The sequence below is a fragment of the Choloepus didactylus genome, chromosome 12, assembly GCF_015220235.1.
Source record: "Choloepus didactylus isolate mChoDid1 chromosome 12, mChoDid1.pri, whole genome shotgun sequence".
Taxonomy (NCBI): domain Eukaryota; kingdom Metazoa; phylum Chordata; class Mammalia; order Pilosa; family Megalonychidae; genus Choloepus; species Choloepus didactylus.
The window spans coordinates 33238491-33526848 of NC_051318.1; the positions used below are offsets into that span (position 1 = coordinate 33238491).

Consider the following 288358-nt stretch of genomic DNA (forward strand, 5'->3'; position numbering starts at 1 on the left):
AGATAACCTTAGTGAGTGAAACTTTTATAGAATCTCAGATGGGGACCTAGGTATTTCAGGACTACTATTGGTTAGGGCTTGGTATACTGTGGCCATTTAGGAAATCTAGCTGGAGCTTGCATGAGAGTTACCTCCAGGATAGCCTCTCGACTCAATTGAAACCTCTTAGCCACTGTAACCTTATTTTGTTACCTTTCTTTTCCCCCTTTTGGTCAGGAAGGCATTTTCAACCCCTTGATGCCAGGGCCAGGCTCATTCCTGGGAATCGTGTCCCACATTGCCAGGGAGATTCACTCCCCTGGGAGTCATGTCCCACCTAGGGGGGAGGTTAATGAATTTATTTGCTGAATTGGGCTTGGAGAGAGAAAAGACCATGTTCTTTTAATCCAGTCTTATAGGGACAGATCTGTTTTGGATGGGAACTTTTGATTAGATTGTTTCCATATTCCACCCATTCAAGGTAGGTCTTAATCCTTTACTGAGTCTTTAAGAGAGCTCACAGAGAGAACTCAGAGAAGCTGTGAGAGACATTTTGGAGAGAAGCTAAGAGATGAAATCCAGAGTTTGCCCCAGAGAAGCTAAGAGAGGATCCCCAGACACTTAGAGAGAAATGCCCAGGGATAAACAAGCAAGGATGCACAGGAGCTGAGAGAGAGAAGCTAAGACAGAAGCCCAGAGACATTTTGGAGAAAGTATGGAAACCAGAAGCTAAACCTGGGAGAGCCAGCAGACTCTGGCCATGTGCTTTCCCATGTGACAGAGGAACCTCATATGCTACTGGCCTTTCTTCAGGGAAGTTAGAAGTTATCGTCTTGTTGATGCATTAATTGGGACACTCTCATGGCCTCAGAACTGTAAATTTGTGAACTAATAACCCCTCATTGTGAAAGGCAACCCATTTATGGTATATTGCATTTTGGCAGCTTTAGCAAACCAGAACAGATTTTGGTAACAGAGAAGTAGGGTACTGCAATTTGCAACTACCAAAAATACTGAAATGGCTTTGTAAATGGGTAAGGGGATGATTCTGGAAGAACTGTGAGAAGCTTGGTAGAAAAGGCCTAGATTGCTTTGAAGAGATTGTTGGTAGAAATATGGACTCTAAAAATACTTCCAATGAGGCTTTAGAGAGAAATGATAAATGTGTCGTTGAAACTGGAAGAAAGGTGATCCTTGTTTTAAAGTGGCAGAGAATTTGGCAAAATTGTGTCTTGATGTCAGATGGAAGGCAGAATTTGAAAACAACAAGCTAGATTACTTAGCTGAAAAGATTTCCAAATTAAATGTGGAAAGCATTTTGGCCTCTTTAGCAAACTGGAACACCATACAAATAGCAAACAAAAAAGAGCTGGGATGGCTATACTAGTATCAGACAAAGTAGACTTAAAATAAAAAAGTTGTTTTGAGAGACAAGAAGGGATATTACATAAAAGAGAGCTGACATGGCTGTACTAATATCAGACAAAGTAGACTTAAAGTAAAAAAGTTGTTACAAGAGACAAGGAAGGATATTACATATTGAAAAAAGTGTCAATTCATCAAGTAAATATAAAAATTATAAATATGTATAAACACCTAACAACAGAGTCCCAAAATATATGAAAAAAAGTTGACAGAATTGAAGGAAGAAATAGACAGTGCTACAATAACATTTTGAGATTTCAGTACTCCACTTTCAATAATGGATAGACCAACTAGACAGATTAAAAAGGAAATAGAGAGGAACTAAGATGGCGGCTAGCTGAGACAGGGCGAAAAAAACGCCTCCGTGAAAAACACTAGCTAAAAACCAGAAAGTGACCTAGGATACTGGTTACAGCGATGTACCAACTGGATGAGGGCTCCTAGCTCCAGAGGGGCCGTATACTTGGTGAAACCCGGAGTCGGCATTCTGAAACGAGTGAGTAAGCTGGCTGGAAGATCCGCAGCTGCGCGGCAGGCTGGGGAAGCCAGGGTTCAGCTTATGGAGACCAGCTGGCTACTTTAAAAAAAAAAAAAAAAAAAAAAAAAAGGAGCGGCTCCAGTAGCAATTGTGGGAACCACACAGTAAAACACAGCAAGAGGGGGCTGGGCTGGCCTCTTGCTGTCTGGCTGGGAAGATAGCCCGCAGCAGATACCCTTGGGTTTGGGGGAACGGAGGGGAGAGCCGGAAGCAGAAAGAAACCGCGCGGCTCGCAGCTGGCCCCCGGAGGGCTGGATAAACTCCTGCCTGGGACTGTGCTCACAGCCCAAAGCCCTGCCAGTTGTCCCGGAGCTGGGAAGGAGGAACTGTACAAGGAGGAGGGGGCTGAGGCGCCCCGCTCGGCCATCTTTGCTTTGGGCTGGGAGTGCGCCGCCACACAGCCCGGTGGCCTGGGGCTTCCCTTGTGGGACAGCGTGCACTGATGACATAGCACAGCCTTCCCTCGGCTAAGCTACTGGCTAAGCTACTGGAGGAGCGCGGCTGGGAGGGGGTATCCGCTCAGAGAACCCCGGGACGCTATGCCAAGTCCAGTGGTTTATGGATCAGCGAGAGAGAGAGGCTGGGGCTGAACTGAAATGAAGGCTTAAACTCTTGGGGCAGCCTTGAATCTCCAGGATCCTGGGGGATTTGAACATTAGAACTGCCCTTCCTCCCTGGCTACCCGTACACATGCCCCACATTCAGGGCGGACAGCTCCAGCAACACACCCAAACTGAGTTCTCCAACTGAACCCACAAGAATCATTTCCCCATGCAAAGCGGAAAAAAGGTTGAGAACTGACTCGAGGGATATAGGTGACTCACAGATGCCATCTGCTGGTTAGTTAGAGAAAGTGTACGTCACCAAACTGTGTTTCTGAAAAATTAGATCGATATCCCTTTTTCTTTACAACTTGAAAGAGCCCCATCAAGCAAAACAAATGCCAAGAGGCCAAAAACAACAGAAAATCTTAATACATATGATAAAACCGGAAGATATGGAGAATCCAACTCCAAACACACAAACCAAAATATTGGAAGATACAGTATACCTCACAAAATTAATCAAAGATCTACAATCGAGGAACGAAAACATGGCAGAGGAATTAAAGGACATCAAGAAGACCATGGCCCAGGATATAAGCTACATAAAGAAGACCCTAGAAGAGCATAAAGAAGACATAGCAAGAGTAAATAAAAAAATAGAAGATCTTATGGAAATAAAAGAAACTGTTGGCCAAATTAAAAAGACTCTGGATATTCACAATACAAGACTAGAGGAAGCTGAACAACATGTCAGTGTCCTAGAAGCCCGCAGAACAGAAAATGAAAGAACAAAAGAAAGAATGGAGAAAAAAATTTAAAAAATGGAAATGGATCTCAGGGATACGATAGATAAAATAAAACGTCCAAACTTAAGACTCATCGGTGTCCCAGAAGGGGAAGAGAAGGGTAAAGGTCTAGAAAGAGTATTCAAAGAAATTGTTGGGGAAAACTTCCCAAACCTTCTACACAATATAAATACACAAAGCATAAATGCCCAGCGAACTCCAAATAGAATAAATCCAAATAGAATAAATCCAAATAAACCCACTCCAAGACATATTCTGATCAGACTCTCAAATACTGAAGAGAAGGAGCAAGTTCTGAAAGCAGCAAGAGAAAAGCGATTCACCACATACAAAGGAAACAACATAAGATTACGTAGTGACTACTCAGCAGCAACCATGGAGGCGAGAAGGCAGTGGCATGACTTATTTAAAATTCTGAGAAAGAAAAATTTGCAACCAAGAATACTTTATCCAGCAAAGCTCTCCTTCAAATTTGAGGGAGAGCTTAAATTTTTCACAGACAAACAAATGCTGAGAGACTGCCGATGAAAGACCTGCCCTACTTCAGATTCTGAGGGGACCCCTGCTGGAGGAGAGACAGGGAAAGGAGAAAGAGATATAGAGAATTTTAACAGACATATATAGTACCTTACATCCCAAATCACCAGGACACTCACTTTTCTCTAGTGACCACAGATCTTTCTCGAGAAGGGACCATAAGCTGGGACATAAAACAAGCCTCAAGAAATTAAAAAAAAAAAAAATTGAATATACTCAAAGCACATTCTCCAACCACAATGGAATACAAATAGAAATCAAAAATTTTTGAACTGTAATTCCACTAGTTACTTCCTACATGACATAAAATACACAAACTCTAAGGACAAATCAGTGGTTTTGAACTCAATGTAAAATATGTAATTTTAGACAACTATATAAAGGTGGGGGAATGAAGGAGTATAGGAACATAGTTTATGTGTCCTATTGATGTGAAGGTGGTATCAAAGAAAAACAAGATTGATATGGATTTAAGAGGTTAATTTTAAGCCCCACAGTAAACACAAAGAAATTATCAGAGAATATAACCATAGAGACGAAAAGTAGAGTTTGGGTTAAGAGAAATGGGGTAAGGGGCAATGGGGAGTTAAGAAATAAGTGTAGGGTTGCTGTTTGAGATGAAGGGAAATTTCTAGTAATGGATGGTGGGAAAGAGCATTACAACATTCTAAACGTGATTAATCCCACTAATGAAAGGCTAGGGAGGGAGTGGAATGGGAAGATGTAGGCTGTATATATGTTTCCACAACTGAAAAAAAAAAAAAAAAAAGTCAGTCTAACTAGATGACAATTGAATACTAAGGATGAACTTGGATGGGACAGGAGGATAGAGGACAGGTGGCTCAAAGGGACACAGTTGAGACATAAGGAAAAGGAAATATAGAATGTAAGCTTTTTATCATTATTGAATCTATTGTACTTCTTAGCTGCGCTTAATGGGATTGCATGAAAGAATGTTCTTGTTCATGGGAAGTGTATACGTGAATTATAGTGAATGCTCAAGGATGTGTGCAGCTAACTCTCATATGTTCAGACGACAGAGCAATAGATGATGGATGATAGGGAGGGAGGGAGGGAAAGAAATAGCAATGTGACAGCAAGTTAAAGTTGGTGGATTAAGCTACCGGGGGAGGGGGGTCAGGGTATGATGGAATTCTGTGTATGGGGCTAGTATTGTTTTTGCAACTGTTCATATAACTTTGAATTTATTTCAAAAGGAAAAAAAAAAGGAAATAGAACTCTGAACAACACTGTAAACCAAACAGACATAACTGTAATACACAGAACCCACCACACAGCAACAACAAAATATGCATTCTTAAGCGTACCTGAAACATTCTCCAGGATAGACCATATGTTAGGCTATGAAATAAGTCTCAATAAATTTTAAAGATTAAAGTAATACAAAGTATCTTCTCTGGCCATATTGGAATGAAACTTGAAATCAATAACAGAAGGAAAACTGGAAAATTCACTAATATGTGGAAATTAAATAACACACTCTTAAACAATCATGGGTCAAAGAAACATTGTAAGGGAAATTAGAAAATACTGTGAGACAATTGAAAACAACAACACATCATACCAATACTTATGGGATACAGCAAAAATAGTGTTTAGAGGAAAATTTATAACTGTAAATGTATACATTAGAAAAGAAAGATCTCAAATCAATAACCTAGCTTTACACCTTGAAGAACTAGCAAAGGAAGAGCAAACCAAACCCAGAGCTAGCAGAAGGAAGGAAATTATAAAGATTAAAAGGGAAGTAAATGAAAGAGAGAACAGAAAATAATAGAGAAAATCAATAAAATCAAAAGTTAGTTCTTTGAAAACAGCAACAAAATTGACAAATCTTTAGCAAGATTGACAAAGAATAAAAAAGACTCAAATTAGTAAATCATAAATGAAATTGGCGGACATTATTGCTGAACATCACAGAAATAAAAAGATTACTGTGAACAGTTGTATGCCAATAGATAACCTAAATGAAATGGAAAAATTCCTAGTAACATTCAAACTACCAAAACTGACTCAGATGAAAAGTAAAAGTAAAGACATTGAATCAGTAATGAAAAACCTCCCAACAAAGAAAAGCCCAGGACCAGATGGCATCAATGGGTGAATTTTACATTTAAAGAAGAATTAAATGAACTTCTCAAACAGACCAATATCCCTTATAAATATAGATGCAAATCCTCAACAAATCTAGCAAATCCTCAACAAATACTAGAAAATCAAATCTTGCAGTATATTAAAAGATTTGTACAGCATGACCAAATTGGAATTATCCTCGCTATGAAGGTTGGCTCAAGATATGCAAATCAATCAATGTTAAACAACACATTAATAGAAAAAAGGAGAAAACCACATGATCATCTCAGTTGATGAGGAAAAAGCATTTGACAAGATCCAACACTCTTTTATGATTAAAAAAAAACAACACGCACACACACTCAACAAACCTGAACAGAAGAAACATCCTCAACCCGATAAAGGGCATTTATAAAAAACTCACTGCTAACATCATACCCAATGGTGAAAGACTGAAAGTTTTTCCTCAAATACTAGGAATAAGACAACACTTCTATTCAACATTGTGCTGGACGGTGTAGCCAGAGCAATTAGGGAAGAAAAATAAATAAAAGGTTTGCAAATTGGAAAGAAGAAACTGATTCCTTAAGTGAAACTGTGCTTCTTTGGGATCTGATCATTTTCTCTTGTATTATTTAATTATGTTTAAAATCACAATAGTACATTGTTGAAATATCTAACTTGTGTTTCAGTTTTCCTCTGAGATCTTTTTCCTGCAACTTGCAAAAATCTCTTATATTTTCATTACTTTCTATGTCCTAAGTAAATAATCATACTGTTGTCCTGATTAAATTTGTATTTAATTATGTCTGAATTATTATGTCTGAATGTGGCTAGAACTTGTTGAAGTCACTTGATTCCCCAGAGTGCTTATACATCCCACCTGTATCAGTTATTTTCATTCGCAAGTAACAGAAAACCACTGTGGTTGTCTGAAGCTGTATATATCCCTGAAAAAATGTGTGCTTAAAGTTAATTCATTCCTGTGCATGTAAACCCATGGTAAGTAGGACTTTTTTGATGAGGCTACCTCAATTAAGGTATGATCCACCTCATTCAGGATGGATCTTAATACTCTTACTGGAGTCCTTTATAAATGGAATGAATACAGAGAGAGAAAAAGAAAGCCACAGCAACAAGAAGCTGAAAGCAACACAGCCTGGGAGAGAAGGGAGAGATCAGTTACACTGCCATGTGCCTTGCCATGTGGCAGAGGAGCCAAGGATTTCTGGTAGCCAGTCTTAAGGAAGAAAGCATTGCCTTGATAATGCCTTGATTTGGACATTTTCTCAGCCTCAAACCGTAAGCTAATACATTCTCATTGTTTAAGCCAGTTCATTTCATGGTATCTGCTTTAAGCAGACTGGGAAACAAAAACAACCATGATTCAAACTGACCTAATAATAAGAGAATTTATGATACAATATAATGGGAAATTCAGAAGTAGAATTGGCTGCAGAATTGGTTAATACAGTGGCTTAACAATTCAATAAGGTACTAGGTTCTTTTTTTCTCTCCCTTCTGTCTTTGTTGTTTGTTTTTCTTGAATGGATAGGTAGATGGCCATAAAAGTTCCACAATCAGAACCCTCAGCATCCAAAGGAAGAAAAAGGCCAATCCTTTCTGTGTCTTTTTTCTAGGAACAAGGCAACTTTTACCAAAAGTCCTTAAAAATCTTTTCCTTTGCTAGATTAGAACAGGACCATTCTTAAACTAACCTCTTGAAAATGGGATTACAATGTGTTCTAGTTTGGTAATGCTGCTGGAATGCAAAACACCGGAAATGGACTGGCTCTTATAAAGGGAGTTTATTTGGTTACACAGTTATAGTCTTAAGGCCATAAAATGTCCAAGGTAACGCATCGACAATTGGGTACCTTCACTGGAGGATGGCCAATGGTGTCCAGAAAACTTCTGTTAGCTGGGAAGGCACGTGGCTGGCATCTGCTCCAAGTTCTGGTTTCAAAATGGCTTTCTCCCAGGATGTTCCTCTCTAGGCCACAGCTCCTCATCAAAATGTCACTCTCAGTTGCTCTTGGGGCATTTGTCCTCTCTTAGCTTCTCCGGAGCTGGAGTCTGCTTTCAACATCTTCAAACTGCAGCTCCTCTCTCAGCTCCTGGGCATTCTTCAGAGTGTCCCTCTTGGCTGTAGCAAGCTCGCTCCTTTTGTCTGAGCTTATAATACACCAGTAAACTAATCAAGGCCCATGCTGAATGGGCAGGGCCACACCTCCATGGAAATTATCCAAGCAGAGTTATCACCCACAGTTGGGTGGAACACATCTCCATGGAAACAACCTAATTCAAACGTTCCAACTTAATCCCCACTAATATGTCTGCCCCCACAAGATTGCATCAAAGAACATGGCTTTTTCAGGGGGGCATAAAATATACAAACCAGTACACCATGTTAAACTTAGCCTAATCATTTGAGGAAAAATGGATGTTGGAGAGTCTGTTGAATAGACCTTGCTACCAAAGGTAACTTGTACTAAGGTAATGGATAGGTAACAAAGATGTGTATCTAGCCTGTACATTAAAAGTTAATAAATACTCTAGCAATTGAGGAAACTTGAAACCAATTTAACATATTTTAAATATTCACCTAATATTTTTGAGTTATGTATGAGAAAAGGTAATCATTATTGTAGCCTCTAAAATACTCTAAATTCTAATTAGCAGGATCCAAATTAATGAGATTTTACTATGAAAGTAAGCATTTAAAACATAATTTTTATGGTTGGTAGATTGTGATGTATCTTCACTACTTCATGATTAGGTCTTATTTAAAAGTAGTACAAGGAACTAGATAATGCACCTTTTGTAATGTGGATATTGACTTTCCAGTTTATCTGTATACTTATTTGTGTTTTCATATACTATACTGGGTTTTCTTTAGATTTGGAAGAGAGTACTTATAAGAAATATGTTCTAAGTGATAATAAATTTGCACACTTTCTTCTTTTTCAGAGTCGATGTCTTTTCAGGAAGACCAATTAGTTCATCACCTATATCTGAAGAAAATGAAAGTAACTTTGAAGATAGAGTTTTTTCATCAGATGAAATAATCTGGGCAAGTACTAGTGAAAGTGAATATCAAGTAAGTCATTTTAGTGAAAGGCATATACAGTCTTCAGGTGGCTCTATCCCATCTTTGTCATTATTTCATTCAGAAGTAAAGGAAGTTTTTCTAAGCCAGAGTGAGTATTCAGAAAATGAATATGACACAATACAATTTTCATCAAAGGAATTATTTTCAATAATGAAAACCAACAAAAATAAAAATTTAAGATTGTCTTCTGACCTTAACTTTTCAAGAATTCCTAGATTCACTGCAGAAAATGAAGATCTAGATGTGGCACCATGCCATCCTGTCAATTTCAGTCTTTCTAGAGACCAAGTTAGGCTTTTGAAAGAAACTCTGAGAAGTCAAATTCCTTTAAAATCCAAAGCTGTGTTAGAAAGTAAAACTCCTTATCTGTACTCAAGCTCTCGAGAGTCCTGGTTTCAGAATCAACATTCCAGAAGAATGGATATTGCTGCCCAGGCACAAGATTCTTTTTCAGCACAAAATGCTATTCAGAATCAAGGTTTTTTTAAAGCCCAGTTTACAAGTGAAATCCAACAATTTGTTCACAATGAAGAGTCGATCAACAGCCAGCCTATCAAGGCTCAGCCTCAAGATTTGATGAGGAAACCATTTTTCAGCAGCACACAAGAGTCCTTCCTGGCCCAAGATATGGATAGGAGCCAACATTTGGTCCAAATCCCATATTCTGTTGAGACTCAAGAGTCAATCAAGAGCCTAGAGTCCGATAAAAAACATTTAGATGAGGCCCAATATTCTGTTTGGTTTGAAGATTCAAATAGCAATAAATATTCAATCGAGGGGCAAAATACTATTCTTAAGAATGCTGAATTTCTAGTTTTAACTCAAAGTCCAAATTCAGTTGCTGAAGGAACACCACACCTCAAAAGTATAAAGCCAAAGAAGCAGCAACAAATTGCTTCATCAAAATTAAACCAGTATTCTGCATATAGCTCAGTGCCTCTTTTACATACCATTAAGAGACAGAAAAACAGAAGGAAAACATCCAAAAGTAAAATTAAACTCAGTCACAAAGTTCCATCTCTAAAGGCAAAGAAAACACCAGTTTCACAGGTATTTCAAATCATAGTACAGCAACGGAAAGGCACATTGGGTATAGCTTTCCATCCTATTTGTGTTTCCAAGCTTGTTCCTCCTTACATTGAAAAATATTCCAGAAAAAAACTAGGGAAAGTCATGCTAGGTTTAACAAAATGTACATGTTTTCTGTGGAAACAAAGTAAGTCAGAGGAAATCAATGGTGCAGTTTCTATTGAGGAGAGAAGAACTTCAGATATTATTAAAAATATACAACAGAATGACAGAGAAAATAAAGGACTAAAAAACATCTCATCAAAAGTTCTACCTCAGCTTGAACCACCTTTCAAAGTCAACACTTATAAACTAAAAGCACCCTGTTATTCATTAATAGAAACAAACCAGAAGAGTAAAGAATCTCCTAAAGACCTAATTACTCAATCAAAGGACATTGGTATTGAAGAGTATCATGCCCCATATAGTAAAAAAACATTTGATCTGCATATTCCAAAGCATGAAGCACCTTTAAAAGAAGCTATATCAGAACCTATGCAGAAATTTGTTTCCTCTTCCAAAATGGAGTTGAACAGAGAAATGAAAATATGGGAGGACCTAAAAAATACAAAGAATTCCCTTAATCAGCTTTCACAAGAAGAGAAGTTACTAACTAGTACACCAAAAATGCAAAGGTACTTTCCAAAAGAAAATGCACAAAAACAAAAAGATTTTCTGGAAATTGCTCTGGAGTCTTCAGATATCAATTTGCTCATTTCATTAAGAACAAAAAGGCATAAAAGCAGTGAAAAATTAGGAGAAAAAATTCAAGTGAATACAGAAGACACACCTCTGAAGGAAAAAAAACCATTAATACTTAATACAGAAAATGGTAACCTAAGTCAAAGTGAGGAACTAGAATGCAACATTGGAAACAATGTAAAAAATATGCATCAAGATAAAAAATTGTCAGATGCATTTCAGAATGTCACTGACACTACCATTTCTGAACCACCTGATAAGGAAATACATAACAGATTAAAATCTGAGACAGATACATCGAGTATAATAAGGCTCAGTCATACAACAGTAAAGCAAGAGAAATTGCCAGATGAAGAGAAAATATGGAATTTAAAATATGTTGATGAGAGATGTATATTAAACATTTTAAAAAGTCAACAGCAATGTGATGAAGAGGAAGAGGAACAAGAAGCTTTACAAGAAGCAGTTCCACAGCTGACACAAGATTTTAGGTTCAGCATACATCTAAAACAGAAGACCAAACATGTCAACATTGAAATAAAACAGAGCAGTCCAGGAAATAGAAAAACTGAAAATAAAGAGCAAGAAATACAACCACAAACTCCTTTTACACCAACTATTTTGGAGACTACTCTGTGCCCCAATATGGATCCATTTCAAGCTGAGAATGTGAAGCAAAGCACAAGCAGAAATACAGACAGAGAATGTACTTCAGATGGAAAGAATACATTTACAACGCCAGAGAATTTACCAGTTGGTGAACTTTCAACAACAGTGTGTGGCATACCATTTGGGGGACAGTCCAAAAAGATACTGGGTGGTCATATTACAAAAGGAAACAAAGACTTAAAAGGAGTTTTACCTGCAGTTTCCCTAGGTTCTCTTAATATCTACATGCTTACTTCATCATATTTTAAAAGGCAAAAAATCAGAAAAAAATTATCAGGAAGAAAATATGTACTCCATCTCAAACAGGTAACTATAAAAGTAAAGTATATGACAATTTCACTGATGCATTGTATCAATGGACATAGTACTGCAAGTCATAGAAAAAAATCAGAATGCAATTTTAAAACCATAATTAAACAGCTACTACAAGGTAAAATTGGGGCAGATGTACTTCTGAATGTTATTTACCCTCACAGGTGTATTTTGCCTAATATGAGAAAGCGTAACAGGTTAAATGCAGAGAATCACAGTCACACCAAGCTAAAGCAAGAGAAAACACAAGTAGAAAGGGAAGAAAGGTGTTCAGATTCCATTAATAAGAGAAATGTCTCTAGAAACACACTAGAAGTTAAATTGCAAGGTGAAACAATAAAAGAAACACTGCAACCAACCCCATTCACAAAAACTCTTATGGTGTGTTCTTACACCCCCATAATAGATCCATTTCATGTTGAGACTATGAAGAAAAGCCTAACAACACAAACAGACTTAAAATGCACTGCAGATTCTAAGATGCTTCCTCCAACATCAGGAAGATTACTGAATGGAGACCCTTTAAACCAAACAAGAGTAAGTGAAGTTCCAGATAATGGAGGTTTTACAAGGGAAATGGATTACTGTTTTGCAGAAAAAAAGGCAGAACTGCTAAAATATTTACTATCAGCTTTCCCAGAGACTTTTCATTTCTGCATGCCTGCTTTATCTCATTCCAAAGGGCAGAAAAAGAAACTAAAATTTCCACATCTGAAAAGTACAGTGAGGCCCAAACGTGTACCTATGAAGGCAGTGAAGCCATTAATTTCGCGGATATTTATTATCACAGCATCCCATAACCTTGGTCATAGAAAGGAATTGGGTCCCAACTTTAAGATCAAGGTTAAAAAGATAAACCAAGCTAAAGGATTGGTAGATGAATTTTTAAATTCCATTTTCTGTTCCATGCCTGACAAATTAGAAGCAGAGACAAACTGGTTCTGTCATGCTCAGTTAAAGCAAGGAAAACTTTCAGATGAAGGGAGACCATGGTATGATGATTTGTTTGATACTAGTGCATTCTATGTCAGAGAAGGTAAAGTGCAAAATAAAGAAGAGGAACAACAAGCTTTTGTTTCTAAGTCTAAAAGACAGAAAAATTCATTAAAGTTAGCAAGCAAGCAAAATACAGCGAGTCTCAAAGTTGGAGCTATGAAGGCAAAAAAGCCTCCAATTTCATATATATTTAATGGCAGGCATAGCAAGGAACTGCAGTTCAACTTAAAAATGAAGATGAAAGATCCACAGCAAAGTAAAAATATATATGCATTTTTGAATGCCATTTACCCTATGGGGCCTATTTTGCCCAACATCAAAAAGTGTAGTGGATTAAACATGGAGACAGATATGCAGAGGATAACAAGACTTGGTCATACACAGCTAGTGCAAGAGAAATCACCAAATGGAATAAAAGTACCATGCTCAGATGAAATTTATTTGAGAAGTATATCTAGCAATGTGAAATATGGAAAAAAAGAGGAAAGAGAACATGAAGCTTTACCAACTGCAGAGAATAACCAACATTTCAGATTCAATGCATATCAGAAGATGGATCATGACCTTGTCAAATCAGCCGAGGAGCTGAACCGACCAGGAAATACAAATATGCAGGTACAAACACAAACACATTTTACACAAACTATTTTGGATTCTACTTCAAGCCCTACATTAGATCAATTTCAACTTGAAAAGCTAGAGAAATGTGCTAAGATTTCACCTCCAAAGAAAGGAGAATCAAAGATTGATGAAATAGTCTCTTCTGCAAGAGCATGTGGTATTCCATCTGATGGGATCCATCAAAAGGAAAAGGATGATGGTTTTAAACAGAAAAAGAGTGTGACCTTTGATATCTGCAGGCCTCCATTATCTACATCCAAAAAGAAGGGAGACTTCAAACAATTTTCAGACCTGAAAACTTCAGTGAGTCCCAAATGTGGAATTAGAAAGGCAAAGAAACCCTCATATTCATACATGCTTAATATTAAGGGTGGTACTAGCCCAAACTATAGAAAAGAATTGGGACATAACTTGACAACCAAGATGAAAGACCTGCATCAAGGTAAAAAAGTGGTGGATAAAATGTATTCTTTCATGGCTATTACATCTGACATTAGTATGCATAGTAACATAGAAACAGAAAAAGACATTTTAGGAAAAAACAGACTCAGTTCTACTCAAGTAAAGCAAGAGATTTCACCACGGGAAGGGAGTGTTACTTCAGATGACAGCAAAGAAACCAATATTCACGATAAAGAGAAAGAAGATAGAGAACAGGAGGCATTATTAAAAGTAATTCCACAGCACAGTCAACAACTCATATTCTGTTCAGGTCAGAGGAACGGGCTTGTCCTTCACAAATCAGAAAAACAAAGAAGTGTGGAAATTCCAGTAGTTGCAGAACAAGATGTACCACAATTAATGCAGCCTGAAGATTCAACTCAAGTTGAAAAGCCAAAAAAAAGCTTCCAGACACAAAATGACACAATATGTACAGTGAGTTCAAAGCTTCCTCCTCTAAAGTCAGAGGAATCATTAATTGATGAAGTTTTAATTGATACAGAAAAATATGGTGTCTCAACTGATGGAAGCCCTACAGGGGGATCTCATGGTCTTAGTAAAGAGGAAAAGGCAGAGTTTGAAAAAAATCTACAAGCAACTGCCCTGGAGCCTTTGGATTCCTCTACACCTGATCTATCTGAATCTAAAATGCAGAGAAATATATTCACATGTAGAGCCTTAAAAATGAAGGCAAGGAAGGCACCAATTTCACAAGTATTTAATATCCCAAGGTCTGGTTGTCTAAAAAATCTACCTCCAAAGACCCAGAAATCACAGGTGGTTGAATTTTTAATTCATATAAGAGACTCTGAGATCCCATCTGATGGATTTCATATGAGGGAACTAGAAAATCTTACTGCAGAGAAAAAGAAAAGATTAGCACAAGAATTACCAGCAGCAATTCTGGAGTCTTTTGATGTCTCCAGACTTGATTCACCTGCATCTAAAAGAGAGAGAAACAAGTTAAAACTTACAAACAAAAGAAATAAAATGAGCCCCAAAGTTGTAACTTTGAAGGCAAAGAAGTTACCATTTTCCCAGACATCTAATGCCACAGGCTGTGGTATACCAAGGTATAGAAGGCAATTAGAATGCAACTTCAAATCCATGATGAAACTAAGTAAATTTGTGGTAGATACATTCCTAAGTGCCATTGTCTCTCCCATGCTTGTTTTACTTGACACTGAACTGCAGAATAGAATAAAAGTAGAGAGAGACATGCTGTGTAAAACAGTATCCAGTTGTGAACTGCACCTGCGAGAGCAGTCACCAGATGAAGAGAGATCCTGGTGTGCAGATTCCAGCGATGAGAAAGACAGGACTTCAAAAGGCACTAAAGAAGTCAAAGACCAAAGTAGAGAGGAAGAGAAAGCAGAATGCATAGTAGAAGCAACCCCAATGAATTCCCAACATTTCAGTTTTAATGCTTATAAAATGAAGGAGTCTAACTTTGCAAAATCAGACCCAGAGGTGAAGAATTCAGGAGGTAAAAAAATCTCAGAATCACGTTCTATACCTCAAGATCCGCAAGAACAAAAACTTATCACACAAAGTATATTAGAGACTATATTTCATTCCATTTTGAATACATTCCCATTTGAAGAGCCAAAGAAAAGAACAATAACACAAAAAAGCTTTCAGAAGACAGAGATTCCAAAGATTTCATCTCCAATGATAGGGAAGTCCATTAGTGAATTTTTAATTGATACAACAAAGAGTGACATCCCATCTGAAAGAGGCCCTAGAAAGGAACTTGCTAGTTCTATTTCAGAGGAAAAGATAAGGTTACAAAAAGATTTACAAGCAAGAACCCTAGAACCTTTTGCTTTCTCCATGCCCATTTTATCAGAATCTGAAGAGCAGAAAAACACATCACAATTAGGCACAGAAAGTACACTGAGTTCCAAATGGGTAACTTTGAAGCCAAAGAAGCCACCAACATCACAAGTACTCAGTAACACTAGAATTGTTAACACAAGCCACGGAAAGAAACATAAATGCAACTTTGAAGCCAAGATGAAAGAGATGAAACAAGGGGAAGGTGTGTCAGATGCCTTTTTGAATACCTGTTTCTCTGCCGTACCAGTTTCACCTGATGTGGAAACTTGTAATGCAAAAGAAACAAACATATTAAGGAAAATACAATCCAGTCATGTGCCACGTACCTATTCCATTGATAAGGGCTATACCTTAAATGACAGAGAAGTAGAAATGCAAGAAGAGGAAAAGAAAGAAGCTTTACTAGAAACCTTTCCCTACTTTACCCAACAATCCATGTCTTCTGAACATCAAAAGAAAGAACCAGACCTTGTTAGATCTGATGCAGATTTTAACACTTCAGGAAACAGAAAAATTAAGAAATTGCTTGTAACAGAGCAAGAGGTGCCACAAAAAACAACTTTTATGGAAACTATTTTAGAGGCTGTTTCTTGCCACATAAAAGATCTGCTTCAAGTCAAGACATCAGAAAGACACATCAACACACAAGAAGGTCTAGCATCTGCAAAAGATCCAAAGATTCCATCTCAAACTTCAGAGGAATCAGTGATGGATGAACGTTTACCCAATAAAATAGGCAAACGATATGAGGGAAGTCATAGATGGCAACCTGATGATCCTTTTATTGAGGAAAAGGCAGGATTACCATTCTTACAGCCTTCTGATTTCTCTATGCCTGCTTTATCTAAGATTAAAGGGCAGAGACATGCAACACAAATCCCTAAGAATGAAACTCTGAAAGCCGAGATGCCATCAATTTTAGAGACAAGTAATATCACTAAGTGTGAAACCCTAAGCCATAGGAAGCAACAGGAGTACAATTTGGAAAACCTGGCCAAAGAAATATCTCAAGGTGTGTCAGATATATTTATGAATACCTATTTTTCACCTCCACCTGTTTTGTCTGGCATAAAAATGCTTAAAAAAGTGAAAACAGAGAAAGACCAGTTAAGAAAAACAAGCAATATGACACAATTGAAACAAGATGAAGAGAAAACATTGTATACAGATTCCTCTAATAAACTGAGTATCTCAAGTGACACAGAAACGAAATGGCAAAATGAAGAAGAAAAAGGTGGCAAAGACGTTTTATTTGAATCAGGTCAGCAGTTCCTGAATATGGGTAGTAGAACAGATCAAAATATGCTTATTACAGAGAAAGAAGTACAGCAGCAAACACTGGTTTCAGAAAACATTTTGGAGTCTATTCAGTCTGCTATAATGACTGTATTTCAAAGCGAAAAGCTGAAGAACATCCCACTACAAAAAAACATATTAGGTACAATAGGTGAAAAGATGCCATGTCCAAAATCAGGGAAAACAATGGTTGACAATCTTGTAATTGATAAAGCGGAGTATAGTACCACATCTGATGGGAGCACTACAGGAAAGCTGGATGTTCACAGTGCAGTTTCCCCACAAGTAGCAGAGAATATGGAAACACAAAAAGTGATAAAATACACAGTTGGTCAAAATATTCCACCTACCAAAACAGGGAAATCAATGTTTGCAGAGCCATGTGATGAAAGCTCTGGAAGGAAACTAGATAGTCTTATTGGCAAAGAAAATGAAGAGTTACAAAGAGATTTGCTAACAATGGTCACGCAGTCTGTTTTAACTGGTTCTAAAAAGAAAAGAAATATATTAAGATTTCTAGGAAGGAAAAGTTTAGATCCCAAATGTGGAACTATGAAGGCAAAGAAGCATCCATGTTCACAGGTGCTTAATATCACTGTGCCTGATAATCTACACTGTAGGAAGGAACCAGAAAACAATTCAAAATCTAAGATAAAAGACGTACAGCAAAATAAAATAGCTAATGCACTTTTGTCTCCCACACCTAGTTCAACTGATGTCAAAATAGATATTAAAAAACATGGCAGACCAAAAGCAGAGATGGATAAACCAAGAGTAAAAATATACAATCATACTTACCCAAAGCTAGAGAAATCACCACCTGATGGAGAAGCATGGAAGTCTGAGTTGACTGATATGCAAAACATATCAAGCAACACAATGCAAATGAATGTCTCAGAGCCTTTTGATTTCTCTACGCCTGTTTTATCTAAAAATGAAAAGCAAAGAAGTACAGTGCAGTTAGAATACATGAAAAGGACTATGAGTCAAGAGTGTTTAACTATGAAGGCAAAGAAGCTACTAATTTCACAGTTACTGCATGTTGCAGGATGTCGTTCTCCAAGCCATAGAAAGAAACTGAAATGCAAGTGTAAATACAAAACAAAATTAACGTTACCAGAAAAACATGAGGCAGATGCATTTTTAAATAATAGTAGTTCTCCCATACCAACTTCATCTGACATTGGAATGGATAAAAAATTAAGAGCAGATGCAGACATGTTAAGCAAACATGTCAATCTTATGCAAATAAAGCCAGAAAAATCAGGTGAAAGGAAAGCATGGAATACATATTCTTGTGGTAAGGGAAGTACTGCAAAAGATAAAGAGAAAGAAACAGTGGAAGAAAAAGAGTACCAAGAAACTGTACCAGAAGAAACACCACTATATATACAATTACTCAAATCTGATAAACACCAAAAAAAGAAGCCTGACCTGGTCAAATCAAAAAATGAAGTGTATAGTTCAAGAAGAAGGAAAGTTCAGGATTTTCTTGTTAGAGAGCTAGATGTGCAGCAACCAACATCATTTCCAGAAATTACTCTGGGTTCTACTCCCTGCCACATAATGAATCAGTATCAAGTTGATAAGACGAAGGAAAGCCACCGTACAACAAAAAGCACACGAGTTACTGAGACTGCTATGATTCCACCACCCAGTTTAGTGATTGATCAACTTTCATTCAAAACAACAGAAAGGGGCCCTCTGTATAAGGGAACACTTCAAAAAACAGCAAGGTGTTCAGATTCCACTGGCAAGAAAGAAGCTTTGAACATTTTTAAAGAAGCAAAACTGCATGATAGAGAAAGTGAGGAAGAGAAGCAAGAACAATTGATAGAAACTGGTCCATTGTATATTAAAAACTTCTTGGTAAATGCATATCTCATGAAGGAATCTGATCCTGGCAAGTCAGAAGGTGTCATTTTAGTAGAACAGTTTTTCCCCAAAAGTCAGATTTACAAAAGGAATCCAGAAAAAAATGTAAAAATAGAAAAAAACAATGTGACAACTAGTCTCCATATTGGACTCCCAAAACTGGAGAAATCAAAAGTTTGTACAGAACTGAGAGATCCAACAGGTCATTCTATATCTAATAAATGTGATAGAAAGACTATTGCCAATTCTATTATGATGGAAAAATGTCAGTACAATAGTTTGACAGGAATTGTCCTAGATTCTATTGGCAAGCATTTGCCTACTCCAGAAGAAATTGAAAGACAGACTGGTAGCCCAGAAATAGTTGACATGTCAAGTGTAAGTCCCAAAGGTATATCTTTGGAGACAAAGCAATCAACAGTCTCACAATCACTTAGTAATGACACATGCCGTGCTTTTCTAAGCATTAATAAGAAACAGGAAGAGAACTTTAAAGCCCAGAAGATAGAAATAGAGAAAGATAAACCTGTATTCAATGCAGAGCTAACTTCTATATGTGCTTCTATGCCTATTCCACCACACATAAAAATGGAGCAGTCACCTAGTACCTGGAATATATATGCAGAATCTTCAAGTAAGAGCAATGCCCCCAACAAAGCAAAAGTTAGAGAGAAAAAAGAGTATGAACACTGGGTTTCATTTAGAACAGCTCCACAATATACCCAGCCACTTGGATTTGGGGCAGATCAAATGAGAGAGCCTGGTCCCTTCAAATCACAATCACCCTTAATCAGTACAGTGTGCCCCAAGAATGTCGCTCTTCAGAAAACAAAAAGTGATTTAATAGAAGGCAAAGTAAAGATAGAAACTGTAGAAGAGATTAGTCCCAAGTCTGTATTTTTCTCTAAGACACATCTGCTTCAAATTGAAAATCAGAAGAAAAAAATTAAAACCACAAACTGGAAAACAAGAGCACATCCTGATGTTCTGGTTCCAAAGGCAGAGAAATCATTAATTGATGTACATTCTATTAATGCAACAGAGAGTGACAATTCATTACAGGAAAAAGGACATGAACTAGAGGAGCAAGAGCACCTTGCCATGCAAAAGAAACGGCAAGAGCCAGAACTACCAGAAACTACCTGGAGTTCTGTTAATGCTCATACACTTACACATCCTGAAATTGTGAGACATAAAGTTAAGGCAAAAACAACAGAAGTGAAAAACACTTTCCAGACCAAACAGGTAAAACTGAAGAAAAAGAAAGCACCTGTTTGCCAGCTGCTTACTGGTACTAGGTATGATACTGGAGGCAATAAAAAAGAATGGGGATATCACCTTAAACAGAAGAAAGTATTCCAAGAGAGTAAAAGTGTAGATTTAGTTCTGAAAGCTATTTTTGACTCTGGATGCATTACAACTCACATTAAAAAGCTTACAGAAATAAAAATGGAGAAAGACAAACGAGAAGAGAGGATACACATTCTTCCACAGCTAAAGGTGGCGAAAACACTAAATGAAAGGCAAATGTCTTCTGCAGGATCGACTGATAAGTACAGCCACATTAGAAAATTGGGACAATATGTTGGAGAAAAGGAACAAAAACACCAAAAAATTTTAATAGACACACCCCAACAATATATCCAACAGTTAAAGACTAGCTTGCAACAAATAGAGCAGCTTCGTCAGGTCAAATTCGAGGAAGATTCGAAAGGAAAGATGTGCTCTGAATCACCTTCACAGAAAGGAGACACTGATTGCACTGAGCTTGGTATCCCAAGAAGTGAAAGAAGAGAAGTCTTCATTAAAGGGAAACAGAAATCTTTCCTGAAGCAAGAGATACAGAAAATAGACCTGATTCCTGAGACCAGTCTGGAATCTATTCCTTGTCCCATGAAGGAGACAATAGAATTCATAACAAAACAAGATTTAAAACTGTCAATTCCACAGCAGAAAAAAGAATTGAAGGTAATTAACAGCCCATCACATTCAAAAGAACAACAATTACTAATTCCAGGGCTTAAGGCCCAGCAACAGAAGCCTTTCACAAGAGCTATTCTGAAGTCTGTTTCCTCTTACCTACTAGATCAACTTCTTACTGCAAAGCCAAAGAAAGAAGTAAAAATAAAAGATGCAGTTGTAAAGGGTTCAGTTCAACAGGAAAAGAAAATCTCATACAAAACATACATGTCAAATATAGATCCTATGTCAGGAAATACAGAAAGACTACTCTTGCTTATTAAAAAGCAGGAGAAGAGAAAAAAAATTAGAAAGAAGAAAGAATTTAAAAAAGCAGGAAACATGAAAACAGCTATAACTCCCAATCTAGTTTTAAAGTATTCCCCAGCTGGAGGACAACTCATTAACACAATAGAGAGTGTTGGCACTTTCAAACAAAGAGATGGAAAGGAATCAGAGGGGAGCGTGGCCATGCAAAGGGAACAGCAAAGGCCATATGGTCCAGGGATTACCCCAGATTCTGTTCATCCAAATGTGCTTATTTCTCCTCTAGTTATAAGCACCATGTATCCCAAAGGGATAAAAATTAAGGCAAAGAAAGCACTTGTTTTCCAGCTGCTTGATATGACAGTATATAGAACCAGAAGCAAAAAAAAGGAACTGAAATGTAACATTAAGATACAGAAGAAGTTCCAGCAAGGTAAAACTGTAGCAGATTTTGTTCTGAAAGATATTTGTGACTCTGGATATATTCCATCTCATATGGAAGAGTGTACAGAAGTAAAGAGGGAGAAAGACAAACCAAGAGAGCAGATACAAATTCCTCCACAGCTAAATCTGATGAAATCACCAAATGAAAATAGTCTGGAACCCACTTCCTCTCGCATGTTGCATCAACCCCACATTGATAAGTTCAGGAAAGAAGTATCAGCAAAAGGAATAATGAGTTCAAAAGTTTTGAGTCCAGTGGTAGAGAAAGCATCAAATGAAGCAGGTATTCCAGCAGATCAATCTCCATGTTCAGAAGGAAGTAATTCGTGTATTACAGAAAGAGAAGAACAGCATCAGGAAAGTACATCTGAGGCTCATCCAACATCTGTTTCTTTCTCTTCAATGGATATACTTCAGATGAAGATGCCAATGTTTCACACTTCCAATACAGAAGGAATTGGCTTACCTACTGCTGGAAAGGAAGAAGAGCAACCAGAAGGTATATGCCAGACTTTTCCAAAGACTGCTCCTCATCTTTTGTTAGATACACTTCAGAGTAAGACACCATGTGTAAAGAAGGTGCCAGAAGATGTTGTTGGCATCATGGATCATAATCTGCGCATGGAAGGAATTGGCTTGCTTATTGCAAAAAAAGTAGTAGAGCAACTGGAGTGGAGGCACCAGGCTTTTCTAAAACCTGCTTCTCACTCTTCACTGGATACACTTCAAAGTAAGACACAATGTGTAAGGACAGCAGCAGAAGACGTAGTTAGCACCGTGGATCACAATCTGAGTGTGGAAGGAATTGGCTTGCTTATTGCACAAAGTGTAGAGCAACTGGAGTGGAGGCACCAGGCTTTTCTAAAGCCTGCATCTCAGTCTTCACTGGATGCACTGCAAAGTAAGAAACCATGTGTAAGGACGGCATCAAAAGATGTACTTGGCATCATGGATCAAAAACTGAGTGTGGAAGGAATTGGCTTGCTTATTGCAGAAAAAGTAGTAGAGCAACTGGAGTGGAGGCACCAGGCTTTTCTAAAGCCTGCTTCTCACTCTTCACTGGATGCACTGCAAAGTAAGAAACCATGTGTAAGGACAGCATCAGAAGTAGGTAGTGCCATGGGTCACACTCCAAGAGCAGAAACAATTGACTTGCTAATTACAGGAAAGGAAGAACAGCCAAAAAAATTTACAAATAAGTCTCTTCCAAAACCTTCATCTCATTCCACAATAGGAATAGGTAACGTGTCAAGCAGAGCAAAAGGATTAGACTTATTTTCTAAAGATCAACCAAATACTGTATGTGAGCATGGACTGAAATGGCTTATGCCCTTAGATATCCCAAAGAAAATTAAAGAACAAAATAAAAGGCTGCCTTTAGAATCATGTGATAAAAATATAAAATACTGGATTGTTTCATTTCCAAAAGGAAAGAAATCACCAGACAGGGCACAGATAATTGATTCAATATCAAATGGTAGCCCACCCAAGCAAAAAGTTAGAGAGAAGGTGGAATTATATAACACAAATCAAGAGGTACAAAAAGAAGTATGTCTATCTGAAACTTTTTTACAGTCTCTTCATATCCATGTGCCTATTTTGCCAGAAAATAAAGCACAGAAGATTAGCATTACGAAAGGAGACGAGAAAAACATAATATACTTCAGAACAAGAGCTCTGAAGTTAAATAAATCAGTGTGTGTGTTTTCACATACACTCCATGACCCTGACTGTGGTACCCCAAGCAACAAACCAGAACTGCAGCAGAACATAAAAAAGAAAATGGTAAATATGAAACACAGAAAAGGTAAATCAGATTTGGTTGTGACAAAAATATACAATTCCATAGCTGCTTCATCTCACCTCAGATTAAATAAAGAGACAATAGACAGAGTTATCTCAAATAATATAAAAAAAGAAAAACAATATCTACCTCAGAAAGTGGAGAAAGGTAGAGTAAAAGCAGATGTGAAAGGAATAGTGGGCCCCGAGGTTATAATTTTGAAGGCAAAGGAATCATCACTGTCACATATAGTCAATAGAAAGGAAATGCTGTTGCTGTTGGACATTAAAAAGCAAGAGAGTAAGGTGCAGGAGAGTAGAGATAAATCAGGTGTGAAACTGACAAACTTACGGGCTTCCTTACCATCTCCTAATTTTAACTCAAGAATAAAAGTAGGAAAAAATAAGCCAGGAATACTAAGAGATTGCCTTCCACCACTAAAGATCCAGGTGTCATCAAGTGTCAGGGAAACATCATATTCAGAGTTAATTAATAAAGCTTTTTTAAGCAATGTAACAAAATCAAAACATTTGTCCCAGAAAAAGAAGGAAGATAGAGAAAATATAGTAGATGTGAGAGACATAATAGGCCTCAAGTGTATCACTTTGAAAGGAAAGAAAACACATTTTAAACATATACTTCATGAAAAGGAACTACAATGGAAAATTAAAGAACAAGAGCAAATGATACAGGAAGAACAAGGTGATCGAGGTGTACTCCTGGATAAACCCTGTGCTTCCATTCTTTCTCCGCCTCACTTGAAAAGGGGTACTGGAATAAAAGGAGAGGAAGACATACAAGGAATAACAAGCTCCTGTTTTCAACCATTAAAACCACAGGAATTATCACATGCAAAGGGAATATATGAAGAACCAATTGATGATATTTTAAGCCATATAAAAAAGGCAAAACAGATGCAACAAATAGAAAGAGTCAAAAAAGCTTGGGAAAAAACAGTACATTCCAAAGGAATATATTTGAAAGCAAAGAAATCTTCACTTTCACGGGAACTGTTGCTGAGTAGTGAAGAAGAGGAGAAAACATTGCAGAAAGATTCCAAAGGAATATACTTGAAAGCAAAGAAATCTTCACTTTCACGGGAGCTCCTGGTGAGTGGCAAAGAAGAAGAAAAAACATTGCAGGAAGATTCCAAAGGAATACACTTGAAAGCAAAGAAACCACTTTCACGGGAACTGCTGCTGAGTAGTGAAGAAGAGGAGAAAACGTTGCAGGAAGATTCTAAAGGAATATATTTGAAAGCGAAGAAATCTTCGCTTTCACGGGAACTGCTGCTGAGTAGCAAAAAAGAAAAGAAAACGTTGCAGGAAGATTCCAAAGGAATATATTTGAAAGCAAAGAAATCTTCACTTTCACAGGAACTGCTGGTGAGTGGCAAAGAAGAGAAAACATTGCAGGAAGATTCTAAAGGAATGTATTTGAAAGCAAAGAAATCTTCACTTTCACGGGAACTGTTGCTGAGTAGTGAAGAAGAGGAGAAAACATTGCAGAAAGATTCCAAAGGAATATACTTGAAAGCAAAGAAATCTTCACTTTCACGGGAGCTCCTGGTGAGTGGCAAAGAAGAAGAAAAAACATTGCAGGAAGATTCCAAAGGAATACACTTGAAAGCAAAGAAACCACTTTCACGGGAACTGCTGCTGAGTAGTGAAGAAGAGGAGAAAACGTTGCAGGAAGATTCTAAAGGAATATATTTGAAAGCGAAGAAATCTTCGCTTTCACGGGAACTGCTGCTGAGTAGCAAAAAAGAAAAGAAAACGTTGCAGGAAGATTCCAAAGGAATATATTTGAAAGCAAAGAAATCTTCACTTTCACAGGAACTGCTGGTGAGTGGCAAAGAAGAGAAAACATTGCAGGAAGATTCTAAAGGAATGTATTTGAAAGCAAAGAAATCTTTGCTTTCACAGGAACTGTTGGTGAGTGGCAAAGAAGAAAAGAAAACATTGCAGGAAGATTCCAAAGGAATATATTTGAAATCAAAGAAGTCTTCACTTTCACGGGAACTGCTGCTGAGTAGTGAAGAAGAGGAGAAAACGTTGCAGGAAGATTCTAAAGGAATATATTTGAAAGCGAAGAAATCTTCGCTTTCACAGGAACTGCTGGTGAGTGGCAAAGAAGAAAAGAAAACATTGCAGGGAGATTCTAAAGGAATATTTTTGAAAGCAAAGATATCTTTGCTTTCACGGGAACTGCTGCTGAGTAGCAAAAAAGAAAAGAAAACGTTGCAGGAAGATTCCAAAGGAATATATTTGAAAGCAAAGAAATCTTCACTTTCACGGGAACTGTTGCTGAGTAGTGAAGAAGAGGAGAAAACATTGCAGAAAGATTCCAGAGGAATATATTTGAAAGCAAAGAAATCTTCACTTTCACGGGAGCTCCTGGTGAGTGGCAAAGAAGAAGAAAAAACATTGCAGGAAGATTCCAAAGGAATACACTTGAAAGCAAAGAAATCACTTTCACGGGAACTGCTGCTGAGTAATGAAGAAGAGGAGAAAACGTTGCAGGAAGACTCCAAAGGAGTATATTTGAAAGCAAAGAAATCTTTGCTTTCACGGGAACTGCTGCTGAGTAGCGAAAAAGAAAAGAAAACATTGCAGGAAGATTCCAAAGGAAGATATTTGAAAGCAAAGAAATCTTCACTTTCACGAGAACTGTGGCTGAGTAGTGAAGAAGAGGAGAAAACATTGCAGAAAGATTCCAGAGGAATATATTTGAAAGCAAAGAAATCTTCACTTTCACGGGAGCTCCTGGTGAGTGGCAAAGAAGAAGAAAAAACATTGCAGGAAGATTCCAAAGGAATACACTTGAAAGCAAAGAAACCACTTTCACGGGAACTGCTGCTGAGTAGTGAAGAGGAGAAAACGTTGCAGGAAGATTCTAAAGGAATATATTTGAAAGCGAAGAAATCTTCGCTTTCACAGGAACTGCTGGTGAGTGGCAAAGAAGAAAAGAAAACGTTGCAGGAAGATTCCAAAGGAATATATTTGAAAGCAAAGAAATCTTCACTTTCACAGAAACTGCTGGTGAATGGCAAAAAAGAGAAAACGTTGCAGGAAGATTCTAAAGGAATATATTTGAAAGCAAAGAAATCTTCACTTTCACGGGAGCTCCTGGTGAGTGGCAAAGAAGAAGAAAAAACATTGCAGGAAGATTCCAAAGGAATACACTTGAAAGCAAAGAAATCACTTTCACGGGAACTGCTGCTGAGTAATGAAGAAGAGGAGAAAACGTTGCAGGAAGACTCCAAAGGAATATATTTGAAAGCAAAGAAATCTTCACTTTCACAGGAACTGCTGGTGAGTGGCAAAGAAGAAAAGAAAACATTGCAGGAAGATTCCAAAGGAAGATATTTGAAAGCAAAGAAATCTTCACTTTCACGAGAACTGTGGCTGAGTAGTGAAGAAGAGGAGAAAACATTGCAGAAAGATTCCAGAGGAATACATTTGAAAGCAAAGAAATCTTTGCTTTCACGGGAGCTGCTGGTAAGTGGCAAAGAAGAAAAAATGTTGCAGGAAGATTCCAAAGGCATATATTTGAAAGCAAAGAAATCTTCACTTTCACAGGAACTGCTGCTGAGTAGTGAAGAAGAAGAGAAAAAGTTGCAGGAAAGTAAGCATGTTGGGACTCAGAGTACATCTTTTGCTTCCATCTCTTTTCCACCTTACTCTGAATTGGACATAAGAAGTAGAGGAAAGGAAGCCATGCTAATAAAAACAAGATCTTCTTTTGTACAATTAATACTCCAGGAGTCCTCAGATGTAGGGAAAATAGCGTATAAAGAGTCTACTTGTTGTGATATTTCAAGCAGTGTAAAAAAAGCCAAAGAATATGTGATGCAGGAAGAAAAGAAACTAAAAATGGCAAAAGTTAGACCTTTGATTAAAAAGAAATCACCAATTTCACAGAAATTTCATTTAGACCTCAAAACTCAAGATAAAAAGTCACAAAAAGTTAACGTTGAACCACATGTGGTTCTAACCAATTACAGCACTCCCATACCTACATCTCATTTAAAATTGGCTATAAGAATGAAAAATGAAAATAATAGAATTAAGATAAGACATTCTTTTCCAAAACTGTCACAAAAGAAATCATCAGATGCAGTGAAAACAGCAAATAAAGAGCCTATTCAGGGTGATATCACTAGTGATGTAAAGAAAACAATAGAATGCATGCCACAGAAAGAAGAGGACAGACAAATAAGAGTAAATATGAAAAACATGATGCACTTCAAAGGCACAACTTCCAAGGCAAAGAAATTTCCACTTTCATGTGTACCTATTATTGCTAAGGGCAGTGGTCCCCAAACTAGAGAAGTACAGACCAACATAAAAGAGGGAATTGGCCACAAACAGGAAAGAAAAAGTGAACTAGATGAGGTTCTGAAAATACCTTCTCTATCTGATTTCAAATTAGACACAGGTATTGAATGCAAAGAAGACAAACTAGGAGTATCACGATCTTTTCTTCCACCACCATGGCACATGGAGTCATCGGATTCAGGGAAACTAAAACATAGAGTGTCAACTTTGCATGATAACTCAAGTGATTTAAAAAGAACAACATACATGATACAGAAAACAGAGGATAAAGTAAATATTACTGAGAAAGGCAGAATGCATCGCAAGTATATAGCTTTCAAGGCAGAGAAATCGCCCCTTTCCTCTATACTCAAAACAACAGAACTGCAGTTGAACATCAAAGAGCAAAAGAAAATGGGGCAGGATGGTAAGGGGAAAACAGTTGTGATTCTGAGCAAAACCTGTGCTTTTAAAACTTCTTCGATTCACATTAAAGGGGACACAATAAAAGAAAAGAATGGTGAGCTTGGAATAATAAAACACTGTGTGCCACACCTTAAGCTCCAGGAATCATTGGCTTCAGGGCAAATAGCGTCTTCAGAGTACATTGATAGTGATATTTTGAGGCATGTTAAGAAAACAAAACATCTACCACATAAAGAAGAGGACAGAGTAAAAACACTAGCCATGAATGGCTTAATGCACCCAATAGATGCAGTTTTCAAGGAAAAGACATCACCACTTCCACATGTGTTCAATATTATTGAGGATGGTACTCTAAGCAAGAGAAAGGAACAACAGTGGAGCGCTGACGTGAAGGTAGAACAGGAACATGAAAGAAAAAGAAAACTTGATGTAGTTCTGCCAAAAGCTCATAATTCCATGCCTTCTCCATCTCATCATATATTAGATATAAGTATTAAAGTAAACAAAGACTTGCTTGGTTTTGTGAGATGCTCTCCTTCTCAATTAAAGCTCCATGTACCATCAGATGAAGGGAAAGCCAGAAATGAAGAGTCAAATGAAGATATTAGCTCCAATAATGTAATGTTAAAAGCTGATCAACAGATGCCAAATAAAGAGGCAATGGACACAGTGAAATTGTTAGACAGGCAAGGTATAGTACTCCCTCCAAAAATAAATTTGAAAGCAAAGACATCCCCTCTTGCACATCAATTCAATAGAAAGAAATTATCTTTGAATATTAAAAAGCAAGGGGAAAAGGTGAAGGAAGACAAAAGTGAACCAGGGATGGTTCTGAGAAAAACTTTTGCTTCCTTACCTTCTCCTTCACCTTGTCTTAAGCAAGACATTAGAGTAAATGAAAAGGAAGGCATGCTAGGAATAACACAATCCTTGCCACTGCTCAAGACTGAAAATCCATCAGAACCAGGCAATAAAGCATATACTGAGTCAATTGACGGTTGTATGTTAAGCGAAAGAAAAGGACCAATGCAATCTACAACACAGAAAGAAGAGGGAGATAGATTCAAAACAGATATGAAAGACAAAATGCTGCCAAAATGTACGTATTTGAAGGCAAAGAAATTACCATTTTCACATATACTCTGTATCGAAGAATTGCAATGCAAAGCTGAAGAGCTAGAGAGAAAGGTGCAGGAAGATAGAAGTGAACTAGTTATGGGTCTCACAAACATTTGTGCTTCTTTACTTACTCAACTACCTCTTAAATCTGATACAAAAGAAGGAGAGGGATACATGATAAAAATTACAAGATTGCCTCTTCCACAACTAAGGTCCAGGAACTCATCAGGTGCAGAAAAAGTGGCACATGTAGAACCAATTGAGGAAGAATTCTCAAATGAGGTAAAAAAGTTAAAAGAACAAATGCTACAGAAAAAGGAAAATGATAGAGGAAAAAATGTGGCTATGAATGGTGTAGTGGACACCACTGATACAGATCTGAAGACAAAGGAATCACCTATTTTACATACACATTGTCCAACTGACCTTCAGTGGCAAACTAAAGAGCCAGAGGGAAAGGTCCAGGAAGATAAGGGTGAGCAAGATGTAGTGCTGAGTAAAACTTGTACTTGCCCATCTTCCCCACTTCACCTTCAAGTGAATACCAGAATCAAGGAAAAAGGCCTGCCAATGTCAACAAGAACCTCTTTTTTACAAGAAAACTGCAAGGAATTATCAGATTCTGGGAAAGTAGTATATGCAGAACCAGTTGCTCATGAAATTTTAAATATTCTGAAAAACATCCTAATGCTCCTCAAACATCAAGAAAAGAAGGCTCAGGGATGTAAGAATGAACCAGGCATGGTTCTAACCAAGCCTTCTACTTCATTATCTCGACCTCACCTCAAATTGAATAAAGAAATACAAGTAGATGATGAAATGCTACGAATTTCAGGGCCTGTTTGGCCGACAATATCAAATGCAGGGGAAATAGTACATACAGAGCCATTTGATAATGATATCACAAAATGTGCTAAAAAAAGAAAACAACATGTGCCTCAGGAAGAAGAGAGGGTCAGAGAAAAAGCAGTAGATACAAGAGACATGATGCATCCCACAGATATAACTTTGAAGGCAAAGAAATCACCTCCTTCAAAAATGCTCCATAGAACAGAAGTGCATCTGAACATTAAAATAAGGCAAGAAAAAAAGGAACAGGAAGGTCAAGGTATTGTTCTAAGAAAAATGTATACTTCTAAGCCTTCTCCACCTAACCTTAAATTGGATAAAGTTACACAAATAGATGAAAAAATGCTAGGAACTAGAAGATCCTCTCTACTCCCACTAGCACTTCCAGCATCATCAGATGCAGAGAAAAAAGTAGCTATACAAGCAATCGATTGTGAAATAAGAAAGGGAAACCAACAAATGCTGCAGAAAGGAGATAGGTACAAGGGGAAAACAGTAAATATGAGGCTCAGGATGCATTGCAAAGATGCAAAGATGTCACCAAATTCACCCCTACTTAATGCAAAGGAATTTGTGTTGAATATTAAAAAAGCAGACAAAAAAGTGCATGAAGGTAAAGGTGAACCATGTGTGGTTCCAACAAAGACTTTTCTTTCCATGCCATCTGTACCTTCCTTTTATATGGATTTGGGAATACAAATGGACAAAGACACATCAGGAATCACTGGGTCCTCTCTTCCACAGCAAAATCTTCAGGAGTCATCAGATACCCAGAAACTAGCAAAGAGAAAGTCAGTTGGTGGTAATAGTGAAAACTGTGTTAAAAAAGCAGAACATTCTGCACCACACAAAGAGGCAGTGCAGCAATATATCTCAAACTTCAAAATCAGTATACAGCAAAGAAAGGAACCTCCACAAGTCGAATCAGAAGGAGATCTGAATGGATTAGTCTTACCTTCACAGGATGAAGACATTTATTTTACAGGATTTGCTATGATAAGTAGTGAAAGTCTGGGGTGGGTCTTTCCAGAGCAAAAGTCTCAGCCAGAAAAACACAAACCAGAAACTTGTGTTGTTTCCTACACCGTAATAGATCCAGCTATAATTGGAAATCTGAAGAAAGAAGCTAAAATAATGGATAACTTAAACCATAAAATAAGGCCCAAGCTTTCAGTTTCTTGGTCAAGGAAAATATCCAAGGAAAAGCATACCATATTTGGCACCCCTGTAAGTACACAAGGACAAGAATCTTCTGTTTCAAAACGAAATGCCCAGCACCAAGAAACTTTATCAAAAGCATTTCCAAAGTCTGTGGATATATGTACATTTGTTGAACCAAAGAAAGACGTACCAAGTAACAATAAAATAAGCACAACATTTTCTCTCCAAGTGTTAACACCAGAGACAAGGGACTCATCACAGAAAATGAATATCCCAGAGTTGAATACCCTCCAAAATAGGGAAGTACAAGAAATTTTTATGAAAAAGCAGGTATTGTGGGTGTCTGAAAGAGTACATGACACCAGGCCAAAATCTGTCCTTTCTCTTAACTTTCCACTTCAAAATGGAAACACAACACCACTGGAAATAAATGTGGACAAGAAAACTACAGTGGATCCCAGTGTACTGATACTACCAGAAATACAAGCAGAAAATAAGAAGGTTGACGCAAAAAGATGGGGAAAAGAGCAGGCATTGCTTGTTTCAGAACAAGAGGACCATGTTCCAGAATCACTTCGGAAGTCTCTTTATTCCCCCTTGACTTTTTCATTTCAATCTGGACATCTGAAGGAACAGAATAAAATTGACACAAGCCCTACAATAAATCTGGAACAAAAAGTATTAGGAATAAGAGGGGGGAAAGAGCAGGCCTTGCTTGTTTCAGAACAAGAGGACCATGTTCGAGAATCACTTCAAAAGCCTCTTCATTCCCCCTCAACTTTTTCACTTCAATCTGGAGGTCGGAAGGAAGGGATTAAAATTGACACAAGCCCTACAATCTATCTGGAACAGAAACTATTAGGAATAAGAGAGGGGAAAGAGCAGGCATTGAATGTTTCAGAACTAGAGGAACATGTTGGAGAATCACTTCTAAAGTCTCTTCATTCCCCCTCAACTTTTTCACTTCAATCTGAAGATCTGAAGGAACAGAATAAAATTGACACAAGCCCTATGATAAATCTGGAAGAAAAAATATTAGAAATAAGAAGGTGGAAAGAGCAGGCCTTGCATATTTCAGAACGAGAGGAACATGTTCGAGAATCACTTCCAAAGTCTTTTTATTCCCCCTCGATTTCTTCACTTCAATCTCGAGATCTGAAGGAACAGAGTAAGATTGACACAAGCCCTACAATAAATCTGGAACAAAAAATATTAGGAATAGGAGGGGAAAAAGAGCAGGCATTGCTTGTTTCAGAACAAGAGGAACGTTTTCGAGAATCATTTCAGAAGTCTCTTTATTCCCCCTTGACTTTTTCACTTCAATCTGGAAATCTGAAGGAACAGAATAAAATTGACACAAGCCCTAAGATAAATCCAGACCAAAAAATATTAGAAATAAGAGGGGGGAAAGAGAAGGACTTTCATGTTTCAGAACAAGAGGAACATGTTCGAGAATCACTTTGGAAGTCTCTTCATTCCCCCTCGACTTTTTCACTTCAATCTGGAGATCTGAAGGAACAGAATAAAATCAACACAAGCCCTATGATAAATCTGGACCAAAAAATATTAGAAATAAGAAGGCGGAAAGAGAAGGACTTTCATGTTTCAGAACAAGAGGAACATGTTCGAGAATCGCTTCCAAAGTCTCTTTATTCCCCCTCGATTTCTTCACTTCAATCTCGAGATCTGAAGGAACAGAGTAAGATTGACACAAGCCCTACAATAAATCTGGAACAAAAAATATTAGGAATGGGAGGGGGAAAAGAGCAGGCCTTGCATGTTTCAGAACAAGAAAAACGTGTTCGACAATCACTTCGGAAGACTCTTCATTCCCCCTCGACTTTTTCACTTCAATCTGGAGATCTGAAGGAACAGAATAAAATCAACACAAGCCCTATGATAAATCTGGACCAAAAAATATTAGAAATAAGAGGGGGGAAAGAGCAGGCCTTGCATGTTTCAGAAGAAGAGAAACGTGTTCGAGAATCACTTTGGAAGTCTCTTCATTCCCCCTCGACTTTTTCACTTCAATCTGGAGATCTGAAGGAACAGAATAAAATTGACACAAGCCCTACAATAAATCTGGACCAAAAAATATTAGAAATGGGAGGGGGAAAAGAGAATGCATTGCTTGTTTCACAACAAGAGGAACGTTTTCAAGAATCACTTCCAAAGTCTCTTTATTCCCCCTTGACTTTTTCACTTCAATCTGGAGATCTGAAGGAACAGAATAAAATTGACACAAGCCCTGTGATAAATCTGGAACAAAAAATATTAGAAATAAGAGAAGGGAAAGAGCAGACATTGCTTGTTTCAGAACAAGAGGAACGTGTTCAAGAATCAATTCCGAAGACTCTTTATTGTACCTCAACTTTTTCACTTCAGTCTGGAGATCTAAAGGGAAAAAATAAAATTGACCCAAGCCCTACTGTAAATCTTGAACCAAAAAAATTAGAAATAGACAATAATAGTACTATGAATCAGGAAGAAGGGAAATTAAAAATAGACATTAACAGAACTCGAGAACTGAAAGAGGAAAAAACACAAACCCACAAGAACCATACTGTGAATCTTGAGAAAGAGACAATAAAAATGGACATAAGTAATACTGTAAATATGGATGCGCTGTCTCTGATGGCAGAGGGACCTCAAATTGAGGCTCGGGTAATCACGAGTATAACAGGTCACTGCCCAATCAAGCAAAAACACAAAAAAGACGTGAAAGTGTCTAGGTCAAAACAAAACACTCAGCTACAAAATAATTTTCAAAGGAATGCTTGGGATTCATTTTATGCCTATATTCCTCTTTCTCCCAAATTTGAAGGCAAGAAAGGAAGATTAACAATAACAGATTTGAAAAGTGAATTGAGTCCCAAATATTTAACTGTGAAAGCCCCAAATCACCCCGTTCCACAGATACTTAGTATCGCAGGATGTGGTACTCCAAGCAATAGAAAGAAATTTGCATATGACAAACAAAAGAAAATTTTACTGAGTAAAGATGCCTCAGGGATATATATCAGAAGTCTTTCTATTTCCACAATGAGTCCACCTCAAACTGAAGAAACAGTAAAATCCCAGGCAAGCCCCGAAAGAGTAAGAATCGATCTTTCTAAATTCCAGGAGGAGTCGCCTAATGCTAGTGAAGTTAAGGGGGATGTCTCAAGCACTGTAACAGCAATTCCACAAGAACTTACAAAACCAGTTCCACAAGACACCCAACCCTTTGTGGCTGATGAGCAACAAATGAAGAAACTTCTTAGAGTCAACTCAGAAGCGAACCTTAGCAGTGAAATAAATGAAAAAAAATTAACTCCTCAACCGAAAGAAATGATTGTCACAGGGCATGATGCCTCAAGGATTATAAAAGAACCTGACTTGCATATTTCTGAGCAAGAAGAAAATGTACCAGAACCCATTCTCACACCCACAAAGCATCCATTTTTGTCTGAAGATCCAAAGGAAAATGTGGAAGCACACATGGAAAGCAACATAAATATGAATATCCTACCTCTAAGGGTAGAGAAAACACAATGTGGGATTCAGCTATTTGATACCACAGAGTGTGCTTCAGCATCTGAGCAAGGGGATCAGAATGAACCAGTACAGGATAAAACCACACAAAATGTCCAGCAACAGAAAGCTTTACCAGAAACTGTTCCCAAATCTCTCTGGGTCCCTAGGCCCGTACCACCCCACATTAAAAGCAAAATAATAAAAATAGTGGATAGTACAAGTACAGAAAGTTCACTTCCTGTTTATGAAGAAATTAAACATGTCCTTGAATCCCCTCTAAAAAATACAATGACTGAAAGGAACAAAAAATGTGCAAGCCAAAGAGACAAGCCTCTAGAAATACAATCATTCACTTTTGTTATGATCCAAGACAAACTTTCTGCTGATAAAATGGAAAATGTACAAGCTAATACATATAACTTGAAGTCACCACCTTTTGCAGAGGGTCCAGATATAATTACAATACATCCCAAATTGCAGCGGAAACCGTTTTTAGATGATTTTACTACTGAAGAAAAAAGTAAGCTCAGTAATCACTTAGAGTCAAAAGCACTTGAAATAAAATTGAACCTGATACCAGAAATAGCAAACAAATCCTTCCCAAAACAGCCCATTTTAGATGAAGATAACAGTTGGAGGCTGAATCCAAGAGATAAAAAAGTATGCTCTATGTCTCTAGAAGGGATTGATACTGTAGAACTTAACTTAAAACACAAATACCAAGAAGATTCACCTCCTATTGGCAGTGTGAAGACACTGATTGTGAATGTTTCAAGTAGCAATGCCGAGATCATTACAAAATTAAAGAGTGTTAATAAGCTGGCTTTAAGTGGAACATCTTCACTGATTTCTGCCAATAATAAGATGTCATTGCCGCATATTCTCCAGAACTACACAGTAGAAGAAAAAGACAAACTTTTCATGCACCTTTCTATGAAAACATTGGAGATTCAAATGAAAACGTTTCCCAGAATTGTTAGAGAATCCTATGCCATAGCCAGTGCTCAAGAGAGAAGGGAACCTTTATCTACATGTATTCATTCTGGTGTCAGAGTACCAAAACGAAGAAACAACATTTTGTTATTTTTTGAGGAAAAATCTCTTCACCAAATAGATCTTGATTTACAATACAAATACCTTCGTTTTCTCCTGGGGTTTCCTGTTGCAAGTGAGCTCCCTAAGCCAAATGCAATTTCCAAACATGATCTGAAATTAAACACAAGTGCAGTATGTAAAAAAGTAGATGATGTTGGAGGAAGCTGTGGTCTTCCCATTGATACAGAACAGCGTATCTCTTTCAAAAAGCAAAGTCCTCATGAAAGCTCATCACTGAACAGAAAATTCCTGGAGCCAACCCCTGTGGGTGCTTCTGACCTTGATGGAAACAGCACGATGCTGAAAGATACTAGTGTTCTTCCTGAGGTAAAATCTCATCTGACTCCAAAAAAAGATAAAGAAAATCATGTACGTTTTCAACAACCAAATACACATAAATCTCTTGACATAAAGATTCAGGAAGATGCTGTTCATTTAGTTGATGCACTTTCAGTTCAAATTTCTGAAGAATTTACTGATATACAGACCAACATGGAGAGTCCAACTAACTTGGAAGAAGATGAGGATGAGGAATATATATTTTTAGAAGCCAACCCTTACTTGAGTCAGCAATCGCAAAGAATTCCGTTTGAATTACAGAAAGGCATTCCTTTGGAAAATCTCCACAAGAGGAGAATAAGCAAAACTGGTGGGAAACAACTTTATAATGAAGATTCAGCTTCCCATAACAGTAGGAGAGGTAGAAAACATACCTTAATTATGATACCACCTTCTTATAAATCCCACAAACATAGAAAAAATCGATCATCCCCCAAAGCACAGTCTCCTGACTGGTTGTGTCATAGTTCACTAAATAATACAGAAATTCAATCTGGGTCATCTTCTGTATCATTCAGTGAAGAGAAACTTTCAGGGACTATAAGGAGCAAAACAAATTATTCTTCAGCTCCCTTAACGGAGTCAAATATCAAATTGCATCCTGCGAACAACCAAGGCAAAACTTGCATGCATCTAGAAAGCAAAGAAAGAAAGAAGCCCACATTTGATGTATTCACAAAGAACAACCTTCATTTGGACGATGATTACAGTGATACACCAAGTAAAAAGAAACAGTCAAGAAAGAAGAAAGTATATGATTATGAGTCAGGAAGATCAGAACAGTATTTCCAAAGCAGACATAAGTCATCATCAAAACCTCATCATGAGGATGTCAGTTTCTATTCTTCAAGAAAATCAAACCAGCCATTTTTTTATGCCTGTGTACCAGCAGACTCACTGGAGGTCATACCCAAAACCATTCGCTGGACTATTCCTACTGAAACCTTAAGGAAGAAAAATTTTAAAATTCCCCTGGTGGCAAAGATGTCAAGTTCCTGGAATATATGGAGCTCCCCCAAGAAGTTTTTGGAGTCACTCTCAGAGTCCTTAAAGTTAAGGCCAATTCCTGAAAAGTGATATTACCATATCTAGATTCCTTTTAAGTGGAAAATGGTCGCTGTTGTGATATTCTTGAAAAATAAAATACTATAAAGTGGAATGGTTTCTTCCTGGTATGTTTTCTAAGCTGATATATTTTGTTTCTGCAGTAGATTTGTCCAATTGTTCTGGAAGGCTAAGCAGGGAGAGCAGATGACTTTGAATACGTTTCTACCATGTCTGAGCTCTCCTTTTAGTGTATGTTGCTTCCTGATCATCCTAAGAGGAGGGGTCCACAGAAGGTAGAAGCCCTCTTTGCACTAACCAATGACTAAAGGGTGAGGAGGAGGAATTGTAGCATATAAATGAGATTGAGAAGAGCTAGAGTTAGGAGGGTGGGGGCACAGAAACTAAAAAGGGAGAGTTTCAAGTAGAAGTGAAGGTTCAACAATGTCAAATGCTACAAAATACTGAAATAATTCCTGAATTTCTTCCATGGTATTGAACAACCAGATTGAATATTTTAATACTTTTTTATTATAGAAAATTTTGAACATCTACAAAGGAAGACAGAATGGTATAATGAACTTCTGTGTTTCCGTCACCCAGCCCCCACACTTTCAACTCATAGTCAAACCTGCCTCACCCACTTCCCATGCACTTCTTCTCCTTTGGTATATTAAAGAAAATCCCAGTTATATCATTTCATCTATAAATATTTTATTCTCACCATTACAACATAAGAACTGCTTTTAACCTAACCACAATAGCCTTATATCCAAAAAATAATAGGAATTTCTTAATATCAAATAATCTTTAGATTATTTCCAATTATTTCATATATGTCATAATTTTATTTATAGTTTGTTTGAATTGGGATATAAAGAAGGTCACAGATTGTGCTAGATATTTTAAATCTCTTTTAATCTCTAGGTTTCCCTGTCCATCACTTTTTCTTCCTTACAATATTTCAAATTGAAGAAACCAAGTTATTTGTCTACAGTTTCCCATAATCTGTGTTCCGGTTTGCTAATGCTGCTGGAATGCAAAACACCAGAAATGGATTGGCTTTTATTTAAAAGGGGGTTTATTCATTTACACACTTACAGTCTTAAGGCCATAAAGTGTCTAAGGTAATGCATCAACAATTGGGTACCTTCACTGGAGGATGGCCAATGGTATCCGGAAAACCTCTGTTAGCTGGAAAGCACGTGGCTGGCATCTGCTCCAAGTTCTGGTTTCAAAATGGCTTTCTCCCAGGACGTTCCTCTCTAGGCTGCAGCTCCTCAAAAAATGTCACTCTTAGTTGCTCTTGGGGCGTTTGTGCTCTCCTAGCTTCTCCAGAGCAAAAGTCTGCTTTCAAAGGCCATCTCCAAAATGTCTCTGTAAGCTGCAGCTCTTCTCTAAGCTCCTGTGCATTCTTCAGTGTCCCTCTTGGCGTAGCAAGCTTGCTCCTTCTGTCTGAGCTTATGTAGTGTTCCAGTAAACTAATCAAGGCCCATGCTGAATGGGCAGGGCCACTCCTCCATAGAAATTATCCAATCAGAGTTATCACCTACAGTTGGGTGGGTCGCATCTCCATGGAAACACTCAATCAAATAATTACAATCTAATCCACACTAATACGTCTGACCACACAAGACTGCATCAAAGATAATGGCATTTTAGGGGGCATAATGCATTCAAACTGGCACAATAGGCATTTTGCTGGTCACATCCCCATTGCAGGTTGAAATTTCATTTAACTATGGATTCCTAATTGTTCCTTAAAATGTCTTCAAATAGATAACACAGAGTTGCAGCATTTAAAATAAAATGCATTGTTTTAGAAGATTGTCTGTCTCACTAGGTAATGCAAATTAGGACCCTTAGAATGAGCCAAATGTCTTACAATCAATTATAGGGAGGGATTGTGTGACTAGTTCTTGTATTGTAAATAACTATCATTGAGGCATCAAATGTATATCTGCCCAATGCAGCTTAATTCTAATTTTATGTAATTCGGTGAAAGTGAGATGGAAACCATGATTTTAGCCAAACAGGAAATGCAGGCAGAACATGATATTCTTCAATGTGCCCTCAAATTATTTTGCCAATCCTGAGTACTAAAGAAGTCCGTGACACAAATGAGGATTACGAAAAGTAGATAGGCACTATTTTTATGCATAACTGTCAATGCCCAAAAGTGATCCAGTAGACTATGTAGACTCTGAATGTGAAGAAAAGGAAGACTCATGCTATAATAATGAAGAAGGTCACATGTAATTATGCTAATATTGGTTTTAAAATGTTACATTTTCTCCCTGAAAAGCTGTTAAATTGACGGTGCATCTTAAAACTATAGAATCTCAAAATCAAGAAAATACACTAATTAAATTCTTGATCGTCTGCTTAGGATAGAGTCCAAAATGTGGCAATGTGAGTAAAAGGATGTGAACTTTCTAAAAAGTACTTACACACTATGGTTTCACTATTGCTTTCCAGAAAGGTTATCCAGAGTTCCTGTCTCTCTATAAAATCATCAGCTTTAAGTACTTAAATATTATCTGTGCATTTTGCTGGGTAAAAAAAAAAGGTATATTTCATTCTTTTATTACTAATGAAAAGTCTTCACCAGCTTATTAGCATTTTCTTCTGTGAATTTTTTAATGAGCTATGATTTAGATGCTGTAAAATTCAGCCTTCACAACTCTGTGATTTATGATAAATGCATCATCATGTAATCACCACCACAATCAAGATATAGAACATTTCCATCACCTCAAAAAGTTCGCTTATGCCCTTTGTAATCAGTCCCCTCACCACCCCCAACCTCTAGCAACCATGGATGTTTTCTTTCTGTATAGTTTTGCCTTTTCCATAAGGCATATAAATAGGACTGTTTGTTGCCCAAATAAACTTTAATATAATTTTTTAAATGCCTGTTTATCTTTGACATAGAGAAGATTTCACAAAGGAGGTGTCACTTGACAAGTTTTGTTGGAGTTTGCCAAGCAGAGAAGGAAGGAAGAGTACCCTAAGTAAAGGGTTCTGCACTTACGAACGAATGTAATATTTGAGGAAACAGATGTTCCAGGTGGCTAGATCAGAGATTGCAGTGGCTGGATATGCAGCAGCAAAAGCAAGGCCAGGTGTAAGATACCTATCATGCTAAAATTTCTTGTCATTCTATACACAACAAGAAATCACCAGAGGTTTTTTAATGAAGGACACATAATGGCAATTCTTTTTTAAAGAAAGTTTGGTGGAGTCAGAGCTAGAGTGGGAAAATACTAGTGGTGAAAAGAGACCAGATCAGAAGGGACAGATCCAGGTTTTGTGAGGCCTGAAATGTAGAGGATTTGGGAGGGAGTATTTTAAGAAAAATATTACAAAATTTGAATACGAAATTAGATATGAAGGGGAACATTTGTTTAGAATGAGAAAGAAATCACCACAAATTCCAAATTTTATAAACCTGGTAAAACCCAAAACACCACAGAATCCAAAAAAAACCCACCATTATTATTAATGCTTAATACAGTTTTTCCTTCATTATTTTGGCAGCACACTCTGTGCTCACCTCTCATAAAACAATTTTGTAATATTTTCTATAGAGAGAACAAGTAATCCAATCTCTAGCATGGGCGATCAAAACTTGTTTTTCATTGTTGTCATTTTAGAAAACTTAGGGCCCTTTTGCTGACTCACTGGCAATTTTGCATACTATTTCATCGGAACCACCTGACTTCATCAGAACAGTATACATCAAATATGCTAAGATACCACCTGATAAATTGGGATGCATAAAATGTGTTACTTCACACCCAGATACACATGTTGTGGTGGTACTGCTGTAGGTTTGTGGCACCCAAACACAAATTCTAGAAATCTCTATGCCATGAAATCTCCATCAACAAAGAAAATAAATGTATAGTGCATTTATTTTCTGAATCTGTTCCTTTTGGAAGAGAACTTCCTTTTTGACTAGGTGTAAAGGATGAATTATTGGCTTATAATCTTACACACTTGATAAATGGAAGAATTTTCCATGGACTAGTTTCATATGTCATACATTGTAAGCCTCGTTTCTTCTCTATCACAAACATTCTTCCAGTGCTGGACACTGTAGGAAGCTTTCATATTATGATCTAGTCGCTAGCCCTGAACCTTCATTTCACAACCTGGGATTTATAGGGAATTGGTTCATGCCACTGTGGGTCTAGCAACCCCAAATTCTATAGGGCAGGCATAAGCTGGAAATTCTGGTAAAGTGATATTGAAATCTTGAGTCTGAATTCCTTTGGGGAAGTTTAGCACGCTGAATAGTCCGGTGCAAGTTGATGCTGAAGTCTTGAGGCAGAAATTCTTCTGATACATGGAATCATTAGTTCTTGCTTGGTAAGATCTCCAACTGATTGGATGAGACCCACCCACATTAAGGAGGGTAATCTCCTTCACTTAAGGTCAGCTGATTGGAGATGCAAATCCCATCTAAGAAATAGCTTCACAGGAACAACTAGGCCAGAATTTTGAGCAAAGTGGGCATAATAACCTAGCCAAGGTGACACATAAAATTAACTAGAGATGTTGGTCATAGATAATTACATTTAAAATATCTTACTTCTACAAATCTTTTGGGCTCTGAAACACACTTCTTTAGCTTTATAGTACATCAGTTTATAAAAATCAGATAACATTAATTTATTAATTTCCATATTATACCAACAAACATTTATTCATTGTCCATTTAACAAAGCATAATCTTTAACTTAGGAAGCTCACAGTGTCAGGTCAGAGGAAGAAAACAATCTCTCAACAGCCCAATGACAAACATAGACACATACGCACATCCTTAAACATATGCATATGTTACCGGCATCTTCATTGGAGAAAAGAAAGCAATTTTGTGCTCACGATTATTTGGGGTAAACCATCTCATCATGAATTATTCATTTGGAGTGGATGTTGACGAAGAGATGAAACCATATCTCTATCATCACCTCCCCTCTGTGGAGCCCCAGTGAGTTTTCTGGTGACTCACTTGGCCTGGCTTATTTTAGCGAAACAAGAATTTGGGGGTGCTGAGAGGCACATGTTTTTCCTTGGCTTTAAATGCTCAAGTTATAACAAATGTGTACCTGTATGCCATCAAAACCAGGGAGAGAGATAGAGGCTCTAGTTTCAAGGAAATTAGATACTGAGCAGGAAACTTGGTTGGGGTGGGGTGGAGAGAGTTTTGGACATAAGCTAAACCCCTACACAATTAGGCAGTTCTGAGAAATTCCTAAGTCTACTGTGCAACATCCCTTATTGACCTATTACTTGGAAGCAATAGAAAAAGCAACAGGAATTTACTCTTAAGTCAGAGGTTCCCAAACTTGCTCAGTTCACTGGTGCCCTTAGCATCTAATTTACTCATTGTGCCTGAAGGCCAAAATAAATAGATAATAATTCTGTTCTTAGGTCCCAACAACTTAACAAATATTTATATCTTAACAACTTTGCAATTAAAAAAAAAATGATGCCCATAAACTGAAAGAATTTTTTTAAAATTTCATTCTTAAATAACTACAATTACTTTCTATTGTGTGTACCTTTTGGGCACTTCACAATCTCTCAAACTTCGGAGTCAGGCTGGACACCACCATACTACACACTGGTTTTTGAGCAGTACTTGCTTTTGTTTCAGCAATGGCTGAAAACTCAGCTTCACAAAGAAATTATGTAATTGAAAGGAAGATAGCATGATCTAATATTGAAATCATGAACTACCTTAAGCTAGTAGTTCACACAATGTCCGACAGATGTCACTCTTTCTCTCAAATTTTAAAAATATCCTATTTCATCACGGAACACGTTTGGAACTGCCACCTTTTTAGTGCAATGCTCTATTTTCTGTAGTTTGTTCAAGATCAGGTATTCAAAAACAACAGGACGGGGAGACGTGGTAGAAGTGGGGGGAGGAGACACCCGACAGTAGTGAGAGCCAGAGCTGGATGTATTGCTTTCGGCCACCAGATTGCCCTATCTCCACACGATCACCTCCGGTTGGAATCATTTTACATTTGCGGCAATAAAACTGTGGGGCGCCTTAGACTATTTCCATTGTCTGTTCATTCCCCAACTCTCCTAGATGACTTTCACACCTTCGCTTCTCTCCTCAAACCTCAAACACTTCCTTTCCCATCCTTATAAGTAGGTGACCTTGCTTCCCACGCCACTGAGTGTGCAGAGGCTTTTCACAACTCCTTTCACTACCTCTGCACCCAGGTACGCTGCCTCCTCACCAGCAGGTGGGAGTCATAACCACGGATAACGATCTCAGCTGCTCTCTCAAGCCAAAGCCTCCATGGGTGCACTAGATCCCATCCCTTCTCACCTACTCAAGGGATCACTTTAACATTTCTCCTCTCTACTACATTGTCATGTATCCATCATGATCTACTGGGTCATTCCCAATGGTGTAAGTGCTGTTCTTTTCATTCATCTAAACAAACAAACACCAAATCCATCTCATAACCCCACTTCCTCCTGCCAACTACTTCTCCATTCATTTTCTCCTCTTTATAACAGAAGCAATCACACTCCCGGACATTGTAAAGAGAAAAAGAAAAATGAAAACGTATGCTCACACAAAAACCTATTCCTCAAAAGAATTGTCTATATGCATTGTCCAATTCCTCTGTTCTCATTGTCTCATAAATCCACACAAATCATGCTTTCTCCCACTACTCCATTTAAAGTCTTACCAAGTCATCAATAGCTCTACACTGTGAAATTTAATGCTAAAAATTCACACATCTTCAATTAGCAGGATTTGACACAGTTGATCTCTCCCTTTTTCTTGAAACACTTTTGTTCAGTTGGTTTTCATGACACAACAGATTTTTGGTTTTCCTCCTACTACACTGGCTCCTATTTCTCAGTTGCATTTGCTGGTTCCTGCTCTTTTTCCTGACTTCTTAATGTACTTGGTCTCTTTCACCCTCCCTTGGTAATTTCATTCAACTCCATGGCTTTATAGAATATCTATGTGCTTGATTACACCAACATTTACATTGCCAGCCCAAATTCCTCTCCTACACTCTTTGCTTTTTTTAAATTCAGTTTTATTGAGATATATTCACATACCATACAATCACCCATGGTGCACAATCAACTGTTCACAGTGCCATCATACAGTTGTGCATCCATTACTCCAATCAGTTTTTAAACATTTTCCTTACTCCAAAAAGAATGAAAATAAGAATAAAAATAAAAGTAAAAAAGAACACCCAAAGCATTCCATCTCCCCATCCCACTCTATTTTTCATTTAGTTTTTTCCCCATTTTTCCATTCATTTGTCCATACACTGGGCAAAGGGAGTGTAAGCCACAAGGTCTTCACAATTACACAGTCACACCATGTAAGCTGCATAGTTTTGCAACTGTCTTCAAGAATCAAGGCTACTGGCTTGCAGTTTGACAGTTTCAGGTTTTTCCTTCTAGCTATTCCAATGTACTAAGAACTGAAAAGTGGCATCTATATAGTACATAAGTATGTCCTCCAGAGTGACCTCTTGACTCCATTTGAAATCTCTCAGTCACTGAAACCTTATTTTGTTTCACTTCTCTTCCCCCTTTTGGTCAAGAAGCCTTTTTCAGTCCCACGATGCCAGGCCCAGGCTCATCCCTGGGAGTCATGTCCCAAGTTGCCAAGGAGATTTACACTCCTGGGAGTCATGTCCCACGTAGTGGGGAGAGCAGGGAGTTCACCTGACAAGTGGGCTTAGAAAGAGAGAGGCCACATCTGAGCAACAAAGAGGTTCTCTGGTGGAGACTCTTAGGCACAATTATAAGTAGGCTTAGCCTTTCCTTTGCAGTAACATTCTCTCCACTCTTTTTTTTTTGTTATGTTCTTTATATCTTTTAATCCCAGAAAGCATTATTTTTTATACCATCAATGTATTTTTAGATTTACCCACATAAATCTCACTTTTTTGCTCTTCTTTCCTTCTTAAATTTCATACTCCTCTCTACCTACCACCCACCCCTCTCCATGGGTTTTCTTTCTGCCTGCCTGAAGTACATGCTTTAGAATCTCCTCTGAAAGGTTTGTTGGCGGCAAACACTTTTTGTTTTTATTTGCCTGGGAGGAGTGGGGCAGGGAATCTCTTAATTTTGCTCTTATTCTCTGAAAGTGTTTATCTGGCTGTAACATTCTAACTTGACAGTTATTTTGTCTCAAGTTCATTGAAGATATTTCACTGGCTTCTGTTGTTCCTATTGAGAAGTCAGCCATTGGTTTAATTGTTTCTCCTTTGCGCTTAGTCTCTCTTTTTTTTTTTTTCCTCTCCAGCTACTTTTAAGATTTGCTCTCTATTTTTAGAATTTTGAAATTTCACTCTAAAGTTGTCTAGCTGTGGATTTCTTCTCACTTAGCCTGCTTGGGATTCATGGGATCCCTGAATCCATGGATTGCAACTGTGCTGAAAAGTTCCTAGCCATTATCTCTTCAAATTCTCCTACACTCTTGACAAGTATCTAGTTGCATACTCAATATCCCTACTTGTTAGACTAGTAGACATCTCAGACTCAACACTACCTAAACTGAATTACTGATCTTCATGTACAAACTTGTTCTAACCATAGCCTTCCAGTTGTTAAGGTCAAAACCCTTGAGTTTATGACTTCTGGGTCCAGACAAAATGGAATAAATGCATTCCACACTATTCCTTCCTTTAACTACAGCTAAATGCCATGGACAAAAGACATACAACAAATAGAAGAAGACTCTGAAAGGTGGAGAAAGGAAAGAACACTAATGATGAACTTTAGGATTCAAGGAAGAACCTTGAATTTTGATTTCATCAAAATTAAGTATATATTCTCTGTGAAAGATCTTGTTTAGAGGATTGACAGACCAGTCAGTCAAAGGCTGCAAGAAAATATCTGTAAATCACATTTCCAACAAAGCAAATGTATCCAAAATATATAAAGTACTCTCTAAACTCAGCAGTAAGAAAACAGTCCAATTTAAAAATGGGCAAGACTTGAATAGACACTTCACCAAAAAAGATGTGCAAATAAGATGGCAAATAAGCACATGAAAAGATGTTCAACATTATTTGCCATTAGGGAAATGCAAATTAAAATCATGATTAGATACCACTACACACCTACTTGAACTATTAAAATACTGACAAAACCAAGAGCTGGTAAGGATGTGGAGTAACTGGATTTCTGATATATTGCTGGTGGGAATGCAAAATAATTCACCCTGGCAAACAGTTTGACAGTTTCTTATAAAATTAAATACACATTTAATTCATGAACCAGCAATCACACTCCTAGACATTATGAAGAGAAAAAGAAAAATGAAAACATGTTCACATAAAAACTCATACATGCATATTTATAGCAACTTTAGTCATAATGGCTAAAAACTGGAAGTGGATAAAAGAAGAAATGGTAATACAACATACAATGGAAAACTATTCAACAATAAAAAGGAATCAACACATTCAAAGACTTGGATGAATCTGAAGGACTTTAGGCTGAGTATAAAAAGCCAATCTCAAAAGGTTATGTACTGTATGATTGCATTTATATAACATTCTCAAAATGAAAAAATTGTAGAGATGCAGACAGATCAAGATTATTAGGACTTTGGAGTGACGGGAGATGTGATGAGGAAGGAGTGATGGAATGGTTCTTTATCTGGATTGTGATGATGAGTGCTTGAATCTACACATGTGAAAAAATTCCACAGAAACACACACATACACTCACACAGAAAATAAGCATGTGCAAAACTGATGTAATCTGAATAAGGTCTGTAGTCTACTCAATTGCATTGTACCATGTAAATTTCCTGGTTTTGATAATATGCTATAATTATGTAAGATGTTATCACTTGGGGAAGGAAGGTGAGATGTACATGGGAACTCTTTTTTTTGCAACTTCTTTTGAATCTAAAATTATTTCAAAATTAAAAGTTAAAGACAATACAACCCCCTTAACCATTGTTAAAAAGAGCCCAAACTTGGTTTTGTACTTAATTCCTCTTAATTAACTTAATTCCTCTTAATTAACACCACAGATCTAATTCATCAAAAAAAAAAAAATCCTGTTGGCTCTAATAATCTCTAATAATCAAGACTCTGTCAACTTCTTAACACCTCCTTTGCTGCAACCCCAATCTGAGGTAACATCATCTCTTGCATGGATGAGTGCAAGAGCCTCCTAATTGATCTCCTCCCACCATTTTTGCCAGTCACCATAGAAGCAATAGCGATATTTCACCAAGTCAGATCAGATCTCTCTGCTACTCAGTACTCTCCAAGGGCTCCCCATTTCCTTCAGAGGAAAAATCAAAGTCTTTACAATGACCTCCAATGCTTTACATTAACCATCTAAGTTCATCTTCTACTTCTCTTCCTCTGACTCCATTCTAGCCCCTCCGGCCTCCTTTCTATTCCTTGAATACACCAGACATGCCTCCATTTAGGACCCTTGTTCTAGCTCTTCACCTTCCCAGAATGCTCTTTACCCAAATATTTGTTGAACTAATTGAAGGATACAAATGTTAAAACAAGAATACCAACATGACACACATTCTAAAAGGTTACCATTCTTTCATTAAAATGTCCATACTGACTTTCTTGGGTGACACTCTAATAACATCTAGCAGCTATCATGGATAATATGCACTTCTAGTGCCACATCACCATCTTTGGTTCTATTATTTAATAATAGAAACTAGCAGGATTTTTTAGAAATAGTCATTTCCAAGTCTTGAGATCACAGGAGCAAGATTGGCCTAGAAACTCATAGATGTTTGGGCATTGAGTCTTCCTGGGATATCTGTAGGATATAGTGTGCTGGACAGAGACATCAGCTAGGAAAGGGTCCTTCTCACGGGGATGGCCAGGCACCAGTGATTTGAGCCTGCAAAGCAACAGTTGCTATCAAATTGATGAGGATGACGATTGTAAAAGCCAAAACAAAAACCTTGAATCTATGAATATGGCAACATGTGTAGGATAATGTGGAGTGTGCCAAAAGACAGACAGCTCTTAAGACACACCCTGAGATTTTAATATTGCTTTAGACTTTAGAAAATTCTATCTAATAAGCAAATCAGCTTGTGGTGGTTCTGTATTTTTGGTGTAATTCAAATTACCCAAAGAAATGGTTGTTGCCCTACTAGTCTTTATACATATTCAAACTGGTTTGGTTAAAAACAACAACAATTTTTTCTAATCTGAGGGGAGATCCTCACCCTCCTTGACTCATCTTCTAGATATTTTAACTCTATCTGAAAATCCTTTTCTGATAGTGCACCTCCCTACAAACCTTTTATGCTCTCCCATAGGCTTAAGCTTTTGAAACAAAATCCAAAAAGTGTTACAGGTGAATTTTGCTTTTTAGCCCTATCACATTTCTGTGGAAGCAATAAAACTAGACTGGATACTTCCATGAATGGAGGAAGGTAATAGGGGAAATTGTACAGAAAGAAAAACAATCCTAGAAATTACTATCTTAAAATATTATCCAGCGACATAAATAGAAGGGGAGCTACTCTTGTTATAGGGAAGGAAGGATGAGCCTCTTCTGGTTTGGCTTCCATACTCTTCCTTCTGTGCTGAACCTGCAAAGCCCTTTGAGTAACACTAAATAGTAGTATAGACAGATGGAGCTCAAAGAACATGATGTTCCATCAACAACAAATTAATTAATGAACTGTGACAAATGGAACGGAAATGTTAACTCCATACCAAATTAGCGGAGCTGAAAAGAATGTATCACAGCCCAGAGTCTCTGTCTAAACGTAGGTGATATAATCACCACTGTGCTCGGACATTCAGTGATAAACACTTTTGATACTTTGGAACACTGGTGAGTAAACACAATGGCAAAGCCCTGAAAGATGATGGCCAGCTGAGAAGATAGAATAACACAATGCTGACCATCGCACAGAAACAAGTTTTGCCTGTCAATTGAGGGGTGCAACTAGATTATGTAACATTAAATATACTTTTAAATAAGCACCCCAACTTGATAAAAGGTTTGAAAACACTGCTTTAAAAATAAAGTCTCAAAGAAAAAAAAAAAAGAAGAAGAAAGGAAGGATTTGGAAAATCTGTAATACTGGCAAAATGAAAGAAATAAAACTTTGAACTCAGGCAAGTCTGAATTTGAATCTTGTTACCAATATATCAATGGCTTCTTAAAACCAACACAGTCCCAGGGATGATCAGGAACCAAGGCCACTGGGTGCATACGGAGTGGGAAGAAGCTTGGACTAAAGAACCTATTCAATCTCTTATACTTTGAAGAATCTGGTAAAATCACAGGATTGACGTTTCTGATGTAAAGATAGGCAGGTCACCCATTTGTCTTAGAATCATATCGTTTTGTTTTTCCTTCTCACATTTTTTTACTTTGAAGTAATTTCAAACTTACAGGACAGTTGCAGAAATAATACAAAACCCACATAGAGAACTCCAACATACCTCCAGACATCCAGATCCACCAACTTTTAACATTTTGCCACATTTGAATACCATTCTTTTTCTTTAAATTAATTTCAGTTTTATTGAAATATATTCACATACCATACAATCATCCATGGTGTACAATCAACTGCTCACAGTGCCATCATATAGTCATGCATTCATCACCCCCAATCTATTTTTGAACATTTTCCTTACATCAGAAAGAATCAGAATAAGAATAAAAAATAAAAGTAAAAAAGAACACCCAAATTATCCCCTCCATCCCACCCTATTTTTCATTCAGTTTTTCTCCCCATTTTTCTACTCATCCATCCATACACTAGATAAAGGGAGTGTGATCCACAAGATTTTCACAATCACACTGACCCCTTGTAAGCTACATTGTTATACAATAATCTTCAAGAGTCCAGACTACTGGGTTGGAGTTTGATAGTTTCAGATATTTACTTCTAGCTATTCCAATACATCAAAACCTAAGAGGTGTTATCTATATAGTGCATCAGAATGTCTGCCAGAGTGACCTCTTGACTGCATTTGAAATCTCTCAGCCAGTGAAACTTTATTTCGTTTCATTTCGCATCCCCCTTTTGCATACCATTCTTTTTATCTGTCTATCTCTCTATTCATCCATCCATCCATCTCCGTACCTACCTGCTTACCTACCTATATATCTGTTTATCCATTTTCCAATAGTTTCAGAGTAGGCTGTATACATCATGCTCTTTGAACAATTAATACTTCCATGTATATTTCCTAAGAACAATGATAGAATCATGGCATTTTCGGATTGGAAGGGACCATGGTGTCACCATCCATCCAACCTTCTCAGTTTGACTTGATGGTTAGAATAGATGAGGAAGTTGGTCAGAAGTATTAGTTTATGGGCATATATGTATTTGATACTTGTGTGTGAAAAAATATATATATATACATATATATATGTAATTTGTTTGTTTATGCTTACCTTCTTCTTGGGCCAGTCCCATATTAAACTCCAAAGGGGGAGGGAGATGGGGGAGAACAAGTCTATTACTTTGCAGTCACTTAGTGATGGCTCTACACAATTTAACATTAAATTTCTTTTTAGAATTCATTGCCCCCTGCAGGGAGAACATACACACCACCAAAGCCACGTTTCCTATGCTTTTCCCTAATTTCATTTTAAGACTCATAAATTTCAAATTTAAGATGACCGCTGGTTTTACTGAAACGCTATTCAATATCTATTCCTGATTTCTTTGGTACAACATATAAACATATCTATAGCTTTTCCAGCAACTCAGATATCCCCCCTAAATATCCAGAAAAGCATATTACTACATCTTAACAAGCTCATTAGTAGATTTAGAACATGCATATCATCATAGGATTAGAAGAAATATTAGAAAATAAGCCATATCACCTTTCCATGCTGACAAAAATAGGCTGGCAGTCTGGAAAGGAAAGCTTGTCTTTCATCCAAGAATCTGAACTGTTGGTGAGCTGCTGCACAGTGCACTTACCAGGGCTCAGCATTGCTCTGTGGTCACTCTAAGTTAGCATGCCATCAATTCTTCAAAACTCAGCTGTCGCTAGATATCATTTTCCAAAAGAAGTAAATAAGTTGCAACATACACTTTAAACACTGTATAACACTGAGCCAATGCAGATAACGAGGCTATGTGACCTCATCACGAGGGACCTTTTCATTAGGGAAGTTCTTTCCCACGCATGGCAGGGAGGGCTCATCAACCAACATTCACAAAGCACAAGGCACTCTATGTACATTATATCATCTAGTCCTCACACCAACCCTGCAAGATGGTATTTGCCCCCATTTGACAGATGTGGAAACTAAGGTTCAGAGGTTAAATAACTTGCCCAAAGTTACCAGTGAAGGAACAGGTCCTGAGTTCCACTCTAAGTCTAATTCCAAAGATTTGGAAGAGAACAGAATATACAATTCACATGATTTTTAAAGATCAGATACCAGATTTCAAAGGCAGCTACTTCATTCTGGGTTGCCAGACATAAAGGGGGAGGCATTCATTCACTACCAGTTAGAAGAGCTTCAGAAGCTCTGGTCTCCTCTTGGAACTGCCTGGAACTTCCCTTCACACTCCTGTTTTTCCAAAGCTGTGGCTCCTCTCACCCCAGCTGAGGCTCACTGGGAAGTGGTAGCACAGACATGGGAGACAGGGGTTGTAGGCCCCGATCTGCTACTATCTGCCTAGTCTCCCTGGCTTTCTTTGGTAAAATAAGAGGATTGTATTGGGTTGATGATGTCTCCTTTCTATAGCCAAGAGCCTAAGTGAAAGATGCCTGGCTTTTTAGTTAGCATTATCATGAATAATGTGTAAGTCCTTTTAGGTTCTTTGAACATTTGAGAATAGTTCCAGGAGTCCCGTCATAAGGATCCCTAGAAATTTCAAGACCCAAGATAATCACTAGATTAGATCATTTTAGCAGTCTCTTTTCTAACCTCAAATCCCATGATTTGCAGTGAGTTCTCACCATGCCTTTCTTCACAGCTCACACAGTCCACAGTGATTTCTTTTTCTTTTGAATTCATGGCTCATAACCCTTCTTTAAAATTACTGCTCTAACATTTATGGGGCCTGAATACAAAGGGAAGAATACAAAGGGAAGCCCCCATACCATTTTTCTAAATATGTAAAAGCTATACTTCAAGCTAACAAGTCATTATATAAAAGATGTTCTTTCCTTCTACTGTGATGAATACCCCTTCCTAAGGCACTGGAAGGCCAGGCTCAAATTTAGAATTCTCAGACTCTTGGAGATCTGCTCTGGAATGTGACAGCACAGGGAGCACCACCCTTGGCTCAGGACTCTGGTCCACAGCCCACCCCTCCCCTTCCTTCCCACTGTTCCCAGCACAAGAAAGGGGGCCAACATGCTTGTGGATATGGACACACCAGGACACACATATAAGCACCATCCTCTCTCTCTCTCTGGCACACACAAACATGCACACACACACACAAACACAGACAGCTGTCCCTTGGCTTCTGCTGGGTTCCAGGGTAGAAAAACCAGTAGAGTGTTCATCTCCTGGAGAGCAGATCTTGGGAAGAGACAAATTCAGGCCCTGAGGGTTGACGTGAGGGCATTATGGAGTCCCAGGAACCCAGAGCCAGGTCCAGAAGAAGGGTCCTCAACTCACAGTCGGAATGTCCCCTTGCTCTCCCCTCCACTCACACTCACCCAGCACTCCTAGCCTGGAAGGTGGGCTGTGGACAGAAGAAAGCTAGGCCTTCTAAAACATAGGTCCAGAGTGTAAGAAAGGATTAAGTTTAGCTTTCACATAGAGGCAGCATGGAATAGGGAAAACGGTGGCAGAACTGGCTTAAACAGGCCCTGTGGTAAAGGGAAGACAGAGAGAGCCATGACGTAAGCCTAGAATCTGTGCCAGCTCCTTATATGGAAAAGTAACCAGGGTTACTGGAATGTAAAGGGATATGGGGTATAATCAGAGGTGGGAAGTCCCAGCAGGAAATTTAAACTGAATGAACTGTCTTGGGTAGGCTGCACAATTCAAAATGTCAAAGATGGGCTAGTTAACTCTCTCGGATAGGCTGTAACCTCTGTAGTACCCAGCCAATGGGGAAACAGGGGAGGGACTTACGCGTTAGGAATAGGCAATTAAAAGATTGCCATGTTCTTCCTCCTGTGCGCCAGCCCACCATGTTTCTGGCTGTGCACCCTGTCTTGGAAGATCGTAAACAAATTCTTTTCTCCCCCAGGACCAAGTGAGCATTTATTCCCTTACAGGTGCCATTTTATTTCCAACACAGAGCAGGGGACACTCTTGTTGGAGTCTAAGGTGGTATTAGCCTTGTGACATTCCTTTCACCCATTCTTACTTTTACCTCCCCACTATTCCTTTTGAAGGATGAAACCTTTAGAAAGTCTTGCTTCCTGCTGGTACCTAACTAGCAAGTTTGGATAAGATAACTGAATAATTTACTTACAGGCTACTGACAGGTCTTGCTTTGCAGAAAGTCTTTCTCTTATAAGAATCCTTATTTAGTCTTTATACAGAAGTATACAAATCCAAACAAGCTATCATCATCCATTTAGATTTAGACATATATCACAAGATTCATAGCTCAAAGCTCTTTCCTTTTCACCCCAGATGTCTCCATCTTTAAGTTTATTTTCTAATTCATTTGTGATTTATTATAACTAGATTTCTCTAGTATATTCCTCACACAGAAGGTGAGTGTTGTGGACTCTGAAACCATGTATATCTGATTTTGTGTTTCTTTTGCTATCTGGATGAATGATGCTTTGGCTGGGTCTGGGAATCTTGGCTTACAACCCTTTTCTAGAAGTAGATAATATATAGTATTCAACACTCTTCTAGCCTCAAGTGATGACAGATGAAACATTCAACATCACTCCTAATCTTTTTCTTTGGTAAGTTTCTTACTTTTCAATCTGGAAGCTTTTCAATTTTGCCGTTATCCTTGGAATTCAGGGATTTTTACCAGGATATGCCTGGATTTGGGTCTTTACGGTCTTTTTTGGAGCAGCATGAGTCCCATCAATTTACAAATGCAGGTGTTTCTCTCCTACATCGGGGTCTCTTTGTCTATTACTTGTTAAATTATTGCCCCTCTATTTGTTTCTTTTTCTCCTCTGGAGCTTCTCATGTTTGCATATAACATTTCTTAGATGTGTCCTCCAAGTTTCTTGTCTTTGTCCTTATGATTTATATCTGTTTTGAGATTATCTTCCTCTTGATCCCCTAGGTCGCCAATTTGTTTCAACAATGAATAACCTCACCCTCAATTTGCTCAATTTTAAAATTTGAAAATAGGGTTTTGTTTTTGTTCTTGCTGTTTTTTTTAGTTTCAGAACGTCTTTTTATGCTATCATTTAATCTCTTTGAATGTTCTTATTATGTAATTATGCTTGAGTTTGCATCTGTCCCCTTTAGGCATTAAATGTGTGCTGGTTCTGTTAGTTCTTACTTTCTCTGGCTGCTGTGTCTATGGTATTTTCTTTTGCCTATTTGTGGTTCTTACTCATCCTTAAGGGCTCAGATCCAGCCACTGAAGAAACAGTCCTGAATGTTGTGGGATGAAGGATAGCTTCTTTCCCTGTTACGATATGACCATTCCCTGCTAAGGTTATGAGCTTATTTTTCAGCTGCAAAGGCCAGTGCTCTCTGTTCTGGTTTGCTAATGCTGCTGGAATGCAAAACACCAGAAATGGATTGGCCTTTATAAAAGGGGGTTTATTTGGTTACACATTTACAGTCTTAAGGCCATAAACAATCGGGTACCTTCACTAGAGAATGGCCAATGGCGTCTGGAAAATCTCTGTTAGCTGGGAAGGCATGTGGCCCGAGTCTGCCCCAAGTTCTGGTTTCAAAATGGCTTTCTCCCAGGACATTCCTCTCTAGGCTTCAGCTCCTCAAAAATGTCACTCTTAATTGCTCTTGGGGCATTTGTCCTCTCTTAGCCTGCTTTCAAAGGCCATCTCCAAAATGTCTCTGCAAGCTGAAGCTCGTCTCTCAGTTCCAGTGCTTTCTTCAAAGTGCCCCTCTTGGCTGTAGCAAGCTTGCTGCTTCTGTCTCAGCTTATATAGTGCTCCAGTAATCAAGGCCCATGCTGAATGGGTGGGGCCACACCTCCATCGAAATTATCCCATCAGAGTTATCACCTACAGTTGGGTGGGTCACATCTCCATGGAAACACCCAAAGGATTCCAATCCAATCAGCACCAAAATGTCAGCCCCACAAGATTATATCAAAGAACATGACCCTTTCTGGGGGACATAATATATAAAATCCAGCACACTCTCCAAGCCTAGGATTAGTGAGGATTCAGCCCAACTGTTCTCTGCAGGTCCCCAGCGGACAGAGACAAGAGCTGACAGTCCTAAGAAAAGCCACACATATTTCCCTTTCCAAATCTATAGATCTCCCCAAGCCAAGCTCTTTGCCAAACAACTATGTACAGCTTAGTCCAACACACATCCCTGCTGGTCCTCAGGCGTTTTTTCACCCAGTAGGCAGAAAAACCTAGCAGCGTCCCTGTCCATCTGGAACCTGGCAGACCCTGAGCCTCGACATAATTTCAGGGCAAATTCTGGATGCTGGGCATGCAGCGGGATTGCATCACAACTGAGGCACAATGAGCTTAAGGAACCCAAATCTTTATGACGGGCTTCAAGCAAACCTGGTTTCCCTGGTTTCTGCTCCAGAGGGAGATACTATCTCTATCTTCAAAGGCCATTCTTCATACAAACATCCTATGACTCCAGCTGATACCAAACAAAAGTGGTGGGTTCTCTGCTCAATGTGCATAACAGCCAATCTATGACACCAGAGTTTCAAAAAGAGAAAGAATTTAATGCTCCATGGGAAGCAGGAGATCAGAGGACCTATCAGCACAAAAATCTGTCTCCCCGAGTCTGAGGAGTTCAGGGTTTTCATGGTTCAAACAAGGGGAGATGGAGTTGTTCCCTTACAATAGTAAGTAGACACAAAGTTAACACTAGGCTAGAATAACCAGTACAAAAGTATAAACAGGGCTGAGACTAGGCTAAATAACCTTCATAATAATGAATATTATAGTAAGTATAAACAAAAGTGAGACTAGTTGAGTTTCGGTATTTCAGGTATTAACTTTTGCCTATTCCACAACATAGAAAGAAAAACAGATAATGATTTGGTAATCATAATCGTTTGTTAATTCTTAATTTCTCAGTTACACAGCTATAGGATGACTTGATCACACTAACAATAGGGGAGCAAGAATTTGGAAGGAATTGGGGTCTATTATGATTTCCTCGAGTCCATCCTGTGCTGCTTACCTCTAGACTTATTTTCTCTGAGGAAATAAACCTCTGTGCATTTTAAAACCTAGGTCAGATCATGTCTCACCTCTGATCAAAAGCTTCCCATGGCTCCTCACTTCACTCACAATTTGCCAAAGTCTTTGCAATGGCTGGACACAAGGCTGTCCTCATCTGACCCTTCTTCCCAATACCTCTCTAATCTCATCTTCTCTGCTCCATCTATACTGGTCTCGTTGCTGCGCATTGCATGTGCCAGACATGCTCTCGTGTTAGGACCTTTGCTCTAGCTGGCTCCCCCAAATGGACTTATTGCAAAGCCATTAAATTTAAGTTTCAGAGTCTCTCCAAAGCACATTCTGTTGCATTCTTTTTCTTAAAGAGAGCCCCTCACATTGCATGAACTATTGCATCTAAAAACCTGTATCCACTTCTGCTGTTCCCAAGGTCTGAGACATTCCTCTGCCAGATAGCTGTTATTTAACTTTTCTAGATTCTGCAAGATCTGGGCCAAATCTTCCTTCTCATGGAGGCCCTCCTTGACTACACTGTTTAATACTGGAAACCTTGCCCAAACCTACTTCCAATCCCCCTTACTCTGCTTTATTTTTTCCTTTCTCCAGAGCACTCATGAGCTGTATATTTACTCATTTATGTTTATTGTGTATTATCTGTGTCCCCTGCTGGGATGAGAGCTATTTGTGGGCAGAGTTCTTTGTTTTATTTACCTAAGTCTCTAAAACAGAGTGTCTACCCAGGGTTGTAAATACCCCTGGCAACATGGAATATGACTCCCGGGGAGGAATCTGGACCCAGCATCCCCCAGCAAAAGGGGGATGTGAAAGGAAATGAAATAAGCTTCAGTGGCAGAGAGATTCCAAAAGGAGCCGAGAGGTCACTCTGGTGGGCACTCTTACGTACAATATAGACAACCCTTTTTAGGTTCTAATGAATTGGAATAGCTAGCAGTAAATACCTGAAACTATCAAACTACAACCCAGAACCCTTGAATCCTGAAGATGATTGTATAAAAATGTAGCTTATGAGGGGTGACAATGTGATTGGGAAAGTCATGTGGATCATACTCCCCTTTGTCCAGCGTATGGATGGATGAGTAGAAAAATGGGGGCCAAAAAAAAAAAAAAAAGCACACAGTGTTTTTTCTACTTTAATTGTTCTTTTTCACTTTAATTTTTATTCTTATTACTTTTGTGTGTGTGGTAATGAAAATGTTCAAAAATTAATTTTGGTGATGGACGCACAACTATATGGTGGTACTGTGAACAATTGATTGTACGCTTTGTATGACTGCATGGTATGTGAATATAACTCAATAAAATTGAATTATTTAAAAAAACACCAAGGAAGTAAAAAAAATAAAAAATAAAAAAATAAAACAGAGTGTCTAGCACATAGTAAATACTCACAAAATCTTTGATGTTGTTGTTAAAGTCACTGCTGTTGGATCTCTGGTACTCACTTCCAAATGGGTTTCTGAAGCGATACATGTTCTGAAAATATCAGCCTAAGCAGGATGATAGGCTAGAATCTATCTTGGGACAAAATTATTCTCTTTTATCCACAGGTGACTTACTCACCTCAAAGTGCCTTTAACAAAACTTACAAATTTATTATTAATTAATATACTTCATTTGATTACACTTTTGCTAGTGATTGGCCATCTTTTTAGACTCTGTTAAAAGTCTTTGTAACACAGGTGCTTAATTAATTCACCCAATAAATATTTATTGTAGTGAAAAGAGATAGATAATTAACACAATAATTACAAAATAACCTAATAAAAGCTATAGGAGAATTAACTCTTCTTCAATCAGTAAAATGAAGGTGAAATAAAGATGTTTCAGACAAACAAAAACTGGAAGAATTCCTCACCAATAGAACTACTCTACTAGAAATGTTAAAGGAAGTCCTTCAGGCAAAAAGAAAATGACACCACACACACAAAAAAAGTTGAAAAAATGATGTCAGGTGGTGCTCCAGCTTGACTCAAGCCCAGGACCAAAGAACATGCCAGGCAAAAAGTTCCCCTTGAATTTTAATGAGTACTTAACAGGAGGATTCTTCCCAACGGCAACTGGTTGGAAAATGGAAGTCAATGATCCCTGCAAACAAGAGGAAGAGGAGGGCCTTATATAGCTCAGCAGAGCCTCACTAGATTTGATTACAAAGAAGCCTCAGCTGAGTCTCATGGAAGTTGATTGCCAACAGTGATTAGGCTCAAGGACCTTCAATGTCTGTGCTCTGGTCACGTGGGCCCTGCGTGCTCAAGGCTCCACCATTTTCCCTAAGGGAGGGGTTGGGTGCCAACCCCTGGGCTGCCACAGATGGGGTAAAGAGAGGAAAGAACATTGAAAATGGTGACTACATGGATAAATATGCAAGATTTTGTTCTTCATATTTAAATTCTTTAATTTCTTTAAAATATAATTAAATATTTATTGTAGGGTTTATAACATATGCAAAAGTAGAATACATAACAACAATAGCATAAAGGTCAGCAGGTAAGAAATGAAAGTACTTTTGGAAGGCTCTCATCCTATATATGAAGTGGTATGATATCACTTGAAGGTAGATTGTAATAAGGTAAAAATGTATACGCTCAGCAACCACTAAATAACAAAACAAAGAGTTACAGCTAATAAGCCAACAAAAGAGATGAAATGGAATCAGAAAAAATAATCAATCCAAAAGAAGGTGTAATTCCACCCACCAACCTGGGGTCATTTGTAAAAGTAAACCAACTGCTCCTGGCTATGGGTAGAAACATGGTCACTAAAATATTGCAAAATTTGACATAAAACAAATGTAATAACTGGATCAGAACCAGTGTACCCCATTTGGCCAAGCAGAGACAGCAATGAAATCATCCCAGAGTGAGGCCTCCAAAACCCAGTGCAAAGAGACAATACACCAAAGAAGACAATTACAAAACATTAGAGGAAGATTAGCATATGAAAGTCTACAGATCCAATCAACAGGAGAATTTGCACCAAGGCAATAGAGAAAATAAAGCAGTTTGAAAGTGACTTCAAAATAAGTATGTGTAATATGTTCAAAAACTGAAAAAGTGTCCATGAAACAAGAGCAGAATATTCTAAAACAAGAAAAGACTGTTATAGAAAAGAACCAAGTAGAAATCTAATATATATATATATATATATATATATATATATATATATATATATATACACACACATTATTTTCTTACAATGAACATCTGTAAGGCATGAATTTGTTCATATACAGTGGGTAAAATAGAGAATGAAATCTCCCAAACATGAAATTATATTAGTTTACATGTTAATTTCACAAGATGATTAGCTTTGCATTATTGAGTAACAGTAGTTGAATGCAAAGAATGCCACTGAGCCAAATGTAGTGTTATGTGGAAGAATATATGAAATGTGCACACATACCTCATCTTTTCTCTTATATCAGTTTTTGCACATACATATGCTTACACTAGTTTATTAAGCTATTCTCTCAATTTTGTGTACTTTTATGGTTAAAAAATATGTAAATATAGCATCCCAAACATAAGTAAACATCCTAATTATAAGAAACTTATATAAGAAAAGCCTTAAATATTTAGGAGATTATTGAAATAAAACACTTGGAAAGAAGCAAGAAAATTTAATATCATGAGAGCAAAAGAACTAAAGGACTCCAACCAATACTGTGAATATAAAAGAAAGGAGAGCTTGACACACCATGGTTACCATCTTCTTTAAATAGGATTGAAAAAGCACTTGCAGTGGATCACAAATAATAGGTAAGTTCAGACCCAGCAGAGGAGCACATCATGGTACTTGGTCTCTTTTGAAGCCACTGAATACTTTCTCTTAGAAAACAGGAAACTGGCAGAACAACCAAAGCATGATTCCTATTCTAAGCCAGTGTAAAAGAAAAACATCAGGATAATGAGCTAGAGTCAGTCCCCAGTGGTGTCACATTTCATCTTAAGAATGATGATGTCTTTCCTTATATCTCTTTTACATAATTCAAAACCCACAAAACTTCACTTCATCATGGCCATTTCTGCCTGGCAAAGTTCATGTCTTCTATCAAGGTAACTTAGATTTTCACTGAAATAGCTATTTATTCAGTAGGAATTCAAGATGTTTAAAACTGTGGTTGGACTTTTACTTGGGTTTGCAATTAACATATTATTCTAAACAATACAAATTGGTGGGAGGTGGAGAATTTGCTAAACCCCCTGACTTGTTTATTATTTGGTGGAGTATAGCGGTTCTGATTAGTTTTATACCTTATTAGAAAGGAACCTGTTGAAAGGAAACTTTACTTGTATACTTTTCTGAGGGATCCAATCAGAAGAAAAACCACACTGTAATTGAAATAGGGAATGCTGAATATAAGAAAGTAGTAACTACGATAGGATTAGAATTAAAAAAAAACATTGAGTAATAAGTAAAGAGAACAGAAAAGAATAAAGAGCAGATCTGAGGAGCTGGCATTACTTGTAGAGCTGACATAGAAAACTGTCTCTGCCCACTCACTTTTCACCTCTGACTCCTGACTCTCCAGGGTTAAGATGTAGACCTTGTTGGGAGCTAATGGTTATGGCTCATTGGGTGGCAGTTGTGCCATGTGGTGTGGAATTTTTTGGAACTCTGCCTTCTAGGGTACCAAGCAAAACTGTTCATGGGGAAGGACTTAGCTATGAAACTACTTGAAGATGCAAGGCGTGGGAAGGTGCTGCCACTGGGTGTTTCTGGCTGCCGTACACAGCAGGAGCCGACCGAGCTCTGCAGGATCTGGCGCTAGGGAAACCATGTGGCCTAATTGTGCTCAACACTGGGAGCCTCCTAGGCTGCAAGAGCACACCTGAACCAGGAAGCAAAACATTTTCCTCCTTCAGGGTCTCTCCTGCATCCTCTACTGATAAAGTCTAATGCTGTTCCAGATGGCAAAAGAAAAATATTCAGAAGGGCCACATCTATTTTCACTAAGAGGCAGTAAGTCCATGACTGGCTCAGTATATCTGTTGAAAGGGAACTTTACCTGTATCTATATCTTCAGAAACACTGGAAGCAAATATGACGAAATGTTAAGTTAAAATTTGAAGTGGTGGGAATTTTGTGATTATTGTATTATTTTAGCAGCTTTCGATTTATTTTAAATTTAGCGAAGAAAATTCTTGGTAAGAAAAAGTGAGCTAATATATACTCAAGCTTGGAAACCTTGAACTGTTCTTTTAATCTTTCTACATACAAGTAAACTGATCTATTCAACTTTTTAAGCTTGTCTGATCTGAATCCTGTTGAGAAAATAAGAAAGAAGTCGCTCCCATTGTTCATTCAAAAATTCATTTGTTCATCACACATTTATTGAGCATGATTTCCATGCCAATAACTATGCCAGCTACAAGGTCCCAACCCTCAAGATGCTTACATGCCCGTGGACGAGGTAAATGCTCAGATAATTAAAGTGGAACCTAACAAGTGCTATGGTGGACAGAAGCATAGGGCATGACTGAAGAGAACACGAGAGGAATCTTACCCAAAGGGGGCTTTGAAAGTCTTTATGGTGCAGATAATGCCTAAGCCGTGATGAGAGAAATAATAAGAATTATCTGTGTAAAGAGAGGCAGAAAGAATGTTCCAAACAGAGAGAGCAGCACTTGTTTATCAAAATTAAAAGTCTAGTTCAGCTTTCTACCTATAAAATAATTAACTAAACCAAGAGAACAGAAAAAGTTATACTCTGTAAATAAGGAATGTTTATAAGTGAGCTGTATTCTAAATAAAATAATGCTTATTTTGATGACGGTAAAGACTATAAATGATCTACGATCCCACAACACTCATTGTGCCAGGAGAGCTAAAATAACTAAGGCTATATTTGACTCTCGGTGAGTTTTCTGGCCCTATCTGCTAAAGGCAAAGGTTTTAAATGATTGGGATAACATAGCATGCATTTCAAACTAGAATCAACACCTTTTGGGACAGGTGACACAAATATGTTCTGTGCAACGTGCATTTTATCACATTCAACTTCTTCTGAGTAAAATGGGTATAACATCTGCAGACTCCCTCCTGTTTACCCTGGCCTTTTCAAAGAGAGAGGTGTAAGGTAAGCTCAGTGTTTTCCACGTATTGCAATTGAGTATTTCCAATCTTGTTGTCTATGTGTTAAGGCATGCTGCAATCCTTTCCTTTGGGAGAAGTCACCGTGCAGTTATTCCAGAACCTAGAGTGATTCATAGATCTGGAATGGAAAGATGATCCTTATCTTGGTGCCACTGATAATGCCATTGTTATTGCTGTGCTGGATGGAGAACCAAGGCTGTAACTAAGTCAGCTGATCTTCCACACACGTGTAAAGCACTTTAGCCACCCTGCAATTCAGGGTGTCATCTTGCACCAACTTGATGACTGAATTCTGATTCCCAGTCAGGGTTTTCTATTAACATTGTGAGAAGGTATTAATAAAAGACAAGATCACTTGTTAAGTTTGGCAGTTCCTCAGAAATTTAAGTATAGATTTACCGTAATGACCTGACAATCCTACTTCTAGGTGTGTACCCAGAAGAATTGAAAGCAGGGACTTGAACAGATCTATATACACTGATGTACATAATAGCATTATTTCACAATTTCCAAAAAGATGGAAGGCAGTCTAGTGTCCATCAACAGATGGATGGATGGATAAACAAATGTGGTATATACATATACAAGGGAATATTATTTAACCACGAAAAAGAATAAAGTTCTGATAGATGCAACAAGGTTGGATGAACCTTGAAGACATCTTGTTGAGTAAATAAATCAGACACAAAAGGACAACTATTGTATGATCTCACTGATGTGAAACAATTCGAATAAGCAAATTCAGAGTCAGGAAATAGAATAAGGTTGGGTAGGGAATGGAGAATTAATGCTTACTTGGTACAGAGTTTCTGTTTGGACTGATGGAAAAATTTGATAATGGATGGTGGTGATGGTAGCACAACATTGTGAATTTAATTAACACCTTTGAATTATATTTTTGAATGTAGTTAAAAGGGAAAACTTTAGGTTGTGTATATGTTAACTAGAATAAAGATTTTTAAAAAACCATTGGGATTGCACAAAACAAACAGTGAATTCTAAACTAGTCCATTATAATTATATCATTATATCATTATTATATAATTAGAATAGTATAATTATAATAATAGTGTTTCATCAATTGTAACTAATGCAAAGGGTTAATAATAGAGAAAACTCTGTGTGTGGGGTATATGGGAACTCTATTTTTTGCATGATTTTTCTGTAAACCTACAAATTCTCTAATAAAAAAATTATTCTACAAAGGATCCCGTCTTAAATTTTTTTTTCAGAAAAGTTAAACTGATTTTGCCCTTATTATTGAAATTAAAGTCTCATTACTAATGTGAAATCTTGAGGATTTGGGTTGCTATTTGCATTATTTATTATATATTGTTTGTTTTTATTTGATATATTATTTTCTTTTCACTCTGATAAAGATTGCTGTCCTCTAAGCATCCTTCTGCCCTTGAAGAGACGACTAGTAGGGCCCTCTCCTCCTCCTTGTCCTACCCCCAACATTGATGATTGCCTTTTATATGGAACCTATGCAATAGCCGTGAAGATCAAATAAAATAATGTTTATGAATGGGTTTTGAAAACTGAAAAGCAGCTGTATGTGTATGGGGGTGCATTACCAGCCTCTTGACAACACACACACACGTGCTCATGTATTCATGCAACTTTTATGTCCTTTTTTCTTTGGCCAATGGATTACTCATAATACCAATTAAAAAGAAACCAATTTTTCGTTACAGTTGACAATGATCTGGAATCTAGGACATAAGAAATGGCAAGTGTCCTCTTTAATTCCAGAGAGTCGGGGGGGTTAAGAGGTTGTCAACTTTCAGTGTCTCAAGGAGAGTGTGAGCCCATTTCAGAGACCTCCTCTCTGTAAGCAGTGAGAATTGTTTTGTGATTTTGCAAGGTTCTTGCAATTTACATCCATCTCCTGCTTCAGGTTTTTCTTTCTACTTATTGTGATCTAACTAACTGGAACTGCAGGTGAGAGAGAACCACAACTGGGAGAATTCCAGTGAACGGAGGCCGCTGACCTCGTGGTCAGACACCATCCAGCCTAGAGTCCGGCTAATGGAAAGGGCAATCAGGACCCCGTGGCTGGATGCGGCAGCTGCCCATTGACTCACTGTGTAGGAAGGCAGAGGGAAGCAGAGAGAGAGAGACACAGGCAGAAACAGAGAGAGAAGGATCTCTGCTGGGGATCTAGTCATCAACTATAAAAAGAAGGGCGTCATCACTGGCAGATGTAAACACCCATTTGACAAGTTCACATAAATTCCATTATAAAGTGGAAAGAGTTTACCTTTCAAATTAGTAGCTGGGATAGATAATTGAAAAATATGCATACCTTCAAACTGGCAGCTGCTATAGCAGGGACAGGGAGGTAAATACGGCCTTACGTTTTACCCCTTTTTCTGCTCCCTATGAAATGCTCCCTTGATGACACAAGAGATTAATGTGTCCCCTAAATTATAGAGAAAACAAATAGCTTTTCTACAGTAGAAAGTAGATTTTAAGATAATTCTCTTGAATAGTGTGAATAATTTGGTGTATGAACCCTGATTTAAATAAAATAAACATAGTCACCAGTCCTTAAACACAAATATGACTAGATTAAAATATATCTGGTAAAAATGATTATTTGGTTAGTTGTCTAGCCTCTCCCTTTTTATTGCCAAGGGGATCTCTATCCTAAGAAGCATTCCATTAACAATAATCCAGTAATTTAGTCTTCCTTTCTCGTTATGAGAAGTATGTAAGTAGCCATTTGTATATAATTATTTGATGCTTGTGATATAGACTTGGTCCCCTCCTAGGAAAGTATAGAGTCTAAGCTAACAGACATTGAGTGACATGAAGAAGAATATGTAGACATTCAGAAAATCACATGATTATGCATAAATACACAGATATGACCATATGACTATAAATCACATGAGGACATTTGAAAGCCTATTCTTTTTACTAGCAGGTTATTATGTTTCATCAAAAACGAAAGAATTTTTAAACCACTTTTTGACCAGTTAACATCTTTTCTATCAGGGAGAATAAGGAATTTTTTTTTTCTGTATCTTTTTTAATTTCCTAGGCTGCTCAAGCAAATGCCATGCAATGGGTTGGTGTGAATAAGGGGAATTTATTAGCTTACAGTTTTGAAAAGAAAGTCAAAATCAAGTCATCATCAAGGTGAAGCTTCATCCCTGAAGACTGTGGTGTTCTGGGGCTGACAATCCTTGGTCCTTAGTTTGTCACACAGCAAGACACATGGCTACATCCCCTGGTCTCTCCCTTCTCTTCTGGGTTCCATTGATCCAGCATCTGGCTGCTCCCTCTGCGGCTTTCTCTGTCTGTCTGAATTTCACTCTGTTTATAAAAGACTCCAGTAATAGGATTAAGACCCACCTTGCCTGAGGTGAGCCATACCTTAACTGAAGCAACCTCATCAAAAGGTCCTACCTACAATGGGTTCATACCCACAGGAATGGATTAGATTTAAGAACATGGTTTTCTGGGGTACATACAGCTTCAAACCATCACAGTATCTCTTTGTGAAACTTGGGAGAGTATGTACAGCTCATCATCCACATTTTGATGACCTTTTCCATGATTCCCTGCTGTGCTCCATTTGTGCTATGACACACTTGTCATGGACGTACTCTGTTTTGGTATCAAGTTTAACTAAAATCTTGGTCTACCCTCTGGAATGCCTTTCTGGTTCCAGTCCTTCAATACTTGCATTCCTTCCAAGTACTGGCTGTTCCAATCAGTTTTTTGGCTCTCCACTTCCCTGTGATATCACTAATAGCAGTAAGAATTCACTGTGGCCACTCCAAGGCACAGTGATGGGCACATACCAGGGCTTAATGAATACAAATGAGAGTGAAACAGATAATGGCTTACGATGCACTCTGTAGAACGCTTTCTCATGACTTCCTTTCTTACTTGTTAGCAAATTATGATTGCTTCAATATTTATTTATTCCAGAGTGAATCATATCTTCCAGCCAAAAAATGTTAAGCCTACAGTCTTCAAGGACTGTGTTTGCTTTTGTAACATTACCGAAGGCTCTTCTACTTTCACTTCAAAACATTTAGTTATCAGGGTTTTATTTAGGCAGAGACTCAGAGTCAGCATCTCTTCAAGATAAGAAAGCAATAATCATGCTATTGGCTAAATGTGGTGTGCGTGCGTGCGTGTGTTTGTGTGTGTGTGTGTGTGTTTTCAGTAGACTGCATTTGGCTGGCATCTCTTTTGGGATTTGAAACTTATTTGATATATATATATATTAGGCATTTGGGAAATCATTCAACAAGGATAAAAGAGCTTCTTTTAAGCCAACTAAATAAGTAAAAAGTCATAGAAATAGTATACAGAAAAATTTCAGTAGTTAATATTCGAGCTTTTCTGCTGTCTTGCTCTAAATCACTTGGGAAAATATATTTATCCAGGCATATTTTTTTCATTAGATTATTGAGTTTTGTGTACCTTTCTAGTAGTTCTCACTTTGTTGTACCTAGATGGTGAACAATAGCTAATGTTATAATATAATGTTATATTATATAATTATAATATAATGTTATATTCCACTGTAACAGGGTTATTACTTGGCTCCACCTCCCCACCAACTAAAGGGAAAGATCCAGAGAACAAGATAATTTCTTGTAATATTTGAACATCTTTCAATAGATTTATTCCTTGGTACTTTATAACTTTTGTTATATTGCAAATGGCATAGTTTCAAAAATTGTCCTTTCTAAATTTTTGTTGTTAAAGTATAAGAATGTTGTTTTTGTGCATGATCTTGTACGAACTTGATGAATTCTTATTAATTCGAAGTGGTTCATCTATAGCATCTACTAAATATTTCATATAGAAAATCATGACAAATAAGAAAATTTGATTTCTTCCTTTCCAAACATTATACCTCATTTCCTTTTCTTGTTTCTATTGTACTGTCTAGACTTTCAGTACAATGCTAAATAGGAACAGTGATAGCTAACCTCCTTGTTTTTTCTCTTTATAATTGTCCTTAATTTAATATAATGTGTGCTGTTGACTTTTAGTGGATACCCTTTATCATACCAAGACATTCCCTTAACTTTGTGTTTGTCTAAAAATACCATGAATGATGATTTTTTACCACATCCTCTTTCTGTATCTTTTAACATGATCATATGGTTTTTCTCCTCCAATCTGCTAAAAGGATGAATTATACAATAATACACACATATTAGAAGATTCAAACAGTAGGGGAATGTGTATTGGACACCTCTTCTGCTTCACTTGACATCACCTTAACCCTACCTCCCGCTGTAGCCAGAGAAGCCTGTTCTATGGGGCTCCAGTGGCTTTACAAGTTCAACCTTTTAGCACCTTGCCGCAGGCGTCACCCTGTCCTTCTCGCTTCCCCAGCCAAGGCTTCTCTGATGCAAGTGCATGGGACACCCTTAGGGATTTACTGGGTACTCATACATGAGCAAGCCGTAAAAGTGGTGAGATTATGCTCCTGGGCTCACCTCTTGACCAGTGACAAGCAGGAACAAGTAGATGACTGCTTCCCCTTTTGATCCTCTGCATGAAAACTTCTGAGATGCGTTTCTTAAATCTCCTCAGAAATTCCCAGAGAAATGAGTTACAGTTACCGTGTAGCAGTGAACATCTATAAAAATGCATCTGTATGTTGGCTTTCCCTCTTAGTTTCTCTTCCCCTGTTCTCCCTTCCTGTTTCCTGGCATCACTTCCTAACAATCTTGCTATGGAGGGACCCAGACTAAGTCAGGGTATAGTGAAACATGAAAAAATGCCCGAAACACAGTCATCCAGATATAATTACCATCAACATTTTCATTTTGGTTACCTTCTTTTCATGCCTGGGATCACAGCATCAGTGATTTTTTAATTCTGTCTTCTTTATTATTATTGTTGCTGTTACTATTATTACTTGCTTTCCACCCTCTTCTTTGCTCTCATCTAATTCCCCCATCATCAACTCCCATTATTCATCCTACCATGTTTCCTGTACTTTTCTACATGCCCATATAATCATACTCTGACAAGAGCTTGCACACATCCACCACACAAACGATCAGTCACACTAGACTAGAATAAGTGCGGTAACAAAACCCCTGAAATCTTTGTGGGTCACCACATAAAATTTGTCTTGGACATACAAGATCTGCTGAGAGTGAGGCAACTTTCCCAGGCAGCTATTCTCCGTGGGATGACTCAGCACCTGAGGCTGTTATTATTGAATGGCTCCACCATCTCGCCTATCTCTGCACCCAAAGCACTGGCTTCCCTAGGGCAAGGAGAGAGAAACAGACTGGAGACCTAAGCAGAGGCTTTTCATTCCAGAATCAACACACAGTAATCATTTCTGCTCATATTTCATTGGCTAGAACTTGTCATAAGACCGAGCCAAAGTCCAAGGGGGCCTGGAAGGAGATTAGGTAAATTTGTGGCAATGTCTTTGCTGCACAAACAGGACATTTATTTACGGTCACAGTTTTATTTACAAACATGGGATCATATTATGAACATTTTTCTGCAATTTAATTTCCTCCTCAACAATACCTAGCAGAACCGTGTTTTTAGGGATTGAATAGTATTCCAAGCTATACATACATGTATCATAATTGATGGGTATTCATTCATTTTGTTTCCAATTTTTCCATTCTCTACAATAAATCCTGATATATGTATTCTTTTTTAGTGGTACTTTCATTTCTTTGCAAATATTAACAGTAGTGGCCTTGTTTCCTTCCCGCCTGCCTGCCTGCCTTTCTTACAGTATAACGAGTTTCAACACTGTGTAACCTCAATCTCAGTTCTGCCATTTACTATATGACCTTGGATAAGTTACTTGACCTTTATGAATTAATTGAGGTAATAGATATAAAGTGCAATTGAAAAAGCGGTTGAAAGGCATCTGATGCTGGTGCTTGAAGTTCACAGGGCAGGCAGTCAGGAAGGAGAGGTGGAGGTAAGTAGAAGAAGACAAAAACAAGCTGAAAGCCACAAGCACAAGTTGGCAGTTCTTGCTGCCTCTGATGTTGATGGTGGAAAAGGTATTTGCAAGAGAATTTGCTCCCTTCCTCACATAGTGAAACAGACTCCTGGGCTAGGAGTCAAAGAAGCCAAAGTAGGATCCAGGGTAAAGTAGAGCTGTTGCAGGCCCAGTTGCTGCCCCATGCCGATAAGGGAAGCCAGTAGATAAGCAACAACAGGAGTGTGCTACAAAATGATGCTGCTTCACTTCCACATTCCAATCTCATTGCTTTCGGCCCATCCTAACCTAAAACAGACAGGGAAGGGAATTCTGGGAAATGTGTTCAGCCTAGATAAACTGATACATTTCACACTTTAATCTATGGTTTGTCAACTTAGTATTCATACACCGCTTCTTAAGCCATACTTAATCTCCAAATGAAGGCAGTAATAAAGTTATACTTCTACTTAACTACAACTACCTTGCATACAATCAAAATTATATATGTATATATCCATATTTGTATATCTATAACTGTCATACTTGTCCTTTATCTCTTTATCGGATATGGTCCCTCGATTTAAGTGCGTTAGTTTTTCCTCTGCTGCTTCTTTGGGTTAGAGAGCTAGTCTATGAATAGCAGATGGTAAAATGCTGTTGGATCCTGCTGTTCTACGATGTAGCCACAAGCAGGTCATCAGTCTCTTGAAAACACCAAGAGAAATTCTCTGCTTCCTAGGTTCCTTGTATGTTCTTATTCTCCAGTTAGGGCCAATTCAGTCTGTTTGTCTAGTACCAACTTCTGCAGCAACTCTAGGGCACAGAGATTATGTATATGGTATTTTTCATAGTATTTTACTCTTTTGTTATGATTTCTATTCCTTATTTTGTCTCTTCAATTATTTTAGACCTCCTTATTTTTATAAAGACTTTCTAATTTATATATTATTTGTAGACTTTGTGATGTTAATAATACTGTTTGTTTCATCTGCTGACTTTTGCTAATGGTAGTTTGTTTCCCTGTGTGGTTTGGAATTTGTTATTGTGAGCTCATTTTCAGGGGGAGTTGTTTTTCCGCTGGGAGTTCTATGCTGTCTAGATGAGAAAGCCATTTTAATTTTGCTTCTGCTGGGGCTCCTACTGGGTCATACACCAATATTTAGGTTAATTCTTTGCTTGAGATTCCTACAGAGAATTAATAATGGAAATTTCAATTCCACAACTCTCCCTGACACAGGACTGAGTTTTGAGTGTTTCACTGCAGTAGACTGCAGTTTATTTGATATTTCTTTCACCCACTCAGAGCCTTGGTCACAGTCAAGTTTCTTTGTTGCTTCTCTGAATTTTTCCTCCTGCCTTTTAGTTAAAGGGGATAGCTCTTCAAATGCCCAGTCAAGAGCAGATTTACTATGAAATTAACAAAGCTTTAGCTTCAGGGTCTGGCTCTTGCATAGGCTACTTCCAATGTATTCATATCATAATATGTGCAAAGATAGTTCACCTCAAGTGCTTAGGGTGGCTCTTTCACATTTCCACAACATTTCCCTTGGATTGGGTAGGGTTAGAGTGTCTATGAACACTTTTGGTCTCTGGTGAAAGGAATAGATTTCTTTGGCATAGATTGTGGGATATATTTATGTGATTCCTAGTCATGCTCATTTATAGTAAAATTTTTGCTAGTGATGTCAGGGGTATAAAAACTCTTGCCAATTAACAAAAAGGAATGAATAATATGAACACACTAGAAAAAAGATTTATGTTTCTTACTGGTTTGTAAGACTAGTTAGTACTGACACTGAAGAAGAGATAATAAAACTCACAATACACTACAAAAACAAGGACATGGATCACAATCTGGTTAATGAGTTTCATCAGTCCAAAGAATATTTACAGCTAATCCATTCATAAGAAAAACTGAAATGTCCCACAGGCTTCAACTCATATACAAATGAAGCAGATCTGACAGTCTTAAAAATTCATGGAGCATTACAATAATGAGTGGTAAAGCTAAAAGGAATGTTTCCGAACAATCGTTAATATTGACAAATTTAATTTAACCATGCCCAAGGAAAAAAAATGTCATTAGTTTTTTTTTTCCTTTCTATAGAAATATGAGATTACAATACTGTTGTCATATAAAGTGATCAAAAATTAGGCAGCCAAGAAACTTAGGAAAATATTATAAAGGTGCTTCAGGCAGTTAATCATTAAAAATATGCAATTTTTTGTTTTCTATTATTTGACATCTTTTAAAATTTTGCTATTTTCTGTGATTTCACATTCAAAATATATATTACTTTTATACCTAATTTTTAATTTGTATTAAATTTTTTTTCCTTAATAAAGACTCTTCCCCCCAAGTCTATTAACTTTCAGGCCCTACAAAACCTGGATTTACCCTGGTCCCTTCCCTCATTTCCCATGGACCCAAGGACACATCTTCTGTTCCCCAAGTGGCTTAAAATCCCGTAAACTTTGAACTTCAGGATGCATATCCAAGTCTAATTCATCCTGGGGTTAACTGTGGCATAAATTCATTCAATTACTAATGTAGCTTTGATTTCCTTTTTCATTTATGATAGCTAAGGATTTCCCTTTCTTTCAAGCTCGAACATGCATTTCTAAAGCACATTTAAAAATATATGTTCAGAATGAGGATAACCTGCCTCAGCTTTGTCAGCTATGTGGCTGGTAGCAAACTCTTTGTTTCTTTTGTAACTTTAAATGATACACACACATCATAGGATCCAAATTCCTCTTGAATAAACTTAAGATCATGTTGATGGAGGCCCTGTAGTTTTAAATCGCTGTCTCATATACTTTGTCTCATTTAATTCATCAAAGTACCTTGTGAAATGGGTACGTTAAAGGTGTTATTATCCCTAACGGATGAAGAGAACAAAGTCTCAGAGATTAAATGACCTGTCTGAGGTCACAGAGTTTGAATGTGGAAGGTCAAGTCTTCCAATGTCCATTCCACAGCTAGTTCCTGTCTGCTCTACCACATGGTTGTCACTCTTTTCCACCTGGATTAATATTTAAATAATTCAGCACATGCCCCCAAACCATGACAGCACAGTCTCCCATGAAAACATGTTTCTCAAATCGAGTCTGCTTAGAATGAGGGAAAGAATGAAAGGAACTCCTCATTGTGGCACATCCTAGAACAGCCCCACCAAGAAGGCATTCTTTCTAAAAGAACTTTGTTGGGAAAAAATGATCATCATTCTGAACACTGGTCAACTCCTGTTGCTAAAATCGGAGCATGACTAGTTACAACTAAGTCACCTCTAAAAAGTGCCATTTCCAAGCAGCTGGTAGCAATACGGAAAGAACGGTTGGTGCTGGAGGCATTTGCTTCTGGGCGAAAGTTGTGAAGTTGTCATGGCCCTTAGGCAGTCAGTTGTTTCTGCTTCACAGGTCTGACAATAAAACTGGAACCAAAGTGTCATCTCCCATCCTCAGTCTTAAAGTTGAATGACAGCAAACGAGATTTTGTTTCCATCCTGATAGACTTATTTTGGTTTCATCTATCCTAGGTTTAAGCCTGAATAAGCAAAAGGTGAGCTTTGGAAGCTATTCAACTTTAAAATAGGAGTGTTGTTACTAACCCTTATTTTGTAGGCATTTTGTAGGTCAAAATTTCTCATCCAAACACATTTCCCAAGCATGAAATTCCTCCATGAACTTAATATCACCGGCTTATAGCTCAGCTACAAAGCATTCTTGGCTACTTTAATGACATGAAAACTAGCAATTACCAATTGTGATTTATACACTGGATCAGTTGGAGATTCATCTAAATTAAAATAAACTTCCTTTAAGAGAAAATCTGTTTTAAGAACTGGAGTGGGGAAAAAAATAAAAATTGATACAATTAAGTGCATCTATTCTCCAAAATGCATATAAAACCATCAATGCAACTCATTGAGTTTTTTGAAAGAGACATTTTATAAAGCAGACAATTTATGGAGAGGCACACTGATCCATGAGGTTAAGTATGGGACTCAAATGCCTATGAAAAGCCATGTGCTATTTTTAAAATGAAATGACTATAACTTCACTTGCTGTTTCCAAACATATTGCATGATTTCACTCATATTTTTTCCTCTGTCCTGACTGGTAATGTTTGTTGCTAAATAGAGAGAAGTAAAGATGAAACAGTAGTAAATTCTTCCATGTCAACAAGACTGACAAGGTTTAGTTTACAAAGTTACTTACTCCGCAGGGGAGATTTTTTTTGCTCTTTGTGAGTTGATTCTTATATACCTTCAATGCACGTGTGAGGAATTCAAGTGTTGCCTAAAAGAATGTCTGCTTTAAAATTTCTGATGGTGGCCTCTCTTTGGTATATAGCATCCATTGTCTTCGTGCCTTAGCCAAAATCAAGGCAAGAAGCATCCTATTTCAAGGTTTTGCTACACAGATATCTTAGTTTCCCTGAGCTGTGATGTCAAATACCACACAATGGGTTGGCTCACACAATGGGGATTTATTGGCTTACTGTTTAGAGGTAGAAGGCTTGCTTCCTCTCTGAGTTGGTAGCATCCTGACTGGCCAGCAATCCTTGGGTTCCTTGGGTTTCCTGTCACCTGGTGATGTGGGTGGCCACTGATTTCCTGCTTCTGGCTCCTTCCTGTGGTTTTCTCTCTGTCTGAACTTCTTCTGCTTATATAGGACTCCAGTGATCTGATGAAGACCTACCCTCCTTCAATTCAGCCACAGTTTAACTAAAAATAACATCTTCAAGAGGTCCTATTTACAATGGGTTCACAGGGACATGGATTAAGATTAAGATCATGTTTAAATTGGGGCACATAATTCAATCCACCACAATAGGTTTTCTGTGTCTGATGGCTTCTGCAATGCTAAATACTCTAAATCTTTATATCCCCCACTAAGTCTAGTAGTTTCAATGGGTGCCCTCTCCCTGACACAGTGGCTTTCTCCAGGAGTCAGATGAATCAAGGGACACTGTAACAGTCCTAAATCATTAGACAGAAAGTGTTATGAACTTTCGCCCCCTGTGTTACCAGATAATTGGGGAATCAGAAATTCCAGCATTAAGATTCCCAAAGATGTCCTGATTTCTGTTCTACAGTCCTAATTCAATGTTCTGATGTCCCTTAGATAAATTCTTCCAATAAAATATATTTGCTTGCACCCAAAAACCTATGACCACAAAACTGATTCCAGAAGTGGAGCACAAGCAAAAGACCCTCAGGAAAACATGCAACATGCAGTATTTATTGATAATTGTTTACCCAATACCCATTCTTCCCTTCTTTCTGTAACTTTCTGTTACTCTAAACCCAGCTTAACAAGTTCATATCTCAGCCTCCTTTGTAGATAGAGGTGGCTACTGATGATACTGTTTGGTCAATGACATAAGGATGGGAATTGTGTAAGTCCTCCAGGAAAGCTCTTTAAAAGGGCTTTATTAAACTCCTCTAGCATTTGACCTTTTACTTTGATTCCTCTTTCTTCCTGACATCATGGACAGAGCTTCAGGGGCCATCTTGAAAAACTGACCATCAGCTGAGGGCCAGAGACCTCACTGTGCCAACCCTAGATGGCCCATTTCAGCTCTTTAACACAAGAGAAAAATAAAACTCTCTCTCATTTAAGTCACTGTTATTTGCTGAGCACAACCTCTAACTGATACAGGCATTCCAAATTGTTTATCAAACCAAGATAATGTGAGAAGTAATGAGTCTCTCTTTCACATTCTGAGATGGAAATAGCAGCCCATGGTAAGCAGTGATGAAATATCTAATCAAGTTATTTATTGTCCATGGTCACCTGGGGTCATGTGCCTATTGAGGGAGAAGCAACGGAACTGGAGAAGAAATGGACACCTTCTGGAAGTTGAGACTTGGAGAAGAATTGCTCTGTTCCCTCTGGGTGCAATAACCAAATGTTACTTTAGGTTATTTTCCATTTAGAGAGCTTTGATCTCCATTTTGAAATTGTATTTACAAAAATAAGGAAGTGTACATGCCTGTGGTGACCAAAAGGGGAGGAGGGTCATATAAAATTCTTGCTTTTTATTGGCTCAGCATCTCTTCTTTGACTTGTCAGACCTAATTCACAAACTACTTCTCATGCAACCCCAGCCCTGACATAAGGTATAGGGATGAGCTTATGACCAATAGTATAATAAAGAATCTGGCTGGCCTTTTCCCCTCCCATTCCTGGGAGACATTCTCTAAGTCCTTGGCCCTGAGTGGCAGCAGTGTCTGTTATAAATGTCCCCAACCACTCCCAGCCCCAGAGGACACCTGCGAGTTTATGCTAATGAGATGACTCAGGGTGGGGCTGACCCCACTGGCAGTTTTAGGATGGAGGCTGGTAACCCCCAGGAGACTAACCATGTGAATAGAGGGTTGGGGCTTTGAGCCACATATCAGCCTGGCCTCTGGGAATTTAGTTCAACCATGTGGGCAGTGATTCAGGCAATCATGCCTACATAATGAAATCCCAATAAAAACTCTAGGCACCATAGCTTGGGTGAGCTTGCCTGCTTAGTAATACACATCCATGTGCCAAGAGAGTGACTTGTATTGACTCCATGGGGAGAGGACACTAGAAGCTTTGCATTTGAGACTGTCCCAGACCTTGCCTTTTATGTCCCTTCATTTGGTTAATTCTCACTGGTATCCTTTGCTATAAAGCTACACTTCTAAGTTAGCACTTCTCTGAGTACTGTGAGCTGTTCTGGTGAATAATCAAAACTGAAAGAGTCTGTGGGGAACTCTGAAATTGTAGCCAGCTGGTCATAAAAGAGGATGGCCTTAGGGACCCCTGAATGTGCAACTAACATCTGAAGTGAGGGTACTGTTGTGTTGGACTGTGTCCTTAACTTAAGCCTGGCCTGACTCCGGGTAGTTAGTGTCAGAAGTCATCGCACCAAGGGAAACCAATCAGAATTCCTCCCCCCAGATTTTGAATCTTGACCACAGATACACAAGGGTGGAAGGTGGCAGTGATCGAGAACTCCAACAGTATTGTTTAAAGAGAAAGCCCATGAACTATTGCTGCCGAGATCACTGGAACTGGAGCAGCCCTGGTCCTTTATTTGTCAAGATATAGATGTTCAGCTCTTCCATTTGATTCACTTGGCTACCCAGAATCCTTCCAAAGAACCCTTGCTGATTCCCCTCTACTTGAACACCATACAACATAATACAAAGACATTATCTATCAATAACCTTCTAGTCACCAGATACTGTGCCAAATTCTTTCAGAAATATAAAATTTCATTTAATTCTCACATTTCTGTAAAGGAATGATAAGGTGTGCTTTATGGGCCCACAGTGGATGCTCTCATGGCCCTATCTGCATACTTCAGAAATATCTGAGGGCTCCCAGCTGCTAGTAGCTGCACCTGTGCCTGGGGTGTTGGTGTCTAAACAGCCCAGCTGCTCTCTGGACCCAAAAGAAGTCCAGACGTGTGTGTTTTTGTTTCATTTCCCCATGGTTTAATCTTCTGTCATCCACGAGGGTAGCTGCTTCTTTTTATGCCCATTGTTGACTGCTCCCTTTCCCTGTGTTACTTTTATCTTCTTTGTGGAAGAGAGTAAAATACTTTACTTCCCAAGTAAAATATTTTCCCTCAAGCTTTGTCTTTGGGTCTGCTTCTTGGAGAAACCAGACTAAGTTGGGGGCTGCTGGGATGCTTGGATCTATGTGAATGTGTAGCTCAGAATCTGCATGCCTTGGATACTCTATAAATGCCAATGCACCTCTACTTTATAGATGAGGAGAGGGCACTCACCCCAGATCACCCAGCTGCTAGATGATATATTGAGGACGGCAATTAGAAGCCACTGCAGACAACTCTAATCCTAGAGCAGGGTTTCTAAACCTTGCCACTATTGACATTTTGGGCCCGATAATTCTCTCTTGTGAGGGGTGGGCCTGTGCATCGTAGAATGTTCAGCAGCAACCCTGGCCTCTCTCCACTAGTACCAATACCACCCACCCCCAGTCGTGATGACCAAAAAATATTTCCAGAAATTTCCAAATGTCCCCTGGGGGGCAAAATTGAGAACCACCAGCCTAGAGAACTAAGTTCAGTTGGAAAAAGCACAACGATAGTCAGATGTCTATGTTGACAGAGGAGAGAGTGACAGCACATGCACAACCTATTTATTAACTTTGTGTAAACCTTGAATCTGTCTTGTGTTTTCTGACTCCAAGTCCAGCCCACTTTCCATTGTGCTAGTCTTCCTGAGATCAATTGTTCCATTGCTCGACTTGATAGAAAGTTCTTTCCTATTGAGCCCAAATCTGCTCCCAGCAGATAATTTACTTCATCAGTGTGCTCTCCAGAGCCATGCTGAAGGCCTAATCCCTCCACATGTGATGGCATGCCAACTATTTGAAAACAAATCAAGTGTCCAATGCTCTGTCCCACTACCCTAGCCCCTCTTCGAACTTCTCAGACTCTCCCTGGGGCTGATCAGGCACTGAGTTTCACACTCATCAGCAAATTCAGCAAATAAAGACCAGCATCTACTCTGTGCCAGGCCCTGCAGGACACAGGAACAGTTCCCTGGCCAAGCAGTCCCAGTCCCGGCTTGTTTTTACTAAATTGGCACTTTCAGGCTCCTTCTCAGATCTTTGAACAAGAATTTCTGGGGGTGGGGAGTCTATAAGTTTGAAAGCTTTCAAGTAATTCTGATGCAGCCTGTTTACATCCCAGTGTTTGGGAATCTCTGTGCTAACTTATTCCAGCTCCATGACAACAGCATTCTGATTTATTTCTTAAAGTAATTATATAAAATATGACTTCTGAAGGAAGTACAAAGAAGAAACTGTTACATAGGATATTCCATACTAGGTCAAACATGTACACACTTCTGTCCACCCTCATTTTTAGTAAAATAATGTCTTAAAGCTTATTTTTAAAAAGTCTAAAGTTGGTACAAAAAAATGTTAACCAGACTTATCTCTCCAAATAGTGGGATGAAAGGAGATTTAAAATGTTTCCTTCTTTGTACTTTTCTGCATTATTTAAAGTTTGTAGAATGACTAGATATGTTATCTGTATGTTATGTTGTATTATATTATACTAATGTTTATTATATTAATGTATTATATACATACACATATATACATTAATGTATGTTGCAATCATTCAAAAATATATATTTATAAAATCGTAATAATGATTGTATTTTTGCTATTTCTTATAGAAATGAAAACACCTGATGGACATAAGTTACAGAAATGCAGGATGCAATCCTAGAATGGACCCTGTTGGTGAATAAGGAAGCACTAGAAAAAACTCCAGTTTATCTCCCTTCATCCAAGAGAGTGGAAAGAAGACTGTAATAGTTACCAGACCACAGCACATCAAGATAAAGATCCCGAGTTAAAAGAAACTGATATTAGGAAAACAAAAAGTGTCAGCAGAAAAAAGAGTGCCAAGTTAGGCTAAGAAAAAAAGGGGGAGGAGGCTCTTTTATCTACCCAAGTTAAATCAGCATTTATTCAACTCACTAGTTAAAGGCAGTTCCTCACAAACTGAATAATTATTTGATTCCCACTTGCCTGAACAGTTACTTTACATGACCTACATTCTATTTTAAGGGTCTCAGCCTTCTTAAATGAGCACACAATTACCTTCTTTCCTCTTAGGCTGCCCCTTATTTTGACTAAATAAATTACAGTGGCTTCATTGTACCTCCTTTAAGCCTTTGACTTACGTCCCTCCTTATGGCCAGGCATTCTCCTTTCTTCCTTGCAAAACTTTCCTCTTCCTCTTCGTAGAGACTGATGTTATTTCCAGCTGCTAGATGAAGGGTTCTGGACAGCGTCCGTGGCAGACATGTCCCTTCCCTTCAGCCTCGGGAGTTTGGCTACGGAGCAGGGAGTTTGCAGGCCTTTACAGAACGCCGGCCACTCACCCCAACTTCTTTTTAAAGTGAAATACAGGTGTACACTTCAAACTACACCACAGCAGCTGGGTACCACAGACGACAGCCTCTGTCCTGCTGGAGTGATATTTCTGGGTCTTTTGAGGGCAATTCCATTTCATTTTGCAAGAATGCACACGTGTGTGTGTGTGTGTGTGTGTGTGTGTGTGTATGAGAGAGAAGAAGGGAGGGGGAGAGGCAGGGAGAATTCTAGCAAAGTACCATGTCTATGAGACCTGGTGGGTAATGCTACCCTAAATAACTTGCTTTCCCACTGGCTGGCTTGTGTTCATAAAATGCTAATCCGTTCAGATGCAGACATATATAAAACATGGAGATTAAAGGGTGCACAGGAACCTCAAATCTATTCTGCTATATAAGGTAAAGTTATCATGTTTAAATTAATAGTTCAAATTTATTTTGGGGGGTATTGATGAGGAGTCATTAAAAAACCTTTCAAATTTTAGATTTAATACTAATGTATGATAAATATATGATATGTCATACTAATGAAAGCTAGAAGGATTACAGTAATTATTTTTATTGCTTTTCTACATATATAGCTTTTGGGGAAAATTCTATATATATAGTATTTAGGGAAAATTAGTTTCTCATGTCAACCACAATGATTGGGGAGGGAGTCATTTCATTTCACCAGGAAAGGTATTACGTGGTATTTGTCTGAAAATAGCTCTCCTTTTCTTGCATGCAACATGAATAAATTTCTTAAACTTAATGGGCAGGGTACCATGCTGATGGATGGGAATTTTGCATTTGATATTTTATATTGCATGCTTACTCCTGTGGCTTTGGAGATGATAAAAGATGAGATTGTTATGTGTGAGGGGCTTTGCATGGATGACCTCTCAATTCCCACAACCACCTTATGAGGTAGGTATCCCCATGATGTACATGTTCAACGGAGATTGTATGCAGCAGGGCCAGGATTCAAGCCCAGGCTTCTCAGGACAGCGCTGAACTTCTGCACTGAAGATGCTCCATGTGCTCATAAACAACAGTCTGCTATTTTTTTAGAGGGAACAAATAACTTCCTGGAGTTTTTGGGAAAGCTGAAGAGAAAGAGCAAAAAGGTTGCTGCAAGAGAAAAATTTCTCCCACAAAGACAGACTTGTAGAGGACTCTTGGCTGGTTTGACAAGTTGGGGGAATTGGAGTAAATATTTGGGTTTTTTATTTAGAATCAATGAAAAAATGCTAAACATCCACAACACTCTATTTTGCCGAAGTCCTATTGCACGGAAATGGGATGGCATACAACCTCTCCAGATGCAGAATGGACTCATGTACACTGCAGGAGGCCAGTGGGTTTTCTTGTGTTTTGTTTATGTGTTCACTGTTGTACCCATGCCGGAAAGGCTGGATTTAGTACTGGTTTTTAGGACAGCTAGCTAGTAATGGCATGGCTGATGTGTCCAGTTAGTATCCACCGTTGGCTGAAACAATATGATGGTACAAGTCTTGCATGTGGAGAATAAACCTAGGATGGTAAACATGTATGAGGAAAACCATTTAAATTTTTTTAAAAAGACTAAAAATGTCATGTTTACAACATGAACATTAGACACACTAAACATTTTGAGTAATTTCAGGGCAAAGTAGGCAAGGAAAACCAAAGATGAACCACAGCTGGGTCTTGCCCAGTGGTTGATAAAGTGGATTCTGCAGCTGGACCTCTTGGGTTAGGTCTCCTCTCTCACCAGCCAGCTGCGTGATCTTGGCTACCTTTTTAATCTCTCTGGTTGCCTCAATCTCTCATCTGAGGAAAAGTGTAATAATAGTATTTACTTCATAGGGCTCTTGTGAGGATTAAATGAATCAATACATTTAAAGCACTAGAACAGCGCTTGGCAACAACATGATATGTCCTCCAGCAATGTCAGCTATTATTATTTTGATGCAGATCAATGATCCATTTGGCTGGGGGTCTCCTTTTCCAAATCAGGTGCAGTTTTCCAGAGCTTTACGAATCACTTTGGCTCCTGTTTCTTGCTGCAGCCCAATGAGGCAGGTAGATATTCTTATCCCCTTTTTGCTGAGGAGGAAATGGGTGCTGAGGGGTTTAAGTGAGTTGCCAAGTGTCAGAGTGGGGAGCCAAACCAGGCTGCTGGCTCTCAGCCCCAGCACTTTCTACTACACTGCGATAAAACCTCAGATGAAAGGAGAGCAGCTGAGTTCGCTCCAAATCCTGACCTCTCATCCACGGTGTCATTAACCCCATAATCCGCACGGTGCCCTCAATGGTACATAATGCTAGACAGACTTTTTTTTTTTTAAGATTCAGTTCTGAAAGTCAGTAGAAATGCATTTTAGACAACCATACTTAGTGATGTACTACAGTACTTGGGAGGCGGGTGGCAAAGAATAAGTTTGCAAAATTACAAATCTTTGCTGCAGCTTCCTGAGCAAATTGTTGCCTGTCCTCTGGCTATGAATGCTGTTTTTTTGCATGTCATCCTGCACATAATAGGTTTGGTACTGTTTAGTGGTCTCCTTCTACTTCGCTCTGCAAAACCAGCCTGGCTGTCCATTGTTCATTCAGGGAACTAAGCTGAAAAGCAGAGGTTCTTTTCAGCTCAGCAGATGCTAAGGCGATAAGCTACACCTTTCAGAGCTCTCCAGGAAGATCAGACTTCACTTGGGCTGAGTGACTCAGGTTCTTCCAGCTCTTTCCCCTCCAGGCCGTTCCAGTCATGGACGTGTGTCTGAGCTCCACGCAGCAGTCCGGGAGCCTTGGGGGAGGACTGAGAACCCCAGGTGGCTGGTTAGAGGCAGACAAGAAGGGGACTCTTCAGGAAGATGGCAGCAGGGGACCCCCAAGAGGTAATCTCCTTGTCACCACCTGAATACCTTCTCAATTGTTTTCTGGTGATGACATTTTCAAGTAAACTTCAGTGACAACAATGTCCATTTCCTCTTACTCTAGATTTTTACTGTAAAAGCATAGTAGAAAATGATTCATGCAAGTATAAGCATAGCATGAAAGTAATTCCTGTTTTTTTCATTTTTTACTTGTCAAGTCCACAAATTTGTTTTATCTTGTGCAAAGAAAATTTTTTTTATGAGAAAAAAATTTATTTTTTTGGAAGAAACTAAATCTAGATTCGTTTCTGTTTTTCACCATACTGCATTCCTGGCAGCTGTGTCCATATAGTGGACCATTGCAAATCAAAATGTATATTCCCATTAGAACACGGAACGGGTTAGGATTGTATTTCTGGGTGAGGTCTTAGTAGTAAATAAATAATAGACATAACAAATGATGTAATAAAAGCCAAGACATATCGTTGAAAATATGTGCAATCAAAATGGTAAAAATATGGCCCAACTCTACCAAATATGGATGCTATTTATTTTTACTAACCTGTTTACATAAAAATGTAACTCTATTCATCTCTAAAATCTGAACTCTTGAAAACTATCAGGCTAGCAGAGATACAATACACTACAAATATTCAATGTACAATAATTTTCTTTATCTTTATAGAATTTAGAAATATCATATGAGAGAATATTTAAATTCCATGCTTCTTTACAAAGTTATGGGAAGCATAAACTGACAATTTTGTCTACCCGTGAAATGACAATCCATTCAAAATCAAAATCAATCCATTGACTTTTCCTACAGTTTTGTGAGGAAAGTAAGTTTTTCAAGGAAAATAAGTTTTCCAAATCATGATAAGTACACGACAGGAAGAAGGGTGGGGAAGGGAAGTCTGCAGGGGCTGGCATGAGTCTCTGATGGTCTGGCTTCCCTGAGTCAGCCACTCCTGCAGATTTGTACTGGCTTCTGAATTTCAGGAATTTTGCAAGATGATATTAAACATGGGCATTTATTTTTAAATTTAAATTATATTAATTTACAATTCAATAAGTTACATTAAAGATAAATGTACATTTAAAAGTTAATGTAAATACTCAAAACACTTCAGTAATTAACTTACTCCATTTTACTGTTATCTATGCTCTTGAAGTTGTATGTTTATTGTATCTGTGTGGTAGAAATCCCATATAACAGTGTGCTATTGCACAGCTCTTCCCAGTGACATCACATTGGTAGCTTGAGATAAGGCACAGTTTACATACGCCACAGTAATCAGCAAATCCTACAAATCTGTGCTCCTTCCTCTTCCTACAACTCCCTTCCAAGGCATGTGACAGTACAAGAGACAGTCCAGTGACTGAATTAGCTGTGATTTATTAGCAAGTTCTTGCAAGCTCATTGAAGTCCCAGGTTTTTGGAAGCTCACCTTTTGGTCAGGGCAGAGAATTCTTTCATGTGGTGGAATATGCTGAAGCAGAACCCGTGGCTGGCCAAGAACAACTCTCTAAAGGGCGACAGCCATCTATTAGGTTAAATTACAAAAGAGCAGAAAGCAGTGCTTCTAACACACTGTGGCAAAGGGCCAGTAATTTTGTTTTTTTCTGGATCAATCACATACTGATATTTTTGTAACTACAATAAAAATGAATTTGTGGGAACACAAAGTGAAGACACATACAAAGACATAAAAAGACATGCAAGTCCCAGTTTTTTGTATTTAGATCCAACAGACGTTGTTAAATTGTCATAAACATTTCTAAAGGCTTACTCCCAATTTCTGTACTTATCTTGTGAACTGGTTACCAATGGTTTGTGGATCAACAGCATAGCAGTGCTTTGATGATAATTGAAATAAATGAAACTTGAAATAGCCTGTAGCATCTGCCTCTGAAGGGTGGTCTCCTGATCAGGTGTCTCTCTTCAAATGCCGGCCTGGCCAGCCCTCCCTGCTCCCTCCCTTCCTGCGGTGAGTGTATTCCTAACTCAAGGGCTTCCAATGCCAACTTCTGATTACTTTCCTAAGCCCGTTCTCCAACCCAGGTTAAAAATTTCCTAGTTATATTCCGGGTTATGAAAGCAGAGTTCATGCAAATGCAACTCACCTCTCTCCCACAGACTTTTCATTGCTAATTCCTTCTAGCTGTGGATCCTGACATCTCACCCTCCGCTGCAGAGGGCCCCTAAGAGTGCATGTGCCCACATCCTCATTCCTGACATTTTTACTCACTACTCTTCTGATTCTTAGACACTTTGGAAAACATGAAACAATTTTTGTGATGACATCAGGTCAGCCCTGACCAGATGCTCCTTTCCTTTTATATGATATTTGAAAGTTGCTCTTGTGGGTCCTGTGTTTAAAGGAGTATTTGAAGCGATAGTAACTTAATAGCTGGAGCTCATCTGACAACCTCACCCTGGACTGGAGAGCTGGCTCTTCTTTGGATCGTCTAATCTTTTAGGGGCGTGGTTGAGAGAAGGATTTAAGGAACTCAATCCAGCCAACATGTGGGAATGGTACTTTACTTCAGACCTAAAAACAGTCAGGTCCATAGTTCCTTCTTATCCAGATTGTCCTTTTGGGCCATTTTGCTGGTAAGCTAGCTGTCTCTCATCATTAAAACATAGGGTAGGGACTAGATCCCACTGGATCCACACCTTTTGCATTGTCCTCTCCTAAATAGAGGGAAGTCCCAGGACATTTTAAAGCCTTTTGTCATATTATAGAAATGTCATGTCTGAATTTCATATCTCTGTCAATCCATATAATTCAGTTTTGTACTATTTGGCAACCATTGCACTGATAGATTGCCTAGTCCACGTGTGGGGAAATTGCTTCATCTATTCCCATTTTACCAGTTGTGCCAAGTGTATATATTTGTACTGGATTAACAAATAATAAAATCCATTTCATTTTCTGCTTCACAGGTTCTAACAAGGAAGAACCATCTCTTCATAGTCTCCAGACATTTGTTCCTACAAACTATTCCAGTTACACTCAAGAGAACTATCTGTATGCAGGCAAGGAGATCATCATTCAAGAATCAATAGAGTGCTACGGAGCAGTGGTGTGGCCGGGGGTGAGACACCTGTTACATTTGTGATGTCGGGATTTCTATACCCGATAATAACCATTTCCTATATCTGTGTTGCCCTGACAATCTGCCAAATGTTTTAACATTCTGTTTTTTTCAAATTGAGGATCGATTGTCAGCCCCCCAAGGGGGTTAGTGATGTGTTGGATATTGAGGTACCCCAGGCTTAGCATTAATACAGCACCTCTTCCAGAAGCATCGATTTTGTTCTATGCTGTTTAGTTCATTACTTTTATATTAAAATAAACTTGAATATATCAGGAAATAGGATGCAAAATTCATATGAATTGTTAAGGAAAAAGAATCAAGTCTTTAGTTTAGAGTTTGCAGCAGGTACCTTTGGGACACACACCAGGACCCCAGTTATTCATTTCCCTTTTACATTGTGGGTATTTCAGTAGAAATGTTTAGGAAGCATTACTTTATCTCATGCTATCCCTGAAACAGCCCTGTGAGGATGGGGCTGCAATGGGGAAAACCATCTGGGTTTAGAGCCAGAAAACCTGCCATTTCCTGGCTTTGTGGCCATGGATGGTTTCTGTACCTCTGTGTGCCTTTGCTTCCACATTCAAAACATGGGTAGTGATTATGCTTGCTCCCTGAGATGGTTATGAGAATAAAAGGATGTGCTCCTGTAAACTCATGCTAGTTGTAATTAGTAATGGAATATTATTTCCACCTTAGAGCTGAGGAAATGGGAGTTCAGTCAAGTCCATTGATTAGGTAAAGTTGTTTGCCTGGGGGTGGGCTGGACTGTGGCCTTCAGATGCCAGCACCATCACTCTCTCACTGCATCAGAGGTTTTCAGCCTGTGCTCAGAAAGGCTCCAGATTAGAACTTCTCAAAGATTAACATGCTTGTTAATCATACTGGGCTCTTGTTAAAAGGCAGATTTTTATTCAGTAGGTCTGGGGTGAGGCCTGACTCTACTTTTCTTGCAGGCTCCCAGGTGACACAGAAGCTGCTAGTTCAGGGACAACCCTTTGAATAGTCATAATTAGAGGTTCCATGGGGCACCCTCAGGGGCTGTCTGGGGTGGCAGAGGCAAGGGGGAGGGAGAGGAAAGAAAGGAAGAAGGGGAGAGAGAGCCACCCTCTTCTATCACCCCACCCAAACAAGGAAGGGTATTTTTTAGACCTTATGCATGTAAGTATGATTTCCTTCAAAGGCTTTTCTTTGGCTTAACAACTAGTTTGGAAACAGCCAAACAACTCCACAGCTTCCTAGTATAAAATGATACATTTGACAAATAGACAATTTTAGCAGATTAGAAATGGAAAGAGGATCTTACCACTAGACCGTTCTATTCTCAATAAGGCCTCAGCCTTCCTTGCATCAAACACTGACGGCCTTGAGACCTCGATTTCCTGAAAGCTGCAAAAGAAGGGTTTATTTAAAGTGGGAAAACACCCTTTTCTTGTGTGACTTCAAGTGCAGCTCTCTCTGAAAGAGACCACTCTTCAGAGCTGGCTACTAGGGCTGGGGTTGGGAGTAGGTGTGAAATGTCAAAAGATGTAGCTGTTCCTGAGAAAAGCTCTCTCTCCAGAAGATACCCCAAACAGGGCCAGCCCCTCACTGGGAAGAGGACTTACGGAAGGGAGCCTACAGCCATCTCTTCAGAAATTCCCTCAAGGGAAATGTCTTCTTGATTATTTTAGGTGACAGTTTCTTCCTACTATTGAAACCTACTTATAGTGAATAATCATTCTTTCTCCTCAAGAGCCAGAACTCTTTTCCTCAAAACTTTCCTTCTCAGCTGAGCTCCTTGCTCCTTCATACCAATGGTATTGTTTCCCATGTGACCCTCTGCCTTGAGTGCCTCCCCCCACCCCCATCCTTGTTTATCGGCTTATTCCCATTTGTCCTTCCAGGCCCAGCTCACCTCTTTCGGGCACCAGCACGTCTGCCCTGACTCCCCAGGGGCCTCTACCGTACTTCTACCACTCCGCACTGCCTGTGTCTCCTCTAGGCTTCTTACCACACAGCAGTGCAGTTTCTACTTGCTTTGCCGCCCCCCCCCCCAACTAAGTACCTTGAGAATAGAGATAACTGTCATATTCATCTTTGCATGTGTTTGTTCAATAAAAGTTGTTAACTGAATAAATGAGGAGGAAGTACTGACCTTTTAGGTTAGGTTTGCTTCTGATCCTACCTCTGGTAATTTTGAGGGCAGCGTGCCTCAAATAATCCTGGCTATTCCTGAGGCCAGCCTGAGTCCAAAATAGAAAATGGAGTCAGAACTAATGGAGAGGTTCTATAGGTAGATAAGGGTATATCTTTAGCTAAGGCCTGAAGTATAATATTCTTTCATACTCGAAAGGTCTAAATATGGAAGTGAATGTTTTAATTCTTATGAACCCTTCAGTCAGCTGAAACTAATAATGTGCCTTTTAGTATTTAACTTGAGGCAGGGGTGGGGAGTGGGTAGGGTCGTTACTGATTTCCACTGCTCCAATGCTGAGGTGAAGATTGTTGTACATGTTTTTTAGGCTACTGCTTTGTGTCAGTACTTGGAGGAACATACAGAGGAACTGAATCTCCAAGATGCAAAAGTACTTGAGATTGGTGCTGGACCTGGCCTTGTTTCCATTGTGGCTAGTATTTTAGGTTTGTTCATTTGCTTATTCCTGACCTTGTTTCAAAAGACATTTACTATGACAACAGTGATTTACTATGTGTTTACTATGTGTCAAGTTGGGGTGTAGATGCTTGGTCATGATTTTATTCATTGAATCCACTTCAGAATGTCACAGGGTAAGGATTACCACTATTGTCCCCAAAGGGGACAGTGTCAGAGAGAGGTTAAGTGACTTGCCCAATCCAACCAATTACCACCTGGTAAAGTTGAGAGTCAGGGGCCGTGATTCCGAATCTCTGTTGTAAACAACAGTGTTATACTACTTATTGCACATTTTTAAACTGACATTTTGGGCGGATAAAAAGATGAGTAAATCATGGTGAAGACAGGTTAAGACCTGAAATGCATGCCCTGAGTTCTTGGGCATTAGGAAAAAGATAGGTACAAATGTGGCATAGTTCTGCTTACAGGATTAGTTATTCTTCTGTTAAACTCAGTCTGAAAATACGGTGACATTTTGTGAACCCTTATCACAAGCTTTAAAATTTGTAAGAATTAATTGAATGAATTTAGATAAGGAGGAGTTATACGAAATAGATCATCCTGTGTGGAAAGAAAATTTGATGAATACCTTGCATATGAGAAAAACAAAATCCTCAGATAAATACAACTTTAGAGAGAAAATCATTATAAATTATTGTATTATGCAGATGCTCAGGCCCCTAATGTTTAGCTAAAATCTCCTACCATCACGTCACTGCTAGTTTCTTAAAAATTGGGAACATTATTCTGTCAGTGGCTCTCAACCAAAGGTGATTTTGTCCCACAAAGGAAATGTGGTGGGATCTGGAGACATTTCTGATTGTTGTTAACTCAGTGGAGGGATATGGAGGAGCACTGTGGGAATCAAGTGGGTAGAGACCAGAGATAGTGCTAAACATCTTACAGTGCACAGAACCGCTCCCCCTCAAGAAAGAAATGTCCAGCCCAAATATGTCAAATATATCCAAACTATATGCCAGTAGAGCCAAGCTGAAAAACCCAGTTCTACTGTATTTCTCCGAGTATATGTACACTGTGGCTGCCAAAATTTTTACCAGTAGTTATAATTTTTCTTTCTTAGGGGCGCAAGTTACAGCAACGGATCTGCCTGATGTCCTTGGAAACCTTCAATACAATCTTTTAAGAAACACCCTGAAATGTACAGCACATTTGCCTGAAGTGAAAGAACTGGTGTGGGGAGAAGATCTGGAACAAAACTTCCCCAAGTCAACTTTTTATTATGATTATGTTTTGGCCTCTGATGTGGTCTATGACCATTACTTTCTGGACAAGTTGCTCACCACCATGGTATACCTTTGTCAGCCAGGAACAGTGTTGCTTTGGGCAAACAAGTTCAGATTCAGTACTGATTACAAATTTTTAAGTAAATTCAAGGAAACTTTTGAAACAACACTTTTGGCTGAATTTCCAGAGTCATCAGTCAAACTCTTTAAAGGAACACTAAAATGGGAGTAAATTAAACAAAATACCTTTCAAAATAGCTTGTCTTGTGAGCTGTTAAAAACTCACTGGCAATAAAAGACTATTAATGAACTTCTTTTATAAGATTGATAAGGTAGTTCATGGAAACAACTTGCCTAGCTAGAATGCACATGGCAATACTGCAGTCAATTTTCTAAAATAACTTATTGAAAATGAAATATATGGGGGCAGTCCTGGAGTAAGGAAATGGATGTCTCAGGAACTTAAGCAAATTTACTTTCTAAATACAGTCTCTTATGTGTCAATTTCCTGGGACTTCATGTTAGATTTCTGGATTGTCTGCTTTTTTCACAACCACACATAAAAAAAAAAACCAACAAAGTTCACTTAGGGATATTTAGTTCAACAGAACTGTTATCTTCAGTGTGCAGACAGAAGATAACTGCCAACTCAGGTTTCTATACCTAGAGAAAATATCCCTCAGTAAACAAGTGAAATAAAGATTTTCTAAGGCAAGTAAAGATGGACAAAATTCGTTCATTTCTAGTGTAAAGCTGATAAATTTTTTAAAAAAACTTAATAATAATGTCTTAAGAGACTGACTTCCTATATATGACCAGAATGCAATAAACCTAAAAATCGGTAACAAAATAACTCATTAGTCAAAGAAGAAATTACAAGGGAAAACAGAATATATTTGGAAGTAAATGATAATGCATATTCTATGTGTGAAAAGTCATAAGGTGAACTAACGTGATGCTTAGAGAGAAATAAGAGAATATTTACAAAAGAAGAAAGTCTGAAAATTAATATGCTAAGTATCTATCACCACTAGTTAAATAAAATCACAAATCAAAATAACGTAGAATGAAGTTGTGACACATGCTGCAATGTGAATGAATTTTCGAGACATGTTCAGTGAAATAAGAAAGACATAAAAGGGCAAACTTTTTTAAGATGTCACATTTGAAATAAGCAGAATATGCAAATTATTATAATAAAGTCAGAAACAAGAATTCAAGTTACCAGAGGCCAGGCTGGAGAGGGGAATGAAGGGAGTTAATATTTAACTGGTAAGAAGTTTGTTTGGGGTGATGGAAGAGTTTTGGCAGTGGATGATGGTGATGGAGGCACAACTTTTTGAATGTAATTAATACCACCGAATTGTACATTTGAAAAGGGATAAAAAGGAAAATTTTACATTGTATATGTTACCATGCACACACACAAAAACCCCATAGAATTGTACAACAGAGTGAACCCTTATGTAAAGTGGGCTAAACTTAATAGCATAATTATAATAATGTCTCATCAACTGCAACAAAAATAACCTACACTAATACAAAAAGTTAATAGGGAAAACTGTGAGAAGAGAGTATATGGGAACTCTACTTACTGCATGATTTCTCTGTAAACTTCCAACTGTTCTATTAAAAAAGAATGTAGAAGGAAGAAATAAAGGAATGAATAATACATGCAACAACATATACATAAACCTCAAAAACGTCACAGTAAAGGAAAGAAGTAAATGTTTACATATTTTATGGTTCCATTTATATGAAATTTTTAAGTTCTCTGGACCTACGGATGTTAGTGGAGACTGACTGTAAATGAGCATGAGAGAACTTTTTTGGAAGGGTGAAGTGTTCTAAAACTAGATTGTGTTGATTGTTGCACTAAAGATATTGTACAATTAAAATGGGTGAATTTTATGGTATGTAAATTATACCTCAATAAAGCTGTTAAAAAAAAAAAAAAAAACATGGTTTGTCCTGATAGCAAACAAGTTCTCTTACCAAATCTGCTCTCTTTCAAGTACACGACTTAGAGAAATCTATTAAGAAAATTATAGCAATAAGACCCATTCCCTAATTCTCTTCTTAGACTTCAATAATAGACATCTTCCATGTTCCCAAGTTAAAGGGATATGATGGTCACATGCTTATTTTCAAAATGGTTAGAAATCTGCATTTTTCTAAGTGGGTTTGACTACAGTTATAAAGATAGTTTTTCTTTAAACTTTTTATAGGAAAATTTAAATATATATAGACAAATTATATACTTTAAATATGTGCAGTTTATTGTCTATCAAATATAGACCAATAATGTTGTTTAAATAAGTAGACAGAACAGGACAGTGACCTCCCAACCTCCCATGAATTTTCAACCCATGGAAATTCTTATTACAGCTGTGCCTCCCGCTCACTTCCCCACTCATATTAATTTGAAGCAAATCACAGACATTTCTTTTGAAAATTCAGTTTTTATCTGTATGATACAAACTCTTTTAAAAAACATAACCATAATACCAATATCACATCTAAAATATAATTTTATATTTAATATACTAAATAACTTAATATATTAAAATATCTATTCAGTATCCAAATTTCCAATTGTCTCATAAATGTCATGCATGAATCAGTATACAAATAAAGTCCAAGTTTGACTGACTGTTAAATCTCTATTAATCTACAAGGTTCCTCTCCATATTGCTTTTTTTCAAAATGGCCAATGCATTTTGCCATTTATTTGTTGAAGTAACTGAATTGTTTGTCTTACTATACTATACAGACTGTACCACCATGGTGTCCTTTAAAATGTTTCTCTATCCTCTGTTCTCTGTCAATTTTAATGATTCAGGCTTGAAATCATCCAGATTGAGCTCACCTTAGATCAGTCAAATTCCAGCAAATTAGACTTAAGGGTGAAAATAAATAATTGTTGGAAGCCACTGAGTTTTGAGGTAGCTTGTTACACAGAAAAATTGGGGCATATGGAAGCAACCCAAGTGTCCATCAAAGGATGAACGGATAAACAAAATGTGGTATGTGTACATACAACAGAATATATTCAGCTGTAAAAAGGAATGAAGTTTTGATACATGTGATAACATGGATGAATCTTGACATCATGTTGAGTGTAACAAGCCATACACAGAAGGACAAATATTGTGTAATCTCACTGATATGGAATAATTAGAATAAGCACTCATAGAGTCAAAATGTAGACTATAGGTTACCAGGGGTCTAGAAAATAGGTTGCCAGGGGATGGGGTGGTGGTAGGGAATAGGGAGTTAAGCCTTAAAGTACACAGAGCTTCTATTTGGGACAATAGAAATATTTTGGTAACGGATAGTGGCGATGGTAGCACAACACTGTAAACATAATTAACAGTAGCTGAATATGTATCTGAAATGTATATGGTACTAGAATAAAAATTAAAAAGAAAAAAATCCATGGAACTGCACAATGCAGTGAACCCTAAGTTAAACCATGGAATGTAGTTAATAATACAACTATAAAAATGTGCTTTCACGGACTGTAACAAAGTTACCACACCAATGCTAGGTACTAATAATAGAGTGGTATGTGGGAATCCTGCATTTTATGCATCATTGTTCTGTAAACCCACAACTTCTCTAATTAAAAAAAACAAAAAAGATGAAAATAATAAAAAGTTAAACATAGACAGAAATTAATAGTGCAGTAAGAACTGGAAATAACATTCAAATAATTGCAAAACCGTACTTTATGAAATAAATTACTTTACGTAGAATTTTTTGTCTGTGAATTTCATTTATTATTTCTGATCTAATCCCAAATTTTATTATGAAAAATTATGACCAACTTCAAGAAGCTTCAATATCACTTTTATTAATTATAAAAAAACATTTAAGGTATCAGAATGCATATGGTGTACTGTGATCTTGGTTTTGTACATTTATTCATGTGTTTTACATTATTTCAACTTTAATAAAACATACCATATGTGTATCTTTACAATACCTGATACAGATTTAGCTGTCTGGCACTTATACATGTAGTATTAGTTCATTCTGATGCTATGCACTCAAGAGGATGTTAAAAATGATTTGCCTTAAATAAGTCCAAGATAAAGATTTATTGAAGCAGTTATGCTCCAGCCACATATCCGTGATGGTTTTATTTTTTCGCCTTAATTGAATGTAAACATTTGCCAAAAAAATCTGGACATGAGGTCCTGTTACTTTAGCCCAATAAATAATTTTAGCTACGTTTAATGTAGCTTTTTTAAGGCCTTCATACAATTGAAAAATTAAAGTCCAGCATGTTAAAACCCTGTTCATTTTTAAAATAAAAAATAGAATTTACAGGTTTGCAGTTAAAAGTTACTGTTCAGAACCTATCCTGCACGCAATAAGCTGCAACCCAACTGAAAGTCCTTGGTTTTGGCAGTTAGGGCACATCCCGTTGCCAACAATGTGAGGCATTAAGAAAACACCATGATGTCAGAGGTCTACATTACATGTATTAAGCCACACGCCAGTGAATTCTCTGATAAATACACATCATTTAATAATCAGTATTTGATAGTGGATGAAAACATGCATTATACTAAAAATGCCACAAATTTGTTTTTATACCCATTCACTATAAAACTTTCTTTTTTAAAATTTTAAATCTTGGTTCCTATTTTAGAATACACAATAATCAGGTGGATACATGATGGGGAGCCAGTTTTCAGTAAAAGAGGCACAATGAGTCCATCCAAGTAACTTCATTAGCTATAAAAAAACACAGTGATATATTATTAAAGAAAATAAGCATATTTTTCAAGCTCAATATTTAGGGTAAATTATTTTATTAAATATTTAATAACAGAGAAGTAACATACAGAAGCTTCCTTCCACCCCAAGCAACCAAGCTTTCTTCTATCCACCCACCTATCACTCTTCTGTCCTACTAACCAACTTTTTCCTTTCTTCTTACCAACCAGTTGTCCTTCCTTCCTATCAACCAACCAATCAAATTTCCTACCAACCTCCTTCCTACCTATCCCTTCTTCCTATCTATCCTCATTATTCCTACAATCTTCCTCCTTTCTCTCCTTCCTAACCTTTTTGTCTTCCTCTCTTTCTTTCAACTTAACTTACTTGCTTCCTTCCTTCCAATTTAACTTATCTGCTCCGTTCCTATCAACCTAACTTCCTTTCATTAATTTTTCCTGAGTGCCCAATATAAGTCAAACACTATTCTAGGCATTGGGAAACTGCACTGGACAAACTCACTTCTTACTCTCAAAGAACAAGGAAATGTGTTCTATTCAGTAAAGACAAATAATAAATGAATGAATGGATGAATAAACAAGTAAATAATTAAGATATATATCAGGTATAGAGTAAAAATAAAACTTAAAAGTAATACCAGAAAGTTAGTCAACTTAGATAATAAAAAAATCTCTCCAAAGATGTGACATTTAGCTTGAAATCTGAATGACAAAAAGTAACCAATTATGTGAAAATCTAGAGAAGAGCATTCCATATAACCGGAACTGTTAAAGCCAATGTCCTAAGGTAGGAAAGGGTGTGGCTAGGTTAGCCAAGCAAAAAGCAAGCTTGTGTGGCAAAAGCAGAGAAAGTGAGGGGAAGTTTGATATAAGATACAGTGAGAGAGGTAGGCAGGGGCCAGATCACTTAGGGTCTTATAGGCCACAGTGAAGACTTTGTATTTTATTCTACATGTGATGGAGATTCACTAGCAGGTGTCAAAAGACATCTTTTCTGGTTGCTCTGTGGAGAAAAGAACAGTGGGGGAGCACCATGGATGAGAGACAAGTTTAAAACAAAAACATTTCCTGATGTGAATGTCTGTGCAGATCTCTGGCTTCAAATATAATTTCTTACAGATTGTATTCTATGTGATGAGAATCATATTAGACATACTAACAGTTCCAGGAAGAGTTTTGTTAACTCTCAGATTCAAAGATCTGAGGATGCTAGTACAAAATCTTACAATTTGGACTGGTAAGAATACTCAGAAAAAGTTTCTAAGAATAAAGATAACCTATAGCTTACTTTCATTGTCAAATATTTCCAGAGGAACCTACTGGTCAATTTCACATCTAAAGAATACATTAATATAAATTCTAATTACTCCAGACCTTAGCCCCATCTGGCACCACCCTTTAGGCACAAAGAATTACACATGTACAAACACAAGGTAAGACTTAAATCATTTCTGTAGAATTCAATAAATTATTATACTTGACATTCTGACATGTAAAAAGTTCAACTACAGATTTTCTCTGTATGTAATACGATATATGATAAAGTAGTTAACAAAATGGCTTATCATCTTAACTGAAGAATAAAATCAAATGTAAACTCTAAAATATCAACCACTTTGGAATTGAGCCAACATGTATTTTAAAGGAATTATAATAAATTATATTCACAAAGGAAAACTTCATGTATTCTAATTATACAATGCTCATAAGGCATTTTGTCTGTTTTAAACACTTGCAAGCCAATGGTTTCTAAAACCAAGTGAGGCTAAATATAGGTTTTTCTGAATAGGAACCGTAAGTGTTTAAATAGCCCATGGATTGTGTCTAATATATTTATTTTATAGTTCACATTACATTAATTAAAATAATTAGTCATGATAAAATCAGCATAATTGTATCATCACCATATGGCTTCTTAGCTATCTTTTCACTATGCAATTATTGATGCAAAACTTAACATTATGACAGTTCACTTACTTGAAGACAGTTTTTCCAGTTTTCTTTTGTTGGTTTCTCTTCCACAAGTTTAGTTGCAAATTTAAGGCCTCTCCCATACATTTTATTTACTAATGCATGCTTGTATGCAAATGTCAAAACCTGTGACATAAAACAATATTAAAGCTTCTCTATGAAATATTTACATTTTAAGGCATACAGTTTTAATAAGGAAAGAATTAGGGATTTAATATAAGGGCAGCTTTTAAAATGAATACCTAACACCATGTAAAATTTTTAAAACTTCATTAAAAAAAGTGCTCAAAAGGACTGAATATTCCACAGAGCAAATAACATATTTTGGGGAAAAAAGCAAATATTATGGTAAATTACTAGCTGCTGAAACCCATACCAAAATACTTCTTTATGTGGAAAAAAAAAAGCAAAGCTAATGTATATGATTACTAAAATGCAAATTGGGACAAAAATAGCAAATTGCAAATGAAGATTAAAGTAAAAAAAAAGTATTAGATTAGACAAACATGTTTTTACTTTCAATTACTGTCTTTGTACAAGTTTTGTTTCTTTGATTATTGCATGTGTCAAAGATATCTGTAACCATTTAAAAAATGTTTGGTCTCCACTTTTAGAATGTCCTCAAAGACAAAAATCCTATCACATTTATTTGTATCTTAGAGTCAAGTAAAGTGTTCAACAATTGTTGCCATAAACTAATAAACTGACAATTTAATGCACAGCCCCTAATCCAATAGTACTCTTTCAATGATAGAATTATTTCTAACAATTTTATTATGATGTTCATGAAGTGTTTACTGACTAGATATTAAGTTCCCCAAAGGCAAGTACCAAGCTTTTATTCATCTTTATCTTTCTAGCACCAAGTAGAATATATGGCCAATAGTGGACATAAAGTAATTGTTTGTTAATACTAACAGCAAATTATTGTTGAGGACCTCCATATTCATAACAGGCCAAAGGCAGGCAGTGTCACTATCATCTTTCAACAGATAAAGAAACTGAGGCATCAAGGTTAAGTAACTTGCCTAAGGTCATACAGATTAAAAAAATGGTAGAGGCAGGATTCAAGCTCAAGGAGTCTGATTTCAGATCTGAATTCTTAACCTTTGTGCAATATTGATTCCTTCAGTTTTCTGAATATAACTGAGTACCTTCTATATATGCACTACTGTACTGCTGTGAAGAAACCTGAAGTATAGAAGAATTTTTTCCTACTTCCAGAACTCTTTATTGCAGATTACCATATTTAATCGTGAAACACACATCTGATAACTAAAACAAAATAACTGCTTGTGCTGAGTGAGAATTGTACTGACTTAATTTACTTAAAATTCCTTTATTTCCACAGGAAGGAAAATAGATTAAAACTTGTAGTTATATAGTCTCAACTGTAAGAATTATAGTAGAGAGCTAAAAGGATTTAAAGATATTTTTATAACAACCAAAATCCAAAATAGTTAATCAAAGTTACTTTTACTTAGCTGTGTTTTAAAACTCATTAACCATAAATCAAGATGATAATTATTTAGAAGTTAAAAATAAATATCTAAAATAACCAGAGCAAACCCCTCCTGTCCCTACAAATTAGTTCATTAATAGATGGCAGGAAAGTATGAAGACAATTTCTAGAAGATTTTCTTAATTTTAGCTTCATATTTAACTGGTTTGGTCTAAAGACTACCTCATATATTCTTAAAACTGTTTTCAAAATTAGTGCGGCCAACAGCCACTTTGTAGACAGATAAAATTATGGTAAAATGTTTTAAAAACAGGTAAGGCATATGTTAGCTATCAGCTAAACATAATGTCTTCTTCACAGTTGAGCTCAGTCTTGTTCCATTCAGTCATTTACCCTTCTGGCTCCTCAACTGTGAAACAGTAAAGAAGCAAGCAATGGGGCACAAGAGAGAAGTTGTTTTTGAAGAACTATGCTCAAACAAACACTACCTTAGTGTCAGAAAGATCAGTCCATTTTGTAGTTTCCCAAAAAGTTTCTGTCAGGGAATCCAAAGTACTTTCTCCTTCCTCCTCTTTTCCTTCTGCATCACAGGAAACAGCCCCATTTTGAGCTTCTGAGTGAAGGAGATGGTCTGCCAGTGCACATCCTTTTCGACAAAGGGCATCTACGAGGGTAGATTTTTGTTTGTCCATATCACTGTATACCAAATCAAAGAATATTTCACATATCAGGTAAAATGTCTTTTAAAGTATTCTTATCTGAATTTAAATTCATACATTTTCCCCTAAGATTTACAAAGCAGAAACAGTCTATATATGCACACACATCTGAACTGTGTATCAAATATGATTCCTTAGAATTATTAATAAACATCAAATGAACAACTATATTACACATGTATATTAAATGAGTTAAAGTAAGCCGTACTTAGTTGAAACAGAATGTCATAAGTAACAGGGTTGAAAGATTAATGGGTTCTAAATTCTGTCAGCTATGTAACTGTTAAGTTGATGTCTTTTTCTTTAAAGTTTTCAGACTCCTTATAAATAGCAATTATTATATATTTCTCTGTATGTATATACAGATATACAAAGAACTTCTAGTCAGGAACTTGTATGCAAACAAATACAAAGCTTACAATTAATGTGCCAGCAACTGCCAAACATTTTAACATATTAATTCATTTATATTCAAAGCAATTTTATGAGTAAGACATTATTATTAACCCCATTTTAACAAAAGAGGAAACTGAGGCACAAAGAGATTAGATAATTTGTTCAAGGTCCCACAGTTAGTATGTGGCAGATCCAGGATTCTAAACTTAGCAGTCTGGTTCTGGAATCCATGATCTTAATCACTATGACAAACTGCCTTGCTCCAGGGCAGGCATCTTTGTTTCTTCTGATATGTTCTAAGTGCCTAGAACAATGCCTGGCACAAAACAGACATTCAATAAATAGTCGTTGAGTAAAATATTAACAAGTTACCTTCCAGGGAAAAGCATTAAGTCTCTAGAATGCTTTCGTTAGTTGAAGCATTTTGTTCAGCTCATGTCAGTAAGTGTGAAAGCCGTGAGGAAAGAAAGTGTTGAGAAAATGACAATGTGGCACTTAGATATGGACGAGTGTCTAACAATAAAAATGATTCTGAAGGACCCAAGGTGAAACATGCAACATGTGAAATCTGCTAGGCCTACAAAATCAACGCTCAACAAGTGACCAAATTGTATGTTTGTGGGGGACACAACAACCATCCAATCACTTAGGTGCTCAAGGGTGCATCTATTAACCCTGGACACCTATTAGTCTTATGTTAGTGTAAGAGGCTGCATGTTAGGAAATGTGAAGGCTATGTATTATAAAAAATGCTGCCTCTGAGACGTTTCCTTAGACTAGGGCATTCTCAGAGGTTCTAAGTCCACTTTATATCTCAAAAGTGAGTGGTAGGGCCTCTTTGTTGCTCAGATGTGGCCTCTCTCTCTAGCTAAGCCAACTTGAAAGGTGAAATCACTGCCCTCCCCTCTATGTGGGATCAGACACCCAGAGAAGTGAATCTCCCTGGCAAAGTGGAATATGACTCCTGGGGAGGAATGTAGACCCTGCATCATGGGATGGAGAACATCATCTTGACCAAAAGGGGGAGGTGAATGGAAATGAAATAAACTTCAGTGGCAGAGAGATCCCAAAAGGAGCTGAGAGGTCACTCTGGTGGGCACTCTTACACACAATATAGACAACCCTTTTTAGGTTCAGATGAATTGGGGCAGCTGGTGGTAGATACCTGAAACTAACAAACTACAACCCAGAACCCATGAATCTTGAAGACGATTGTATAAAAATGTAGCTTATGAGGGGTGACAATGGGATTGGGAAAGCCATAAGGACCACATTCCCCTTTGTCTAGTTTATGGATGGATGAGTAGAAAAATAGGGGAAGGAAACAAACAAACAAACAAACAGACAAAGGCACCCAGTGTTCTTTTTTACTTTAATTGCTTTTTCACTTTAATTATTATTCTTGTTATTTTTGGGTGTGTGGTAATGAAGGTGTTAGGGATTGATTTTGGTGATGAATGTACAACTATGTAATGGCACTGTGAACAGTCAAATGTACGATTTGTTTTGTATGACTGCGTGGTATGTGAATGTATCTCAATAAAATGAATATTAAAAAAAAAAAAGTGAGTGGTAGGGTAATGTGGATAGTATAGCTGCCAAGAAATTTTCTCTCATATTTGCAGTTTCATCAAAGAGGATAGTCACAGAGCTTAATGCATTTGTAATGCAGATGAAACTATGCCCAAAAGATGCCTAAGTGTTTCAAGGAGTTTTAAAGCTTTATTTCAAGAACACACTTTCACACTCTTCATGGAAAAGTGTCTGGGGACTGCAAATATAATCCTCTCGTGGTTACTTTGGACTTAACATCACAAGGATTTATAAGCAATCATGGAACTTAAACTTGAGGGGCATCTACATAGCTTCTCATTTATTGAGATTTCCTCCTTCCCCCACCTACCTTTTAGATTCCAGGTACTATATCCAGGTACTTTTTAGCAGTACTTCATTTACTTTTTACAACTCTAGGAGGCAGGTACAATTATTATCCCCATTTTGCAAAGAAGAGTAAGGGCCTTGGTACAGAAATAGATTGGCAAAACAGGTTTTATCACTCAGACCAATATTGACTGATTGGTCCTATCTGCCTAGAGAAGGGCTGGAAAACACGCAATGCGGAAGAAAACAAGATGGGGATGGCACAGGTGTTCTTTCATTGACTAAACTGTCTGTAAAATCCCTTACTATTTTAGCATCTGCTAACCCAATAATCTAAACTCTACACCTCTGTGATATTTCTTTCTTACCCCCTTCTAATTTAGTACTGACCTGCTCAGATTGAATACTTAATTCATCTAGGAGGGTTTCCCCACTCACAAGAAAGTCAGCTTTCCTTCCTACAGGCCAATTCAATTTAAAGTATTTATTATATATTTTAATCACATTCTATCAGGCAATTTCATCTTCTATATCAGATTATAAATTTTCTAAGGGTAGAGTACCTTGTTCATTTTTAAAATCTCTTTCAGTGAAGCCTTATACATGGTGTTTGTTCAATAAACATCTTTTGAATTGGATCTAATTAATAACCTATCAAGGTAATAATATCTATATTTTAGGAAGCAATTTAACCTGAATCAGATACTCTAATAGCTTGAGTAAATAAATTGCAGTTTAAATTTAACTAACATTGGCTATTAGATCATCTATTGTTAGTAAAATCAATATTACTTTGACATTAAAAAAGGGCTGTCTTATAATTTTTTGACACATGAATGATTTGAGTGAAAGCAATTCTGCATCGAAATGAGAAATCAATGCCAAAGTCTGCTGCTACTTGCCCAACAGATCATACTTAAATGAAATATGAAATATTTCCAGATAGCAACTTGTATTGATTGAAAGCAATGTATTTCAAATCTGGATATGGTCCTCTGTTCAAACAAAATCTGATCAGAGTCCATTTTAGCTTGGTGAAAGCAAAGGCTTGGGGGAAAATACTTCATAAGGATGAACAAGTTGATTCAATGTTGCCAAAAAGTTAAACTAGCTTCACTGTTAGCATTTTTACAGTGTCTTTTGGCCCCTTTTTAGTTTTATCTCAGTATATCTGAAAGTCTTTATGCTGTTTTCTTTAACAGCCAGTACTCTATTTTATTATTATTATTTTTGGTTAGCCACTGGAGTCAGTGTCCAGAATTCTCCAAAGAGTAGAAACTGAAAAAAAACATTGAGATAAAAATAGTGAGCAAAAAGGAATGAATAAAATTGAAAACACAACTAATATTGTACATCTGGTTATCTTTAACCTGGAATTAAGATTCTTCCTCTGCTGATGATAACATTTAGAAAGCAGTCCAAAATATCAGGAGGGATAAAAGGATCTTAATCTTTATTAAAATGTCGAAATAAGCTGCACATGTTACTTCCTATACATCTGAATTTGAGGAAATTATATTATTCTTAGAAACAGTACAAAATAACAAAAATACAGGGGACAGCTAATGTCAGATGCTGTAGCAAGGTCAAGAAGACTCAAAATAGGCCACTGACTTTGGCAATTAGGTTATCATCCCTCATCCAGGGAAGACAAGTTTAACATGATCAAGAATAGACTCATTCTGCAATAGGATTAACAGTGACTGGTATATAAGGAAGAAGAACTGCATTGTGGACTACTCTTGAAATTAGCCAGGGGTCATAAAAAGAGATACAAGACATGTGAATATGTCTGTAGGCTGAGATGAAGATGCCTGAAGTGAGACTGAAGATTAGGAAAACGGGTCTTGTTAAGGGAAGGCAGTAATGAAGGAAATGGAGAGGATTCAGTATTTTGATAGAAAGGTTAGTCTTGGAGAGGGGAGTATACTCATCCTGGGAGACAAAAAGGGAGCAAGGAGATGTGTACAGGTAAAGGGGAGTTGACACTTGTGAGGAAAAAAATAAGGCTAAATGTTAACCTTCTGAATAAGGAAGGAGGAGGAATGTAAGGAGTTGCTTATGAGGAAATAGAAGGGCACAGACTTTCCTGACAGATCTCAGCCTGAATCCTGGCTCAACCAGTTCCTAGCATTGTCACCTTATGCAAATCATTTAACCTCTCTGAACTTGTTTCCTCTTCTAAGAAATGGGGGAAAAAAATAACCCTACTTCACATATTGTTTGGGAGATTAAAATTAAATGTGACAGTGTATTTAAAATGCCTCAAATAGTCGCTTGTATATAACCTGACTTAATAAGTGGTGGTGGCTGCACTTTTTATTAAAAACAACAACAAAACGGCAATGTTTTGAGATTGCTCCTTTGGCAAATATGAAAGGGTACTGACAATGGCTAAAATAACAATTTAGAATAAAATTCCACTTGAAAACTACTGTTTGTAAGAGTCATAAGATTGCCCACAATATTGGTCTAAACAATGTAATGCCAAGAGTTCTAGTTGTTTAAAATGCAAATATTTTATGTTAAAAAAATATATTCTGACTGAAGCTAATGGAATCTTTAAGGAAAATTTATACAGTACTTTTAGGCAGTATGGACAACTTTGGTTTATCAGTTATAATAACTATAAGAGAATGACGATACTCCTATCTTCATCAGTTAATGACCAAGTTTAAAATAAGCCAAAGTGATGAGGAAAAATTGATAACGGGAGAAATGTCAGGAGATTATGGTAAGAGTTCATGGAAGGATGAAGGTGACCAAATGGCAGACTGGTTTAAAGAGCTGTAGGACTGTTAAACCAATATAAGGAAATCACACTCATTCTGTCATTAAGAAGGAACCATATCAACTGCAATTTACTTAAGCCTCTCTGTTTTAAATATAACACTAGGTTTTATAAGGTCTAAGCTACGGATTTCCCCTCCACTTTTCTCCAAACAATACCGTAAAGCCAATTCTGTAAAATTAAGCTGGTAAGATAATGGCTTTAACCCAGTTTTAGGTTTTTACCATTTTCCTAAATAGGCATTAAAAACGAAATTTTAGGTTTTTCAATGCTATTGGAAAATATTTTAAAAATCATTATTTTTATGTTTTGACTTCTTCATATACCACGGTCACATGAGTTCTCAAGTGGCTGGACTGTTTACTACAGCTACACAAATCTGTTCTCTTCACAGCACCTAATGGTAAAGAAAGCAAACTTCTTTTCTTTGGCTTAATTTTAAAGGATTAGAGAAAATTATTAGAAAATATCTAAGGTAGGGAATATTCAAATATTGATCATTCAGATTACAAAGATATAAGAAATATCAGAAAAAAGGAATATTCTAAATAACATTGCAAGCTGAAAAAAAAAATCCCTCCTTTTTAAAAAAGTAACTAAGAAATGAGATGCAAGAAAGAGTATTTACTGGTTAGGTACTTTTTTATAGTAGCTGCATCGGGCCTGGGGTCAGTCTTCATTGCAATATAAACTGCTAGAGCCGTTTGATCTATATGAGAAATAACAGCATTTGCAGCTTCAACAATTTCACTAAGTCTTTTCATTCGTTCCTGGGGAGGAAAAAAGAAGTAGTAAGAAAAAAACTGATGTATCATTCAGTATACTGAAGCATTTTCATTTTTGTTGTGTCAACTACAAGAGGTGCAGCTACAGTGTGGGGACCATGGAATCTATTTGTAGCCAGTGGGGCTCGGCTCAGATGTGACAACACCTAATATACATTTCTTGTTGGAGTTAAATGGTGAGACACTTAGCAAAAAATAAAGTTTATAAAAATATCAAGTGTCTTTTTTCACAAAGGCAACTCCTTTTCTGTATATCAAGATTTTAGAGATGAGATCAGCTTTTATAGCAGTCCCACAGCATATAACAAAAGAAGTAAAAAAAGCAACCAGTTGATGAAACGAAATTCTTTCTAATCTTTCTAATCCATCGTTAAAAAATATGAAAATGAGAGTAAACAGAATATAACCAACATAGTCTGTAACTACAATTATGATGATATTCTTAATAATTAGTTCTTTTCTTATTAAAGCATTTTAGAAGTCCTCTTTAAATATTCTCTAATAACTAAACTTTGATAATTTTTAACTGGTTATGGCTAGCACTGTACCAATGCCACCATATTAACAACAACCGGTCCATATTAAGACTGTCCGGAATATCTCTAATTCTTACAAGAGAATGGTTAATGCAGAGTAGGGCATTCTTCTTTCACTGAAGAGGTTCAGATTTCCAACCAGTCAGAACCCTTCTGCTCTTTGTTCTTTGGTTAATGTCGTAAAAGCAATCCTTAGAGAGTCCTACCTACTAATACTCCCACTGAACAAATGTGTAACAATCCTAAATCTAAACTAAATTTGCAATGGCCAGGTCGTGTAAATAACAATAATGAAAATAGCTTAGAGTGTTTAATTTGAGGAAAACATTTTCAGTAGGCAAGACAAATATGCAACTTCATTCAAAATACACACCTTATCTAACATTTCCAATAAAATAAGATTAAAAATGAACACATCCAACCTTTTCAGCATCCAACTGATGAAGTCGTGCAACATACAGAGGAAGATAATTAGGATATGTTTCTTTCAATTCATTATAAATGTCACAAGAATCCAGCCTATGAATGTAAGAGAGAAAAACATTCATATTTCATTTGTTTGGAAATTCCAGCCAATAAAATAAAGCCTCTAACTGAAGTATAAGTATAGTTATTGAGAAGGACATAAAAGTATTATTATTTGCAGGCAGCATAAATGCTTATCTTGAAAACCAGAAAACCCAAACTGACAACTATTTAAATTCAATTAAGTTGGTAAGATAAAATAAGCATCATTACTTTCCAGCTATAACTAGATTTAGGAAAGGAGAAAAAACACATTCACAAATAGTAAGAAAGATTAAAATATTTACAAATACCAAACATCTATAAAAAGTAAAGTTTAAACTTTTCTAAAAATATCTAAAGTCTTATTTAAATAAATGAAGAGACATTTCAGGCCCTCAGATGGGGAAGTTAAATAAAACTGTTATCAGTTCTTCCTGATTAAATGTGTTAGGGGAAACAATAATTCAAAATAAAATCCCAACCATGAATAACTACTACCAGAGACAAGTCACTTAAGTAAATTCACTGAAAATATTACCAAAATTTCATAGTAAATGGTACAAAAATAAGGTTGATTGGGTCCCTTGAGAGTGAACTAATTTAACTGCAACAGACAACAAAATTTAAGTTACATAGGTAACTATTCACTAATTTTTAGTATAAACAATAAATCAAGTGCTGTATAATTTTTCTCTCTTTTTTCCTCCAAAAATTACACAAGAACAAAACAAATATTTGCACTTCACATTCAATACTGTAGCTTATTATAGACAGGGCTGTATTTGCAAAAAATATTCTAAATAAGGCTTCATAAATTCTGCAAGGGACTTCAATTGAATTGCTTTCTTCTAAAACATTTATTGTGTCAACAACCTTTTCAATTTTCTCTCCATTTTCTAAGTAGTCTGGCCACATTTATTATTTCTTTGCAAATAATTTGTCCAGTTGTCTAACATCATCTGCATCAACTTCATTTAAATCCTTCATCTTTTACAAGTTACACAATTTCACTTTTAAAAACTTTGTTGAAATACATCACACAATTCACTCACTTACTGTGTAACAGTCAATGATTTTTAATATAGCCACAGGGGTACAACAATCAACACAGTCAATTTTAGCATATTTTCATCACCTCAAAGAGAAACCGCTGTTATTTTTAGCTATCAATCCACCTAACCCCCACTCCTATCCTCCATGGCCCTAAGTAATCACTAATCTACTTTTGTCTTTATAGATTTCCCTACTCTGGATGTTTCATATGAACTGAATCATATAATATGTGATATTTTTTCACTGGATTCTTTCACTTAGCGTAATGATTTAAAAGTTCATCCATGTTATATAGCATTTATCAACACTTCATTCCTTTTATGGCTAAATGATATTGCCATTGTATGATATACCACCTTTCGTTTATCCATTTGTCACCTGACGGGCATTTGGAGTCTTTCAACCTTTAGGCTTTTATAAATAATGCTGCTACAAACACATGCACAAGTTTTTGTGCGAACCTATTTTTGTTTTTCTTGGGTATATACCTAAGAGTAGAATTGCTGGGTCATATGGTAGCTCTATGTTTAGTCACTTGAGAAATTACCAGACTGTTTTCCAAAGCAGCTGCACCATTTTACATCCCTACAAACCAAATAGTGAATGAGAATTCCAATTTCTCCACATCCTCACCAACACTTGTTAATATCTGACTTTTTTATTCTAACCACCTGTGCCAGTTTGTATGTATTATGTTCCCCAGAAAACGCCATATTCTTTGATGCAATCTTGTGGGGGGCAGACGTATTACTGTTGATTAGGCTGGAATCTTTGAGAGTTTCCATGGAGATGGGACTATGGAGGTATTGCCCCCCATCCATTCAGGGTGGGTCTTTATTGGATCACTGGAGTACTCTAAAAAGAGGCACGCAGGCCCAGACTCAGAGCAACTGAAAGTGACATTCTGAGGAACAGCTGCAGCTAAGAGAGGACAAAATGCCCCAAAAGCAACACTTTGGAAAAGCCATTTTGAAACACAACCTGGAAGCAAGGAGACGCCAGCCACATGCCTTCCTAGCCAACAGAGATTTTCCAGATGCCAATGACCTTTCTTCAGTGAAGGTAATCCAATGTTTGATGACTTACCTTGGACACTTTATGATCTTAAGATTGTAACTTTGTAATCAAATAAACCCCCTTTTATAAAAGCCAATCCATTTCTGGTATTTGCACAACAGCCAACATTAGCAAACTGGAACACCATCTTAAGTGGGTGCAAAAGGTATCTTACGGTGGTTCTCGTTTGCATTTGCTGATGACTAACGATGCCAAGCATCTTTTCATGTGCTTATTAGCTATTTGTGTATCTTCCTTGGAGAAATGTCTGTTGAGATCTTTTGCCCATATTTTAACTGGGCTGTCACTTCACTATTGAGTGGTAAAGAGTTCTTTATATATTCTGAGTACAAGTTCCTTACCAGATATATGATCTGTATTTTCTTACTCTATGGACTGCCTTTTCACTTTCTTGATGGAATCCTCTGAAGCACAAAGTTTAAATTTTCAAGAAATATAAATTCTTTCTTTCTTTTGTTGCTCATGCTTTTGGTGTCACATCTAAGAACTACTGCCAGGTCCAAAGCCATGAAGACTCATGTTTTCTTCTAAGAGTTATAGAATTTTACTTCTTACTTTAGGTCTTTGATACATTTTGAGTTAATTTTTGTATTTGGTAAGAGGCAAAGGGTTCATTCTTTTGCATGTGATTATCCAGTTTTCCCAGCACATCTGTCCCCTACATTCTACAATATAAAATATTTATTGTATATTTTTCACTGAGTTCACATTAGTGGTAACATACAATATCTCTCTTTTTGTTTCTGGCTTATTTCACTCAGCATTATGTCTTCAAGGTTCATCCATGTTGTTATATGTTTCATGACCTAGTTCCTTACTGCTGTGTAGTATTCCATTGTGTGTATACACCACATTTTGTTTATCCACTCATTTGCTGAAGGACATTTGGATTATTTCCATTTTTGGCAATTGTGAACAATGCTGCTATGAACATCGGTGTGCAAATAACTGTTGTCGTCACTGCTTTCAGATCTTCTAGGTAGATACCGAGAAGTGAAATTGCTGGATCGAAGGGAAACTCGATATCTAGTTTACTAAGGGACCGCCAGACGGTCTTCCAGAGTGGCTGTACCATTACATAGTACCACTAGCAATGAATAAACGTTCCAATTTCTCTACATCCTCTCCAGCATTTGTAGTTTCCTGTTTGTTTAATGGCAACCATTCTAATTGGTGTGATATGGTATCTCACTGTGGTCTTAATTTGCCTCTCCCTAACAGCTAGGGAAGATGAACATTTTTTCATGTTTTATAGCCATTTGTATTTCCTCTTCAATGAAATGTCTTTTCATATCTTTTGCCCATTTTATAATTGGGCTGTCTGTACTATTGTCCTTGAGTTGTAGGATTTCTTTATATATGCAAGATAATCAGTCTTTCGTCAGATACATGGTTTCTAAATATTTTTTTCCCATTGAGTTTGGCTGCCTCTTCACCTTTTTGACAAATTCCCTTGAGGTACAGAAGCTTTTAAGTTTGAGGAGTTCCCATTTATCTATTTTTTCTCTTGTTGCTTGTGCTTTGGGTGTTAAGGTCTAAGAAGTGACCTCCTAATACAAGTTCTTGAAGTTCTTTCCCTACACTATCTTCTAGGAGTTTTATGGTACTGTCTCTTATACTGAGGTCTTTAATCCACTTTGAGTTAATTTTTGTGTAGGGTTGAGATAGGGGTTCTCTTTCATTCTTTTGGATATGGATATCCAGTTCTCCCAGCCCCATTTGTTGAAGAGACTGTTATGTTCCAGTTCAGTGGTTTTAGGGGCCTTATCAAAGATCAGTCGACCGTAGATCTGGGGGTCTATCTCCGAATTCTCAATTCCATTCCATTGATGAATATGTATACCTTTGTGCCAGTACCATGCTGTTTTGACCACTGTGGCTTTATAGTAAGCTTCAAAGTCAGGAAGTGTAAGTCCTCCCGCTTAGTTTTTCTTTTTTAGAATGTTTTTAGCAATTCGAGGCATCCTTCCCTTCCAAATAAATTAGATAACTAGCTTTTCCAAGTCTACAAAGAAGACTTTTGGAATTCTGAACTGGAATTGCATTGAATCTGTAGATGAGTTTGGGTAGAACTGACATCTTAATGACATTTAGCCTTCCTATCCATGAACACGGAATATTTTTCCACCTTTTTAGGTTCCCTTCTAGTTCTTTTAGTAAAGTTATGGAATTTTCTACGTATAGGATTTTTATATCCTTGATTAAGTTTACTCCCAGGTACTTGAGCTTTTTTAGTTGCTATTGGAATCTTTTTCTTGAGTGTCTCTTTCAGTTAGGTCATTTCCAGTGTATAGGAACACTACTGACTTATGTGTCATCGATTTCTCAGGGTTTTCCAAATATAAGATCATATCATCTGCAAATAATGACAGTTTTGCTTCTTCCTTTCCAATTTGGATGCCTTTTATTTCTTTGTTTTGCTGGATTGCTCTGGCTAGCACTTCTAGCACAATGTTGAATAAACAGTGGTGATAGTGGGCATCCTTGTTTTCTTCCTGATTTTAGAGCGAAGGCTTTCAGTCTCTCGCCATTGAGTACTATGATGGCTGTGGGTTTTTTATATATTCCCTTTATCATATTGAGGAAGTTTCCTTCAATTCCTACCTTTTGTAGTGTTTTTACCAAAACAGGATGCTGGATTTTGTCAAATGCTTTTTCAGCATCTATTGAGATGATCATTTGATTTTACCCTTTTGATTTGTTAATGTGTTGTATCACATTGATTCATTTTCTTACATTGAACCATCCTTGCATGCCTGGAATGAACCCCACTTGGTCTGGTGTATGATTTTTTTAAAAAATGTGTCTTTGGATTCAATTTGCAAGTATTTTCTTGAGTATTTTTGTATCTATATTCATGAGGGAGATTAGCCTATAGTTTTCCTTTCTTGTAGCATCTTTACCTGGTTTTGGTATTAGAGTGATGTTAGCTTCATAAAATGAGTTAGGTAGTGTTCCATTTTCTTCAATTTTTTTGAAAGAGTTTAAGTAAGACTGGTGTGAGTTCTTTTTGGAAAGTTTGGTAGAATTCCCCTGTGCAGCCAACTGGCCCTGGGCATTTATTTGTGGGAAGCTTTCTGATGACTGATTGGATCTCTCTGCTTGTGATTGGTTTGTTGAGGTCTTCTCTTTCTTCTCCGGACAGTCTAGGTTGTTCAAGTGTTTCCAAGATATTGTCCATTTCCTCTACATTATCTTGTTTGTTGGTGTACAGTTGTTCATAGTAGCCTCCTATAATTTTTTAAATTTCTTCAGGATCCGCAGTAACGTTCCGTCTCTCATTTATTATTTTATTTGGGTCTTCTCTCTTTTTGATTTTGTCAGTCTAGCTAAGGGCTTGTCAATCTTGTTGATCTTCTCAAAGAAACAACTTTTGATACTATTTTTTTTTTTCTCTATGTCATTTATTTCTGCTTTAATCCTCCTTATTTCTTCTCTTCGGGTTGGTTTAGGATTAGTTTGCTGGTCATTTTCTAGCTTCTTCAGTTGTTCCATTAGTTCCTCAGTTTTAGCTCTTTCTTCCTTTTTTAATGTATGCATTTAGAGCTATGAACTTCCCCCTCAATACAGCCTTCACTGCATCCCATTAGCTTTGATATGCTGTGCTCTTGTTATTCATCTGTCCCAAAATATTTTGCAATTTCTCTTGCTATTTCTTCTTTAACCCACTGATTGTTTAGGAGTCTGTTGTTTAACCTCCAGATATTTATGAATGTTCTAAATCTTTGATGGTTATTGACTTCTAGTTCTATTCCATTGTGATCAGAGAATGTGCTTTGAATAACTTCTATCTTTTTAAATTTATTGGGGCTTGTTTCATGGCCCAGCATATGATCTATTCTGGACAAAGTTCTGTGGGCACTAGAGAAGAATGTATATCCTGGTGATTTGGGATGTAATGCTCTCTATGTCTGTTAAGTCGAAATCATTTATCCCATTGTTTAGTTTTTCAATTTTCTTATTGTTCTTCTATCTGGTTGATCTATAGTGATGTACTGCAGTCTCCCACAATTATTGTGGAAACATCTATTGCTTCCTTCAGTTTTTCCAATGTTTGTCTCATGTACTTTGGGGCACCTTGATTGGGTATATAGACCTTTTTGATTGTTATTTCTTCTTGTTCAATTGTCTTTTTTATTAGCATATAGTGTTCTTCTTTCTCTCTTTTGACATCCTTACATTTAAAGTCTATTTTGTCTGAGATTAATAATGCTACTCCTGCTTTCTTTTGGCTGTAGCTGGCATGGAATATTTTTTTTCCATCCTTTCACTTTCAATTTCTTTGTGTCTCTGGGTCTGAGTCTCTTGTAAGCAAAATATTGATGGTTCATATTTTTAAATCTATTCACATTCAATGTTATTATCATGAAGGCAGTTCTTGAATCAGCTATCATATCCACTGGTTTTTATTTGTCAGATATATGTCCCCACCCCCCCATCTTTATTTCCTTTAATGTATCCTTACTAAAACTCTTTCGTTCTGTGACCTTCTCCATACCTCTTCCTCCTTTTTTTCTCAGCTGATAGGGCTCCCTTCAGTATTTCTTGCAGGGCAGGGCTCTTGTTAGCAAATTCTCTCAGCATTTGTTTGTCTGTGAAGATTTTAAACTCTCCCTCAAATTTGAAGGAGAGCTTTGCTGGGTAAAGAATTCTTGGTTGGCAATTTTTCTCTTTCAGAATTTTAAATATGTCATACCACTGCCTTCTCATTTCCATGGTGACCGCTGAGTAGTCACTACTTGGTCTTATGTTGTTTCCCGTGTATGTGGTGAATTGCTTCTCTCTTCCTGCTTTCATAACTTGCTCCTTCTGTTCAGTATTTGACAATTCGATCAGAATATGTCTCAGAGTGGGTTTATTTGGATTTATTCTGTTTGGAGTTCATTGGGCATCTATGATTTGTGTATTTATGTCATTTTAAAGTTCTCTCCAACAATGTCTTTGAATACTCTTCCTAGTTCTTTACCCTTCTCTTCCCCTTCTGGAACACCAATGATTCTTATATTGGTGCACTTCATGCCGTCCATCATATCCCTGAGATCCATTTCGAATTTTTCGATTTTTTTTCACCATTCATTCCAACCAACACTCTTCCAGTTCACTTATTCTTCCTTCAGCTTCCTCTAAGTACTATGTGTATCAAGAATCTTTTTAATTTAATCAAGTTTCTTTTATTTCCATAAGATCCTCTATTTTTTAATTTACTCCTGCAAATTCTTCTTTATGGTCTTCTAGGGTCTTCTTGATGTCCTTTATATCCTGAGTCATGGTATTGGTGTTTGCGATAACTTCTTTGATTAATTTCTCCAAGCTCTGTATCACCTCTGATTTTTTAATTCAGGCATTTGGTTTATCCATATCTTCTGGTTTCTTCATATGCTTTATAATTGTCTGTTGTTTTTGGCCTCTTGGCATTTGCTTATCTTGATAAGGTTCCTTTAGGATATGCAGACTTGTTTAAACAATTATCTATAATTTGACGGTTACAGCTTGATGCAGTGTACTTTCCCTGACTTACCAGTAGACGGCACTCCCGAGCCACTTCTTATCCTCAATCCAGTTCTCCCCAACTTCATTTATACAGCGAGTGGGGGTCCAAACCATGTGGAGGTGCACTAATTTTCCATGTGCAATGGGGACTGTCAGCCCTGTGGGTGGAGGTTGTGCCCTATGCGTGGAGGTTGTGCCCTATGCAGTTTGGCAGGGAAGAGGGCTTTAAGACCCTGTACTCCCAGCCATTCCTGGGTTGCGGCTGTGACACCCTGGGGCTGTGGCAGGCGTCCACCCCTTCAGCTGACTCCCCTCAGTCCCTCTCTGCCATGGACCCACAAGTCCCTGGGCTTGGTGTAGGGTTCCTGTCACTTCCATGCAGCTCCCCTGCCTCTTGGCTGTGCGCCCTGTGGGCTTCTGAGCAGAAGGAGTTGCGCTGTTACAAGCCAGCCGAATCTTGAGTTCCCTTGAGGAGGCTCTCGGCCACAGCGCTGCGAAGGGGTAGCTCCCCACCCGCTTCAAAGATGGTTGTGCAGGGTGTGGAAAATAACCCACTCCCACAATCATCCCCTTGCTGCAGTGGCTTGTCCATGACTTGGGGGACTTCAGCTGCAGGGGTGTAAAGGGCTATCACCCATGCCAGTTACCGAGGCAGGTGCCCGGGGTGTGGAAGGCACTCCCCACTGCTCTCTGGCCACTACCCAGGTCCCACTCCGACTCGCTTCCAAATATAGTGCAAGTCCAGCTGATGTCTTCCCAGCGGCTCTCCAGATCAAAGATTTACACAATTCCGAATGCAGGCTCTTGGCTTCTCCAAGTGCTCAATCACTACAGATTAATAAGTCCCTGCCCAGCTGGTGGAACCCTGGAACCAGTATTCTGGAGCACTTTCTGTCTTTTATCTAGTGTTTTTCACAGAGAATAATTTTCCTCTGTCTCTCCTGATCCGCCATCTTGGATCTCTTCTTTCTTCTTGAGTCGATTTTGGTAGTTTGTGTGTTTCTAGGATTTTGTCCATTTCATCTAAGTTATATAATTGATGGTATAAAATTGTTCATCATGTTCTTGTATAAATCCTTTAAGTTCTGCAAGGTCAGGAGTAATGTCCCCTCTTTCATTTCTGATTTTAGCAATTTCAGTCTTCTCTCTTTTTCTTTCAGTCTTGTTAAAGATTTGTCAATCTTTTCAAATAACCAGCTTTTTGTTTCAATTTTTTTTCTATTCTGTTTCACTAATTTCAGATCTAATCTTTACTATTCCTTTACTTCTGTTGCTTTAGGGTTTAGTTTGTTCTTCTATTTCCAGTGACTGAAGGTAAAGTATTAGGTTACAGATTTGATCTTTCTTCTTTCATAATATATGCCTTCACTCTTTTAAATTCAAGATTAGAATTACCATCTGGGGTCACTTGCTTTCAGTCTAAAGAATTTGTTTAGTATCTCTTGTAAAGCTACTAGCCACAAATTCTCTGTTTTGGTTTATCTGTTATTGTCTTTATCCCACCTTCATTTCTGAAAGACAGCTCTACTAGATAAAGGATTCTTGGTTGAGTTTTGTTCTTTGAGCATTCTAAATACATTACCCCACTGCCTTCTGGTTTTCATTGTTTCTGCTCAGAAGCCAGCTGTTTAGCTGTTTAGCTAATTCCTTCTTCTGCCGGTTCAAATACATTGCTGAGCCCCTCCGGTGATTTCTTCATTTCAGTTATATTACTTTCAACACTTATTAATAAGTTCTATTTATTGATATTCGCTATTTGATGTGACATTATCATATCTTCCTTCATGTCTAATCATGCTTTTTAAAGTTCTTCCAACGTATTTATAAAAGCTATTTGGAAGACTTTCTCTATGAAATCTGACATCTGGCTGCTCTCATAGGCAGTTTCTATTGCCTGTTTACCAGTGTTTTGGTATTTCTTTGCATGTCTTGTAACCTTTTGTTGGAAACAAGGCATTTAAAAGAAGACATTGTAGCAAATAAGATACCTGTCCCCTGTGCTGGAGCTTGTTATTGTCCTTGGTTTATTTGTTTAGTGACTGGCTGAATTATTTTACTGGAGTCTATTTCCTCCTGGTAGGTAGGGTTAAGTCTCTGTTGTTGCCACTAGAGGGGCGGAGCAGGGGAAACCCTGGATATACCCACAGTAACCACAGAACTACAGGGTTTTGGCAGGGCTTGACCTTTCTTTCCCTGACCACACCCGGCTGTCAAACTCCACTAACTGACAGATGACTGCTCTACTGTTTTCAATGATGCCCTGGGGAATAATTTACTCTCCAAAATTCGGTCCATCAAAGGAATAGTTAGCCAAAATCAGTGTTTGCTATTTTTTTCTGACCCCAAGAGTATTCTGTCTAGCTCTTTCTTTTCTCTGGCTCTCCCTTGCAAGCTAATCAACCTACAGTTTAGCTTGTATCTCTGATGATTCTACAAATCCCCTGTCAATTACTTTCATCACAATCTCTACTGTTTTTGAACAATTAGGCATGAACTTCTCAATAGGTTTGTTGCAAATAAGTCATTTCCCTTGGGATGAGACAAGGAGCTATCTTTTTAATACCTGCTCTCCCAGGCAAATTATCTAAACCAGGATTCTGGAGCTGGTGGTGGGGACAGTACCATGTGATCCCACTTTAGGAGTTGAATGCTTGCTGGAAGAGGAGGAAAGCAGCTTGAGGTCTTCTCTGCTTGTCTTTCCTGTTATGGAACTACCACCTTACAAATTTGGGCAAGGAAAATTGGGGACCCAGTACTCTCAGCAGTGCCACTCCCAATATAGAGCTTGTTTCATGAGTGAAGCTTGGGTGTAAGAAGGGAGCCCCAACCTCTCAAGTGCATTCATCCACCAACAGGTAGCTTGAGGTTGGATGAGAAATGCAGATACCCTGCTCTTCCCATGAAGTGAGGCCCAGGATGTGTTCCTAACTGCACCAATCTGGAGTGCAGTTTCTGTCTTGATAATTGGGAGTGAGTAGGAAAGAAGTAGTCTACATTAAAATTCCATGACTCACTTTTCTTACTGAATTTTCATAGACTTTCTTGAATGGATATTTCCTCATTTGCTTTATGTATGTAGGACCATTTCCAGAGGCTTTAAAAGGTTATTTTTTAGTAATTTTCACCAGTTTTACTGCGGAGCAATTTCCTAGAACTTCTCATGCTGTCATCCCAGAAGCTGATCTCTACAATTTCACTTTTGAAGAATTTATATTGTACTGTCAATTGCTTATTCCATCCTACAACTGGCCAGAGACTGACCTAAAGACTTCTGGTGAAAACAGAAACTAGTTTTCAGTAGGAAGGTATATCTGAATGTAGACTGACATAATGGTTTGTGGGGAATATTTTCATATTATAATGACATCTGTTCCCTATAAGACCTCATAACTGCAAATACACACAAATATTCAGCTAATGAGGACTCCCACAGAAAGTCAGTGGTTAAAGGAATACTGCATAATGCCAATGGAAAAAGTAATAGATTCAACTATATATAATACAGTTTTACAATGTGAAAATCAAGCTAAAAGGCAAAGAATAAACTGAGGGGGAAATCTGTGATACAGCAAAGGTTAATATCTTTTATAGCAAAAGTTAAAATTGACAAGAAAATCTAAAATCCCAATAGACAAATGGGCAAAGAACATGTTCAACTGATAGAAACTAAACAAAGAAATAACATTTAAAAACCTCATTCTCACTAATAACTAAGAAATACAATTTAAAAGAGCAATAATGGCCTTTTTTTCATACTGTATCAGTGAGGCTTCTATTTAATTATGTAGTTCATTGCTGGCAAAGGTACAGGGGGTGAAAAGACTCCCTCATACACAGCTAGGTGGAGTATAAATAATCATATCCATTCTAGAAAGCAATTTGACAAAAGATACCAAGACGATTTTTAAAAATTAATATTTGTGATTTAGTACTTACACTTTTAAGATTCTGAAGGAAATTAGAAAACAAAAAAATGTATAAAATGTTCACAGCACTATAGAGAAGAGCTATAAACACATATATGTCAAAGTATTTAAAGAGATTATATTGCATCCATAGGACCATATAAAAAGTAGTCATCAAAAATGGCATTTTAGAGGACTATTAAGTGATGCAGGAAAGGCCCATAAACAAAGCTATTATAATCCTACCATCCACTGTGAACATTTTTTAATATAGCCTATGCATATATGCACAATACTGTCATCATTTGGAAAATAAAAATAAACATTCAGAAGGTTAAAATACATTCAAAAAACCTACTTTGTCATCCATTGAATTTTAAGATCTCGTAATGCTTCTGTAAACTCTTCTTTTAAATCTTTTTCTTTTTCTGAATCTTTTTCTTTATCTTTGCTGCCATTCTTAGTCTTTGTTGGTGGAGATATTAAGTAGTAATGAACAGGGATTATATCCTATGAATGTGGAAAGACATGACAGATTAATATTTTTAATTTTACATATTTTATAATCATCTTCACTAAATGAGTATCCCATAACATGGACTGCACTTGAGATGTGCCATATTGTACTACAGATTATAAAGTCCCAAATATTTCAAAAATTCCAAACTCTGATCCAAGATATTTGTCCCAAACATTACAGTATCCAAGCTTCCAACAGACCCCTTAAAACAAAGGAGTTAAAGACAACTTTCCTTCAATTGAGTATATTTAGTATTTTTTGTTTTACTTGACAGACTGATGACAAAAGTATATTCAGGAAGTATAAGAAATTAGGGTGGAGCATTTTCACATTTTATATCTGAGAAAGGAAGAAAATAAGTTAAATTTTTTTTTCAGATTTTTAAATTTATTTTTTTAGAGCAGTTGTAGGTTTATAGAAATACCACGGTGAAAGTACAGAGCACAAGTCTACCTCTGTCCCATACAGTTTCTTCTATTATTAACATTTTGCATTAGAGTGATACACTTGTTATAAATGATAAATCAATATTACTATAATCATATTAACTGTAATCCACAGTTTACATTAGGGTTCAACCTCAGTGTTGTATAGTATATAACATCATTAAAATTTTGTATCTGAGAAGGGGCAGAAATAAGTTTAAATTTTTCTTAAAAAATTCTCTCTTCTAAGTAATTCAAAGAGGAATTTATTCCTTCATTCATTCCACAGGATTTATTGAGCCCCTATGATGCAATAGGAAATAACGGAGGTAAAAACAAAACAGACGACATGCTTCCTTGTCCTCATGGAACGTACATTCTAGTGGGGGGAGATAGGCAATAAAAACACCATGTAAATAAATAATTTCAGATAGTGATACATGTTATGAAGAAAATAAAATAGAATAAAGGGTTAGATACTGGCTGCTAGAGGTAAAGTGGGGAAACCAATTTAGATGAAGTGTTGATGGAAAGGCAGGCTGAGGCAGTAATACCGATCTGAGATCAGAATGAAGAAAGGAAGCCCATCCACTCCAGGAATTAGTATTTGAAGGTAGAAGATAGAGCTAGGGGGTAAACAGAAAAAAGACTAAGTCTAGGACTTGGTTGAAGCATTTCGATAATCTAGATACAGTGAGAGTGAGAAAGATAGAAGGCAAAAAGAACCTGGGATCACAGACACCTTGAGGAAAAAAAACTTCAGGAAAAAGGGAATAATCAATAGATGACTGTTGCTAACAGGTAGTGTAAGATGGGGAAAAAGAAACAACTGTAAGATTTGGCAACAGAGGTTGCTGATAACCTTGATAAAGGCAATTTAATAGTGGGGAGAAAAGGCTGATTAAAAAGAACTGAAGAGTGAATGGGAAGTGGACAAATTTACATAATTCTTCGGAGAAGTTTTGTCTTGAAGAGACCAGAGAAATGAAGTATAATTACATTTACTCTATTCTGTTATCAAAACAATAGTACATTAGGTCCTTACTTATAAAAAGCGTGATTTCATATGTCAACTTGACCTGGCTACAGTACTCAGTTATTTACTCAAACACCCCATCTAGGTGTTGTTGTGAAGATATTCTGTAGATGTAGTTAACATCTGCAATCAGTTGAGGAGATTATTCTTTAATAATGTCTATCCAATCTGACCTACAGATTTTGGATTGGCCAGCCCTAACTACGAGGCAATCAACTCCTCAAAATAAATCATATATATGTATGTATACATCTCCTAACGTTTTGTTTCTCTATAGAAACTCTGACTGAAACAAAAAAAATACTGCATAATGTGGGAAATGAAATCACGTATCATTACAAATACTTGCTCTATGTGTGTGTGTGTGTGTGTGTGTGTGTGTGTTTGGTGGAATAATCAGATGTCCTTAATTTATAGTACTTAAAAGGTCAATTTCTCAAATTCTATCTTCACATTTATATTAAAAATGTTGCTAAATTAAAATCTTTTATTTTAATTAACAAGGTTTCTAAAATTTGAACAAATTATGCTACCAAAAAGACATTTTCTGCCCTAATCATAATAATTCTAGGAAAAATTTTATACAGGCCAAATCAAAAATAAGATTGCAAGGCCCCACTTCCCCTAAAATACGATTTTTAGGTACGAATCCTACATAAATACATCCGTTTTAACAATTTTCACAATTAACCTACATTTGGGGTATAAAATAATAATAATAATAGTAAATATTAGGACCTACTGTTAAAGTTCTAATAGCTCCAACAGTATTTCCACATGACTCAGTAGAAGCACATAAAACCACTTCAAGGCACAATAACCAAACAAGTCCATTTTTAGCCATCAGATGCCACTCTCCCTCTTAGGTCAGGGAGCCAGAGCCTATAAACAAAGGCCTTAGAGAAACATGAAACTTGGAAAGGACCTCTTTCCTGACCCATCACCTATCCACTTCTCTTCTCTTTCTTGAGGTCCACTTTGCTAGGAGGGCACTGCCCATGGCAAAATCAAGTTAAGGTGTTTGCAAAATATGAGTTGATAATTTATCACCAAATTCATAAAGAAACAGATTGCTTTAGTGTTATCTATATAGAATAGAAAGAATATCCAAGAACTTAAAGTGATTAAGTGGCTTCTCACATTTACTCCTTTAATACACATTTCTATTCTCTCTTTGGAATCATGCTTCATTACCACTGATGACACTTCCATTAATCTAAAAATTAATGTGTGCCTTCCTTAGTTTCTCATATTTCTTTGCACTATTCTAGGGAGAGGGCATGGCACCTCAGGGTAGAAAGCCTACATGTTACAAGACAATTCCTCTTCTGAAATTCAGAGTTAAGGCATTTGCTAATAATGTTTTAGTACAGAAGAAAGAAAATATGAATTGAATTTAAAATAAGCAACTCATTAAAACTAATTTATGGTTAGAAATTAAATCTAACAAAAACCTATAAATAGGAAGAAATTTATTACAGCAACCACAGACTACCACTAAAAGCACAAAAGAGACAAGGAACATTTACGATGAAAGATTTTACAAAAAAAAAAATCACCTTTTTGTAATCAGCATTTTATATATTAAAGACAACAATTATAATGTTAGCAGGCTCTTAAAAATATTTCAGGACCAGAAATTTCTATCATTAAAAATTATGAATGTGACAGTTTTAATTCCTAATTAAAAGTGCTATTTTTTATTCATGTTATCAGTCATCTATTATTTTTATTCATTTGTTTTTACAATTCACCTCTCAAAAGTTACAACAATGTCATTTTATTAGAGATGATTTTGTATCACTAAATCTTCAGAAATCTTGATTAGGTTTTAAAGATAAGTCAAGAAGAAACTTCAGAGCAGAAATGCTTTGAAGAGTTCCCTACAGTAGATACCGAACAGCAGTTTTTTTCTTTTTATATTATTCCAGCTCTTCGCAAAATATTTTAACAATGTTCCAATTAAACATTATTTAGAAAGTCAAACCTATTTGCCAAACCAGTAATTATTCTTTGGGCAACATATCAGACCACCATTTAAATTCTGGTCCAAAAATTCTAATCTCCTTAGTTCTTAAATTATTAATAACTGCAAATTCAAAGTTTTAATAATTTCATACATACTAAAACATCTATTTTAAAGATTAAAATCCTATTTGAATGCTATTTTTTATCTGTAAAAATAACTATATTCTTTCTTACTACAACAGACTTAAAAAAAGGGTGATGTACATTTTCAAATCAAAAGTCACTGAAACCCAAAGAACAAATCCACTGAAAATTACATACAAAAAGCTTGGTATTTTCTTAGTAACTAATTATAAATATATTTCTCTCTGTAATGTGACTATAAAACTACAATAATGATTGTCTTTAAAATAAAAACTTTAGTAAGAACTCTGCAATGTAGTGCTTGCTATGAAGATAGGGAGAAACAAGCAGAGGTAAACTTGAGCTAACAACATCTCTTACTAATTGTCAAGTAAAGTTTCACTAATCGCCTTCCTATTCATTTGAACTTTTCTACCTCACACAACCTAATTCAAACAAAATCCTCCAAAATTCCCAATAAGTCAAATAAGATATGCAAAAGGAAGAAAAAAAAGGAACACCAACAACAACTGGCTATGGCTTTCATAAGAGTGTCTTCTATTTTGAATGAGCTACTACATTCTCTGAAGTAGTGGCTTTCAAACTATTTTTCAACTGACTTAAAACTTATACCTATGTATACATAAAAAATGCAATTATAGTTTTATGAGGATGAATGAATAATTTCTATTTTCCTTCTAATGCTGGTCATACTCCATAAAATGAATTTACATGGCTCACAAATGGGTCAAGACACGCAGTTGAGAAATACGGTCTATAGAGAAGCAGATACTCCTATATTTCAACAGATAACCCAGAGTATTGGATTTTGTCTAAATAAAGTGGCTATCATTATATAATAGTGTGGATATTTCAGGAGACATTTTAATAAAGGAATCTTACCTGTTAAAAATGGTGATTGCTAGTCTCACACCACTATGAATTAAGAAAAATAAAGCTATCTTTTGTTATATCTTAAAATACTAATTCTCCCTCTGCAATACTTCCTGCTTGAATGCAAGAAACCACTAAAATGCTGAATGTCAGTAGCTCTTCATCAAAATGTGTTCCTTTCTCAGAAGTATACTTGAAGCATATATATATTTTTTTGAATTAAATTTGACTCTTAACAGTTAATCAAGGATTGCCTAATAATTTGCAAGGAAGTGTAACAGACCTCTTACTATTTATGGTTTTAAAATTTGTGCACTTATTATAAGCTTTAATTTTTGTTCAGCAGTTCTAATTTTTGTTCCTATTATATGTTCATTGCTTTTTGTCTCTGACCTTCCAGCACTAAGAAGTTGCAAGAGGGAACAAACCTTACTTCAAAAAGCTGGAATACATTATTTAAAAAAACCACTCAATTTAAGAATATTTTTAGACTTTGAAAATAAGTTAAGTGCTTTGTCCTAATAGCTAAGAAAAATCATTTATCTCTCTATAGGATTTTAGATATACAAACTTTGAATAATATTATTACTTGGTATTATATCTGTAGTTAAGAAATGAATAGCATTAAAATTTTTTTCTATACACTTATAGACTTATGCAACTTATGGTGGAAAAAAGCGTTTAGAAAAACAGTAAGTCAATAATGATTGCAAGTATAGCTGATAGCACTATACTGCATAATTTAAAAGGAAATAAAAGGGGAGTTTTTTTTTAAGATTCATAATAGTGACAGAAAAATGTTTAACTAATATGCAAATAAGGCTTTAAAACATCTTTTATTTTTTTTAAGAACTGACAATCAGTACCTTTTTAAATTTTCCTTGTCGTTTTGCTGCAGACTGCCCCTGGGAGTTAGAATGACATTCTGTAAGAAAACATGCATAATCTAGACAGGATGGAGACACCACTTTAATTTTCTTCCAGTTTATGTTCCACCTGTATGTGTCACACAGGACTTAGAAGGGTCAGGTATATGATAAAAATGGCATGCTTTAAAAGAAAGCAACAGTGCCACTTTAATGAAAATGCACTCCAACATGATATTCCTAAGGGCAAATGTTATTCAACTTATTTAAAAAAATTAGAGTGAAGTCCATTTGCTATCAAAAATTTTTTGAAAGCATTAAATTTAGCTGACAGTCTGTCGAGTTTTATTTTAAAGGATGTCACAACAACCAAACATGCCTATGTATTCTTATAAAAAAGCACCAAAGTTATTGTGAAAATCAAAGTGAAGCAAAATTATTTTATCTTTCCAACTACCAAAAATGTAAGAATTGCAAAACTACTAAGGTATCATTAAACAAGGCAAAACTGTAATTAATTTGATAGTTTTAGGTTTTTGCTTTCTCCCCCAAAATTATAGTTAATCCCACAAGTTCATAACAATTTCATAATTGCCTCTGAATTGCTGAAAGCATGCTTTTAATAACAGTGTTTTGCTATTATCATCCTTATAAGAAAGTGGACTCCTCACAAGAGTGACCTGGGTGAAAAACAGACTGGCAACTATGCTTCCCATGAAACGTAATCCACAAAAAAAAGACTATCAGAATATGTTACCTAAAACAGTGCATCAATGAATTACAATATTGTTAACTACTGATTTACTTCAAATTATACAAAAGTATGTTTATGTAAATAGCATAACCTGAAATGAGAAAAAGAAATAGCACAGTAAACAACTTCTACTAAGAAAAAAATTCCCAAATTATGCCTCTATGAACAAATGACCGTTGGTTCAAGAGTGGCAAGAAATAAATATAACTTTTAAGATGTATATGATTATTCATTTTGATATCTTTTTATAGATTGCAGTATTAGGAGGTGAACTTACTTAACTTTACAAGAATTACTGCTGAAGAGAACTGCAAAGATGTGAGAATGACAACTTCTAATGGCATCATGATAAAAGCTGATGAATCCATAGAAAATTCTCATAATTTTGTAATGAAATGCAGATATAAAACTAAAATGGGCTCTTACAAAAAATGTAAAACTTATCTCTAAAATGAAACAAACAGAAACATGCTTTTCATAAAAAGCATTAATTCTGAAAATTTTAAGGCAATGTCAAAAGAAATACCTCATATTTATCTATAAAATTATGCAAAATTCCAACAAGAGAGAAATCTGTACCAATGTGTAAAATATTGTTCATAAGTTAATTACTGTTTTGTCTAGTTTTTTGAAACAACACAAGAGAAACTGATTTATTTTTATATCCATAATATTAAGGCTAAAATTCTATAAAATGTTCTAATTTTAAACATCTCATTTACCAAAGCTATATCTGATTTGAATCTACATACAAAGGAACATGTTTAACAGGAATTTCAAATATAGTAGCCACACCAAGGTAGGACAGTTCCAGGGTCTGAGGACTTAAGCTTGGGAAAAGGAATACTAAATATTTTAAAAACATGACACATTAAAAAATATAACCAAATATTAACAGACCTTTACTAGTAACTTGGGAAAAACCTATTAAAATTTTTTCCAGGTGTATCTTTTCTTTTACCCATTCTGAAAGTGAAACAAACTCCCATCTTTAAAGAAACGGGAGTTTTGGAATAGGGTAAAATTCCAGTGTAGAAAAACTAATACTTACAGCTTTCTTTCCAAGTTCAGTCTTTGACAACGTTAAGGAGCCTACAAGGTAGCATCCAGGTCCTGCCCCTTTAGGAATCCTAATAAGAAAATCAAAATAGAGAGGGAGAGAAAAAGGCAACAAAAGAGAAAGTTTCACAAAGATAAGTAAGGAGAAAAGAATCAAAACAATTCCATTCTGAAATAATTCCCATAGCTAAGGTCTCAAAAATCAAAGAGAGAAGTAACCTCAGCCTAAAATGGTAATAATGACAATGTTCTATAAACTCAGTCTAATGTAATGAACTAACATTGAAAGATTACAATGTATAAGATGGGCATTAAGTAAAAGGACGGTTATCACTTACTTATCATCAGGTAAGGAAGTAACAAAGAATGGCTGGTTATATTTGGGTGGTAATGTCAAATTGCTTGATTTCTTCTTTCCTAGAAGTGCAAGACTATGATTTTCATGAATATCTAAGCTCAAGGTATTAGATAACCTATGAGAAACAATAAATGGAAGATCTTTAAGCCGTTCCAAATCACTGACTTGCTCATGACGAATCTGCAGTCGAATTGTATAATCTCCTTTCTCCAATTTCAGAGAGTACTAAAAAAAAAACAAAAACAAAAACAAAAAACACAACAACACATTTGGGAAAAGTAAAGTTTAACCTAGTAAAACAAAGTCACGGCAAGAAGACAAGCAGGAACAATTGTCATTTACAGAGTGCTTAAAATATGTGAGGTAAAGTGTGAGTTACTAAACATACAATTACATACACACCAAATATTTATTTTATAAGTGGGCAAACAGGCTCAGAGACATAAGTGAACTGCCCAAGGTTACATGTAGACACGTAGAGTAAACTGTAGGCTGGGGGTTGAAGTCATGTCTGACTCCAAAACCCTTATCCTTTTCACAACAGAATCATCCCAAACTCTTTCTTACCTATATCAGTGACTGCTTGAGAACAAGAACAGCAGTGATATTCTAGTTCATGGGTACTCAAAGATATGTACAAAACAACAACAAAAATGAGCAAAACTAACCCATGGTAAGCAAAGAAATAATAAAACAGCATAAAAACTAAGGTGTTCTATGATACCTCACACAAACACACATATGTAAATTTAAGTGTCTGGTAATCTTTATATTAGAACCAAAATGCTGGACTCCTTTATCGCAGACAAGAAAAGCAGGAAGCCAGCAGAGATCAAAGAATACTAATTTACGATGCTCCATCTAGTTAACATGTTCAAGAGAATGTGATGAAGAAATGAGTTTGAAAGTACTAATAAACTGGAAACACTTATCTTAACTGATAAAATGCAAAATAACTATATAATTAGGACATAAATTTTATTTAAAAAATCCCAAAGTTCCAAATTCAAATCCTAATCTCTAATAAAACCCTAGATTCTGCCCTCTTAGCAGGAACCTCTGCTCTTCTCCGCCTACTTTCTCTGCCTCCCTTCTGCCACTTTCCTTGTCATGAGTAACACAGTAACTTAAGCCTTATTGTTTAAGAGTCTAAATCACATAAACCAAAGCTCAATATCTGATTATTCAGCAATGCAAATTTCACTTTGGCTCTAAGACTTACAGAGAAATGAGTGATTTCCAGAGCTGCCTTAACAGAGTCTATTTTATAGACTGGGTTCAAGAAGAAATACTAAACAAAAATAATTTTAAAAAATAAAGGTCTTATATAAAACGTGAGTGTCCTTGAATAAAAACAAGGTATTTGATAATATTCTTGGAACTGGATATGACAGTAGCCAACATCACCAAAAAGTGGGTGGGACAAAATATAAAATAATCAGAACCACATAAATACCATAGTAGTTCCTGGTGTTAAATCATGCACTGGGAGCAAATTCTACGTTACAGGTACCTTCTCTTTAAACACACACACAACTGGGCGTATTTGAAATAAAGTTCACGTAATGTAAATATGTCAGCTGTAGCCAAAATATACTTAAGTACTTGCATGAGAAATTTAGAAGCAAAAAGGCAAACAAAATAATAAAGAAAGCTGCAGAGTATCTAGGAAAACACTTCTTTCTAGAGGACCTCAATCTCTCTATCCCTTGGCCACCACTGTAGTGCTGTCTTTATCAAATTCATACTTGAGATCATTTCAAGGTGCTCATGTATCTCTGACAATTAGTTCTAAACTTTCAGATAGGTGGAAGCAGAATAGAGGAAAGAGAAATACTAAAATTAAAAAGCAAAGCTGGCTAGTGTCTTCAAGTGTCATACTTGTGCTCCTCTACCCCAAAACTTGACTCAGTTGAACTTACAGGACTGAGCAAGTTGTCAGTCTGTTCTATGACAACTACAAAGAAAAACTGAGCTTCTAACGGTTTGTAAAAGTACTAAATGTAAAAACAAACAAACAAAAAACAAAAACAAAAAACCATGGATATAATAAGATTATCAGGGATTCATCACTTCAGGAAACAAATGCTGTCAATTCTAAAAGCAACTGCCAATTTTATACCTGATGTGGATAAGCATCGCCTGAACCCATCTGTCTTTTGTTCTGGTCAAAAATAATCCACAGTTGGCTGTCAAATTCCGATTCATATAATAATTCACAAAGTAGTGGGCAGCTTGGAGTTACTTCCCCACTCTTGGGCTATAAAAAATAACAATGATTACTTGACATGGTTTACATATGATTTCTAATATAGATTTGTAATACTGTCATTGATAAACTTTTTATTTAAAATGTAATGCTTTCTTGTAGTAAATAACTTTAAAAATGCAGGAAAAAAATGTTGGCAAGAGTAAAAGGCACCTCCCACTTATTTCCGAGACTGAAAACTGCAAACCTAGTTATCTGTATTCTTTAATAAAACAACATATATACTTCATGACCCCTTACTACCTTATTGAATTGAAATTTGATAATTCACCAAAATCAACCCTCTCCCTAACATTAAAACCAAATTCATATTATGCTTCAGAAAGAGCTCCAATGAACTCTTAACTGATCCTACATATAAACTCTTTGAACTGATATTTACACTGGTCTCAGCTACCTCACTGAATCTACTAACTATTTTGATCTTTTACTGTTCCAATGCTGTTCACAGAAACTAATCAGGTTCAGCATCATAATCAAAAGGCATCTGGTATTTATAAGCTATCCAGGTAATACCAAACTTGGATTAGGTGAATACAAAATACAAAGATTAAGGCTTAAAGGCCAGACTACCACTAAATCAGAATTTACAATTTCAAAGCTGAATGGTACTTAAATAACTACAAATCATAATTTCCTTAAGAGCCATCCCAAAGTAATCAATGTTAATTACTTGATTCCATTTCAAATATATGCCTTATACAATGTCCCTCCATTTTAGATTTTATGATTTGCAAACAAAACAAAAAATTCCATGTAAAAGTATACTTTATTATACACTTACTTGATGGAAGTTGTATGTCAGGATCATTTCATAAAGTTGACGATTATTTGGCAAAACATCTCTTGATCCTAAAGGTCTTGTTTTTGCACTCAGTGGGCTACAAGAGGCAAATGCATAAATCATTTGAGTCAAGAATTTATTTACCAAGATAAAATACAAGCAACAAAATCTATAACATATAGCCACTGACAAATGAGCATTCCTAAAAATGTCCTTTTGGTATATCTTATATTTTAATCATTACATTACACTTCTTAATTGACTGAACCAAAACAATACACACAGTTTCAGTTTTACAATAAATAATATTACAAAGATAATCTCTTCATAATTAAAATATTCTCAGATGTTAGCAAATAGTTCTTAATATAATCAAACCCAAAGACTGGAGTTGATAATCCCTAACAATCTCGAAGTGACAGGTTGTTTTGGTTTGTATCCCTCACGCCCATGAGGCAGATGCTGCACATGCTCACAGCATGGGTCACATCAGGCATCACGCAGGTGCTTGTTACAAGCCAGGTGCCACATTCAGTACTTCACGTACCTGTTATTTAATCTTTACAGTGATTCTCTGAACTAAGTTATTATAATACAGATTTTACAGAAAAGAACACTAAGAATGGGGTAAAATAACTTTTTAAAATAGTTAAAAATGCAAGTAAAAGTTAACCTACTGCTCTAACTTTATTACAATTTTTGAGATGATACCTTCAAAAACTAGAATTCAAAATTCTTATTGATAATTCTAGAAGGAATTATATTAATAGGTTATTTTAAGACACTTATTAATAGGCTTCAAGTTGATACGTATTAAGATCAATTAAGCAATAAAAATCAAGTATCTTTAAAGTATGTAAGTACAGGTCAGGTGCCCTGCTCTTGTAGGTGGAGCCACTGGGGCATAAACATTAGACCACACACGTTTCTACCATTTGATGAAACTTTCCAGTACTGCAAGTTTCTGAAAATGATTGGAAAAGTATTCACAAAATAATGTCAGAGAGAATGCTAACTTGTCAATTTGGGGCAAGAAATAAAAGGTTAATGCCCAATAATCCATCGATGCTAACTCATCAGGACTGGGATCAACTATCGTAATCCTCCATTCTCAACCTTGCTGGTCAGTTAGGACAGTGAGGCTGGTAGCTTCTGCTGGGCTGCCTCACCAGGACCAGTGAGGATTTCTAGTCCAGAAAGCCATAAACTGAAATTCATCTCCAGCATTCTGATGGATTTTAAAGAGAGAGAGAGAGAGAGAGAGAGAGAGAGAGAGAGAGAGAGAGAGAAGGAGAGAGAGAGAGAGAGAGATCCCCTGCCCCTGTATCAATATTCAACATCTCCAACCCTTAAACATCCAATGATACCGGAGTGTTTGGACCCAGTTCTTCAAAGTTATGCAGGGAGCCAGATCTTCGTATTTTAAGGAAGACTGAACGTCAAAACGGTTGATTCCTTCTGATGCATGCTACAAACGATATTTATCAAATCAGTTTCTCCAACTTTATTAAACATGACACTATATTTAAACAATATCTTGCATCTAAAATAAATGCTTTTAATGCAGTTTGTAAGCACCCATGAAGCAAAACCACCCATAGGTAATTTCTCCATTAAAGTTTTAATCCAACTAATGAGATTATTTTTAAGCAACACAAATAATTGTCACTAAAAATGAACAAAATGTCGTGGAACTTACAATGTTTAACTGAGAAGCAGTACAAACTATCCCATGGAAAGAAATGGTATAGTCAATATTGACATCACTAAGACTTGCCCACCAACGAGCAATGCAAAATTCAATTGCTTTACCACCCTGAAAACAAAAATGAAAAAAAAAAAACATGTAAATCCTGTTTCTCTTAAATTACAGAATATAGATACTAAATGTATCAGAGCAATTCTATGCTTTCAAACTTTTCCTACTTTTACAGTAAGAAAACTCAAAGAACTTTTGTCAGATATGCTTGTAGTCACACAAATAAGTTGGCTAGATGGAATCCACGTATTTAAATACACAGATATTTACTCATTATTCTATATTTCTGTTATGAAATATCTAAGGCAGGTGTAAGTCTCCCCGTCAACGAGGGACAGGACTCCCAGGGATGAGACTGACCTTGGCATCATGGGATTGAGAATGCCATCTTGAACAAAAGGGGGAAAAGAAATGAAACAAAATAAAAGTTCAGTGGCTGAGAGATCTCAAATAGAGCTGAGAGGTTAATCTGGAGGTTATTCTTATGTATTACATAGATACTCCTTTTTAGTTTCTAGTGTATCAGAACAGCTAGAAGGAAATACCTGAATCTGTTGAATAGCAATCCAGTAGACTTGATTCTTGATGATCACTGTATAACTATATAGCTTTTATCATGTGACCACATGATAGTGAAAACCTGGTGACTGACACTCCCTTTACCCAGTATATGGACAGATGAGTAATAAAATAATGACTATATATATATATATATATATATATATATATATATATATATATATATATAATGGGGGAAAAGGGGTATGGGATAGTTTGGGAGTTCTTTTTTATTTTTTATTTTGGAGTAATGAAAATGTTTTAGAGTTGACTGTGGCAATGAGTGCACAACTATATGATGATACTGTGGAACACTGACTGCATATTTTGGACAGTATGTTTGGATGCATTATGCTCCCCAAAACACAATGTTCTTCGATGCAATCTTGTGGGGCCAGATGTATGTGTGTTGATTAGGTTGGAACCTACTGATTCAGTGTTTCCATGGAGATGTGACTCAGTCAACTATGGATGAGACCTTTGATTGGAATATTTCCATGGAAGTGTTGCCCCACCCATTCACGGTCTTAATTGGATTGTTGGAGTCCTAACAGAGGGAGCTCAGAGCAGCTGAAAGGAACATTTTGGAGAGACTTTTGGAGACGGCTGCTGAAAGCAGACTTTTGCTGACACCGTGGAGATGCTAGCCCAGTGTTTGCTCCGGAGAAGCTAAGAGAGGACAAAATGCCCCAAGAGCAACATTTTGAAGAATGCAAAGGAGCTAAGAGAGGAGCGGGAACACAACCCAGGATTGGCAGATGCCAGCCACGTGCCTTCCCAGCTAACAGAGGTTTTCTGGATGCCACTCGTCTTCCTTCGCTGAAGGTACACTTGTGTTGATGCCTTAATCTGCACATTTTCATGACCTTCAGACTGTAAATTTGTAACCAAATAAACCCCCTTTATAAAAGCCAATCCATTTCTGGTATTTTGCATAATGGCAGCATCAGCAAACCAAAAACGGATAATATGTTGTGTGAGTACATCTCAATAAAATTGCATTAAAAAAAATCTGAGGACTTTTGAGAGCACATATAATAAAATTAGGGTCAAAATAAATTGTAATAAAAAATAGGACGAAAAGAGAAATACAATCAATGACAAGAAAAAGGATATTAACAGCTTTATAAGGTATGATGGTTAATTTCATATGTCAACTTGGCTAGGTTATGGTATCCAGTTGTTTGGTCAAGCAAGCACTGGCCCAATTGTTGCTATGAAACTTATATTATAGATGGATATGTATTTATAGTCAGTTGATTGCATCTAGGGCTAATTGCACCTACAATCAGCAATGAGGGCAGTCTCCTCAACCAATCAGTTGGAGGTTGTAAAAGCCAGAACTGAGGATTTCAGAAATTAGAAAAAAGAATTTCTGCTTCTATTTCAGCCAAGCTGCTAAGGAGAAATTCAACTTCACCTCCACTGAAGTTTCCAACTTGTGGCCTGAACACGGAATTCATACTTGTCAATCCCCATGGTTATGTGAGCCAATTTCTATAATAAATCTAATATATACATATTTCCTGTCAGTTCTGTTTCTCTGGAGAACCCTGACTAATATATAAGGCATATTCAAATAGCCACAGTTAAGTTTCAGGCTCAGAGGTGCCGGCAACCAAAGCAAAATGAAATTATGGTCACTTAGATATTTCTCCCAAATTAAAAAAAAAAAAAAAGGAAGCAAAGTTATCCTTAGCCCTAAGTTTTAAATTAAGTTTTCCGGTAATCAGTGCATTAGCAAATTTAAAAAGATGAACCAAATAACATTGACATACACAAGGACACAGTTCTAAGTAATCAAACTATAATACACATGGGAAAGCTCTTATAATCAACTGAAAACATAAAACAGAAAATTTAGGAAAGAATATATCAGTATATTTATATTCTATGGAGGAAGGACTAATCATTTCTAATATTATGGGTAAGAATGTAGTAGAAGGCAGATGTGCCATATTTGAGGTAATTTACATATGAAGCAGTAGCAGTTTCATCTATAAAGCATGGTTCTCAAAAACAGAGTGTTAAAATAACTTAAATGACATGTGGTAAGGCATTAAATAACCTAATGTACTTATTTATAAGGAAACAATCTCAATCAGGTCTAAATTACAAAGTGTCAGAATCTATCAGAATAGCACTTTTCTTTTTCTGAATCAATCAAGACTAAAAGAGAGATTAACATTTACCTCCAACTAGGTTTCAAGTATTTTGATTAGACTACCTACCTACTTCATCCATGTGGCATTAACAAAATATACAAAACCCAGTACACTCTGAATACAACTATAAAATCAAATACCTAGTCTAAGCCTATACCAAGAAGGAAAAGAAAGAGCTTTAGGCTTTCCACATGTTATTTAAACTTACTAAGACAGGAAAGGCTTCAGTCAGTGTTCCTTTCTCTGGAAGGGAACAAAATTTATAGAACTCATGGCTTCGATATGCTCTTTGTTTCACAAGCTGTACTGCATGAAGAACAAATTTGGCTGACACCTCAGAAGAACATGAACACACTGTAATTTCTACGAGAAGGGAAGAAACAAAGTTTTAAAACCGATGATAATCAGACTTAAAAATGTTTTTAATAATGTCTACTTTTTTTAGGGAATAATAAATCAAGAATAAAATGATACATTCAAATGAAATCTGCTTATTTCCTTATAAACAAATAATTTAGAAAATATTAATAAAGCTGAAGGGGACAAGATTTAGGTGTGGTTAGTCAATCAGCATTAAAATGGACAACCACTATGCTGCAAACATCATGAAACAGCAAGCTGTCTATAGATGCAAACACAATTTCCCTAATTAGGTAGATTTAAGAATCCCTCTCACCTCTGTCTCTAAGCTCAAACTTTCCTTCTCTTTTTAGCTAAAAACCAAATGAGTTCCAATAAAGAGGATTATAATTTTGGAAACCTCTATTTGTTCTCATATCTAAATTCCATTAGTATTTACTTCTACAACTTCACTGATAACTTTTCCTAGGTTCTCCCTCTTGCTCTATTTGCAACCTGCTTACTTCTAGAAAGTATTACCATCAGAACTACACAAGCTTAGCTTTACTTGTTGGCAGAGATGGAAGTAGGACAAAATCCTTTTGAAGCAACATCAGCAGCTGATCTAAAGAATTCTTGTTCTAATTTGAGGGAACTAAAGCAAATCTCAATTCTCTGTTCTCTAAGGACAAGTTGGCATTTTAGCTTTCTGAAACTAAAAATTGCTAAGAATTAAAAATCTAGTATTATGACAGTATTTCTAATTATTGGAAATAAGAATTATCTATAGTAAAATTTCTAATCTAAGACTGCTAAATATTTCTGAACTACTTCCATCCTGAATCATCATATAAATTCTTATAAAAAAACTAGTATTTTTTAATATTAATCTAAGCAAATCATAAGGGTATTATGATTACTGAAATTTACCACTAAATAACTATCAGATTTAATGTTAATTAACCATAGATTTTAATTCTTTATTATGATTAGTGTACATTTTACCAAAGCCATTGTGTTGTACAACTATAAGGGGCACTATGTGATTGGTACTCCAGAGTTGCTCAACACAGCAGGTGGCTCTAACCCCTAGAAGGATTATCATGTGTATAAATGTGATCGCAATATGGATGTGCTATGTATCAGGCACTTTATAAAATATCTAATACTTATGGTAACCTGAAAACAATATTTGTAATTGAAACAGTTCAAACAAATAGTTACTGAATCCAGACTTGTCTATCTCCAAAGCCTTTGCCCTTTCCACTACTCCATGTCATCATCTTCTCACCCAGGTTCCCTTAATTGCAAAATAAGAGGTTTGGACTAGATTCTCGAAGGCACCACCCATGAGGAAAAGCCTCTGGAAGCAGGGTCCTTCTTTATCAGCCCTTTGAAAAGGGCCTGGCACATAGATGGCACCTAAAAAGATTTCCAGTGAATAAGTCTAGTGTAACTTCTGATTATCCTCAGAAGGATATGAATACTGCAATAGCTCCATTGTTATCCATTGTCCAAATTAAAAGGCTATGCAGTACCCTGTTAATTAGTTGCTTTAACTCCCAGCTTTTGCTACTTACTAGTTCACCCTTACCAGTTATATAAAGCAAGGGGAGCCTTACAGAATTTCAGCTATACTTAGGCTGGAGTACAGGCCTTGTATTTCCTATGCTATCCAATGATAGCCAGATGGACTGCAAATAGATGACCAGAAGATGGTATGGGAAACTACAGCACTTACCAAATGAGCTCTCACACAATATGATTATATTATTTCATTCAGAATAAGCTCTCAGAACAGACACACCTGTATTTACATACAAATATAAAAACACACCCCTAAGTTAACTATAAACCATTTTTAACAATGACACTTAACTATCTCATAGGATTCTGATGGACACTAGTTGAGACAATCTACACCAAGCATCTAGCAGAGTGTCCAAACACAGTAAGTATTCAATAAGGGCTGGCTACTAATTTAAACTGGGTGTCATGTGATTGCCTATATTTGTTTCCTTCCATCAATCCTGTACCGATTTCTGAATTGTTTAATTACTTAGGAAACATAATTTGTGAAGGAAAAAATGGTAAATACACAAGCCCTACATAAAAGAATGTGACTATTCTCATAGGACTGTTACATATAATGCAATAGCACTGTCTTTAGCAATCACTCATCTACAAAATTTCAAAATAAAAACTTATAAACTGCCAATTTATTTTCTGAGCTACAATGATCAGAGCTCTATTTCTCAAATTTGAAAAAGTATGAAATTTGAGGTTTAAGCAACAACTGGGTTGTTTAAATTGATTTGTAGTTTTGTTTTGTTTTAAATCATTGACATGAAAGGCATTATTCAAAACTAAGTTATAACTTTGAACACATTAAAACATATTAAGGTGGCTTAGAAAATTTGATGTATGAGCCAAAACAAAATAGTACTCAACCTTAAAAAGTTATTGTACCTAAAACAAGAGTGGGAGATCTTAAAAAATTACTGTATCTAACAGCAAATCTAGGGTGCCTGACATATAAAGTATTATTATGAGGAAAGTATGTATTACTTATATATATAATTAACATAGTCATAATCCTAATGGCACAGAATGTATATAAAGATAAGTGATTAAGACAAAACTTTAAGTTTACTTACCAGCCCATGTTGCACCCTCAGGAACCTCAATAAAATGCCTTCGAATTTGACCAGGTTTAAAATGTACATCTGTAAAGGCTAGATCATAATGTGATGATTCATTTACTCTGAAAATAAATAATAAATTATTAAAAAATGAGGTACTCTTGTAAAACTAGGCTTTGTACACAATAAGTCCACTGGTACGCTAGATTTTGGTGAACAAATGAAAGAGGATAGTTCATTAGAAATAAACACTTAGTGAAACCTCGAGTCGTCAATGATGGTGACTAAATGTACAAATATAAAAATGTTTACATGTGGGAGAACAAATGAATGTGAACCTTGCAAGGTGTTGAAATTGGGGAAAAATATAATCAAAGCAAACTGGTGTCTATGGTTAACAGTAACATTGTAATGCTCCCATTAAATGTAACGAAGGCAACATACCAAAGCTAAATGTCTATGAGGGGGATATAGGGAGGAGTATGGGATTCTTGGGAGTGGTGGTGTTGTCTGACCTTATTATTATATTGCATGGCATTTTAATTTTCTAAAAAATCTTTTTTATTATTCTTTTTTGAATTAATGAATAAGTTCAAGTGCTGATTGTGGTGATGAATGCACAACTATATGATGATACTGTGCACAACTGATTGTACACTGGATGATTTTACAGTGTGTGAAGATATCTCTATAAATTGCAAGGAAAAATATAAACAGAGGGATACAAGTGCTGGAGAAAACATGGAGAGAGGGATGTTGCCTATTTACTGTTGGTGGGGAAGTAGAATAGTGTAGCCTATCTGGAGGACAGTGCAGTGGTTCCACAAGAAGCTAAGTATGCGGGTGCCATAATGTCCTGCAACTTTATTATGGTGTATATACTTGGAAGATCTGAGAGCAGGGACATGAATGAACATTTGCACACTGGTGTTTATGGCGGCAGTATTCACGATTTGCAATGGATGGAGGTGGCCTAAGGGTACATCAACTGATGAACAGAATGGTGAACTGTGGCGTATGCATACAACAGAATATTGAGCAACTACAAGGAATGAAGCTGTGAGGCATGGAACTAGGTGAATGGATCTTGAGGACAGCATTTTGAGTGGAGTATGCCAGAAATGAAAAGATAAACATTGTAATTCCTCACTAATATGGACTAACTATAATGTGTAAACTCTGAGAATTGAATCTTAGAACACAGCTTATCAAGGGAATGCTTACTGTAATGATCCCTAGACTGTAAGCTATTAGAGCAACCACATCTATTTCTAAGTTGTAATGGTTATCTCTAAATTCTGAGATGCTGAGCTCTTTGTGTATGATCTGGTTGGTCTCTAGAACTTTGGGTATCTGCGTGACACCTGAAACACAGAGCTAGAGCTCAGCAGCTATGAATGTCAGTATTACCTCATACAGCAACTTCATGCTGGTTTGGATGTATTATGTCCCCCCAAATGCCATGTATGTTGACGCACTCTTGTGAGGGGAGATGTATTAGTGTTGATTAGGTTCGAATCCTTTGATTGAAGGTTTCCATAGAAATATGACTCAATCAACTGTGGGTGAGAACTTTGACTGGATAATTACAATGGAGGTGTGATCAGGGTGGGTCTTAATTTAATCACTAGAGTCATACAAAAAGAGTTCACAGACAGAAAGTGCTGACAGCAGCTAAGAGTTAGATTTTAGAAAGCAACTGAGAGTGACATTTTGGAGCTGCAGCCAAGAGAGGCATTTGGAAGATGGTCATTGAAAGTAGACTTTTGCCACTCCAGAGTTTGCGTGGGAGAAACTGAGAATACCCCCAGATGCCTAGAGTGAAACATCCTGGGAGAAAGCCATTTTGAAATGCAACCTAGGAGCAGACAGACACCAGCCACATGCCTTTGGAGCTAACAGAGTTTTTCCAGACGCCAATGGCCTTTCTTCAGTGAAGGCACCCTACTGCTGATGCCTTTGTTTGAACATTTTCATGGCCTTAAGACTGTAACTTTGTAGCCAAATAAACCCCCTTTATAAAAGCCAATCCATTTCTGGTATTTTGCATAATGGAAGCATTAGCAAACCAGAACAGAATTCAATCAGAGATATGAGTGACGTGGATCTGGTTTGGACAAAAGCAAATCAGGCCAAAGGGTAAAGGACAATATTTACTCGTTTTTAAACTTCAACTTCTGTATGAGATCAAGGGAAAACATGTCTATTTGGTGCAGGATCTCCATTTTATGCAGCACACTAAACAATTTAACTTGTACAGTCAGTTTATTGAAACACCATAATTACATGGAACTTTGAATACAAAGTGAGATCTGGTAGGCTTGTACAGGTTAGTGTGAAATCCTAATAAATCCCAAAGTAATTTGGGCAGAGAATAAAAATATATTTGCAGGCCCCCCTGAGGAACTGGGAAAAAGGAAAAAATGTTGGACTTCCCTACCTGGGTTATTACTGATACTCTCACAAACATTGAGGACTAACAGTTTAGTAAGAGGAGCCCTCAATATTGGGGCTTGCCCTTATGAAGCTTGTTAATGCAAAGGAGAGGCTAAGCCTACTTATAATTGGGCCTAAGAGTCTCCACCACAGAACCTCTTTGTTGCTCAGATGTGGCCCTCTCTATCTAAGCCCACACGGCAGGTGAACTCACTGCCCTCCCCCTTATGTGGGACATGACTCCCAGGGGTATAAATCTCCCAGGCAACGTAGTATATGGCTCCTGGAGACAAGCCTGGACCCAGCATCATGGGGTTGAGAAAATCTTCTTGACCAAAAGGGGGAAGTGAAATGAAACAAAATAAAGTTTCAGTGGCTGAGAGATTTCAAATGGAGTCAAGCGGTCATTCTGGAGGGCATTCTTACGTGCTATATAGATATCTCTTTTCAGTTTTTAGTGTACTGAAATAGCTAGAAGGAAATCCCTGAAACCGTCGAACTGCAACCCTGTAGCCTTGCCTCTTGAAGATGACTGTATAACTTTGTAGCTTACATGGTGTGACTGTGTGATTGTGAAAAACTTGTGGCTCACACTCCCTTTAGATGAGCAGAAAAATGGAGACAAAAACTAAATGAAAAAATAGGGGGAATGAGGGGTGGATGGAATGTTTTAGATGTTCTTTTTTACTTTTTTTTTTTTTTTTTGGAGTAAAGAAAATGTTCAAAAATTGATTGTGGTGATGAAAGCACAACTATATGATGGTACTGTGTTCACTGTGGATGATTGCAGGGTATGTGACTATAGCTCAATAAAACTGTATTTAAAAAAAATAAAAAAAAAAAAAAACAACTATGGCAAATAACATAACCAGTAAAAACTATAGATAATTAAAAATAATGTCTAATTAAAAAAAAAAAAGAAGTAAACACAGGAACTTAAAAGCTGGTTATATGACAGCATGCACAATATTATCCCACTTTTGCAACCTGTTAGAAGTAATTTCTGCATCGTAGAGATGATTTTTTCTTATATTTTTGTCTATTTTGTAATTTGACTGTAATATATACAAATATACACACAATTAAAAAGTGCTCTCTTTTTTTATTGAAGAAATTCTACAACATTCGTAGTTTTCTAATTACCAGAATCCGGACTACAGTGACTCCTAACTATTAAAATCAAAGGTAATGTTTTGGGACATTGATACTATCTTATAGCTATGAAAATGGTATTAAATTTAACATCCTCTGGAGGTTCAAAATGCTCCCAAGCCATAATGAAATGGTAAAGAGCAAAGACAAACTACTTTCATAGTATTTTTGTAAGAAGTTAATGAAAACTAAAGGTCAAATTTAAAATTACACATTACAGAAGCCTAAAGTCTGTTCCAGGGACAAACTAGTTGACAAGACAAACACCTAAATGAGTGCCTATTATATAGATAAGGCACTGCACTAGGAGCTTAGAGCTGCATCAAGTAATAAGATACGGCCCTTTGCCCTAGACAATCTTGTGGGGAGAGAAAAATGATCAGAGGCGTTTAACATAGTATACTCTGGATAGATAAGAAGTGCTAAGGGAAAATTGATGAAGAGTACTTGGTTTACTCAAAAGGGACCAGGGAAAGCTTCCTGAGGGAGATGATACATAAGCTGATTCCTGATGGTCTTACATATTTCTTATCTTGTCTAAGTTTCTATTGGACTTCTAGGGAATATATGACTGTGAATTTCATTGTTCTGCAATTGTTCCACTGGCAGTGTATGTCACTTATCTGTTCAATTTCATCATATTTCTTATGGGGGACCTGTTGCACATTCAATATTTACCTGACTTAACTAACTAAATAGAAACTGTTAATTTAAAAATTTACACTCATTTCTAGTGCTCTCATAACCTCACTTTCATCCTTTCATTCACCAATTTGCTTTGCTTTGTATACACTGTAAAACAGTGTTCATGTATAAAAAAAAGTATGGTAGTGTCCCTATGCCTGTAGTGACTCAGAATCAAATGGGATAAATTTAAAAAGAAAACTACAACACACTGATTAAAGCCTCTACCAGAGGCATGTAAAAATTTCCATGAAACATAAAAAAGGGACTCATTCAATCCAGGGATGACCAGGAATGAGCCTGGTCATTAAGTTAGAGACAAGAAAGGCATCAGCTGTGCAAATGCACATTATCCTGAAAGAACCTATGGTGTCAGAATCAGTGAGTTTGTTTAAATGTGTAAGACGGTGTACAGAATGATGGGACACACTGGCTAAGGCTAGATTATCAAGGATCATTATCTGCTATTTAAAGGAGCTTGGACTTGATCCTTGAAGGTTCCACCAATATATTTTAGGCATAAAGTAGTATGATCAGATTTGTTCCCTAGTTGCAGAGCAGAAGACAAGATGGAGAGGTAAGAATTTGGAAATAGTAGGTGACTAGAAAGTCTAGGATATAAGAGAAAATAGTAATCCTTTATTTCTCTTACACATAGTTGTAACGGAACAAAAAGGAATGGTAGAAAATGATGAAGTTATATTGTTGAATACTGCAAAGGGACTGGGCAAGATGAAGTCTAAAATATCCTCTGAATTGGGCAATTAGGAGGTCATCTGTAACCCTGGTAAAAAGCAGTTTCATTGGAATGGCAGGAGTAGATAACAGAATTGCAACCAGTTATTCTCACAATTAATGACCAACAGGGTGACTGACCACATGCCACCTCAAACTATCTGGGAACAGAACTAAGACTGAATCCAGGTTACCTGGTTCTGGCCTACAATCCTTTAAAAGTCCATAGTACTACCACAGATAGCCATTAATGGAACAGTAAACTGTTAATAACCTGCTACTTACTTTGCTGCTATCACTGCAGTTATTGGAACTCTGAACAGAGGACCTGCATTAGGAGATGCTATATCATAGCCACATACCTTGAAAAAAGAGTAAGTTTCAGCATCAGTAAATAAATCTAAAAAAAAAAAAGCATAATCTATTCACAGAATTAATCTAATCTTAAAATGTAAGGGTCCTAAACACAGACTGACATCAGGTCACATAACAGCAATGAGCCTGAACAAATACATGTATACAACCCTTGACTAATTCAGATTAATGAAGAAATGGGACTACCACATCAAGTACAAAATATTCAAAGAAATGCATTTTAATCACTCTCAACTGAAAATAAACTCAAACTAAGTATTGTAAACAACTTGTAAGCAGAGATATAGTTATGATACCATTCTATGTTTAAACTACCATTTAACAGAGTTTTTCTTCATTAAAGTGTTAAAAGATAACTGCAGCCCCAGCTTAGCTGAATCAAAACAGATTCCAAATTAGAGGGAGACCTAACTGAAGAGGTTTTGCCTACTACTTCTTTCCCTTTCTTCTCTTAACACTGGACATAACATGATATTCTTCAAAGTATCTTATTGCTTACGTGGATAGACACACCAGAAGAGCAGTAAAATCAGGCAAGTGTAAAAGTCTAGTTATTTCATAACAAGAAAGCAATACACTGTAAATATGCTTGGGATAGTTTATTTTAATTGGTAAATATTTTGAAGAGTAAAGAAAATAAAAATTAAGATAAACTAATACCTCCGTATAATGTAATCCTTCTCTTAAGCCCCGGGGATCCACACGTATGTTTATATGTCTACATTGATTCATGAGTTCCAAGTGGCTGGGGCACTGAACCCAAGATGAATTTGAAGTTAAAGCTAAGTGAAGCTGAAGGGATATTTTTTCAGAGTTTTCTGGCATTAAAAAGACCAAAAATTAAAGATTAGCATTTTTTTTTCCTTTATTTCCATTTTAAAAAGTTCTCTCTTCTCTCAAGAAAAATGAACAACTTGGTTTGGTCTCAGTTGTAAAGTACACTAGATACAGGCCTTCAAAATGAAGCTTAAATAAAATAGTCCTGGCAATCCTCCTTACATTTTAGTACACTCACAACTCATACTTTCGCTAAACACTGCTACAATCTTAACCTAAGAAGTTTTATTTAGATACGTTTCATCCTGAAGGTAACAGTTTTTGGCTGAAATGAAGACTGCCAAACAGTGACAACTATTTTGTTTACATCTAATTGAACTGCAGTTCTCCCTAGCTGCTTCTACTTCCCACTCTTCAACCAAAAGCTTTTTCTTATACCCAAGTGGTAAAAGTGGGAAAGAAAATGAATTTGATGTACCATCCACAATTTAATAAGGTTCTAGGTCACCAAAGGCCCAGTCTACTGTCTTTTTCTCAGTAGTCAAGGTGTTAACTGAACTGCCATTGTATTGGTACTCCTAATTTCTCTCACATTTTCCCCAAAGTCTATAGGATTTAAAGTAATAATACTATCAATTCATGTTTTTCTTCAGAACATTAGTTCAAAACAGCATTTCTCTGTTATGATCCTATTCATTCAAACCATAAATTCAAATCCTTCAGCTTATCATCAGTTTATTACCTACCTGTATTCTCTGGAAATACAGGTTCAATGCCAACGCCATGATCTGAAGGTGCAGCCACCTGAATAGGATCTCGGAGGTAGATGCCACGGTTATTTCCAACAGTAACAGTGAAACCTAATTTATTAGCAAATGATGTATTCTGAACAAGGTAGTCATAGGCTTTATCAACCTAATTAAAAGATTATAAACAGTAAGGTATAAATGGTTGGGTCAAGAAAAACTTTCGTTGCAAATTATCAATTTAATTTTAGTTGTAGCAAAGCACAAGCAAAATTTTAGTTTCTATATTCATCTGTTGAACTGAATGGTCAAGCCAATTAAGATGGCAATTCTAGTTTTTAGACAAAATAGTTCAGTGTACTACTATTGGACTCATCATCCATTCTCCCTATTCACACTACTACTCTCAAGTGACAAATCTAGGAACTGATTTATATGCCATTGTGGTTTTACCAGTTTTTAACCCTCTATCTCTTTATATTTGAATTTCCAAACTCTACATATCCTGTTATAATACATTTATCTTAACCACAAAATTGTCATATCCATTTTGCTTAAAATTGAGAGATAGTACTATGGCCATATAATCCAGAATTTCGATAAACTGCATCATTGTTATAACTGGAAATAACATCCAATAATGAATAAGATACCATCTTAATGGTTTATAGCCCATTTTTCATACAAACAACAATACCTGGATAATACCATGTCCTTGAGCAAATACTTCTATATTATCAGCCTTCACTGCAGTGTTTTCTAGAGCTCTTCTGACGGAATGAACTGTGTAGTCAACATTATTAGCTTTCAGACCTAAATTTTTTTTTTAAAAGGCAAAAAAGTGGTGTTAAAGATCTTACTACTTGAAACCCTGTTTTCCACACCAAGTCTAGTTGGCATGTAGATTCTCTGGCTTAGGGTCTTCAGTTTTAACACTCAATTTTCGATCTTTTTTCTTCTTTACTGAACTAAACAATGACTCAAACTGCATCACACAAAAACTTTATTCAACAAAAGTTACTGTATAATGGCATTAATGCAGACCATGCAGAGGTGATAAAAATATATAAAGCAGCTAGGTGTTCAGGGAATGGTAGGAACTATGACAAAATAGGCTGTTGCCTAAAACCATCCAAATAACATTTTCTTTAAAACACTGCTGGTTGAACAACATGGTTGCTGATAGTGGTTTTCAACCGGCTGTTTTTTAAAAACACTAGGGTAACTTAAAACAAGCAAACAAACATGATGCTGAGGCCTCATCGCAGACTGATTAAATCAGAATCTTTGAGGGTTGGATCCTAGGCATTGGTGTTTAGTAAAAGCATCTCCATTTCACACCCACTAGAATGGCTACTATTTAAAAAAGAACAAGAAAATAAGTGTTGGAGGGGATGCGCAGAAATAGGAACACTCATTTATTATTGATGGGAATGTAAAGTGGTGCAGCTGCTGCAGAAAAGTTTGGTGGGTCCTCAGGAAGTTAAGTTTGGAAGTACCATATGACTCAGTAATCCCACTTCTAGGTACATACCTAAAAGCTTTGAAAGCACAAACTCAAACAGATATTTGCACACTGATGTTCACAGCAGCATTATTCAGAACCGCCAAAAGATGGAAGCAACCCAAGTGCCCATCAACGGGTAAATGGATAAACAAATGTGGTTCATACCACAAAGGAATACTATTAAGCCATAAAAAGGTATGAAGTTCTGATAGATGTGGCAACAAGGATGATCTCGGAAGTCATCATGTTGAGTGAAATAAACCAGACACAAAAAGACAAACATTGCATTATAATTATAAAATAACTATAATATGCAAACTCATAGACAGAAACTCGAATACAGGTTACTTAGGGTCCAGGGTGTCAGTAGGGAATGGTAGTTTCTGCATGGGGTGATGGAAAATTTTGATAATGGACAGTGGTGCTTGTAGTATAAGATTGTGAATGTAATTAACACCACTGAATTATACGTTTGCATGTGGTTAAAAGCGGAAATTTTAAATTGCGTAACTATTACTAGAATAAAACAAACCCATAGGACCATACAACACAGAGAACCCTAATGTAAACTATGGACTCTAGTTAATAGTATAATTACAATAATTAATTTAATTAATATTAATTTAATATTAATAATAAATAATAATAATTTATAGTATAAAAACAATAATATTGCTTCATCAATTATAACAAAGGTACACACTAATGAAGAGTGAATAATAGGGAAAACTGTGTGGGTGAGGATTGGTATACGGGAACTCTGTATTTTCTGCAAACCTACAACGTTTCCTACAGAAAAAAAAAGCTTCTTAAGTGATTTTAGGATGCAGCCAAGTTGGGAACTATTTTTCTATAGGAAGGATATAGAGATAAACAAAAATTTGGAAGCCTTGTATTAATGTCTGTTGTTAAAAATAAAAGATAAGAGGCGGGGCAAGATGGCGGATTGGTGAGCTGTATGTTTTAGTTACTCCTCCAGGAAAGTAGGTAGAAAGCCAGGAACTGCGTGGACTGGATACCACAGAGCAATCTGACTTTGGGCATACTTCATACAACACTCATGAAAATGTGGAACTGCTGAGATCAGCGAAATCTGTAAGTTTTTGCGGCCAGGGGACCCGCGCCCCTCCCTGCCAGGCTCAGTCCCATGGGAGGAGGGGCCGTCAGCTCCGGGAAGGAGAAGGGAGAACTGCAGTGGCAGCCCTTATCGGAAACTCATTCTACTGATCCGAACTCCAACCATAGATAGACTGAGACCAGAAACCAGAGAATCTGAGAGCAGCCAGCCCAGCAGAGAGGAGACAGATATAGAAAAAAACAGCAGGAAAAACTCCAAAATAAAAGCGGAGGATTTTTGGAGTTCTGGTGAACATAGAAAGGGGAAGGGCAGAGCTCAGGCCCTCCGGCTCATATGCAAATCCCGAAGAAAAGCTGATCTCTCTGCCCTGTGGAACTTTCCTTAACGGCCCTAATTGCTTTGTCTCTTAGCATTTCAATAACCCATTAGATCTGTGAGGAGGGCCCTTTTTTTTTTTTCTTTAATCCTTTTTTCTTTTTCTAACACAATTACTCTAAGAAGCCCAGTACAGAAAGCTTCAAAGACTTGCAATTTGGGCAGGTCAAGACAAGAGCATAACTAAGAGAGCCCTGAGACAAAAGGCAATAATCCAGTGGCTGAGAAAATTCACTAAACAACACAACTTCCCAAGAAAAGGGGGGTGTCCGCTCACAGCCATCATCCTGGTGGACAGGAAACACTCCTGCCCATCGCCAGCCCCATAGCCCAGAGCTGCCCCACACAACCCAGTGTGACGGAAGTGCTTCAAATAACAGGCACACTCCACAAAACTGGGCGTGGACATTAACCTTTCCTGCAACCTCAGCTGATTGTCCCAGAGCTGGGAAGCTGGAGCAGTGTGAATTAACAAAGCCCCATTCAGCCATCATTTCAGCAGACTGGGAGACTCCCTACACAGCCCAGCAGCCCAGAACCGCCCTGGGGGGATGGCACTCACCTGTGACATAGCACAGGCATCCCTCAACAGAGGACCAGGGGGTGCACGGCCTGGAAGAGGGACCCACTTGCAAGTCTCAGGAGCCATACGCCAAAACCAAGGACTTGTGGGTCAGTGGCAGAGACAAACTGTGGCAGGACTGAACTGAAGGATTAGACTATTGCAGCAGCTTTAAAACTCCAGGATCACCAGGGAGATTTGATTGTTAGAGCCACCCCCCCTCCCTGACTGCCCAGAAACACGCCCCATATACAGGGCGGGCAACACCAACTACACACGCAAGCTTGGTACACCAATTGGACCCCACAAGACTCACTCCCCCACTCACCACAAAGGCACAGCAGGGGAGAACTGGCTTGTGGAGAACAGGCGGCTCGTGTACGCCACCTGCTGGTTAGTTAGAGAAAGTGTACTCCACGAAGCTGTAGATCTGATAAATTAGAGATAAGGAATTCAATTGGTCTACACATCCTAAAAGAACCCTATCAAGTTGAGCAAATGCCAAGAGGCCAAAAACAACAGAAAATTATCAAGCATATGAAAAAACCAGACGATATGGATAACCCAAGCCTAAGCACCCAAATCAAAAGATCAGAAGAGACACAGCACCTAGAGCAGCTACTCAAAGAACTAAAGATGAACAATGAGACCATAGTACAGAATACAAAGGATATCAAGAAGACCCTAGAAGAGCATAAAGAAGACATTGCAAGACTAAATAAAAAAATAGATGATCTTATGGAAATTAAAGAAACTGTTGACCAAATTAAAAAGATTCTGGACACTCATAGTACAAGACTAGAGGAAGTTGAACAACGAATCAGTGACCTGGAAGATGACAGAATGGAAAATGAAAGCATAAAAGAAAGAATGAGGAAAAAAATTGAAAAAATCGAAACGGACCTCAGGGATATGATAGATAATACAAAACGTCCTAATATAAGACTCCTTGGTGTTCCAGAAGGGGAAGAAAAGGGTAAAGGTCTAGGAAGAGTATTCAAAGAAACTGTTGGGGAAAACTTCCCAAATCTTCTAAACAACATAAATACACAAATCATAAATGCTCAGCGAACTCCAAATAGAATAAATCCAAATAAACCCACTCTGAGACGTATTCTGATCACACTGTCAAACACGGAGGAGAAGGAGCAAGTTCTGAAAGCAGCAAGAGAAAAGCAATTCACCACATACAAAGGAAACAGCATAAGACTAAGCAGTGACTACTCAGCAGCCACCATGGAGGCAAGAAGGCAGTGGCATGATATATTTAAAATTCTGAGTGAGAAAAATTTCCAACCAAGAATACTTTATCCAGCAAAGCTCTCCTTCAAATTTGAGGGAGAGCTTAAATTTTTCACAGACAAACAAATGCTGAGAGAATATGCTAACAAGAGACCTGCTCTACTGGAGATACTAAAGGGAGCCGTACAGACAGAGAAACAAAGAAAGGACAGAGACACTTGGAGAAAGGTTCAGTACTAAAGAGATTCGGTATGGGTACAATAAAGGATATTAATAGACAGAGGGGAAAAATATATATGACAAACATAAACCAAAGGATAAGATGGCTGATTCAAGAAATGCCTTCACGGGTATAATGTTGAAAGTAAATGGATTAAACTCCCCAATTAAAAGATATAGATTCGCAGAATGGATCAAAAAAAATGAAGCATCAATATTTTGCATACAAGAGACTCATCTTAGACACAGGGACACAAAGAAATTGAAAGTGAAAGGATGGAAAAAAATATTTCATGCAAGCTACAGCCAAAAGAAAGCAGGTGTAGCAATATTAATCTCAGATAAAGTAGACTTTAAATGCAGGGATCTTTTGAGAGACAAAGAAGGCCACTACATACTAATAAAAGGGGCAATTCAGAAAGAAGAAATAACAATCGTAAATGTCTATGCACCCAATCAAGGTGCCACAAAATACATGAGAGAAACACTGGCAAAACTAAAGGAAGCAATTGATGTTCCCACAATAATTGTGGGAGATTTCAACACATCACTCTCTCCTATAGATAGATCAACCAGACAGAGGACCAATAAGGAAATTGAAAACCTAAACAATCTGATAAATGAATTAGATTTAACAGACATATACAGAACATTACATCCCAAATCACCAGGATACACATACTTTTCTAGTGCTCATGGAACTTTCTCCAGAATAGATCATATGCTGGGACATAAAACAAGCCTCAATAAATTTAAAAAGATTGAAATTATTCAAAGCACATTCTCTGACCACAATGGAATACAATTAGAAGTCAATAACCATCAGAGTTAGAAAATTCACAAATACCTGGAGGTTAAACAACACACTCCTAAACAATCAGTGGGTTAAAGAAGAAATAGCAAGAGAAATTGCTAAATATGTAGAGACGAATGAAAATGAGAACACAACATACCAAAACCTATGGGATGCAGCAAAAGCAGTGCTGAGGGGGAAATTTATAGCACTAAACGCATATATTAAAAAGGAAGAAAGAGCCAAAATCAAAGAACTAATGGATCAACTGAAGAAGCTAGAAAATGAACAGCAAACCAATCCTAAACCAAGTAGAAGAAAAGAAATAACAAGGATTAAAGCAGAAATAAATGACATAGAGAACAAAAAAACAATAGAGAGGATAAATATCACCAAAAGTTGGCTGTTTGAGAAGATCAACAAGATTGACAAGCCCCTAGCTAGACTGACAAAATCAAAAAGAGAGAAGACCCATATAAACAAAATAATGAATGAAAAAGGTGACATAACTGCAGATCCTGAAGAAATTAAAAAAATTATAAGAGGATACTATGAACAACTGTATGGCAACAAACTGGATAATGTAGAGGAAATGGACAATTTCCTGGAAACATATGGACAACCTAGACTGACCAGAGAAGAAATAGAAGACCTCAATCAACCCTTCACAAGCAAAGAGATCCAATCAGTCATCAAAAATCTTCCCACAAATAAATGCCCAGGGCCAGATGGCTTCACAGGGGAATTCTACCAAACTTTCCAGAAAGAACTGACACCAATCTTACTCAAACTCTTTCAAAACATTGAAGAAAATGGAACAATACCTAACTCATTTTATGAAGCTAACATCAATCTAATACCAAAACCAGGCAAAGATGCTACAAAAAAGGAAAACTACCGGCCAATCTCCCTAATGAATATAGATGCAAAGATTCTCAACAAAATACTTGCAAATCGAATCAAAAGACACATTAAAAAAATCATACAACATGACCAAGTGGGGTTCATTCCAGGCATGCAAGGATGGTTCAACATAAGAAAATCAATCAATGTATTACAACACATTAAAAACTCGAAAGGGAAAAATCAAATGATCATCTCAATAGATGCTGAAAAAGCATTTGACAAAATCCAACATCTGTTTTTGATAAAAACACTTCAAAAGGTAGGAATTGAAGGAAACTTCCTCAACTTGATTAAGAGCATATATGAAAAACCCACAGCCAGCATAGTACTCAATGGTGACAGACTGAAAGCCTTCCCTCTAAGATCAGGAACAAGACAAGGATGCCCGCTGTCACCACTGTTATTCAACATTGTGCTGGAAGTGCTAGCCAGGGCAATCCGGCAAGACAAAGAAAGAAAAGGCATCCAAATTGGAAAAGAAGAAGTAAAACTGTCATTGTTTGCAGATGATATGATCTTATATCTGGAAAACCCTGAGGAATCGACGATACAGCTACTAGAGCTAATGAACAAATTTAGCAAAGTAGCGGGATACAAGATTAATGCGCATAAGTCAGTAATGTTTCTATATGCTAGAAATGAACAAAGTGAAGAGACACTCAAGAAAAAGATACCGTTTTCAATAGCAACTAAAAAAATCAAGTACCTAGGAATAAACTTAACCAAAGATGTAAAAGACCTATACAAAGAAAACTACGTAACTCTACTAAAAGAAATAGAAGGGGACCTTAAAAGATGGAAAAATATTCCATGTTCATGGATAGGAAGGCTAAATGTCATTAAGATGTCAATTCTACCCAAACTCATCTACAGATTCAATGCAATCCCAATCAAAATTCCAACAACCTACTTTGCAGACTTGGAAAAGCTAGTTATGAAATTTATTTGGAAAGGGAAGATGCCTCGAATTGCTAAAGACACTCTAAAAAAGAAAAACGAAGGGGGAGGACTTACACTCCCTGACTTTGAAGCTTATTATAAAGCCACAGTTGCCAAAACAGCATGGTACTGGCACAAAGACAGACATATAGATCAATGGAATCGAATTGAGAATTCGGAGATAGACCCTCAGATCTATGGCCGACTGATCTTTGATAAGGCCCCCAAAGTCACTGAACTGAGTCATAATGGTCTTTTCAACAAATGGGGCTGGGAGAGTTGGATATCCATATCCAAAAGAATGAAAGAGGACCCCTACCTCACACCCTACACAAAAATTAACTCAAAATGGACCAAAGATCTCAATATAAAAGAAGTACCATAAAACTCCTAGAAGACAATGTAGGAAAACATCTTCAAGACCTTGTATTAGGCGGCCACTTCCTAGACTTTACAACCAAAGCACAAGCAACAAAAGAGAAAATAGATAAATGGGAACTCCTCAAGCTTAGAAGTTTCTGCACCTCAAAGGAATTTCTCAAAAAGGTAAAGAGGCAGCCAACTCAATGGGAAAAAATTTTTGGAAACCATGTATCTGACAAAAGACTGATATCTTGCATATATAAAGAAATCCTACAACTCAATGACAATAGTACATACAGCCCAATTATAAAATGGGCAAAGGATATGAAAAGACAGTTCTCTGAAGAGGAAATACAAATGGCCAAGAAACACATGAAAAAATGTTCAGCTTCACTAGCTATTAGAGAGATGCAAATTAAGACCACAATGAGATACCATCTAACACCTATTAGAGTGGCTGCCATTAAACAAACAGGAAACTACAAATGCTGGAGGGGATGTGGAGAAATTGGAACTCTTATTCATTGTTGGTGGGACTGTATAATGGTTCAGCCACTCTGGAAGTCAGTCTGGCAGTTCCTTAGAAAACTAGAAATAGAATTACCATTCGATCCAGCGATTGCACTTCTCGGTATATACCCGGAAGAACGGAAAGCAGTGACACGAACAGATATCTGCAGGCCAATGTTCATAGCAGCATTATTCACAATTGCCAAGAGATGGAAACAACCCAAATGTCCTTCAACAGATGAGTGGATAAATAAAATGTGGTATACACACACGATGGAATACTACACGGCAGTAAGAAGGAACGACCTCGTGAAACATATGGCAACATGGATGAACCTTGAAGACATAATGCTGAGCGAAATAAGGCAGGCACAGAAAGAGAAATATTATATGCTACCACTAATGTGAACTTTGAAAAATGTAAAACGAATGGTTTATAATGTCGAATGTAGGGGAACTAGCAATAGAGAGCAATTAAGGAAGGGGGAACAGTAATCCAAGAAGAACAAATATGCTATTTAACGTTCTGGGGATGCCCAGGAATGACTATGGTCTGTTAATTTCTGATGGATATAGTAGGAGCAAGTTCACAGAAATGTTGCTATATTGTGTAACTTTCTTGGGGTAAAGTAGGAACAGGTTGGAAGTAAAGCAGCTATCTTAGGTTAGTTGTCTTTTTCTTACTCCGTTGTTACGGTCTCTTTGAAATTTCATTGTATGTTGTTGTTGTTGTTGTTTTTTTTTTTTTTTAATTTTTTTTTCCATACAGTTGATTTAAAAAGGAAAAAAAGGTTAAAAAAAAAAAGGAAAAAACAAGGAAAAAAATATGTAGTGCCCCCTTGAGGAGCCTGTGGAGAATGCAGGGGTATTCGCCTACCCCACCTCCATGGTTGCTAACATGACCACAGACATAGCAAACTGGTGGTTTGATGGGTTGAGCCCTCTACCACAGGTTTTACCCTTGGGAAGACGGTTGCTGCAAAGGAGAGGCTAGGCCTCCCTATAATTGTGCCTAAGAGCCTCCTCCCGAATGCCTCTTTGTTGCTCAGATGTGGCCCTCTCTCTCTAGCTAAGCCAACTTGAAAGGTGAAATCACTGCCCTCCCCACTACGTGGGATCAGACACCCAGGGGAGTGAATCTCCCTGGCAATGTGGAATATGACTCCTGGGGAGGAATGTAGACCTGGCATCGTGGGACGGAGAACATCTTCTTGACCAAAAGGGGGATGTGAAAGGAAATGAAATAAGCTTCAGTAGCAGAGAGATTCCAAAAGGAGCCGAGAGGTCACTCTGGTGGGCACTCTTACGCACAATTTAGACAACCCTCTTTAGGTTCTAAAGAATTGGGGTAGCTGGTGGATACCTGAAACTATCAAACTACAACCCAGCAGCCAGGAATCTCGAAGACAATTGTATAAAAATGTAGCTTATGAGGGGTGACAATGGGATTGGGAAAACCATAAGGACCACACTCCACTTTGTCTAGTTTATGGATGGATGAGTAGAAAAATAGGGGAAGGAAACAAACAGACAAAGGTGCCCAGGGTTCTTTTTTACTTTAATTGCTCTTTTTCACTTTAATTATTATTCTTATTATTTTTGTGTGTGTGCTAATGAAGGTGTCAGGGATTGATTCAGGTGATGAATGTACAACTATGTAATGATACTGTGAACAATCAAATGTACAATTTGTTTTGTATGACTGCGTGGTATGTGAATATATCTCAATAAAATGAAGATTAAAAAAAAGAAAAAAAAACAGATAATACTAAAAAAAAAATAAAATAAAATAAAAGATAAGTAATATAGCATCCTTGCCCTCTTCACACTACATGAAACAAACAAAATAAACATGTAAACATTATGATACTGAAAGAGTAAATCAAGGAGTGACTAACTTTGTTAGAATCCAAAGAAGGCTAAGATTTACCAGAGGAACTGCCAGTCAAGTTGGGTTTTAAAGAATGTATAGGGGTAAGCCAGGCCAAAAAGTGGTAGAAAGCAATTGCAGGCAGAGGACATGACATGCCTAAAAGATGCGAGGCATCAGAGACGTTGAAGTAATTAATTTGTAAGGCTGAATAGGACTAGAAATGAGATTGGAGAATCACCTCAGGATCCATCCTAAGAGTTTGGACACAATCTGACAAATAATGTGGTACCAAAAGAGGTTTTAAAATAAGTGATATGTAAATAATGGTCTGTTTTGTGGATGGATTATGTCTGTAGACACTTGGACAAAGGAGACTGCTACAAGAGTTAGTTAAGGTATAAACTGAAGTGGTAGGGAAGAAGCAGGGAGACATTTCTAAGGTGGGATCTTTATAACTGCCTGGCTGCCCTAGCTTTGGGTCCTAGTCAACTCAGATGCCATGCTGTTTAATGGTTTAATCCTCTTACACCTTGTCCTGGAAATTCCTACCTCTCAGCTTCCTTTTGTTCCACTGCATACATCACCTTCTAAAATGTCATATAAATTTTTATTTTGTTCATAGTCTGTCTTCCCCAGCTACAATGTAAAACTGCAAATGGGCAGGTATTTTTGATGAGTTGTTCACTAATTTACCCAAGAGCTAAAATAATGCTTGATAGTCATCGACAGTAGACAGTCATTAAATATATTTGCTGAATGCAAGAATAAATATACACTTAAAATATCATTATGTTACCAAATAAATTATTTTTTATCTTAAACTTTACTTTGATTCCAGGACACTACCAATACTACCAAGTTTCTAACCATGAGAACATCAGAAAACAAAAATATCTGTCTGTAATACAGTAAAAGCAGTTCGTTCAATTGTATTTTATGGCCACCACACTTACCAACACCTACTTAGCTAATCTTATAAATAATGCACAGATCTGAAGAACCAGGAATAAAGTAAACTATAAAATGATACATTTAAAATCCATTTTCTAATGCTACTTCTATCTCTTTAAAAAAAGCAACTGAAATATGATTGAAATACATGTGGAGTAGTCAAAAAGTTAACATCACTTTACTGGAAATTTAAAAATAGTTTTAAGTTAATTCACGTATCATAATCACTAACGTCCTTACCTGAAAGTATTAGGGCAATGCCTCCACATGCATTAGGAGAAGACATAGATGTCCCATTCATTAGCTGAGTTCCTCTTAATGTCCAGTTAGGAACGGAAGCAATGGCTCCTCCAGGTGCACTGATACTTACTCCAAGGGCCCCATCGGCACTACATGTAAAGCCATTAAAATTTGTTATGACAGTGGAAAACTGGATAACTACAAACATTCATAAAAAGGGCACTGTTCAAATAAACTATGGTATAATACAATGGACTATTTGCAGTCTTTACAAATCATAATGAAAATATTATTACAGGAAATTCATTAGGGAAAAACACCCAGTCCTATTTTCCCATTATGCAGAATTTTTTTCTCTTATAAATGGACAAAAATCTGTGTGTGTGTATGTGTGTGCACATGTGTCTGGGCTTATACAAGATAGGCAAAAAGTGTCAGGTATATTTATAGAAGAAAATAAATAACATGCAATTCTCTTGTGTTCCTTTAGGGACCTTGTTTAGACTCTTTGATGACTTGTATTACTCTCTTGTCTTTGATAAGTACTAGCTTTCCTTTTTAAGACAAAATATAGCAAGTCCAATAGAAATATAATATGAGCCACATCTGTAATTTTAAATTTTCTAGGAGCCAAATTTTAAAGAAGGTACTAGCTGTAGCTGGTGAAAATAATTTTAATTTAATTTTATTTAACCCAAACTATCCAAAATATTATCATTTAAACGTGTAATCAGTGGAAAAAAAATAAGTTAATTAAAATCCTTTTTTTGTACTAAGTCTTCAAAATTTGGTGTACATTTTAAACTTAGAGCATATCTCAATTTGGTTTAACAGGATGTCTTGGCTAAGTAAGGTCTAATAATGAGTTAAAGCCCTCAGAGTTCACCATCACATCAGACACAAGCTCTGTCTTCTGCCCCAAGCAAAGGAATAAAATAATGGAATATTACTTCCTTCTCCTTGGAATAACAGACACAAATTTTCCACAGAGGCTGCTGAACTCTCTCTCTCTACCATTATTCCCCCAAATAAGTGAACTATTATTGTTCCTGGATAGAGACAGTAGGACAACTTGATTTCACATTTTGACAGAGAGCTGAAGGCAATGCAAATAACATCCTCCTCCTAAAATGGGTTGGGTTAGTAGCATCCCTTTTAGTGAATATCTTAAAACCAGGTATTTACCTGTTGACCTGTAAAGACATTCACACCATATTACTGAGTGACGAAAGTAGGTTACGAAAGTGCCTAAACAGTGTGATTTCTCATTTATGCATTACATTAAAATAAGCTTTATTTTTCAGTCATGACACTAATGTCATAAAGGGATTTTATAAGTTAGGACTTAACATAGCTCTTGAGAAAGACTATCAGTTACTGGAATCAGTACAGTTCATAGAAGTTTCCAGGGAACCAACTAAATTAGCTTCATGTACCAAAAAACTTGCCTACATATGGATCTTACCCAAGATCATCCAAAGTCAGCTATAACCGTAAAAACATGAACATAGGCATGCAGGCCCTTTAACTGCAATGCTTTACAAACCTTAGAGGAACAAATGGTTTTAACCAAAGTTCAGATTTCAAAGTTATTTAAAACAAAGACTCTACTACTTTCTAAATATAACATCCTTATACTTTTTATTTAGATCCTCATAAATGAAAGATTATAGATACAGAAATAACAACTTGCACTCAGATTGGTTATGTCATATCTAGCACTGAAATAACTATTTTATTATTTATGTTTCCCTGTGATGACATTATTAATCAAATGGAAAATGCTCAGAAAGTAAATACCAATAGAAAGAAGTAGTAAATTATCTAAAACTCTGCCCCTCAACAATATAAAGTTTAAATATATGTAATACTTCCATGTACTACTTTCAACCTACCTAGGGCCTCTAGAAGACCACGTATATTGATTTGCAGGTAATTTCTCTCTCAGAGAATACTCAGCAACCATCATATCAGGAGAAACATAAGCACCAACACCTGTGGAATGCATTTCATCATTAACAAGAGGAAACAAAACATGGGTCCTAATTCTAAATCTACTGTTCACTGAGCTGTGTGATCTTGGGTAAAATACATAATCTCCCCACACCACAGTTCTCTCTGTGTAAAATGGAAAGATAAGAAAATTTAATAACCAAAGAAAGTTTTCTATGTACCAGACATTATACTAGGTGCTTTGCTTTTGGATATAAAGATATCTGTCCACCGGGATTATTATGTGGATTAAATATGATAATGTAGCTAAAAGTAAGCGTATTAAAAAAAAAAAAGAAAGAAAGAAGGATTATGTTTTAAAATATAAAATACAACCTTAACTTTGGAAAAATAAAGGAATTAATTAGTTGACTGGTCTTCATTTTAAAATAACCACTGAAACAAAAATCCGACCCACAAAATTCCATATTAGTAAAAATGGCAGCATCCCTCCCCTCAAAATAATGGCTGCAGTGTGACTGTGAAAGCCTTGTGGATCACAGTCCTTTTATCCAGATGGATGAGTAGAAAAATGGTGACAAAAAACTAAATGAAAAATAGGGTGGGTGGGGGGATGATGTGGTGTTCTTTTTTACTTTTATTTTTTATTTTTTCACTTTTTCTGGTACAAGGAAAATGTTCAAAAAATGGATTGGAGTGATGAATGCACAGTTGTATGATGGTACTGTGAACACCTGATTGTATGTGAATGTATCTCAATAAAAACGAATTTTTTTAAAAAAAGCATGCTGGTCACAATGTTTGAAAGAAGTCAGCTGATTTTCTCATTCATTCCAACTATGTGTACTCATGTTATACTATCCACTGTTTTTTCATATCTACACCAGAAATATTGTGTAGGACCAAATATTTTTTATGGTCATGCTTCCAATCACAAGCAATAAGAGTAATATAACTTCCACAAGTTCAAAAATAAACTTAGAACAATTTTAAGCATCGTTTATGACAGAATTTTTCTTCACAATTCATCCTCCTCATTCATTTCTCTTATTAAATAAAAAGGGGAGTGGTAGGATTTTTTTTCTTTGCAGGGAAAAGAGGTAGTTATTCTATAATATCAACTGTTCTTATTATTTTAATACATGACTGCAACTAATTTTGATTTCCCATAACTCGTGTTAATAGGTATTTCTTCCCTGTTAATGAGCTTAATAAAGCTCCCATCCTCTAGACCCGTTTCTTTCTGGATGCCCCAAAAGATTCCCCAAAGGAAACTAAAGGAGAAAACTATACTACAAATAAGTAGTTGTACATTACAAAAAAAGTGAAACAAGTCTCTTTATTTATTTTGTTCAGTTAATCTAGAAAGCTCTTCCCTTGTTTTTTTCCGACCTACTGACATCCTTACTCCTATACCTTTTCCATAAAGCCTTAGTTAAATTCCCAAATTGGAGATAACTGCACTTTTGTGATACCATAGCATTTTATCTGTACTTCTATTAAACTACTTACTCCATTCTACTTTAAATTATAATAAAATTCAGCTGGTTCTTCTATTATATTTTAAGTTCCCTGAGGGTATTACCTAAGGTTCACAGTGTTTGTGCATCGTAGAGATTCAATGTTTTACTGTACTGCTTTGTTTTTTAAAGAAATGTTAGTTAGGGAACTAACCTATCACACTTGATGTAGTTCCACCTGGACAACCTACTGTAGAAAGGCATGGACCATTATTTCCAGCACTTGAGACATAAATTATATTATGTTTCCATACTGCTTCATTAATTACTTCACAAATTCTCCTGAAAAAGAAACATAATTCCTTTGAACATACACAGTTGAACACCAAGAAACACATTATTGCAATGTGAAAATGTTCTCAATATGGTTTATATTTAAAAAATAAATTAAAATACAGGTTCCAAGTAGTTAACTAATAAAGTAAGATATATATACGGGAGTGGGCATAAGAATCACCTAGGCGGCATTCTCAAATTATAAATGCTCAGCCTCTATTCCTAAAATGTTTATAATAACAAAAAATTGTTTAAATATATGGTTAAGTAAACTTTGCCATATTCACCATTGATGAAACATGATACACCCGTTCCAAGCAATAAACCTTAGTTGAGGTTTACTGTTGGGAGGGAGTTATGAGGCAAGGTTAAATGTGGGGAAAATACTACATACAAAACTGAATATATGTGGAAAAATATACTACAAAAGGAATGAAAGAAAATACTAAAAAATTAGTAACTTGGTAGTGGGGTAGTAAGTGGTTTCATCTCCATCTCCTACCTAAAGTACTGAGAAAGGTTCCTATATATATTTATGATAATGAACTATTTGACAAAAGAACTAATATTTTTAGTGGCAAGAGTGAAGGGGAAATAGGCACTAGGAAGAACTTGGAAGTAAGATTTTGAAGTAAGATTTTAAAGAAATCTTGTCAAGGTTGTAGCAAACAAGAAATATTTGCTGGTACTAATTAAAGGAGATAAAGTTATACCAAGAAGAAGAAAATAGAGTCAATATAAAAAAAGTCACAGAACCAAGGGACACTCTGAGGTCCTACGTGTGACTACATGGGCAAGGAAAGACTAAAAGGGTGACACTCAAAGAGGATGAGGGTGTCAAAGGAGGGGAGAAACATGCTTAATAAGATAAGAAGCAGGAAGAGAAGGAGCAAGATTACATGCAAGAAGCAATTTACTGAAGATGACAGAATGCATGTTACAAGGTCAGTAAAGTTATATCTCACAAGAAACCTAGCACCAGTTTCCTGAGAAAATTAGTTATTTGATAACAGCTGGCTACAGGATATGGCTGGCAAAATTTCCACTGTGATTGGGCCTTATATATCAAGAACTTTACATTAAAAAACTGAAGAAACCAGATGATGGCTGTATTTAAAGTGGCTTGGTTGTTCAAGCAGGAGAGGCAGATGATCAGTAAGTAAGTAAATATACTCTAAACAATTTCAAATAGTTATTTCTATGAAGAACAAGAGGCAATTAAGGAAACATGACATCATGGACATTACACAAAGTAGGAAGACACTGATAACACGGCAAGAGAGAAATGGAATGAAGGGGATACAAGCTAGATTGGAATGAATTGAAAAACGGAAACTGAAGAATGGAGAGTGAATATCCACAACTAACAGTAAGTTCTGTTGGGAAAGTGAGTGAAGGGAATGTGAAAAGCAAGTTTTGTTTTTTTTTAATATAGTAGGTATGAGAATATGTTTGTACATTGAGATAATGGTCCAGGAAAGGAGAGAGTGATGATACTGAAGCAGGCTTTAAGAAGGTGGAGAGGAAAAAGAATCCAAAGCAAAAGTGCAAGTGATTTTTGATCATGGACATGTTTTTCATTATTAAAGAAAAGAAGCAGAGAAGATGGGGTTAGATTCAGTACTAGGAATGCCAGAGAGGTCCCTTCCAAGTGTTTTTATTTGCTCTGGGGAGGTGGTGAAGATATCAGCTAAGAGAAGAAAGTGAAGGATGATGAAGATCTGAGAGGAAAAAAGTAAATGTAGTGTGACCAAAAGATAATGCTGAACAAAAAATTGAGATTTGCAGTCATAAATTTAAAGTGTGAGGTAAGTATGGAATGTCTTCAGCAACATTCAGCTGATCAGGTGCAGGTCCATTGAAGAGAACAGTAAAGATCCAGCAAGTCTGGCATTTTGTCAAGTAAGTACAACAGAGGAAGAGCTCAGAGTATCTGTGGAGTTAATAATTAAAATGATGGACCCTAGGATCTAAATTGGCTAGGAAAGGAAGTTAGGGTTTAGTGGGGCTGTGGACTGAAGTCTCAGAAGAATTGTTAGAGTGGGGGCTAACAAAAGTGCCACAGAGGAAAGGAGGTTTTGGACAGACATAGGAATGCTTGAAACAGAGATTTCAGGCATGGTCCAATTATTAGCATTAACAACATTAAAGATATGACAATGGGAATGGGCACCTGAGGTCTAGGAGACATACAGTTAATCATCTACACAACCATTCTTTTTCAGTTGTGATATTCAATTCAGTTTTGAAAAACATTTAATATTCTTCATCAGCTAAGGTTCCATGGCTAACAATTTATCAAAGAATACTCACCCAGAATTGGGCCAGTGGGTTGCTTCTCCATAGCTGTAGTTGACAAGATCACACTTATGATTTATAGCTTCTATCATCTATTAAAAGATTAGAAGTTTGTCTTAAATCTAGGCAGCAATTTATAGGAGCAGATTAGTCAGTAAAAGAAAGACCTGTAATCCCATAGTTTCTCAACCAATCATACACTAATCCAAGTCCAAATTCATAAGACACTTCTGGGCATATGGTAATAAAAAGTAATAAAGCAAACAAAAATACGGTAGAGATGACACATGGTATAGGAAGTTGTCAACAAAAATAAAACTATCATGTCCAGAATGGAGTGGGGGAAAGGAAGAAAGAGGTAGAAGGGAGTGGAATAGTCTTTACTAAATTCTGAAATCATTAAGGTCAAAGTAAAAATGTAAAGCACATCTTAAAATAGACTGCAGAATATTAGTTGAGGTTTTAAATTCCTTTCAGGCTGATGGAGTAGCTGGCTAAGAGGTCTTTTTAATTCAAAATATCTCAAAACAAACACATTTTTCATAGTTAAACCAAAAATATTTACCCTAATAATTTTAAATAAGAATAATTTTTTAATGAGTTAAGATTTCTGCCTTTTTGAAAACGGTACAATACACCAAAAATAGTTCAACCTATTCTTGGTAAATGGAGAGTACTTTATAAACCTAAAAATATACAAGACCATCAACTATAAATCTTCTAATCGATAACTCAAAAATACTCACAGCTCTTATGAGGCCTGTGCCTGTTTCCATTGTGCTTAGTCTTGTATCACCAATCTTGATGGAAAGAACTTGAGCACCAGGAGCTACACCATTCCGTTCAGGTTCTTCTGGAAAATGCCCAGCAGCTATACTAGCTACATGTGTCCCATGAGCTCCTAAATGCAAAAGGAAGAAAACTGACAAAATATTCTCATAGACTGAATTATTTAACTCAATTTGCATATTATTAATCAGATAAAGAATTGAATAAAAATATATTCTGATCCTAGCATCTAATGATATATTGCTATCTTAAATCTTTTAACAGGAAGTCACAAAAATTAAAACTCCCTGAATGCACTACTCTACCCCTCTGATCATATAAAGGTAACTTCTTGTACTGTATACCATTCAGACATTAAAAAATACTAACCAAGTGCCTGAGGACCTATCATTGCAATATGTACTATGGATAACACCAAAGAACTAAAATAAAATTAAATGAGTTTGTTGGGGACAAAGAATATATAGTATAAACTACTGAATAATAAAAACTACCTACTACCTACAGTGGACAAGATCTATAGTAATTAACATGAAAAAACAATAAGGCTATGCTTATCAGCAAAGGCACCGTGATCTATGTTAAAGGTGGCATGTAATGCCAAATGAGGCAAGGTTGGTCTTTTCAATAAATGGTGCTGAGTCAAAGGATATATCCATATAAAGGAAAAATTATATTCACACCTAAAAAAAATAAAAGTCCTCATGGACTACTGATATAAATGTGAAAGGCAAAACAATAAAGCTTCCGAAAGATAAAATAAGAGAATAACTTTATGACCTTGGGGTGGGCAAAAATTTCATAAACAGGATACAAAAGAGCACTAACCACATAGAGAAAATACATTGGGAAAGTAGACCACATTACAAGTAGGAATTTCTGTTCACTGAGACAATATTAAAAGAAAAGAGAGAACCCAAAGAACAACAGGTAAAACACTTGAGAAAGCATTTCAAAAAAAGGGATATCTCAATAGTAAATAGACTTATAAAAAGGTGTTCTACTTCACTAGTCATCAGGGAAATGCAAATAAAAGCCACAATGATATATCTCTACATACCTTCCAGAATGGCTGAAATTTAAAAGCTGACAATAGTAAATGCTGACAAGGATGAGCACTAACACACTGCTGGATTCATGGTATAGTCATAGACTATTATACAGCAGTAAGTATGATACACTACAAGATGAATCTCACATAAAGTTGAAGAAACCACACACAAAAGGATATATACTGAATAACTCCATTTATATACATGAAAAATTACTATATTAGGTTGTACCATGTGAAATTACCACTATTTGACCATTTCTGACCTAGATAAGCACCAATATTATACGGTCCAAACTAATGTGATAATAGAAATCAGAACAGTAGATAACTTGGGGAGAAGAGAGGGAATGTACGCTAGTGATTAGGAAGTGACATGATGGGGGGACTTTGTAAGGTTTTCTTTCTTGATGTGGAGGATGGTTACACAGGAATATTTACTTAGGAATAAATCAATGTGTACAACTGTGATTTGTATTCTTCCTGTTTTTATGTTATACCTCAGTAAACAAAACAAAACAAAAAAACAGATAATTGGAGTGAAAAAATTTCTTAGAAAACATGGGTAAAGAAATATCCTACTGCTGTCAGAAAAACAACAGTATAAGCAATGATAAATGACCCGACATTCAGCCTCAATGTTTAGGTGACAACAGAGTAGCTGGAGCTCCAGGAGAAGTGAGAGCATGCGACCTTTCTAATTGGCACTTCTGCAATGCTGAGAATTCTCAACTCCAGCCAGCCATTGTCATTCAAGAAGATACAGGCAATTCTTCCTTTTTTTCTTTTTCTTCCCAATTAAAACAGAAAAACTGAATTTTAATGTAATTTATCCCTCCCCTCCCCCTGAAATAAAACACCTTATCACCACCACACACCAGTTAAGAATGGCTAAAACTAAGAAAGCTAAGTGTGGGCAAGCACATGGAGCAACTGGAACTCTCATACACTACAGCCACCTTGCAAAATAGCTTGGCAGTTTCTTAAAAACTTAAATATACACTGCCATACCCAACCAGTCCTCCTAGACATCTGTCCAAAAGAAACAAAAACACCATTTCCACAGAAACTTGTACATGAATATTGAAACAATCTAAATGTCTACCAATGGGTGATGGTGTATCCATGTAATAGAATATTATCCAGTAATAAGGAACAAATTACTTATAATCATAACGTGTGCACCTCAAATCATCATGCTGCATGAAAGAAGGCAGGCAAAAAAAGAAAAAACCTAAGTAATCTAGGGTGACAGAAAGCAAATTAGTCATTGCCTGGGAATGGGGGTAGAGAGTGGGCTGGAATATAAAGGAATATAAATAACTTTTGAGAATGATGTGTATGTTCATTATCTGATTGTGGCGGTGATTTCACAGGTGTACACATATATCAAAACTTATCAAATTGCACATATATGTAAAATATATACTTTATTTCTCAATAAAGTTGGAAAAGGTGCACTAGTTATCCTAGCTCATTCTCTTTATTCCCTTCCCAGAAGTACCCATTTTCCTGAAGATGGTATGTGTAATTTTCCCATCTGTGTTTTTCACATTTTTACTACATGGACACACATATCCAAAAACACTTGTATAGTATTATTTGGCATTTAAAAAGTTTACATAAATGTTTTATAATGAATATATTTTTTAAAAAGTCTATTCTTTTGTTGACGGGTATTTAGATAGTTCCCATCTTTGTGAAATTACAAATAACAATGTAGGGAGCATCCTTTGACTTGACTCTGCTCATGGGTGACCTTCTTAAGGATGAATATTACCGGTTTTAACAGAATTATGTAGATGTATTTTCAGATGTTGGACCATGTTTGAATGCTTGGAATGAATCTCACATGTGTATGACTTTAAAAAACAACCCCTGGCTAGTAAATCAAATCACATTTATGATTATAGACAGAGACAGTTCTGTAGTTGGGCTCTCTAGATTAACTTCTCTATAAGGTTGCTTTGGGCTAGAGGAATTTATCTTCTTACCACCTCTTAGATTTTTCTTTAATTAGCAAATTTGAAACAGAATACCTCCACTGGTTACAATGGAGAGCAGGTTTCCATCATCATATATATTAACAGAATAATTCAACATCTCAGCTGTGCCAAAAGAGCCATATTCTTGGGCCTCTTTGTAGTTTCTCAATACGGTGGCGTTATTCAATTCCCCACCTTCATTCAATTCCCCGCCTTCATGTGAATCAATGCAGGCTCTGTTGATTGAAAATAACAATATCAAAATTTATCAATTTTCTAACCTTTCTAAAAAGTATGTAATATAGTTTCTAAGATACTGTCACTATCCTATCTACTTCTACCACAACAAAAACAATAATTGCCTGGTTTAGATCCCTGTGTTTCAGAATCACCAGTAAATATGAGGTAAGACAATTTGTAGGAACCAATTCTTTATTGAAGGCATAGACAAATGGCTATAGAAAACCGTTCCTCACAAAACCCTAGGTAGCAAACCATATGGCCACTCAAGAAATTAGAACAAAACTCGAGTTAGAGCTTTAGAATAATTTAGGATGATTTTGACACATAGCCTATGCCTTACTTCCTGCTTATTATTTTAGAATTGGCTTCTTGAATACAGCAGTGTGCAGGGTTATTTATTTATTGATTGATTGATTTATAATTAGAGAAGTTGTAGGTTTATAGAAAAATCATGCAGAAAATAGAGTTCCTATATACCCAACACACATACACAGTTTTCCTATTATTAACGCCTTGTATTAGTGCGGTACATTTGTTACAATTGATGGCACATTATAATTACACTATTAACTATAATCCATAGTTTACATTAGGGGTTAAGTAAGAAGAACTGTGTTTTAACAGGCCAAGTCAATCAAAATTGCTACTATGAGAGTTTGGGTTAAGAGAAATGGGGTAAGGGGCAATGGGGAGTTAAGAAATGAGTGTAGGGTTGCTGTTTGAGGTACAGGGAAATTTCTAGTAATGGATGGTGGAAAAGAGCATTACAACATTCTAAATGTGATTAATCCCACTAATGGAAGGCTAGGGAGGGGGTGGAATGGGAAGATTTAGGCTGTATATATGTTTCTACAACTGGGAAAAAAAAAAAAAAAAAAGAACAGTCTAACTAGATGACAATTGAATGCTAAGGATGAACCTGGATGGAATTGGAGGATAGAGGACAGGTGGCTCAAAGGGACACAGTTGAGACATAAGGAAAAGGAAATACAGAATGTAAGCTTTGTATCATTGTTGAATCTCTTGTACTTCTTAGCTGCGCTTAATGGAATTGCATAAAAAAATGTTCTTATTCATGGGAAGTGTATACGTGAATTACAGTGTATCTTCAAGGATGTGTGCAGCTAACTCTCATATGTTCAGAAGACAGAGCAATAGATGATGGATGATAGATAGGGAGGGAGGAAGGGAAAGAAAGAGCGATGTGACAGCATGTTAAAGCTGGTGGATTGAGCTATCGGGGGAGGGGGGTCAGGGTATGATGGAATTCTGTGTATGGGGCTAGTATCGTTTTTGCAACTGTTCATATAACTTTGAATTTATTTCAAAATAAAAAAAAAAATTGCTACTATGAATTACTGGAAGCCGGCTAGTATAGTACAGAGAGGGCATTTATGATACACACTAAGGTATATGTTTCATTAATAAACAACAATTTGGAAAGAAGGATCCCTGAAATACTGAGTTTGTTGTTATGTATACCCAATGCGCACCTAAAATGATTTACAGCATTTCAAAAAAAGCCATAGCATAGAAAGATACAGGAAACTGAACTCGGATGGGAAAAACAAGGCAGGGAGAAAAGGACCATATCAAATGGAATCAGAATTGAGGTCAATATTTAAAATGTATGCCATAATTTGCTGAAGAAAGTAGCACATTTTACTCCAAAATACATGTACTTTTGCTACCAACCATCCTGGAAATCATCAATGAAGTCCTCCCTTTCTTTCATCCAGCCCATCTAATAGAGTTCAATCTCTTTCATAAGTTGACTCTTCTTTTCCCACTGTTTCTTTCTTATTTGGTCACCACTTCTTTTGCCTGAATGAGTGTGAGAGCCTGATAATTGGGCCCAATTTGTCTCCATGCTAGAGCTACAGTGATTTCAGGTCTGACCATCTCTGACTCCTACTTGAAACTGGCAATATCTTCCAAAGGCTCTCAGAATTAAGCCTAAAATCCACAACAAAGTCCCTCCTGATCAGACCTTTCTACCTATTGTCCCACAACCCAATCCCTGCTGATATTTTAATATTTCTTTCAGTCCTTTTGCAGTGTATTTTCCCATGTATCTTTAGTTTCATATCTAGCATTTTCCTCACATTTCACCGCGACTCATAATTCCTTCCCCACATGGAAACCAACCTGAGGCATGTACCACTTGGAATGATGTATCATGTTTGGCTAAGTGGCAGGCATACCAAAATTTATTTAACCATACATCTCAACAATTTTTTAGTATTATAAATACTGATCAAAACTTTCTACATAAAGCTTTTAGAAAAAGTTTTTTAAGTATAAACATACATACACCAAAACAATATACCTGGATACACACAAAAATTGCATTAATGTTTAATTTCCCCTGGACTGAAATCTTTACATATGTAATAGTGTATATATATTTGTATGTAAATATTATTAACACCTACAGTCCCAAATGGAGCAGGGGTTTCTTGTTGAATTAAAAATTTCATATCCCCATTATCTGAGTTAGCATCCATAAACATAGGGGAAAAGCCTTGAAGAACAGTTTACTGCAATGGCAAACAACCGAGAACAGTAATCAAGAAGTCATGTTTTGTTCTGCATCTTGTGAAACAATTCTTTACATATGAGAAGGGACTCAAAATACAAAATGATTCTTGCTTTCAAGTGTCAAGGAGGGGTCTCTGGTTTATTGTAGAAATCGTAAAACATGCATATGCCTAAATATTTGTATTAAAGAACATATTTCTGTGTTCATGCAGATAGTAATTCAAGAAGACATGTTAACCAATTCCAAGAAACACCACTGCAGTATATAATTCACCAAGAAAGAAACTGAAAATGTACCTGATAAGTAACTTGGTATAAATCACCGTTATTAGTAGTAGTACTAGAAGCAGTAGTAGCAGGAGCAGAAGCAGCAGCGATAGCTTACATTTACTGAGTGCCTACTATGTCCAGAAATATTGAATTTACTTCCCACAAAACCCCGTAAGTAGTACAACTATTTTCCCAATTAACAGGTAAGAAAACAGGCTTAGAGAAGTTTAAATAATGTGGTCAGGGTCATACAACTAAAATTCCAATACAAAGACTGAGCTCTTTGCCATTGTCGTGTATTTCCTGGCTTCAATTTAGTTACCCTGTCTCTATTCACAAATCTTCATCCAACTTTTCTCCTTTGCCTTAAAATGGTTATACAGTAGATGTTTTGCAAACATTCACCGGCAATTACTTTCTAAATTGCCCTGCTTCAATTAGGAACAACAGTTCCACATATATCAACATTCAACCTTTTAAAATCTGGTTAATGAAACAAATTTCTTTAAGACAGGTGAGGGTCAGGTTTATTACATAATATACTAACTATTAAGAAGTTCGAAAGACTTGCCCAAAGCTGCCCCAAAGCCAATTTGGTTCTCATACAGTTTGCTTAATGATACTACAGCCACATAACCCAAAATTCTAGGCAGCTCTGAAGGATTTAATTGTTCTTCAGAGTAAATAAAAACATTTCTAACGATGAAGAGCTATAAAATACATCAAGTTTACCTCCAGGTTTCACCATCATGCCATACCAAGCAGTCATATACAGGGCCAGGATCACTATATTTTTTCTCAAAAGAATTTAGCAATTCCACTTGACTTTGAAGCTCCTCCTTGATTAGTTTACTTGCCTAGTCGATTGGAAAATACATTACTATTAGTAAATTTTGTGTTTCTGAAAAGTTATATTAACATAACCAAAGACATGATGTGACTGAGTAGCAAAATCATTTTACCCTGGAAAAATGTGAGAAAAATTTCTTTGTATGTTATGCAACTTGTAGTCCAATTTAATGAAGCAGAAATCAATTAACATATTAAACATAAAAAAAAAATACTTCCTCTTTCTCAGTCTCTCACTTCACCTGCTCTGGGAAAGATTCCATGAGACTTGCTGAAGATATGATTTGCTGACGATGTGCTGGTAATATATCTTTAATCCATATTATAACTAATTTCCAAAAGTCACTTGAAAATAAAATTGCTATAAAAGGTTAGAAACTTTTAGCTTTTTACATCAGGAATGTTCCCATTTCTAATTTATAAAACCATGAGTCATCTTGTCTCCTTTAGAATGTGCACTAAGTTAAATACATATGAAAGGATTTAACGGAGTAAGATAAATTTTATTTTAAATCTGTAGTCATTAATGTAAGCAACAAGTACTTTAAAACAGACTGATGTACAGTTGCATTTGTAACTGATGCTCCAATATGTTTCTCAAATCTAGATATCCAAAAATGTAAGTACTCAAGCAATTTAGCAAGTCTTTTAAAATTGTGAAATTCATTAGAGAAATTTGAATAGAGAATTGACAGACATAAAAGGGTATTAATACTAAAATGATACATTAAACTTCCTCAAAAACACCTGATTATATTTTTGAAAAGAAAATATATCTCTAGAATTATAATATAACTAATTACTGAATTAAGATTTAGAGGAAGGGGTGACAAATCAGGGTGCATGGGCCAAATACAGCCTATGGCATGTTTTTGTAAATGAAGTTTTAAAGAAGCACAGCTATGCCCATTAGTTTACATATTGTCTATGGCTGCTTCATGCTAACATGACAGAGACGGCTGAAAATATTTACTATCTGGCCTTTTACAGAAAAAAGATAGGCAATCCCTGATCTAGAGCACTTAACATTTTTGAAAACAATTTGTTTCAATAAATGGAATATTATTAGTACTGTACTAAGAAATGAGTTCAAATTCTACTTTAGTCATTTTTTAGCTGTGCAATCATGAACAAATTACTTATTCTCATGATAATCCTCAGAATTAATCCGTAAGAAACAGAATAGGAACTATTATCGTTAGAATAGGAATTGTCCAGTGGTTATCAACTTCACCGCAAATCACAATCACTCGAAAGGGCATTAAAAAAAAAAATAGATTGCATGTCCCATCTCCCTTATTAAATCAGAATAGTAGAGGATAAAGCTCAGAAATCTGAACTATTTTTTAAAGTTCACCAGGTGATTTGGAAACAGTCAGCACATCAAATCAGCATCTGGGAACCAAGGAGTATAAACTCCTATTTGTAAAAATAAAGAAAGTAAGGTCCATTATGTTAACTGAAAAATGGCAATTACATATGCTTCACCTAACAGCTTTTTTTTTTTGTTAACTACATACATCTGGATTAAAATGTTCTGTCAGTTCCTCACATTCACCTAAATACTCCTAGTACATACATATAATAGTACATAAATATTTAATTTTCACATGCCTCCAAAATCTTAAGTTATGCATTTTTATTTATTCAACATCAATTATATACATTAAGGGAAAAACATAATTATAGAGAAAATTTTAAAATAAAGTTAGCTGTGTATGTGTAGCACCTGAAATAAACTATATTTAATGTATCTAACAATAAGAGGATGAAGAAGTATAAATAATAATGTAATAAAATTATACAGCTGTTAAAAAAGGATGATATACACAGTTAAAGTAAACAGAAATCAAATCTCTACATATTTGTATAACACAGGTCAGTGGTTCTCAATCCTAGCTGCACATTAATTAAACCTGCTGGGTACCTGTAAAAAATGCTTGCCTCCACCATGAGGTTTTGATTTAATTCATCTTTCAGGCATAAGCATAAGACAGTTTTAAGAGCTCTTCATGTGATTCTAATATGCCACCAGGATTGAGAACCACTAAAATAATTCCACTTTTGATTAAGTAAAGGTACATGCATGCATTAAAAGAAAATTTGGAAGAATAAACACCAAATTATTGTTACTACTATACACCTGTGTTGTCCAAAGTTTCTAGCAAGTAGCACATATCATTTTTATAACAAAGAAGACATTATCTTCATTGTATAAATTGATTCAATGTAGAACAATGTAAATGCAGAACAATGGAACTCTCGTATACACCTTGTGGGAATATTAATTAGTACAACTACTTTATGACCAAAAGACACACACAAGAAATTCAGAATAGCATGAGTCATAACAGCCAAAAATTGGCTATATGGAAAGTGAATAAATTCTAGGACACCCATACAATGGAATATTACATAGCAACGAAAGTGAAAGAATTACTGCAACACCCTACAAAACACAGATAAATATCACAAACATAATGTTCAGCAAAAGAAGCAACCCATGAAAGGATATATAATATATGATTCCAATTAATAAAATTCAAAATAGGAAAAATCATTCTATGCTGTTAGAAGGCAGGATGGTGGTTGCCTTTGGGAAGAAAGAAGGGAGCAGTGACTAGGAAGAGGTATGAGAGGGATTTCCAGGTGCTGCTTATTGTGTTCTTATATAGCAGTGTACAGGGAGAGCTTACTTTGTTTCACTGACTATGCACTTATGACATGTACTTTTAGATATGCATACTATGCTTCAATTAAAAAGGTTTAAAAATTGATAAACCCATGCACAAACTGACATTAAGATAGATAAAGAGAAAATGAGTAAAATTAACTAACTTAAAAAAAAAAAAACTTGTACAAAAAACAGTACATTAATTCTCTCAGAAGTCTACGGCAATATGGTTCAATGATAATGTTTAAATAAAAATGATTAGCACCAACTTGAGAAGGGCAATTATTGTTGGCAACATCAAATTCTTCCTGCTTTCTACAGGCTTCTGCAAGGGCCGCTCTGTGAACAGGGTCCCAGAGTTTTTCCTTCCGTTCTTTCTGTAAATACGGAAAAATTATCTTTCAATTAGGTTGGCAATAAACCTAGACAGTCATTTATATGTGGATCTAGCTGTGAGTAGCTGTGATGCTAAACAATTCCCACAGAGAGGTTTTTAAAAAATCATAGTCAAGGTAAAGTGATACATCAATTATTAAAAATTATTTAATTCATTACACCTAGGTTTTGAAAAGGCAAGTTTACCAATGCGTATCTAACTGTATTTTTATATAGCATATCCTCCCTTTCTCCCAAGAATAATACTATGTCAGACAACTAACTGAATTCCCTGGCATTTAAAGTAAAAAGAAATACTACACTCTGGGCCTTTAGAGATTGGAAAATGCCTTAAGCCAACTGCAGGCAGAGGACAGGAATAAGACTACAGCCTTATTTTGATGGACATATAGGCTTTCTTAGTTTCCTCTCTCTCTAGGTTATCTTTTTTACATCCTATTTTCCTTGTTCTTACGTTCATCTCCACTGTCTTTAACCTATCATGTCTCCCTATGGAAGCCTGCTACTTAAAAGAAATTCTCTTAAACTAATAATTGCAACTGAGCTAAAGGGAAGGGCTCACTTTAACCATTTCTGCATGTCAGTTTGCACCTTATCAACAGTTGATTATATTTAATATACCACATAAAAATACTGATTATTTATGTGTGTTTCACCTTGAAATTTTTAAACAAAATAGTACCCAATAAAAGTTAAGTCATACACATTATTCTAGTGTAATTTTTTTTTTTTTTTTTGCAGAATGATTAGAAGATATACAACTTACTGATCCCAGACTGTACATTACCTGTATCCTTTCCTTGAGAGCCTTTGGATAGAAGTCATAGCCATTTTTTATGCCAATATGATATTTTCCTGTGGGATTTGTCCAGCTTGCAGGAATCTACAGGAAAAAGTAAATTATTCATTTATTAAATGCTTCCCAATTCCCATGATATATTACTGGGAAAAAAAGTCTTTTATTATTTCTACTCTAATATAATGCAGCTTGGATTAACAGGCTATGTACTCCAGCAATAGTTTTAGTATTCTAAATAGTCACTTAACATCTCTACGGTCTCTTCTTTTTCTCATCAGTAAGATGGTTTTTATAGAGTGCCTTTAACAAACTGCTAGGATCCTTAGCTCGTAAGCATCAAAGCACCTCATCTCCCCCTGTGCCACTCTACTGTCTACCAAACAGGAGAAAGAAGAAGCAATTTACAGAACCTCTGTATGCTTAGACTTCCTGTTGAGGAAAAGAATTTGACTCTTCTCTACAATGTGACAGGATAGATACTAAATAAAAGTTCCTTGATTTCTTAAGAAAAAAAAATGGTATAAAATCGTGTTAATTATATATAACATCTTATAATGGTCTCTTCAACTCAAAGTATTTCAAAATAACACTTTAAAGATTTGAATTATTAGAATGCTGTAAGAGTATGTCCAGCTTATGTTACGAATGGTGAAAGAAGCAAAAGGCAATCAAACTGTTTGCCAAACAACAGAAAAGTTGAAAACTATCTGTTTATGGAGACTAAAAAATTCAGTGTAAAGAATATGGGCTTTAAAACCAACTAAATCTGGCTGTGAATCCAAACTCTACTACCAACTAAGTCGGACACAGTGGCTTATACCTCATCTGTAAAGGAAGAAAATACCCTACCTTACTTGATTCCTGTGAATAATAAAATGCATTGAGCATCAAGCAACTTAAAATGTCAATCAAGAAAATGCATGCAAATTCTTTGCTACCAGAAGACCCATGATCAATGAAAAATAGCTTTTAAAAGTGTATGAATTATGAGGCGAATTGGGTGACTCATCAATACTCAGGCATGCAATATTTTAAACACATCCCCATGTACCACATCAAATTACTTCCCTGGTAGTAAACTAAATAGAGAAAAACAAGCATTCACAGAACTTGGAAGAGCTAATGAACAGTGATTTTTTAAAGGCCTGTGTCTCATTTTTCATTTATGAATCAACTGAAGTCTGGAGTATGAGGAATTTCAAATATGCTGGCATACAAACTAGAGATTTTCATTCAAAAGTTATTTTCTTCAGAGAATAAGGATTCTTAACTTTCATGTTCCTGCATCAGTCCATGATGTAACAATAATAAAGTGTTATACCACAAAAAAGGTTAGTAGTCACTAGTTGGGCCAATTTAAAAAATATCTAAGTGCACGTATCCCACTACACAAGTGGCTTTGTAGTCCTAGTGACAACTTCTTTGTACAGAGATTACAAAAAATTAAGAAATGCTAGAGGATTAAATGAAACAATGAATTAAAATAATTGCAGAATAAGCAGACATAAAAACACATTTAATCAAAATTATTTACATATGTAATGCAATAAAAATAATGAAAAATATATAATTTATATTTAATTACAAATGAGATCAAAACTTGCAGGGTCCATGCAACCAGAAATTTTTCAAATCACTATTATGTATTTTCCTTACAGTGAAGGCAGACTATTTAGTTACAAAAATTACACTAAAAAATTCAAGGAATAAAAGTTAGAAACATGGTTATGTTATCTAATCTTAAACAAATTAGAGTAAAAGTTAATGTATATGAGGTAATTATGGAATATATTTTACATATTTGAGTATTACTTGCTAATTATACCTCATTTCTCTGTCTTAAAGAGAGGATGTTAACCCAATGGGACATTTTTCTTAACAGATGTTGCTATACCAGGCAGTAAAATCCTTATACATATATGTATATTTCATTTTGCCTCAAAACTGTATTTCAGACTTATCAGCCGCATGGTCCTGCCAGTGTACCCACATACTATTGCATCTAAATACAGTGCTAAATTGGCCAAGTCATTAATCATGTCTGCATTTACCTTTTTTTTTTTTTAATATGTAAGGCCAAATTCAGAAGACTAAAAAAAATGACTTAAAGTTAGATGGTAAAATTGAAAAAGCCCTGTTCTGTAAATTTTATTTTGTTTCTTATGCTTTATCATCAGGTTAATGTGAAAGTACATCATTATGACATTCACTCTGTCCCTGAGGTATATTAAGAATGGTTTTAAATTTTATAGGCTCATGCTGCAACTGATTAATATGTAAAAGAAATCATTCCTGTGTATAAAGCAGCAAAACATAATATGAACTGTTTGATGTTTTTTTTTTTAAGGAAATTGCCTTTTACTACTTGGAATTACTGTGTAAAGTTTTTATAGTTATCATCTAGGTTATTTAACAAAATCTATTTAAAAAAAATGAATAATCCCTGTGTTCCCTTCTAAAATGCCACTAAAATTACAATAACGAAAAAATGAACCCAAACAGAGAAAGAAAATGGGAAATGGAGATAAAATCAAAAATCACCACACTGTGAAGGTTGCAAAGTGAATGAAGGCACTGAGAACTAGTGGGGAAATTACAGTACTTAATACACGGCATTGATACAACTGGGTCTTCATATGGAAAATTCCTATCTCAAACTTAACATAACATAAAATCAATTCCAGAACAAACAAAAAGAGGAAAACTGTGAAATGTTTTTAGAAAATACTATATGAAATATTTTCATAATCTTGTAGCCACAAAGGATTTCTTAAGCAAGACATAAAAAGCTCTAACCAAAAAAGCAAAGATTGATATTCAACTACATCAAAATTAAGAATTGTGTTCATCAAAAGACATTATACAGGGGTGGGGCAAGATGGTGGTAGAGAGATGTGGAATTTAGTTAGTCCTCTAGAACAACTAGTAAATAGTCTGGAACAACTGTTAGGGAATATCCATGATTGGACACACATCATCCACCAGTCTGGAATGGGTGAAACGGCTGAGATCACAGCATAGAACTGTAAACAAAGCTCCCCAAACTGCATAGCTGGTGCCCCCCCTGACCAACGCAGCAGGCTGAATTGGAAAACTTCCCCGTGGAAAGAAGAAGCAGGCTACCCGGGGCAAGGGAAAGTAACTCAACCAAACTCCAATTGCAGTTTTAATGAACAAATCTGGACTACTGAATACAAGCTACAAACACAGATAAACCTGGATTAAGCAGAAAAGGAACACTGAGGTTGCTCCTGGCACAGAGGACGCGGGGCTGATGGAAATGAATGAATGAATAAATAAGTAAATAAAAACAGAAGCTTTTGGAGACAACTGAGCTCAGAGTACTGGAAAATGGCTGTGTCCCAAGGAAACGGGCAGAGAAAACCAGGTACCAACACCAGTCGACTGGCGAAACTAGGGAGCTGGGGACTGGCTCTTTCGTTCTTTTTCCTTTTTCTTTTTTTCCTCCCATTCCAAGTAGGTCATTAAAAGAAGGTCTCAGGCATTTTCAACTGTCAACACTGACCCAGGCAAGGGTGGAGTTAAGAGAGTCAGGAAGAGAGAGGAGGAATTTAAGTGTAGGAGATAACTCCCTAAAGGGTGTATCTTCCCTAAGAAAAGGGGGGCAGGGCCCAGCTCAAGTGGCTGCCCTCCTTCAGATAACTAAGACCCTGGGACCTAGGGGGAAAAAAAGAGAAACAGTGTAAGCTTGGCTTCTGACATTCTCAGACCCTGGCAGGAACAGAGTCTACTGAGAATTAAAGGGACCACACCTCTTTACAGCAGTGGGGAGCTGCGGGCTGACAAGCGCCACCTGCTGGACAGGATAGGAAAAGCACAGCGTCTAGAGGCCTCACAGGAAAGTCTGATAACTTGCTGGGTCTCATCCTTAGGGAAACTTGATACTGATTACACCTTCCTCCTGAGACCTGGGCCCCTCTGGTCTGGGAAAATCTGACTGGGGTAATAAAGGAAAGACAGATACCTAGACAGCAAAAGATTTTGACTCACCTTAGGAAAAACAAAGATATGGCCCAGTCAAAGGAACAAACTTACACTTCAAATGAGATACAGGAGTTGAAACAACTAATTAAAGATCTTCAAACAAATATGGTAAATCAATTAAAAAATCAAATCAACAAGTTGAGGGAAGATATGGCAAAAGACATGAAAGAAATAAAGGGGAAGAAAGAACTCAAAACTTTGAAAAAACAACTGGAGGAACTTATGGAAATGAAAGGCACAATACTAGAGACGAAAAAAACAATGGAAACAGCAGCAGCAGATCTGAAGAGGCAGAAGGAAGGATTCATGAACTGGAGGACGGAATATCTGAAACCCTACACACAAAAGAACAGAAAGGGAAAAGAATGGAAAAATGTAAGTAGTGTCTCAAGGAATTGGATGACAACATGAAGTGCATGACATGCATATTCATGTCCCAGAAGGAGAAAAGAAGGGAAAGGGGGCAGAAGTAATCATGAAGGAAATAACCTCTGAAAAATTCCCATCTCTTATGAAAGACATAAAATTACAGATCCAAGAAGCTTGGCATACTCCAAACATAACAGATCCAAATAGACCTATGCCAAGACACTTAATAATCAGATTACCAAACTTCAAAGACAAAGAGAGAATTCTGAAAGCAGCAAGAGAAAAGTGATCCATCACATACAAGGGAAGCTCAATAAGACTATGTGTGGATTTCTCTGTAGATACCACAGAGGTGAGAAGGCAGTGGTATAACAGATTTAAGATACTGAAAGAGAAAAACTGCCAAGCAAGAATTCTATATCTGGCAAAACTGTCCTTCAAAAATGAGGGAGAGTTTAAAATATTCTTCAAACAGACACTGAGAGAGTTTGTGAACAACATACCTGCTCTATAGGAAATACTAAAGGGAGACAGGAAAAGACAGGTAAGAGAGGGCTGGAGAACAATACTGGGTGCTTGTAGCACAATACTGTAAGTAACTGAACAAAGATGACTGTGAATATGATTGAAAGAGGAAGGTTAGGGGCATGGAGAATACCAGAAGGAAAGACAGAAGATAAAGACTGGGACTGTATAACTTAGTGAAACCTAGAGTGGTCAATGATTATGATTAAAGGTACAAACATAAGAATGTTTTTACATGAGGGAGAACAAATGAATTTCAACTTTCCAAGGTGTTAAGAATGGGGTGGTATTGGGGAAAAAATACAATCAATGCAAACTAGAGTCTATAGTTAAAGTAACACTGTACTATGCTTCCATTAATTATAACAAAGGCAATATACCAAAGCTAAATTTTGTAAGAGGGGGATATAAAGGAGGGGGGTATGGTATTCTTGGCATTGGTGTTGTTGCCTGACATTCTTATTGTATTTTAATTTTATTTTTTCTTTTGTTGTTTTTTAGTTGTCATTTTTTTTCCTTTCCTTTCCTTTCTTTTTTTTTTTTTTCTTTGCCTCTTCCTCTTTCTTTGTGGAAGAAACGGAAGTGTCCTTATATAGATAATGGTGGTGAATACATAATTATGTGATTATACAAGGAATCACTGATTGTTTACTTAGGATGGAATGCACGGTGTATAAATAAAACTACCTAAAAAATAAACAGGGATACAGGTGCTGGAGAAAATGTGGAGAAAGGGATGTACCTAATCACCACTGGTGGGGAAGCAGAATGGTGCAGCCCATCTGGAGGGCAGTTTGGTGGTTCCATAGGAAGCTAAGCATGGGGTTGCCATATAGTTCTGCAACTTGGTTATTGGGTATATACTTGGAAGAACTGAAAAGAGGGACACGAATGGACATTTGCACAGTGGGGTTTTTGGTGTCAGTATTTATGATTTGCAGTGGGTGGAGACGGCCTAAGGGTACATTGACTGATGAACAAAATGGTGAACTGTGGTGTAAATATACAATGGAATATTGAGCTGCTACAAGAATGAATAAAGCTGTAAGGTGAATGGACACTGAGGCAAGGCACATTGAGTGAAATAAACCAGAAATGAAAAGAAAAACACTATAGTGCCTCACTAATATGAACTAACTATAATGTGCAAACTCTGAGAATTGAGTGTGAGAGCACAGGATATCAGAGGAAGGTATAGGTTCCTAGACTGTAAGCTCTTACAGAAGTTACATCTATTCCTGAGATGTAATGGCTATTTCTAAATTCTGAGATGGTGAGCTCCTTGTGTATAACCTGCTCAGTCCCTGGAATCTGGGTACCTGTGCTACACCTGAGACTCAGAGCCAGAGTCTGGCGGTTTGAACATCAGCATTACCGCAAACAGCAAATGTTAAAAGAGTCTGAAAGAAGAGACCAGATTTCATTAGACATATGAATGAAATGGACTTGGTTAGGATTAAGGTAAATCAGACTAAAGGGTAAAGGATGATATTGATGGTGTTTTTAAAACCTCAACTTCTGTGTGAGACCAAAGGAAGAGACATTTATTAGGTGCAAAATCTATATTTTTTGTAACACACTATATAATTTAACTTGCATGGTCAGTTTATTCAAACAACATAATTACATGGAATGTTGAAAAGGGAATGAAATCTGGTTGGTTTGTACAGATTAGTGTGGAGCCCCAAAACATCTCAGAGTAAAATAGGCAGAGAATAAAAATGTATTTGCAAAGCTCCCTTAAGGGACTGGGGGAAAATATGGAAATATTAAATTTCCCCATCTGGGGAATTAATTACACTCTCACAAGCATTGGGGGCCCAATTTAGAAGGCTGAGCCCTCAATCTTGGGGCTTGACCTTATGAAGTTTGTTATTGCAAAGGAGTGGCTAAGCCTACTTGAACTTGTGCCTAAGAGTCACCCCCAGAGAACCTCTTTTGTTGATGTGGCCTCTTCTTCTAAGCCAACTCTGCAGGTAAACTCACTGCCCTCCCTCCTATGTGGCACATGACTCCCAGGGGTGTAAATCTTCCTGGAAACGTGGGACATGACTCACGGGGATGAACTTGGCCCTGGCATCATAGGATCAAGAAAGTCTTTCTTGGACCAAAAGGGAGAAGAGAAATGAAACAAGATAAAGTTTCAGTGGCTGAAAGTTGGGAGGTCATTCTGGAGGTTATTCTTATGCATTATATAGATAACATCTTTTTAGTTTTTAGTGTACTGGAATAGCTAGAAGGAAATATCTGAATTGCTGAACCGCAACCCAATATACCCTTGATTCTTGAAGGAGACTGTATAACCATATAGCTAACACTGTGACTGTGTGATTGCAAAAACTTTGTGGCTCCCACTCCCTTTATCCAGTGTATGGACAGATGAATAGGAAAAAAAGGACAAAAAGTAAATGAAAAACAGGGAGGGATGGGGAGTATGGGATATTTTGGGTGTTCTTTTTAGCTTTTATTCTTATTCTTTTTTGTGTGTGGCAATGCAAATATTCAAAAATTGATTGTGGTGATGAATGCACAACTATATAAAGATACTGTGGACAACTGATTGTACACCATGGATGATTGTATGGTAAGTGAATATATCTCAGTAAAATTGAATTAAAAAAAAAGATCAAATGGAAAGTGAAAATAAAAATACAGAATGGGAGAAGACACCTAAAGGACTAGTACACAGAATATATAAATAACTCCTACAAATAAGTACGAAAACAAGACCACTTGGTAGGGAAAAAAATGGCAAATGGTCTTAAACAGGCACTTCACAAAGAGAAAACCCAAATGAATAAACATTTTAAAAAGTGCTCTACCTCATTAGTAGTTAGAGAAATGCAAATTGAACCCAGGATGAGATACCCCCAGATTTCCAGCAAATCTGCAAAAATTAAAAAGTCTCAAAATATCAAGTGTTAGTAATACAACTATTAAAACTCTCAGATTCAAATATGAGACTGTCTGGGCAAAGTGTCTTGCCTTACACTTTTACAAGGAAGAGTAGACAAGTTACAGACAGGATGATTTACATTTGGGCTTGTTTTATAATCACAGTTCTCAGCTAAGAACTCATAAGACAAAGAATTGGAAGTTGGCTAGAGGGAAAGGGGAAGTGTATGTCTGGCCTTGCCGGCAGATTCAGGAAAAAAGGAGAAAAGTCTGTTTGGAAATCAAATAACAAGGTGGGTCTTAATCCTTTACTGGAGTCCCTTATGAGGATAAAAGACAGAAAAAGCCCAGAGAACTAAGAGAGCCACTGAAACCAGAAGTTGAAAGCAGTAAGACCCAGGAACAAAGGATTACATGGAATAATGAGTTAAACTAATCGCAAAACAAGCAGGCATGAAGACACATTTAATCAAAATTATTTATACATATTACCACATACCTGATAAAGGTTTAATATCCAGAATATATAAAGAACTTCGACAACTCAATAGCAAAAAGACACACAAGTCCCAACCCCCCCACCCAGTAAAAAAAAAAACCAAAATAGACCAAGGTATATAATCAGCCAATAAGCACATGAAAAGATGCTCAAAGTCATTAACCAACAGGGAAATGCAATCAAAACCACAAGATACCATCTGTGGTGGTTTGAAGCTGTTATGTACCCCAGAAAAGGTCATGTTCTTTTAATCCATTCTTGTGGGGGCAGATCTATTGTGGGTGGGACCTTCTGATTAGGCTATTTTGATTGAGATGTGACCCACCCAATTCAAGGTTAAACTGTACACGTGTCTTATGCATTTTTATGTATGTATATTTTACAACAAAAGGTTTTAAGCTTCTAAAAGGTTTTAAGCCTCAATTCACTTTTTTATTCTATCTGCTTAAGGGAGTACAGTGGCTATATGTAATTGACTACTATTTTCTCAAGAAGGTCTAAGACGTTCACCCTAAAGAATGAGACTACTGGAATAGTCAACAATTCCACTTCTAGGAATATACCCAAAGACTAGAACAGACATTTGCACACCCGTTCATGGTAACATCATTCACATAGCTAAAAGGCAGAAGTAACCCAAGTGTCTAACAATAGATGACCATATAAACAAAATGTGATATATCCATACAATGGAATATTATTCAGCCATAAAAAGAAGTGAAGTGCTAGTACACACTACAACATGGATGAACTATGAAGACAATATGTTGAGTGAAATAAGCCAGATACAAAAGAATATGTATGTTTTCTCTTATATGAAATACTTAGAATAAACAAATTCATAGATAGAATGCAGCATAGTGGTTACCAGGGGTGGGGGAAGGGGGATATGGGGGGTTATGCTAAAGCAGTATGACTTTCTGTTTAGGATGATGAAAATAGTTTGGAAATCCATAGTAGTGAAAGTTACACAGTATTGTCTGTGTACTTAATGTCAAAGAACTGTCCACTTAAAATGCTTAAAAATGATGTTAGGTATTATTTTACCACAAGTTAAAAATATATATATATTTTTTTAAAGTGTCTGCTTGAGGCCACCCCTGCCACTGCTTCACAGCATAACTTCCTGAATACCGAATGCTGACAGCCAGGCTTCTCTCCTATTTCCCATTCTCTCCCCCCAAATCCCAGGCCAAGTCTTTGAGGTAACTGAGCATCTCAATGGAAAAAACATATAGCATATACTGATATTTTGAGATCTGCCCCCAAAGAAACTGCTGTATCATTACCATACAGCAAAGCACACCACAAGACCCTGCAAAAAAGCAAAGAATGCTTCCTATCACCTTTTTTGAGTGCTTTGCTAATCAAGAGACAGCCAACAATGACTAGACACCTCAGGAAAACCTCTAATGGAAAAGGCAGACAGCAAGATAGAAGAAGAGGAAGCAGAAGAAGAGGAGGAGGAGAGATGAAGAGAAGAAAATGAGGAGGAAGAGGAGGATAAGGGGAGAAAGGAGGAGAGGAAGAAGAGAAAGGTGAGTAAAAAGAGAGGAAGAAGAGGAGAAACAACCAACCAATGAAAGGAAGGGAACAGAAAAAATTTAAAGGCAATAATTAATATTCCCAGAGTTAAAATATCATATAAATGATATAAAGAGCATGCTGAGGAAACATAAAAGGTCTTTTTGCACTTAAAAATAATAAGCAAAAATTTAAAAATTCTATACATGGGTTAGAGGGTAATTTTGAGGAAATCTTAGACATTTTTCAGGAAAAGAAAAAAAAAAAGAAAGGCAATGAAGGAAAAGTGGAAAAACCTAAGTAAACTGGAGGATGAATTTAAGAGGTCTGTTACCAGTTGAATTGTGTCCCTCAAAAAGATATGTCAAAGCCTTTAACTTCTAGTAGCTCAGAATGTGACTTTATTTGGAAATAGAGTTGCTGCAGACGTAATTAGTTTAGTTAAGATAAAGTCACACTGGAGTTGGGTAGACTCTTAATCCAATTATGACTGTTTCCTTGTAAGGACAGAAGAGACACAGAGACAGAGACACACAATACAGGGGAGAAGGTCATGCAAAGTTGGAGGCAGAGGCTGCAGTTAAGCAACTACAGGTAATGTAACACCAAGGACTGCCAGCCACCACCAGAAGCAAGGAAGAGGCAAGGAAGAGGCCAATGGAGACAGCATGGCCCTCTCTCCTTGATTTCAGACTTCTAGCCTCTAGAACTGAGACAACAAATTTCTGTTGTTTTAAGCCACTAAGTTTGTGGTAATTTGTTATGGCAGCACTGGGAAACTAATACAGTTAATAGAAGTTTCAGATAAAAGAGCAAAAACAGTCGAGAGGAAATTATCTAAGAAACAACCCAAGAAAAAAATTTCAGAAATAAAGGATCTGACAGCGCAATCCTTTTTTATAGCATTAACTTTAATTAATTTTAGATAAAGCCCAAAACTAGAAAAAAGTCAAGAAATGAAAAGGATTAGCAAGATATTTAAAAACTTTTAAGATAAAAATTTAATATATCAAAGACTTATTCCTAGTTGTGTGGAGATTATAAGTGAAGAGGGGGAGAGGTTGGGCTAGGGACTTAACTTTTCTTGTTAAAAGCCTTACGACTATTTGACTTTTTAAACTATGCAAACCCATTGAATAAAATTTAAAATAAAACCCCCAACCATACTGATACACCAAGAATACTTAGCAGAGCTAAAGAAACAGGTCACCAAGTTGAGAAAAGATAAAAGTATCAGTCTATCAATTTTCTAATCTTATTTAACAGCCACATATATATAGCATATCTAATTCTACCTTTGAATGCTGGTGTTTCATTAATTCATGTGATTTATTTAAGGCATGGGTTACCACAGATATTTCAAAATAAACGACTACAGAAATATTAAGAATAATACTTTCTATGGTTCTAAATCTACCTGACTTAAGAATGCTCTTGCTTCCCAATGTAACCCACAGGAATTACAAGTTTCTCTTTGAAACATACGTTAAATAGTAAGGTTCTCTAGGGGAAGACAGGTGAAATCTAGAGTAATTCATATGTACAGAAACTAACTTCCTTGGAGTTCACAGTTTTTCAGAAAAGGATATGGAATTAGGAGCAAAACTTGGAATATTAACACCTATAGTCTACCCATGGTAAGCAGAATTCTAAGATGATCCCCAATGACCTACTGCCCTTGTATAGTCTCCTCCCTTGAGTGTGGGCAAAACCTGTGGATATGATGGGTTATCACTCCTATGATTATGCTATGTTAAAAGGCAAAGGTGAAGGGATTTGGCAGACACAATTAAGGTTCCTAATCAGTTGATTCCTGTGTTAATCAAAAGGGAGATTATCTTGGGTGTGTCTCAGTTTCCTAGGGCTACCATAACAAATTACCACAGATTGACTGGCTTAAAACAACAGAAATTTCTTGTCTCACAGTTTTGGAAGCTAAAGGCTGAATTTAAGGTGTCAGTAGGGCCATGTTTCCTCTTAAACCTGTAGGGCAGAATCTGTTCCATGCCCCCGTCTTGGCTTCTAGTAGTGGCTTCCAGCAATCCATGGTGTTTCCTGAGTCAGATGACACATGGCATTCTCCCCTGTCTCTGTGTCCAAATACCTTCTCACAAGGACACCAGTCATTGGATTAGGGCACACACTAATTTAATTTGGCCTCATTTTAACTAACAACATCTTCAAAGCTCTGTTTCCACATAGGGTCACATTCATAGACCAGGATTAGGACTTGAATACATCTTTTGGCAGGGGGGCGGGGGTAGGCAGAGTTCAATCCATAATAATGTGTGAGCCCTTTTAAGAGAGGGACTAGAGCCATCCCCGAGATCAGAGAGATTCTTGTGCTGGTCTCAAAGAAGCAAGCTGGCATGAGTTTGACAGCTTCAACGAAATGAATTCTACCAACAACTATGTGAGCCTGGAAGAGGACCCCATATCTCAGATGAGACCACAGTCCCAGCTATCACCTTGACTGCAGCCTTGTGAGACCCTGAGCAGAGGATTCGGTTAAGCCATGCCTAGACACTGACCCACGTAAACAGTGAGATAATAACTAACTGTTCTAAGCTGTTAAGTTTGTGGTAATTTGTTACACAGTATGGAAAATTAATACACAAATCAGGGACATCTTTTCCAAAAGACAAGGCCTAAAACAAAGTTCAGATATACAGCAGAAGGCAAGAAGAATTAAATACAGCTCTTTAGGATATTTGAATAATCACAATGTTATATCTCAAACTAATTCTGCTTATTGGTTTAAATGATAGAATACTAAGTCAAAACCAAATTTTGCCATTCTTCAAATTCATTAACTGTTTCATGAACTGCTTTATCCTTGTTTTATGATCATGTTTTCATGGTTAGCTTACCCAAGCCTTTTTACTAAGGACATATAATAAGACAAAGCCAGTTATTTAAGTCTATAGCTACTATAGCCTCAATATTTCCTCATGTTCAAGTTCACAGGAAAATACATGAAGGGAAAAGAAAGGATAAAGGCAAATCTATCATCTGGTTACTTTTCTTAATTTTCTAGTCAAAACCTAAAATAGAATCTGGCAACCACATTGAAAAAAATTCCAACTCTAAGCCCCCTTTCAAAAACACAAAAGAAGGGCCTCTTCTAAGATGGTCCCTAAAGATCCACACCTCCTGGTATTCATGTCCTTGTGAAATTTTCTCCCCTTAAGTGTGTGCTGGACTTACTGACCCACTTCTAATTAACAGGATTTGGCAGAAATGATGGGATGTCACTTCCAAGATTACTTTAAAAAAAGACCATGGCTTCCATCTTGGAAAAGATCACTCACCCTGAAGGAAGACAGCTGCCATGTTGTAAAGTAGCCTGGAAAAGCCCATGTGGTTGAAGAACCAACGCCTACCAATAACACTTACTGGAAAGTAAGCTTTGAAATAGATACTACTTCTCCACCCAAGTGGAACCTTCAGATGAAACTGCAGCACTGGCCAAATTTGCAACCTCATGAGAGATCCTGAATCTGAAGAAGCAGTTATCACACTCAGATTCCTGATTCATAGAAATGGTGAGAAAATCAATGTTGTTGTTTTACTGTGAACTCTTGAGGTAATATGTCATGCAGCAATAGGTAACTAATATTCATCCTACCACCAAATTTAAGGTAAAAACAGTAGATGCTTTGAGGCAACAGAACAATAGCAGAATTCATTATGAAAATAAAAGCTCCAACCTTAAGCACTCTTCCTGAAAGACCAATAATTTCACCATCTTTTGGCTCTACCACTGTAGCAGTATTCACATCGCCACTTCCCGTTGTATCAATGATATCAATGATTTTTGGTTTTCCATCAGTTGTAACCTAAAAATTAAAAAACAATTATAATAGTAACTATAAACTTTAGTTTTTTATCCTTAAATAAAGCAAATGCCAGCCCCCTTATCTCTATGTAATTTCCCACAAAATCAAACTGGGTCAAGAAAATTAAAAGATGCATTCATTTTAAAAACAATTATTTTAAGCCAAAAAGCCTGACAAATACTAACAAGAAAATGTAGCCATGGAAACACCACAGAATTCTGCAAGTGGTTTGATGTATTTATTCATTTAACAAGTATTTATTGAGCATTTACTATAGGCCATACTCAGCTTTAGGGGTTGAGATACAGCAGGAATTAACACACAGAAATCCGTGACCTCACAGGTTAAACATTACAGTGAGAAAACAGCCAATGAACAAATAAATAAAATATATATGTCAGATGGTGGTAATTACTACAAAGAAAAACTAAGCAATTAAGGAAGAGAGGCAGCATGGGGCATTCAGTTTAAAATATGCTGGTCAAGAATGGACTCAATGAAGTGGTTAACATTTGAGCAAAGACCTGAAGAAGGTGAGCTTTGGGCTGGACAAGTACAAAACTTTAGGGGGAAATATATGTTTAATAACATTGCATTATTGGATGCCACACCAGCATCTCAAACTTAACAAGTCCAAAATTCAAACTTAACACGCCCCTTTCAAATCTGTTTCCTTCCAGGCTTTGTCATCTCAGGCATCACTACGTTTCTGCTCAAGCCAGAAACTTCAAGTCCTTCTCTGATTCTTTACTATAGCTTACTGGTCACATCAAATCTGTCAGAAAGTCCTGTTAATTCTTTCTTCCAAGGGACTATCATCTCTTGCATTCACAACTGATCACCTTACAGTTATCTCCGTTTCCATTCTTGGTCCCCACAAAGGTAATCTTAAAATAAACTGAATTATGCCATTGTCTGTTTAAAATCTTTCAATGGATTCCCAGTGCACCCAGAATTATAAAAAGTCCTGCAAGATCTGACCCCTGCCACTCCCAGTAACTGGTGAAGTCTAATGGCATTGGTCTCCTTTCAATTCCTGAAACATGCCAAACTCTTCCCTGCTTCACGCCTTTTTGTACAGGGTCCTTCTGTGCCAATTCTCTATCTAGAGATAGAAATTCTCTATCCCTTCAGGTTTACCATGAGGATTCTGTTTCATTCCAGTTTTCTACCAAAACGTCACCCCTTCAGAAAGGCCTCTCTAATGACCTCTTTAATTAAAGTCATTATTCTTTCTCACCATATCTTGTTTGTTTCCTTCATGGAACTTAACGCAATCTGTAATTATATAGTTACATGTTTCCCTGTTTATTTACTTCCCCGATCAGAATATACGCACCATAAGCGCAAGGACTATGTCTGTCTTATTCACCAATATATACTCAATACCTTGCAGTACCTGTTAGGCACACAATATTTATCAAATTATTGAATAATCTGACATTAATTACTTAGCATTAAGACTGACTTTTCTAAGGTATGATTTGTTGGCCAGCCCACTAATGTCCATTTGAACCATAATATAACTGCTACAGGCTAAGAGTAGTACTGGATTTTCACACTGCTTTTGTGGGAAAATTAACTTCTGGCCTCACTGGGATAGCTTTACAAAGCCAATTTGATGCATTCAATATACATGTACTGAGTTATTAGCAGGAAGTAGGCATTTTTCTCTTTCTCAGAAAAGAAGAAGGATGTACTTCTCTATTCTCAAGAAAGAAGGAGAAATGCAAAGAATGTCAGTGTGACAAGAATACAACATCTGGATCCTTTTTCCACTTGGAAAAGTCACTCTTTTCTTAAGACAAAGTTAAATAGCTGTTTCTAAAATTCTTTTCTACCAACATTTTCTCCCACTCCCCAACAACAAGTATTTCCTTGGCAGTACCCTATAGCTTTGTAATTAAGGAATACCCTAAAGAAGAAGAGGAAAATTATGTGGAGGAAACAAAGACACAGTTTTTTCTTTACAAGGAAAAGTAATGGGGTGGCTGATGGACCCCAAACCTCGCTTCAACTATGCTGCCAAAGGGCAATCAGAGACCTGACAGCTTTACCAGGGGCCATAAAGGCCTCTCAGGCACAGCTGATATTTTCACATATGGTAATTCTTAGGTTGAAGTTTATTTCTTGGCATATTATCTATATTAGTAAGAAAAAAAAATTCTAATATACTCAGAAGGCTCAAAATCATAATTAAAAAAAAATCACTGAAAATCTACCAAAAAATTTACCTAAACTTGAAAGATACAAAATAGGACTAAGAACACAAATCACCTATCTTCATCATTGCATTCAATGAGTAAACAACTTCAAAGACTTGAGATCAAGAATAACAAAGAGATCACTAACAACTCAGATACAGATCCCTCTAATTAGAAACCTTGTTAACAGTACCTGAGCAAAGGAAAAAGCCTAATGGGATTTAGTGGTTTATTTACCTACCATTAACAATTTCCACAAGTTTTACTTATAAAGATCCCACCCCCACCACACACATGCACAAATTCTCATTTCAAATTTTTATATATACAGTCTTACATACAAGTTTTTTTTATTAGGTAAAGACAACCACTCCATTGGAGATAATTAGACAAAAGAGGGAATTTAGTTAGGAAGAAGGGTTGGTTTAAAAAAAGTAACCAACTAAATCAGAATTTTGCAATGGAGCTTTGGGAGAAGTAAAGGCAAGAAGAAAATTGAAACAGCATTGGAGGTATATCCCTCATCTTTGAGGTGGGGGGATGGTGTCACACGGGAAAAAGGGACTGAAAGCACAAAGAGGTATTATTAGTAGAGCTAAGGTAATAAAACCTTGTGTACTGGGGTGGGAGACAGAAATGCTTACTGGGCTATGCCGGTTGGATAAAACAGAAACAGCCCAGAGCTTTTCAAAATGCCAAGAATCTAAGTTACTTTGTGTCTTCACTGGAACAATTATGATGGAAGAGTTGGTGATAGTTGGGGAGCCATTCGCTAAAATTTACAGAGAGGCCCAGAACAAAAGAGGAAGGAAAAATATGCAAACTATCTGCAACAAAACAAAATGAGTAAATATTTAACTGATATTTCAGAGGAGGAAGATACTGAAAATATTCTTATAACAAGGAAAGATATTTCATAAACAAATTCTACCAAGTGACTGTTCTTCTGAGAACATAACAAAGAATGAATAAAATAGTCTTTGCTTTCAGAAAGCTTACATTCCAGTTGGGAAGAGAGATGAGTTGGGAGATAATTATAACATAGGAGAATAAAAAATAGAGGTGAGGACATTCTCTATGAAAGCAGAGAAGAAAACAACCTGGCTTGGGGGGAATCAAGGAAGGCAAGCTGAATGAGAGGTAATAAAAATTAAAAGTAACTGCACAGAACCCAATATTAGTAACCTAATATGTGAGTCTGTGTATATATATATATATATAAAGTAAAATTGAGTGTACTTATTTTAGTGAATGTAAAACTAGATTTTTAATAGGATTACTTGTAATTTTCTTCCCCAAATCTTTCCCCCAATGAGGAAATTATAGACATTATGCACATATATACTTTTTTCCATTCAACAAAAATATTTAAAGTTCAAAGCACAATTCATACACAATGAGTTAGGATATAAGATTTCAAAGAATTCTAACCTACCAGGAAAAATATGTATAAACAAATACTAAAATAAAATATTTTAAGTGCTATTAGGAGGATATGAACAAACTGCTATGAGAACAAAGGGGAAAAAGAAAACTAAATAACTTTAGCAAGGATTGGGCTTTTTTAAAATCTCTGAACCCCCAGGTTGTAGCACAATGCCTGACAAATACAACATAAAAAATGTACCATTGGGGAAATGGTGAATTAAGTCAATCGATATCTCAAAAGGCAATGAGGTCAACACCCAGTTGGGCTTTAAAAGGATTAAGGAGGAGTTTTACAGGTGATTTTAGAAGGCTTAAAGGCAGATCAAACATCACATGCAAAGATATGCATTGGACCCAGTAGCCTTGATTCTTGAAGAGGACTGTAAAATTACCTAGCTTACACGGTGTGACTCTGTGATTGAGAAAACCTCGTGGCTCACATTCCCTTATCCATTGTTACAGACAGATGAGTAGAAAAATGGGGACAAAAATTAAATGAAAAATACGGTGGGATGGCTTTGGTGTGCTTTTTTATTTTCTTTTTTCTAGTTTTTATCGTTTTTTTTTTTGGAGTAAAAAAAATGTTTAGAAATTGTGGTGATGAATGCACAACTATATGATTGTACTGTGAACAATGGACTTACACTATGGATGGCTGTATGGTATGTGAATGTATCCTAATAAAACTGAATTAAAAAAAAAAAAAAGACATGCATTGGCAAAGGATCTCTGGGTTACCCAGATAACTGGAAGAGAAAGAAATGTTCACTGTGGAAGCACAGGGTAAAGGGTGGGAGGGTGGAGTGGATATGTATGGAAGAAATGGTGAGGGCGGGGCAAGATGGCGGACTGGTGAGCTGTATGTTTTAGTTACTCCTCCAGGAAAGTAGGTAGAAAGCCAGGAACTGCGTGGACTGGACACCACAGAGCAATCTGACTTTGGGCATACTACATACAACACTCATGAAAACGTCGAACTGCTGAGATCAGCGAAATCTGTAAGTTTCTGCAGCCAAGGGACCCGCGCCCCTCCCTGCCAGGCTCAGTCCCGTGGGAGGAGGGGCCGTCAGCTCCGGGAAGGAGAAGGGAGAACTGCAGTGGCAGCCCTTATCGGAAACTCATTCTACTGATCCAAACTCCAACCACAGATAGACTGAGATCAGACACCAGAGAATCTGAGAGCAGCCAGCCCAGCAGAGAGGAGACAGATATAGAAAAAAACAGCAGGAAAAACTCCAAAATAAAAGCAGAGGATTTTTGGAGTTCTGGTGAACATAGAAAGGGGAAGGGCAGAGCTCAGGCCCTCTGGCTCATATGCAAATCCCGAAGAAAAGCTGATCTCTCTGCCCTGTGGAACTTTCCTTAATGGCCCTAATTGCTTTGTCTCTTAGCATTTCAATAACCCATTAGATCTGTGAGGAGGGCCCTTTTTTTTTTTTAATCCTTTTTCCTTTTTGTAAAACAATTACTCTAAGAAGCTCAATACAGAAAGCTTCAAAGACTTGCAATTTGGGCAGGTCAAGACAAGAGCATAACTAAGAGAGCCCTGAGACAAAAGGCAATAATCCAGTGGCTGAGAAATTTCACTAAACATCACAACTTCCCAAGAAAAGGGGGGTGTCCGCTCACAGCCATCATCCTGGTGGACAGGAAACACTCCTGCCCATCGCCAGCCCTATAGCCCAGAGCTGCCCCACACAACCCAGTGTGACGGAAGTGCTTCAAATAACAGGCACACTCCACAAAACTGGGCGTGGACATTAGCCTTCCCTGCAACCTCAGCTGATTGTCCCAGAGTTAGGAAGGTGGAGCAGTGTGAATTAACAAAGCCCCATTCAGCCATCATTTCAGAAGACTGGGAGCCTCCCTACACAGCCCAGCAGCCCAGAACCGCCCTGGGGGGACGGCACTCACCTGTGACATAGCACAGTCATCCCTCAACAGAGGACCAGGGGATGCACAGCCTGGAAGAGGGACCCACTTACAACTCTCAGGAGCCATATGCCAATACCAAGGACTTGTGGGTCAGTGGCAGAGACAAACTGTGGCAGGACTGAACTGAAGGATTAGACTATTGCAGCAGCTTTAAAACTCCAGGATCACCAGGGAGATTTGATTGTTAGAGCCACCCCCCCTCCCTGACTGCCCAGAAACACGCCCCATATACAGGGCAGGCAACACCAACTACACACGCAAGCTTGGTACACCAATTGGACCCCACAAGACTCACTCCCCCACTCACCAAAAAGGCTAAGCAGGGGAGAACTGGCTTGTGGAGAACAGGTGGCTCGTGGACGCCACCTGCTGGTTAGTTAGAGAAAGTGTACTCCAGGAAGCTGTAGATCTGATAAATTAGAGATAAGGACTTCAATTGGTCTACACATCCTAAAAGAACCCTATCAAGTTCAGCAAATGCCAAGAGGCCAAAAACAACAGAAAATTATAAAGCATATGAAAAAACCAGACGATATGGATAACCCAAGCCTAAGCACCCAAATCAAAAGATCAGAAGAGACACAGCACCTGGAGCAGCTACTCAAAGAACTAAAGATGAACAATGAGACCATAGTACAGAATACAAAGGATATCAAGAAGACCTTAGAAGAGCATAAAGAAAACATTGCAAGACTAAATAAAAAAATAGATGATCTTATGGAAATTAAAGAAACTGCTGACCAAATTAAAAAGATTCTGGACACTCATAGTACAAGACTAGAGGAAGTTGAACAACGAATCAGTGACCTGGAAGATGACAGAATGGAAAATGAAAGCATAAAAGAACGGGGGAAAAAATTGAAAAAATCGAAACGGACCTCAGGGATATGATAGATAATATATAAAACGTCCTAATATAAGACTCCTTGGTGTTCCAGAAGGGGAAGAAAAGGGTAAAGGTCTAGGAAGAGTATTCAAAGAAATTGTTGGGGAAAACTTCCCAAATCTTCTAAACAACATAAATACACAAATCATAAATGCTCAGCGAACTCCAAATAGAATAAATCCAAATAAACCCACTCCGAGACATATTCTGATCACACTGTCAAACACGGAAGAGAAGGAGCAAGTTCTGAAAGCAGCAAGAGAAAAGCAATTCACCACATACAAAGGAAACAGCATAAGACTAAGTAGTGACTACTCAGCAGCCACCATGGAGGCAAGAAGGCAGTGGCATGATATATTTAAAATTCTGAGTGAGAAAAATTTCCAACCAAGAATACTTTATCCAGCAAAGCTCTCCTTCAAATTTGAGGGAGAGCTTAAATTTTTCACAGACAAAGAAATGCTGAGAGAATTTGCTAACAAGAGACCTGCCCTACTGGAGATACTAAAGGGAGCCCTACAGACAGAGAAACAAAGAAAGGACAGAGAGACCTGGAGAAAGGTTCAATACTAAAGAGATTCGGTATGGGTACAATAAAGGATATTAATAGAGAGAGGGGAAAAATATATATGACAAACATAAACCAAAGGATAAGATGGCTGATTCAAGAAATGCCTTCACGGTTATAACATTGAATGTAAATGGATTAAACTCCCCAATTAAAAGATATAGATTGGCAGAATGGATCAAAAAAAATGAACCATCAATATGTTGCATACAAGAGACTCATCTTAGACACAGGGACACAAAGAAATTGAAAGTGAAAGGATGGAAAAAAATACATCATGCAAGCTACAGCCAAAAGAAAGCAGGTGTAGCAATATTAATCTCAGATAAAGTAGACTTTAAATGCAGGGATCTTTTGAGAGACAAAGAAGGCCACTACATACTAATAAAAGGGGCAATTCAACAAGAAGAAATAACAATCGTAAATGTCTATGCACCCAATCAAGGTGCCACAAAATACATGAGAGAAACACTGGCAAAACTGAAGGAAGCAATTGATGTTCCCACAATAATTGTGGGAGACTTCAACACATCACTCTCTCCTATAGATAGATCAACCAGACAGAGGACCAATAAGGAAATTGAAAACCTAAACAATCTGATAAATGAATTAGATTTAACAGACGTATACAGAACATTACATCCCAAATCACCAGGATACACATACTTTTCTAGTGCTCACGGAACTTTCTCCAGAATAGATCATATGCTGGGACATAAAACAAGCCTCAGTAAATTTAAAAAGACTGAAATTATTCAAAGCACATTCTCTGACCACAATGGAATACAATTAGAAGTCAATAACCATCAGAGACTTAGAAAATTCACAAATACCTGGAGGTTAAACAACACACTCCTAAACAATCAGTGGGTTAAAGAAGAAATAGCAAGAGAAATTGCTAAATATATAGAGACGAATGAAAATGAGAACACAACATACCAAAACCTATGGGATGCAGCAAAAGCAGTGCTGAGGGGGAAATTTATAGCACTAAACGCATATATTAAAAAGGAAGAAAGAGCCAAAATCAAAGAACTAATGGATCAACTGAAGAAGCTAGAAAATGAACAGCAAACCAATCCTAAACCAAGTAGAAGAAAAGAAATAACAAGGATTAAAGCAGAAATAAATGACATAGAGAACAAAAAAAACAATAGAGGGGGTTAGGGCCCACTTTCTTGTCAAAATGGCCGCGCCCATCGTGCACGACCGGACCTGAGGTGGGGAGTTAAGTCCCTTACCGCTACGAGCGAGCAGGTCTGCCGCACTTCTGACTCTGACACCCCAAGATCCGGGTTTTTCCAGGGCGAGCGGTGGGGATTGCTGCAGTCTGGAGGAATGCGATTTTCTACCAATTTGTTACTATTCCATGCTAATACTATACAAAAAATTGGATCCGAATACTACGGCAAGATGGCGGAGTGGTGAGGAGCAGAATTTCGTCTCTCCCCTAGAGCAGCTGGCAATTACCCAAGAACTATATGAAACAGTTTTTTTGGGGTCTCCAGTAACCAGTCACACATTGGACACAAGTTTGGAATTGGAGGAAAAGCTGAGATCGCAGCGAACATTGTAAGTTTCCCGGACCAGGGGTCTGGCGCCCCTCCCCACCCAGACCTCACAGACTGTCTTGCTGCCGGCTCCCTGAAAGGGGGGAAAAAAACCAAAAAACAGCAATCTGCTGAGGGCAAGAAGGGAGGCTCAAACCAGCCTCAACTGCAGAATTAATTAACAAATTAATTAACTAACTTTGGGAGCTGGGGTGCTAAAGAAGGGCTGGGCTCCAAAAAGTGGGGGCACGTAAAAGCGGGCACCCATTCCCAGACTCCAAAAAAGCCATTTTTTTTTCCCTTACATTTTGTCCCTTCTGGCTTCTCGCTGATCCCTTATCTTTTTGCATTTCAATAGCCCCCGGCAGGGGTGGAACTGAAGGGGTTGGAAAGTAATTATCAGACAATAGCCCAAAGCATATCTTTAAATGCTCTATTCTGACACTGACAAAACTTCCAGGCCGGGAAAAAACGTTTAAAAGAGACTCTTTTTGTTTTTTTTTCCTTTTTTCTTTTTCTTGATTTCTTTTCTTTTCTTTTTCTTTTTTTTTTTTTTTTTTTAAATCTAAAAGTAATATATGTGGTTATTTTCTATCGGAAAGCCCAGGTTGAGGGACTAGGCTGGGCTTGAGGGGAGACAGAGTACCTACAGTGTCTTTGAATTCTGTATTCACTACTGAAGGCCTCCACCCCCGTCTTTAATTGGCAACTCAGGCTGACCACGGAATCTACCTGGAGAGGCCCCAAAGAGGAGAGAGGAGAAGGGAATAGTGCCCCTGAGAGACAACTGGAATTCTGAGGATTGGGAGAGTGGAGGGAGGCTCAGCTCAACTGGCAGTCCTCCTTCTGGGAATTCAGACCCCAGGGTCTGGAATTCAGATTCCAGCTTCAGTCAGCCACGCCCCTGACAGGATCAGAGTCACCAGGAGAACTAAAGGCTCCATACCTCCTTACACTGGTGGGGGAGCTGTGGGCTGGCCAGCGCCACCAGCTGGACAGGAGAGGAAAAGCACCAATTCTAAAGGCCTCATAGGAGGGTCTCATTCTCAGGAAAACTCCATACCCTCCCAATGAGACCTGGGCCTCACTAGACTGGGAAAATCTGACTAGGGTCGACCATATCTTAGGAGACCCACTCACAAAAAGGTTACATAGAGGCAGAGCAAGAAACAGAAAAAACAAGAGGGGAAAAATTCTGATCAACTAAATAGAACCTAAGTTAGAGGTCTAGAATAAGTTGAACTGAATAACAGAGGCCAGAAAACAAAGCTAACCAACAAGAAAACCACTAAATAAAAGACAGAAAACAAGCTCCAAAAAATAATCAAGAGAATCAGATGCCTAGACAACTTAAGATAACAAGCCATACCAGGAAACACGAAAACATGGACCAGCCAAAGGAACAAACTAATAGCTCAGCTGAGACACAGGAGTGGAGGCAACTAATGCTAAATAAATTTGATGAAATGAAGGAAGATACAGCAAAAGAGCTGAAAGATATAAAGAAGACACTGGCTGGCCATAAAGAATTCATAAACTTAAAAAAACAAATGGCAGAACTCATGAGAATGAAGGCCACAATGGAGGAGATGAAAAACACAATGGAGGGACACAACAGTAGATTTGAACAGGCAGAAGAAAGGATCAGTGAACTGGAAGACAGGTCATTCGAATTCATACACACAAAAGAACAGATGGTGAAAAAAATGGAAAAATATGAGCAGGATCTTAGGGAGCTGAGTGACAACATGAAACGCACAAATATACGTGTTATGGGTATCCCAGAAGGAGAAGAGAGGGGAAAAGGGGCAGAAAGAGTAATAGAAGACATATTCACTGAAAATTTCCCAACTCTTATAAAAGACAGAAAATTAGAGATTCAAGAAGTACAACGTACCCCAAATAGAATAGATCCCAATAGACCTACTCCAAGACACTTACTGGTCAGACTGTCCAATGTCAAAGACAAAGAGAGGATTCTGAAAGCAGCAAGAGAAAAGCAATCCATCAAGTACAAGGGAAAGTCAATAAGGCTATGTACAGATTTCTCTGCAGAAACCATGGAGGCAAGAAGACAGTGGCATGATATATTTAAGATACTGAAAGAGAAAAACTGCCAACCAAGAATTCTATATCCAGCAAAACTTTCCTTCAAAAATGAGGGAGAGATTAAAACATTTTCAGACAAACAGACACTGAGAGAGTTTGTGAATAAGAGACCGGCACTACAAGAAATACTAAAGGGAGTGCTACAGGCTGACAGGAAAAGACAGGAGAGAGAGAGTTGGAGAAGAGTGCAGAAATGAAGATTATCAGGAAAGGTAAAAGGAGAGGAAAAAATAAGATATGACATATAAATTCCAAAAAACAAAATGGTAGTAGAAAGTACTGCCCTTACAGTAATAACACTAATGTAAATGGATTAAACTCCCCAATAAAAAGACACAGACTGGCAGAATGGATTAAAAAACAGGACCCATCTATATGCTGTCTACAAGAAACTCACTTTAGACACAAGGACAAACATAGACTGAAAGTGAAAGGTTGGAAAAAGATATTTCATGCAAACAACAACCAGAAAAAAGTGGGAGTAGCTATATTAATATGAGACAAATTAGACTTCAAAAGCGAAACAATTAAAAGAGACAAAGAAGGACACTATATATTCATAAAAGGGTCAATTCATCAAGAAAACATAACAATCATAAATATTTATGCACCAAATCAGAATGCCCCAAAATTCATGAGGCAAACACTGCGATCACTGAAAGGAGAAATAGATACCTCTACAATAATAGTTGGAGACTTCAATACACCACTCTCATCAATGGATAGAACATCTAGACAGAGGATCACTAAACACACAGAGATGTTGAATTGTATGATAAATGAACTAGACTTGACAGACATTTATAGAACACTACATCCAACAACAGCAGGATACACTTTTTTCTCAAGTGCACATGGAACATTCTCTAGGATAGACCACATGTTGGGTCACAAAGCAAGTCTCAACAAATTTAAAAATATTGATATTATACAAAACACTTTCTCAGACCACAATGGAATGAAGTTGGAAATAAATAAAAGGCAGAAGGTCATAAAATTCACAAACATATGGAGGCTAAACAACACCCTCTTAGAAAACCAGTGGGTAAAGGAAGAAATTACAAGAGAAATTAGTAAATACCTCGAGGCAAATGACAATGAAAACACAACTTATCAAAACTTATGGGATGCAGAAAAGGTGGTGCTAAGAGGGAAATTTATTGTCCTAAATGCCTATATTAAAAGAGAAGAGAGAGCAAAAATTGAAGAGTTAACTGCTCACCTGGAGGAATTAGAGAAAGAACAGCAAACTAACCCCAAAGCAAGCAGAAGGGAAGAAATAACAAAGATTAGAGCAGAAATAAATGCATTTGAGAACAGGAAAACAATAGAGAGAATCAACAAAACCAGAAGTTGGTTCTTTGAGAAAATCAATAAAATCGATGGCCTGCTGGCTAGGCTAACAACAAAAAAAGAGAGAGCAGATGCAAATAAATGCAATCAGAAATGGGAAAGGAAATATAACTACCGACCCTGCAGAAATTAAGGAGATAATGAGAAGATACTATAAGCAACTATATGCTAATAAACTAGACAACTTAGATGAAATGGACAACTTCCTAGAAAAGCATAAACAACCAACATTAACTCAAGAAGAAATAGATGACCTCAACAAACCAATCACAAGTAAAGAGATTGAGTCAGTCATCAAAAAGCTCCCAAAAAGGAAAAGCCCAGGACCAGATGGTTTCACATGTGAATTCTACCAAGCATTCAAGAATGAATTAGTACCAATCCTGCTCAATCTCTTCAAAAAAACTGAAGAAGAGGGAAAGTTACCTAACTCTTTCTATGAAGCCATCATCACCCTAATACCAAAACCAGGCAAAGATACTACAAAAAAAGAAAATTATAGACCAATTTCTTTAATGAATATAGATGCAAAAATCCTCAACAAAATACTCGCAAATCGAATCCAGCAGCACATTAAAAGAATTATACACCACGACCAGGTGGGATTTATTCCAGGTATGCAAGGCTGGTTCAATACAAGAAAATCAATTAATGTAATACACCACATCAATAAATCAAAGCAGAAGAACCACAAGATCATCTTGATTGATGCAGAAAAGGCATTTGACAAAATTCAACATCCTTTCCTGATGATAACACTGCAAAGGATAGGAATAGAAGGGAACTTTTTCAATATGATAAAGGCAATATATGAAAAACCCACAGCTAACATCACACTCAATGGGGAGAGACTGAAAGCTTTTCCTCTAAGATCAGGAACAAGACAGGGATGCCCCCTATCACCATTGCTATTCAACATTGTGCTGGAAGTTCTAGCTAGAGCAATTAGGCAAGAAAAAGAAATAAAAGGCATCCAAATTGGAGAGGAAGAAGTAAAACTTTCACTATTTGCAGATGACATGATTCTATATGTAGGAAATCCAGAAAAATCTACAGCAAAGCTACTAGAACTAGTCAATGAATACAGCAAAGTAGCAGGCTACAAGATCAACACGCAAAAATCTGTAGTGTTCCTATACACAAGTAATGTGCAACAAGAGGAGGAAATCAAGAAAAAAATCCCATTTACAATAGCAACCAAAAGAATCAAGTATTTAGGAATAAACTTAACCAAGGACACAAAAGACCTTTACATAGAAAACTATAAGAAACTGCTAAAAGAAATTGAACAAGACCTGAAAAAATGGAAGAACATACCATGTTCATGGATTGGAAGACTAAATATAGTTAGGATGGCAATTTTACCTAAACTGATTTACAGATTCAATGCAATACCAATTCAAATCCCAACAACTTACTTTACAGAAATAGAAAAACCAATAACTAAATTTATTTGGAAGGGTAATGTGCCCCGAATAGCCAAAAATGTCTTGAGAAAGAGGAGCGAAGTAGGAGGTCTCACACTACCTGACTTTGAAGCATATTACAAAGCTATAGTGCTCAAAACAGCATGGTACTGGCATAAGGACAGATATACTGATCAATAGAATTGAATTGAGTGTTCAGAAGTAGACCCTCACATCTATGGACAAGTGATCTTTGATAAGGCAGTGAAGCCGAAGCAACTGGGAAAGAGCAGCCTGTTCAATAAATGGTGTTTGGAGAACTGGATATCCATTTCCAAAAGAATGAAAGAGGATGTCCATCTCACACCTTATACCAAAATTAACTCAAAGTGGATCAAAGACCTAAACATTAGCACCAAGACCATAAAACTCTTAGAAGAAAATGTAGGGCAATACCTTAAAGATCTTGTGAAAGGAGGTGGTTTCTTAGACCTCACACCCAAGGCACGAGCAACCAAAGAACAAATAGACAAATGGGATCTCCTCAAAATTAAACACTTTTGTACATCAAAGGACTTTGTCAGAAAAGTCAAAAGGCAACCTACAAAATGGGAGATGATATTTGGAAACCACATATCGGATAAGGTTTTAATATCCCGAATATTTAAAGGAATCCTGCATCTCAATAACAGAAAGACAAACAATCCAATTAAAAAATGGGCAAAAGACATGAACAGACATTTTTCTGAAGAGGAAATACAAATGGCTCAAAAGCATATGAAAAAATGCTCAGCTTCACTGGCTATTAAGGAAATGCAAATCAAAACCACAATGAGATATCATCTCACACCTACCAGAATGGCCATTATCCAAAAAACAGAAAATGACAAGTGCTGGAGAGGATGTGGAGAAAGAGGCACACTTATTCATTGTTGGTGGGAATGCAGAATGGTGCAACCACTCTGGAAGACAGTATGGAGGTTCCTCAGGAAGCTAAATATAGATTTGCCATATGACCCAGCTATTCCATTGCTGGGTATATACTCAGAGGAACTGAAACTTAAGACACAAACAGACATTTGTAAACCAATGTTTACTGCAGCATTATTCACAACTGCCAAGAGATGGAAACAGCCCAAATGCCCATCAAAGGACGAGTGGATAAACAAACTGTGGTATATACACATGATGGAATATTATGCAGCTGTAAGACAGAACAAAGACATGGATCATGTAATAATGTGGATGAACCTTGAGGACATTATGTTGAGTGAAGTTAGCCAGAAACAAAAGGACAGATTCTGTATGGTCTCACTAATATGAACAGACATTAATGAACAAACTTTGGGAGTTAAAAGCTGACAACACAGGCGACCAGGAGATAGAAAGAGGGCAGAGATCAGCCATTTGACGCTGAAGGACTACAGAATGTTTAGGATTGATTGCATAGATCCAGAAATAGACAGCATAATACTGTGTGATGGTAGCACAGTATTGTAAGTACACTGAACAAAGATGTCTGTGAGTAAAGCTGAAAGAGGTGGGATAGGAGAATGTATGACACGAGAGGTAAAGACAGATGATAAAGACTGGGACTGTATAACGTGGCAAAAACTGGAGTGGCCAATGACTGTTACTAAATATACAAATATAAAAATGTTTTTGCATGTGGGAAAGCAAATGAATGTCAACCATGTAGAAATTTGAAAAAGGGATGGTATTCAGGAAAAAACATAATCAAAGCAAACTGGAGTCTATGGTCAACAGTAACACTGTAATATACCTCTATTAACTGTAACAAAGGCAATACGCCAATGCAAAATGTATATGAGAAGGGGATATAGGGGAGTAATATGGGATTCTTGGTAGTGGTGTTATTTGCTGTCCTTAGTAGTATATTGTATTGTATGACATGTTATTTTTCTTTTTATCATTTTTTCTTATTGCTAAAAAAAAAAACAACAATTTTTCTTGTAGTAATCAGTATGTTTAAATGCTGATTGTGGTGATAAATGTACAACTTTATGATGATACCATGAATAATTGATTGTACACTGTGGATAAATGTATGGTATGTGAATATAACTCTATAAAATTGTAGGAAAATATATATATAGGAGTAAAAGTGTTGGGAGAAAACATGGTGAGAGGGATGATGCCTTACTAATATGGACTAACTACAATGTGTAAACTCAGAATTGAATCTTAGAACATAGCCTAACGTGGACACAATAATTCTAATAGTCCCTAGATTGTAAGCTCTTACAGCAGTTAACTCTATCCTTGAATTGTAAGGCCTATCTCTAAACTTTAAGATGCTGATCCCCTAACGTATGTTGTCACAAACATTGGGACTGGCAGTTTGATGTGCTGAGCCCTCAAGCATGGGACTTGCCCTTATGAAGCTCATTACCACAAAGGAAAGTCTGAAGTTGTATGTAATGGTGCCTAAGAGTCTCTCCCTGAGTACCTCTTTGTTGCTTAGATGTGGCCCTCTCTCTCTCTAACTGAGCCATCTCGACAGGTGAACTCGCTGCCCTCCCCCATACGTGGGACCCAACTCCCAGGGTTGTAAATCTCCCTGGCAACGCAGAGTATGACTCCTGGGGATGAATGTGGACCTGGCATCGTGGGACTGAGAGTATCTTCTTGACCAAAAGGGGGATGCAAAATGAGACGAAATAGTTTCAGTGCCTGAGAGATTCCAAATGGAGTCGAGAGGTCACTCTGGTGGACATTCTTATGCACTATATAGATAACACCTCTTAGGCTTTAATGTATTGGAATAGCTAGAAGTAAATACCTGAAACTACCAAACTCCAACCCAGCAGTCTGGACTCCTGAAGACAATTATATAATTATGTAGATTACAAGGGGTGACAGTGTGATTGTGAAGACCTTGTGGATCACACCCCCTTTATCTAGTGTATGGATGAGTGGAGGAATGGGGATAAAAACTAAAGGACAAATGGGGTGGGATGGGGGGATGATTTGGGTGTTTTTTTTCACTTTTATTTTTTATTCTTGTTCTGGTTCTTTCTGATGCAAGGAAAATGTTCAGAGATAGACTGTGGTGATGAATGCATAACTATGTTATCATACTGTGGACAGTGGATTGTATATCATGGATGATTGTATGGTGTGTGAATGTATTTCAATAAAACTGAATTTATTAAAAAAAAAAAATAGAGAGGATAAATATCACCAAAAGTTGGTTCTTTGAGAAGATCAACAAGATTGACAAGCCCCTAGCTAGACTGACAAAATCAAAAAGAGAGAAGACCCATATAAACAAAATAATGAATGAAAAAGGTGACATAATTGCAGATCCTGAAGAAATTAAAAAAATTATAAGAGGATACTATGAACAACTGTATGGCAACAAACTGGATAATGTAGAGGAAATGGACAATTTCCTGGAAAACATATGAACAACCTAGACTGACCAGAGAAGAAATAGAAGACCTCAACCAACCCATCACAAGCAAAGAGATCCAATCAGTCATCAAAAATCTTCCCACAAATAAATGCCCAAGGCCAGATGGCTTCACAGGGGAATTCTACCAAACTTTCCAGAAAGAACTGACACCAATCTTACTCAAACTCTTTCAAAACACTGAAGAAAATGGAACACTACCTAACTCATTTTATGAAGCTAACATCAATCTAATACCAAAACCAGGCAAAGATGCTACAAAAAAGGAAAACTACCGGCCAATCTCCCTAATGAATACAGATGCAAAAATCCTCAACAAAATACTTGCAAATCGAATCCAAAGACACATTAAAAAAATCATACACCATGACCAAGTGGGGTTCATTCCAGGCATGCAAGGATGGTTCAACATAAGAAAATCAATCAATGTATTACAACACATTAAAAACTCGAAAGGGAAAAATCAAATGATCATCTCAATAGATGCTGAAAAAGCATTTGACAAAATCCAACATCTGTTTTTGATAAAAACACTTCAAAGGTAGGAATTGAAGGAAACTTCCTCAACTTGATAAAGAGCATATATGAAAAACCCACAGCCAGCATAGTACTCAATGGTGAGAGACTGAAAGCCTTCCCTCTAAGATCAGGAACAAGACAAGGATGCCCGCTGTCACCACTGTTATTCAACATTGTGCTGGAAGGGCTAGCCAGGACAATCCGGCAAGACAAAGAAATAAAAGGCATCCAAATTGGAAAAGAAGAAGTAAAACTGTCATTGTTTGCAGATGATATGATCTTATATCTGGAAAACCCTGAGAAATCGACGATACAGCTACTAGAGCTAATAAACAAATTTAGCAAAGTAGCGGGATACAAGATTAATGCGCATAAGTCAGTAATGTTTCTATATGCTAGAAATAAACAAAGTGAAGAGACATTCAAGAAAAAGATACCGTTTTCAATAGCAACTAAAAAAATCAAGTACCTAGGAATAAACTTAACCAAAGATGTAAAAGACCTATATAAAGAAAACTACGTAACTCTACTAAAAGAAATAGAAGGGGACCTTAAAAGATGGAAAAATATTCCATGTTAATGGTTAGGAAGGCTAAATGTCATTAAGATGTCAATTCTACCCAAACTCATCTACAGATTCAATGCAATCCCAATCAAAATTCCAACAACCTACTTTGCAGACTTGGAAAAGCTAGTTATCAAATTTATTTGGAAAGGGAAGATGCCTCAAATTGCTAAAGACACTCTAGAAAAGAAAAACGTAGTGGGAGGACATACACTCCCTGACTTTGAAGCTTATTATAAAGCCACAGTTGTCAAAACAGCATGGTACTGGCACAAAGATAGACATATAGATCAATGGAATCGAATTGAGAATTCAGAGATAGACCCTCAGATCTATGGCCGACTGATCTTTGATAAGGCCCCCAAAGTCACTGAACTGAGTCATAATGGTCTATTCAACAAATGGGGCTGGGAGAGTTGGCTATCCATATCCAAAAGAATGAAAGAGGACCCCTACCTCACACCCTACACAAAAATTAACTCAAAATGGACCAAAGATCTCAATATAAAAGAAAGTACCATAAAACTCCTAGAAGATAACGTAGGAAAACATCTTCAAGACCTTGTATTAGGCGGCCACTTCCTAGACTTTACACCCAAAGCACAAGCAACAAAAGAGAAAATAGATAAATGGGAACTGCTCAAGCTTAAAAGTTTCTGCACCTCAAAGGAATTTCTCAAAAAGGTGAAGAGGCAGCCAACTCAATGGGAAAAAATTTTTGGAAAGCATGTATCTGACAAAAGACTGATATCTTGCATATATAAAGAAATCCTACAACTCAATGACAATAGTACAGACAGCCCAATTATAAAATGGGCAAAAGATATGAAAAGACAGTTCACTGAAGAGGAAATACAAATGGCCAAGAAACACATGAAAAAATGTTCAGCTTCACTAGCTATTAGAGAGATGCAAATTAAGACCACAATGAGATACCATCTAACACCTATTAGAGTGGCTGCCATTAAACAAACAGGAAACTACAAATGCTGGAGGGGATGTGGAGAAACTGGAACTCTTATTCATTGTTGGTGGAAGTTGGTCTGGCAGTTCCTTAGAAAACTAGATAAAGAGTTACCATTCGATCCAGCGACTGCACTTCTCGGTATATACCCGGAAGATCGGAAAGCAGTGACACGAACAGATATCTGCACGCCAATGTTCATAGCAGCATTATTCACAATTGCTAAGAGATGGAAACAACCCAAATGTCCTTCAACAGATGAGTGGATAAATAAAATGTGGTATATACACATGATGGAATACTACACGGCAGTAAGAAGGAACGACCTTGTGAAACATATGACAACATGGATGAACCTTGAAGACATAATGCTGAGTGAAATAAGCCAGGCACAGAAAAGAGAAATATTACATGCTACCACTAATGTGAACTTTGAAAAATGTAAAACAAATGGTTTATAATGTAGAATGTAGGGGAACTAGCAATAGAGAGCAATTAAGGAAGGGGGAATAGTAATCCAAGAAAAACAGATATGCTATTTAACGTTCTGGGGATGCCCAGGAATGACTATGGTCTGTTAATTTCTGATGGATATAGTAGGAGCAAGTTCACAGAAATGTTGCTATATTATGTAACTTCCTTGGGGTAAAGTAGGAACAGGTTGGAAGTAAAGCAGTTATCTTAGGTTAGTTGTCTTTTTCTTACTCCCTTGTTATGGTCTCTTTGAAATGTTCTTTTATTGCATGTTTTTCTTTTTTGTTTTTGTTTTTTTTTGTTTGTTTTTTGTTTTTAATTTTTTTTTCCATACAGTTGATTTAAAAAGTAAGAACAGGTTAAAAAAAACAAAACAAAACAACAACAACAAAAAAAAAAACAGGATAAAAATATGTAGTGCCCCCTTGAGGAGCCTGTGGAAAATGAAGGGGTATTGGCCTATCCCACCTCAATGGTTGCTAACATGACCACAGACATAGGGAACTGGTGGTTGGATGGGTTGAGCCCTCTACTGTAGGTTTTACCCTTGGGAAGATGGTTGCTGCAAAGGAGAGGCTAGGCCTCCCTATAATTGTGCCTAAGAGCCTCCTCCCGAATGCCTCTTTGTTGCTCAGATGTGGCCCTCTCTCTCTAGCTAAGCCAACTTGAAAGGTGAAGTCACTGCCTTCCCCCCTAGGTGGAATCAGACACCCAGGGGAGTGAATCTCCCTGGCAACGTGGAATATGACTCCCGGGGAGGAATGTAGACCTGGCATCGTGGGACGGAGAACATCTTCTTGACCAAAAGGGGGATGTGAAAGGAAATTAAATAAGCTTCAGTAGCAGAGAGATTCCAAAAGGAGCCGAGAGGTCACTCTGGTGGGCACTCTTACGCACAATTTAGACAACCCTTTTTAGGTTCTAAAGAATTGGGGTAGCTGGTGGTGGATACCTGAAACTATCAAACTACAACCCAGAACCCAGGAATCTCGAAGACAATTGTATAAAAATGTAGCTTATGAGGAGTGACAATGGGATTGGGAAAACAGTAAGGACCACACTCCACTTTGTCTAGTTTATGGATGGATAAGTAGAAAAATAGGGGAAGGAAACAAGCAAACAGACAAAGGTACCCAGTGTTCTTTTTTACTTCAATTGCTCTTTTTCACTTTAATTATTATTCTTATTATTTTTGTGTGTGTGCTAATGAAGGTGTCAGGGGTTGATTTAGGTGATGAATGTACAACTATGTAATGGTACTGTGAACAATGTACGATTTGTTTTGTATGACTGTGTGTTATGTGAATATATCTCAATAAAATGAAGATTAAAAAAAATAAAGTACTGCCAAAAAAAAAAAAAAAAAAAGAAATGGTGAGAAGTGAGGAGGCTATAGTTGGATGACAAAGGGCTTTATAACTAATGTTCAAATTTTTGGATTTTTATGCATAAGCAACTGGGATCCCAAAATGTTTTTGTTTTGCTTTAAACAGGAGTGTAATACAAGGTTTGTTTTTAAGAAAAATAACTTTGGCAATGTGAAAGACAGATCAAAAAGAAAGACTGGTGGCAGGGAGACCCAATGGTTATTTCACATATATTTCCAGGTCCACATCCCATTGCATCCATAAAGCCTGACTGGTCCAGCTCTTGAGGGTCCTCCCATTTTTAATATTCATAAAATAACGGTCTGCAGGACATCACTTAACATAATGTTAGGCACCTGGCAGGTACGTGAGTATTTAATGAGCAAATACTTAATCTCCCCTTTACTTTCAACATGTCCATGAAGCTGTCACAAAAGAGAAGAAGACCCAAGAAAGTCACCAAGGGATGAGAAAATCCACTGTTCTTAAAAGTTTTCACTGGGCCTCTAGTCCTTTACTCCTACCTCATCAGTCATTCCAAATATCCATTTCATTCTCCTCTTCCTGCTATTTCATTCTTTCCTTCTTTTCAATTTCTATACATCTTATCTTAATGACATATACATAGATTTAAAAAATAAATTTGTTAAAAGTAAAGATAAAAATCTTAAAAATCCACTGATGTTTACAAGCCAAATTACTGAACTTCTTTTAATTGGAAGTATATAGGTTAACACATCAGAATTAAAGTTGTTAAAAGAAAAGAGTTATATTTTTACTTGATTTCAATATTTTACTGCTCAAGTATTTATGTTAACATATGCAAATATCCAATATATTTACTTTTTGGATAGTGGGATTAAAGAACCAACACAAATTCCTACTAAATATCACTGCTTTAAAAATTAGTGAAAAAAGTCACATGTAATTAATCCTCTCATAATTTCACAGCAACCTTGGGGTGAGAATTATTTTTACTTTACAGAAAGTAAGAGAATAACTTGATAAGCAGATCTGGGAAATTCTACATAAGAATTTTTTTTTCTTCAACAAAAGAAGACAGCACAGTACTTCTCTAAACTTTCCTGACCCTCTTATTCTGACAAAGGAACCAATAAATCACTTACCCCAGCTGTTCTCCTCCCATATTTACCCCTATAAAAAGTAAACATACACAGCAAATTGGAAACCATTACTACTCTGTAATAAATTTTCAGTGAGGTGAAAACTGTCACTGTTTTAAATCTTGAGTTATTTATATAACACAGATACTGAAGTTACCAGGAAAGAGTTCATTCACCTGTTCCTCTTCTGATTGACCAAAGATGCCCCGCAGGGCCACCATAAGGTTTGCTGTCCTCCAGGATACTACTGAAGACTTAACAAAGGGACGCAAGATTCCCCCAGGATTTCAATATAGCAGTTAGTAAGACTGGCTTCCTTTTTTTCCCTCCTGCCTTACTTCCTAACCTCCAAAATGCTACCCCCAATTATCAGAGAGCACAATAATGGGTCCAGAGGGGTGAAGGGAGGAAGAGAACTGTAGAAATGGGGGGTGGGGATGGGGATGGTTCAGATATCAGGAAGGACTGATAAATACACAAGGAAGGGACCAACATACAGTAGGATTAGTAAGGGAGAGAGATTTGGAACAGTGGCGAAGTTCTGTTCATTACCGGACTTCTTTAAAAGGCTAAATTTACAAAAGTCGAACTTTAAAGACCTTAGGCAGACTGCCTTTAACCAAGAGACATATACGTATATTTTTAATATTACCTTTCGGTATGATACCCTGATCTAAAGATTTCGAAGTTGTCTAAGACAAAATCAAATAATTTTTAAAAACAGTAGAGTATGTAGTCTTATGTTTTGCGGTTAAAAAAATACAGAAGCATAAATTTATAAACCCTGAAAAGTTCGCGAAAACATACACTTAATTGTATTCTCGTCTTATAGAAGACAAAGACTAAGGGATGAGAATCAATGACCTTAACCAAATACATCACAGAAGAGCGTTTAAAAATAGAATACACAAAACTACCAGAGGAAATAATTCCGGAAATTGACTGAGTTATCTTCTTGGAACCCGGCTTTCGTGTTTAAAGACAAACAATTTTTCCCAAAACCAAATCTCCCCAACCACAATAAAAATTAAACTGATACGTCATTTGCCCCATCTGTATTTCCCCTCTACCCCTAAAATAATAAAAAGTTTAAAATCCTACTCTGAATATAGCACGCAAGAACCGGTGCCCAAGACGCGAGGGACCTGCAGAGGAAGGCAGTGGTGGTGGCAAGGAAACCCGAGATCTCTGGCCTGGCAGTGCCTAGGCAAGAAAGGACTTCCAGGGGGCGAAAGGCGGACCCGGGATCCCCAAACCAGCAGCGCTTGGCACGCTGCTTTTGTCTGGTCAGGAACAGGGCCCAGCCCTGGCTCCCAGACCCCGGGCCCCTCGCCCACACCGCGCCGCCGGGTCCCCTTCGCGGGCGCTGGTCCCGCCAGCGACTCCGGATGGTGCCTGGTTCACCCCGCTGCAGAGCAGGACTCCTGCCTGCCGGGCTCCGAGGCTGCAACCCCTCTCGTGTCCCTGACCGTCAGCGCCTCCATGTCCCGGGCCCTCTGAGGCTGCCTCACCTGCATGCCCGGAGCTCCGGGATCGACCCCCGTGTCCAAGACGGCGATGAGCACCCCCCGCCCGTCATACTCCGGGAAGCGACAGAGAAAGGAGGCGGCCCCGGTCTCTTTTTTCGGCAGAAGACCGTGAAAGGGGAAAGGCTCCTCGGTCGCAGCGGTGGCCATGAAAGCAGGCTGGAGGACGAAGAAGAGGCAAACTGCCAGGCTGCGCGCGGAAGAGCTGCACGGGGACACACAAGCAAATGCGGTGCTGGAGGCGGGGTTGAGGGGCGGGGCTGGCTGCTCCTTCCGCCAATCCCATTCTTTCAGGCGGAGTCGCGTGCGGGGAAATACGAGGAAGCCACTGGAAGCACGGCGGCGCGACCGGTAGGCCAATCACGCGTTGCTACGTAAACTAACGGCGCCGCTCACGGGAGCTGAGCATGAATGTTGCCCGGTTACCGGGGAAAGCTGAGTAAGAAGATTGCTAGGGGTGTTCGGTTCTGGAACGTGGGTCTCAAAGAGAACCGGATTCGGTATCTTTTAGGAAGGGGCTGACCTCCAAGCAAAGGATACTTGTGTCCCAAGTCGAAACACTCCCCGAGAGACGAGGAAGGAAATGGAACCTTCCCCTGGGGCAGTGATGGTTTTCAGGTTATGGACGAAACTTCGGTGCAGCTGCTCCCAGCCCCTGGTGTGCTGGCTGGAAGAGATGGAGCTAGGAACCTTCGGAGAGCGGCGAGATTCGTAGACGTAAATTTTGAGATTCAGTTATGTAGGTTTTTTTTGTTTGTTTGTTTTGTTTTTTTCTTTGAGAGTCTGGATTGTGTTCCTTTGACGGAGGGTGGGTTATAAATAGGGTGGGAGTAGGCAAGTTTCAGTCAACAGGAAGTGGGTTGTTGGCCATTTTTTGTAGCTAAGTAAAAAAGCTCGAGACTGAAATAGGCCCCTCCTATCCTCATTGCTTACACTTGACTTCCGAGGTTACTGAAAAACATGTTTTTAAATTGAGTTCCAACTGATAGCTCCTAAAGGTTCTTAGCTCACTCTCCCAGCCCCACAAATTTATGAAGGTTAATTTTAGAATCGTACTTTGCAGTTCTTCAGATTCATAGGGATGCCCACCAAATGCTTTATGCTGCACTAGTCGTAACTTAATGATCTTAATGTCTGTGTTCTTACAGGGGTTGTTAGCCCTTTTTTTGCGCCAGAGACCTTTTCCGCAGTCTTGTGAGGCCTATGGACCCTTTCTCAGTGCAATGTTTTAAATGCATAAAATGAAATATATAGGATAAAAAAGGAAATTTATGTTGAAATGCAGTTTTTAAAAATAGTATAACCAACTTTGTTATATAACAATAGTTTTATATGTGTGTATAATTATGTGTTCTTGTTTTTATAGTTTTATTGAGATACATTTGCAAACCCTACAATCATCTACAGTGTACAGTTATTCACGGTACTGTCATATAGTTGTGCATTCATCACCAGAATCAATTTTTGAACATTTTCTTTACTCCAAAAAGAAAGAAAAGTAAAAAAGAACATATAGAACATTCTGTTCCCTCGTATCCCACCCTATTTTTCATTTAATTTTTTTCCCCATTTTTCTACTTATCTGTCCATCCACTGGATAAAGGGAGTGTGAACCACAAGGTTTTCATAATCACCCAGCCACACTGTGTAAGTTATATGGTTATACAATCATCTTTGAGAATCAAGGCGACTGGGTTGTGGTTGGACAGTTTCAGGTATTTCCCTGTAGCCATTCCAGGTGTGTTGTATTTTGCATTAAATAACAAGAACTAGCAGCAAGTCTAATAGACTAATAAAATAATTTTATAGTCTTGAAAGCATAATTTATACTTTGAGATACCTTAGATCAGCAACTAATATGATAAACCAATTTCTATTGGTGGTAGAGTATTATTAAGTGTACATTAAGTGTAGAGTGAAAATGACAGTGTATTTTTTTTTCTTACACAAGTTTTGAGTCCCTTAAATTCTGAAAATGAACCCCAGGTTAAGAATGACTGATGTAAAGGGAAGACCTATCTATGCTACAGGATTTGTGAGGTCCTCCATGAAGTCTCAAAAATTACTGTAGTGACTGTGCAGTGGTGTCAACAGATTATTTGACCATTTATTCATTCCGTAAGTCTTAGAGAAGCATTTTTTCTTTAGTGGAGAGCAAAAGAGAAAAGTTAATGTCCTTCCTATAGCCAACTCTTTACATTACCTCTAGAAAGAACTTCAAGTCACTTTAACAGGAAGGGAAAAACTATCAACTCGCAGAGAGCATTCACTAGAGAGTTTATATTGACAGAATGGAATGACTCCCAGTTTCAAATGCACCATGGGTCCAATCGCTTCATTTTACAAATGAGGAAACAAGGCTATACAGGTTAACTGACTGCCTTTGGTTTCAAAACTAGATTTCCATTCTCCTGGTCTGTCCAGAATATTTTCTACTTCACCACATTTTGCTCCCCTGCCAGAGTTGGTTATGAGACAAAGGTGCAGACTTTTTAATAGACTCCTGTAACAGTGTTCTTCAAAATTTTTCTGCTTCTGTAAGCTATAAAAATGTTTCAGAAAATTATGTACTCCCTTGTAGGTTGTTAAGATGACATTTGAAAGTTCTCATTCTAAGTTTAAGATATAAAGGATTTAATTTCTGGCGTATAATAAATGTTAACATTTTATGAAACTTCTGCATCACTCATTTAAATATATCCAGTTCAGTGTAACTACTATAGCTCTTTGGTACCTGACACTATCTAAAAAATCCTCGAACATGTTCTACTTTAAAATCAGTTTTACATTTTACATCACTTTGTTCTTGAAACTTTTCCGTTCTGCTTCACCCACAGAATTTTACCCTAATGTAATTTACAATTTTTGAAAGTCTTATTGATCATTTTATCTGCAACAAAAATGTTTATCAATATTTAATTTTAATTAAAAATTTTTCCTGGTATCAAAGTATTAATATTTTTCTTTTGGGTTAAACTATCTTTCAGTTACTATAAAGTTGATCAAAATAGCATGAATAAACCTTAAGATGTGATTAAAATTATAGAACAAAAAGGAAAACTTTATTGAAATACAGCTTTTAAGGAGATTCATGTGATCAGACTTTGATCAAAGGTTTTACTGTATTTCAGATTGTCTGTTTATTTGATGCTCCAGAGACTATTATTATTATATGTGCAGGTGGTGCACAATAACAAAAGTTGGGGTGACTCAGGGGTATGTGGAGAGCCAGTTGTGTAACAGTAGATGCAAAGGAGAATGGATATTTCTATGCCACAGGCAGATGAGTTTATAAAAGAGCAGATATGGAATTTGATTGTCTGGAAACTGATTGTCTTTGAGATTATTTGTGCCTTTGTACCACAGTTAAAGACCACTATTCTGTATAATCAATACAGCCGTTTACTCTCTACCTTCAAGTATGGTATTCAACACATGGTATTTGTTTACTCCTCTTCCCTTGATTTAATGACATTCTCAGCCAAAAGGGATTGTGGTGGCTTGGAGCCCCCAAAAGAACATGTAAACATGTTCTTAAACTTTGCCCATTCCTGTGGATGTGAACTGGTTGCAAATAGAACCTTTTTTTGAGGTTACTTCAAGTTAAGGTGTAGTCCAACTGAATGAGGATAAGTCTTAATTCTAATGCTGGAGTCCTTTATAAGCAGATTGGAATTGAGACACACAGAAAACTGGACAGAACAGCCAGAAGCTTGTCATAAACAGGACTCAAGAGAAGCCAGGAGAGGCTGCCTTGTGTTTTGCCGTGTGACAGAAAAGCCAAGGACCAAGGATCATCAACAGCCAGCTCCAGAATGCCAGTCTCCTGGCAGAAAGCATTACCTTGATGATGCCTTCATTTTCAACTTCTCATAGTCTCAAAACGATGAGCCAATAAATTCCTGTTGTTTGAGCCAACCCAATGTATAAGCCAACAAATACATTGCATGGTATTTAGCAACCACGAAACGAAAACAGAGATTTTTAAATGCTAAGTTCAGTTTTGTGCAATTTGGCAGTTCATTGGGTATCACAAGGAAGCAATTAGAGGATACTTGGGGAACGCAAGATGTAGATAAATAAAACAAGAGCTTATGAATGGGAGAAAGATGAGGGGGAGGATACCAGGGCATCAGTCACCTTACCTAGGGTAAAGTAATAGGCTAGACACACAAAACCATCATTCATGTTGCATTTGTCAAAGCAGGAAGTGCTGAGTCATATGTCCTTGATGCCCCCTTTCCCCATCACCTGCCCCATTTGAGGCTGCAAGCCAGCGCATAGGTGGGGTGAAAGGAAATAATTTTAAAGTATACCTTGCTCATGAGTCACCTTCTTTGCTACTATTGCTGCAAAACATTTAGAAAATATTTTTAATCAATTTTCCATACCATGTAGAGATTGTGTAAGCCTTCAACAGGTCCCAATTGCCAGACTTTGAAATCCTTTGCTACATTTACACTGAAGCCATTCCTCCCATGGGTGTGGCAACCATGGCACTCTAGGACACTTCTACCCAACCTTTTCTCCCTCTGTTCTTTACTCAGGGTCAGATTTGCATTGTGTTTTGATGGCTTCCCAGCCTTTTCTGGCTGGTTCACACAGGCATAGCTCCTAATGTGGAATCCTTCCACATTTAATCCCGTCTTGGCATCTGCTTCTCAGAGGACCCCAATTAAAACAGCTACCAATATTAGGTTTAGACACTAACACTCTCAGAAAAGAAACTGAGGTTCAGATGCCTAAAGCTTCACCACTGCTGTTTCCTAAAGTCAAAAAGCCTTCATTACCACTTTTAACAAATATGCCAGCTTCTTAGCTATTTCTCAAATTTAAAGTGAGTTGGATGGTCTGATGGGTAAATATTAAGAATGATCCTGTGCCTAGCTGTAAAGGAGGCTGGGAAGCTGAGTTCTGGCTTCCTACATAGCCAGGACTGACAATGTGGAAAATTCTATAAACAAAGGAAGGCTTTTTAAAAGATGTCAGGAAGCCACAAATCATGACAAATACCCACTTATGCCCATATCATTCATTCAGAGAGATTTTTAATCTTAATTTATCATTAGCCTAGAAACTAATATGACTAAGTCCTTTAAAATATCCTTGCTATCCTCCCCCTTTCTATTCTTTCTACCTCCAAACCAAATGAAGCTATATAACACCAAGTTCCAGGTACTTAAGCCTCCAATAATAAAACGGTAAACCATGCAATTTAGACCAAACCTTTTAGTGAGGACAGTGAGAAAATCTGGGCAACATATGAAAAATATTTACTTGCAGAAAGTCTGCTTGAAGGCGCAGAGAGCTGACGGTGTAGTGAAGAATTCCTATAGAAGACAAATTCAGAGACTTGAGCCCAATTTTTGGGAGACCTTTGCTTTTCAGGACTTTTGCCAATTCTTAAAGATGTGGCTAAGAGGCAGAGTTTTGTTGTTGTTAACAGTCTCCCAGGGCTAAGGTTACAGAAGTTGGAGTCCAGAGCCTGCCGGATTGGGGGCAGTCATTGGTAAACTTCCCATGTTTTCAGTTGGGCCTGCAAAGGACTGCACCCTAGAAATAGGAATTAATTGAAAGCAGAGTCAGCCCAGCCCTTTCAGGAGCAGCCCATTTTAAAAAATATAAATCTCTGAACTAGGATTAAGGCAACGATTATCAATTTTGGCTGCTCATTCAAATAACTTGGAGAATTTTAAAAATATTGATGTCTGGGCCCATTCCCAGAGATTCTGATTTAATTGATCTGAGCTTCAACCTGGGCATTGAGATATTTTATATCTCCCCTGATTACTCTAATGGGTGGCCAAGATTGAGACCCACTCTTATTAGTTCTCCCTAGTGTCTGGCAGAAGCGAAAGAATTTCTAATATCTATGCTTACTATATTCAAGAAAAGATAAGACTGAAAATTTTGACAAAGAACTATAAACTTAAAAAAAATTTAGAAAAACTAAACAGAAATTCTAGAATGGAAGGATAAAAAACATAATTAAGAACTCATTGAATAAATCTAATACCAAATTTGATACAGCTGGAGAGAATTACACTGGCAAATAGGTCAGAAGAAAATGCTTGAAAATACCTGGAGAGAAAACATGATGGAGAATACAAAAGAGAGGAAATGAATCAGAGGTAACAGTGAGAAATTCTAACAAGATTTCAGTAAATGAAAAAGATAATTAGATAAAAGCAATATTTAAACAGATAATTTATGAGAATTTTCCAAAACTGATATAAAGCACCAAACCACATGTGCAAGAAGTTCTATAAGCCCTATGCAGGATAAATAAAAAGAAATCCGTGTCTAAGTGTGTCATACTGTAGCTACAAAGAAAACAAAAGGTAGAGGAAAAAGATTACTCTCAAGCAGCAAGAATGACTTACAACTGAATTCTCAAAAGAAACAAAGAAAACCAGAAGAGAGTGAGTCGATAGCTCACCAATGCTGAAAGAAAATAATTTCTGACCCAGACTTCTACAGCTAGTGAATGAGGATGAGATAAAGGCATTTTTAGAAACACAAAAGCTGAGAGAATGTGTGATAAGAAGAGTAGCAAAAAAGAAATATTAAATGATATTCCTTAGGCAAAAGAAAAAGATCCAGACACAATGTTGGAAGTGCAACAATAAATGAGCAAAGAAAATGGTAAATATGTGGGTAAATCTAAATTAATATCTACTTAGGAAATAATAATACTATTAACGTAGCATAAGATTTAAAATACTCTTAGAGTTAAAATACCTTAGAGCAATGGCAGATAATTTGGGAGAGAGGTAAATGGAATTAAAATGTTCTAAGTTCCTTTCCTAGTTTGGGAGTTTGGGAAGGGTATAAAAATATCAATTCAGTTGGACTGTACTAAGTCAAGGATACATGTTTGTAATCTCTGAGATTGCAGTAAAGGAAGATTTACTGTACAAACTTTAACCAAAGGAAAGCTGGTAAGGTTATATTAATATTAAAGTGAACTCTAGAGCAAAAAGCATAAGTAGAGATAAAAATGGGCACTTAATAAAAATAAAATATTTGTAATAATAAAATAGTTCTAAATTAGCACAAACCAAGTAATGACCTCAAAATATGTAAAGCAAAATAGATAGTACTAAATGAAGAATAGAGCTACAATCATAGTTTGAATTTAACGTACTTTCCTCAATAACTAATACAAACACCAAAAAAAAAAAAAAAAGGCAGTAAAAGTGTAGAAGATTTGAACAACACTCATTTTTCAGGTCTCAATTTAGATGTAACTTTTTTTCAGGAAGTTTTTGCTGATTCTCAGCTTCCTCCCAACTCACTCTCCCTCTTTTATGAGTTGATCACTGCTGCTCTATGCTCTTAAATGCAACCTGCACTTCTATCATAGCAATTATCACCCTTGATAATAATTGTGTGTGTAATTGGCCATCTCTCTAATCCCATCAAATGCTCAGTGAAGGCAGTGACTATGTCTGCCTCATTTTTTTGCTGTTTACAGCACATGTTGTACTTTCAAAATTATTTATTGAGTTGAATTGAACAATATTACTTTGTACTTAAAGATGAATTTGGCCATTTGATTTATATATCCCAATTAAATATTCCATTGGAAAAATATGTACTACAGTCTGTATTATTTTGGGGTAGAACTGTGCCATTTCTATTGTTAAGCCTAATCTCCAAGACTCCTCAGATAAAAAAATGAAATGTGCACACACGCACACATACACACACTTCTCTAGATTACTTTGCTATCATATATATCATATCCAATATTGCATGTATACACACACACATGTGTGTGTATGTATGTATGTGTAATCGCTGTGCACAACAGTATAAAACAAAGCTACCCAACTGTATTTATCCTCTCAGCCCTCAGTATAGCTGAGTGGTGTCAACTGTGGAGCTCACTGGAGTAGGTTGCCATAGGCCGTGAATAGCCAGCCTTGCCTGTTTATCTTGGTGTGCCATACAAATATCCTCATTTTTTTTGTGGGTGCAATGATGTGAGAAAGATTGGGAAGCCCTCATGTAAGGAATACAAATATTAAGTCAGATTGTATCTATCTTTTAAGGAACCTAAATCAAAACAGGTGGTAATAAATTCTTACTATGTGGCAGAGAGCATATTTTGTCAAGCTCCCTATTGTAGTTTGCTAATGCTGCTGGGATGCAAAACACCAGAAATGGATCAGCTTTTATAAAAGGTGTTTATTTGGTTACAAAGTTACAGTCTTAAGGCCATAAAGTGTCCAAGGTAACGCATCAACAATCGGGTACCTTCACTGGAGGATGGCCACTGGAGGACAAGTTCTGGTTTCAAAATGGCTTTCTCCCAGGATTTTCCTCTCTAAGCCGCAGCTCCTCTTCAAATGTTACTCTCAGTTGTTCTTGGGGCGTTTGTCCTCTCTTAGCTTCTCTGGAGCAAAAGTCTGCTTTTAAAGGCCGTCTCCACAATGTCTCTGTAAACTTCAGTTCCTCTCTCAGTTCCACTGCATTCTTCAAAGTGTCCCTCTTGGCTGTAGCTCCTCTTCAAAATGTCACTCACAGCTGCACTGAGTTCCTTCTGTTTGTCAGCTCATTTATATGGCTCCAGTGATTAATTTAGACATACCCTGAATGGGTGGGGCAACACCTCCATGGAAATTATCCAATCAGAGTCATCACTCACACTTGGGTGGGGCATGTCTCCACGGAAACACTCAAAGAATTACAATCTAATCAACACTGATATGTCTGCCCACACAAGATTACATCAAAGAATATGGCCTTTTCTGGGGGACATAATACATTCAAACCAACACACTCCCTCACTGCATGAAAATCACTCTACTCAAAGCCAGAAAGAAAAATAATTAGATTATAGCGTTTGTCTTTAAGCAATGTATTACCTAAAACCTATCACTTTGGAGCTAATTAGCCTAGTAGTCTCTTCTGTGATTCCTCTATTATCTCTTCAGAGATGATTCCACAGAAGTTCCCCGCTTGGCTTTATCATCCCTTGGTGTCCATGCAAACCTCACTCATCAGAATATTGGTAAACTAGTAAATAGGAGTTGAGCTATAACATTCTTTGTGGTGGGAGAATTATTAATGGGAAGCCAGACAGCTATGCAGAATTACAAGGCAAGTGGGGGAGAAAATACTGAAAAATTAAGCTTGTGGAGGCCATAGGCTGATGAGGTAAGGCAATGTTAGCTGGTCCACTGATGATTAACTCTGCACTCTAGTTCACTAAGCTGCTCCAAGCAGATACCATGGAATGTGTTGATTTTAACAACGGGAATTTATTAACTTGCAAGCTTACAGTTTTGAGGTTGAGAAAATGTCCAGATCAAGGCATCATCAAGATACCTTCTTCCTAAAGACTGGCTGCCAACAATCCTGGTTGCTTCTGTGACATGGCAAGGCACCTGGCGGGCCTGCTGGTCTCTCCCTTCTCTTCCAGGCTTTGTTGCTTTCAGCTTCTACTTCTGTGGCTTTCTCTCTTTCTGAGTTTCATTGTCTTATAATGACTCCAGTAAGAGGATTAAGACTCACCCTGGGCCATGCCTTAACTGAAATAACCTGATCAAAAGATCTTACTTACAATAGGTTTACACTCACAGTAATGGATTAGGTTTAAGAACATGATTTTCTGGGGTGCATACAGCTTCAAACCATCACACCTTGTGTAGAAGTCACTGTTGGGAGGCAGATCATAGCTGATTTTAGGAATCTGGAGATCTGAAATTTAGTCCTACCTCAGTCTTGTGACTGTAGAGAAGATGGTGAATCTCTCTGGGCTTTAGTTTCCTCATTTGTATGGGAAAGATTTAACTGAGCCCCCTCTTTCTTTGGAGTCATGAGGGGAAAATTGAAATTTCAAATGGTGGACTTTATTGTCAGTTAATGTAAGAAAGTTTCTTAAATGTCCCCCAGAGCAGAGAGGGGAATACACACTCTTGGTATAATAAGGCTGGAGTTACTAGTTCAGAAGAAATAGAGTCAATGTTACATAATTCAGAGGAATATTAATTTTTTTCATGTAGGAAATATAGGTACTTTTGAAAGAAAACTAATACTTGGAGTGGCAAGTTATGTTTAATTTCTGATATTTGTTGGAGGGAAAAAAGCCACAATCCGTAGTGAGAGTCTCTCACCATTTTCCTCTCATCTATGGGACCAGAGCAGTGCTTTCCTTCTTCCCTGCATAATAGCTCTGTCCAGCTGTCACTGGGACTATAGGCCCACTGTCTTTTCTACAGATTTAGTATCTGGGCAAAGGAATAAATACATTGACTTTCAGAAGACATTAGAGCTGTAGAATTAAGATGTAACAAATGTATGTGGCAGATTGGTCTTGATTATTTGTATAGAGAGGGAAAGTGTGGGTGGGGAAAGGCATGGGGGGTGGCTTATCCGTGAGCCCTCCCTCCTAACACAGCACAGATGATAGAACCCAAGTTACGCACACAATGCCCAATTCTATGCCCTTCTTCCCAGCCTTGTCTAGCTGTGAAACGTTCACTTGAACTCTTCAGGAAAGAACTGCTTAGAACCTCTGTGTCAATAAGAATACTCCAGGTTATGACATCGCAGTATACAAGCCCCAATTTTAGTGATATTAAATAAACTTCTCACTCATGCTGTATCTCCTTTCCAGGTCAACTGGGGGCTCTGCTCCGGGTTATTCTCCCTTGTGGGTCTATGTTGAAGGAGCGTCCCCTGTCTGGAATGTTGGTGGTCACCATCACAGGAGAAAAGAGAACATGGGGAAACAGGCACTAGTTCTTGAAGCTTCCATATTTTCTCATTGGCCAAAGCAAGCCACATGGCCATGCTCAGATTCAAGGAAGCAGAGAAATGCCCAACTGTCAGGTGCTCAAGGCAACAAAAACCAGGATATTTGAACAGCCATAATTACTACCACAACCTCATTGATGTTCAGTGTATTTTCACTCTCATGAAAGCTGGGTAATATGATATCCAGAAAAGGCAGAGGAAGTATCCCCCTTTCTCGATGGTCCAGTATCCATATACAAACCCCAGAAAGAGGGTGAGGGGCATCTATTCATGGATGACCACCCAAGTGGAGAAACAGTGTGGCAAAAACTCCAGATTATCTCAAAGGAGCTGGAAACACAACTTGTGGTTCAGAAATGGAAAGGGCCTACCAATGTGTTACTTGTAAAATTACATGGCTTGGTTATGATTACTCAGCTCTAATAGTCAAATCTTTCCAACTATGTACCTCTTAGCACATGTTTTCAATAGGTATCAGTTGAACTACATCATGTCTTCCCTGAGTGAAGAACTGTGTTCCACGATTCCCAATTATTTCTCACAGTGCTTCTAACTAAAAGTTCTCAATTCTTTGTACATTAGCCTCGTTTGTTTTAATCTTTAAGTCTGTACACTATTTTGTTATTACTGATTGCAAAGTCTCTCTAGCTCTATTGCTCTGGTGTTCTTATAAGTGAGAAAAGAAAAAAAATGAGAGACAATCAGAATATAATTATGTTTTCTTGTACTATAGACATACAGGAATTTCCAGGAAACATCCCAGCTTGATATTTCTCAACATCTCCAGCCTTCTAAATTAATGTCTTATGCATAAAAAGAAGTGTGCAAGTGTATAGTGTATATATGTGTGTGTGTTTATTATTCCTCTCTCTTTTTTACGCAAATGGTAGCATACCATACTCATGGTTATTCCCTTTATTTTTTCCACTTTTCAATATAGAGTGATGAATATTCAACTCAATCTACAGTTGTAATTCAATCTACAGTTCTTGCTAAGTGGGCAGGAAGGATATAACCCACCTACTTTTTGGCAATAGATGATTGGACCAGAAGTGGACTCCTGACAGGAGGCAACTAGAAAGAATCAGAGATGTAGTGTGCACTTGAAGCTTAGAGTGAGGATTCATGAATGGTGGATTCTCAGAGAGCCTGCTGCCGGGGGTCCTCAGAGCCATCTTTAATCCAGACTACTATAGAGCTCTGTTCTCGGAAAAGCCCAGTCTCATTGAGGCTCTGATTTTGCATCAAGTTGTAGATTCCTGTATCCTTATATTAAACACTCTTATTTGATATTCTTTAAAATTTTTCTTTTAATCAAAAGAGGCTCAGCTACATCAGGGCAGTTAGTACCTATTTTGTTTCAACCCAATTCCTGAGGTATATTAATCAGCAAAAACACTCCCACTAAATTCTAATCACCATTATTATAACAAACTTGTTAAAGACCCACGTTGTCATGGAGTAATGCAGGAATTGTTCAAGGTGTAGTTCCTTTCCTCCATTGCTTAACTGCAGGAAGCAATTCAGATAATCTTCGGTCTGAAAATGATTCAGCTCAAGGAAATCCTATGGGCTCAGGCCTTGACCTACCTAACTGTAGTTGTTATTTGCAGAAACTGCAATGGGATTTCATAAGTCCTGTCAGCCCGAGTTTGGAATGCCAATAAAAACATTCTAGGCCTAGGATTGCAATTAAGGGCAAGTTCCAGTGGTGATTCCTAGTCTTCTGAATTGAACAAGAGAGGCAGAGAATATGGTAGTTGTGGTAGATTGAATTATGTACTCCAAGTTAGACATGTTCTTAATCCACGTTCCTGTGGGTGTGAACCCATTGTAAATAGGGCCTTTTGAAGATGTTATTTTTGCTTAAGGTATGGCAAATTGAACATAGGTGGCTCTTAATCAGGATTATGAAAGGCTTATAAGGAGAAGGCCACAAGTAGAAGCAGAAAGTCCACAGGAACCTGGAAGAAAAAGGAGAGAACATTGCTATGTGACATAAAAGCCAAGAAACCCCAAGGATCCCTTGCAGCCAGCACAAGAATGCCACAGTCTTCAGCGATAAAGCACCCCTTTGCTGATTCCTCAATTTTGGACTTTTCCTAGCCTCAAAACTGTGAGCCAGTATGTTCCCGTTCTTCAAGCTAATTCACTGTATGGTTGTTTTTTTTTGAAGGAAAATGTTTATTTTTATCTGATTTTGAAACATGAAAAATACCAAAAATTTTAATGGAGAAAATAAAAATTGCCTGTAATTTCACATTCAGAACTGTTACTCATATTTGGGTGTATATCTACTCTTATTTTTAGATACATAATAACTAGAACATAAGTTTGTCAAGGACAGGGATTTTTGTTTTGTTTACTGATTTATCCCAAGTGCTTAGAATAGTGCCTGACAAATATTTGCACTGAATAAATTGTTGAAAAGATGCATCAGTAGTTAAGATTATGCTATACATATAGTTTGTGTAATTCTTTTTCATTTAACATGATATTTTAAGCATTCTCTACATCGTCTTTTTTTTAAATGTTCATTTTATTGAGATATATTCACATACCATGCAGTCATACAACACAAATCGTACATTTGATTGTTCGCAGTACCATTACATAGTTGTGCATGCATCACCAAAATCAATCCCTGACACCTTCATTACCACACACACAAAAATACAAAGAATAATAATTAAAGTGAAAAAGAGCAATTAAAGTAAAAAAGAACACTGGGTGCCTTTGTTTGTTTGTTTGTTTGTTTCCTTCTCCTGTTTTTCTACTCATCCATCCACAAACTAGACAAAGGGGAGTGTGGTCCTTATGGCTTTCCCAATCCCATTGTTACCCCTCATAAGCTACATTTTTATACAATCGTCTTCAAGATTCACGGGTTCTGGGTTGTAGTTTGATAGTTTCAGGTATCTACCGCCAGCTATGTATGGTATTTTTTTAGCAGCTGAGAAACTAAAAAATACTAAATGAGAAATAGAGAGCCCACCAAAAACTTTGATCCCGCAACAAAATATCAGACCTGTAAAGAAACTACCAAATGTTTGGAATGTCCAGTATTCATACTGAAAAACTAAGAAATAACAACATAAATTCCTCCAAAGATTGGTTATTTAGGGAAAAAGGGCCAAGTTAAGAACTTGTTAAAAATATTTTTCCTTGTTCAGTTGCTGACCAGTATACATATATATATATATATATATACACACACACACATATATATGTATACATATATTTATATCTACTTGATGTGAAAATGATTTGCTCATAATAAAAATGTAGATCAAGTTTTAACAAATACTTATGGAACAACAGTGTTCCTTAAGCAAATTACGGGTAGATCTTTACATTCCCTCACTGCCTGGTATCATGCCACCTGGGACCTGGAGGAATGGAACCCAAGAGAATATATTGGTGCTGAATGTAATTGCTATGCAGGATACTATAAAGCACTTGATGTATGAATATAGTGACCATACTGGTTACTCTCAGGCAGTTGAGTACTTAACACCTTAAATTCTAAAAGAGTTCTGTCATTAATGCTGGACTGAAATATCACAGCGGCCAAGTTCTGATTAGGTTATAGGTTGAATGACTGCATCATTTCTCCCGATCATAGAAAAGTATGATTCTAACTTCTTCTGCCTCCCTTGCTGAGTGATGGGAGAAGTCTGGTCTAGCTTTAAGCCACCAGTTTGGGTTTTGTAAAGGGGAAAATGGTAAGCAAGAGTGAGAGACAGAAGTCTGGAGGCCCCAGAAAACTGCGTGGTACTGAGCCAGTCTGTGAAACTGGACTGAAGCCCCAAAGAACCAGGCTGCTAGTGACCTCTCAGCCTCTCTTGTCTCCTAAAAGTTCTGGAGGATACCTTTTTGTTTCTTTTTCCTCTGCTGGTACTCTTCTTCTCAGAATCAATAAAAAACATAATGCAGACTGAAAACTTTCCCCTATATCCCATTTGCTGAAATAAAACTACACACTTTTAGAGCTATTCTGATCTAGAGAATATATTAAAAAGATCCCTATTGCTCCCTCCCCTTTCTTTAATATCAGGCTTGATGATCAGTTCACCCAGATGCTGAAGAAAGATTGTCGGTAGCAAAGAGCTGAAGTGAAATTCATCTGCCTTTCAGAGGAACCCAGATCTGGGTTCTCTCGGTTATTTCTCATTGCTGTGTGGAATTGGGGCAGAGTCTGGGGAGGAAGACAAAGCTGGGGTGGGGATGTGATGTGCTGATGAGTCTCACCTGCCTTCTTGAGGGGCAGGTGTTGTGTTGCTGAGGAAGACAGGCTGCATCTCCTCGTTTCCCTCTCCTGGCAGCCACCTCGCTCAATGGCAGTATGGGCCCTCCCCTGGGTCTTTGTGTGTGTGTGTGAGAGTGTGTAAGCTGAAGACAGAGAGGAAAACCCCTAAGGCCCTGGGGAAAAGAGGGAAATGCCTGACTGCGATTGTTGGCCATGTGGATATAATGACTGTTCTTTTTGGTTGTTCATTCCCAAGAGGTAGGCAAAATGTTGCCAGTATTTGACTTAGTGCCAAAAGAGGCAGTAAATATGTTTCAGTGGGCACTTTGAGGCCATTTCCAAAAACTATGTCAGAACAATGAAGGGTAGACTTTGGGGAAATCGGTAAAACAAGTTTCTTGTAAGAATGGGGAGAAATTGTCTTTATTTCTGTACACAGTATCTTAAAAATACATATAATACTTACAATAAAGAGATTGGACACTGTCCTTGTTATAAGCAGATCTTTGGCCATAGTATAAGATGAACTATTGACCAAATATCTTCTTACAATCTCTTATTGTCTGAATACTAGAATGACTAAGATGTTACTGATCTCTACTTGGGAGTATTGTATATATAATATTTTTATAGTATCTATTTTCTCCCAAATTTTCATATCATTTTAATGAATACATGCATAATGGTGGGATCCAAGTTTCACTGAATCAATTTAATGTAAGTTTAATAAGTGAGCTAATATGTATATCACTATCGCTTATATATGCTGTATGTCTAACTGCATGTGAATAGTCGACAGATATTAACACATCTTGATATATTAACGTCACCATAATATAACCTAATTTCATTTAAAAAATAAGTATTTTTCCTGGTTAAATATGTAGTTCATATTCATATTAGAAAATATGGAAAATACCGAAAAATATAAAAGAAAAACTAAAAGCACCTAAATTTCACTGCCCAAATATAAAAGATCAATGATGACATTTTTAAGCTTTGTTTTACAAAATTATACTCATTCTGCATAGAATTTAATATATGAGCTTTCCACTTAACATTATATTACATGTATTTTTAGAGATTTTAAAACTTATTTGTGAACACGATTTGTGCTGATTATATCGTTCAATGGATACACCAAAATTTATAGAGCCGTTTCTTAATTGTTGAACACTTAAATTGTTTCTAAGTTTTTGTTTTTGTAAGTAATGCTATAATGAACATCCTTACCACAAAAGGATTGATTGCATCCCTGATTATTTTCTTATAAAAAGTCCCAGAATTGAAAATTCTTGGTTAAAATTCAGGAACGTTTTTAAGACTTGAATTCTAAAAACTTCAACAAGTGGAAAAAAAATGTTCATTAGCCAACTAGAAATGAATATGTAAATAAAGCTAGTGTAATTACATGGCTTTACAAAATAACCGTGGGTGGCCAGCTTTTGAAATAACTTCAAGCCCAAAGCACCAAGGGCTTTTGCAGATACTAGCATATACATCAGCAGATGGAGTGGAGCACTCGGTAGAAAACAGCCAATAAGTGTCCTCACCCAAGGCCCTTTAAAGAGTTATTCCCAGCAGCAGTCCATTTTAAGGGGCAGAATTTGGTTTTCTTGTAAAGACTTCTTAGTTCCCTGGAGTCATCTGTTTTTAGTTTATGGAGGTCATTCATACTCTCACAAAACAACTCTCATAAAAAATTCTTTCTAGCATTTCTCCAAAGAAGATAGGCAAATGGACAAGAATGGAAAATGAAAAGAAGCTCAACATTATTAGTCATCAGGAAAATAACAACAATGAGATACTCCTTCACACCTATTTGGATAGCTATAACAACAACAACAACAATAATAATATAAAACAATGGAAAATAAGTGTTGAAGAGGATGTGGAGCAACTGGAAACTGCCTGCAATGCTGGTGGGAATGGAAAATGGTGCAGCTGCTGAGGAAAAGTTTGGCAGTTCCTCAAAAAGTTTAAACATCAAATTACCAAATGACCCAGCAATACCACTCCTAAAAACAGGGACTCAAATAGGTATTTGTGCAACAATGATATAGCAGAATTATTCATAATAGCCAAAAGGTGGAAACAGCCCAAGTGTGCTCCCGTAGATGAACAAATTTAAAAAATTGTGATATCTAGATGCAAGGAATACTATTCTGCTGTGAAAGAAATGAAGTTCTGATGCATGTGACCACATAGATGAACTTTGCAGACATTGTACGGAGGGAAATAAGCCAGGCACAAAAGGACAAAAATTGTATGATTCCACTTATATGAAATATCTAGAATAGGCAAATACATAGAGACAGAAAGTAGATTAGAGTTTATTAGTGCTCAGGGGAAGGGAGAATGGGGAGTTATTGCATAATGGGAACAGAATTTCTGTCAGGGGTGATGGAAAAGTTTTGGAAATAGATAGTAGGAATGGTTGCACAACATTGTGAATGCAATCAATGCCACTGAATTGTACACTTATAAATGGTTAAAACAGAAACATTTATGTCATAGAAATGTTACCACAATAAAAACAAATTAGTGTTCCTTGGGATAAATCTTTTGCATTCATTTGGCATCATGTACCATTTATCTGGAAGGTGAGAGCAGCATACTCCTTGCTTTATACATTGGCCACCTCCAAACCTCCTTCTCCTTTGAAAATTATGCTTTCTGGTTATACATGCCCATCTTCACCCCTGCCATCAGCTCATGCCCTCTTCACCACTCTATATGTTTGCAAAAGACTTTATATTATAGATCACAACTCAAACGTGACTCTTCTCTGGGAGGATATGCAATGTCCAAGTGGATGGGAGTTCTTACGCTGAAATCTAAGACTGTCTCTTAATTTTTTTTGTTCATTTTCTTAAAACTTGATCATTCACAAAAAGTCTTGTGGCTTGAGAAAGATTAGTAACCATTGTCTATACTTCACGATTCCTTAAAGGCGCAGTAACATTCTTTTCCATTTCATTAAACAGCATACTCCTATGGTCATCATCCAAAACTACTCTACTTCCGAAATCCTAAATATTGATATTTCACTAAGACTGCATTGTCTTTCATGTCTCTCATTCCCCCACATGGTTACCCTTGCTTGTGGATCTGATTTGACCTCCAGGCCGTTTAACTCCCCATGGTTTCCTAAGCCATCTCTCAGTTCTAGGTACATTTCCTTCCCTCTCTTTAAGCACCTGCTCAGCAATATTCAACTCCTGTGATCTTCGGCCATTCCTTTCACTTTAATCTCCTATGAAACTGAACCCTTTCTCCACCCAACCATCTATTTTCTCCATCACCATACCCAGTTTCAGAGACAAGCAGATGAATTACAAAATTGGTGCTTCTGTGAAGTCTCAGTTTCCGGGTACTGCTGGGTTCTCAGCCTTCTGGATAATAAGCATCCAGATTCCAGTAGACAGTCTCCTAGGCAGCTCCTCTTCTATCCCCATCAGCAGCTTTTCCACTCCTCCTCCATGTTTCTGAAGCTTTTTACCACTCTTGCTCTCTCCTTACGCTCGGTTATGGACTCTCCTCCTACTTCATAGAAAATATCTCTGACAGTGCCTCTTTATGTGTACCCACACACATCTATCCTTACTTTGCCCCCCACCCCCCGCAGTTTCAGAACGTCTAGGTTGTCTCTCAGGTAGAACTCGGATGGACTGAGCAGGGGCAACTGGCCTCCACTGTCCCTGGGTATTCTGTGTGAAGCCTGGACCGATCAGTCTTCTAAGGGAAACTAGTCTCTTCAGGAAGCTTCTTAGCTGAAACTGATGGTCAGGGGCACAGAAACAGAAGCTGAGTCACTAGCCATGATCCACTCAGGTTCCGGAGCCCTGTGGTGGAGGAGTCGAACTCAGATCATGATTGGGATTCAGACAAGCAAGTCTGCATCCATGGCATCAATACATGTCAAAGAAAGAGTGTGACCATGGGCAGTTGTAAGTCTGTGATGGAAACAGAAAGGGGAGGAGAGAGCCCAATCTTGCAGGGCTCTGGGCAGAGTGTGGAGGAGGTGGGTGGGGGTGCTTTGGCCCATGGAACCCTGAGGTGTACCCATTTTGAGAGATGAGCTCCTCAGCCACCATATCCAGGTAGCTAAGAAAGGTTTCTGCTTCACCTGGGGGTGGGACATGATCTTGATGGTCTCTTCTAACTTCAGAGGTAGCATGTGTAGAGCTGTGAGGGCACAGAGTGAAGCCAAGATATGTGGGTTTGAACCCCGGCTCTGTCACTTACTGTTTCTGTGACCTTGGGTCAGTGACTTAACTTCCTGTGCCTCAATTTTCTCACCTATAAAAGTAGGAATGCTAATATAACAGTAATACCAACATCTTAGGGATGCTGCAAAGATTAACCATCTTTGTGTAAAATGCTTACAACTTTTACTAACTCATGGTAAGCACCAGAAAATTGTTGACTGCTTTGCTTCAATGCCTTTAATATTTACAACTGAAAATTGGCCACAGTTTTGAAATTAAACTGCAAATCGACATTGTAAGAAAGCACACTGGTAAACTGGCAAACTTAAAATATGTATTCAATTTCACGATTACAATTTATAATTCTCTTAACAGAAGTACAAATATCCTGATTCTTTCATCAATATAAACTTTGATCCAATATCTATTTGTGTGTGTGTGAATCCTAGAAAATGTATGTCAAAATCAATTCGTTGTTTTTGAGCTCAGCATTGGTTTTGCAATAGTGCCATCTTCTGGTTGGAGTTTGCCTTTACAAGCCTACATCTTGCCTAGACAAACAGTGCTCGGTAAATTGTGATTTTTGTTCCAGGGTATACTGCAGTGAGCTAGGATAAACCAATCCCAGCAGACTATCCCTGAAACACTGGCATTATGAGTGGTAGAAGACAAAAAGCATACAGAGGGCAGGACAACATGAAGAGAATAAAATGAATAAGTCATGCTAAGCATATAAACAAACCAATAGTGTATCTAAACTTGGAATACTTGTTTGCTTTCGATACATCAGTTCTTCTCTAGAAAGATATAGTGGAATAAATAAGTTAAAGAAAAGGTAAATAAAATGATGTGTCTAAAAAATTGAATTTTTCTACAGTTTTGTACTTGCAGACTAACAAACAGTGGGAATGCTGTGTTTTACAACCGTTCTGGAAAAATAACTGTGGATAGTGTGGGATGAATGCAGTCTCTTGAAGCAAGAACATATAAAATTATAGTATCTTTGAGGGACTCATTAGGGTGAGGGGATAAGGAAAATAGAATGCAATCATATAATGTGCTAGGTACTTTATGTATATTATCTCATTCAATTCTCAGAAAGACCCTACCCTGACAGCTTTGTTATCACCATTTCAGATATGAGAAAACAGAAACTCATGAAAGTTAAGTATCTTGGTTCAGTTTATAGAATCAATAAGTGAGAGCTATGTGTCTGACTCCAAAGGCTGTGCTCATTTTTTTTTTTTTCATACTTTTTGGAGATAGGAAGGAAAAAGAGAAAAAAGGAGTTGATATTCTTCCACCATTTACTTTGTGCCATGCAGTACACTAAATGCTTTCACATATTTGGCTTTATTTACTTTTTTATAAAAATTTTATTTAACGAGTGTTGTCTTCTTGGAGCTCATACTCCTTAGTTAATGACACATTATTGTTGTCATTTGTCTGAACAAGATCTTCTTTTCCCTCTTCTTTTCTTTACATTTTTCCCTTGTTTGTACCTACAATCTTCACTTCCACCCCCAGAAGACACTTGTCTTAGTTTGCTTGAGCTGCTGTCACAAATACAACATAATGGGTTGGTTTGAACAACCAGGATTTATTGGCTAATGGTTTTACAGAGATCAGAAGTCCAACATCAAGATTTCAGCAAGGCAGACACAAAAGGGCAAAAATTGTATGATCTCACCAATATGAAATAATTATAATAAGCAAATTCATGGAGTCAGTAACTAGGATATAAATTACCAGAGGCTGGGGTGGGGATAGGCAATGGGGAGTTAATGCTTAATTGGTGCAGAGTTTCTGTTTGGGGTGACAGAAAATTTTGGTAATTGATGGTGGTGATGGTAGCACAACATTGTGAATGTAATTAACACCACTGAATTATATATTTGAATGTGATTTAAAGGGGAAATTTTATGTTGTATATAAGTTACTAAAATAAAAATTAAAAAAACAGTTTCACAGAAAATAAACAATAAACAACAAAAAACTCACACACAAACAAACCCTAGTAGGATCCTAATGGATTCTAACGCATTATATTTATGCATTTAGAGAAATCTGACTCGTTTGCTATATTAACTTTCCCATTTGTTCAGCATTTATATTTATATTTATGTTATTTTATTTTATTTTTTTTAATTTTTTATTTATTTGAGATTGTTCACATACCATACAATTATCCAAAGATCCTGAAGTGTACAATCATCAGCATTTATTTTTAACCAGCAAATACTGAATTTTAGGTTCTGGAGATAAAGCCGTGAACAAAACTGAGAAAGTTTCCTAACTCATGGAACTTAAATTAGAATAAGGCTTGCCTTTCAATTTTTTTTTTCAAACCTTATTTTGTGTATTTTAAATAAGATTTAGTTGAACTTAATCTGCAGGAATCCAGCAAACCTAAACTTGGAGTCTTTGGATCTGAAAAGATTTGCCTTCAGGTCTGCTGGATGCTAGGGACGCCCTCAACGTGGCTCCCTTTAATTAACAGAGTGGGTGGAGGACACTGGATTCCAGATCCCAGGTGGTGCAGGGTAATGGATACTATTACCCAAATTACTTTTATTACTATTTGCCAACAGTCTAAGGTGAATTGCTTCCTAATTTTATTTTTTTATATTATCTTTCCAAGTTTTGGTATTAGCTTATTCTGGGATTAATAAAATGAATGCATGGAATGGGAGTAAGCAAACCTCAGGACAAGCTGCCTGAAGATCACTTCTGCATCTACATCAACCCATTGGTCATAATAAACAGTTCCCCACTGACCAGCATGGTTGAGCTCCACTCAGTCTTCATATGCACTACTTCCACCGGCAAGGGAGATCATGGGGAACGTCCAGCTTCTGGAATGTGAAGTTAAAAACAAATTAAACTTATTTATTTAAATTGAGCAACACAATTAGGTAGGTTCTGGGGGGAAATTAAAAAGATATGGGCAAGGCTGGCTTTCTCTTGGAAGTCTGTAGCATTCTTTTTTTTTTTTTTAATTTTTTTTTTTTTTTGGGTAACATTAGACTTTATTTTTTATTTTTATTATTATTATTTTTTAATCTTTATTTTATTGAGATATATTCACATACCACATACCACGCAGTCATACAAAACAAATCGTACTTTCGATTGTTTACAGTACCATTACATAGTGGTACATTCATCACCCAAATCAATTCCTGAAACCTTCATTGGCACACACACAAAAATAACAAGAATAATAATTAGAGTGAAAAAGAGCAATTGAAGTAAAAAAGAACACTGGGTACCTTTGTCTGTTTCTTTCCTTCCCCTATTTTTCTACTCATCCATCCATAAACTAGACAAAGTGGAGTGTGGTCCTTATGGCTTTCCCAATCCCATTGTCACCCCTCATAAGCTACATTTTTATACAATTGTCTTCGAGATTCATGGGTTCTGGGTTGTAGTTTGATAGTTTCAGGTATCCACCACCAGCTACCCCAATTCTTTAGAACCTAAAAAGGGTTGTCTAAAGTGTGCATAAGAGTGCCCACCAGAGTGACCTCTCGGCTCCTTTTGGAATCTCTCTGCCACTGAAGCTTATTTCATTTCCTTTCACATCCCCCTTTTGGTCAAGAAGATGTTCTCCGTCCCACGATGCCAGGTCTACATTCCTCCCCGGGAGTCGTATTCCACGTTGCCAGGGAGATTCACTCCCCTGGGTGTCTGATCCCACGTAGGGGGGAGGGCAGTGATTTCACCTTTCAAGTTGGCTTAGCTAGAGAGACAGGGCCACATCTGAGCAACAAAGAGGCATTCGGGAGGAGGCTCTTAGGCACAACCATAGGGAGGCCTAGCCTCTCCTTTGCAGCAACCGTCTTCCCAAGGGTAAAACCTGTGGTAGAGGGCTCAACCCATCAAACCACCAGTCCCCTATGTCTGTGGTCATGTTAGCAACCATGGAGGTGGGGTAGGCGAATACCCCTGCATTCTCCACAGGCTCCTCAAGGGGGCACTACATCTTTTTTTTTCCTTGTTTTTCTTTCTTTCTTTCTTTTTTTTTTTAACTTTCCCTTCTTTTTTAAATCAACTGTATGAAAAAAAAGTTAAAAAGAAAACAAACATACAATAAAAGAACATTTCAAAGAGACCATAACAAGGGAGTAAGAAAAAGACAACTAACCTAAGATAACTGCTTAACTTCCAACATGTTCCTACTTTACCCCAAGAAAGTTACCTAATAAAGCAACATTTCTGTGAACTTGTTCCTACTATATCCATCAGAAATTAACAGACCATAGTCATTTCTGGGCATCCCCAGAACGTTAAATAGCTTATCTGTTCTTCTTGGATTATTGTTCCCCCTTCCTTAATTGCTCTCTATTGCTAGTTCCCCTACATTCTACATTATAAACCATTTGTTTTACATTTTTCAAAGTTCACATTAGTGGTAGCATATAATATTTCTCTTTTTGTGCCTGGCTTATTTTGCTCAGCATTATGTCTTCAAGGTTCATCCATGTTGTCATATGTTTCACGAGATCGTTCCTTCTTACTGCCGCGTAGTATTCCATCGTGTGTATATACCACATTTTATTTATCCAATCATCTGTTGAAGGACATTTGGGTTGTTTCCATCTCTTGGCAATTGTGAATAATGCTGCTATGAACATTGGCGTGCAGATATCTGTTCATGTCACTGCTTTCCGATCTTCCGGGTATATACCGAGAAGTGCAATCGCTGGATCGAATGGTAACTCTATATCTAGTTTTCTAAGGAACTGCCAGACCGACTTCCAGAGTGGCTGAACCATTGTACAGTCCCACCAACAATGAATAAGAGTTCCAATTTCTCCACATCCCCTCCAGCATTTGTAGTTTCCTGTTTGTTTAATGGCAGCCATTCTAACCGGTGTTAGATGGTATCTCATTGTGGTCTTAATTTGCATCTCTCTAATAGCTAGTGAAGCTGAACATTTTTTCATGTGTTTCTTGGCCATTTGTATTTCCTCTTCAGTGAACTGTCTTTTCATATCTTTTGCCCATTTTATAATTGGGCCGACTGTACTATTGTCATTGAGTTGTAGGATTTCTTTATATATGCAAGATATCAGTCTTTTGTCAGATACATGGTTTCCAAAAATTTTTTCCCATTGAGTTGGCTGCCTCTTTACCTTTTTGAGAAATTCCTTTGAGGTGCAGAAACTTCTAAGCTTGAGGAGTTCCCATTTATCTATTTTCTCTTTTGTTGCTTGTGCTTTGGGTGTAAATTCTAGGAAGTGGCCGCCTAATACAAGGTCTTGAAGATGTTTTCCTACATTATCTTCTAGGAGTTTTATGGTACTTTCTTTTATATTGAGCTCTTTGGTCCATTTTGAGTTAATTTTTGTGTAGGGTGTGAGGTAGGGGTCCTCTTTCATTCTTTTGGATATGGATATCCAACTCTCCCAGCCCCATTTGTTGAAAAGACCATTATGACTCAGTTCAGTGACTTTGGGGGCCTTATCAAAGATCAGTCGGCCATAGATCTGAGGGTCTATCTCCGAATTCTCAATTCGATTCCATTGATCTATATGTCTGTCTTTGTGCCAGTACCATGCTGTTTTGGCAACTGTGGCTTTATAATAAGCTTCAAAGTCAGGGAGTGTAAGTCCTCCCACTTCGTTTTTCTTTTTTAGAGTGTCTTTAGCAATTCGAGGCATCTTCCCTTTCCAAATAAATTTGATAACTAGCTTTTCCAAGTCTGCAAGTAGGTTGTTGGAATTTTGATTGGGATTGCATTGAATCTGTAGATGAGTTTGGGTAGAATTGACATCTTAATGACATTTAGTCTTCCTATCCATGAACATGGAATATTTTTCCATCTTTTAAGGTCCCCTTCTATTTCTTTTAGTAGAGTTATGTAGTTTTCTTTGTATAGGTCTTTTACATCTTTGGTTAAGTTTATTCCTAGGTACTTGATTTTTTTAGTTGCTATTGAAAATGGTATCTTTTTCTTGAGTGTCTCTTCAGTTTGTTCATTTCTAGCATACAGAAACATTACTGACTTATGTGCATTAACCTTGTATCCCGCTACTTTGCTAAATTTGTTTATTAGCTCTAGTAGCTGTATCGTCGATTTCTCAGGGTTTTCTAGATATAAGATCATATCATCTGCAAACAATGACAGTTTTACTTCTTTTCCAATTTGGATGCCTTTTATTTCTTTGTCTTGCCGGATTGCCCTGGCTAGCACTTCCAGCACAATGTTGAATAACAGTGGTGACAGCGGGCATCCTTGTCTTGTTCCTGATCTTAGAGGGAAGGCTTTCAGTCTCTCACCATTGAGTACTATGCTGGCTGTGGGTTTTTCATATATGCTCTTTATCATGTTGAGGAAGTTTCCTTCAATTCCTACCTTTTGAAGTGTTTTTATCAAAAACAGATGTTGGATTTTGTCAAATGCTTTTTCAGCATCTATTGAGATGATCAATTGATTTTTCCTTTTTGACTTGTTAATGTGTTGTAATACATTGATTGATTTTCTTATGTTGAACCATCCTTGCATGCCTGGAATAAACCCCACTTGGTCATGGTGTGTGATTTTTTTAATGTGTCTTTGGATTCGATTTGCAAGTATTTTGTTGAGGATTTTTGCATCTATATTCATTAGGGAGATTGGCCGGTAGTTTTCCTTTTTTGTAGCATCTTTGCCTGGTTTTGGTATTAGATTGATGTTAGCTTCATAAAATGAGTTAGGTAGTGTTCCATTTTCTTCAGTGTTTTGAAAGAGTTTGAGTAAGATTGGTGTCAGTTCTTTCTGGAAAGTTTGGTAGAATTCCCCTGTGAAGCCATCTGGCCCTGGACATTTATTTGTGGGAAGATTTTTGATGACTGATTGGCTCTCTTTGCTTGTGATGGGTTGGTTGAGGTCTTCTATTTCTTCTCTGGTCAGTGTAGGTTGTTCATATGTTTCCAGGAAATTGTCCATTTCCTCTACATTATCCAGTTTGTTGCCATACAGTTGTTCATAGTATCCTCTTATAATTTTTTTAATTTCTTCAGGATCTGCAGTTATGTCACCTTTTTCATTCATTATTTTGTTTATATGTTTCTTATCTCTTTTTGATTTTGTCAGTCTAGCTAGGGGCTTGTCAATCTTGTTGATCTTCTCAAAGAACCAACTTTTGGTGATATTTATCCTCTCTATTGTTTTTTTGTTCTCTATATCATTTATTTCTGCTTTAATCCTTGTTATTTCTTTTCTTCTACTTGGTTTAGGATTGGTTTGCTGTTCATTTTCTAGCTTCTTCAGTTGATCCATTAGTTCTTTGATTTTGGCTCTTTCTTCCTTTTTAATATATGCGTTTAGTGCTATAAATTTCCCCCTAAGCACTGCTTTTGCTGCATCCCATAGGTTTTGGTATGTTGTGTTCTCATTTTCATTCGTCTCTATATATTTAGCAATTTCTCTTGCTATTTCTTCTTTAACCCACTGATTGTTTAGGAGTGTGTTGTTTAACCTCCAGGTATTTGTGAATTTTCTAAGTCTCTGATGGTTATTGACTTCTAATTGTATTCCATTGTGGTCAGAGAATGTGCTTTGAATAATTTCAATCTTTTTATATTTATTGAGGCTTGTTTTATGTCCCAGCATATGATCTATTCTGGAGAAAGTTCCATGAGCACTAGAAAAGTATGTGTATCCTGGTGATTTGGGATGTAATGTCCTGTATACGTCTGTTAAATCTAATTCATTTATCAGATTGTTTAGGTTTTCAATTTCCTTATTGGTCTTCTGTCTGGTTGATCTATCTATAGGAGAGAGTGCTGTGTTGAAGTCTCCCACAATTATTGTGGAAACATCAATTGCTTCCTTTAGTTTTGCCAGTGTTTCTCTCATGTATTTTGTGGCACCTTGATTGGGTACATAGACATTTATGATTGTTATTTCTTCTTGCTGAATTGCCCCTTTTATTAGTATGTAGTGGCCTTCTTTGTCTCTCAAAACATCCCTGCATTTGAAGTCTATTTTATCTGAGATTAATATTGCTACACCTGCTTTCTTTTGGCTGTAGCTTGCATGAAATATTTTTTTCCATCCTTTCACTTTCAGTTTCTTTGTGTCCCTGTGTCTAAGATGAGTCTCTTGTATGCAACATATTGATGGTTCATTTTTTTTGATCCATTCTGCGAATCTATATCTTTTAATTGGGGAGTTTAATCCATTTACATTCAACGTTATAACCGTGAAGGCATTTCTTGAATCGGCCATCTTATCCTTTGGTTTATGTTTGTCATATTTTTCCCCTCTGTCTATTAATATCCTTTATTGTACCCATACCGAATCTCTTTAGTACTGAACTTTTCTCCAAGTCTCTCTGTCCTGTCTTTGTTTCTCTGTTTGTAGGGCTCCCTTTAGTATCTCCAGTAGGGCAGGTCTCTTGTTAGCAAATTCTCTCAGCATTTGTTTGTCTGTGAAAAATTTAAGCTCTCCCTCAAATTTGAAGGAGAGCTTTGCTGGATAAAGTATTCTTGGCTGGAAATTTTTCTCTCTCAGAATTTTAAATATATCATGCCACTGCCTTCTTGCCTCCATGGTGGCTGCTGAGTAGTCACTACTTAGTCTTATGCTGTTTCCTTTGTATGTGATGAATTGCTTTTCTCTTGCTGCTTTCAGAACTTGCTCCTTCTCTTCTGTGTTTGACAGTGTGATCAGTATATGTCTCGGAGTGGGTTTATTTGGATTTATTCTATTTGGGGTTCGCTGAGCATTTATGATTTGTGTATTTATGTTGTTTAGAAGATTTGGGAAGTTTTCCCCAACAATTTCTTTGAATACTCTTCCTAGACCTTTACCCTTTTCTTCCCCTTCTGGGACACCAATAAGTCTTATATTTGGACGTTTCATATTATCTATCATATCCCTGAGGTCCATTTCGATTTTTTCAATTTTTTTCCCCATTCTTTCTTTTATGCTTTCATTTTCCATTCTGTCATCTTCCAGGTCACTGATTCGTTGTTCAACTTCCTCTAGTCTTGTACTATGAGTGTCCAGAATCTTTTTAATTTGGTCAACAGTTTCTTTAATTTCCATAAGATCATCCATTTTTTTATTTAGTCTTGCAATGTCTTCTTTATGCTCTTCTAGGGTCTTCTTGATTTCCTTTGTCTCCCGTACTGTGGTCTCATTGTTCATCTTTAGTTCTTTGAGTAGCTGCTCTAGGTACTGTGTGTCTTCTGATCTTTTGATTTGGGTGCTTGGGCTTGGGTTATCCATATCGTCTGGTTTTTTCATATGCTTTATAATTTTCTGTTGTTTTTGGCCTCGTGGCATTTGCTGAACTTGATAGGGTTCTTTTAGGATTTGTAGACCAATTGAAGTCCTTATCTCTAATTTATCAGATCTACAGCTTCATGGAGTACACTTTCTCTAACTAACCAGCAGGTGGCGTCCACGAACCACCTGTTCTCCACAAGCCAGTTCTCCCCTGCTTAGCCTTTTTGGTGAGTGGGGGAGTGAGTCTTGTGGGGTCCAATTGGTGTACCAAGCTTGCGTGTGTAGTTGGTGTTGCCTGCCCTGTATATGGGGCATGTTTCTGGGCGGTCAGGGAGGGGGGGGTGGCTCTAACAATCAAATCTCCCTGGTGATCCTAGAGTTTTAAAGCTGCTGCAATAGTCTAATCCTTCAGTTCAGTCCTGCCACAGTTTGTCTCTGCCACTGACCCACAAGTCCTTGGTATTGGCGTATGGCTCCTGAGACTTGCAAGTGGGCCCCTCTTCCAGGCCGTGCACCCTGGGTCCTCTGTTGAGGGATGACTGTGCTATGTCACAGGTGAGTGCCGTCCCCCCAGGGCAGTTCTGGGCTGCTGGGCTGTGTAGGGAGGCTCCCAGTCTGCTGAAATGATGGCTGAATGGGGCTTTGTTAATTCACACTGCTCTACCTTCCCAACTCTGGGACAATCAGCTGTGGTTGCAGGGAAGGCTAATGTCCATGCCCAGTTTTGTGGTGTGGCCTGTTATTTGAAGCACTTCCGTCACACTGGGTTGTCTGGGGCAGTTCTGGGCTATGGGGCTGGCGATGGGCAGGGGTGTTTCCTGTCCACCAGGATGATGGCTGTGAGCGGACACCCCCCTTTTCTTGGGAAGTTGTGGTGTTTAGTGAATTTTCTCAGCCACTGGATTATTGCCTTTTGTCTCAGAGCTCTCCTAGTTCTGCTCTTGACTTGACCTGCCCAAATTGCAAGTCTTTGAAGCTTTCTGTACTGGGCTTCTTAGAGTAATTGTTTTAGAAAAAGAAAAAAGGATTAAAAAAAAAAAAAAAGGGCTCTCCTCAGAGATCTAATGGGTTATTGAAATGCTAAGAGACAAAGCAACCAGGGCCATTAAGGAAAGGTCCACAGGGCAGAGAGATCAGCTTTTCTTCAGGATTTGCATATGCGTCTCAGGGCCTGATCTCGGGCCTGAGCTCTGCCCTTCCCCTTTCTATGTTCACCAGAACTCCAAAAATCCTCCGCTTTTATTTTGGAGTTTTTCGTGTTGTTTTTTTTTCTATGCCTGTCTCCTCTCTGCTGGGCTGGCTGCTCTCAGATTCTCTGGTGTCTGGTCTCAGTCTATCTATGGTTGGATTTGGATCAGCAGAATGAGTTTCCAATAAGGTCTGCCACTGCAGTTCTCCCTTATCCTTCCCGGAGCTGACAGCCCCTCCTCCCACGGGACTGAGCCTGGCAGGGAGGGGCGCGGGTCCCCTGGCCGCAAAAACTTACAGATTTCGCTGATCTCAGCAGTTCGACGTTTTCATGAGTGTTGTATGAAGTATGCCCAAAGTCAGATTGCTCTGTGGTGTCCAGTCCACGCAGTTCCTGGCTTTCTACCTACTTTCCTGGAGGAGTAACTAAAACATACAGCTCACCAGTCTGCCATCTTGCCCCGCCTCTGTAGCATTCTGATGCTGGCTGCTGGCCATCCTTGGGGTTCCTTGGTTTTCCCATCACATGGTGATGTACTCTCCTTCTGCTCTTCCAGTTTTTCCCACTGACTTCCAGCTTCTGGATCATTACAAAGGCTTTAGTAAACTGGATTAAGACCCACCCTCATTCAGTTGGGCCACACCTTAATTAAAAATAACATCTTCCAAAGGTCCGATTTACAATGGGTTCTTGCCCACAGGAATGCAGATTAAGATTATGAACATGTCCGAACTGTGCTACACAATTCAATCTACCACAGCACAATTCTAATGAATGCAATGCATACTGTTTGGTATGTATGTGCTATTGCAAAATGTTTATTGCTATTGTACACACCTTTATTCTATCTTAAATATGCTGTCTTATTTACTTATCTTGTTTTGTTTCTTTCCTTTTTCATTCAACACTCTTTTAAAAATGCACACATGTTGCTCTGTGTATGCCCAGTCTATTCTTTCTAATTGCTGATAGCACCATTAGTTGTCTCCACCATAATTTACCTCTCGCCTCTGCCAGCAATGGCACAACACAGCAACGGCCATCCCTGTGCATGCCTTCTTATAGACCTGAGTGAGAAGTCATACCAACGAGTGGACTTGCCAGGCAAGAATGAACAGTGAATGTGCACTTCAGTGAAGACCTGCCAGATTGTTCCTCAAAATGGCTGCCCCAGCCCAAGGTGCAGCAGCAGCACCTCAACATCCTATATCCTCACCACTCTGCTAGCAGTTGGAATTAGCCAGCTTTCTAATTTCTTCCTATTTAACTGAGGTAAAGTGAAATCTCAGTGTTGTTCTAATTCACATTTCTGATAACCATTGTATTAGAACCTCTCTTTGTAAGTCAGTGGCCCCTTATGTTTCCTCACATATAAATTGCCCAGTTGGGTCCTTTGCCCATTTGACTTGCTCTTACTGATTCGTAGGAGTGCTTCACATAAGATACTATCATTCCTATTTCTAGAGATGCAGAAATGGATTCTCAGTGAGGTTGAGTGACTTGTCCAAGGTCACCATACTTAGTGGTGAAGTGGGTAGTTGAACCCATTTCTATACCTCTGCAAAGCTGGATATTAGGGGACAACATGTTGAATGAAAGTTACTGGGTTAATAAAACACCAGAATTTTGATTGTTGAATTATTCTCCAGTTCTGAGAAAGAAAGATGGCCTAAAGGAAATTAGTGATGTTGTCTTTTATCCATGTGACACCTCCTTTCCTTTCTTTCTCCTATATTCTTCTTCTAAGAAATAATTTATTTTACTTTTCAAAAATTAAAATCAAAAGAAGAAAATCAATCACCCATAATCCTGCCATCTCTAGATAAGCATTATGTCATGCCTCATTCTTCCAAATAATCTCAAAAATGTGTGTAAATTATATATGATGTGCAATATCCTCTTCTAGGAACCAATAAAAGCAAAGAGGTAACATCATGATTTTTTATATTCTTTTAAACTATCTAAAGTATACTTTCAATAGTAAGAGTTAATTCCTCTTGAATTGTTTCTAATCTTAGCACCTAATCTATGACTATCTTGATCAGATTCATTACATAATTCTCATTGGAAGGTTATAGGTGCAAAAACTATTGGTTATTATCAAATTTAAGTCCACAATTAAGAGTGTTTCCTAGTGAGACCATTTATTAATCTAAATAAGTCTCCTGACTCTGTAAATAGGGACAATGATAATTTAAAATAAATTTATAGTTAAGATTTAAAAAAGAAGCATGAAAGAAATTGAATGTTGTCCCTTATGATAGTCAAACTTTATTTTTATTGTTAATGATTTTTTATGTAAGCTTCATTAACACATTAGTAAAAAGCAGCACTATTAATGTAGAGATAATCTTCAATAATTAGGAGGTGGCAAATATATTGACTAAAAAATAAGACATTTAAAAGTATATAATCCAAAAAGGAAATGGAATTTTGAAGGAGTGGTAATATATTAAAGAAAATTTAATTTCTAGTATGGGAAGTGTTATACTTAGCAAATATCATGGTGGTGATGGCTTATATTTCTATTTCTTTACTTTTCACTTATTGATATGTTCTATATTCATATTTCTAAAGTGTATTGCTTATATTATCAAAATGATTAATTTGACATTTCTTTCCTCTTTGTTTAAATGTTAAACAAATCTTTGGGTAAAAACGAGGCCCCTATCAAAGTAAGGAATTGTGTTTGATGCTAGTAACATAAATCTGAAATAACAGTGACTTAGGCAGAATAAGAATTTATTTTTCTTTTATAAAACATAAAGTTAGTTGACGGCTGACATGGTAGCATCAGGCTCCTCCTGCCTTTCTGTCCTGCTCTGCTCTTGTTAGATCTTGGATTTTCATTCTTTAGCTTTTCTCATGGGTAAGAGATGGCCACTGGGACTCCAGACATTATCTCCATGTTCCAGGAAGGAAGAAGGAGGAAGGAGGCAAGGGCAAAAAGAATTTTCTACTTTCACTTATATCTCACTGGTCTTCTCTATCTGTAAGAGAGCCTGGAAGATGCTGTTAGTTGGTCTCCCTGACACCCCACAATCCCACAACACAGAGGTTCCTTAGTAAACAGGGAAAATAGATGTTGGTTGGCAACCACTAGCAGCTCTGGCACAGCTCGTAATCATATTTTATTCAATACAAGATCATGCACAGTGAATGTATATTTGAATATATTGGATGACAGCCTAAGTAATAAAAACTTAAAAGTTATAGGCATCAAAAAATTAAAACCTGTAAGGAACCACTCAACATGCTCTGGGTCCAGTTTTCAGTTCTCTAGAAGCTGTCTCATTATGGGGTAGGGGTCTGGAGGCAGAGCAGGTCAGTTCTTTACTTGGTTATTAATTCATTCAATAAACATTTATTTAGAGTCGATTATATCTGGGCATTATACTATTTTGGGGTGTGTGTAGAAATAGTTACTGTGTTTGTATAGTACTTTACAGTTCATAAAGAATTTTTATCGGCAGTTTCTCATTTAATCCTCTTGTAACAACAAGTGACAGGAAACAGCCATTATTTCCTCAAACTATAAATGAGGACTTTAAGCAAAAGGGAGGTTAAATAGGAAGTGCAATTCATAAAATCAGTGTGTGTCAGATGCAGGACTTGAACTGGAGAATTCCAACTCCCATGCATTTTCCAATCCTCTGGTTTTAAAATCGAGCTCTGTTGTTAAGGACTAACACAGCTCTTTCTCTCTCAGAAACTGGGGTGTTTGCATGTCAAGAACTACTTAAAACAGATCTTTTGGGCCACCAGGGCACCTGCTTAGCTCTCATAGTAAGCATTTGAGTGTGGCTATTTGTGTCCAAATTCTTAACCCCTTGTCTTTTTCCCCCTGTTAAGTATGAAGCATGAAGTTAAAATTTGAGACAATGGCCATGGACATACGCAGATTTTGACCAAAGTTATGCTCCCTTTTATTTTTGTAAAAATAATGCATTGCAATAATTTGTATTCAACACAACTAGTAAGGGTTCAACAGTAGAGATTACTTACTGCTAAGTTAGAGTATAGCTACATACAGTTCTCCAACTCCATCATTCACCTTCTCATCAGACAGTGCCAATGAGTGAGAGTTTCTTTGTTAGAGGAAAATCCTTTAATCCATTCTGATGTACAAAGTTCAATGTCTTTCCCACCATAATGACTCTTGGATCCAGTCTCAGGGTGAGCATAAGAAAATCCCACCTCTCAAACTTCTTGTGAATTCGAAAGTGGCACTTTGTTAGTAGCAACAGCTTACTTGAAACAAACCTCACAAATGATGAAGACAACTGGTATTCAGATGCTCAGGCTGAAAATCTCTGATCTAGATGCCCCAAACTCAATGGCTGTAGGTGTGTTATCTATTCTCAATTATTCAATGTTTCAGAATCAAAGATCACTAACAGCGTACTAAATTAATGCCTGTATGCAAGAAATCTGTTTCCATCCTATAATATTTTTAAACAAAAAAACATGCTAAATTTCAATCAAAAGAAATAATAAAGTGGTATTGTTTTATTTTGTTTTAGATAAAAGTGGGTACCTACAGGAATTAACTGGTAATTTTTTTTTTTGTTTCCAAAGTTTTCAATCGTATCAACAAAAAATCAGATTTTTAGTGCCTCAATCTTATTGTGAAGCATGCAAACCAAAATATATTCTTGTAATGATACATGAATATTAAGAAACTGAAATGACCTTTTCTTTTTATTCCTTTTCTAAATCCAGTGACAACTGAGGCTTTTAAATTGCATTGACTTCTTTATATATTTACTTATAAAAATGATTCATGTCATCTGGGTGTCAGTCAGTCACCTAAACTAAAAGTAGATTTGACAGTCCCTATTTGGTGGCTTGTAAATCTATGCTTTTTTCAAATAACAAGGAGCTGAGCAGTGTTCCAAAAAGGACAAACCTAGAAGTCTCTGGTTCATCTTCTATATTTGGACTTAGGAGATCATTAGTCAGCTGTATTATTTATCTCCTACACAAAAGTATTTCAAGGTCTGTGGGAGTTTTCTCCAGTTAAGGTTGATCAATCTTTATTACTCTCAATTTATAGCTTCTCACATGCTCAAGTTCGTGAAGACTTGTTTTCAGTTAAGAAAAGTGAGTTCCTTATATGCCATCCTTTAGCTATTTTCAATGACTTAAATGCTCACAGCTATTAAAAATGAGTAATACCAAGACTTAGATGGATTTTCTTTGAAAGTCTCTTAGAAACAGCTGCAGTACAGTATATCAGGATAAAATAAGAGTGAGGGAAAAGTGTTAACGGGTTTAGGCTTTTAACTCAATTTTGCTTCCCTGGACCTTTTAAAAACCCATAAATGCTACATTTTTAAACTGAGAACTACATTTTAATTTGTTCAGCTAAATAAAGACTCATACCAGGAGAAGAGATTTTGTGCTATATCCTAATTTACCATAGATGAAAGAGCTATATTTAATATAACAGTGTTTCTGCTAAAAATAAAATCTACATGTAAATTTTATCCTAAAAATGAATTATTAAGTAAGCCCTTGGGCTTCTGTGTGATGCTGACTTGTTACAAATGCTCTGCCCCACTAAATTGTATCCCTTTTCTATGACTGCAAATCCCCCTACCTTGCACTTCCATCCTCAAATATTATCTTTGCTGATATTTTCTTAACTACTTCCTACCAATTGATGATGCAAATATGATCTACAATTTCTTCACCAGTAAAGTAAGCCATTCCAAGTTGCAGTCCCTTGGTGCATCCACTCTGTTCTCCCAAGGCATCCTGGCTTCTGTTGGTTGGTTTCCATTTCTGCCTCTGGTTGATGGGTTCTGGTCTCTGTGCTCTTTTGTCTTGTCCCCTGATCTCCCCAACTCTGTCTCCAGCAGGTCCCTTTCAATGATTCTTTCTCTGTTACTAAATATAGCAGCAGAGTAATATCAATTTGATACCTACACCTACTCTCTAATTCCACCATGCAGCCAAGTCATGGGATTGGGCTTAATTTCTATATTAAGCTGCTTAAATTTTACAGAAAATTCTTAGGTTACAATGAATTCTGTCAGTCAACCATATTCCAGAAATATGCATTTAAAAACCTCCTGCAAGTGCAATTCAAATAAAGAGTTCAATTCAAAAAGGGCTTTCAATATAACTATCTCAGGCGATGCAAGGCTAGAATCTCATGGAGTAGAGGCACGCACAGTCCATAGGAACAGTTCCTTACTATGCGTACTTTTCAATATCTTTTGATCGAAAAAATATACCTTATGTGTATAAAGATTCTTCTGCATGACATTGAATATTTTTGGAAATATTAGCTCAAAGGCTCAATGGGAGTGAAGATTGGAGGAGATAGTTTACTCTGATACAGTAAACAGACCAGGAAAGTATCTAAAATTAAACACTCAGAAGAAGAAACTAAAGCAGGAGTTGGAGCAACTGTATTTTCATTTTAGTATATAACAAGTATAATCGTGCAATGGGGGCGACTGTGCTGAATGTAGAGTTGTCACCAGGATGCTGCAGCAAAGTGTCGTCACACTGCGAGCAGAGGCGAGGAGCACATCAATCAGAAATAGCTGGAACAGAATATTTCTTGAATCACAGAATGCCTATCAAGTATGAGATTTGAGTGTGTAACTTTTGCACACGCTCCTTATTAGACTTTCATCCACACTTCCTGTGTCTTCCACATCTTTTACAGTTCTTCATTGCTGAGTGATTGCCTTCTTCCTACAACTCCCCCCTCCCCACAAATTTTACCATTTAACTGAATTCCACAGAATGTGCAGCCTTTTAGTCAGAATTAAGGAACAGGGCCACGCTGGGAGGCATGCATTCCATGACTGAATGCTATCCATAGTAAAGGCTCTTTTAAGTGCTGTTGGGAAAAGCCATGAGCTGTAGTAACAGCTGCCATGTGTTGCAAGAAGTCTCCAATATAATAGACTCAGGTTTTCTGAGCAGAGTACCTTGAGAACAATGGGTCCTCCATAATATTTTACATTAATGGTTTCTAGGACTTGCATTATTGATGCCATCTTTTCAGCCCATCATTCTGGATGGAAAAAAAAAAAAGGAAAATGAGGAAACAAGCAAGTTCTGTATTTCTAAATATGAACATACCTAAGGAAAGGATCTGATCATAAATTTCCTACCAGATTGTAATTTCCCAATTGTTTGTGCTGAATTCTGTTGAACATACATATGTGATGACTGCTCAGACGATTCCCTGTGACACCCCCTCAATGGGAAGGCATCTGTTTGGTCTCAGTTGGGAAAGCAGGCTAAAAATGTCTTTACTTTGGCATCAAATCTGCTTACTGCACCAGTGTACATGCCAAAGTAGATTTTTCTTTCTTTCCATTTTTGTAAAGTATTTCACAATTACAATTTATTTCTGGAAGTTACAGGGACTTTATAGACTGTACTTAACCAAAATGCAAAGGTGAGAACATGTTTTCGCTAGCTAAAAATAGTAATTGTTTTAATTATAATGCAAAGTGATCAGAGAGGAGAGTTTCTTAACTAGTCACTTGAAAAAAATTGCTCCTGAGAAAAATCATGAGGACACATGGATATATTAGTTTAGCAGAAAAATCACCTTTTGACCTAAACCAAAAATAGACACTCTAATGAAGTTTACCACAGAAGGAGGATTTCCATAGTTGGTTTTTACAATAAGCAGAAAATTTACTTCTTAAGCAATGGAGAATGGATTAAGATTAAGAATCTACTTTTTCTGGGGTACATAATTCAATCTGTGACAAACCTACTCCTTACTTCAAAATCCAAGTTTTGCCTACCTAGCATCTTTTCCTTTTGTTGGGAACTGGCCTGCTCCAGCTACCTATGGCAGTAGAGGCTGAGCCATAGTCTCACTTGACTCCACCCCTCTGACCACAATTGATTCCAGCAGGGATGAGTCTGTGAGCTAAGCTAGTCCAATGAGTCTCTTCCTTGGGATTTTGACCCTCTGAACCACAGAACTAAAATTATTACTTCTCTTGCATTAAAAGACAAAAAATTGTGACTTGATACTGGAGAGAAATCAAGGGGCTATTTTTCTTTAGTGGCTGAAATCATGAGATTGGTTTCAGTCTCAAGAACTCAGTAGCCATGTTTCCTATCACTTGCAGAAAGAGGACAAAAGAAGAGAAAATGAAGCCAACACATTAAGTAAACCAGAGCCGAGAATTGTTAAAAAAAAGACAACAAAACAAGGTCCTGATGGCATTTGTGTCTCTTGTACCAGCTGGTACTCAGGCTTTCCCTTATATCTCCTCTGCCAAAGTTTTGGATGATCAATACTTCCTTAGATTTCATGAACTAATGAGTTTCCTTAATCTTAATCCATTTGTGTGGGTGTGAACTTATTGTAAACAGGGCCTTTTGAAGACGTTATTTTTAGTTAAGGTGCGACCAACTGAATCAGGATGGGCATTAAACCTATTATTGGAGGTCTTGTAAAGAGAAAACATGGGGAGAAGCTGGAAGCTGGAAGTCAAAGGAGAGGACAACATGTGACAGCGATGGAACCCAAGGATTTCCCGCCAGCCAGAATGTTACCAGTCCCGGGATGAAGCAAGCCTTCCAGCCTCTGAAACTGTAAGCAGCAAATTCCCATTGTTTAAGTCATCCTGCTGTGTTTTTTGTCATAGCAACATGGGAAACTAAGACAAGCTTCATTTTATCTCGTCAAGAAGCAGGAAGTGAATTATTATTTTTTTAATTATTTGTATCTGAATGACCTCAATTTTATTTTTACTAAATCCTAAGCCCTATTTTTTGTTTCCCTTGTTTTTATCAAAAGACATGGCACATAATAGATGCTAAAAAAAGTTTTATTAAATTGAACTGGATTTATTTTCAAGTCAATTATGACATGCAAATGTATTTTACAATTTTCAAACACATAGTTGAGAATTATAGGAATTAATTTTTAAATTTCCTTTCAAAATCTGTCACACATGCCACATCATATCACATAGGCTTTATAGAAGAAAGGAAAAACAAGGTGGAGTCATTAAGAAGAGAAGGCATGAGTCCCTTACCCTCCTATTATCCAAGAGAGTGACATACCAGAGTCCATTGGACACATATGCAGGTTGAATTTCAGTGGAGAGACCGTGCCACAATGGGTCTCTCTTCTTATGGGCCAAGAGTGAAAGCAACCTTGTCAGTGGAGAACACAGCATCTGTTTGGGAGCCATGCAGTCTGGATTTGGTGCCAACTGGTTACAGGAGTTGTCTGAGAAAGCAAGCTGCTCAGAATGTGGTGACTTTGGGGGAATGAAGCCACCAGACCTATGGGAAGATAAGCTTGGAAACAGCCCTTCTTGCTAGAAGAAGGGGATGTTCATACTTCTTGTTCAAATTAGCTCTTTATGCAAGCCAGAGTGGGTCCTCACAGTCATTTTTGGGGCTTAGGGAACAGAGGGCTACAGAAAAGAAAGATTGCTTTTAAATTGAGGAATCAGTTGTACTGAAATGTTTTCCATTTGCCCCTCCAAGTCCACTTCTTATCCTTCTTCACTCTTCTCTGTGCACCAGGAAACTGACTTTTATCATCACTTCACTTCCTAGCTTTCTGCCAATGGAAAGCCCTGGCATAGATGGGATGGAGACAGGGGAGTAAGACTGGGATATTTTTGATTGCTTCACCCTTTCTGGACTGCTTTGGGTTGGCCTCATCTCTCTACCAAAGTCTGTAGCTTTAATTGGGTGTCATTCTTCTATCATAGCTATTTGCTATGGTTTCCAGTATATTCTCCCTGACTGTGCCCCTTCCTCTGTGGTGATAACTGCTTCTGAAGGGACTGATGTCTAGAGACCGTCTGTGACACCACTCCTAGCAAACAGTGCCTGGGTCCAGGTATTATAAGCCCAGTTGCCCAAGACAGGTAATTCCGTATCCTTTAGTTCAGGAATTAAATTGTGACCTTGAGAATGTTTTTGTGTAAGAATAGAGATGATAAAGAAATGAATTTATACTTTTGTGTAACTTGGATTCCCACAGGAAAGGCAGTAAGTTTTCTAACAGTTCTGCCCTTTGCCTATGCTTCCTCTATTTTTAAGACGTTTAAACTAGTTAAGACTGTGGTCTTCAAGGTATGATCATTGGAATCTTTAGGCCCCCTGAAGCTCTTTCAGTGTGTTTCTCAGGTTGAAACTACTTACATAATAACACTAAGATGCCATATGCCCCATTTTATATCTTTGTGTTATAAGCCTGAAACAGCTGATGGTTTGCTGCCAGTCATAAAATTTAAGCTTTCAAGAAAAAATTAGAGCCTTGGAAAACTTGTGTCTGTCACTGTGAGCTTTGACAGCTTCCCAACACTTAAAGACTTTTCCTGATGAAATTGGTGGTGATATTAACAAATATGATTTTTTGCAAAATAAAATGTTGACATTTGAAGGTTTACATATCTTGGTGAACCAATATTTTCCACGTGGCTAATGACTAATGCTACAAAATCATACATGAGTAAAAAAACCTATTTCAATTGCAAGATAGACCATTGGAATTTAATATTACTGTGGTGGTTTGGAGCTGTTTTGTACCCTAGAAAAGCCATGTTCTTTTAATCCATTCTTGTGGCTGCAGACCTATTGTGGGTGGGACGTTTTGATTAGATTGTTTCCATGGAGAAGTGAACCAGCCCATTCAAGGTAGATCTTAATCCCCTTGCTGGAGTCCTTTATGAGAGGATAAAAGACAGGTGAAACTCAGAGAGCTCAGAGAAGCTAAGAGATGAAATCTAGAGGAAAGCTTCTGGAAGAAAGAGAGAGCCACTGAAACCAACCCAGGAGAGAAGGACCAGCAGACATTGTCATGTGCCTTCCCATGTGACAGAGGAATCTTGTATGCCAGCAGCCTTTTCTCCAAGAAAGTATTTTCTTCTTGATGCCTTAATTTGGACATTTTCATGGCCTTAGAACTGTAAATTTGTAACCTAATAAATCCCCATTGACAAAGCCAACCTATTTCTGGTATGTTGCATTCTGGCAGTTTTAGCAAACCAAAACAATTACAGAGTACAAAAACCATTAATATGATTTCAGATTCCATATTGCAACTAACCTTTAAGAAACTAACACTCGTTGAATTTTGGTGCATCAAAGAAGAATATCCACAATCATTTGAAAAATCTATTTAAAATTCTCCTCTATTTTCCAACTGCTTATCTGTGTGAAGCTAGATGTTCTTCATATTCTTTAACCAAAACAACACATAACAATAGATTGAATGCAGAAGGTGATTTGAGAATATAGCTGTCTTCTCTTAAGCCAAACATAAAGATATTTTCAAAAGTATAAATTAATGCTTCTCTTCTTACTCATGCTTTATTGTTTTAGAAAATATAGCTATTTTTCATATTTTAATGTTAATTTCTATAAATAAATATTTTTAAATGTATCTATTTTAATTTTAAGGTAGTAGATGTCAATTACATAATACACATCAATAAATGCTCTTTGGGATCTTCAATACTTTTTGAGAATTAAAAGGATTCTGAGACCATAATGTTTGAGAATCACTAATTTAAGAGAATCTGATTTATTAATCACTCATTTCTGATTTACTGAAGTTATAGAACTTTCCTAAGAGCTTCAGAAAATCTTCCTTGTTAGATTTGTAGATCTATCTTTTAATATATTTGAGAGAATCAGATTTTTACCTAACTGTCATTTGAAATACCTTAAGAAATTTATTAAGTATATAAGTAGTGAAGTTTAAGGAAGATGAATGAGTTGCATTAGCAAATTAATTATCAATTAAAGAATCAGTGATAGTTTCATTCTTATTTTTGCACAGAAATTACTAGTTTTATATATAAATTTTATAAGATTTATAATTGGAATGATAAAGGCTATATAATAAAAAGTTAGAAAATTAAGCTTTTATAAATTACATGCTATTTAAAACACAAGCAGTCATAGTGATCCTTTCATGAACAAAATCTCTTCTCAAATACTTAATAAACCCATTTACAAGTATTAGCAGTGTTTTGGTTTGCTAAAGCTGCCAGGATGCATTGTACCAGAAATGTGTTGGCTTTCAGGAATGTGGATTTTTTAAGTTACAAGTTACAATTCCAAGGCTGTGAAAATGTCCAAATTAAGGCATCAAGATGAAGATACCTTCTCGGATGAAAGGCTTCTGGCATCCGGGGTTTCTATGTCACATGGGAAGGCACATGGTGATGTGCCGAGGGCCGGCCTCAGCAACGGTCAGGGTCCTGATAGGGGGGCTGGAGTCGGCGAAGAAAGAAGACAGACACCTTGTCGTGTTTGGGTACGAAGATGAAATCTCCAACCAAGCAGAGCATCAGAGCTTTATTTTTATAATTTTCTACAACATACGCACTAGCATTCAGGCATGCAATACTAGAATATTTTGGCTAAATCTCAGACATTATTTATTCTTACACAATGATCAATGGACTAGCAGGGACAGACTCCCTGGAGCGTAGCAAGACACAGTGTTTCGGCACAGCCATAACAGTTCCTGTTATTTAGTATCAAGCAATCTATAACTATTTTTTGTGTTCATGTTTTTGAATCTGTTAATCATTACCTTTTTGTTTCTTCTAGCTAACTCTTTCAAAGCTTGGGAAGGGGGATTACCGCCTAGTTGACAGGTGGCCAGTGGGAGTGAGCAGAAAGGGTGACCTATTGTCTTCTAAGAAAGGAGCAGGCATTGTCACTTACACTGAAGCAGGGTAAGCCGTTGGCTCATTAACGTAGCTAGGTGTGGGAGCATTCCACCACCACAGAGTCCAAAAGACACCAAATGGGAAAAAGAGGCAGTAAGAATATAAGAAACAGCAGCAAGAAGCAAATTCCTTTTAGGCAGGAGTCATAGGTGCCACTCGGTGCTCCGCCTTGCGGAACGGTCACCGCGACATGTACTGAAGGCCCAGGGACCGTGCCACTAGGCCGACTGCCAGGTGCTGAGTTGGCTGCCCACAGTGATGTCTGCTGGTCTTTCTCTCCTGGGATCTGGTTTCAATGACTCTTTCTCAGCTCCTGTGGGTCCTTCTTGCTTCTCCTGGGGTGTACTCTGGATTTCATCTCTTAGCTTCTCTCCTGGTTCTGGTTGCAATGGCTGTCTCTAAAACATCTCTCTGTGCTCTCTGAGTTTCATCTGCCTTTTATCCTCTCATAAAGGAATAAATACAGCAACGGGATGAAGATCCAGCTTGAATGGGCTGGTTCATGTCTCCATGAAAACAACCTAATCAAAAGGTCCTACCCTCAATGGGTCTGCCCCTACAAGATTGGATTAAAAGAACATAGTCTTTTCTGGGGTACATAACAGATTCAAATCAGTACAGGCAGAATATGGACACCTAAGAAAATGAGACACAGTCAAACACATTTTGAAAAAGGGCTAAGGGAGGTCAGAAGTGCTTCCAGGAAGAAAAGTCAATAAGCAGCCCACCTGGGGATCAGTTTGTCAATTAGGAGTTTCCACAAGGGAAGTGGTAGATGCAGGGATATTCTGGGGAGAAAGAGAGACCAACAGATGCAGTAAGTATTGGAGACAATCTTTACCAACATAATGTAAAGAAGTTGGATTAATGTTTAGAGATTCATGTCCATGAAACTTGGGAACTTGGTTACAAAGGCTTGTACCCTAATCATGATTTACTACTGTTCTTTCTGCCTGTCCTGCCACCCCACCCCCAAGTTCCACACCTTAGATTCTGGCCATATTGAACCTCTTGCCTTCCCCAAATAGCTTTCATATCTGCCTGTGTTTACACATACTATTCTAATTGCATATGAGACATTCCAGTTGAATACTAGAAGTTTCTGAATCCTACACAGATAGCAATTAGTTATTATTTAGAGACTTCTGAAAAACAAACTACTCAAGGGTATATGCAAATATAGATATGCCCCAAGATTTAGTAGACATGGCCTTTAACTGAATAGCAATAGATCCTTATCCATACTCCAATGGCTTTTTAAAACAGGGTACTATTTTCAGAATTATATAAGACTGTCACATTGGCTATATTTAGAAGATATAATCTCATGACTACAGTGATTTTCCTTACACAGTTAACAAGTCTCTCATAATACTCTAATATTTAAACAAGCCTGAATGCACATTATACATTTTATATCTTTGATCACTGCAAATATTTTAAGGTGATAATGAGATTTTTTCAAAGATACTATATAGTTTTTTATCTAATTTATTCATAAAATCTAATCAAATTTCCTGCCAACATTGATCTCTCTTTCCTAATGGCCTGTAGCTTTCAGTGTCTGTACTACATATTTTGGCAAATCAATTAAATTTGCTCCTATTTTATATAACATAGTACAGGTTAGTCTTGTTTGTGTTATAGTAGCTACAATTTATTAAGCACATAATATTTATGTGTGCTTAGTCTATGCTCTGTCTAAGTCTTTCAACTATGCTGCAAAGTAGGTATTGTCCATATTTTATGGACAAGGAAGGTGAGGTTCAGAGGAGTTAAGTGACAGCTAATATGTGCCAGAGTCATGATTAAAATTGGCAGTCTCTTGGATTCCAGTGTCCTCAGTTTTTCTTCTGGGCAATCTTGCTTATCCAGAAAATTGTTGGAAGTCAGTAATTTGAAATATGAATCACTTTTTTTTTCAGAGAAACAAAGCTCCCCTAAATTTATGGAGCTTACAGCATTGCTGTATAACTATATATACCACCACAGGTAAGTATTTTCTTATGCATTCCAGCTTGATTTACTTTGAATATTTCTTTCCCGGGTGGGACAGCAAAATTTGGGAACTTGAGTTCCTGATTACTTACCAGAAACAAACTGAATTCTCTTTGGTTTGGCAGGGTATCTGGTAAGGTAGTGGCTTAAAAGTCAGAAAAGAAATTCCAAGGGTTTGGGGAGGAAAATACTTTGGAGTGGTACTTGGTGGTCTTTTGCTTGATTCGACCTTTATTTGGACACTTCCGGGTCCCAGACTTTCTTCTTTCATACTGTTACTTTAAGAAGAATTCTATGAGTGCAGAGGTTTTGTCTACAGTCTTTAATTTCCACCGAATTTAACAGTTGCTTCTGCTGGGGTTTTCTATCCTCTGGCCTACTGCTGACTAGAGCAAAACTGCACAATCTCTCCCAAATAACTGAAATAAACACAGAGCCCTTTAGGTGTGTTTAATGGTTTTAAACCAATAACATATATGGAGAAAATGGGGCAGAAGTACCGAAAATGTAAAAACTTACAAGTTAGTAAGCCTTCCAAAAAAAAAATAAATGCACCAGATGTTCATTAGATGCAAATGAGTAAGAGCACCCTTTCTTACCTTTCCTGTGCTACGAACCCATCTCCACTTTTAGGAATTCCAAATAACGTTTTCTTCCTTTTCTTTTCCAGAATTAGTGGGGTTGAGTCTCACTCTTTATAAAAGAAGGCTGCATCTTGTATCTTCTTTTCTCCATCTCTTGGTCCTTGAAATTAAATGAGTCATTGTTTTGATATTGGAGTTTTTTTGATTAGCCTCTGGGGGGCAGCAAACCTTCAGTGCTGAGTGACATTTTCCCAAATAGGATGTGGTTCAATTTCAACTGACTGTGTCAGCTCATTTGTTTTGTCTTCCCTATTGGTGTTTGTTGTGATGTCACTGTTTTAATTCCATGCTTCAATTCGTTAACTAAAATAGTAAACCAATGAATCAAAATCACTTTCTCTGTAAATTAGCAGAGGTCAAATTTGCATGTTCAATGAAGGGAGCAGTTGATAAACTGACTGGCAGTGGAACTTAGCTCACTTTCATTTTTCTGAATATCTATAGTGTAAAATTTATTTTTTTCACCAAATCACCCAAAGAAGCAGATTTTTATTTAACTGTTTTGTGTGTTTGTTTCCCTTTTCATTTATTTTCTAACTATCTGAGTACTCATAAATGTAGAGATGTAGGTAATTATAGTGTGAATCCTAATGGCTTGAATTGAGTTAAATTATTTTAATGAATATTTAAGTATCCTTTTAAGGGCAGGCATGATGCCAGATGCTTAGGACACCAGAATAATTAAGATATAACTCCTTTATTTTCAGGGACCTCAATTGTCTTATTAACCTTGTGTCCTAAGCCTTTATATATTGTTTTGAATAAGTAATAGAGTCACATGGTTCCAAATTAAACCAATATAAAATAGTTTACATTGAGAAGTGTTGCTTTTACTTATGTCTCCATCCATCTCAACACAAATTCAATCCCCAGCAGGTAAATATCTTCATTAATTCCATGTATATCCTTTTGGTGTTTCTTTTTGCAGACACAAGCAAATGCATATGTTATTGTATGTATGCTATTTTGTATGTGTGCAGGGCTATCTTTAGAATAAATTTCCAGCCATAAGATTGTGGGGATAAAGTGAAAATATCTTGGTAATTTTGGAAATATTGCAAAATTTCCCTCTATAGAAGTCATACCATTTTGCACTCCCTTCAACAATATATGAGATTATGATTACCCTTTGTGGTGGGTTGAATTATGTACCCCAGAAAAACATGTTCTTAATCTTAATCCATTCCTGTGGGTATGAACCCATTGTAAAATGGACCTTTTGAAGATGATATTTTTAGTTAAGGTGTGGCCAACTGAATAGGATGGGACCTATTCTTATCACTGGAGGGCTTATAGAGAAGGTTGTAGGGAAAAAGGCCACGAGAGAAGCTGGAAGTCAACAGAATCTGGAAGAGAAAGGAAAGGGCATTGCCATGTGACAGAAAAGCCAATAACCCAAGGATTGCCAGCCGCAGAATGCACAGTCTCTGGGGAGAAAGCATAGCCTTGCTGATGCCTCAATTTTGGACATCCTCTAGCCTCAAACCCATGACCCAATAAATACTTATTGTTTAAGCCAACCAAATATATAGTATTTGTTTTAGCAGCCTGGAAACTAAGATACCCTTCTATGTAACAACAGAAAATATGAAGAAACATATGACTGTTGTTGCTGAACAAGGTATTTACAAAAGTCATTGCATTCCTTTCTGTAAAGAAATTTGTATGTTTTTGCTAAGGAAGACTGAATGACATGCAAATTCCGTGGTTTAATACAAGGAGACTCCTTCCTGCCTAGGCTGGCTGCTCCATTAACTTATTTAGGGAGAGGCTTGACCCTTTGTTCAAGGTTTGATAAGAATGTCTAGGCAAAGACTTTTGCCAATCAAGGATGAAGAGGATTAAGTCAAAAGGAGTCTCTGAGTAACTTTCACCAAGAAGCTGGAAACTCTAGACTCTCCATCTTGAAAACATGAAAAGAAGAAACCTGGCCCACCTCCCCTCTTTAGGTACCAAAATGGATGGCCCAAAAATTCCCTACAGAAGGTCAGCTGTAAGCAGCAGGGATACCTTTGTTTCCCCTCAACAAGAATAAGCATTGTCTCAAAGATGTTCATACCATTGCTTAATTTAATAGGGAATAAAACGGTCTTAGAAAGAGCATTGACAAGTTTCTCTCTCTTGATGTCTTGAAATTTCCATTTTATGGAGATCAAAGTTCTAAAAATATAGTAATATATAGCCCAAGGAGAGAGAGTAGCTCTAGAGAGTAGCCCAGGGAGAGACAGTAGCTCTAGATTGGGCAGATCCAAAAACAACATGTAAAACACAACATAGAGAAATGAACAGAGTTCTATGGGAACACAAAGAATGGAAAAAAGAACCTAGGGAAGAGAGGCCTTCACTGAGGAGGCAATATTTGAGCTTAGCTTTAAAGAAGGAGTTTGGCAGAAGGAATGCTGCACTCAAAGGCTGGGAATCATGAAAAGGCCTGGTACACTTGGAGACTGGGAAAAGATTTGGTGTGGCCAGAGTTCAGGGTCATAGAATGAGTGGTGGGCACTGAGGCCAGGACGTAGGTTGCAATAGTCTTCCATTCTGGAAGGGGGTTAGGATTTTAGAAACAGGAAATCTGGAACTAATAGCAATTTGGTAGCTGGAGATTTGGGGATATGATGAGTTGTCACAAGGTGCTGTTGTCACATGGAAGAATAACTAGATTTGGAAGAGACTTGTGGCCTGAAGTTGGGAGAACTTTGCTATCATCCAACAGGGTGATGATAGTGGAATGGGCTAAATCATGGATGATGGAGAAAGTGGGAGAGGTCCATAGGGGAGAGGGTTTACTAACGCTCTATGCCATGTCCTTTATCCTCTCCAATCTAAGGTTAAAACATGTCATATTGTGTCACTTCTGTGTTTAAAACCCTCTGGTGGTTCCCATCTCATTCTCAGCAGAAAACTAATCTGTTAAAATATAATTGGCACCTCCTCTTTCTCATTGTGTTACAGAGGTATTGGCTTTTTTGCTGTCTCTCAAACACACCAAGTATGTTCCCCCTTCAGACTTTTGCACGTGGAGAATCTCTGTACTTAGAACACCCTGCCTTTAGATATCTGCATGGCTCATATTTTCACTTCCTTCAGGCCTTTGCTCCAGTGTCACCTTCTTAGTGAACCTTTGCTGGCTTCCCTTGATAAAATGAAAACTGCCATTTAAATCCCTCTTTCCAACCTTGTCCCTCCTTGCTTTTTCTCCATGGCACTGATAACCAACTACACTAATAAAATATTGCCTCAGTAAGCATTTAGATATTTTAAAGTTGTGTTTTCACATAAAATTTTCTATAGTGTATCTCAACCCAAATAATTTACTTAAATTTTAGGAAAATACAACTTTTTAAATTAAAAAATTTTAAGATTAAACATTTGATTTCTGAAGTTGTATGCTTAGCAATTTGTAAGTGGCTAAGTGGAAATATTTCCTTTTTGAAATATGGATGATATTCTGAGCAAAGCTGGAAGCAGTTTCCAGAGGCATTCAGTTTGAAAAAAAAATTAAATCAATACTGATTATTGTTGCCTACCCAGCTTTCATTCCCCCTTTCTCCCTCTCTAACAGATCCTCAAATTAATTCATATATCTCCTCCCCAAGGCAGCCAGGTGCCACAGTATAATCTCATTGCTCTTGCCAGCAATTAGCTCAGGAATATGTTTGTGACCTTATTCTAACCTTTGGGGGATTTGAAGAGAAATCTGCAGTAGCCATCAACCCCAGACTTGATGGCAGCACTAAAGATGTCAGAGCAGAGAGACAGAAAGGTCCAGGATCCTGGAGGACACTGTCAAGCCATTAAATCAAACCCTGAAAGCAACCTTGCCTTCAGACCTCCTGTTACTGTGAGATAATAAATTTCCATATTGTTTGTGGTGGGATTACTGTTACTTAAAGCTGAACAATTCCTAAATGGTTCAGAAATTATTGAAGTTTCATTTACATTTTATTCAGACTGTTCTGTTTTATTAAATGTTTTTGTTTATGAATAAGGGATTTTGTAAGTGAAACTGCTAGCCATTCATCAAGAAGCTAATATAAGGACGCCAATATAGGGAGGATACAGTTTTCCTGAAATAATTTGTAATTTTGTAATTTTTCTATTGATTCAAAAGTTTAAAATGTTGTTTTCATAATTCATGGAAGGAGGAAAGAAGAAGATGTGAAGTGACAGTTTGAAAACATACCCCATCTGCAAATCATGTGGGTTCCTGAAAGGATGGATAGAAATGAAATTTTAATAAATTAAACTCTAATTTGAATGCATGGCAGGATGGATAATGGCTTCTTACTAGTTACTCCTCAATTCTTGCCTTTGAACATTTATTGAAGACCTACTCTGGACATTGGGTTAAGTGCTTCACGTGTGTCATAGCAAAATCTTCACAAAGGGTAGAGATAAATATGCCCATTCTGTTTATGAGGAAAGTGAAACAGTGGGATTTAATTACCTGGCTAAGTCCACACAGATAATAAATAATAGAGCCAGGAGCCTGACTCTAAAGCCCATGGCCTGAGGTAGGTAATGATAAAAGATGTTTTCAATAGGTACATTTGTGACCTATTGCTGCTGTAACAAATTACCACAAATTTAATGGCTTGAAACAACACAAACTTACTATTTTACTCTTCTGGGTGCCAGATTGCGGGGACTGAGCTTGTGCCTCGACTTACCAGGCCTGGGCCAGGGGACCTGATATCACCCCCTGGGGAGGGTAGTAGGTACGGGCGTGAGTGCCCTCTGCAGCCCCCCCGAGCCTGGGGAGCGAGGTCAAGGCAGCTCCCTTTTCCTCACCCAAAATGTCACGGGCAGGGGAGGCTTGCCGGAGGAAACCGCCTTTCTCCCAACTGCCCTTTCCCCACTTCCTTATCTTACCCACATACTCCCTTGTGCCAAGGCCACTCCTGCCACCGCCAGTGCGCATGCACCGTGGCCAAAACAACCCCCGCCCGCTGCAACGGCTCCTGCGTCCTCTCAGAACCAATCCTAGCCCCTCTCCCTTCAATATTGCCATTTTAGGCTACTTCACCTCCTTTCCAGCCCTGCCCCTCTTACCAGCCTATATAACCTGTAATCACCCCTGAATAAATCTCTTTGGCGCATACTCCTACTGGATGAAGAGTGTTTTTGTCCTTATCGCCGCCCTCCACACCTTGCACGCCTCTCGCCGAGGACCCTGGCCACGTCCTCCGCCTCGCCCTCGCCTCCGGGAAAGAGCCCCCGCCGCCGGTACCCTTTAAGCAGCCCCGAGAGCTGAGGGCTCGGCTACCGGCCGCCACTCCCCCTAGAAGCAGTAACCCCGACCGCAACTGGTGCCCCGTGTGAGGAACGTCTCCGCACAACAGTTTGGCAGGTCACCCGCTCGCCCGGACGCCTCTCCAGCTTTCCATTTCCTCGCCTGCAAGGTAAGGGCCGCCTCTCCCTCGCCGCTTCCGGAGCCGTGGGAGGTTCCTTGCTCCGAAGCCGCTCCTCCCTTCCCCCACGCTCTCTTCATCCAGTAGGAACTCCTCCCTTCCCCCACGCTCTCTTCGTCCTCTTGTATGCGCACTTCTATGACCCCCGTTCCTCCTAACACTCTCCCTCTTCCCCTCCATTACTTTGCTGTAGTTCTTTGTATCTTTCTTTCCTCATTTGGCACCGTGTGCCTCTTTGCAACCGCCCCCCCTGACTGCTCCCGTTGCCAAAGGGCACTGCTTTCTGCTCTCGCCGTCTCCTTCGGCCTTGCAGCCACAGTTTATCTCATTCTCTCTGCTCGGTAAACAACTCCTCCTCCTCCTCCCCGCCAGCCGGGCCGGCCCGGCTCGGGAACAACTCCCCCTCCTCTCCCCTCAGCTATGGGTAATCGTATATCTACATGTCAGGCACCTCAAGTTCGTGCTCTAGCGGGTCTCCTAGACACGCATCGCTGTAAAGTGTCTGTCCGGCAGCTGCAGATATACTGGGACCTCCTGCTGCCCTTTAACCCATGGCTCACCACTTGCCATCTTTGGGACCCTGTTACTTATGATCGCCTTATTGATCGAGTCACTAACGCCATGGAACATGAGAGCAAGCGTTTCCCTCCCGGCTTGCTCCCCACCTTGATAACCATCCGCTCCTGCCTTCAAGGCTCCCTCCCCCCTGATCGAGGCCCCGTTATATCCAAGGAGGCCCTATCAACCCAGCCAACAGATTCAGATAGCGATACTAATTCAAATCATGACTCGGACACGGAGTCCTTAGTCGAGCAGATTAACAACGCGCTCGAGGTGACTCCCAAAAAGCAAAATAACACTGCGCCACGCCAAGATGGCGAACTTCCTCCTTCTTCTTTCATCGAGGGGAGGAAATGCTCCGGCGATGACATCAGCCCTAAGCTGGGCCGGAAACCGCATATGCTTTACCCCGCCCTTCCACAGGGCGGAGCTAGTCCACCATCTTGTGCCTTGAACCCCACCCTTTCACAGGGCGGGACTGGTCCGCCATCTTGTGTCTTAGCCACGCCTACCGCGCCGCCATCTTGCGACGCTTGGGGCCTCCCACTCCCGCCTTCCCCTTCGGCGAGCTCCCCCTCGAAGCCGCTACTGGCAGCTGCCTCCGCTCCTTCCACCCTGCCGACTAACAACCCCTGGCTGCCTTCTGCACCTCAAGGCAACCCTTGGGGCAACGCTCCCCCTACCCCCACTCCCGCGCCAAGTCCTCTGCAAGCGTGTCCTCCTTTCTCTTGTGCTTTTCGCTGCTTTCCTCTTAACCTTGCCCCCACCCCACAGAGGCCGCATGACTGGTATCCCATTGACTTAGATGCTATCAAGCGGCTTCGCAAGGCCGTCAAGGAGGACGGGTTAGGTAGCCCATATGCTTCCCAAATACTACAGGATCTCGCCATGAACTATTGCATCCCCCAAGACTGGGCCTCGCTCGCCCGTTCCATTCTTAACCCCGGTCAGTTTGTTGACTGGCGTGCTCACTTCCAGGCGGAAGCAGCTAAGCAAAGTGAGCAAGATGCAGCCATTGGAGTCTATCATCCCCCCGAAGCCTATCTAGGCACGGAAGCGTTTCTAAATGCGTCTGCTTATATTAATGTCCCTGCCACCTTCTGGACTATCCTCAGAGGCATCGCCTTACGCGCGTTTGCCAATTGCTCTGCCTGTCGGCCTAATAAATTCACCAAGCTCTTCCAGGAGCCGAGTAAGCCTTTCGCCACCTTTGTCTCCAGAGTCGAAGAAACCTGCGCTCAAAAGGTAAGTGATCCCCAGGCCCAATATTACATGTGCCCATCCTCAAATCCTGGAAAATCGTACTGTAATTCCCCCAACGAGTACTACTGTGCATACTGGGGGTATGAAACATTAGCCACTAATTGGAAGCCTCCTGTTCCTGATCATTACCTTACCCTAAAGTGGGCCCCTACAGGGTGCAAACTCCCTACTGTTAACTGGCTTGGCCAAGAAAGTGAGAAATCCTGCACACATCTTAATCTTACAGTACAGCTCCCCACTAATCCCTCCTGGTTACTTGGGGCTTCAAAATCTATGAAAAAGGAGCCGACCGAGGATCACTTATTCTTATAAAAAAGGAGGCTGTAAGCCAACCATACCAAAATACTGCTTTAAAAACACCCTCTGGCATAGGTCCCAACCAAGTCATTAACCCCCTTTTTCCACAGCCCTCCAGCCGCACTTCAAATACAAGCAGCGCATCCGGAGGCCGCACCTCAGCTACAAACAGCGCATCGCCAACCCCACCACCCCAACCTTTTCTGCCCCCCTCTCGTTATTCCTCTCCCCTCCTCAGCCTCATCCAAGCCGCCTTTGCCTCAGTGAACTCCTCCAACCCCAATTTTACCTCCTCCTGCTGGCTCTGCCTCTCCACCTCTTCCTCACTATACGAGCCCGTTGCCTCCAACCTCTCCTTTTCAGAAAGCACAGAAAACAGCCCCTTGGGGTGCGTTTGGAATACCTCTGCCGTCCCCCTAACCTTTCATTCAGTCTCCTATACGGGAAAGTGCGTCCGCCCTCGCTCCAGTAACTCTCCCGACCTCACTGCCTGTGCCAGCTACTCATCTCCCAGCAGCTCGGCAAAGTTTCTCATTCCTCATAACTCCTCCCAATGGCTCTGCTCCTCTACAGGACTTACCCCCTGTCTCAGCACGAATATCATCAGTGAATATAAAGAAACTTGCCTCCTAATTATCCTTATCCCTAGGGTCTTATATCATAGCGAAGAAGATTTCTTCCTCCGTCTGGAAAGAACTGCAGCTCCTGCCCTTCTGCAAAAGCGAGAGCCCATCACCGTCCTTACAATTGCCTCCCTCCTAGGTCTTGCCGGCGCTGGCACCGGAATCGCTGCACTAGCCAGTCAAGGCTCCGCCCTAACTCACCTCAGGGCGGCTGTTGACGAGGACATTCGCCACCTACAAAACGCTATTTACCATCTAAAAAATTCTGTCAATTCCCTCTCTGAAGTCGTGCTCCAAAACCGCCGAGGTCTTGACCTTCTCCTCCTCAAAGAAGGAGGCCTCTGCGCCGCCCTAGGAGAAGAGTGCTGTGTATATGCCAATTCCACAGGTCTCGTCGAGGACAGCCTGAAAAGGGTCCGAGAAGGACTGGAAAAGCGTAAAAGAGATCGTGAAGCCACCAGTTATTGGTCCAGTTTTTTCACTCTCATCCTCCCATACATCCTTCCTTTTCTTGGCCCCCTATTAATAATTATTCTAGCTCTCATCTTAGGACCCTGCCTCATCCGCAAAATTGTCCAGCTTGTAAGGAAACAAACGGATGCCATTTTTTCCTCGTTCGTGCAAATCCAGTATCAGCGACTCGCCACCTCTGACGCCCCCCACTCCAAGATAACAGCCAACCCTCCGCGACCTCAACGCCACCGGTCAACCCGCCGACCGCGAGGCCCTTCTCAATCACCTGAACATCGCTCTCGCCTCGAGTTCCAGCTTCTCTGAACCCCTGAACTTTAAACCCCTGAACTTTAAACCCCTCACCTTCGCCCAGCCTGCTGCAGCGAAGCCATTGTCGAGCGCCCGGGCACCACACCAACACTGAGCTCCAGCCTCGCTGAGCCACCGTCAACCCCTTTTTCCCTTCCCTTACCTCCCCCTTCCCTCACCCTTAGCGGGCCTCTCCGGTAAAGCCTCTTCCTCTAATTAGAAAAGAAAGGGGAATTGCGGGGACTGAGCTTGTGCCTCGACTTACCAGGCCTGGGCCAGGGGACCTGATATCACCCCCTGGGGAGGGTAGTAGGTACGGGCGTGAGTGCCCTCTGCAGCCCCCCCGAGCCTGGGGAGCGAGGTCAAGGCAGCTCCCTTTTCCTCACCCAAAATGTCACGGGCAGGGGAGGCTTGCCGGAGGAAACCGCCTTTCTCCCAACTGCCCTTTCCCCACTTCCTTATCTTACCCACATACTCCCTTGTGCCAAGGCCACTCCTGCCACCGCCAGTGCGCATGCACCGTGGCCAAAACAACCCCCGCCCGCTGCAACGGCTCCTGCGTCCTCTCAGAACCAATCCTAGCCCCTCTCCCTTCAATATTGCCATTTTAGGCTACTTCACCTCCTTTCCAGCCCTGCCCCTCTTACCAGCCTATATAACCTGTAATCACCCCTGAATAAATCTCTTTGGCGCATACTCCTACTGGATGAAGAGTGTTTTTGTCCTTATCGCCGCCCTCCACACCTTGCACGCCTCTCGCCGAGGACCCTGGCCACGTCCTCCGCCTCGCCCTCGCCTCCGGGAAAGAGCCCCCGCCGCCGGTACCCTTTAAGCAGCCCCGAGAGCTGAGGGCTCGGCTACCGGCCGCCACTCCCCCTAGAAGCAGTAACCCCGACCGCACCAGATGTCCAAAATGGGTCTCACAGAGCTAAAGACCAGATATTGGCAGAGCCCATTCCTTCTGGAGGCTCTGAGGGAAGGGTCTGTTTCCCCACCTTTTCCAGCTTCTAGAAGCCACTTGCACTGCTTGGCTTGTGGCTCCTTCCTCCATCAGAGAGCACCACTCCAACCTGCCTCTATTGCCACGTAGCTTTCTGATTGACTCGGATTCCTCCTGCTTCCCTCTCACAAGGACCCTTGTGATTACATTTAGGGCCTACCTTGATAATCCAAGATAATCTTCCCATCTCAATATCCTTAATTTAATACCATCTGCAAAATCCCTTTGCCATGTAAGTTAACATTCACAGGTTCCAGGAATTAGAAGGTGGATGTCTTTGGGTGCCATTATTCGCCTGACCAGGATAGAATAATTAAAATAGATACAAAAGGAATTGCAAATCATATAGAATGCAAGAGGAAGAGAAAGGTAAAAGCAAACTGACCAAGAAGCTTACTACAAATAAACATCACATATATCTGGGACACAGTGTGACTTACTACAAACGAAATTGCATATATCTGAAGGAAAATATATATTATGTTAGTTGGGACAACACTACAAGATGCTCAATAATTGCAGAATCAGAAGTAATTTGCTTTTTCTAGTTGCTACATTCATCACTGCCTCCTACTTTAAAGCCTGGGATAGAAACTGTAGAGGTAAGTCCAATTCCCTGTAACCCTCTGCCCCCTCCCCATCCCTCTCAGAAGTTCATGTGAGACTCTGTCCCGACTGGTCCAAAAACCAGCCATGTCTGGTGCTTCCCAACCGTGTGAAACTGTAGGATGGAAGGGTAGAGAAAATGGTGGAGGTGAGAAGTTGAGGCAGTCTACAGTCCCTATTTCCTGAAAAGCCTGAATTTCCCACTGGGGTCACAGTTGGGTACTGTGTAGGTGGTTGGCCTTTCTCTTTGTTACAGGCCCAGTTTATCTCAAAAAGGGTACCACACTTCCTCCAACCATCTTTACCTCTTGCCACCTCCATTCTTACCTTCCCAAGGCTAAGCCTGTCATGTAATAACTGTTGTCACCTTTTATCTGGTCACAGGTCACACCTGGTATTTTTTTTTTTCCTTTCTAAACTGGGCTTATATAGAATTTCAGATATTTTCCCACAAACAGAGATTCCAAGAACTTGAAAAATAGGGACATATTAGGGCTTATGTAGATCTACTCTTTGTAAGAAGGAAGCTCACTAGTTCTTCAAGAATTCATTTGAAAAGCTGTGCCAGTTTGAATATATTATGTGTCCCCCAAATGCCATTATCTTTGATGTAATCTTGTGTGGGCAGATGTTATCAGTGTTGATTAGATTGTAGTTCTTTGAGTGTTTCTTTGGAATGTGCCCCACCCAGCTGTAGGTGATGTCTCTGATTGGATAATTTCCATGGAGGTGTTGCCCCGCCCATTTGGGGTGGGTCTAAGTTGATCAGTGGAGCCATATAAATGAGCTGACGTAACAGAAGGAACTCAGTGCAGCTGTGAGTGATGTTTTGAAGAGGAGCTACAGCCAAGAGGGACACTTTGAAGAAAGCACAGGAGCTACAGATGAGAGACAGTTTGAAGACGGCCGTTGAAAGCAGACTCTTGCTCCAGAGCAGCTAAGAGAGGACAAATACCCCAAGTGCAACTAAGAGTAACATTTTTGAAGAACTGCAGCCTAGAGAGGGATGTCCTGGGAGAAAGCCATTTTGAAACCAGAACTTTGGAGCAGACACCAGCCACATGCCTTCCCAGCTAACAGAGGTTTTCCAGACACCATTGACCATCCTCCAGTGAATGTACCCGATTGCTGATGAGTTACCTTGGACACTTTATGGCCTTAAGACTGTAACTCTGTAACCAAATAAACCCCCTTTTATAAAAGCCACTCCATCTCTGGTGTTTTGCATTCTGGCAGCATTAGCAAACTAGAACAAAAGCCAATAAAATATTTAAGTGCTCAATCATTTCCTAACAAATCTTTTTTGAGAGTCTGGATTTTTTAGTATAATTTTTAAAAAAATGTAGAACACAACCCTAGCTCAGAGACAAGAAGACTAGAGATATTTTTCCCTATGATAAAACAGACAAGGGAACCCAGGAAACTAGGAACACATTTTATTAGAGTAATTATTCTAATGGGTGTTGCATTAAAAAAAAAAAAACTCTCACTAGTTATTACTAAAAAATATCAGTAAGATTTTCTCTGTGTAACTGTTAAGTGGCATGGTAATGAAATATATGTATGCATAAATATACATTCATTATATATGTCTGCATATGTCATATATAAATATTATATGTATCACTATGGGTCCATTAAAATATCAGTAGGACTCTGTTATCATGTAGATAAAATATTATTCATTCTTTGGCAAAACTCTGATCTGATTGGTATGATTTAGTTTTCTACTTTGTAAATTTTTCAGGGATTCTTCCTTCTATGATTTCTGATCCTGTTTAACTCTGTCAAAAGGCTTGCACCTCTTGGACCATATCTTAAGGCTTATTGTCTTACATTTATTATAAAAGAGACAAAAGAGGTCACTGTGTTTCAAGCTGAACAATAATGGTAAAATGTCAGGGAATATTGAAGGGAATTGAAGAGAGGTTAAAAGATAACCATGTTTTGGGGTCTTGGTTAAATTTGTTAGCAGCCCCAAATTATTCTCCATTTTTCTATAATGTATTTAATCACAGTAATTGAGATTTTCATTTCTAGGAAAATTTAAAATGCTTTGTGAAGTTATTTCACACTGACTCATTATTGCTAACATTAGGGAGCAGAGAAACAATGAGCAAAGGGAGGTAGTTCTTTAGGAAGTTGAGACTTAAACTTGAGAATATCAGCTATTTCAAAAATAAGGTTTTTAATATAAATAGCCATGGGAGATTCATAAACACAGAGGCTTTACACATAACAATATTGAAAGGGCAAAATTAACATGTTTAAATACCCCTCAGGTTCAAGGCAGTCTTGAAACCACTTCACATGTATTTTCCCTTCTTAAAATATGAATTAGCCATGTCAATACATGAATTACCACTGTGAAAGCCTCAAGGCTAATTATAGTTTTTTTTTTTTTTTTTTTTAATCATCATTTTATTGAGATATATTCACATACCACGCAGTCATACAAAACAAATTGTACTTTCGATTGTTTACAGTACCATTACATAGTTGTACATTCATCACCTAAATCAATCCCTGACACCTTCATTAGCACACACACAAAAATAACAAGAATAATAATTAGAGTGAAAAAAGAGCAATTGAAGTAAAAAAGAACACTAGGTACCTTTGTCTGTTTGTTTGCTTCCCCTACTTTTCTACACATCGATCCATAAACTAGACAAAGTGGAGTTTGGTCCTTATGGCATTCCCAATCCCACTGTCACCCCTCATAAGCTACATTTTTATACAACTGTCTTCGAGATTCATGGGTTCTGGGTTGTAGTTTAATAGTTTCAGGTATCCACCACCAGCTACCCCAATTCTTTAGAACCTAAAAAAGGTTGTCTAAAGTGTGCGTAAGAGTGCCCACCAGAGTGATCTCTCGGCTCGTTTTGGAATCTCTCTGCCACTGAAGCTTATTTCATTTCCTTTCACATCCCCCTTTTGGTCAAGAAGATGTTCTCCATCCCACGATGCCGGGTCTACATTCCTCCCCGGGAGTCATATTCCACATTGCCAGGGAGATTCACTTCCCTGGGTGTCTGATCCCACGTAGGGGGGAGGGCAGTGATTTCACCTTTCAAGTTGGCTTAGCCAGAGAGAGAGGGCCACATCTGAGCAACAAAGAGGCATTCAGGAGGAGACTCTTAGGCACAAATACAGGGAGGCCTAGCCTCTCCTTTGCAGCAACCGTCTTCCCAAGGGTAAAACTTATGGTAGAGGGCTCAACCCATCAAACCACCAGTCCCCTATGTCTGTGGTCATGTTAGCAACCATGGAGGTGGGGTAGGCGAATACCCCTGCATTCTCCACAGGCTCCTCAAGGGGGCACTACATCGTTTTTTTTTTTTTTTTTTTTTTTTAGCCTTTTTTGTCTTTTTTTTTTTTCTTTTTTTTTTTTTTAACTTTCCCTTCTTTTTTCAAATCAACTGTATGAAAAAAAAAGTTAAAAAGAAAACAAACATACAATAAAAGAACATTTCAAAGAGACCATAGCAAGGGAGTAAGAAAAAGACAACTAACCTAAGATAACTGCTTAACTTCCAACATGTTCCTACTTTACCCCAAGAAAGTTACATACTATAGCAACATTTCAGTGAACTTGTTCCTACTACATCCATCAGAAATTAACAGACCATAATTTCTGGGCATCCCCAGAACGTTAAATAGCTTATCTGTTCTTCTTGGATTATTGTTCCCCCTTCCTTAATTGCTCTCTACTGCTAGTTCCCCTACATTCTACATTATAAACCATTTGTTTTACATTTTTCAAAGTTCACATTAGTGGTAGCATATAATATTTCTCTTTTTGTGCCTGGCTTATTTCGCTCAGCATTATGTCTTCAAGGTTCATCCATGTTGTCATATGTTTCACCAGATCGTTCCTTCTTACTGCCACGTAGTATTCCATCGTGTGTATATACCACATTTTATTTATCCACTCATCTGTTGATGGACATTTGGGTTGTTTCCATCTCTTGGCAATTGTGAATAATGCTGCTATGAACATTGGCGTGCAGATATCTGTTCGTGTCACTGCTTTCCGATCTTCCGGGTATATCCTGAGAAGTGCAATCGCTGGATCGAATGGTAGCTCTATCTCTAGTTTTCTAAGGAACTGCCAGACTGACTTCCAGAGTGGCTGAACCATTATACAGTCCCACCAACAATGAATAAGAGTTCCAATTTCTCCACATCCCCTCCAGCATTTGTAGTTTCCTGTTTGTTTAATGGCAGCCATTCTAACCGGTGTTAGATGGTATCTCATTGTGGTCTTAATTTGCATCTCTCTAATAGCTAGTGAAGCTGAACATTTTTTCATGTGTTTCTTGGCCATTTGTATTTCCTCTTCAGAGAACTGTCTTTTCATATCTTTTGCCCATTTTATAATTGGGCTGTCTGTACTATTGTCATTGAGTTGTAGGATTTCTTTGTATATGCAAGATATCAGTCTTTTGTCAGATACATGGTTTCCAAAAATTTTTTCCCATTGAGTTGGCTGCCTCTTTACCTTTTTGAGAAATTCCTTTGAGGTGCAGAAACTTCTAAGCTTGAGGAGTTCCCATTTATCTATTTTCTCTTTTGTTGCTTGTGCTTTGGGTGTAAAGTCTAGGAAGTGGCCTCCTAATACAAGGTCTTGAAGATGTTTTCCTACATTATCTTCTAGGAGTTTAATGGTACTTTCTTTTATATTGAGATCTTTGGTCCATTTTGAGTTAATTTTTGTGTAGGGGGTGAGGTAGGGGTCCTCTTTCATTCTTTTGGATATGGATATCCAACTCTCCCAGCCCCATTTGTTGAAAAGACCATTATGGCTCAGTTCGGTGACTTTGGGGGCCTTATCAAAGATCAGTCGGCCATAGATCTGAGGGTCTATCTCTGAATTCTCAATTCGATTCCATTGATCTATATGTCTATCTTTGTGCTAGTACCATGCTGTTTTGGCAACTGTGGCTTTATAATAAGCTTCAAAGTCAGGGAGTGTAAGTCCTCCCACTTCGTTTTTCTTTTTTAAAGTGTCTTTAGCAATTCGAGGCATCTTCCCTTTCCAAATAAATTTGATAACTAGCTTTTCCAAGTCTGCAAAGTAGGTTGTTGGAATTTTGATTGGGATTGCATTGAATCTGTAGATGAGTTTGGGTAGAATTGACATCTTAATGACATTTAGCCTTCCTATCCATGAACATGGAATATTTTTCCATCTTTTAAGGTCCCCTTCTATTTCTTTTAGTAGAGTTATGTAGTTTTCTTTGTATAGGTCTTTTACATCTTTGGTTAAGTTTATTCCTAGGTACTTGATTTTTTTAGTTGCTATTGAAAATGGTATCTTTTTCTTGAGTGTCTCTTCAGTTTGTTCATTTCTAGCATATAGAAACATTACTGACTTATGTGCATTAATCTTGTATCCCGCTACTTTGCTAAATTTGTTTATTAGCTCTAGTAGGTGTATCGTTGATTTCTCAGGGTTTTCTAGATATAAGATCATATCATCTGCAAACAATGACAGTTTTACTTCTTCTTTTCCAATTTGGATGCCTTTTATTTCTTTGTCTTGCCGGATTGCCCTGGCTAGCACTTCCAGCACAATGTTGAATAACAGTGGTGACAGCGGGCATCCTTGTCTTGTTCCTGATCTTAGAGGGAAGGCTTTCAGTCTCTCACCATTGAGTACTATGCTGGCTGTGGGTTTTTCATATATGCTCTTTATCATGTTGAGGAAGTTTCCTTCAATTCCTACCTTTTGAAGTGTTTTTATCAAAAAGGGATGTTGGATTTTGTCAAATGCTTTTTCAGCATCTATTGAGATGATCAATTGATTTTTCCCTTTCGAGTTTTTAATGTGTTGTAATACATTGATTGTTTTTCTTATGTTGAACCATCCTTGCATGCCTGGAATGAACCCCACTTGGTCATGGTGTATGATTTTTTTAATGTGTCTTTGGATTCGATTTGCAAGTATTTTGTTGAGGATTTTTGCATCTATATTCATTAGGGAGATTGGCCGGTAGTTTTCCTTTTTTGTAGTATCTTTGCCTGGTTTTGGTATTAGATTGATGTTAGCTTCATAAAATGAGTTAGGTAGTGTTCCATTTTTTCAATGTTTTGAAAGAGTTTGAGTAAGATTGGTGTCAGTTCTTTCTGGAAAGTTTGGTAGAATTCCCCGGTGAAGCCATCTGGCCCTGGGCATTTATTTGTGGGAAGATTTTTGATGACTGATTGGATCTCTTTGCTTGTGATGGGTTGGTTGAGGTCTTCTATTTCTTCTCTGGTCAGTCTAGGTTGTTCATATGTTTCCAGGAAATTGTCCATTTCTTCTACATTATCCAGTTTGTTGCCATACAGTTGTTCATAATATCCTCTTATAATTTTTTTAATTTCTTCAGGATCTGCAGTTATGTCACCTTTTTCATTCATTATTTTGTTTATATGGGTCTTCTCTCTTTTTGATTTTGTCAGTCTAGCTAGGGGCTTGTCAATCTTGTTGATCTTCTCAAAGAACCAACTTTTGGTGATATTTATCCTTTCTATTGTTTTTTTGTTCTCTATGTCATTTATTTCTGCTTTAATCCTTGTTATTTCTTTTCTTGTACTTGGTTTAGGATTGGTTTGCTGTTCATTTTCTAGCTTCTTCAGTTGATCCATTAGTTCTTTGATTTTGGCTCTTTCTTCCTTTTTAATATATGCGTTTAGTGCTATAAATTTCCCCCTTAGCACTGCTTTTGCTGCATCCCATAGGTTTTGGTATGTTGTGTTCTCATTTTCATTCGTCTCTATATATTTAGCAATTTCTCTTGCTATTTCTTCTTTAACCCACTGATTGTTTAGGAGTGTGTTGTTTAACCTCCAGGTATTTGTGAATTTTCTAAGTCTCTGATGGTTATTGACTTCTAATTGTATTCCATTGTGGTCAGAGAATGTGCTTTGAATAATTTCAATCTTTTTAAATTTATTGAGGCTTGTTTTATGTCCCAGCATATGATCTATTCTGGAGAAGGTTCCGTGAGCACTAGAAAAGTATGTGTATCCTGTTGATTTGGGATGTAATGTCCTGTAGATGTCTGTTAAATCTAATTCATTTATCAGATTGTTTAGGTTTTCAATTTCCTTATTGGTCTTCTGTCTGGTTGATCTATCTATAGGAGAGAGTGATGTGTTGAAGTCTCCCACAATTATTGTGGAAACATCAATTGCTTCCTTTAGTTTTGCCAATGTTTCTCTCATGTATTTTGTGGCACCTTGATTGGGTGCATAGACATTTACGATTGTTATTTCTTCTTGCTGAATTGCCCCTTTTATTAGTATGTAGTGGCCTTCTTTGTCTCTCAAAACATCCCTGCATTTGAAGTCTATTTTATCTGAGATTAATATTGCTACACCTGCTTTCTTTTGGCTGTAGCTTGCATGAAATATTTTTTTCCATCCTTTCACTTTCAGTTTCTTTGTGTCCCTGTGTCTAAGATGAGTCTCTTGTATGCAACATATTGATGGTTCATTTTTTTTGATCCATTCTGCGAATCTATATCTTTTAATTGGGGAGTTTAATCCATTTACATTCAACGTTAAAACCGTGAAGGCATTTCTTGAATCGGCCATCTTATCCTTTGGATTATGTTTGCCATATTTTTCCCTCTCTCTATTAATATCCTTTATTGTACCCATACCGAATCTCTTTAGTACTGAACCTTTCTCCAAGTCTCTCTGTCCTGTCTTTGTTTCTCTGTCTGTAGGGCTCCCTTTAGTATCTCCAGTAGGGCAGGTCTCTTGTTAGCAAATTCTCTCAGCATTTCTTTGTCTGTGAAAAATTTAAGCTCTCCCTCAAATTTGAAGGAGAGCTTTGCTGGATAAAGTATTCTTGGCTGGAAATTCCTCTCACTCAGAATTTTAAATATATCGTGCCACTGCCTTCTCGCCTCCATGGTGGCTGCTGAGTAGTCACTACTTAGTCTTATGCTGTTTCCTTTGTATGTGGTGAATTGCTTTTCTCTTGCTGCTTTCAGAACTTGCTCCTTCTCTTCTATGTTTGACAGTGTGATCAGTATATGTCTCGGAGTGGGTTTTTTTGGATTTATTCTATTTGGAGTTCGCTGAGCATTTATGATTTGTGTATTTATGTTGTTTAGAAGATTTGGGAAGTTTTCCCCAACAATTTCTTTGAATACTCTTCCTAGACCTTTACCCTTTTCTTCCCCTTCTGGGACACCAATGAGTCTTATATTCGGACGTTTCATATTATCTATCATATCCCTGAGGTCCATTTCGAGTTTTTCAATTTTTTTCCCCATTCTTTCTTTTATGTTTTCATTTTCCATTCTGTCATCTTCCAGGTCACTGATTCGTTGTTCAACTTCCTCTAGTCTTGTACTATGAGTGTCCAGAATCTTTTTAATTTGGTCAACAGTTTCTTTAATTTCCATAAGATCATCCATTTTTTTATTTAGTCTTGCAATGTCTTCTTTATGCTCTTCTAGGGTCTTCTTGATTTCCTTCATATCCCGTACTAGGGTCTCATTGTTCATCTTTAGTTCTTTGAGTAGCTGCTCTAGGTGTGTCTCTTCTGGTCTTTTGATTTGGGTGCTTGGGCTTGGGTTATCCATATCGTCTGGTTTTTTCATATGCTTTATAATTTTCTGTTGTTTTTGGCCTCGTGGCATTTGCTGACCTTGATAGGGTTCTTTTAGGGTTTGTAGACCAGTTGAAGTCCTTATCTCTAATTTATCAGATCTACAGCTTCGTGGAGTACACTTTCTCTAACTAACCAGCAGGTGGCGTCCACGAGCCACCTGTTCTCCACAAGCCAGATCTCCCCTGCTTAGCCTTTTTGGTGAGTGGGGGAGTGAGTCTTGTGGGGCCCAATTGGTGTCCCAAGCTTGCGTGTGTAGTTGGTGTTGCCTGCCCTGTATGTGGGGCGTGTTTCTGGGCAGTCAGGGAGGGGGGGTGGCCCTAACAATCAAATCTCCCTGATGATCCTAGAGTTTTAAAGCTACTGCAATAGTCTAATCCTTCAGTTCAGTCCTGCCACAGTTTGTCTCTGCCACTGACCCACAAGTCTTTGGTATTGGCGTATGGCTCCTGAGACTTGCAAGTGGGCCCCTCTTCCAGGCTGTGCACCCCGGGTCCTCTGTTGAGGGATGACTGTGCTATGTCACAGGTGAGTGCCGTCCCCCCAGGGCAGTTCTGGGCTGCTGGGCTGTGTTGGGAGGCTCCCAGTCTGCTCAAATGATGGCTGAATGGGGCTCTGTTAATTCACACTGCTCCCCCTTCCCAGCTCTGGGACATTCAGCTGAGGTTGCAGGGAAGGCTAATGTCCACGCCCAGTTTTGTGGTGTGTGCCTGTTATTTGAAGCACTTCCGTCACACTGGGTTGTCTGGGGCAGCTCTGGGCTATGGGGCTGGCGATGGGCAGGAGTGTTTCCTGTCCACCAGGATGGTGGCTGTGAGCGGACACCCCCCTTTTCTTGGGAAGTTGTGTTGTTTAGTGAATTTTCTCAGCCACTGGATTATTGCCTTTTGTCTCAGAGCTCTCTTAGTTCTGCTCTTGACTTGACGTGCTCAAATTTCAATTCTTTGAAGCTTTCTGTATTGAGCTTCTTAGAGTAATTGTTTTAGAAAAAGCAAAAAGGATTTAAAAAAAAAAAAAAAAAAAAAAACAAAACCGGCCCTCCTCAGAGATCTAATGGGTTATTGAAATGCTAATAGACAAAGCAACCAGGGCCATTAAGGAAAGGTGCCCAGGGCAGAGAGATCAGCCTTGCTTCGGGATTTGCATATGCGCCTCAAGGCCTGATCTCCGCCCTTCCCCTTTCTGTGTTCACCAGAACTCCAAAAATCCTCTGCTTTTATTTTGGAGTTTTTCGTGTTGTTTTTTTTCTATGCCTGTCTCCTCTCTGCTGGGCTGGCTGCTCTCAGAGTCTCTGGTGTCTGGCCTCAGTCTATCTATGGTTGGAGTTTGAATCAGTAGAATGAGTTTCCGGTAAGAGCAGCCACTGCAATTCTCCCTTCTCCTTCCTGGAGCTGACAGCCCCTCCTCCCCCGGGACTGAGCCTGGCAGGGAGGGGCGCGGGTCCCCTGGCCGCAAAAACTTACAGATTTCGCTGATCTCAGCAGTTCCACGTTTTCATGAGTGTTGTATGAAGTATGCCCAAAGACAGATTGCTCTGTGGTGTCCAGTCCACGCAGTTCCTGGCTTTTTACCTACTTTCCTGGAGGAGTAACTAAAACATACAGCTCACCAGTCTGCCATCTTGCCCCGCCTCTCTAATTATAGTTTTTATATCATACCACTGATCTTCTGAGATCTTTCCCAATTTTTCTACTTTAATCTTAACTCCCCTCAACCACTCCTTATCAAGAGTACTTTAGGGACCTCCAACTCTACTCTTAAAGAAATCTGTATTTTTATACTTGGTCATAATCAGGATCTACAGTGATTGGTGTTTTCCTTGTCTATTTTTTGCACTAGAGAGTGAAATATTTGAAGGCGAAGACTGTCTTATTTGCTTTTGTGTTTGTCATCATGAGCACAGTTTGTGCCACATGGTGTTCAATAAATGTATTTAGGAATTGCAATAATGGAAGGAATGAAATACTTTTTCCAACTCAGTTTTCCTTTAAAAATTTCCCATGGTTGCCTTTGAAATATTTACAAGTTAAATAGTACCAGGATTTCCACCTCACTTTAGCAAGTGCTAAAGAGGTGGCTGGTTCCTCCTGGTTAACTCCTGTGTTGGTAAGGAGAATGATGTGATGTGATGCCTCTCTTTCAGGCCATCTACAAACCCAGTGGGAAGTGGAGAAACAAGACAGTTAAAGACAAAATATTTTTCTCAAATATTCAGACAATAGGGTCTGAGTATATTCATACTTTGTGGAAAGATGTTGATTAAGCAGTATCTCTTTAATTTAGGTTGAATAGACAGCAAAACTGGCTAATTAAGGATAAAATACACTTTGGCTATTGCAATGCCCAAATTTCTTACTTTAATTTTATTTTGGTATCAAGTAATCACCAAGTCTGGTTTCTTTTCCACTAGGCAGATACAACTGAAGCATTTGTTAGTTTGGGTCACCCAGATAATTGTCTTCAGTCTCCCTTTCCTGATCAATAAAGTTTCAGGAGATTATTTATTTTCTATGACTAAGTGTAAACAAACAAATTGGTCAGCGAGCAGGTGGGTGGGAAGGGAGCCCTACTGCAGACAGTTCAGGAAAAAAGAAGCAGTCACGCTGCTTATGTGGAAATAATGGTTGGGAGGCTGGTCTTCCTGTTACTTTCAGGAGCCTTGTGATCACTTTGGCCCTCAGGTGTTCAATAACAGCCCAAAAGGTACTCAAGGGGTTGATGCCAGCAATTGGCGTTGCTGAGTACCTGGGAATGAACACTCTGAAGGAGAAAAAAAAGTTATGAAATAAGTGTTGAAAGTAAATTTTGCCTAAATTTAAAAAAAAATCTTGTGATCAACCTGCTCATTACTCAGAATGACAAAGATAGCTCTGCTATCAAATGAGTAAGTCATAAAACATTTGGTTGAGTTACCCATTTCACATTTAAATCCTAGTTAAAAGGAATATATAGTGTGTTCATTTAAAAGAAATAATTTTCAAATTTTCCTTACTTTAGTCTTGAGTCATTTTGCTATTTTCCGTATGAAACATCAATTAATAATGACATTTGTCCTATGTCATTATCCTTTCAACCATTTAAAAATGCACAACTATAATTGTGAAATTTATAGGATGTTAAAACATGGATGCTTAGCTTTTAAAATGTTAAATTACATCCAAAGAGGAAGATAGGCAATAGAAATGTATTTGTTGTATTTCAATTAGCACTGTCAAAGTAAAATAGTTTCTAGACACATTACACAAACATCGCCTTTTCTCTCTAATAAGATAAAATTATTCTCATAATAACTTCAAACTGTTTCAGAATCAATCTACAGGTGACTGACCTAGTGAATATCACTTATAAAATACAGAGGAAGAAAAAAGCGAAACAGTAATTAAAGTGGGAATCGTAAAATAGATTGCCAGTTTGACTATTTGAATGAATCTAGTCAGTTAGCTGTTCAGTTCCAGCAAAAATGAAAGAGAAAATTGTCTGGATTCAAATTCTGAAAAGCAAATTTTATTTGAAATAAGATAAGAACTTAAGAATTCAATTAACTATGATATTTTCTATTTTGAATCTTAACTATAGACTTTGTATTTTTTAATTAAAAAAATAGTACATATAGAAAGGAAAAGTATTGCTCATTTATTTGGTCACCCCCCCCCCATAATAATTATTTAGTTCCTAAAATTTTGGGAAATTTTTGTATACACAATATAACTTCAATAAAGCAGTTCTAATATTTAAAGCTTAAAATTTGCTTGCTCTGGAATATGTCTGGTTTTCTTTAGTTTGGAAAAGGAATTGATTCTGACTTTTTCTGTTCTCCACGTTTTTTATTTAACAACTCTGTTGTGAAGAATTGCCAGTTTTATCTTAAAAGTGCTTCTCAAACTTTAATGTGTTTGTGAGACACCTGAGGATCTTGTTAAAATGCAGCGTCTGATTCAGTAGGTCTGGGGTAGAGCCTGAGACTCTGCATTTCTGACAACTTCCCAGGTGATGCTAATATTGCTCGTGCCTGGATCATATTTTAAGCATCCGGTACTTAGATTGGCTTTTTTCTTCAAATCTCTAGGTGTCTCAAGACTCCTTGAAAACCTGCTTATTGGGCAGAGTTGAGGCCTGACTGCATAGACTGGCCATGAAAAGCATATCATATAATGGAATAATTTACCTTGCCTGATTGTCCTAGTGCTTCAAAAATATTTACTATGGTCAATTTCCTTGTTGATATAAATTTTTAAATATTTTAATAAAAGCCAACTCAGTCTTTTAAAGGAAAATATTCTTCCTTTAAAATTCAGAATTCTAAAAATGAAAACCATGACAGTCATAAAACAAAAACTCTAAAATAATTTAAAAATCTACTTTAAAGAGAAGATAAGAAGGTAGTAGAATTTGTACATTTTGAATGAAACGAATACAATAATTCCCTCAAATCCAAGTAGTAACTAAATATAATCTTTTCTCCAGAAACAGAGTTGTTTTGACTTCTGAATATCAACATCTATCAAAAGGTACCCAGGGCTTCAGGATTTCTGTCTCCATTCCACAGAAGCAGAGTTTTAAATTTATTATAGAACATGATCCTCTCAATAATTCTGGAATGGAAAGTAGTAGTATTTATTTTAACTCTTGATCCAACTTGTAATCTCTGTTGCTATGGTAAAGCAAAAAGAACTAGGATTGTCTTTCCTGCATCACAAGACAGATTTTAAGTTCTAATAAATTTTAAATATTAAAAAAGAGATGTGGGAAGTAAGAAGTATGAGAGATTTTTCATTTGGCAGCATAAAAGCACTTTTGGTTTAAATAACATTCAAGGGCCATACTATTAATAATGGAAACTCCATTCGAGTTTCAACTTCAGCTTGGTCGTATGAGAAGAAATTGTAGACAGAGCTGCTGTGTTATGGACCATGACAGTCTTTTTTTGACCATTATTTTTTGATGAAATATTTAAAATAACGAACATACCTTTTTTTATGGATATACTTTTTGCCTTGACCAATGGTTTAGACCAGTGGTTCTCAAAGCACCTTTCCAGAACCAGCATTGCTTAGGAAATGCAAATTCTCCGGCCCCACCTCAGGCCTACTGAATCAGAAACTCAGGGGGTAGGGCCCAGCAGTCTGTTGAGAGCCTTCCGGGTGATTCTGATGTATGCTAAAGGTTGAGAATCACTGATTTGGTTGGACTAAAGCAGTTGTCCTCAACAGGGGTGACTTTGCCCCCACTCTCCTCCCAGGGACATTGGACAATGTCTGGAGACATTTTGGTTGCCACAGCTGGGGGCTGCTACTGCCATCTAGTGGGTCGAATCCTTGGCTACTGCTTAACATCTTCACGCACACAACAGCCCCTCACAGCAAAAAATCAACTTGCCCAAAACGTCAGTAGTGCTGAGGTTGAGAGATTCTGTACTAAGTTCTTCAGGAGGAATTTCCTGAGCATAGATAAATTTAGTCAACAGAAAAGAAGCATGGTTTAGGGAATGAGCAAAGGTCTAGAATTCAGTTTTTGCCTCTGCTAATTAAGAGCTGTGTGACTTCATGTAAATCCCTTAATCTCTCAGTTTCAGTTGTCTCATTTATAAAATGGGAATAATTTCCACCTATTGCATGGATTATGATGAGGCTCAGATGAGATAATGTGTGTGAATGCACTTTGTAAACTGTAATGCTAATTAAATTGAACTGAAGGATTTCTCCAGTGGGAGGAAGATAGAGATTGGAGTAGGATCCAAAAAAGGTTAGAGCATCTGATTCAGCTAACTGAAAATAACCACGTTGCTTAATGTAAATTTGATTTGTTTTAAAGACCTTTTTCCCTATAGGGTTCCTTACATCCTTTCCTGTAACCACCTAGCTTTTCTGACTTTCAGTCAGTATGATACAGGAATAGCTTGCTCCTGGATTCTCTCTATTACAGGAGATTACAAACTTTAGCTCACCAGAATCATCAGAAGGGTTTATTAAAGCACAGATTTCTGGCCCTGCCCCCAGCATTTCTCAATCTGTTCGTCTGTGAAGGGCCTGAGAGGTTGCATTTTTCTAATAATTCCCAGGTGATACTGATGCTGTCGGTCTGGGGAACATTTTAAGAACTATTCTCTGCCCTATTATTAACTGGAGAACAGAAGATAGTGGCTATAATTGCTAATTTCTAATTGTCACTGGCAAGATTTGGCTGTGTACCTTTCAATGGCTCATCGCCAAACCTCTTTTGACATAAGGAATAGCTTTTATTGTCCTGGCAAGTGCATCTACCTCCCTTATTAATTCCTTTTCTAAAAAGGCCCATGCATTTCTCCTTCCTATTCTCAATGATGTTAACAATTTTAGCAATTTAGTATTGGTAATGGCTTTGTATTGTTCTCAGTTAATTGAGGCCACTCTACTTTAGTAATCATATTTAACGACAGAGGATGCGCACTTGGCTTACACAAAAACAGAATGTCCTAAATGTATTTCAGATGAAGAATAGTTTTGTTATTCAGTGCTCATCGTTAATTCAGGAACCACTGCACTATCAAAAGACCAAAAACATGAAAATCAAGGGGCAGGCCTGACTTAAAATCTCGGTATTTGAAGTGGTTTTCAAAGTGTGGCTCAAGGACAATTTGCCTCAGAATAAATTGGGGTATTTGTTTAAAATGCATTTTCCTAGGCCTTCCCAAAGTGAGGGTGATTGAACACTACATAGGGTCAGGGGTTGCTGTGAAGGGGTCCCGCACCTGCTTTCCCTCAGGCTGAATCCAGGGTGGGGGTGTAGAACCTTCCAGACACACTTGGGGGTTTGAGGTTCAGAGAGCATCTGCTTACCTACCCTGAGGAGCTCAGGAAACAAGGCATTTCTCAGTGTCCCCAGTACTTGGACATGGTACCACAGCAGAGGAGCAGATGGGGCAGTTGCTTGTCAGTCAGAGACAACCTTAGAGGGCCCCCTGAGTCTACCTGGTTCTCTAGGGGCAAGCATCCGGAAATTTCTCCCACTCTCAGAAGATGGCTGGCAGGCCTGAAACGGCTTGGCCATCCAAATGAAGAGGACGGGGAGTGCGTGAACTGGCCAATGACAGGAAAGTGGATATCTCAACAAATGCTGGTGTCAATGGATGCGGATGTCAAGACCGCGTTAAGTCCCCAGAACGTAGACGTCGCCCTAGTAGGAGAAAGTGGAGGGGAAGATTTAGAATTGAATCCAAACTTGAAATGACTGAGTTTAACTAGAATTTATTAGAACTACTTGATTTTTTTCAATTGGGGGAATGGAGCCTTGAAATAAAGATTTAGACAAAGAATAATAAAAGAGGTTACACTTTTGCAGATCTATAGCTTGAGAGCCACATCCAGCCCATTACATGTGGAGACTTGCTGTATGTCAGGCATGCAGCCAGAGAAGCCATCACCACGTCCCTCTGGGTGCACACCAGGCACACCTCTGCCCCAGGGCATTAGCATTGGTTGTTTCTTCTGTCTGATGCATCTGCCAGATAGCTGCAGGAATTGGTCTCTGACTTCCTTTAGGTTTTTACTTAAATGTTACCTTCTTCTCTTAGCTTTTCTCTGACCACTTTTTAAAATTTCAACCCTTACTTCCATCCTGTCACCTTTCATACTTTAGCTTGACAATCTGCACTTTTCATTAATATAATGTATATTATATTTTAATACAATATATTTAATACATATTATAATATATTGTAATATATTATATATAAATTTACATATATATAAATTTATATGTACTTATATAATTTATTTATTCTCCATGTCTGCTATTAGAATGTACACACCATAAGGGCAGGGATTTTTATCTTATTTGTTCAATGCTGTGTTCCATGTGCCAGGAACAGTGCCTGTAGTAGGTGCTTAATAAATATTCATTGAATTACTTTATTAATCTGGCTTTCAGAAACTTCTTGGGCAGCTTATATTTGTGTCATGGACTGATTAGACATCCCTAAATCAGAATTTTCATCTTGAGACTGAAGCCATGACCCTGTGGTTGAAGTAGATTGCAAAAAAGATGGGGACTCTCCGAAGTGATTGTTTCAGGCATAGCAAGAAACTGTAAGAAGCTGGTGCTCCAGAGAAGTTCATGCCAGGAGGTCTGGGTTCTCAGTGTAGGGATGAGCTTCCTTGTGGGTGGCAGTGGGGGTGGGAGGGTGGTGGTGAGCGGGGGTGGTATACGAGAGCTAGAAAAAATCTGAGCCTCCTGTGGGGGAAAGAAAAGTGTGTAGATTGAAAGAATCCTACTGGGTTAAACATGTCCTAGCGAGTTGACTGTTCCAGGTGTGTCCTGTTAAGTGTTAAGCCCCACTTGAACTTCTTACCCCGTGGGAGAGGAAGGGTGGAGGGTGGGGATCTAGGAGACACAGTGTGTATGTGTAGTTGGTCACATAGGATGAAGTTTTCTTGGGAGGCTTCACCAGGAACATTGCTTCTGTGCATTCTGTGTGTTGTCCCCTGAGCTAGGTAAGCTAAGAGACCTTATTGTTTTATTCAAACTATGAACCTGTAAATCAGTGAAACATGGAGTCCTGTTACATACAGGGAGAAATGTGGCAGGGTGATGTTGTAAACCACGAATCAACGTGGGTTTCCCCCACTGTTTTTTAATTTCGTGGGTTCTCTCGGGTTTGGACCTTGAATCACAGCGTGCATGCCCCTTGGGAAGGAGGGAGAGGGGAAAATCAGAATTGGCTGAATTTCAGTTTTAACTCAGAACTCACCAACTTAATATTTTCTGAAATCAAACAGAGGAGGGTTTAAAATAGAGCAAGTTCAGTAGTGGAAAACTGACTTGAGAACTAACTTTAGAGACACTACCTTAGCAGAAATGCTGAATTGAAGATTTAAAATGGAAATTATCAAGCAGAAGAGCATTCTTTTCTTATTTTGTTGAATGCATATAGTTTTTTAGCTAATCAAACTCATATTTCAATGTATTTTACCTACTGTATTCCCAGTAAACTTAATATTTTAAAATATATATGCTCCTAAATACCCATCGAGGAAGAAGGCATTCCAGCACAGAGATTGTTAATTATTCTATAATCTGGAAATTAAAGTAATTAATTTATTCAATATATTGCAATAAGTAAGTGTACAATTTCACTGACAAAATATGTAGAATGGTTCATGAATAGGTGTTTAATGTTTTCAAAATCATAAAACCATCTACTTGTGTTCTGTGATGACAGCAGTCATCAGTGAGATAATAAAGACACTATATCTCATGTAAGTTTCAAGAATCAGGTTTTTTTTAACCCCAAAGTTCCTCCTCTCCATTTATTTCTCCAACTTCATTGACAAATTAATAGAAATGAATTATTGGAAAATGACTCATTCCTATGCCTAAAACCCAGCTAAATCAATATACTAAATTCATAGTAAAAGGCCATGGATCAGGAGTCTACTGCAATGTAAATATCTCAAGGCCACAAAAGCTTTCACAAAGAGGGAAAAGCAGACAACATTTTCCCTGGCATCCAGGAGGAGTACATGTGTGGGAGATGAGGCAGAGCCGGGAGAATTTTATACCCCTCCAGGCTGGTGCTTATTACCTTGCATCTGTCTGGTTACATCCCTGTCTTCCTAATATATTGAAATTAGATTGTTTTTCCTCTACCGTTTTCTCCTCTTTGCTAATAATCTATAACTTGATAAAGCTGTTTTCACTGATGTGCCAGCTGCTCCCCATGGATAGAGCTCTCTAAGGCAAAATGGTTATCTGCCTTTTATCTGGTTATATGGCCAAAATTGTTATCTGCCTTTTAGAGCAAAGCTCTCTCAAGCACTAAGGGGCCTGAACCCGCTGGCTCTTCTTCCCAGCCCCCAGCCCAGTTTCAGTCCTCACTGTCTCACACTAGTTACAGCACCCTTGCTTGGACACTTTGCCAATATAATTTGCATATTTCTGGTAGGGTTATTTTCAGTCATTAGAATGGTAAACCATTTATTATGTGTCAGACACACTTCTAAACTCTTTATAGGCATTGATTAATTTAATCCTCACAGCGATCCTATGGGGCAGATATTAATATCTGCATTTTGCAGAAGTTCCTCCTTTGGGGCTCAGAAAGTTTAAGTGCTTTGCTCCAGACCACACAGGGGTAACTTAGGATTTGAACTCAAGCAGTCTGGCTGCAGAGTTTGTGTTAATTTTACATTATCCTGCCCCTCTATATCAAATCACCACTCTGCACAAAAATCTTTGACAATTCTCCGTTTTATATGGCATCAATTTCCCACTAACTTTGAGGGTTGGAGAGTAGATAGATGCAATTGAATGCCTGCTCTGCTGCTGGCAAGCCACCTAACTGCTCTGTGCTGCAGTCTTGTTTTCTGTAAAATGGGAGGATAATATCTAGTTTGTAGGGTCTTCACAAGAACAAACCAGACAACACATGCAAAGAATTTAGTATCATGCCTGAAGCAGGGAAGAATTCAACAAATGCTAGTTATTTTAATACTCTAAAATTATGAGTATTTCAAACTTGACATGCCCACCATCCCTGGCCCCAGATAATATATTTCTTTAAGGAATTACTGTGCTGCCAGTGTGCTTTGTTAGGATTTAATCCAAGTTACTACCAATTGTCAAACTTGGGACTGAGCCTATTTGAACTAGTTGTAAATTGGTGTTTTATTTGACTGATTGCTGGGTAGACACCGTAGTTAAAATTGTGTTCCCATGGATAGACAGATACCTCGAGGCTCAGGCATTGCTTACCTAAATGTTGGATGGACTTAATGATGTTAAGAATTGAAACAAAGGGGCCAACTGGAAGAAAACAATAACAACCTTAAGGGTCTATCATAAACAGACCCACTTCATAAGTAATTTACCTACTTACTCATTAAAATATATACTATGCAGGTGCATTCACTTTCGAGTGCCTTAATAATCTCATGACAACTACCTTTCCAATATCATGTCTAATTGTTTTCCCCCACTCAACCTATGCTCAAGCCATATTTGGCTACTCAAAATTTCCCAAACATGGCAAGAAGTTTTATGTCTCTCTGAGTGTATCCATGATGTGCCTTCTACCTGAAATGCTTCTCCCCTCCTGAAAAAATCCTCCTCATCTGAAATGTGACTTCATCTGCTTTGGCCCCTGCTCCTACATCACTCTTTCTAAAATATCCATTTACAAGTAGCATTTCTCACAGTGTGGGTTATATTATGTTGGTTGAATTCAATACAATTAAATCCAACAATATTTTCTGGGGGCCTACTGGGCTGTGCTGGTGTTGAAGAGACGAAGATAGAGATGCAGCATGTTTTTCAAGAATGTTTGAAATAAATATTCAGCAAATAAATTCTTCATATTGTGATAGGTTCTATAACATAGATATTTACTGTGGAGACAAACATAAGGAGCTAACTGACTCAACTTGCAGAGGTCAGGAAAGGCTTTATAGGAGAAATGACACTTGAGTTGCACCTTGAAGAATGAAAAGGGGTTTCAAAGGAAAAAACGAGCAATCTAATTTGAGGGAACAGCATCCACGAAGGCACAGAAGCATAAAGTGGCTTCAGTAAAAAAAGGTGTACATAAGTGGTGGGAGATGATTCCAGAGAAAGAAGCAGAGGCCCCAGACCAGCATTTGAATGTTTCCCCATAAGAAACTGGAAGCCACTGAAGACCTATGATCCAGTTATGCTTGAGGAGTGGAATTCTGCTGATGATGTGTAGTCTGCTTGTGGTGGGGCAATGTAAGGGCAATTTTGACATCTCAGAAGAGCTGATAAAGCTCTGAAGTAGTGCAATGGCAGTGTGCGTGGGGCTGGTTGTCAGAACTAGAGCCAATAGGCTTTAGGGCAGCTTAGAGGAAAGTAATGAGTGACAGTGAAGACTCAAGGATAATTTTCAGGTTTCTAACTTGAGTGAGTGTCTTAATGTTACTGATTAGGTGAGAGAATACAGGAGAAATTTCAGATTGTTAGGGATGATGGACCAAAATAGTTTCTGACACACTTTAAGCTTGGTGTAACCATGGAATATTCAGGTAGAGATGGCCAGGAGGCAGCCTGTTGAATGACTAACATCTGGGACTGGGTTTTGGAATCATCTGCAGGTTATGAATTAATGTACGTAAAGTACTTAAAACTAAGACCTGGTACAGTATAAATGCTATTACTGTGATTATGACTAAATTTATTATTTTTATCAGTATATAGGTGATGACAAATTCCATGGGAGTGCATAAAAATACCCATGGCAAACAGTTGGATTTAGGAGGTGAGAAGAGAAGAGTGCTGAAAACAGACTCCTCGGGGCCTCCCATATCTACGGGAGAGTTAAATGAACGTAGGCTTGCCTGAGATTCAGAGGAAGTAGAGGGGAAGGAGAGGACTCAGGAGATCCAGAAGTTAGTGAAGCTGTATTAAGGGAACATTTAAGAATGGACTGGTCTGTGTCTCGAAGTGCCACAGAGAATTCTGGTATCTGTTTACCCCACAATGAGTCTTTGAAGGGAGAGATTCTCTCTCTCTCTCTCCTTCTCTCTCACTTTTGTTCCCAGCCTAGAATTTTCAACTGAAATCAAACGGCAACTTGGAAGTTTTGTCTTCCCTACTAATACTCTGTTAAGAACCTCAGGAGCCAAGAGAGAAATGGAAGAAGAGAGGAGAGCCAAATGCAATGGCGTGTTGGCGTCAGATTATGCCAGTGCATAAGAACTAATTATTAAATTGCCAGAAATTTTATGAGCTGGTTCTAAATACAGCCACTATTGAAAATTAAATTCTAAAAACTTAAGAAGTTATATTAAAAACAAAGTGGTAAGTACTTAAAACTCACAAGTTTCCTGATTATTTTATGAAATTATATGATTATGCTCTTGAGGTTATTTATGTCTCTTGTATCTGTATAGTGGAAACACTAATGTTGCACTACTGAGCATCTCTTACCAACTCTGTGTTCAGTGACATCACAATGGTAGCTTGAAAGAGGCCATGGTGGGAAAATTACACCATGGAAACTGGCAAGCTCTACAAATGAGGGCCTTTTCCCCCAGAAAGCTGATTGTTAGGTATTTACCAGCATAACACTGGCCAAAGGGCAACTATGGAGATGGAGCAGGCAGGTTTGTTGGTCTGTGAACTTGCAAGAGAAAATACTTCCATGGAATAGCACAATTCCTGGAGTCAAAGATGCAAAAGTGATCGTTAATTTGAATTGAATTGAAATATGGGTCTTGAATATCCTCAAAACTAACCCAATTACCATGACTTGGGTGGAAAACTGGGCATCTTTTAGGAATAATAGTTATTTAGCAGGATTCTGTTGTTTAGTGAATTTAAGAAAATTTAATCCTCACAACTCAAGAGTTTCCCTTTAAGCAGGCAAAGAAATATAGAAAATATGAAGAGGTCTATATATTTTTAAATGTAAATAGGAATGAAAAGTTACATTTATTATGTTTACTGAATTAATATTTTTTTGCCAGGAAATTCCTTACAAATCATTTTATACAATCCTGAAAATAAACCTCATTTCCCGTTTTTGAGGGTCAGAGAAAGTCTGTGACTAGGTTTACATGGTTAGAATGTGTTTATAGATGCTTATTTGTTTGTGTATGGATCCTTTGATCAAAGCCAGTTAGTGATAGGCACAGCTAGAAATTCGAATAAAGGGTCACAACACAGGGTTTTTGTTGTTGCTTTGTTTTAAATTCAATCATTTTGAATCAGCCAGGAGAACTTAAACAGAGATGGTAAAATAACGAGGCAGAAAGAGAGATGGGTTTTAAAGTTAATCCTGCATAAAGGAATACTTTCTAACTTTCATTTTTTCTTCTTCCTTAGTAAGTCTTTTTCTAGAAATTCCTCATAGTTAATCATGGACTCTAACCGAAAAAGGAAAAGAGAGTAGGGGAGGATTGAGGAGCAAGGAGGAAAAGGGGAAGACTTACTGCTAAGTTAAGCTGTTTCATATTCTGGAAAGAAATTCTACAGTCCTCTTCATCTACTGTATTATACAGATTCTGGGAAATGCTCCTGAGTGGGTTTTCAAGGATGATGGACGTTGACAGAACTGACCAAGGATCCAAGCGACTTCAGAATGAGTGAAAGATAGGTGAAAAGTCCTCACTAAAGATGGCTATAAGCAACAGGAAAATTGACTGTGTTTCTTTTTGCTCAGAGGTGCAAGTTCCCTTTGTGTTTAATTTGTCTTGTGGCTGCCCAGTGAGGCCCTTCTTAGGTTCTTTAGGAAGCTGCATTGTATTCTCATGGACTTTTTGGTACCTACCTGTCTTCTGGTACCTACCTGTCTTCTGATGATTCTGGTCCACTGCCTATGACAAGCAAATGATAGCCCTAGGGGTCGCTAAATGCTTCCTACTTTTAGCAGGGAATTTCCCAGGGTTGACTTAGCCTCCTCGCTAACTGTCCAGAAGTGTCACACCATCTAGAAGTGACCCAGGACACTTCTGTTCAGATCCCATTGACCAGAACTAGTGCCATGGCTTTCCCTAGCTATGTTGGGCTGGGAAGTCTTCCATGTGTCCAGGGAAGAAAGGGGAATGTGTGGGGATGAGCAGTCATACTTTTTAACAGAGCCTTTCTGTCACAAAGATGGGTCATATTTTGTACTTAAACTACATTTTTTCACTGCCCTGGATTCAACTCCCAATTTCTGTCCAACCATTTCTTATTTTCATATCACTGGTTATGGTTTTCATTGATTTGTTTATTAGTGTTTGCTGGCGTAATGATCAATGACTAGACTCTGTTCCAGGAGGGCAGGTGCCACGTCTATTGTTTTTTTTTTTTCTCGTTATCTGTAGTGCATATCCCAGTGCCTGGCATCATTCAATAAGTACTCTTGGATGGATGAATGAATGAATGATGACTCTTTTCTCCTCTCCATTCTTGTTTTGTTAACCATCCTTTTTTGCTCCCTTCTAAGAATATTTCAACAGACAAATGATTAAAAGCTTGCAAAAATTCTTTTGGAGATTGAATTGGGAAGGAGCAATGCCTTGAAACATGGGGTTTAGAGATGTGCAAAGGTAGGAAACGGTTGAGGTGGGTGCTCTCCCCAAATCCCACCCAACTCAGTCATTTGTAGCACAAGCACAACTTGCAGAATGAAACTGGATTATTGTTCCACTCAGGTGTTTATTAATGAATTTCTTTCCTCTAGCCATTGATGATGCATAATACATAATAGAATACATAATAGAATGAATACATAGTAGAAAACTGAAAACACTGGATAAATTTTGGAAGTGTAAGGTATTTTTTTAGTGGCTATTTAAATCATTCTCAGGGAAAGGAAGCCACTGAAATGTAGAGTTCTGATTTCCAGGCTGCTAGAAGCATAAACAGCTTACTAATTTTTTTTATATTGTTAATTCTCCATTTTGTTGTTTGGGACTTCATTTTATGTCTTTGGGAAGCATATTCCTGGCAGTGATTTCTGAATAATCTAAACCTATAAACTCAGACAAAAGAGAAACAATCTGTTCTTAGAATTTTAAAGTTTCTTTATCATCTTGAAGGAAGTTGAGATGTTTAAATCTCTAACTTTGCAAATTAGATATTTTCTTGAGGGCAGGAACTGTGAACCACATCTGTCTTGCTCACCACATATATCCCCAGTGCCTTGCCCAGGGCTTGGCCTGAACAGGTGAGAAATATTTATTGAATAAATGAGTAAATGAATAAATTATATCTTAAATAATTTTATTTCATTTATACTAGTGTTTTTCACAGAGGCAAGATCTGTGGAGGTCTAAAACAGGGTTTGCCTACTTGGTATAATTTACAGTAACTACTATTTGCATATAATGTAATCAATTACAAAGCATTTTAACTTACAAGATGTTTCAAAGGATTCTAACATCAAGGAAAGGTCATGGGCATTGGACTCTCGGAGCACTGCTACCTGGTTTCTGATATAGTTTCTCTCTCCACATTATGAGACATTTATCATCCCAAACTATCAGTAA

General features: G+C 37.6%; 3 protein-coding genes across 5 annotated transcripts; 2 read left to right on the top strand and 1 right to left on the bottom strand.

The window, feature by feature from the left end:
- Nucleotides 1–8545: 8545 nt before the first annotated feature.
- Nucleotides 8546–37280, top strand: CCDC168 (coiled-coil domain containing 168). Its single transcript, XM_037799901.1, has 3 exons — nt 8546–8559; nt 8895–15331; nt 15449–37280. Exons 1-3 carry the CDS (start codon nt 8546–8548, stop codon nt 37207–37209), a joined length of 28212 nt encoding a protein of 9403 aa, XP_037655829.1. The 3' UTR covers nt 37210–37280.
- A 44893-nt stretch (nt 37281–82173) lies between these two features.
- Nucleotides 82174–89492, top strand: METTL21C (methyltransferase like 21C). The gene is made up of 4 exons (XM_037799630.1): nt 82174–82303; nt 85230–85381; nt 87886–88003; nt 89098–89492. The coding sequence occupies exons 1-4, from the start codon at nt 82174–82176 to the stop codon at nt 89490–89492; spliced, it is 795 nt and encodes a 264-aa protein (XP_037655558.1).
- A 3603-nt stretch (nt 89493–93095) lies between these two features.
- Nucleotides 93096–208476, bottom strand: TPP2 (tripeptidyl peptidase 2). 3 transcript variants are annotated; one of them, XM_037800114.1, is made up of 30 exons: nt 208263–208476; nt 184735–184863; nt 171196–171291; nt 170282–170389; nt 167222–167346; nt 163490–163671; nt 160357–160511; nt 159626–159702; nt 157191–157318; nt 155459–155558; nt 153564–153712; nt 142703–142818; nt 142006–142174; nt 141143–141300; nt 140393–140469; nt 135116–135222; nt 132328–132482; nt 129337–129453; nt 129005–129105; nt 127638–127734; nt 126707–126844; nt 124565–124809; nt 124219–124297; nt 122414–122452; nt 116940–117091; nt 104972–105068; nt 103868–103998; nt 97930–98137; nt 95986–96105; nt 93096–94006 (listed from the first exon to the last, which is right to left on the bottom strand). In XM_037800114.1, exons 1-30 carry the CDS (start codon nt 208425–208427, stop codon nt 93917–93919), a joined length of 3810 nt encoding a protein of 1269 aa, XP_037656042.1. In that variant the 5' UTR covers nt 208428–208476; the 3' UTR covers nt 93096–93916. The 3 variants fall into 3 exon arrangements, with proteins under 3 accessions (XP_037656042.1, XP_037656043.1, XP_037656044.1); XM_037800115.1 differs by lacking the exon at nt 122414–122452; XM_037800116.1 differs by lacking the exons at nt 93096–94006; nt 95986–96105 and having other exon boundaries at nt 97954–98137; nt 103857–103998.
- Nucleotides 208477–288358: the final 79882 nt, after the last annotated feature.

Bases quoted from the DNA above. Each gene is read 5' to 3' on its own strand.
- CCDC168 (XM_037799901.1), top strand. The intron at 15,332-15,448 runs GTAAAAAAATCT...TCCCATTTGAAG, and splicing joins AGAGGTGAAGAATTCAGGAG to AGCCAAAGAAAAGAACAATA.
- TPP2 (XM_037800114.1), bottom strand. From the start codon at position 208,427: ATGGCCACCGCTGCGACCGAGGAGCCTTTCCCCTTTCACGGTCTTCTG. The intron at 142,819-153,563 runs GTAAGGACGTTA...AAAAAAATTTAG, and splicing joins CATTGCCCTAATACTTTCAG to GTCTGAAAGCTAATAATGTT. The intron at 96,106-97,929 runs GTAGTGTTTGTT...TTTATGTCACAG, and splicing joins CTGATCTTTCTGACACTAAG to GTTTTGACATTTGCATACAA.
- METTL21C (XM_037799630.1), top strand. From the start codon at position 82,174: ATGGACGTGTGTCTGAGCTCCACGCAGCAGTCCGGGAGCCTTGGGGGA. The intron at 85,382-87,885 runs GTGAGACACCTG...CATGTTTTTTAG, and splicing joins GAGCAGTGGTGTGGCCGGGG to GCTACTGCTTTGTGTCAGTA. The intron at 88,004-89,097 runs GTTTGTTCATTT...TTTCTTTCTTAG, and splicing joins CATTGTGGCTAGTATTTTAG to GGGCGCAAGTTACAGCAACG.